At 41.8% G+C, this 204,605-nt stretch overlaps 1 protein-coding gene and 1 long non-coding RNA gene across 2 annotated transcripts; one reads left to right on the forward strand and one right to left on the reverse strand.

The window, feature by feature from the left end:
* Positions 1 to 6,024: 6,024 nt before the first annotated feature.
* LOC126210176 (uncharacterized) lies at positions 6,025 to 16,911 on the reverse strand. The gene is made up of 3 exons (XR_007540619.1): positions 15,415 to 16,911; positions 12,892 to 13,051; positions 6,025 to 7,199 (listed from the first exon to the last, which is right to left on the reverse strand). It is a non-coding gene; the product is annotated as an uncharacterized LOC126210176 (long non-coding RNA).
* Positions 16,912 to 20,565: 3,654 nt separating this feature from the next.
* On the forward strand, positions 20,566 to 167,274 carry LOC126209874 (zinc finger protein 628-like). Its single transcript, XM_049938998.1, has 10 exons — positions 20,566 to 20,698; positions 30,766 to 30,853; positions 44,012 to 44,279; positions 60,827 to 61,009; positions 82,495 to 82,866; positions 96,695 to 96,827; positions 110,578 to 110,858; positions 127,689 to 127,877; positions 150,988 to 151,319; positions 166,980 to 167,274. The coding sequence occupies exons 1-9, from the start codon at positions 20,669 to 20,671 to the stop codon at positions 151,283 to 151,285; spliced, it is 1,842 nt and encodes a 613-aa protein (XP_049794955.1). The 5' UTR covers positions 20,566 to 20,668; the 3' UTR covers positions 151,286 to 151,319; positions 166,980 to 167,274.
* The last annotated feature ends 37,331 nt before the right edge of the window (positions 167,275 to 204,605 follow it).

The following is a 204,605-nucleotide window of genomic DNA, read 5'->3' on the forward strand; positions in this document are numbered from 1 at the left end:
TAAGTACTGACGGAAACTGCTTAATAAAGTAGGATCAGTTTATTCTATCTCGTGACATTTTTTTTTTTTAAAAGTCAAAAAACACTTATTACGTACTGAAGGGAGCTACAACATTAAGAACAATCGCTTCTCGGCTTTTGACAAGATATTGCTTAATAAAGTAGGATCAGTTTATTCTATCTTGTGAGATTTTTTTTTTTTAAAAGTCAAAAAACACTTATGCTTTTGACAAGATCAATGTTTATCTCTCCCGCATTCCTTTGTTTCTCAACATTCTCCTCAGCTCTTTCATCTCTGTAATACATGCTCTCTGGCGACTTGTGACGTCATTGTTCAAAGCCGACGGGTTGTATCACTGTATCCCCTGCTGCACTAGTCCCGCGTTGGGTCAACAGAAAGGTCCGATCTTACTCGTCGGCTTTGACCCGTGACGTAAGCGTGTTGTGGTGTGTGACGTCATTACGGCGCGGAAAACCTAATACATGGTTTGATGTACTCTTGTTTAAAGAACATGTATACGTAATATGAAGCAATTTGATGAACATATTGATCTGTAGCGTAGCCCACTTGAGGTTAGGTTGGGAGTTTTTTTTTTTGGAATGCGGCCGCGGCAGCGGCCGCCTATGATTCGAAAATATTGATTTGACACTAATGAAGCCTGTGGGGGGATGGGGGGGCACTGCAGACTCCCCCCACCGCATAACATGTTTAGTTTCTCCCCACCCAAAAACCCCCAATTTCCCACGCTTGTCCCGTTACAGTCATTAGGCTTTTTGTGAAACTTGTGTATTTCAGTGTTTACAATACGTATTCGATGTTTTTATATCCGCCATATTGGAATTGTTGTTTATAGTCGTTTCCGCGGTATTTGTGACGTCATGGGTCAAAGCCGACGGGTAAGATCGGACGCTTCTGTATTTCCCCCGCGTTCTATAAGGCGTGGTACCTGGTTCGAGAAGTCTAGATTGGGCATGCGTGAGATTGTGCTTATTACATATTATTTTTGTTATAGATGCCCACAGAGTTCTGTATTTCCGTGTAGCGTACACATCACATGGACTTTCACACAACGACAACACCGGCAACGAGTAAGGTAAGTCGTTTCCTTAGTAACTACAAGTACTTTCGTAACGCTCTTATTTTGTTGTTACTGTAGTGACCACTGTAAACACACCCATAACGCCCGCCACTAGAGTGGCATGATCGATTTACAATCGCAAATTCGTTATCTGTCGTTTGGAACGCGCGACTTCGATAGGCAATCATTCTTGGAAATTACCGAATTGTAAATCACGTCACGAAACTGTCGGCGTTCATTTCCAAATGGTAATCACTGCAGTTTTTCTTGCACGTAAATACAAGTTCATACTCAGAAATAGAACCGGATGAAGAGTAAGCATGCAGAATATAGGGCCTATATCCGAGAACCTATCCCTTTGAGAACTATAAAACAGCCAGTACCATCACTCATTTTCCAGCAGATCATCTTGGAATGATTCTAATTGACCCATGATTCATCAAGGTAAATACGTTGTTGAACTGCCTCCTTCTGTTGTATCGTCAATCTTTATATGGGATATAGGCCTAGTTCTTGCTGCATCTAGGTCACTTCTTTGAACTAAAAACTCTATTCTTACCATATCTAGAACCAACGTCTTTTAAAATTCTTTACCTTGACGAAGCCTGCATAACTGTAACACGTTTTTGTTACGTCGGGCATTCATCATTGACATGGAGCACATTAAAACATCGTTGTTAAAACTATCCATTTGTGTTAAGGTTCCTTGCGATTCGATGCTTTCCTGGCGACACGATACCATCTGTTTCTACGGTTCTTACAGCTCTGGCATTTTCCTTTACAATTCTTTTGCCGGCACCACATGCTTCTGGAGTCCGTTCTTGTATTTTCCAATGTCGACAGTAGCAGACCTGCTTTGAAATTTACGTTTGAAAAAGTTATAAATGCGGTAAATAATCCGTCTGGCCTGCTTGTGAAGCACTTTACGTTTATTGCTGTTACCAGACTTTTTTTTTTAATCGCACTTAAACATTTACAAGATACACATTCACAGCTATACTGCCGCAAGAAAAAAAGTAAACAAAAAAATTGATAGTTGAATGAATAATTCTGTTGTCGCGAAGTGCAGCATGGAGGGGCGAGACTTTCACTCTCGAGCTGCAACTCTCTGCTAGCCGCTCGGAAAGAAAATGATAATAATTGACGGCTAGTGGATTCGCAGAGCGGCTGAAAACTGGGCCGCCTTCTTACATGACTGTCGTGCTCAGATTTATAACTTTTTTGTACTGGAAAATGACAAAATTCATGATAATTTGTAAAAATTGGTGATTTCGCTAAAATCGCCAATTTTTCGCGTTATCGTTGTCGCGAAATTTTCATGTCCCTACGTATCAGAAGGTGGTGTCAGGCGGACTATGAATTCATATTCGTGAGCTAGTTAGATAGTGTCCTCTGTGTTATCATTTCATGGCAGTACATGATATATGGATGCATTTGCACACATGAATGTGTTCACCACGAATATTTTCTTGTGGGGGTTTTCATATATTCTGCATATGTGATGGTTACAGGTGGTATCCTGTATTTGGTTCCCTGACACGTCTTGGACATTCATTTTATGTATATGAAATAAGTATGCCCCCTCCCCCTATGGTTTACACCTCAGAATTTTATACTTTGGCACTACGCATAGATGTATTTATATTGTCATTTTGACAGCTTACCATACTGATAGATTTGTTGAGCATGTCTTTCAGCAAGGGCTTCTTTCTCACAGATGCGTAGATGTTGTTCATCTTGAACATTATTGTGAGTTCTATGCATTGTGTATGGTACGATATAGGTGATTCTCTACATTTGGTCTCTTGACATGCTTTTGGACATTCAGTTTATACACGACATAAGTACACCTATTTTCATCTTGGCATTTTATACCTTTGATGTGATGCTGTCCTCGTGCAAGGACTACTTGCGTACAGATGCATGTTTCTTCGCGTTATTTATTTCTGAAGTTGTGGTTTCTTTCATATATTTATCATTTTCTACAGTTATTTTTGTCGTTTAATAGGTTACGTCAGGATTGTGCAAATAATGTATCATCCAATGGACAATAAAAATCATGGAATATTTAAGTTATTAATAATAGTCTAGTATATTTGTGCAATGTATAGAGTGGAAATTCATTATGGTATACTTTAGGTATGTGACAATAGATCAATCTATTGGTTTTACCAAATGATTACTATAAATTCGTGTGTAGAGTCTTATCCTTTATTCTTATTCTGTTTATAATCTGTCTTTGTATTGCTTGGTTATGATGCTATCATTACTGTTTATGCCTACAGGCCTGAAGATAGTGCACTGAAACTGCTAGCCATACAATGACATCATAACGATGGCTGTTGGTGTTTCATTTTCTTACAGAAGTGAATGGCTGAAGTCCGACAGACCTCCAATCACAAGGCTGGACATACAAATACTTCAGGAATATGACTGGCTTCAGAGTGGGGAGACATTAAACAAGGTCCAGCAAGGTTCAGTGTTTGACCCACTCCTTTTTTGGTACACATATGTGATTTACCTGGGACACTTGAAACACTGTGATATATTGGAAAAAAAGGGTCAAACACATCCATAGTAGAAAAATCCAGGAGAATAATGGAAGAGTCATGCAAGTGATTCACAGCCAACACCAATTTTGCTAAACCTCCTCATATTGTGCAGTTCCAAACAAATACAACTGACTTACAGGTACCAGATGTAAAGATCAGGTTGCTCTTCACCCACCCCCATCCTCTGAGAGCTATTAGTTGCCTTTCCATGGACTCTTTCTGGTATGACATTTAAAAATAAATTTAAATCTAGTGATCATCAAAATGGATTATATTTTCTCTAAAAAAGGGTACTACATAGATATTCCTCTAACAGCTCATATAACTGGTCTCAAATTACAGTAGGTGCCCCAATTATTAGGGACAGTATTAATATTTATATAATTTATAGCTTAAAAACTTGTTTGAACAAACAAAATGGTTTTCAAAGAGTTGTTTTATTTTGATATTGCTAGTAGTATAATTGTTATTGCTTTTCACAAGCGACAATGTGCATCGTTTGTCAATTATGTGATGTTTCTTCTCACTCAGTTATTGAACATTAAAAAGTGTGGTTTGCTATATTGTCATTTTTAACATTGCCTATTTGCTTTTCAGTAGTTTTCATATTCAGAGTAATCAAAAAGTCATTAATTCTTCTTATTAAAATACTTTTGCTGAGTTTTACCAACATTTTTTAAATACTTGTTAACAGTTCGACATGATAACCTCAAATTTGCTTCTTTTTAGAATGGTTACGCTTTGGACACTTCTCCAAGAAAATGTAGAGAAATGTTCATTTTATACTAATGACTGGGTAAAAACAAGGGGGAAAAAAACGGCATATTGCTTCACCAAAGCAGCCCTTCTAAAATTGTTGCTTTTTAAATAAATAATTTTTTAAAAAACAGTGATCCTTTTTTCTTACATTTCCATTGCTTTGAATTATTGGGTTACTATAGGAACCGGGGAAAGCAATCAACACAATTATAATTATAATGCGTACAGTTAGAAGCTAGCAACAAACACGACATAGGAATCGGTAGAGCATTGCAGAAACAATAACGTGCCTGTTGGCATGTGGCATGGCCTATTTAGACAGTAGGCTACATGTGTATGTGCAGTATCCAAGACTTCGCCCCCTCCCCCCCGCAGATTCATAATGTAGTTTATCACTGTCATTCTCTAACATGCACCCCAACACCACTAAAAGTTGGAGGACTCCACACTGTGCCTCGAGAAGAGATTGTTGATCTGTGCGGCATTCACATTGAACACAAAGCACTCATACAAGTATGTAGTACGAAAAGAGGATCCTGCACAGCAGACCTGGCAGTCCGCCACTCCATATATTATAAGAATGTAGGAACTTAATAGTTCCATGGCATAGACCACAACCTGGCCATTCCCCCAACCACTTATAATCGGAACGCAATTACAACCTTACTGTGTAGTACATAGATAAAGACTGATTTTTATTCTGTTACAGTAATCCCACCAAGATGTCGGGTCAGAGCAGGAAAAGTGGAGAGCACTGCTTCAGATGGGCCCCGCCCCCCCCCCCCCCCCAGTATTGTGACTGTGAATTGCACAATAAATCGTAAATTCAAAATCATTATGAACCACAAATACCATTAGGGAATGTATGTATCTGCATGTAAATGCAATAACCCATAGATCCCTAAAGAAGTTCCTGCAAGATGTTCAATTATCAACTTTATATGAGAGTGGTATGGAAAATAACTGCCGTTCTATAGTGTATGCTTGATGGAGCGCTGCCACTGTCACATTTGCATTTCGTAAGTGTTCTTTCTCACATTCACTCAACTCCTGAGCACTACAACGAACAATTCCATATGTGAGCAGTAATAATGTTTTTTTTTGGCACAAAACATTTCAGCAGCAGACATGTTTTGCATGACAATGCTTGTACTCACAGCACATGAAAACCCCAGAGATTTTGAAACAATTTTAATAGTATGTTTTCATTATCCTCCATACAGCCCAGTGATTTCCATCTCTTTATTCACATGAGGAAGTGGCTTGTCGCAGTACTTTGATGATGATGCTGAACTTCAAAATGCTGCATCCAAATGGCAGAATTTTATGGAGAAGGAATTTGTAACTTAGTGAAATGCTATGACACATGCTTGAACTTAAATTGTGACTATGTTGAAAAATAGCAAAAAACTGTAGTTTTTAGATGTACTGGTATATAATCATTTTTTCTATGCACATTTTTTATTTACAGCTAAATGGTAGTTCCTTCCTGAACCACCCTTACACGGTATTTATTAATAAAGGAAATCAATTTCCCAAATGGATCAGTGATCAATGTGGGTATTTTCTGAGTAAAGCCATCTGCATTGCTTAATATATTACTTTATTTATAATAATGTTTTGGCTACTGCCAAGAATGAGAGATGTTACTGATACATTATCAGACTACAAAGCATGAAAAATTAAAATGTTTAAAAATTTTAAATGTTCATGTAACAAAACCTAGAACTTGTAAAACAATGTTCAGTGTCAAGAGTTTCAATAAAATCTATATATAAGCAGGTCACCAACTGTCGACTTGGTTGAAAAGATTAACAGATACAAGTGCTAGCTGAGACGTGGTGCTAGTGTGAGGCACGTAGCTTCCCCTCAGGTCAAAATTATAAAAGGCACAGTCTTACAAACATTCAGAGTTAGATTATAGAACACAGTTTCAGTGGTTTCAGTTGCACATTTATAAAATTAGCATTTCAGATGGCAGCATTAAGTTTATGTGCATTAAGTTCCAGTGCATGTGAAAGGGGAGACATACAAAAAAACATAAAATTTTGTTTATCTATGAAAATAAGCAGGAGTCACACTTCTTTAATTTTGTTATATATAATTTATCTGTTACAAAGGTCATTCTTATATTCTGCATGTTAAGTACAATACAATGTAAGAAAAATGTCAACATTTCCAAACAAGTTTTTTTCAAACCATTCACTTACAGTAAACGTATAAAAAAGCTGACAAAGAAATCTGTTAAGATGGATAAATTTTATGGACAAAACTGTTTTAAAAATCAAACTAAATCAAATACTGTTAATAAACTTGTCAAAAATACTAAGAACATTCATCATTTATGCAAAAAAAAAGCTGAACATTCAGTTTTTTAATCACACAAGCATGATAGATACGACATTCCTAAAAAATCAACAGATGGCACACTCAACTTTTCCTGTACTACATCAAGTTACATGTGTGTACATATGTAAAAAACTGTACTCTTAAACATGTTACTATGTTACATGTGTTGTACTGTTGTGTTGTACTGTTAACACTTTTTTCAGAATTTTGAGGTTTACAGTTAAAAGTTCAAATCAGTTTTTACTGCATTCTGAAAATTTTTATTCCTGACACTTTCTACGTTTTCCATTTCCAGTACACAATTATGCATGTCCAGTACATAAAAACTATGCCTCATGAACTAAAATTTGGCCAGACAGTGTATTCAAATGTAGACTCATAAAACAGTCGAGTGCCACCAGCCACTGGTAAGAACAGTAGTCAGTAGAGCCTCGCACCTGAACCTGCGTTCTTGTGCTGGTCTGAAACACACATCACCATGCATGCGGCACTCGAAATGTTAAATTACTATATTTTGGAAGGCACCTCCATATTGCAGAAACTTGCTCCCAGAGGCAAATTGGGTGGCCTGCCCTGCGTGAGGTGAGATGCAGCTCACTCGACAGCATGGGAGTACATCAATGTCGACACACGTCACACTGGCACTTGTCAAAAAAATTGAAAAACCAATTGGTATTAAATTAACTAACTCTATTCATTTAAAACTGTTTGTAGATCTCTTGTTTTCCCAAACAGAAATATATTTTGACCTTAGCTGCACTGTTACAGTAGGGTGTGTGTCACAAGACAATATTGAGTGGAAGTATGCAGTATGTTAACAGTTCTGTCTGCAGGCCGACATAGTGAAGGAGATTTCTGACCACAAAGCAGTCAGAATTGAGCTTTTAGATTAACGTAACTGTATAAGTAGTATCCTGTAAGTGAGATATTGTAGTCATAGGATACTATGTTTTGTGAAGCACACATTTTTATATTTCTGAATGTTTAAAACTACTTGCCAATCTTTGCACTATTTTGAAATCTTATCAACAGTTGACTGGATATTTGTGCAGCCTGTTCCATCGTCAGTACTTCACGACATCATCAGTAAGAAGTGTGAGGTTGCTATTATTAATTTCTTCCAGGTCATCAACATAAATCACGAATAACAAGGGTCCCATCATGGGCCTTAAGTTACTTCTACACCTGTCACTGAATCTAGACAACATGCTGTGACCTCCCTGCCAAGAAATCCTCAGATATTCACAGATCTCACTTGATACATTGCTACTTCCTTTAATAAGAATACGAACAGTTCAAAATCTGCTGCTCTTCATTTAAGAATAGAAGTGTGGATTGTGTACCTGAAGGTCATAAAATTGTTTCACACAGACTGGGATAAGAAATTAGATTAGATTGCATTAGATTCAGTTTTCATTCCATAGACCCAGAAATGAGATGACTCTTGTGGGTGTGGAACATATCAGAAAGTATAACATAATACACATAACAAAATATTTGAATATAGTACTCACTTCCCAGATCATTTGTCTGGAGATTGTCAAAACATGTGAAGACATTACAGTAAACTGAAACTGCTAATATTTACAGAATTAATACACTGTCAGAATGAAACAAAATTATGCACTTTTAATAAATATGCCATACACAAGGTACGTGATCTTAACTATTGTGAGAGAGTGCTGTCAAAACGGAAATCTAACTGGCTTTTTACTTAAGGTGGTCTAACAGTCCCTGTTAAGGTATTCATGTATAGAATAGGAGTTGCCTATCAAGAAGTCTTTCAAACTCTGTTTAAACTGTGCTTTATCTGAAACCACGTTTTTAATGGCTGCTGTCAATTTACTGAAAATGTGTGCTCCTGAATATTGGATCCCTTTTGGACCAAGGTAAGTGATTTTAAGTCTTTATGTAGATTGTTTTTATTCCTGCTATTGATACTAGGTATTGAGCTATTGGTTGGAAATAGATACATATTATTTGGAAAAAAAAGATATTAAGGAAAGAATAAGCTGAGAAGTAGTGGTTAGAATACCCAGTTCCTTGAACAGGTTTCTACATGATGTTTTTGAATTTACTCCACAAATGAGTCTTAGGACGCACTTTTGCATTCTAAAAACTTTTGCTTGGTTTGAGGATGCCATATGACATAATGAAAGTAAGCCAAGTATGGAATTTTTTTTATATCTGTATCTCCTACATCTGACACAATTTGCATTGCAAATACAAACTTGTGTAGGTGCTTCAGCAATTCTGTGTATTACCTTCCCAACTGAATTTATTATCGGGCTGTAATCCCACAAATTTAGCTCTGTCAATCTCTTCTATCTGCATGTCTTCATTTGTTTTATACATGCTGGAAGGAAATATCTTACAGGTTCTGAAATGCTTATGGTGGGTCTTTTCGAAGTTTAATGACAGTGAATGAACTTTAAACCATTTATTAATGTCAGTGAAAATTTTATTAGCAGCAATTTCTAAATCTGTATTTGACTTGCTATTTACTGCAACGTTTGAAAACAAAACAAACTTAGTATCTGGCAATGTAACAGAGCAGAGGTCATTAACGTACATAAGAAAAAGCAATGGACCAAGATGGATCTTTGAGGAAAACCACATGTAATTAATCCCCAGTCAGATGAAGACTGACTGCTTATTTCACATACATTTCGCAACAGCACCCTTTGTTTCCTGTTAGTTAGCTAAGATTCGAATCATTTTATAGTACTGATAGTGACACCACAATATTCTAATTTACTTAAGAGAATGCTGTGATCCACAGGTCACAGAAAATGCCAGTAGCCTCTAATTTGTAGTCTAATGGATTGAGTACACTCCCACTGTACATGTAAATAGCCTTCTCTATACTGGAGTCGTGTGGTTGTCTTGTAACAAACAGTATCACAACTTGTTTCGAATTCTTAGTAAGTCATCATCAGGTAACCTTCTTCTTATTCTTCTTTTGTTAAACAAGTAAAGGTATAGTAAAATGTTAGGAAAATAAATTACAATCAATAACACAATACATAAATAATATTTACAATCATTTTCATTTAGAGCAGTTGCCAGTCTTTGCAGCTAATGCTGAAATTATGATAGTATAGCATTTCATCAAATATAGCTTCATTTTCTGCAAAACAGTCTGACATTGCAACTAATATAACTGGGTAACTCATTACCACATGTAATGAACAGTAAGGGCATATTACACTCCATTGCGACACATAATTAGCTCTACATATCATTTTCCATGCAAGATAGCTTGCTGTATTTTGCCTGCCAAGAAGTATCAGTCCAGTCACACATGCAGTAATCTACCCTATATGAACAATAGTCTTCAGTAGTTGTCAGTGCAATAGTAAACCAAAAAAAAATTCTTAAATTAATTAATGATTGTTGTTTGGTGGTCAACTAGGTAAATTGGAAAATCCAAGATTTGAGTCCTCAGTTGGTTTTAGAATTTTTTTATCACTTAATACATCTTTTACCACTTACAAGAAATGCCACAGTGCACTGTGGTTTGGAGTCCACATTACACTGTAGGTCCCCAATAACTGGCTGTGCAAGTCGGTTCTGAGGGTAGGGGAAAGGGCGCAGCACTTCCAACATTACCACGCCCAGTAGAGCACAGTGATGTTTGAGCCGTCCTTCACACACGGACAGTTAACCCTGTGGTACCTTCTCTCCACAGTTCTTAGCATACTGTGCTCCGTAACTGCAAGCTCGATTTTGCAAGGCTGATCTTTCCACTGTAAACAGTGCTGCTCTTGTCCTATATGGGAAGTATAACTGTAGTGTTAACATGTATAAAGAAAAATTAAAACTGAACTCTAGAGTACAACTGTCCCACACATCTGCCATTACATTCAGTGCCTGAGGCAACATGAGACGTGCGTAGTGCACCATTCTTTTAGCCATTTCTATACCTTTTGAAATCAGAGCTGCTAAATTTAATAGCTTTTCAGCTGTTCTCAAGAGGCAAAATTGAAGTCTTCTAGTTAAGTAAAAATCGTGGTAGTAAAGGGGATCTAACTGATGAGTGCTACACTATTTTAGATGTGCTTGCTGTTCGACCAAAGCAATAGAGATGTACAGGGAATAAAAGGCAAGTACCTAAATTTCAGATGGTTATAATAGTTGTTTCCAAAAATCAGTTTCGAATATCCAGACTTGTACTGTATGAGGCATATATAGGCAGGCTATTTTTGAGGATTTCTCTGTAATATGCTGAGTCTTCTATGACGTAATTTCACTGCTACTGCTATGATGTCATTTATTTTTCATATTGGGCCACAAAGCAATTTGTTTTTGTTGTTTCCCCTCTAAATGAATTCATTCAAACTGTGAATGAAGTCACCAACAGACTGACTTAACTATAGTTTTCAGTGATTAATTAGATATAAGTAAAACAATGTTTCACGATGTGGAACACAGTTTAATTCAGATTCATGGTCATTCCTCAGATGAAAACCACTTGCTCACATACAGTATTTCCCGAGTCAAAATCGTAGATAAAGGACACTGATCATCTCTATATCTACACAGATGCTTCACAAGAGACACCGTATGGTGCATGGCAGAAGGTACCCATAGCGCTACTAGCCCATTCCTTTCCTGTTCCACTCACCAACAAAGTGAGGGAAAAACGACTGTCTATATGCCCTAATTTCTCGTATCTTATCTTCCTGGTCCAAATGCACAATTTATGTTGGAGGCAGTAGAATCATTCTGCAGTCAGCTTCAAATGCTGGTTCTCTAAATTTTCTCAGTAGTGTTCCTTGAAACAAACACCCCCTTCCCTCCAAGGATTCCCATTTGGGTTCCCGAGGCATCTCCGTACCACTTGCATGTTGTTCAAAACTACCGGTAACAATAGCTTGCCTCTGAGTTGCTTCAGTGTCTTACTTTAATCTGACCTGGTATGGGTCCCAAACACTCAAGCAGTACTCAAGAATAGGTCGCACTAACACCCTATATGTGGTCTCCTTTATGGATGAACCACACTTTCCTAAAATTTTCCCAATAAACCGAAATCAGTCATCCACCTTCCCTATCACAATCCTCACATGCTTGTTCCATTTGATACTGCTTTGCAATGTTATGCCTAGGTACTTAAATGACAGGACTGTGTCAAGCAGCACACTACTAATGCTGTATCCAAAGATTCTGGGTTTGTTTTTCCTACTCATTCACATTAACTTACACTTTTCTACATTTAGAGCTAGCTGCCATTCATCATGCCAACTAGAAATTTTCTCTACGCCATCTTGTATCCTTCTACAGCCACTTAACTTTGGCACCATGGCATCATCAGCAAACAGCCACAGACTGCTGCCCACTCTGTCCTCCAAATCATTTATGTGTATAGAGAACAATAGTGGTCCTATCCCACTTCCTTGGGCACTTCTGATGATACCAGTATGTTGTCGAGGACAACATACTGGGTTCTATAACTTAAGAAGTCTTTGAGCCACTGACATATCTCTGAACCTATTCCATATGCTTGCACATTTGTTAACAGCCTGCACTGGGCAAATGCTTTCCGGAAATCTAGAAATATGGATCTGCCTGTTGCCATTCATCCATAGTTTGCAGTATATCATGTGAGAAAAGGGCAGTACTGTTCTGAAGAATGAAGCAATACACTTTCCCTTAAAGGAACATACACAGACATGTAACTAGTGTCTTACTTCTGAAATAACTGAAGTGGTGCTTTGCACATTTTTTTATTAAATTGTGATTGTAATGACAGGAAAACAAATACAAGAAATGGATAATGATAATTCACACAGATCAATAAAATAAAATTTTAAAAATTGGTCAGTAATTTACAAGCATAAAATCAGTTCAATACAAGAATAATTCAGAGCAAGCTGCAATAATTATGAATCAGAATGCCAAATCAGTACTAACATAGACTTGGAAAAAGTGCAAAAGGAGATGGTACCAATTTGTGCATTATCTAGGAGCGAAAACAATGCAGAGAAATTGCAAGTTGTGCATATTTATTACTGCTCAAAAAATTTCTGGTGGTGGTAATAGTTTTATTCATTGGCAGATTACTTTTACAAGGATACTGGACATGTTTTGGTACTATATTTTAAGAATGATAAAAATAATGAAGTTCATGTATACAGGTATTTACATACTTACAGGTCTAGTCTGCCAATAATGGAACGGGTAGTTGGCTGTACCCTTGTAATAGACACCATCCTGATATTTGCCTGAAGTAATTTAGGAAAACCACAGAAAAGCTAAATCAAGTTGGCTGGATGAAGATCTGTGCCTTCACCTTCCTCAATATAAGGCCAGTCTGTATAAAACAGTACTATCTTACTTTGTTTATCCTAAGAGTACAATACTATTTTGCAAAGAAGATATTAAATAACTGTAAAAAATAGTGCCATCCTGATCATTCATTTCTCACTTCCACTTGCTGCACATGCTACACGCACATTGTTTCATAATGTAACACTATACACATTATCAGCTAAGAAAAGGACCATAGAGACAATGTTTGCTTTCCATTTTGTGTGCCCCTATTCTGAAAAACTGAGTCAGCTGTTGTGTGAGATGATGAGCTCAGAAAGAAGATAAGATGTTAATATCATACATTGCATAGCTTTTGGAATAAGATTTTCCAGAAAAGAATAAAAGAAGTGAAAAAAGACCAGAGTGTGAAAGTGTTATGTAAAATAATAGCTGTTTTATCATCAATGTTATTATTATTATTTGTTTGAGTTATATTTTTTTTGCCAAATCTTTACCCTGTGTTATCTAAGTAATCCTTCACTGTGTACAATGTATTGCTTAATAGGTATTTTTAAACTGCTTTTTTAAATAAGCTTGTTTTCGTAATTTTATTGGGTACTTTACTGTACAGTTTTATTCCTTGGTAGAAAATGCTCCTCTGACTTTTATGGTTATACTTTCTTCGTAAATGTAAGCTCAGTGTAGCTCTTGTTCCATCATTATGAATTTTTCTGACCAATTAAATCTGTATGCAAGATCAGGACTCAAACCTGGGACCTTTGCCTTTCACGAGCAAGTACTCTAGCGACTGAGCTACCCAAGCGTAAATCACGACCTGTCCTTCCAGATTTACTTCCACCAATATGTCATCTTCTACCTTCCAACTCTCACAGAAGTTTGTGGAGTAATTATCATTATTATTTTTGATACGTACAGTTGACTGGTAAATGTACTCACATGATGCAGTTAAAATCCCCTGTGTTTTTAACAATTATTTACGAGGCCCTTTTCTGTTGTTTGAAAACTGTGTTCATATTTTGCATGTTTGTTCCCCAGGAAAGAATGACATAGCTAACAACAGTATGCAACTGAAACACACTTGCCGTTACGCGCTGATGACAAAATTTGATTTCTTAGTGACTATAACATTACTATCATCAGTAAACAGGAGTTTTTCCCCATGATGAACACTATTGGTAAAGTCACTGATGTATATCAGGAAGATTATTGGCCCTAATATGATACACTAGAAGCTGCTGTAGTGAAAAATTGCTTGTTTGAATCTGTCTCAGGTTCTTTGGCCAATGTTTGATGATTTTTCTGATGTTTTGCCAACATGAGTGGCTGGCATTGTCGAAACTTCACCCTGCGCTGCTGGTGGTGGACTGGAGACGAGCTCATGGCTGCAGATTATATGTACCTGAAGCGCCACTGTCCAAGGGCTTTCCCATGGTTGTTACCTCTGCAGTTCTCCCCTTGCTACCTGCAACAGTTGTTCGCTGCAGAACAGGAGTCCAGGATCCATTCAGCTTGAGGATTTCTTCTTTCTTGTTGAAGCTATTTTCATGTTTGTGTATTTCTATAGCTTCCCTGGATAAGCGTGTGTGAGAGCACTTCTCTATAGCAAGAAGTTCCGTGTAGGTGAATTTTTATATGTGTTTGGTCTCAGGAACATACTGTATACCATGTAAATGTGAAGAAATCTATGATGGAATGACTGGATGATCAATCAGCAGCAGAATCACTGAACATAAGTAACACTACAGGTTGGGGTAGGTGGAAAAATTGGCTGTGGAGGAGCCAGTCTACGTGAGATCGACCACACAGTAAAATTCACTGACATGGAAGTTCTTGCTGTAGAGAAGAACTATCACACCTGCTTGTTCAGGGAAGCTATAGAAATAAACAAACATGACAACAGCTTCAACAAAAAAGTGTCAAGATGAATGGATCCTGTATGTGTTCTGCAGCAAGGGGAGAACTATACATGAAATGCCCACAGAACAGTCCTCGGATGTTGGTGTGCCCGGTACATATAATATGCGGCTGCGAGCTCGTCTCCAGTCAACCGCTAGCAATGGAGGGTGAAGCTTTGACAATGCCAACCACTCTTGCTGGCGAAAAATCATTAAACAAATGTCTCCTGAAGAACCCGAGACAGAATCCAACTGGCAATTTGTAAACAAGTGGCCATGAAAGCCTTAACAATTTTGAACTCCTATATTAATGTGGTTTGGTTCTGGTAAGTGTCTTTCTAAAAGTTTCGATTTATACGATGTTTGTGTTATACATACTCTTTGTGATAGGTATGATCAGAATCAGTCATTAGCTTTGCCTCTTGTTCCTAGCACTTCTAGCTTATTTAGAAGTATCTTACAGTGAAGACTATAAAAAAATCTAAAAACATGCCGGTGACACACTCACCTTTGTCAACAGCATCAAGTTCCACTTTTCTGAGTTCTACTACAGCTGATTCTGCACTTTTACCACTTTAGGAACCAAACTGTGATTCATTATTCACCTATTCAAGCAGTTCACTAATCACATCATTTATGAAAAGGAGAGAGTGCTACTCACCGTTAACGATGACACACTTCGAGTTGCAGACAAGCATAAGAAAAAGACTGTTACAAATTAAGCTTTTGGCCAGAGCCATCTTCAGAAAAGGAAAGCAAATTCACACACATTCACATAAGTGGGCACACTTCATGCATCCACGACCGCTATTTCTCAGACTAAAGCTGCTCTGGCTATAGTGGGTGGAGATAGAAGTCATGCATGCATGACGTGTTTGCTTATGTGAATGTGTGTGTGTTTTCATTTCTTCTCTGAAGTAAGCTCTGGCTGAGAGATTAGTGTGTAACAGTCTTTTTGTTGTGCCTGTCTGCAACTCAACATGTCAGCTTTAAGGTGAGTAGCAGTCTACATTTTCATAACTGGCGATATTCCAACCTGGGCTATCCATTTTTAATTCACTAATCTGTCAGTCATAATTGATTCTATTAGTTTTGAGAATGATCACAGCAGGGAAATGGGCTGGTAGTTTTATATGTCTTCTGCAGTACGTTTCTTTAGTAGAGCTACAACTCTTGACTGTTTTAAATACTCTGGAAATTTCCCTGATGTGAATGATTCATTTATTGCGTGTGTTAGGGGAGCTTCTATACTCTGTATGCATTGTTCCAGCTCACACATTGCTGCTTCAACTATACTTTCTATCATCTATACTTTTTAAGTTTAATGTTTTCTACGGTTCTACTGATTTAATCCTTGGTAGTTATATCATTGTACATAGTGAAAATTTAATTACATGTGCTATATTTGTTTTGGAGAATTTCTGTTGTAATTTCTCTCAAATGCCTGGAAAATGCTTGTTCACATTGCCAGCTGGCACTGATCATTTATACTTTATCCCCCTCCCTTATCAGTAGGCTTTTATTCCTTTGTTTCTCTCTCCCTGTTTCCTTTTTAATCGCACCCCTGCCTGCTTTGCCTTTATTCTCTGCACTATGTTATTTTGTCATCAAATTACTTTTTTCCAGCACTTAGCGTTTTTCTATATACCTTTTCGTACCTGTGATGGAAATTTAAGAATTGTGGCTCGTTATGGCTCTTTTTAATGGAACTGGGAAACTTGAAGGTATCGGAGGTCTTCCTAATATTTGCTGTTATCCTTTTTTTTTGTGTGTGGAACATAGATACCGATGAGCATGTTTTTGGAAATGTGTTTTCAAAGTTCAATTTAAATCATGTTGAGAATTTCCCATCTACATTGATTTCTCTATATACTTCATCCCAACTTTGGTTAGCTAGTTCTCTTGAAACACCTTTTACTTTGATGTCTGATACATGTCTTTGGTAGGCCCTAAGCCTACAGTTCAGGGATTTTTTCCATACCAAATTTTACAGTTATTATTTGGGAGAGATGTTCTCCAAGAACTAATCTTTTGCAGCTACATTACACTTATCTTTGTCCATATCTATGGTGATATCATCAATTAATGATGCAGTCATTGTACTAACACTTGTTGCACTATTGACAAACAGGAACATACTAAAAGAAATGAAGGATATTGATGAGGGTGCTAAGAGTTTAATTTATATTTGTATGTATGACTCCACACAAAATTACGTTGAGTTCTGTAGTTCAGAGTTTACTTGGAACTTAAGTTATTGAAAAGTGTGTCCACACCAGTAACGGTTGACTGAGATACACACAAAATGCTAAATTTCCTGATGATGTCATGCTCTGTTAATTCAGTAGCTAATATTTCAAATTGTTTGTCTTTACTTGCTGTACTATCATGTCTTGATTTGAACTGTTCCTTTTCTGATATAAATGCATGATCCTCCACCCTTTGAAGTAATGCTACAGTAAAAGTCTGTTCTTTCATACAATGAGGATACTAAATGTTGGACTTTAGCGTGAAAGTGATTATTGCAGAATTATTAAAATCCTGGAAATAGTCTTTATACAGGGGATCTGTGATCTGGATTTATCCTAAAAAGATCTATTCTCCCACCCATGACAACAGGTATTTGACTTTGCATGTCCCAAGATCCACCACCTAATTTCCATGAACTGGCTCTACCAATCTTCCCTTTCCAGTTCTGTTTAGGTGTAGGCCATGCCTAGTGAAACCCCATTTATCAATAATCCAACTGGTACCAGAAAAACATGTGCGAAGTTGGCTCCCATCATCATCTCTAACCCCACTTTAACTCACCTCACAACTCCTTTTAAGCATGTCCGACCAAGATGCTGGAACAATTTGACAAAGTATACATCAGTGCCATGAGTCAGGGAAGCTATCTTATCCAGTTCACCATTTAAGTCCCTCCTCTCCACCCGCTATCACTGCATGGTCTTCTTTTGAAAAACCTTTATATAAAGACTCAGTCTTCTATACCTTGACTTAACTGTGCATTTGGTTCAAAAATGTTGTGGCCTGGTACACTGCTCCCAAGCTTTCCTGTTACTGAGAGTCTGTAACTTACTCAAGGCTACTGCCCATGACAGCACTTTCTTATTCCTAACAATCTGCATATTTCTAGGCTTCCTGATCTTGGTAGACATATACTGCACATTTCCTGCTCCTAGTCTTACACAAGGTTCTTCCTCACATAGTCCTGGCAGTGATGGATACACATTTTTAGTGTTGTCGATAAATCTATCTAAACACTTTCTCTTTCTCCGTGCCTTTGTATCAACTGCCAGTTGCCAAACACCCTCTTCGCATGTGTCTGCCTTGATCCTGATTAATTTATTACTTGCTTCCTCCAATTGTACCTGAAAGGCCACAGATTTTCCCTTACTGCACCTCAGTCAAAATGTTTCTGCTGAACACTCTGCATTTCCACGGAAGAGCCTCTTCTGTTTTCACAATATTCTCCCCACTACCTCCATCCAATGAAAATATTTAAAACAAAACTGGTAACAAATCTCCATGCTCACTACACTGTAACAGCTCCCACATTTTTAACTCAAAAGATGAACAAGTTTCACTTGAAGGATTTATTATACAAAATTTATCTAGGATGCAAGTTTGGCTGTACGTAAACAAAAAGGAAATAAACAAGTCTTGTGCCCCTACCCCTGTTTTTGAAATATTTTAGAGAGGTAATGGCAGAATTATTAATTGGTTGCTTTGCACTGAGGGAACTCAAGTTGTCAAGATTGTTTAGTTAGGTCTCTAAACGTTTGTGGCTCGGGAAATTTAGGCTTCTATTCCATCTATTCATCTAGTAACTAATAATAAACATGTTCAGAAATACATGTAATTGAGTTTCTATGACGAGTTACATACTACTGACGAGCTACTAGCTGCATTTCCTCCCCCCCCTCCCCCCCCTCTCTTTCTCAAAATACATGTAATTGAGCTTCTATGACGGGTTACATACTACTGACGAGCTACTACCTGCATGTCCTCCCCCCCCCCCCTTCCTCCTCCTCCGCTCTCTCTCTCTTTTTCAATAGAATTTTCGATGTTTACAGCACGCAAAATGTCAGGATGTCAAGTAACAATTTTTCTTACGAAAAATAATCAATGATCAAAGAACAACAATTAATGGCACAACGGCTCATGAAACAGGAACCTGAATATAGCACACTTAATGAAGTACTATACTTTAGCACTATAATGTAACGTAAAAAGGACAAACAAATTTAGAAATTGGAAAGTGTCCCGGGGGTGTTATGAACGCTAGGACTAGCTTTGGTTTAGAGATATACGGCACTATAGATATTATAACCACGCCGCCTCCTACTTGCAGGTGGCCGTGATATGAAGCAAATCAAATTGTAATATGAATAATAGACACAATTATGTTAAAACAAAGGAGGAGAGGAATCAAAAGTATTGTGGATCGACGGGAGCCAACATCTACGTTTAAAACGTTTTTGATAACAATAAAAAAGATTGAAGTTATGTGGGTGACTGAACGATTTCTTGGTGTCTTCTTTAATTGGTATGCAAAATCAGATTTTATAGAACTAGAGGTCTAAGTAAAATCCAAAAAAACTGAAGACTGCATCAGCGATATGAAAATATACCACAACGGGTTTCAGCAACTGTCTCATAGTTTACTTCGCGACACAAATTCAAGTCATTTTAAGCCAAAGAAATAATTAGTAATTCTTTCCAGTCTAGTTTTAAACGATAATTACTCTGCGCGTACTGAGACACTAGAAAGGGGATTAATTATATTCATTAGATTAAGCGACGCATTGCATGGTTAACATCACTGCCTGGAAAACCACAGTTTTTATCCTTCGCCTGAGAGTCGCGCTGTCACCTAAACAATATTAAACTTTCGTACTACGTTCTCACTATGCACAGTAAATAATAAATTACGTCCATCCCACTATCTTCCATACGATGCCATACGCGGAGCATGATGGCTGCTATGATTTATGTGTGCCATTTTGGTAACGCCTCAAAGCCTGTTTCGGCATCTCCGTTGGAAAGTGACATCTTTGATACGATTTCCTTGGACTTGTTTCTCCGCAATTCTAAAATTGCAACGTTTTTTAAAAAGAAATATAAAGCACCGTGATAGTTTTAATGCCTCACTCATACACAAGAAAATAAAGCGAACTGTCCACGTGCATTTATGTTTTCTGAGATGACTGACATGCCAAATGAATGCGCTTTCAGTGAAAGTCGCAACATTCTATTTGGTTTATTTGACAACCCCAAGCGAACAAATAAAACAGAATGGCGTAGAGTTTTTTTGAGCATTGCAAACAAATCGTGGTTGTGTTTCCGAAAAGTATCCTTAATGTTCATCCTAAATGAAATGAAATGATATTTTTATGTCAGATTGTTAGACTGGAATATCAAAATACTGCACCCCTTAATTTATTTAGGGTGGTAAACAGATTTGTGAAGAACTTGCTGTGCGAAATTCAATGTATACGAGATGAGGTTAAATTTGGCATTAAAGATTAATTAAATGTACTGAAAAGCGCGCGCTTTTCAATGAAATCCGGCAGATTACTCGATTTAATTCGGCAAAAGTAGAAATATTAAGATACTGGACTTTTCTTTTTGTTTAAAGAAAAGGAGAGGCAATGGGTGTTGCATTTAAGAGCCGTACGTCTCCTGTTAAGTGTCAGTTACTGAACTCTTATGATGAAGGTGGAACAGAAATCCACGGGTGACCACATGGGTGCACGATGTACAGCGTCTATACGATGCCGGAGACTGTAAGTATAATTGTAGGGTACATAGCACCATAAAGCCACACCTGATAATTTCTTGGTATAAGAGTGTATTTTGCCCACATGTCAGTCCGAAACATATGAAGTTAATCAGTTTTAGTGTTGTGCGTAATTTGTTAACAGTTCTTAAAGCGAGGCTGCATAATAACAAATGTACTAGTTTTTGAGAGCGGGTTAGGCTACAAGATTAGTCGTTTCTGATACAAAATGTGCATAAATCTAGGCTAGTGACGCCTGTTATCTTAAAAGCAGGAAGATGCAGTGTACAGACCGTGAACTGGTGTAAGTTGATTGTATTTGACTTTATTTTCTTTGTCAAAGTGCAGTGCAGTTTTTCGACGGTCCTGCAAAAAAAAAAAAAAAAAAAAAAATTATATATAGGTGCGTAATATTAACAGATTCACAGTTACCATTATATTCATATTGCAGACTCTAAAAGTGGACCAAATATCTTACGTTATCGTGATGTTCCCGACGTGCTGGTTAAACCAGTACCCCCGTCCGTGGAAGTCAGTAGGCCTAAGGACAAAATTACTCAATGCACCGAGTGACGGCGTTTGTGATGATTTTACAAACTGAATGTGAATATGAGAGAGTAACTAACAAAGAATTTTTAAGTAGTAATTGGCATTGCCAGTGTGTACATATGCGCAACTCTTGAATATTTATTTTTCTATATATTCACTTAACTCTTTCCATCTTCAGTATTTAGCAAATGTTGGGTGTTTTCAATTTTTTCAGGATGTACAATAGCAAACACATTACATTTGTAACTGATGGTGTGACTGACCAGACCATCCTAATTTTGCATGGATACTATAAGGCCTACATATGTTGTTGTTGTGGTCTTCAGTCCTGAGACTGGTTTGATGCAGCTCTCCATGCTACTCTATCCTGTGCAAGCTTCTTCATCTCCCAGTACCTACTGCAACCTACATCCTTCTGAATCTGCTTAGTGTATTCATCTCTTGGTCTCCCCCTACGATTTTTACCCTCCACGCTGCCCTCCAATACTAAATTGGTGATCCCTTGATGCCTCAGAACATGTCCTACCAACCGATCCCTTCTTCTGGTCAAGTTGTGCCAAAAACTCCTCTTCTCCCCAATCCTATTCAATACTTTATCATTAGTTATGTGATCTACCCATCTAATCTTCAGCATTCTTCTGTAGCACCACATTTTGAAAGCTTCTATTCTCTTCTTGTCCAAACTATTTACCGTCCATGTTTCACTTCCATACATGGCTACCCTCCATACAAATACTTTCAGAAATGACTTCCTGACACTTAAATCTATACTCAATGTTAACAAATTTCTCTTCTTCAGAAACGCTTTCCTTGCCATTGCCAGTCTACATTTTATATCCTCTCTACTTCGACCATCATCAGTTATTTTGCTCCCCAAATAGCAAAACTCCTTTACTACTTTAAGTGTCTCATTTCCTAATCTAATCCCCTCAACATCACCCGACTTAATTCGATTACATTCCATTATCCTCGTTTTGCTTTTGTTGATGTTTATCTTATATCCTCCCTTCAAGACACCATCCATTCTGTTCAACTGCTCTTCCAAGTTCTTTGCTGTCTCTGACAGAATTACAATGTCATCGGTGAACCTCAAAGTTTTTATTTCTTCTCCATGGATTTTAATACTTACTCCGAATTTTTCTTTTGTTTCCTTTACTGCTTGCTCAATATACAGATTGAATAACATCGGGAAGAGGCTACAACCCTGTCTTACTCCCTTCCCAACCACTGCTTGCCTTTCATGTCCATCGACTCTTATAACTGCCATCTGGTTTCTGTACAAATTGTAAATAGCCTTTCGCTCCCTGTATTTTACCCCTGCACCTTTAGAATTTGAAAGAGAGTATTCCAGTTAACATTGTCAAAAGCTTTCTCTAAGTCTACAAATGCTAGAAACGTAGGTTTGCCTTTCCTTAATCTTTCTTCTAAGATAAGTCGTAAGGTCAGTATTGCCTCACGTGTTCCAGTATTTCTACGTAATCCAAACTGATCTTCCCCGAGGTCGGCTTCTACTAGTTTTTCCATTCATGTGTAAAGAATTTGCGTTAGTATTTTGCAGCCGTGGCTTATTAAACTGATAGTTCGGTAATTTTCACATCTGTCAACACCTGCTTTCTTTGGGATTGGAATAATTATATTCTTCTTGAAGTCTGAGGGTATTTCGCCTGTTTCATACATCTTGCTCACCAGATGGTAGAGTTTTGTCAGGACTGGCTCTCCCAAGGCCGCCAGTAGTTCCAATGGAATGTTGTCTACTCCGGGGGCCTTGTTTCGATTCAGGTCTTTCAGTGCTCTGTCAAACTCTTCACGCAGTATCGTATCTCCCATTTCATCTTCATCCTCTTCCATTTCCATAATATTGTCCTCAAGTACATCGCCCTTGTATAGACCCTCTATATACTCCTTCCACCTTTCTGCTTTCCCTTCTTTGCTTAGAACTGGGTTTCCATCTGAGCTCTTGATATTCATACAAGTGGTTCTCTTATCTCCAAAGGTCTCTTTAATTTTCCTGTAGGCAGTATCTATCTTACCCCTAGTAAGATAAGCCTCTTCATCCTTACATTTGTCCTCTAAAGGCCTAAATAATTCCAGGATAATTCTATAAGCGATGCTGTTAAATGCCATACCCGCATAAAATTCTGAGCAGATGCTTCACTCCATATTACTTTATATCTAGTCACCATAAATGAGAAATAAAACTTATATTCACTGTTAAATACCTCAAAGACAGCACCGTTTTACAGTTTGGAGAAAAAAAAAAAAAAAAAAGAAGCTGACAATAGCATTTCCGTGATTAATAGCATTTCCGTGATGTAGCTAACTTAATACCTATGTAAGCACCTTGATACACTGGTCGACTATTATCTCCATGATAAGAATAGACATCTGAATGCACTAAACATTCACTCTTCACATGCAGATACAGAGTTCAGTCCTAGAATCTGAATAACAACTGACTTTGTAGAAGGAGTGGTTAACATTTTTTCCTTAAAGCAATGTGGATTTCCAGTGGCATGCTATACGTCTAATTGTAGCTTGTTGAAGATGTTCACATTAGCATATGCACAGAACTAACAACAGTGAGCTAGTTCAATGCCTGCATTAACATTATTAACATTGTAATTATTATTTACAATAAACATGAACAATAAAGTACTGCTTTTTATTTATTTATTTACATTTTTTGTATGTGGCCATGAAGCTGATGAATTTTACGTACATCATACATTGGCTAAGTAATAAATAAGTATAAATAATACTTATAGTAGTGATACACATATTCATTCTATTATTCTTAATATATTACATGTTGTAATGGAAGTCTTGTAGCTTAGACTTCTCTAGCCTATATGCATACTCTTATTTACAAAGAAAGCTTTTAACTCGCCATGGAACAACTTTGTTTTACTAGTTTCCAAAGTATTAGGTAGCTTGTTGGACCATATTTGCCTATTCATATTTTTAATTTCATCTGCTGCCTGATATAGTTATCCTTGCTTCTTGAATCATAATTGTGTGTATCACTGCAATTGCTTACTTTGTTTAGACTAAGCATAGACGTGTAACAAGTTTACACAAAAATAAGGAAGATATAGTTAAATATTTATGTTGGACAAATGATTCATAGCTTGACTCTCTGGCCTAGATCTAATTTCTCTTTTCTGTAATACCAGTGTCCCATTCAATTGTACGTCTGCCCCACAGCCTAATAGCATAGTTAAGAAATTGATAAACTGTTCTGTAGTATACCATTTTTTAAGAATTGGCATGTGCCAGATACAAGCCACTTCAGATTTTTTCACTTGTGTACAGAATATGTGGTTTACCCAAAGAAAAGTTTTGTCAAGAGGACACCAAGAAATTTAATTTTTCTGTGTTTACTGTCATAACGCCACATGTATTGTTTACTTCAGCCTGATGAGAGCTGGTTGCCTTAAATGTTAGTAGCTGTGACTTATGGGTGGCATTTAGGACTTGATGTAGATAATATTTAGGTACTTCCATCACACATATGGTTGCAACTGACTGTAATACCTCTGTCTTTCCCACAACATGAGGGAGGTATCATCAGCATAACTTACTAGATGAGAGTTGTAGTGTTATGGCATTGACATAAACCTAGAAGAAGAAGGAATCAAGAATTGATTCCTGCAACACCCCCAAATTATTGTGCCTGTCCCTGAACTACAGTATCTCGAGAAGATGGAACTCTGTGTTCTTGTAATGCTAAGAAGTTGTGACAGTATATATGTAGTTCTGTGTTCATTTCTTATCACATATGCCATTGGCCTCCAGTTCTCTCTAACCAGAATTGTGAATAACCAGTCTTATAGTAAAATCAAACAATGGAAAAATTTAGGATGTTCATGGCGACCAGGAAGGAGGTTGTATGTTTGGAATCAGTTGGGTGTTGGGAAAGATAGTGTTCAGTAGCGACAAGGCCATGAGCATTAAGGATGTTAGTGTAAAAGGAGAGTGACAAGCAGGGTGATGTGTGGTAAAGTAACAGGAACTATGGAGAGTCAATGGCTGCCTCTTACCGTGCCCTGAAATGAGAATACCCTACCCACTATCTGTCCCTTTCCTCACACCAAACCTATGCAGTATCCTCGCCTGTCCCCACTCCATCCCTGCTCCCAGCCCTTGCCTCATAGCTCATTTCCTGTAATAAACCTAGATACAAGATCTGTCTCGTACATCCTCCCACCACCAACTACTCCAGTCTTGTCACAAGCATCACCAGTCCCATCAAAGACAGAGCTATCTGTAAAAGCAGTGACATGATCTAAGAAGTAAGCTGGAGCAACTGTGCTACTTTCCATATGGGCATGGCAACCAACAAGCTGCCTGTTTTCCCCCCTGGTGGCTCACCACACTTTGGCGGATTCGTACTTGGCTACCAGAGGGCTCCAGCCTTTGTAGCATTTTTTTCCCTTCCGTGCTGCATGTCTATCCTTTTGCTATTCTTTTTGCCTCTTTTGGGGAACATGTATGGGATGTTATTGGCAATGTTCTGCTTTGTCTGTCGCTGACGTAAGAACAGTCTCACCTTTGTTTTTCACTCCCTTTTCCTTTGTTTGTTTCCCTTCTCCTCTCATTCCTCCACTTCGGTGTTTGAGGTTCCTCTTTTTCTTCTTCCTCCCCGTGTGCTCCTGAAGGCCGGCCCACGCATCTGATGCATAACAGGTGACTGGGTAACGCGTAATTCCCAGCCCTGGGTCGACAGGTAGGGTTCGCACGTACCCCCTGGTACAGGCCAGGCCGAGAGAGGTGTGATTTCCTGATCTGCAACCTTCCCAAATTATCAAGTGGTCCCTCTGTCAGGTGCTTGGGAGGTGTGAACAATCACCTAAGGCGGGTGCATCCCTTTGTGAAGGGGGCCCCCAGTTGGAAGGAGCATGCCATTGGAGATGCTGGCAATCGTGGGGGATTTTCTCACAATGAGTCAAACATCTTCCGAATCAATGTCTACAAAACGTAAACATAATGAGGCTAATGATTCAAAGACTCTCCCCGCTGCACCATGGTTCCTTGTGGTCTTATGTACTGAAGCCAGTCGGTCCTTCGCCATGGTAAATCTGTTTATTATTCAGAAAGGTGTTGATGCAATTGCTGGCCCTGTGAAATCCTGTTCTCATTTACGGAATGTGCTTTGTTTTGGAGACTACTTCTGATTCTCAAGCACAACAACTGCTTGTTGCCTCGCTTCTCCGCGGCTACCCTGTTCATGTCGAGGCCCATAGAACTTTGAATTATTCCCGTGTAATTTACACCAGGCTGCTCGGCAGTCTAACCGATCCCGAAATCCAATCTGACCTCTCTCATCAGGGTGTTGTTGCTGTCCTTTGTGTTATGGAAAGGGTAGATTCCTCCTTAGTGCCCGCCTGCACTCATTTTCTCACCTTTGATAGAGTGGTGCTTACATCCAAGATCAAAGCAGGCTATGAAATCATCACAGTCTAGCTTTACATTCCGAACCTGATGTGCTGCTACCATTGTCATCGTTTCAACCACACTAGAATGTCTTGTTGACACCCAGACAAATGTGTAACCTGTGGTAGGGATGCGCACGAGGGTGACTGTCCGCCTCCTTCTCCCCACTGAATCAACTGCAATGGCGGCCATGCTGCCTCCTCTCGGGATTGTCCCATGTGTCTTGATGAGTGGGCTGTCCAACAGATCTGGGTAAAGGAAAAAGTGTCTTACCAAGTTGCTCGCCAATTACTGGCTAGTCGCAAATCCTGTGTTCTCCCATCTGGCACCTATAGTTCTTTTCTTGCTACCGCTTGCTCCATGAAGGACATGGCCACGCAAACATGCGACCTCAAATTCATCTCTGAGGTTGTGAAATCGCCCAGTGGCAAGGCAGCATCACCATACCCCCATCCAGCTGTGCTACAAGCCATCAAACTCTCGCCTCGAGGGGTGAAGCCATCAGCTACACAACCGATAGGCCGGAATGGACAGAAGGAGTATTCCCATGGAGACTTCCTACGCCCCTCCAGCCACCAACACCTGAGTCTTCCTCTAACTGGAAAGGCTCGAAGAAGTCCACCAAAGGCAAACGGTCTTCCCCTTTGCCAACTCGAAGATCCTCTTTGACAGTGTCGCCATGTAATACCTTAGCCCGGCCGGGCTCTGTGTCGCTGGTGTGCACCACCAACCGTTTTTCAGCGACTGTGGGTGCTTCGTTTATGCGTCTTCGTGCCTGTCCCTGTTATGCCATCTGACCAGTATCCACCATCGTGGCATCCGTTTGGCCACGGGTGCCTTTTACACTAGCCAGGTGAGAGTCTGTATGCTAAATCTGCTCAACTACCAATGTCCCACCGCCATGACTTTATCCTCAGCAGGTATGCATGCCGTTTGTCTGCCTTGTGTGGCCAACCGTCCTATGTCTTCTTCTTTGATGATTCCTTTGATCCCCAGTATGGGGCACGTCCCTCTTTTCTGTTACCTCCTGGAGTCTGCTTTCGGCACTTGCTACGGCGGCTTAACTTCACACTACCTGCGCCTTTCCCGGTGGATGTGAACCCTTCACCACCTTGGCTTTGTGAAGCGGCCTATGTTAAACTTGGCCTTCATTCGCTTCCTAAGGACACCATTCCAGGCTCGCTCTATCGCCTTCAGTTTCATGACCTTCCCGTGGAACTTCACGGTCGTACCTTTGTGTACACTGATGGCTCTCAGCCTGACCGTGGGTTGGGTATGCCTTCGTCATTGGTGCCCGTGTCCTTCCATATTGGCTTCCGGCACACTGCCGAGTATTTACAGCCGAGCTCTTCGCAACTGATTTCTTTCAACAAATTTGAATCAACTTTACTATTTCTCTGTTGGGTTCATTTCTATAGTAAGGGTCACAAGAGATGGGTGCTTCCCACGCTGTGGGAGATGCTGACTGCTATAAGATGCACAAACTAGTTCTGGAAACATTTTTTCACTCCGACATCAGTACCTCGAGAACACAGTCGTAGAATAATTCGTCTGCTGCTTGAGATAACAGCCACAGTCTGCACATTTTTTGTTTGAAGGGAAGAAAAGGAACTCTTTAGGTGATAAATCAGGTGAATACATGCACTGAGGCAGTATTTCCACATTTTCCTCCATCAGAGTTGGCCTATGGGCAACAGGCTGTGCAGTAGTCATCAGTCACAAACATTGTGATATGACTTCACTTTTAGTGGTGCTCTGGGTCTCACCTTGCTGTGCTGTGAGGAAGAAACCTGAAAATGTGTTGAGCACTCTGGCACCTCATGTCTGACATTTGTTTACAGTATCAATTGAAAGGAGCTGTTAGCACTCATTTTAAATAGATCACACAGATAATAAAGCGATTTGTAAGAAACATACTTAATGTAAGTATTAATTTTTATATGTCGACAATGAAAAATCCAGGATGGAATGTAGCAATATTATGAAAAAGATAGTTGCTACTCATGATATAGCCGAAGTGCTGAGTGACAGATAGGCACTAGAAAAAGACTGTCAGAAATTGAGCTTTTGGCCAACAAGGCCTTTGTCAAAACACACACACACACACACACACACACACACACACACACACACACACACACACACACACACACACAAAACTACAGTCTCTGGCTGCTGAGGCCACTCTCAGCATCTCCGCTATGTGGCAAGTAGCAACCATCCTTTTCATGTTGTTGTTGTTGTTGTTGTTGTTGTTGTTGTTGTGGTCTTCAGTCCTGAGGCTGGTTTGGTGCAGCTCTCCATGCTACCCTATCCTGCGCAAGTTGCTTCATCTCCCAGTACTTACTGCAACCTACATCCGTCTGAATCTGCTTAGCGTATTCATCTCTTGGTCTTCCTCTACGATTTTTACCCTCCACGCTGCCCTCCAATGCTAAATTTGTGATCCCTTGATGCCTCAGAACATGTCCTACTAACCGGTCCCTTCTTTTTGTCAAGTTGTGCCACAAACTCCTCTTCTCCCCAATTCTATTCAATACTTCATCATTAGTTATGTGATCTACCCATCTAATCTTCAGCATTCTTCTGTAGCACCACATTTCGAAAGCTTCTATTCTCTTCTTGTCCAAACTATTTATCGTCCATGTTTCACTTCCATACATGGCTACACCCCATACAAATACTTTCAGAAACGACTCCTGGCACTTAAATCTATACTCGATGTTAACAAATTTCTCTTCTTCAAAAACGCTTTCCTTGCCATTGCCAGTCTACATTTTATATCTTCTCTACTTCGAACATCATCAGTTATTTTGCTCCCCAAATAGCAAAACTCCTTTACTACTTTTAAGTGTGTCATTTCCTAATCTAATCTAATTCCCTCACCATCACCCGACTTAATTCGACTACATTCCATTATCCTCGTTTTGCTTTTGTTGATGTTCATCTTATATCCTCCTTTCAAGACACTGTCCATTCCGTTCAACTGCTCTTCCAAGTCCTTTGCTGTTTCTGATAGAATTACAATGTCATCGGTGAACCTCAAAGTTTTTATTTCTTCTCCATGGATTTTAATACCTACTCTGAATTTTTCTTTTGTTTCCTTTACTGCTTGCTCAATATACAGATTGAATAACATCGGGGAGAGGCTACAACCCTGTCTCACTCCCTTCCCAACCACCGTTTCCCTTTCATACCCCTCGACTCTTATAACTGCCATCTGGTTTCTGTACAAATTGTAAATAGCCTTTAGCTCCCTGTATTTTACCCCTGCCACCTTCAGAATTTGAGAGTATTCCAGTCAAGCTTTCTCTAAGTCTACAAATGCTAGAAACATAGGTTTGCCTTTCCTTAATCTAGCTTCTAAGATAAGCTGTAAGGTCAGTGTTGCCTCACATGTCCCAAAATTTCTACGGAATCCAAACTGATCTTCCCCAAGGTCGGCTTCTACTAGTTTTTCCATTCGTCTGTAAAGAATTCATGTTAGTATTTTGCAGCTGTGACTTATTAAACTGATAGTTCGATAATTTTCACATCTGTCAACACCTGCTTTCTTGGGGATTGGAATTATTATATTCTTCTTGAAGTCTGAGGGAATTTCGCCTGTCTCATACATCCTGCTCACTAGATGGTAGAGTTTTGTGAGGCTTGGCTCTCCCAAGGCTGTCAGTAGTTCTAATGGAATGTTGTCTATTCCCGGGGCCTTGTTTTGACTTAGGTCTTTCAGTGCTACTGTTGATAGCGACGTCCTCCTGAGTAGTCCCCGCCCGGAGATCCAAATTGGGGACTATTTTACCTCTGGAATATTTTACCCAAGAGGACGCCATCATCATTTAACCATACAGTAAAGCTGCTTTCATAAAACTGTTAATTTTGTATGTATATGATAACACACTTTATTTCAGTCTTGTTGGTATGGTAACAAAGCAAATTGTCACGGCATTAGACTCTAAAGTCCTCACAACTTGCTGCCAACCTGTTTAATATATTGTCACTTCTTCCATGTACAGAATAGTGAGTGCACCATGTGTTGCGTTCAATAGACTGGTGAAGAGAAGGAAACAAAGTGTGACTTGTGCTTTCATTTTACAGACTGATGAAGAGATCCTCAAGAATGGGCACGGTGAAGACTTCAACACCGAAGATGAGGAAGAGGACGATAATGAGCACAATAGTAATGGTGAGACAAATCTTTGATTTATTTGAAAGCTGTATACAACAGCTGAGCAACTGAAATTAATTCTGAAATTACATATAGTAATCCATATCTCTGTACAAGGTAGGTTCAGTCTGTCAGCTGTGATGCTCTCACACTGCAGTCACCATTTTGACGTTACAGTACAGCTGATGAATGGTTGCTGTCTTGTTTGAACGGGCATTGCTCTGTGTACATCAGTCTGAGCATTACTACCTTTACCTCATTAAGGAGTCCTTCAAATAATTTTCAACTGTAAACTAACTTTATAAATTACAATACTTTCTGATATAACTTTCTCATACCATCTTCAAATGAAATGCTCGTGTATTTCTACCATGTCAGTAGACACCATCTTAAATTAATACGTGTGTCACAAATGAGATATAATGCACCAGTTTTTTGTTAAATGGAGAGCTGACAACTTGCAGAAAGCAGTGCGTAGAGTAACGGCTGTTCTTTGATGAGAAAGAATCTGTTGCTTTATTTGTAAGTGTTTGTTTGAAATTAAGTCTGGCAAGCCACAACTTCACTTTGACTGTTTGGTAGAATCTTTCAGTAAAAAAATCTATATCTCTTCACAGTGTTATGTATCAGATGGAAAATTCACTTGTGAAAAGCTACAAAACCACGGAGAGATGTTGCTTGCTTTCAGGTAACCAGATTCCAATACTGCTGATAAGCAATTAAAAAACGGTAACCATAGCTTTTAGAATTGATAGTTCCTCTTGCACAGAGTATAAAGGCACAGGCTGCAGGAAGTCACAAAGGAGTGATAGCTCTCTCCAACCCCAGGATGAGAGCGATCCACTTGGTTGTGAGGATGAAGGGAGGGGAGATGAAGACAAAGGCAAAGGCGGAGGAGGGAGGGAGAGACAGGGGAGAGAGAGAGAGAGAGAGAGAGAGAGAGAGAGAGAGACCTCGAAAGTATAGAATACACAGAATCGTGTTAGAATCAGTATTAAAATATTAACTTTGCTTGTGCTTTTTCTTTCTGTCTTAGTATGGCCTTTCTAATTTCAGTTCTAATTTTTCACTGTTTCTTTCATTTTGACAGTTGACAAATATTGTGACACAGAGCAAGACTATAAAATGGTATTAATTTGTTTTGGGTTGCTACCAGTCTTAGAGCGGCACATGATGTAAATTTACACTAACGCTGTTGTTGTGCTGTGCCGAGTTTTGTTTTGTGTGTCATTAATACTTCGTGTTGTGGCCACTTTGGTGTACGGACAAGGTGCTAAACTCAGTGCCGCCTGCTGACACAGTCAGGAGTGGAGGAAAGCTGTTGATCCCAGTCAAGTACCTTTAGTTTGTGTCATTTCAGCTAGCCCAATCACCACGTTCATATTAGGATTTGGAAAGTTCTTCATGTGGATAACATTGGAAGTTCACTGAGGCTTTTTGCGGATGATGCTGTAGTATATCGAGAGGTTGTAACAATGGAAAATTATACTGAAATGCGGGAGGATCTGCAACAAATTGACACATGGTGCAGGGAATGGCAATTGAATCTCAATGTAGACAAGTGTATTGTCCTGCGAATACATAGAAAGGAAGATCCTTGATCATTTAGCTACAAAATAGCAGGTCAGCAACTGGAAGCAGTTAATTCCATATTATCTGGGAGTAGGCATTAGGAGTGATTTAAAATGGAATGATCATATAAAGTTGATCGTTGGTAAAGCAGATGCCAGACTGAGATTCATTGGAAGAAACCTAAGGAAATGCAATCCGGAAACAAAGGAAGTAGTTTATAGTACACTTGTTCGCCCACTGCTTGAATACTGCTCACCAGTGTGGGATCCGTACCAGATAGGGTTGATAGAAGAGATAGAGAAAATCCTATGGAGAGAAGCGCGCTTTGTTACAGGATCATTTAGTAATCGTGGAAGCGTTGTGGAGATGATAGATAAACTCCAGTGGCCCCCCCCAGGGGGTCCACAACTCTTTTGTGGATATGTGCGTAGCGAGCACGGGACCCCGAGCTAATGTGGCCCTCCTTCCTTTCCGGGCTGCATACCTTCCTTTTCCGCATCCTTCCCTCTCCCCCATCTTCGCCCCTCCTCCCCTCACCTCTGGCTCTTTTCTTCCCTTTCTCCCCCTCTGGGAGTATGGTTTGTGCCTACGTCCGGAGACGGACGCTCGTAAATGTACCGCATTCTTCGCCTTCTCTGCTTGTATGTCTTCATCCTTCCTTTGTCCTTCTCTTTTCCTTACCTCTTCTCTTTACCCTTTTCTCTGCTGCGGCGTTTGAGACCTCTCCTCTTTCCTTTCTCTTTCTTTGTTTTTCCCTTTCTCTTTCTTCCTCCCTGTGCGTGTCTGAAGGCCGACCCACGCATTTTTGTGCGTAGCCGGTGACGGGGTAACGCGTAATTCCCCGCCCCGGGTAGACAGGTAGGACACGTACGTACCCCCTGGTAACGGCCAGGCCCAGGGAGGGGTGATTACCCGAGCTGATACCTTCCAAAAGTGCCGATTGGTCCCTCCGTCCGTTTGTCAGGAGGTGTGACCTGAGGTGTGAACAATCACCTAAGGCGGGAGTGCCCTCAGAGAGGGCCCCCACAAGGGAGGAGTGCGCCATCGGAGACGCCGGTAATCATGGAGGATTCTTCTGCAATGGTTTCCTCACCTTCCACTATGTCTGCTCACAAGCGTAAGTTCACTGAGTCTCAGCCACAGACAGTTCTTCCATCATTGCCACAGTTCCTTGTTGTTTCTCGGTCTGACGAAGGTCACGACTTTTCCACGGTCAACCCATTCATTATTCAGAAAGGTGTCGACGCAATTGCAGGTCCTGTAAAGTCTTGTTCCAGATTACGGAATGGCACCTTGTTGTTAGAAACAGTCAGTGCCCTCCAGGCACAAAAATTGCTGCGTACTTCACTGCTCCACACCTTCCCTGTCCGGGTTGAAGTGCACCGCACTTTAAATTCCTCGCGTGGAGTCCTTTATACACGCTCCCTCGATGGATTGTCTGACGAAGAAATTCAGCACTACCTGTCTGACCAGGGCGTAACGGCTGTTCATAGAGTTATGAAAAGGGTTGACACGAACATCATTCCAACCCGCACTGTCTTCTTGACATTTGACAAAGTTAAACTCCCATCGAAAATCAAAGCAGGCTATGAGATAATTTCCGTTCGCCCTTACGTCCCAAACCCTACGCGTTGCTATCGGTGTCAGCGGTTCAATCGCACCAGCCAGTCCTGTTCCAATCCGGCCAAATGTGTTACGTGTGGCAAGGATGCCCATGAGGGTGCTTGTCCACCTCCATCCCCTCGCTGCATCAACTGTATGGGTGACCACGCTGCTACCTCTCGTGATTGCCCCGTTTTTAAGGACGAAAAGCTCATCCAGGAAATCAGAGTGAAGGAAAAGGTGTCGACCTTTGCTGCTCGAAAATTATTCGCCAGTCGACAGCCCACCGTGCCTCAGACAGGAAAATACAGCACTGTCCTTGCTTCTCCTCGGCCAACAAAGGAGGCGGCCACGCAGACTTGCGACCTCACCTTTAGTGCCACGGTCGTCAGATCGGCCAGCGCAAAGATCGCCCGTTCAACCTCACCACTTTCGCCTGCCCACTCTATGGCTCACCCTTCGTCGGGTTCTGCTAAATCTCGAGCCCAAAAGTCAGACACCAAGACTTCGAAAAAAGAGCATACTCGTGAAGATTTTTTACGTACCCCAACTTCACAACCATCGGTTCCTCCTTCTTCTAAACATCATATTTCCAAGAAGGCTACAAAGAAACCCAGTTCATCTCCTTCTTCGCCAAGGCATGTCCCATCTACAGCACCACCTGGTGGAAATCGCCCTCGGCCGTCTTCTGTGTCGCCAAGGCGCGCTGCTGGCGGCCGATCAACCGGCCGATCGCTAGTGGCAGGAGCTGCTCCTGAACAACCTATGGATCAGGATCTTCTGCCTTCGGCTGAATGCCATTCCATGCTGTCGGTCGCAAGCTCTGAGCAGTCGTTGAGTTGACAGCAACTTTGGTAACATTCCTCCATTTTCTGTTCACCCTATGTCCATTATCCACTGGAATATCCGCGGCATTCGAGCCAATTGGGATGAATTGTCGATCCTCTTACGATCCTACTCGCCGGTCATCTTCTGTCTTCAGGAAACAAAGCTGCGTCCCCATGACCGCTTTGTTCTCCCTCATTTTCAGTCCGTCCGATATGATCTCCCCTCTGTTGAAGGCACTCCAGCCCATGGAGGACTCATGATTCTTCTCCATGATACTCTCCCTTATCACCCAATCCACTTAAACACTTCCTTCCAAGCTGTCGCCGTCCGTCTTTCCCTTTCTGGATACATGTTCTCTCTTTGTACTGTATACATTCCATCGTCCACACCAATGGCACGAGCTGATCTCCTTCATCTTCTTGGTCAGCTTCCACCCCCCTATTTGCTGGTTGGGGACTTCAATGCCCACCACCCACTTTGGGGATCTCCACATCCTTGTCCACGTGGCTCACTATTGCTAGACATCTTCCACCAAGCGGATCTAGTTTGCCTCAACACTGGGGTCCCCACATTTTTGTCTGCCTCCACGACAAATTTATCTCATTTAGACCTTGCGGTCGGTACTGTTCCGCTAGCTCGGCGCTTCGAATGGTTCGCCCTTGATGATACACACTCGAGTGTCCTTAGACTGCAGCCTCAACTGCCATATATGCGCCTGCGATGCTGGAAGTTTGCCCAAGCCGATTGGACACTTTTTTCGTCTCTAGCGACATTCGATGACCGTCACTTTCCCAGCGTCGACGATGAGGTCACACATATTACTGACGTTATTCTTACAGATGTGGAATGTTCAATACCACGCACCTCCGAATTGCCCCGGCGCCCCCCAGTTCCTTGGTGGAACAAGGCATGCCGTGACGCAATACGTGGGCGGCGACGTGCTCTTCGCATTTTCCGCCACCATCCTACTTTGGCCAACTGTATCCGCTATGAGCAGTTCCGTGCGCGATGCCGTCATGTCATCCGCGATGGCAAGAAGGCAAGCTGGAAATTCTTTATTAGCTCATTTAACACCTTCACTCCCTCCCGGAAGTTTGGAGTCGGCTTCAACGGTTCTCAGGCGCGCCTAGTTTCTCCCCGGTCTCTGGGCTCACTGTCGCGCATGATACATTAGTGGACCCCGTCGCAATTTCTAACTCATTGGGTCAGCACTTTGCTGAGATTTCGAGCTCTTCAAATTACCCGCCAGCGTTTCTTCCGAAGAAACGTGCAGCGGAAGTGCGACATCTTGCTTTCTCCTCTCAAAATCGCGAAAGCTACAATACTGTTTTCTCCATGCGGGAACTCCAACATGCACTCTCTTCTTCTCGCTCCTCCGCCCCAGGACCGGATGGTATCCACGTCCAAATGTTGCTGCATTTATCAACCCATAGTCTGCGTTACCTCCTTCGCCTTTATAATCGAATTTGGACCGACAGTACTTTTCCCAGACGATGGCGGGAAGCTATCGTCGTTCCTGTTCCGAAACCTGGAAAGGACAAACATCTCCCCTCTAGCTATCGCCCCATTTCTCTCACGAGTAGTGTCTGTAAGGTTTTGGAGCGTATGGTGAATTACCGTTTAGCTTGGTGGCTGGAATCCCGCAGTCTTTCAACACCTACCCAATGCGGATTTCGAAAGCATCGTTCTGCAGTTGACCATCTTGTTGCTCTCTCCACTTATATCATGAACAATTTTCTCCGGAAACTCCAAACGGTAGCAATATTTTTTGATCTGGAGAGAGCATACGATACCTGTTGGAGGACAGGCATCCTCCGCACACTGTTCTCTTGGGGCTTTCAATGTCGGCTGCCCCTTTTTCTTTGCGAATTTATGGCAGAGCGCACATTTAGGGTGCGGGTGAACACTACTCTCTCCCGTACCTTCTCCCAAGAAAACGGGGTACCCCAGGGCTCCGTGCTGAGTGTTGTACTGTTTGCCATTGCTATAAATCCAATTATGGATTGTCTCCTTCCTGATGTCTCCGGCTCCCTCTTTGTGGACGATTTTGCGATCTACTACAGCTCTCAACAGACCAGCCTTCTTGAACGACGTCTTCAAGGATGTCTCGATCGCCTCCACTCTTGGAGCATCGAAACCGGCTTCCGTTTTTCTCCCAGTAAGACCGTTTGTGTTAATTTTTGGCGATGTAAGGAGTTTTTTCCACCCTCCTTACATCTAGGACCTGTCAACCTTCCGTTTTCAGATGTCACTAAATTCTTGGGTCTTATGTTTGACAGAAAACTGTGCTGGTCCTCCCACATTTCCTATCTTTCAGCTCGCTGTCTGCGATCCCTCAACACCCTCCGTGTCCTGAATGGTACCTCCTTGGGAGCGGACCGAGTGGTCCTTCTCCACCTCTATCGTGCCTTAGTGCGCTCGAAATTGGACTATGGAAGCATAGTCTACTCCTCTGCTCGGCCGTCTATTCTTCGGCGTCTCGACTCTATCCACCACCGTGGATTACGTTTAGTGTCTGGAGCTTTTTACACCAGCCCTGTGGAAAGCCTTTATGCTGAGACTGCTGAACCTCCGCTGTCCAATCGGCGAGCAGTCCTTCTGAGTCGTTATGCTAGCCATCTGTCTTCCATGCCTGCTAATCCAGCCCATGACATTTTTTTCGACGCCTCCTTTGATGTAGGGTATGCAGGCCGCCCCTCCTCCCTACTACCACCGGGAGTCCGCTTCCGTCAACTGCTCCATTCTCTTTCCTTCCGCTTTCCTAAAACCTTCTTGACAACTTGGGGTACAGCACCGCCTTGGCTCCGTCCCCGGATCTGCCTGCTCCGTGACCTTTGTCGATTTCCCAAGGATGGTACCCCTTCACTTGTTTATCGTCGGGCATTTGCTGCTCTATGTGCACAAATGACGGAAGCCACATTTATTTACACCGATGGCTCGAAAACATCGTTAGGTGTAGGGAGTGCCTATATTGTTGGCGACACCCCAAATCACTTTCGGCTTCCCGACCAGTGTTCGGTTTATACTGCGGAGCTTTACGCTGTTCTCCAGGCTGTCCACTACATCCGCCGCCATCAGCGGATACGGTACGTTATCTGCTCAGATTCTCTCAGCTCTCTCCTCAATCTCCAAGCTCTTTACCCTGTGCACCCTCTGGTGCACCGGATTCAGGACTGTCTGCGCTTGCTTCACCTGGGGGGCGTCTCGGTGGCGTTCCTCTGGCTCCCGGGACACATTGGTATCTGTGGAAATGAGGCGGCCGATATAGCAGCCAAGGCTGCAGTCTCTCTTCTTCGGCCAGCTATTCAATCGATTCCCTTCGCCGATCTACGGAGCGTTTTATGTCGTCGTGTTGGTTTTTTATGGCACGCACATTGGTCGACACTTCCCCATAATAAATTGCGGGATGTGAAAGCTCTTCCTTGTGCTTGGATCTCTTCCTCCTGAATGTGTCGTCGGGAGGAGGTAATTTTAACTAGACTCTGGATAGGGCACTGTCTTTTTAGCCATCGACATCTTTTAAGCGGCGATCCTCCCCCACTCTGTCCCCACTGCTCTCAGCTGTGGACGGTAAGACACCTTTTAATTGAGTGCCCCTATTTTACTCCGTTACGCGCCCGTCTACAGCTGTCGCCTGCTATATCGTCCATTTTAGCAGATGACACGCGCTCGGCCGATTGCGTTCTCGAGTTTATTAGTGCCAGTGAAATGACGTCAGTCATTTGAAGCTTTTTTTGGGGACAACCAACCCCTTTCTGTGGTGGATTTTTAAGCCTTCCTTCTGCTTTTAGTTTCTCCAATTTTATGACTTTCGTTCCCATTGCTGCTGGTTTCCATTTTCGGTTTTTTACTATTTCCTAAGTCACGGACCGGGCGCTAATGAGCATAGCAGTTTTGCGCCCTAAAACCAAAACAAAAAAAAAAAAAAACTCTAGTGGAAGACTCTGCAAGAGAGACGCTCAGTAGCGTGGTACGGACTTTTATTGAAGTTTCGAGAACATACCTTTACCCAAGGAGTCAAGCAGTATATTGCTTCCTCCTACGTATATCTCGCGAAGAGCCCATGAGGATAAAATCAGAGAGATTAGAGCCCACACACAGGCATACCGACAATCTTTCTTCCCACAAACAATACGAGACTGGAATAGAAGGGAGAATCGATAGAGGTACTCAAGGTACCCTCCGCCACACACCGTCAGGTGGCTTGCGGAGTATGGATGCAGATGTAGATGTAGATGTGTACATATGTCTAAAAAATGCATTTGTACCTCCATTTGGAGATTTGATGAGCTGACTAACATAATATTCCTTTCACAGAAAACTTCTGCACCAAGTTCAGTTTATTATGAACTTATGCCTGCCTTTGGAAATCTAATTGAATCTTTAACAAATATGCTAGCAGCTCATTGTTTTTATATACTTTTGCCTATAATGTTTCCACTAACAAAACTACTTGGGAAAAATTCAGTTTGATCAGCTGTTAACCAGTTTTCTCTTTTCAAAACTGCAAAAAGTAACAAGAGTAGCTTCTTCCTGATGCAGTGACTGTTTGCTTGCAACAGACTAACTTATTTTTACTATGATTCCTTTTCTGTGTGTTGTCAGTCCTGTTCTTAAACTTGACTTTGTCTGAGGGCACCCTCTAAATGTTGAGTTTTTATACAAGGGATTGCTTTGTCATGGTTGTCACAACTACTGGGATGAGTAGTACTGGTCAAACAGGTAATGTTTTGTGTTGTTTTGCTCACTTGTTTGTGCAGAACATCTTGGAGCCCTTAGTTAACAATTCAAGAATGAATTTCCAGAGCCTTCATCTGAATGTGAATGGCTCTGCAATCCATTAGATACAATCATAGCAGACCACTTGTCAACAGGGGGAGAGGAGGATCTAATAGAACTCTCAAGTGATAACATTTTGAAATGAATTTAAATTGAAATCTCTTGAAAAGTTTTGGGAACAGGTACAGAATGAATACACCAGTTTAGAAAGAGGGGTAGTGGATGTGTTTTTACGCTTTGCATCAACTTGTTTGAATCAGTGTTTTCCGCAATGGCGTTAATCGAGATGAGACATCAGTCTCGACTGCAGCTGAAAGGAGATGAGGGTTTCCGTTTCAAAGATCCAACTGAGACCGGATCTGCTTTCTTTACAGACTCAAGAACACACATCACAGTAAATGTGAAAATATCAGAAAATTTCCAAATTTTTTACCATGTGCATGTTTACTCTTGTTAATTTTCTCTTTGGATGATCAGTTTGAATATAACAGTTTCTAAATGGGCATTTAAATGTTGATTATTGTTCTACGATCCAGAAAAAAAAGTAATGAAATATACATATTTGCTCAGTTCCAAGAACTTCACATGCAGCCATAGATAATCATAAACTAGTTCTAATTGTTAGTTATCATTACCTTTGGATACTATAAATGTACGATAATTTTAAAGAATGTCTAACTCTGATATGTTTGATGGGCACACTCTAAATACTATTGTTGTTGTATCCAATTGTTGCAGTAATTGGACAGAAGTAAGCAGATATGGTGGGCTGTTTTTATGCAAAGTGTTGAAGAAGGAAAGAAAAATAGGGGGGTTTGGGAGGTAGGGGAATAATATATGTTTCAGAAGTGTGTGTGACAGAAAAAGTTTGAGCACCTGGTCTAGGCCGTGGGCCTGTTCTGTCTTCTAAGCGTCCAACTTACTTTTTCTTTGCCTCCTTGCGGATCTTGTGTTCCTGTAGGTCTGAAATACGAGCCTTGTTTTGGTAGTCTCAAATCTGCTTTCCTTTGTTACTCTTAGTCGTTACTTCTCAGTCTATTTAAAATCGTGCAGTCCTTCACTCCTTGTAGAAATATCATTTCTCCCACTTGAATTCCACTTTCTTGCTTAGTAGTTGTTGTCCAAGTTTCACTTGGCAATGTGCAGGTAGCGATTACCTCGTAAAACGTTATAATTGTGTCTTTCCTAACTTCATTTCTCAGTGTTCTGTTGATTGTTCTGCATATTAGTTTTTTCATTTTCAAGACACAAGACTGTGTCTCGAGGAGACTATAAACTAGTCTCTAAATACATTGCCAGGTTGGACAAGAAAATATTTTCAGTTTGTAACTGTAAATTTTTCTCACAGATGCATCATGAATTTCTATGTTTGTGGCAATCTTTCTTGGGAAAAATATCTGCACGCCTGTCCTTCACATTTTAATGTGCTATACTGGTTATTTAATTTATTCTGGTGTAACTGTTTATTCTTAAATAAAGACATGTAATCTGGACTTCTTACTCGCTGCCTAACTTTCCAACTTTGAATATATTTTTGTTCTGCATCTTACTGTGATTACTCGAAAATCTGAAGTAGTTTAGGATTCCTCGAATGTTTTGTAAAATATACTTATTTATATCAAAAAATTAATTCAGTTGAGAAAACTGCAAAATTGGCAACACTTACAGGTTCAGAGCTCTGTTGAACACTATCGTATTGACGGTGGTGCCAAACGTGCTATTTTCCTTCAACACACGCTGTTCCGATGGTGCCCCACGGGGTGAGGATACTCGTGGCTGCCCCTCCTCACAGCTGTAGGCAGGTGCAGGTAGCACAGGCTACGTCTTCATACGTACTCCACGAGCCACCGTACGGTGCAGGGTAGAAGATATCTGTCACCAGTACTAGTTCATGTACTACTAGCAAATGGAGTGGGTATGGGTCATAATTTCTCTTATGCTATTTTTGCTGTCATTCGTGAAATGTATGTTGACAGCAGTAGAATAATTATGCAATCAGCTGCAAGTACCTGTTCCATAGATTTGTTCAATAATGTTTCAAAAAAGTAATGGCATCTTCCCTCAACAAGTTGCCATTCATCATGCCGAATAAAAAGTCTGTCTAAATATCTTTCTATCATCACTAGACAACACACTTTCCCGTACATGACAGCATCGTCAGCAAACTGTCACAGGTTACAAGTTGGTTTGTTCATTACACAAATGGAGAACGAGTAGTCCTATTACACTTCCTCGCGGCAATCCTGTCGATACCCTCATCTCCGACAGATATTCGTCGTCCTGGACAGTGTGCTTACTGGGTGCTATTACTTCAGAACTCTCTCGAGCCACTCGCATATCTGAGAATCTATTCCACACAATCGGATCTTCTCTGACAGTAGGCACCGGTTCACCGTGTTAGCACTGTCGTATTGACAGTGGTGCAGAATGGGCTCTGACACTTTAATGTGGGTGGTCCGAAGCTGCTCCACGGGGCAGGGTGGGACTGTCCGTCAGAGGGATCTATTGGATGAATCCCGCTCATGCTTGAGCTTGTCAGGTACCTGTGTGCTCGGACGGTGGATTACGGTCATGTTTACTCCCCTCGCGTCAGCTGTTCGAAAGTCCGCCTGGCTGCTTCCGACGGGGTACGTGAGGTAGAATAGCCTACTGGGCGCGGCATCGTATGTGGGCAAAGAATGAGCTGAATACTATCCTGTCTAGAGAGTGAAACTAGTAACAAAGCAAATATTACACAATGTGTGGTGATTTATCTTTCCAGAATTGTATGTTCTTAATTACACACAGTGCAGAGAGTTTCACTCTCTGCATGCCGCACAGCCTGATTTATATTTCTTCTTTTACAAGAGCACTCAAACGAGAGGTGACAGCTGATATGAGCCATCACGAATTGCGAGATGAGTGAGCAGTAATATAAAGATTGACAAGAAACAGGGGGACAAAATGTACTGACCCACAGACATGCAGCAACAATGGGCTGCACTAGATTGGGCGGCGGTGTCCCCGGAACGAATTTTCACTCTGCAGCAAATTTTGCACCAATCCGAAACTTCCTGGCAGATTAAAACTGCATGCCAGACCGAGATTTGATCTTGCGACTGCACTTCTCGTGGACAAACGCTCTGCAGAATCAGAGTCCTATAATGGATCACAGTTTTAATCTCCCAGGAAGTTTCAAACTGCTGCACACTCCGCTGCTATCACGGTACGTATGGTACATACCACTCCAGAAGCACCACACGTATCCCTATGTATTCTTACCGATGAATGATAGTCATGAATGGAAAAATTATAAAATAGGTTATTACATGGTACAGGAGAGGACAACTGTAGTGTGTATTTACTGTTTTATTTGCACGTGGAGAGCTGTACCGAGGTACGGTGTATGTTCTCGAAACAGGACAGTAATTCAGTAAGCTTGCAACAGGAAGTATACAAATGTTTGAACTCGGGGCTTCTCTGACCTGTATCTTTATTGATTGGTCACTTCAAAATAATTGTTCTGTGTGTGAAGTAAGTAGTGGTTTAGAGTTGGACATTCTGATTGGAGATTTGATGTTATCTGGAGGTAGTTATACACAATTGGCAGACAACATAAGGAATATATTTACGTTGAAAATCTCTGTATGATTATTCAAGAAAAATAGAAATTTTTGTATTACAATTCTTTCTGACAGGAAGAGAGCATTGAGGACATGAAGTCTAGTACTGCCAGATCTGGGATAAAAGTGAAGTAAATTAAGAAGAAAGTAAAGTGAATATGAATCTCCAACAAATCGCGTAAGTCCGACTCGACTGATACCCTATACAGTGGAGTGAAAATTCATTCTGTAAACAATCCACTAGGCTTGTACGAGTCCTAGTCCTGCAAATATGTAGGAGAACTTGGGTGAAGCATAGACAGTAGGAGGTGAGATTTCGCCATTGTGTCGGGTAACCTCATCAGAAAGGGAAGGGTTCTTGGTAATAGTATTGAAAAACCTTTGATCTGACATGATTTACCGGTTTCGACTGTGGACCATCTTGACAGTGGAAAAAGATCTGTTGTGACAACTTCACACTTTATATGTGCTATTTAACAGGGGAAAGTACTCACAGTTGACTTTAAAATGTAAGAAAATTGTTTAAGCCTGTATTAAGGCGTTATCACTTTTCTTACATTTTCAAGTCAGCAGTGGTGTATACTTTCGTAGTTACATAGCATATGTACTATGTGAAGTCGTCACAATAGATATTTTTCCACTGTGAAGGTGGTCCATCATGAAAACAGTGTGTATCATGCATTACTTCAAAAACATTTTTTTAAACTTTATTTGGCTATAGATATGATGTGTGTCCTTTTATCTGTGTGTCTGCCGTCTGTACTCCAGTCATTTTGGTACGATCTAATTTCAGGTATCGCAGCAGAAGCGAATGGCTGGTGTGCTCGCCAAGGTAATGTAGATGGTAACAGGGTTATACTTGTGGGTCGGATCGACCCCATGGAGCATGTGGAACCCGTGTATGGAACGGATGAGGACATCGAAGGAGACGATGACGATGAAGACAATGACGACGGTGGTGGCAGCCCGGCTGTAGACCGTGACGGTTGTGGCAGCGACTGCTCCCACGGTCGGTCTGAGGAGATCGCGGCTGAAAATGATGGCAGTGTCCTCGATGCATGGTCAGTTTTGTGTAAACTATGTTTCATTTTCCAACAAAATTAAGTATTAGCTTCAGCTACACCTCCCTCGATACTCAGTTGTAAGAATGTCTTCAAGATTCAGACTGATATTGCTATTCAGTTTGTAAGGGAAGACCACTGCAGAGTACTACCAGAATGTTGTGCAACATTTTATAAAGATGACTCTCAAAAAGCTGTGATGGCCTTCAGAGTGTCAGTTTTGATACTGGGGTGTTTTCTTATGTATAGCTAAATATTGTTGGTATTGCTAAAAATTGTTAGTAATTATATTTCTACATCAGTTTTGATCATATGGTCCAAAAGATTTTTTATGACTGGGAGTAAGGCGGATTGAGCAAACATTAACGCATGTACACTGTTTTGCAGATCTAATATCCAGAGGAATACAAGCAGTTTTGCAATGAAAAGTAGATTTTAGTGTTGCTTTCAGAGACTGTCTTTCACAAAAAATTGTCACCATGTATAATTTTGTGTTAACAGAAGTTTTCTCTGTGTGCTTTGTCTCCTTAGCCACTTTTGTCTCTAGTAAACACGTTACACTCAGCTGGCAGAACCAATGTCTTATCATCATTCTATCTTTAACAGTGGATGTAGCAATTATCTTCCTTTACCTCAGAAAAACACCAAACTACAAAATGTGGACAAAGGTTCCTGGACATACCATTAAGCATGTTTTGTGTGAGGTTTGGTTTTGTGTCAGAGAATGTAAAGGGTACAGTGTGGAAACTTCCTTATTTGAAATGAGTGCCACACAGTGGTCATCACTCTTTGTTACATTATTTTAATTGCAATTGTGCAACACTTGAGATAGGAGCGCATGTTCACTCTGGCAACTTACGTTTTTTGAAAGCTGTTTGGTCATCGCAACCTGGCACGCATTTGGAGAACAGTTTGCTATTGCACCTGGAGGTCATATTCCTGATTGAAAATTTATTGTAATGTGTGTGTGTTATTCAAAATTGGCATTATTGGCCCACGACAACGATAGGGCAGTTACAATCACTTCGGAACGTTATGTCATGACGACTGAGGAGTTTTTTTATTCCCAAACTTGAGGAAATGGTTGCTGTTGATGTCTGGTTTCGACAAGACAGTGCCACGACATGAATGTTGATGACCCTCTTATGCAAACATTTCCCCGACGATCTCATCCCTTTCAGGGGTATCTGCAGTGGCTAGCGTGCTCGTCAAACTGAGCCCCCTGCGACTTTTTCTTAGGAGTATATCTTAAGTCCTTGCTGTATACCAGTTGTCCATGGACAATCTGTGGAACAATATTTGTGCTGCTGTTGTTAACATAAACATAGAGACATGCTGGGGAAAGTGGACTGAAACTTTTCAGATTTCGACTCTCTGAATGCAACCACCTTCAAGATATCATTTACAAAACTAAATGAATTGAAACTTTAAATGTGCTTCTAAGTAAAGAAAAATTATTAAATAAGTTGCTATATGGTACAATATACACACATGAATTGTTTCATGTGCATATTGATGGGACAACAAGTACTTACCTTCAGGAGGCGAAATTTCACTACTGGTAATAGATGGATTAAAAGTGAAAAAGCTTTTTGATAAAGTGGGAATTCTTACTCGTCTCTCTGTAATTTTGTTCACAGCTTTCAAATTTCTTTTCGTTTTCCTTTAGTGTTTGCTCAGTGTATAGCTTAACCCTTTCAGACCCTCTGGCTGCAATTGTGTACATTAATATTTAGTGTGTTTAGATGCAACAGAAATGTTTTTCATCAATGGAAACCTCATGTACACATCTGCGAATGTTCAATCTTTTCGTAATGCACAAGATCTCCCACCTATTGGGCATCACTGGAAAAATATCAACAAGTGAATGTAGGAGTGCACAGCAGCTTGTAACAGCCAGAATTGACGGATCTTGTTGGTTAGTTATACTCCACTGTATAATTGAATACTATTATTATTATTCCGCATGGTGATTATTGAATTAACGGTTTATTTGTTACAGCCATGAATATTTCAAAATTATTTATTGTGGTCCATAAAAAGAAGCCAAATTTTCAAAGTATGTATTGAAAGTGGAGATATATTTGTATAAATCATGCATCCAAAATCATTAAAAAGCCACCTATGAGCATTAAAGCATAAAGAAAAGTTTTCCTTTCTCCAGAAAAAATTCTCGTCTGAAAGAACTTAACAGCACAAGGTATAAGCTGCAGCTCTGTTTTACTCCCTTCTAGACCACTGCATCGTCTCATGTCATTTGGCTCTTATAACTGCAGTCTGGCTACTGTACAAGTTATAGGTAGTCGTTTGCTCCCTGTCCTTTATCCATGATATCTAGAGAATTTAAAAAAGTGCATTCCTGTGAATATTGCCAAAAGTTTTCTCTAAGTCTACAAATGCTATACGTGTGGATTTGCCGTTCTCCAACATGTCTTCTGAGATAGTTCATAGGTTAATATTGCCTCCTGCCTTCATATGCTTCCCAGGAACCTAAACTGATCATCTCCGATGTCGGCTTCCATCGGCTGTGCCATTCTTCTTTAGACAACTGGCATTAGTAATTCGTAACCGCGACTTATTAAGAAGGAAGTAAGTTCTAGTTTTCCACCTAGCCGGACAGCTGTGTACATTAAATCACCGCTTCTGGGATAGAGAGATGAACTGCCTCCAGATTGAATCTGCCTGGTGGATTAATGACTAGGGTCGATGTGCAAACAGCCTGAATGTGATATGTTTGGACGATTTACCACATACCACTGCGTAAATACTGGGCTGGCATACATGTCTCGCATCAGTTATACTATACATACACTTATAGAAAACTTTCATCCACTTTCACTTGAATATCACTACTGAGGTACATGTATTCTGTTCTGGAGTGTAACGGGATGATGACAAGAAGAGAATCCAACTGCCCCTTAAACTGACCTCACCAAATTCATTAACAACCATGCTGACCTTGTGCTGATGTGGGACAAAGGTACAAGAAAAAACTGAAGTAAGGCAAACAGAATGCAAACTCAGATTAGGGAATGACAGTCTTGACATTTGGCTCAAAAAATTTAAGGAAACCTCAGAAACTGAAGTCTGAGGACCGGGCAGAGATTTGAAGGACCGCCCTCCTTTATATGAGTCCTATGTCACACCACCACACTGAGCGAAGCTAGGTGGTGCAGTGGTTAGCACACTGGACCCGCATTCAGGAGGTCGACGGTTCAATCCGGTGTCCAACCATCCTGATTTAGGTTTTCGATGATTTCCCTTAATTGCTTCAGGCAAATGCTGGGATGATACCTTTGAAAGGTCATGGCCGACTTCCTTCCCTCATCCAATGAGACCGATGACCTCGCTGTTTGGTCTCTTCCCCAAACAACCCAACCCAACCCAACCCTCACAGCACCACCTAAGCCACCTCGCTCGGCACTTGACTCATTAAACTTGCGGGTCAGTTGTACTCTCATCTCAGTGCACCTGCTTTCTTTGGTTTTTGGATTAAGATTTGTTTTTGAAGTATGAGGGTATTTTGACTGCCTCAGATATCCTGCATGTCAATATATCATGTGTAGGTGATACCCCACAGCTCTTAGGTATTTGAAGAAAGTGATATTCTTACTCTGCCAACAACTGTTGTCAAACTAATCGTTCTTTGCCATGTTCCAGTGTTGTGGTCATCTCTAGGCATCACAAAATTATTTACGACAGCCTGCGTGGCTTCACTTTTATTGTGTTGTCAGATAAAGTAAATTGACTGCCATCAGCAATAAAATAATTTTACTATTGTCTGTATAATATATTTTATTATTGTAGGCAGTGACATTGGATAGCATTTATTTTATTCAACACAACAGTAAAAATGTTACCGTACAGGCTGCCATAAATAGCTTTACGATATGTGAAGGTGACCAGAAGACCAAAACCGAAGGTGGGCAGAGTTTTATTTTGACAGTAACTGCTGCAGTTCGAAAATACCTTTCCTCTACATATTGTAGTGTAACATTTTACTTTGCCATCAGGCCCAGCTGCAGTGCAGTAAAATTAAATGGGCAACTGGAGTGGGATACCCTTTATTGCATTATCTTCTTTGGTTCTGAGTGGTTGCTAGTGACCTAGTCTCTTCACCCATCATCACAAAGTCTCTTCACCTATCATCACAGGTTTTCCTTAGGTTCTCATAGGATAAAGCTGATGGCAGGAGAAAACTATTCCTCATTAAAAATTTTGTTTTCATTATATAGTCTCTCTCTCTCTCTCTCTCTCTGTCTCTCTCTCTGTCTCTCTCTTTTTTTTTTAAATAAAGAGACAGAAACATCCAATGATTTTTTTAACTTTGCTGCTCCGAAGATGTGCTGTAGATCATCTGTTGCAAATGACGTTTACTACTGAATTTTGTCTTATACAAATTGTATTAACAATTATTGGCTTTGCCTGTATCTTTGTAAGAAGAATATGTAAGAATGTATAACTCAGAATATTAACTTCCCACCTTTGGTTGAAATTGCTTAACCCTGCTGTTCTGTTCGGGTCTATATGACCCGAAACGAATATGAACGTTATTTTACATTATGTAAATACCAATATATATTTATGAAACTTTGTGACTTTGTCTGAAAATGGATGAGCAGCATGTGTTTTAAAAGGTTTTAAAAAAGTTTAAGAAGTTTGGGCTTCAACTGTAATAGTTGCATATGTAATGTTCGGGTCATAATGACCCGACACAAATATGTTTAGTGTAACTCGTATTTATTTCTAAAATCTGGAAATGGCGAAAATTATTTTTGTTGTGTTGTGTGGGAATAGTGACTGCATCATTCCAACTTACTCTCAACAATCACCTAAAGCTCCATGCGTTCACAACAATGGGCTTGTTTGTTGCTTTCCCCAGGAAATAATAATTGGCAGTTCTCAATAATTGGAATGCTTTGTTTCTGCCCAGTTTGACTTGTGACACCATGGCGATGAGACCATTGAATGATCGTGAGTTGGAAGAAATAGTAAATGCCTCACCAGATGAAGGATCACTTTCTGAGTTTGAAGATCACATCAGCAATGCATCTGAAAGCGAGTGTTCCGATGACAGTTACGACAGTCCACAGCCCATACAAAATAGTGTAGAGACTTTTCTTTCTAAAAATGGGAATATAGAATGGCAGTTGCATCCACCAGCACAACATGGTCGCCTACCAGCTTCGAACATCATCAAGAGTACCCCAGGAGTTACCAGGTATGCAGTCAGCAGAATATCTGATGTAAAATGTTCATTTGAAGCAGTATTTCACACAGCGCTTCAAAATGAAATAATAGAGATGACAAATATTGAAGGGCAGCGAGTTTATGGTGAACAGTGGACAGATATTGATGGTTCTGTTTTCCATGCATACTTAGGACTCTTACTCCTAGCGGGTGTATATCGATCTCATGGGGAGTCTACAAAAAGTTTGTGGGATAAAGATACTGGGCGAAACATATTTCGAGCAACCATGTCTCATGAAACATTCTGTAAGATATCACGTGTCCTGCGATTTGACAAGAAATCTACTAGAGAGGAAAGACGACGTACTGACAAACTTGCCGCAATTCGTAGTATTTGGGAGAAGTGGGTAGAGGTCCTTCCTAAACTGTATAATCCAGGAGAAAATGTTACTGTTGACGAGCAGTTAGTAGCATTTAGAGGTCGCTGTCCATTCAAGCAGTATATCCCAAGTAAACCGGCAAAATATGGGATCAAAATATGGACCATGTGTGACAGCAAAACTTCATACGTACTGAAAGCCCAAATTTATACAGGAAAGGTGAGTGGAGCGGCACCAGAAAGAAATCAGGGAATGAGGGTGGTATCTGATCTCACTTCTGAGTTACGTGGTCAGAATATCACGTGTGACAACTTTTTTACGTCGTACAATTTGGGGCAGCTGCTTCTGAAAAGGAAATTGACTATGTTGGGAACTATACGGAAAAATAAGCCGGAGCTTCCACACAAAATGACCAACAAGGAGGTACACAGCTCTTCATTTTACTTCACAAATGACACTACTGTGGTTAATTATATTCCTAAGAGACACAAGAATGTTGTACTTATGAGCACTCTCCACCATGATGCGGAAATCAGTGACAGGGCTGATAAGAAGCCAAAAATGATTTTGGACTATAATTCAACCAAAGGTGCTGTAGACACGCTTGATCAGTTATTAGGTACATATACATGCAAACGAAAAAGTAATAGGTGGCCAATGATAGTTTTCTACAATATTCTTGATGTTTCTGCTTATAATGCATACGTTTTGTGGATTTCGGTTGACCCTAATTGGAATGCAAGCAAATTGACTAGAAGGAGAATATTCTTGGAGGAACTTGGAAAGTCACTGATAAAAGAACATATTGCATCAAGAACGCATTTCCCAAGAACAGAAGATTCTTTGAGAATGGTCACAAGCATCCAAAACCCGAATGATGTGGGTGGTGTGTCAGAATCGGTAACAACAAGAAAATCTACAAAACGTGCACGCTGTAAGTTCTGTCCATCAAGTAATGACAATAAAACAAACATGGTGTGTGGAAAATGTAGTAAACATATTTGCAAGAAACATGTAACCTACTTGTGTCCACAGTGCAAGCAGTAAGAAAAGAACTGTAGTATTTTATAAGATGATTGTATTGAAAATTCTGTTGTTTCAAATTTATGTGAATACTTGTGCCTAAACTACAATCAGTAAGAAGAGAGGATTCTAAAGTTGTAGTGCTTTCTATGTTGGAATGTAATAAAAAAACTGTAGTGTGTTCTGTACTGTAGTGTGCTCTAAGATGAATATCTGTAATGACAACTGTCTGTTGTTAGAAAATGTCAATACTTACGTCTAAACTGTCAACAATAAGAATAGAAGTATGGAAAAACTGTAGTGCTTTCTAAGTTGAATGCCTGTAATGGAAACTGTCTGTTGTTTCAAATTTATGTGCATATTTAAATGAAAAATATCCCTCAATAAAGTTGTATGCATTGTTATTATTATTATTATTACCATTATTATTATTATTATTATTATTATTATTATTACTAACAAGGTACTGGAATAGAACAACAATGTCGATAGCTAAAACTGTACCAAAATTTATGTTTCTAAAGCATTTTGATATGTCGGGTCATATTGACCCGAACAGTATATATGTCAAGTAAAAGTGAACAGAACAGCAGGGTTAAATCGCTGCAATATTATTTCACTGGACATATAAGTCTGGTTAAAATCAATTCTCCGGAGTAGTTTAATTTAATTCATTCACCCTACTTTAGTAAAGGCACTACTTAAAACATTGCTCAGCTCATCAGGAACAGGGTACTCGGAAAAAGTTTGGCACACTACAGAATCAGGTGGAAAGGTTTTGTCGTGATTGGGCCACCTGAGATCTCAGTAATGCTGCTAGTCACAGTATCGTATCTCCCATCTCTTAGTCAACTTCGTCTTCCCTTTCCATCTTCAACTTTTTCTTTTTTTGTGTAGCCTTTCTACATATCCCTTCCACCTATCAGCCTGCCTTAGCTAGAATACGGATTATGAACGAACAGCATCTTGTGACAGCTTTACAATCTTCAAATACCTTAGAGGGCTCACAACTCTTTTGTGAGTACTTGCTTGGCTGCCATGGGTCCCCAATCTTCCTTTTTTGTGCTGAAAGGCTATAGTCCACTACTTCTTTGTCCCTCAGCCTTTCCATCAGGTGGTATTTCTGGTGCAGTCCCCACTTGGACCTGGTACGTGATTTAGGACCCTAGCTTTCCATTTCCCGTGCTCTCTACACCTTTACGTTAATAAATACATGGTCCTCATTGTTGGATTTGATCTGCCACCGCTTATCCAAATTTTACAGAGGTGTGGATCATGCAGGGAAGGTCGCACAGTGTGGTGTATGTTCTTCCTTTGTGCCTTACCACCTTAGCACCATTCCTTTCCAGTAAGGTAGTACTCCCAAAACCCAGCACAGTTGCCATCCTGTTGAGGGGGAGGGTTGTGTCAAGTTCCTGCATGGTGGTAGCCCCCTGACTATGCAGAGACAGCGCTGTTGATGCCCAAGCTGAAAACTCCCCATATATTCCGAGTAGTGTGTGCCCATCGTGACTGGTGCCCGAGCTGAAAACTCCCCACGTATTCCGAGCAGTGTGTGCCCATCGTGACTTGCATGTGGACCCAAGCAACGGATTACTGGCCAGGTAGCCCTTGCTGAGGCTGGGTGGCACCTGTGGGAAGAGCCCCCATTTGGCCTGGGTGGCACTGTGTCGGATGACTTGCATATAAAGCGGATGAAGCCTTTTCCTGCTGGTTGTTATACAACCCCTGTAGGGTCTTCAGAGGGAAAGAACTTGTTCAATGCAGAGAGATACAACCCCAAATTGTTTCCTGCGCTGGCTGTGCTAGGGGATAAACATAGGGCTAAGTGACAAGCAGAGTAACATTCCCCCAAATATCTGGTTTGTACATCTGAACTAGTGTGTCCATTTTCCTAGATGCGAGATCCACCTCCCATAATGGAGACACAGAACTGGCGTCACACTTGCAGTTTACCTACAGTGAGTCTCCGCTCTGAATTCCCGACTTCTTCCACTATCGCCTTGTGTCAGGGAGCAGTCGCGTACGCCCCCATAGTGCATACCCCGACCTCTTGACGCGTCTCAGTTTATCCTCTGGACTGAAAGATTCAGTCGACCCACCTGTTCCTGGCTGTCCCTGATGTATTTCCAAATTCGGAAGTGGTATACACTTACGGCTCAACGGTCAGCGGATGGAATGGGTTTGCATAGATACAAGCAGAGTGTAGTGAACTAAGCTTCCTGCTGAATGGATGCATGTCTTCACTGTTGAGTTGGTATCCATCATTCTTACACTAGCAAGATGCTTTTAATTTGCAGTGTTTCTGTGAACAGCCTTCAGGCAATAGACCAGTGCTACTCTCATCATCCATTAGTCACAACTGTCCAGGATCTTCTTTCTGACCTTTATCAAGCTGGACGGCCAGTTGTCTCTGTTTGGACACTTGGACATGTTGGGATCTCAAAGAAAGAAAATGCTGACCACCTGGAAAGTTGGCTACCAGGATGCCAATTTTGGAAATAGGGGCCCCAGAACTGAACCTTCAGCCAACCGTGTGCCATCAATTGTTGGGGGTCTGTAACTCAGAATGGTCTGCCCTGGGCTCCCCAAACAAACTGAGAGCAATACAGGAGACCATGACAGTGTGGCAGTCTTCCCTTTGCAGTTCTCCCAGGGAATCCACCGTCCTTTGTCAGCTACATGTTGGTCACACTTGGCTTAGCCTTGGCCACATTGTCTGATGTGAGGACCCACCTTACTGCCAGTGTGGTGCTTGCCTGACTGTGGCTCACATCGTACAAGAGTACCCAAAGTTGGCTACTTTGGAGTAATATTTAACCTTCCTGACACGCAACAATTGGTGCTAGTAGACAATGCCAAAGTGGCTGACCTGGATTTACGTTTCATCCGCATAGGTGGTTTCTACTCCTCTCTGTGAGGTGGACCACTATGGTCTCATTGACTCTCTGAGGATTTGGAGGGACACCTTGCCTGCTCTGATCCAGGAAATCCATGGCAGTCTTTGCTCAGCAGTCTGGCCTGTCTCCTACACTCTCGTCTTTTTTATTCTCCTATGTTTCCCACTTTTAATTTTATCATCTTGTCTGTGCTGGCTCTTTGTCTTGGAGTAACAGATGGTGAGGTAGTGCTGGTGGGATGCATTCTGGGCAGAGTGCCCCACTCACCTTACTTCCTGTCACTACCCTCGTGACTTCTCCTTGATTTTATCTCTGTCTTATTGTATCTTGGATGCAGTTTCGCTTCCCAAGATGTGCCTTTTGTATACTTCCTCTGGTAATTGTTCCTGTTTCGATACATATAGGATGAAGGGACTGATGATTTTGCAGTTTGATCCCTTTTAACTTCAACAACCAATCAACCAACCAACCATCTTCGAATAACTTATGGGAGTGGAGCCGGAAAATATCCTTAATGATTGCCCGTATTTTGACAGATGAGCACCCTGTCAGTTTTGAGGCACAAATGAAATGAGAGGTCACTGTGCACGATAACTTAAACCGTGGGTGGGTGGGGTTACACTAACTGAGGACCACATGATGACGTATGCAGAAAAAGATGATGTACACTGGTCATGAAGTACTCACCAGAATTTCTACATCATTATATTTTGTCGAATGACCGGACCAAGGCAGTGTTCTGCAGTTGCAGATTTTCTTGGTTGTTGTACGCTTGTGTGATGCTCAAGCTAGTCCTCCACGATCCTATGGTAGACACATACGCGAAGTCTTTTTTCAGACACTGACTAAGATTGGGGCCTTTCTGACATCTCTGAAGGATAACCTCCACGCGCGTGAGGCATGTGCGTACCATATCCTGCGTCTAAGTGTCACACACAGCTCCAACAGCGGAACAAATCTGTGATTGCAAAACACGTGATGTGCACTTCTGTTTTAGTGAGACAGTGCTGTTAAGGAAGCTGTTGAGATTAAACTAGCAAGTGACTTTGAAAATGTAGGGGAGGCTTTCTATTAAATTGTATGTGGAATCTTTCTCTTCCCCTGGCCAAACAATGCAGGCTCAAAGTTACCACTACTTGCTCAACTGTTGTTACTTAATCTGTCTATTTACCTTTGAAAAAATGATTTATGTATGTACATACCGACATGTGCACATACACACATTCCACGTGTCATCCTAAGCCAGGACCCTAATCTTCATTCCTTTCTTCTTTATTCAGACTACACTTTTGTGCTTTGAGGACGAATAAGCGAATAATTACAGGCAACACAGCAACTTCTATTTTGAGAAATTAGAATCTGAATATTGTTTCGAGCAAATGTGTAGTCTTTTGCCGAATAATGCTCTTGTGAGTCAGCTGGTGATAATTTTTCCAGTGGCTGATGTTGTTTATTCAGCAGCTTGTGCTTGTGTAGCATTTAGGTTCATTAACTTTCAAATATCAGCTTTATATATACATTTTCGTATTTTAAATGCAGTTTTATTTGGTTTTAACCGTTTGAGCTGGTGTGTTTCCAGCGAGTGGTACCATGCTTGGAAAAATTGCTGAGGAGTATTTGGGATATACAGGGTCATTCTAAACGATGGACCCATTTTTTAAAACTTCGTATTTATGCAAGCACAAATCCAAAATGAAGAAGCTTCATACCAATGAAAAGAGGAAGTTTCAAAGTTTTTTTCATAATGTTTGATATCAATTTAATAAATGTAATAATTCATAGTAATTTGTAATGAATTATTTCAACAGTTATTTAATAATAAGAAACGTGATAAATGTTATAAATGTCCAATATGGCCACTGTTGGCTGCATGGCAAACATCAATGCAGTAGCCAAACTCGTCCCACACATGCCGAGTGCACGGCAGCAGTGATCCGATTCCGCATATTGTTCACAGTGATTGGTAGAGGTGGGACGTAAACAGCTTCCCTCACATATCCCCATAAGTAATAGCCGCAGGGTGTGAGATCAGGACATCTCGGTGGCCAGAAGTGCCGAGCCAGGTCCTCAAGTCCCCTGCGACTGATCCAGCACTGAGGAAGGGAGTCTTTCAAAACGCCTCATACATCATGATGCCAATGGGGTGGAGCTCCATCCTGTTGGAAAATGGAGTCCTGGGAATCTTCCATTACTTGAGAGAACAGTCATTGTTCCAACATGTCCAGCTACGTGATTCCCATTACAGTTCTTTCCACAAAGAAAAATGATCCGTAAACCTTTTATACGGGAAATGGCACAGAACACATTGATCTTCGGTGACTCTCTTCCATGTTGCAATGTGGGTTTTCCAATCCCCATATGTGAACATTGTGTCATTATTTTCCCACTAAGGTGGAATGGTGCTTCATCGCTAAAAATTACATGCTGTAGAAATGTGTCATCCTCCATCTTTGCTAGCACATAACCACAAAATGTGAGATGCTTCTCTTTGTCATTGGGATTGAGAGCCCGCACAAGTTGTAATTGGTAGGGCGTGTACAGCAAACACTATCTCAGAATTTTCCATAAAGGTGGCTGGGGGTGTTCCAAGTTCTCGACTGGCTCTATTGGTAAACATTCTTGAATACATCGGACATCATCCTCTGACACACATAGTCAGCCTATGCTTTTTCCTTTGCACACACTCCCAGTCTGTTTAAATTGCTTAACCCAGTGGCTAATGCTTTTGTGAGCTAGTGATTGAATACTGAATTCGGTACAAAATGACCGCTGCACTGCAATTTGCAACTCACTTTATGCGAACTCAAGAACGCAGAAAAATGTTCCACAGTCTCCGTCTCGCTCACAACTGATAGTGAAACGGAATGACAGACCTATTGCAATTCAAACTCTACCGGCCACTTCTGAAACCGTCACTGCCCAACCGCTGCCACCCACCTAAAACTTTGAAACGTCCTGTTTTCATTTGTATAAAGCTTCTTCATTTTGGATTTGTACTTGAATATATACGAATTTTCGAAAGTGGGTCCATCATTTAGAATAACTCTGTATATCTTTGACCATTCATTGGCTATAGAAGCCTACATCATAACTGTTGCCCACTGCCATTAGTTGCTTGCTAAGCTGAAGAACAAAGAATGTATATAATTAATTTCTTTTCAGATGAAAAGATATACTCTGATGGTACATCAGAACTGTCCTTTAATGCAAACTTATATAATTTCTAAATTCAGCAGAATATGTAAATTAATTGATACTGTGAAATACCAGTGCAAAGTTTCTGTCTCAGAGAATCGTGGGGAATTTTCTGACTTGTTAATGTCAGTACTGTGTAGAACAGTCATGTGTACTTCGGAATTCTTTATTAAGTTGGGAGGCGGCAGTCTGAAATGCCTGCGAGCCTTGTCTCCTTCTGTGGTGGGTGGACTTTGTGGTGCCTTAACCGAGCGAGCGTGTGTGCCACTGTCTGTATCCTCCTATGTCTATACCTACACTGGCATGTCTGCTCCTCGAGTCACCGTACGTGCAGTGTATCGTGTATTCCCCCCTTCCCATTTCACTTGTGAATTGTGCTCCAGGGTGACAATCTGTGCTCATCTGAGTTTCTTTGAATTTATCCTTGTGGTCAGTACATGAAATACAAGTTGGAGGATATAGTAAGTTTCTCAGTTTCTGTCAGAATGTGGGCTCTCACCAGTTTGGGCGTAATGTTCTCAACAGTGCTTCTCTCAGTGTACCTCCCATCGGAGTTTGTCGAGCATTCGGGTGACATGCGTGTGCCGGTACCTGTCGTGTCGACGGAAGCACCACTTTGTAGTGTCACACGGCGAGGAGCTCTGTGACTGTGACACTGTGCCATTTACCTTACAGCCACCTCCTGTTGATAACAGTGCAGTTGTATCAGTTGATGAGCAGTACGGATTCTGAGGTGAATCACACTCTTGCTCGAAATCGTGAAAACATTCTCTTGGTACTAAAATCAAAATTGACCATCTGAACTCGTTTTTGCGAGAGGGTGCAGCTGTCACAAAAGGGTATGTCCTGCTGTAGGAAGTACTGTCCCTGTCAAATTGCGTACAGACTTTGCAGCTGACTTGGCTCACATTTTAACCGTAATATACCATAGAACCACTGAGCAAAACATCTATGCACAGTGATAGAAAGAAAGCACATGTCACACCTGTCTACAGCGAGGGTAGCAGAAGTGATTAACAAGTCAACTATCTTATCTCATTGAAGTTAATCTGTTCTAGAATTGTAGAACATATTCTGAGCCCAAACAAAATGAGTTATATGTAACGAAATGACATTCTCTGTGCTGACTGCCGTGAACTACGAAAACGTCGATTGTGCAAAACCCAATCGGTGATTTTGTTACGTGACTTCCTTAAAGCCACAGATCGAGGCCGTCAGGTGGGTCAAGTATTTCTCGATTTCCAGAAAGCATTTGATTCAATACTACACTAATGATTATTAACAAAAATACGATTGTGTGGGATACTGAAAAAAAAATAGGGCCAGACTGAAGATATTTTGGGTCGGAGGATGCAGCACGTTATCTTGGATGTAGAGTTACTGACAGAAGGGGAAGTGCCCCTGGGACGAGTGCCGTGTTCCATTGCTCTTCGTTTTGCGTGTTGATGATGTGACACACAGTATTAAGAGTGACACCTGACTTTTTGCAAGCGGCCGGGGTGGCCGAGTGGTTCTAGGCACTACAGTCTGGAACTGCGCAACCGCTACGGTCGCAGGTTCGAATCCTGCCTCGGGCATGGATGTGTGTGATGTCCTTAGGTTAGTTAGGTTTAAGTAGTTCTAAGTTCTAGGGGATTGATGACATCAGAAGTTAAATCCCATAGTGCTCAGAGCCATTTGAACCATTTGACTTTTTGCAGATGATGCGTTATCAGTAATGAAGTGCTGTCTGAACAAAGCTGCACAAATATTTAGTTAGCTCTTAGATAAGATTTCTTAATGGTGCAAGGATTACCAGCTTGCTTTAAATCAACAGGAAATGTAAGTTTTGTCAGCACCAAGAAGTGAAGTTGTCACTAGTTCTGTACTTTCTTAGCTAAAGACAAAGTATAATTCTTATGAATGTCAATGACCTTTCAAGAAAGAGGAGAGGGAATTGTTCAAGAGAAGATGTTTAAAAATTTATCATTTCCAACTGAAGTATGTGAAAGTGTTTTACTACACTCAGCCAGAAAATGCACTTTGTGGGGAAAAGTGCAATGCAGTAAATGGTTGAGCATTATTACAGTCTAATGTTGCAGTGATTAGAAAGGACCAGAAAACTTCCAAATCAGCAAGGACACAATCTTATGATTGAAATGGTGAATATTTAGTCACCAGACATTGTATAGAAAGGCCATTGCCTCTGAAAATGAGTGTTTAGCCTGCTATGCAGGCTGTAGGACCGCAGCTAAGCATTTCCATTTTGCTAACTCAACACTATGTGATCAAAAGTATCCGGACACCCACAAAAAAATATGTTTTTCATATTAGGTGCATTGTGCTGCCACCAACTGCCAGGTACTCCGTATCAGCGACCTCAGTAGTCATTAGACACCGTGAGAGAGCAGAGTGGGACACTTCGAACGTGGTCAGGTGATTGGATGTCACTTGACAGTTGAAGATGGTCATTATGTGTAATAGACAGACATCTATCCAGACCACCACACAGGAATTCCAAACTGCATCAGGATCCACTGCAACTCCTATGACAGTTAGGTGGGAGGTGAGAAAAATTGTATTTCATGGTCGAGCGGCTGCTTATAAGCCACACATCACACCGGTCAGTGCCAGACACCTCACTTGGTGTAAAGAGCGTAAACATTGGTCAATTCAACACAGGGAAAATGTTGTGTGGTGTGACGAATCACGGTACACAATCTGGCGATCCAATGGTAGGGTGTGGGTATGAGTGCCCAGTGAACGTCATCTGCAACAGTAAAATTCAAAGGCAGTGGTGTTATGGTGTGGTCGTGTTTTTCATGGAGGGGGCTTGCACCCCTTGTTGTTTTGCATGGAACTGTCACAGCATATGATTACATTGATGTTTTAAGCACCTTCTTGCTTCCCACTGTTGAAGAGCAATTCGGGGATGGCGATTGCATCTTTCAACATGATCGAGCAGCTGTTAACAATGCACAGCCTTTGGCAGAGTGGTTACAGGACAATAACATCCCTGTAATGGACTGGCCTGTACAGAGTCCTGACCTGAATACTATAGATCATTTTTGGGATGTTTTGGAACGCCGCCTCCGTGCCAGGCCTCACCGACTGACATAGATACCTCTCCTCAGTCCAGCACTCCGTGAAGAATGGGCTGCCATTTCCCAAGAAACCTTCCAGCAACTGATTGAACGTATGCCTGCGAGAGTGAAAGTTGTCATCAAGGCTAATGGTGGGCCAACACCATATTGAATTCCAGCGTTACCTATGGAGGGCGCTAGAAACTTGTAAGTCATTTTCAGCCAGGTATCCAGATATTTTTGATCACATAGTGTAACAACAACTATCGATCTCTTTCCATCTTGTAAAGAAGTAAAAACTGTTTCCCGTCATTTAATTAAAAGAAAATTAATAGCTTCTTGGTCAGTCCAGTACTTCCTGTTTTCCTAAAATCCATACAGTATCACATTGTCCATATTAACTGACATTTTTAAAAACCTTGTAGCACCCTGACAACCCAGTAATGACTCTATGCGGTAAATTGTTTGTACAGAGCTGGAAACCGATTAAGGAAGCTGAAATGTGGGAGCTAGAACTGCATTTCATCATTATTAAAGTGTTTGACGACTGACTGAAAATGATGTGCATGTAATATGAGGAACTTTAGCTCCTATTCGTCTGGTGATCCTGTAATTTGAGGAACTTTAGCCCCGATGTAGCAGGTGATCCTGTAATTTGAGGAACTTCAGGCACAATGTAGATGGTGAGACTGCATTACGAGGAGGTTTGGCAGCAATTTAGCTGATGAGCCTGTAATACAAGAAACATTGGCCCCAATTGGTGTGCTCATTGCGAGAATTCGGCTCGCTGTGTTCAGGGCGGGCGGCGGCGACGTGGCTGGGGGCGTGGCAGTGGAGGACCCTCTGCCCCCACTCCTGCCGCCTCCCCTGCCGCTGCCGCTGCTCTACCCGGTGCAGTCGCCGCCTGTGCTCCCCGATGAGGCAGCTCTGTTCTCGAGGCAGGCTACTGCCTTCTGTGGCAGCAGCTTCCTACAGGAGAGGTACTGTCGTGTGTGCACGGTTTGCTGTTTTGTAATTACTGTTCAGTGTATGAGGCATGGATGCAGTTAAATGGCAGTGAATAGCTCTCCTTTTTAGCTGTCCTGTGTTCTTTTGCTGCACTAGCTGTTTTCTAGGTGAGTTTTTCAAGTATTTTGCATGAAACCATTTTGTAGGGTGTCTGAGAAGTCCATGTCTGGCTAGGTCAAAAAGTTTCTTATGCACAGGTTGTACATAAAGTCTGGGAACACTTTCAGTTATTTATTGCATAACAACCAAACATTGTACAGATGTCATACATATGTCATTTTCAAGAGAAACGTTTTTTTTTTTTTTTTTTTTTTTTTTTTTTTTTTTTTTTTTTTTTTTTTTTTTTTTCATGTATAGTGCCACAGCGTAGTTTGGTAATTTGCCAATTGTCAGCGCTAGTTGCAAACCTGGCGAGTTCGGGTGCGGAGCGAGCTTTCTGTGTGTTGGAGTTCGACAAAAACAAGTGTGCTACAGCTGTTCAACGGATGTTTAGGACCAAGTATGGTAAGAAGCCACCAACAAGGAAGGCCATTTACCACTGGCACAACAAATTCGTTATGACTGGTTGCTTGCACCCTGCAAAGAGAAGAGGAAGTCCCAGTGTAAATGAAGTGAATGTGGAGCACGTACAAGAGACATACATAAGGAGTCCAAAGAAATCGGTGCGTCGTGCATCCTTTGAACTCAAAATGGCTCCAATGACAGTGTGGAAAGTCCTGCGACAGAAGCTGTCTATGAAACCGTTCAAGTGGGAGCTAGTGCAGAAGCTCAATGATGATTTGTTCGCAGTTGCAACAATTGAATGAGGATGGGGATGGCATTGCTGGTCACTTAATTTTTAGCGACGAAGGCACTTTTCACATTAATGGGAAAGTGAACAGACATAATTGTCAAATCTGGAGTACAAAGCATCCACACGAATGCATTGAATTTGAGCGTGATTCCCCAAAGGTAAATGTTTTTTGTGCCTTGTCACATTGAAAACTGTACGGGCCATTCTTCTTTGCCGAGGGCACTGTCACTGTGTAATCCTACTTGGACATGTTGCAGCAATGGCTGATGCCTCAAATGCAATTGGACTCTCCATTCATCTTTCAGCAGGATGGGGCTCCACCCCATTTTCATCGTGAAATTCGTGGGTACCTGAACACGGAGCTGCCGCATCGATGGATTGGCCGTGCTACAGAAGGGGACAGGTGTTTCGTGAAATGGCCTCCCCGATCACCAGATCTCACTCTGTGTTACTTTTTTCTGTGGGGACACATTAAAGATCTGGTGTATGTTCTGCCTCTACCATGTGATGCAGCAGAGCTCTGGGAGAGAATACGGGACGTGACTGCCACAGTCGATGATGCCTTGCTGGGACAGGTATGGCAAGAATTCGATTACTGTATTGTCGTCTGCCGGGTTACTCGTGGTTCGCATATTGAATGTTTGTAAAAAAAAACTTTCTGAGTTTCTCTATATGTATGACATCTGTACAATGCTTAGTTTTTGTGCAATAAATAATCGAAAGTATTCCCGGACTTTACATACACCCTGTATGTAGGTACTTACATGCATACAGGGTGTTTAACAATTCATGTTACACGCTTCTAGTGGTTGTTGATGTGACTTAGTAGATCAAGATTTACATAGGAATCCATAACCAGACACTTCATCCAATGGCACTACATAGTTTCAAAGTTAAATGTGCTCGTGCCTGTTACTGTATGTATATGCAGATTGATTCCATTATGGTGTTACAAACTTTCAAGGATGATGGGGGAAATATAAGTGTATCAATTTGCTCCTTTAACAGAAACAAATGAGTTGAAAGTGAAAATTATTTTGATACCTCTGGCCGTGAAATACATGTACCAGTACTTTCATATCGGCACACACTCTGCTGCAAAGTGAAAATCTCATTCTATGTACCAGTACTATTGTTGCTAAGATTGTAGGGTAGGCAACTTCCAGAGGGGGTGTATTGACCAAAACAAGTGAAAAATAGCCAGTAAATATGGGCTCTAAAATGCATACCTTAAGAGCTTTGAACACCTGCTCAATAGAGAAGATGCATTTCACACTAGTGAAGATGAACAAGTGCTCATAGCTCCTTAGGTACTCATTTTAGAGCCCATGTTTACTAGACATTTGTTCTGTTTTCATCCATACTAAAACTTCTGAAAGTTGCATACCATACATTCTTAGCAGCAACAGTACCGGTACATGTTTTCCATTGTCAGAGGTGTCAGAATGATTTTTCCTTGTAATTGTTGACTCAATTGTTTTCGAACCAGGGACCCTGATCTCAAATTAATACATTTATCACTCTCCATCATCCTTGAAAGTTAGTAACATCATCACGCAATCACCTTGTATTTACGTTCATTTGCAGGTGCCAGCATCTATAAATTTGATGCTCTGTTAAGTTGTCCCCCCCATGAACCATGGACCTTGCCGTTGGTGGGGAGGCTTGCGTGCCTCAGCGATACAGATAGCCGTACCGTAGGTACAACCACAACGGAGGGGTATCTGTTGAGAGGCCAGACAAACGCGTGGTTCCTGAAGAGGGGCAGCAGCCTTTTCAGTAGTTGCAGGGGCAACAGTCTGGATGATGGACTGATCTGGCCTTGTAACACTAACCAAAATGGCCTTGCTGTGCTGGTACTGCGAACGGCTGAAAGCAAGGGGAAACCACAGCCGTAATTTTTCCCGAGGGCATGCAGCTTACTGTATGATTAAATGATGATGGCGTCCTCTTGGGTAAAATATTCCGGAGGTAAAATAGTCCCCCATTCGGATCTCCGTGCGGGGACTACTCAAGAGGATGTCGTTATCAGGAGAAAGAAAACTGGCGTTCTACGGATCGGAGCGTGGAATGTCAGGTCCCTTAATCGGGCAGGTAGGTTAGAAAATTTGAAAAGGGGAATGGATAGGTTAAAGTTAGATATAGTGGGAATTAGTGAAGTTCGGTGGCAGGAGGAACAAGACTTTTGGTCAGGTGACTACAGGGTTATAAACACAAAGTCAAATAGGGGTAATGCAGGAGTAAGTTTAATAATGAATAGGAAAATAGGAACGCGGCTAAGCTACTACAAACAGTTTAGTGAACGCATTATTGTGGCCAAGATAGATACGAAGCCCACACCTACTACAGTAGTACAAGTTTATATGCCAACTAGCTCTGCAGATGACAAAGAAATTGAAGAAATGTATGGTGAAATAACAGAAATTATTCAGATAGTGAAGGGAGACGAAAATTGAATAGTCATGGGTGACCGGTATTCGAGTGTAGGAAAAGGGAGAGAAGGAAACGTAGTAGGAGAATATCGATTGGGGCTAAGAAATGAAAGAGGAAGCCGCCTGGTAGAAATTTGCACAGAGCACAACTTAATCATAGCTAACACTTGGTTTAAGAATCATGATAGAAGGTTGTATACATGGAAGAACCCTGGAGATACTAAAAGGTATCAGATAGATTATATAATGGTAAGACAGAGATTTAGGAACCAGGTTTTAAATTGTAAGACATTTCCAGGGGCAGATGTGGACTCTGACCACAATCTATTGGTTATGACATGTAGATTAAAACTGAAGAAACTGCAAAAAGGTGGGAATTTAAGGAGATGGGACCTGGATAAACTGAAAGAACCAGAGGTTGTACAGAGTTTCAGGGAGAGCATAAGGGAACAATTGACAGGAATGGGGGAAAGAAATACAGTAGAAGAAGAATGGGTAGCTTTGAGGGATGAAGTAGTGAAGGCAGCAGAGGATCAAGTAGGTAAAAAGACGAGGGCTAGTAAAAATCCTTGGGTAACAGAAGAAATATTGAATTTAATTGATGAAAGGAGATAATATAAAAATGCAGTAAATGAAGCAGGCAAAAAGGAATACAAACGTCTCAAAAATGAGATCGACAGGAAGTGCAAAATGGCTAAGCAGGGATGGCTAGAGGACAAATGTAAGGATGTAGAAGCTTATCTCACTAGGGGTAAGATAGATACGGCCTACAGGAAAATTAAAGAGACCTTTGGAGATAAGAGAACCACTTGTATGAACATCAAGAGCTCAGATGGAAACCCAGTTCTAAGCAAAGAAGGGAAAGCAGAAAGGTGGAAGGAGTATATAGAGGGTCTATACAAGGGCGATGTACTTGAGGACAATATTATGGAAATGGAAGAGGATGTAGATGAAGATGAAATGGGAGATACGATACTGCGTGAAGAGTTTGACAGAGCACTGAAAGACCTGAGTCGAAACAAGGCCCCGGGAGTAGACAACATTCCATTAGAACTACTGACAGCCTTGGGAGAGCCAGTCCTGACAAAACTCTACCATCTGGTGAGCAAGATGTATGAAACAGGCGAAATACCCTCAGACTTCAAGAAGAATATAATAATTCCAATCCCAAAGAAAGCAGGTGTTGACAGATGTGAGAATTACCGAACAATCAGTTTAATAAGCCACAGCTGCAAAATACTAACACGAATTATTTATAGACGAATGGAAAAACTAGTAGAAGCCGACCTCGGGGAAGATCAGTTTGGATTCCGTAGAAATACTGGAACACGTGAGGCAATACTGACCTTACGACTGATCTTAGAAGAAAGATTAAGGAAAGGCAAAGCTACGTTTCTAGCATTTGTAGACTTAGAGAAAGCTTTTGACAATGTTGACTGGAATACTCTCTTTCAAATTCTAAAGGTGGCAGGGGTAAAATACAGGGAGCGAAAGGCTATTTACAATTTGTACAGAAACCAGATGGCAGTTATGAGTCGAGGGACATGAAAGGGAAGCAGTGGTTGGGAAGGGAGTAAGATAGGGTTGTAGCCTCTCCCCGATGTTATTCAATCTGTATATTGAGCAAGCAGTAAAGGAAACAAAAGAAAAATTCGGAGTAGGTATTAAAATCCATGGAGAAGAAATAAAAACTTTGAGGTTCACCGATGACATTGTAATTCTGTCAGAGACAGCAAACGACTTGGAAGAGCAGTTGAACGGAATGGATGGTGTCTTGAAGGGAGGATATAAGATGAACATCAACAAAAGCAAAACGAGGATAATGGAATGTAGTCGAATTAAGTCGGGTGATGTTGATGGTATTAGATTAGGAAATGAGACACTTAAAGTAGTAAAGGAGTTTTGCTATTTGGGGAGCAAAATAGCTGATGATGGTCGAAGTAGAGAGGATATAAAATGTAGACTGGCAATGGCAAGGAAAGCGTTTCTGAAGAAGAGAAATTTGTTAACATCGAGTATAGATTTAACTGTCAGGAAGTCATTTCTGAAAGTATTTGTATGGAGTGTAGCCATGTATGGAAGTGAAACATGGACGGTGAATAGTTTGGACAGGAAGAGAATAGAAGCTTTCGAAATGTGGTGCTACAGAAGAATGCTGAAGATTAGATAGGTAGATCACATAACTAATGAGGAGGTACTGAATAGGATTGGGGAGAAGAGGAGTTTGTGGCACAACTTGACCAGAAGAAGGGATCGGTTGGTAGGACATGTTCTGAGGCATCAAGTGATCACCAATTTAGTATTGGAGGGCAGCGTGGAGGGTAAAAATCGTAGGGGGAGACCAAGAGATGAATACACTAAGCAGATTCAGAAGGATGTAGGTTGCAGTAGGTACTGGGAGATGAAGAAGCTTGCACAGGATAGAGTAGCATGGAGAGCTGCATCAAACCAGTCTCAGGACTGAAGACAACAACAACAACAACAACAACAACGTTAAGTTGTCGAATGGCGTTTCAAGACATGGGTTCCTATGTAAAAGTTGATCTACTAACATGAATTGTGAAACATCATATAGAAAGTACGTAGCATATGCTGAGACCTATGCTTCTCAATATCCTCCTTACCTTGCAGAGCATCTCAGGAGTTATACTTCATAAGGCTTCCTGTGCACTTTAAATTATTAGTCTTGTACTGATGTTGAGCCATGTGGGACTAAATTGTTCCCTGTAATGAGTTGTCTGGTGCGTTAAAACCCAGGCTTAGCAGTGGCCATTTTGATGGGCCTGGAGATGTTGCTGAACCACACCCAATTCAATTTCCTAGATTTTGTTCATTCGTGAAGTCATTCACTCGGGTAGCAAAATGTATCGGAGCTCCATCCTGCTGTTACTGCAAGTGATCTACGATTCCCTTATCTTTGACCTGTGGTGATAATGTGGTCCAGATAAAATTTCCATTTGTCTACCCTTAAAAAAAATCATCTTAATAGATATTGTCGTGACATCCTGGCCCATATTGTAACACGAGCCAGGTTCCCGCAATTCTTGCACACAATGGAGATTTTCTGTAGACCAGAAAACCACAGTCCTTTTGTGTTAACTGAGATGTTGCACAAATTCATCAGGAAATAACCCTCTCAAGTGAGATGGGGTATTTGAAAATTGACAGAGTAATGGCATTTTCTCATGTCCTGTAATCAGCCTGTCTTTGACACTGCCTGAAACAAAAGTGCTTTTCTCCAAGTCAAGCAGTGTTGTTGTACAATGTGGGGTTTTGCCAAAGAAAGGATACTAATAAAATGACTGTTTATTTCTCTAGTTTTACAAAGTCAGCAGGGTATGGGGACTTCTTGGACACCCTGTACAGTTCATCAGAATTTTGAGAGCAGATATAGACTTGTGCCAGACACATCACTGTTGGAAGATTCGACGGTTGATGTTGCCACTGGTTGCTATTTTCGCTGAATATTGAGGCACTCGTGCTGCGGTCTCTTCTTTCCGACCCTGTGATCTTCTCCTTCCTAATGATGCAGACAGCTAGTGATGGTTATAACATCTGTATGACTGCTCTGCGACTCTCACTGAAGTGTTTATCAGAGAGTGTGTAGAACCACTTTCAGACTATTTCTATGCTATTCCACTCTCAAAAAGTATGTGGGGAAAATGAATATCTAAATTAGTCTGTACAAGCTCTGATCTCAGTTATTTTATTGCATCAGTCATTGCTCCCTATGCAGTTTGGAGCCGAGAAAATATTTTGGTGATGCAAATTTAGTGAAAAGATCTCTCCGCAGCGAGAAAGCTTCTATTTTACCACCATATCGACTCTCTTACTGTATTCGTGCCACTCTCTTCCATATTTTGTGACAGTACAAAATGAGGTGCTCTTCTCTGAACTTTGATGATGTGCTCTGCCATTCTTATGTGCTAAGGATAATACTTCACAAGGCGTCAAACATATGTTTCTGTGGTACTCAGTCATACAGGAAATTAGAGTCTCTTCAGTTTTGTCTCTGGGGTGTCTGAACTTTTCGCAAATGGCATTTGTGTGTCTGGTCGACCTCCCTCAACTTTCCATCACACACACACACACACACACACACACACACACACACAGGAGATAACAGTTCTCGGACGCCTACCCAGTTTTCACAAATTGTCTGTCGTATTATTGTCAGCTGCCGTGTCTCTCCCTTTTGATCTTCCCCACTGTTGTCCTACTGTCACTGAAGACCACACCACATCTTCATGCAAGCTGCACTGTCAGCTCACTCAGTGATGGGTGGTTGTACAACCATTTGTGTACCAGTCCTATGACAGCAGAGAAGAATTACATTGAAATGTTAAACTGGCGATATTGCGACACACTGTATCGGCGGTAGCAATATTGGGACTGATGTCAGATAAAGCATATCATTTTCAAGATGTGTTGCCGGCATCTTTACCTGGAAAAGGGAGGAGGGGGGTATACATCATCAGACTCCATTCTGTTGCTTGTAATGAGGGGAGGAGATAAGTTCCCTTTAGTAGGGACTGCATGTACATTATCCAACTCTGGGCTGTTGCACATAATGAGGGAGGAGATAAGTTCACTTTTGTAGGGAGGGACTCGTGCATTTGCTGTTCCTTCCAATGCTGGTTAATTATTACAGACTACTAGTTGCAAATCTGCAGGTGTGCTCGACCTTACACCACAGAAAAGATTGCCAATCTTGTTTTCAGTTTGTTTTGTTTTACTTTTCTACCTTCACTACAAATGCTACTCACTTGAATATAGATTGTGGTTTTCTGCTTGTGTGAGCCAGTCATTTAAAAATGCATGAAACCAAAATTTGAAGCATGTATTACTAAGTAATTGGAAAATTGACCCCTTTTAAAATAAGATAGAGAGCCAAAAAAATTATGTGTCAGACTTCTGTCATCCTGGGCAACTGCTGCAAGCCATCATGGTGTGGATCGGACAAGATTCCAGATGTAAGGCACATGAGTGTGAAGCCCCTCTAAAGCGTCCTACACATGCATCAACCGACCATACACAAGTCCCAAACGACGTCACTCAGCGAATGTAGTGCCGCCCCGTTCGTTATTGCTGTTTCTGAATTGTTAGTAGGAAGTGCAATGTGATTAGGTTCGACAAGATGCCGCTGAACGAAAATCTGAGAATTTTGGTGGCTGTTTTGAAGGTTAAAATGCCAAGAAAAGCCAATAGAAAGCTTTGGACAAAGAAGTGTCTTACGGAAAGGAAGAAATTCAACCACTTTCTTTTACTGGAGGAGCTGGTAGATGATGATTTTCCAAGTTGTCTTGGAATGGATGGAGCATGCTTTTCTGAACTGCTGTATATAATGAAATGAAGTCGTAATATGTCTCAGACACTGATGACAGTGTTGTGTGCTATTCATTGTAATCAGATTGCCCTACAATGTTTCTGCTGTAGAAAAGTGCATACCTCCTTCAATTCTCTGCTGTATTCCATTTGCATATTATCTAATTTATGCCTCAAAATCAGAGATGTGTCGTCTGTATTGAACTGTTTAAAGATTTGCAACAAGGAAGTCAATGCTGCATTCTTGCTTTTCTGTTACTGTATGTCTCACAGTTAATATCCCAAAGACATTTGCTGCCTGTGTAATTTCCCAATAATTCTATCATCCTAAGGTGAACAACTTCAAAATATGTGTTGTTTGACATTCCACTATTGTGCGAGTATATTTCCCGTGCACAGACAGCTGACAAACACCACTCAGGCAGATTATTTGATAGCACTATACACGGCAAAATTTGTAGGCTGAAATGGTGGAAGGGATAGGGTGAAGTGGTGGGGTTGTAAGCTACCGGGTGGTCAAACCCAACCAACTGCTAGATATGAAAAATTAGTTGGTCGCTTGGCCAACAGCGCTATACACATTCAGTTTGTTGGTCTGTTGGTTGGTTTGTCAGACTGCATAGGTTACATCTTCGATGTTCAGTGTGCTGTGGGATGTCGATATTCTTTCAGATTGATGACTTTTGGGGTTGGTCGAGATGTGACTTTCTCATACGTTCACAGTATTGTGCTGTTTTGCAATTTTACATTGGTGTATTAGAATATTGACTAATATGGACGCAGTCATTTTTGAAGTTCTGGGGCATTTCGTATCTAAAACTTAGCTAGATTTTGACCAAGAACTGTTTTTGGAGGACACAATTGTCATTGACAAACTGCCTATTTGCTTCTGTCTCGGGTCCTTCGGCCGATGTTCATCTAATGATTTTTCGGACGTTTCGCCAGCACGAGTGGTTGGCATTGTCAAAGCTTCACCCTCCATTGCCGGTGGTGAACTGGAGCCGAGCTCGCGGGCGCAGACTATATGTACCTGGCGCGCCAACGTCCGAGGGCTTCTCCGCGGTCATTTCTGGTGCGGTTCTCCTCTTGCTACCTGCGACGGTCGTTCGCTGCAGTACGGGAAGCCAGGATCCGTTTACCTTAAGGCTTTCCTCATTCTTGTTCAAACTGTTCGCGTGTTTTTGTATTTCAACAGCTTCTCTGAACAAGCGCGTGTGATAGTGCTTCTCTACAGCCAGAACTTCCGTCACGGCGAATTTTATTACATGGTCGGTCTCATTCAGTGCGTGCTCTGCCACGGCCAATTTCTCCACCTGCCCCAACCTGCAATGTCGCTTATGCTCTTTGTTCCCGGTGTTAATGGATCGTCCAATCATTCTGACATAAACTTTTCCACATGTGCATGGTATACGGTATATCCCCGACATTGCAAGTGGGTCTCTTTTCTCCTTCGCCGATCTAAGACACTCTTTGATCTTCCTTGTCGGTTTGAAAATCGTCTTTACGCCATGTTTGCGCAATATACGGCCGATTCTGTCCGTCACTCTGGGAATGTGTGGCAGAAAGGCCGTATCCGACATTTCTTTTTCTGGTTCCTTACTCCGCCGAGTGTTTGGCTCTGTTACACTTCTAATATAATTTGTGGAGTACCCATCGCTCCTCAGGACAGTTTCCAGATGTTGCATTTCTCATTTGAGGTGTTGCGGCTCACATATTCCTCCTGCTCTCCTTATGAGCGTACTAATCATGCCTCTTTTCTGGCTCGGGTGGTGGTTTGACAGTTTGTGCAGGTATCGGTCCGTGTGTGTCGGTTTTCGATACACGCTGTGTCCCAGGTTTTCGCCGTCCCTTGTGACCAGCACATCTAGAAATGGCAGTTTCTTGTCCTTTTCTACTTCCATGGTAAATGTTATGTTGGCATGGAGGCTGTTCAAGTGTCTTAGGAAGTCACCGAGCCGTTCTTCACCATGGCTCCACACCACGAAAGTATCATCGACATACCTGTACCACACATTAGGTTTGCAAGTCGCCGAGTCCAGTGCCTGTGCTTCGAATTGTTCCATGAAGAAGTTTATCCATCACTGGACTGAGAGGACTACCCATGGCGACGCCTTCCAGCAGTTCGTAGAAATTGCCATTACGCGTGAAATAGCTCGTGGTGAAACATGCATGGAAGAGCTTTCTGATTTCTTGCGGGAAAATGGAACCGATGTGCTCCAGAGCATCACTGAGTGGCACTTTCGTAAATAGCGAAACAACATCAAAGCTGACCAGGATGTCGTTTGGTGCAAGTTTCAGTTTCTTCAGCTTCTCAATGAAATGTCCTGAGCCCTTAATGTATGTGTCGGTCTTCCCCACGTGTGGCTGGAGCAGAGAGGCCAAGTGTTTTGCCAGTTTATATGTCGGTGATCCAGGAGCGCTAACAATCGGTCTCAGTGGAACGCTGTTCTTATGGATCTTGGGTAACCCATACAGGCTAGGTGGTAGGGCTTCTGTGTTGCGCATGTTTCTCTGTATGTCCACCGGCAGAGAAGACGCCTTGATTAATCGATTCGTATTCTGTGTGATACGCTGTGTCGGATCTGCGCTTAGTTTTCGGTATGTCGTCGGATCTAATAGGTCTCGGATCTTTTGCTCATAATCTTCGGTCTTCATTACGATGGTCGCATTCCCCTTATCGGCAAGCAGTACCAATATACTCTTGTCGGCGTGGAGATTCTTAATGGCTTGTACCTCTTCTTTCTTCAGGTTGCAAGCTGGTGGTTTTGCTCGGCGCAGTATCCTGGATGTTTCAGTGCGTATTTCCTCTGCCCTTTCACAAGGAAGGGTTGGAATGGCTGCTTCGGTGTTGGCAATGATGTCCTCCATAGGTATAGTTCTCGGGATGATAGCGAAATTCCCTCCTTTTTGAAGAACAGACACTTCCTCTTCGGTCAATTGTCGTTCAGTGAGGTTGACCACTGTGTGTGACCTCTCTCGCCTTTCTGTCACGGTGTCGAGATGAATGTGCTACACCGAAATTCTTGAGATGTAAGTGCCTATTCACCACCGCCCAAGCACACCGTATCTACGACAGAATGGAACGAGCTTTTCTTCGTGAGCGAATACATACAACACGGAGAGACTTGGCAAGAACGGATCATGAACTTCTGGACATTTTCTATCAACTAAGTAGCAGAATGCATCGAGACGACTGGGACAAGATCGACAGCATCACTCACAGGAGCATGCAGAACGAACTCGAGTGCTACACCGAGCGACAGAAGAAAAAGTTTGAAAGATGTCGGAAGCAGACCGACAAGGCGATTCCCGACATGTCACACACAGTGGTCAACCTCACTGAACGACAATTGACCGAAGAGGAAGTGTCTGTTCTTCAAAAAGGAGGGAATTTCGCTATCATACCGAGAACTATACCTATGGAGAACATCATTGCCAACACTGAAGCAGCCATTCCAACCCTTCCTTGTGAAAGGGCAGAGGAAATACGCACTGAAACATCCAGGATACTGCGCCGAGCAAAACCACCAGCTTGCAACCTGAAGAAAGAAGAGGTACAAGCCATTAAGAATCTCCACGCCGACAAAGAGTATATTGGTACTGCCTGCTGATAAGGGGAATGCGACCGTCGTAATGAAGACCGAAGATTATGAGCAAAAGATCCGAGACCTATTAGATCCGACGATGTACCGAAAACTAAGCGCAGATCCGACGCAGCGTATCACACGGAATACGAATTGATTAATCAAGGCGTCTTCTCTGCTGGTGGACATATAGAGAAACCTGCGCAACACAGAAGCCCTACCACCTAGCCTGTATGGGTTACCCAAGATCCATAAGAACAGCGTTCCACTGAGACCGATTGTTAGCGCTCCTGGATCACCGACATATAAACTGGCAAAACACTTGGCATCTCTGCTCCAGCCACATGTGGGGAAGACCGACACATACATTAAGGACTCGGGACATTTCATTGAGAAGCTGAAGAAACTGAAACTTGCACCAAACGACATCCTGGTCAGCTTTGATGTTGTTTCGTTATTTACGAAAGTTCCACTCAGTGACACTCTGGAGCACATCGGTTCCATTTTCCCGCAAGAAATCAGAAAGCTCTTCCATGCATGTTTCACCACGAGCTATTTCACGCGTAATGGCAATTTCTACGAACTGCTGGAAGGCGTCGCCATGGGTAGTCCTCTCAGTCCAGTGATGGATAAACTTCTTCATGGAACAATTCGAAGCACAGGCACTGGACTCGGCGACTTGCAAACCTAATGTGTGGTACAGGTATGTCGATGATACTTTCGTGGTGTGGAGCCATGGTGAAGAACGGCTCGGTGACTTCCTAAGACACTTGAACAGCCTCCATGCCAACATAACATTTACCATGGAAGTAGAAAAGGACAAGAAACTGCCATTTCTAGATGTGCTGGTCACAAGGGACGGCGAAAACCTGGGACACAGCGTGTATCGAAAACCGACACACACGGACCGATACCTGCACAAACTGTCAAACCACCACCTGAGCCAGAAAAGAGGCATGATTAGTACGCTCATAAGGAGAGCAGGAGGAATATGTGAGCCGCAACACCTCAAATGAGAAATGCAACATCTGGAAACTGTCCTGAGGAGCGATGGGTACTCCACAAATTATATTAGAAGTGTAACAGAGCCAAACACTCGGCGAAGTAAGGAACCAGAAAAAGAAATGTCAGGTACGGCCTTTCTGCCACACATTCCCAGAGTGACGGACAGAATCGGCCGTATATTGCGCAAACATGGTGTAAAGACGATTTTCAAACCGACAAGGAAGATCAAAGAGTGTCTTAGATCGGCGAAGGAGAAAAGAGACCCACTTGCAATGTCGGGAATATACCGTATACCATGCACATGCGGAAAAGTTTATGTCGGAATGACTGGACGATCCATTAACACCAGGATCAAAGAGCATAAGCGACATTGCAGGTTGGGGCAGGTGGAGAAATTGGCCGTGGCAGAGCACGCACTGAATGAGACCGACCACGTAATAAAATTCGCTGTGACGGAAGTTCTGGCTGTAGAGAAGCACTGTCACACGCGCTTGTTCAGAGAAGCTGTAGGAATACAAAAACACGCGAACAGTTTGAACAAGAAAGAGGAAAGCCTTAAGGTAAACCGATCCTGGCTTCCCGTACTGCAGCGAACGACTGTTGCAGGTAGCATGAGGAGATCTGCACCGGAAATGACCGCGGAGAAGCCCTCGGACGATGGCGCGCCAGGTACGTATAGTCTGCGCCCGCGAGCTTGGCTCCAGTTCACCACCGGCAATGGAGAGTGAAGCTTTGACAATGCCAGCCACTTGTGCTGGTGAAACGTCAGAAAAATCATTAGATGAACGTCGGCCGAAGGACCCGAGACAGAAGCCAATAGGCAGTTTGTCAACAAGTGGCCACAAAAGCCTTAACAATTTTGTACAATTGTCATTGCCTGAAGGTGATGGGCAGAATTTACTATGTAACTTAAGTTTTTCGAGGTGACTCTTTAGGGTACCCTTCTTATTGCAGTTTCAGTGTGATAACTCAGTTTAGCACTTGAGATCCACAATAACTCTTACTGTTCTGCCAATGCCACAGTTTTCGTTAAAATGATGGTACTTTCAGTAGTTGAGCGAAGTGTCGGCCAGGAGGGAGAGGAGAGGAAGTGGGAGGGTGGGGAGGGGTAAGTGTGCCAAACGTAGGGGGAGACAGTAAGTTAGTTCAGCAGTAAGTAAGTTGAACTGAATGTAAATAACAGTAGTGACACAGAGGCAAAGACATCCACATGGGATAAACTATTGTCAAGAGCATCATGAAACCTGTCTTCGGACTCCCCTCTGCTGGAACTCCCATTTCCCCACAGTTAGAACATCCACAGAAAATGATGTACAACCTGCTCAGACTCTCACTATTCGTCACCTGCACCCCCTTCTGAAGACTGGACAGACTTTGGGAAGAATGGGAAGCTTTGCACCATTTGCGTGCTGAAGAAATACTCTCTCTCATGCTGCGTGACACCGTGCGCTTTTAGTCTTAAGGCAACCCACTTGTCGGTACCTTTTAACCCCCAATCTCTGCGCAGTGAAGAGATTTGTAGCTACACCTGTAGCCACGATGTCTTATGATTGTCTTTTGGCTCTACTTCAATATATCATCCAGGCTGTTGAAGCTGCTATGAAAGCATGCAGTGGTAGACTAGTGAAATTCATCTCTCACTAGACAGTCTTCTGTACACATGAAGACAATGCTCTGTTCCAGCAACTTGCTGTTACACTTGGCACTGTTCTGAGTGACCCCTTTGGGTGAGCTTCTGTTTCCACATTCTGTGACATCTCATTTGACGTCGTTCCACATTGTATGCTGGAGTGTTATCTGCAGACACTGTCGGGGTCAGCTCTGACATGCCAGGTAATCAGTCTTGTGCATGGTGAGCTTATTATTTATTGACTTGCATCGTGAAGTGCACGGTTGAATTCACGTCGAGTCTGCATTGACAGTAGTGTAGTAGTTTTCGTCTTGTGTTTACATTCCCTTTGTAGTTTTGTTGATGTCACATTGTGAATGTGTGTAATAAAATAGCAGATAAGATTTTTGATATAGCTTAAGCTATAGGAGGAGCTTTTGCATGCAATTTGCCCATTGTTTTCTGCATGTAAAAAGACTGTGACTAAATTGGTGAATGTGTTGTCCTGTCACTTTTTGTTTCTAATTCATGGCTGTAAAATTGTAATGGCGTTTCTATATCCCCAAAAGAACTGCTTTACTTAATTAGCAATGAATAGTTATGGTATGTCAAATCATTTCTAAATTGTTAGAAAGGGAAGTTTGAATATGCTAATTGGAATCAATTGTTTTTCTTTGGAGTTCTGCAATTTGTTGAAATACATTGATGGGCCAAAACATTGTGATCAACTGCTTAACAGCTTACCGGTCTGCCTTTGGGATGCAACATTCAACAAGTCAATATCTGTGCTTGTGTCGTGCAGTACCCGTAAGTTACAGGCCAGTGCTTTGTGGGAGTGGAACCAGCACCTGAAAATGCCCGATGTGTGGCAAATTTGGTAGTAGAGTCATTGATACAGGTTCAGTATCACCCTCCTCTGACTACCATTACACAATTCCGACCTTGCGACACAGACAGTTATTCTGTAGGAAGCTGCTGCCACCTTTAGGGAAGATATTGAGCTCAAAGGGATGTGTGTGTAGCCTGCAGATGCCATGGTTCAGTCAGTTACTATGTAACATCCTGTGGAAGCCCTGGTGGATGTCCCTACAGAATACTACTGGCCACACTGATTTGCACCTGTGCCACTGTGTACGTTTCGAGGAGCAGTTTGCATGGATGATAGCATATCCAGACACAACCATTGACCTGGTGTAATGAGAAACCCGTTTCGTCTGACTGGGCAACAAGTTTCAATTGATTCGTGGCCCAATCTTGACGATCCCATACCAACTTCAATCCTAGGGAATTATGTCGTAGAGTTGGCTTGGGAATGCGTAGGGAGTCGCCTGCTGCAGGACTCCACATTCGACGGTGTGCGCTGAAACACTCGTGGCTGCACCGGCACCGTACTCTGTCATCAGATCTGCCACAAATCACAGCCTATCCTGCTTTCTTGAGCAGATTAGCCTCCAGCTTTCACATTCTATGACAAGGGATGGATGTCAGACACTCTGTCTGTTATGGTTTCACAATCCTTCAACCAGTTTCCATAGATGCTCGCGGAAGTAATACGACAACAGATGACTGGTTTCACAATTTCTGAGATGCTCGTTCCCATGTTGTGGGCCATAACAATCTGCCCGCTGCCAAAGTCTCTCGTAGCACTGTATTTCCCCACTTGTGGCCTGTGTCATTGCTAGAACTGTTCGTATCTGGACTGCTTACGTACTACTCTTACCATGTTGTGTGTCCGCAGCACCACCAGGCGGCATTCTATCTTTTGGTGGGCAGCAGTCGTAATGTTTTGGTTGGCCAGTGTTGCACTAACACATTGGTATGAGCGCCTTATGTCTGGAGATGCTCTTTTGACTTACAAGGAGAGGTCCCCAGCAGTGGGATCAACTTTTTGAAATCCTCTATACAATAATGTAGGCCAAGATCCCAAGTATCTTGTCCTGGTGGGACTTCATTTCCGAGTAATCAAAGGGAAAAAAAATTCAGAATGTTTTGTGATGCTCCTCGGCTTTAAAAAAAGGAACATTTAACAGACAGGTTGCACAACATAACAATGCAAGAGGTTGCGTGTTCGAATCTTGTCACATGCTCCAAAATTTTTTATTTTTAGATTTTTATTGGAACACCTTTTGTTATTATTTTTATTCCACTAATTGAGTTAAATGTAATTTTTTTATCTATTCCTTTATCACATCACTTTAACCAACATATTAAGTTCCAAATTGCTCTCATTTTTTTCTACGTATCGTTCATTTTCCACAGAATCCTTGTGCGTATGAATTTAATTATTTTCATTTATCAATCATAATATTTAAACTTTTGAAATTGCCGATGTATCAGTTAAAAAAAACCAAAGACGAAATTATCTACACTACTGGCCATTAAAATTGCTACACCAAGAAGAAATGCAAATGAGAAACGAGTATTCATTGAACGAATATATTATACTACAACTGACATGTGATTACGTTTTCACGCAATTTGGGTGCATAGATCCTGAGAAATCAGTACCCAGAACAACCACCTCTGGCCGTAATAACGGCCTCGATATGCGTGGGCATTGAGTCAAACAGAGCTTGGATGGCATGTACAGGTACAGCTGCCCATGCAGCTTCAACATAATACCACAGTTCATCAAGCGTAGTGAATGGGTATTGTGACGAGCCAGTTGCTCGGCCACCATTGACCAGACGTTTTCAATTGGTGAGAGATCTGGAGAACGTGCTGGCCAGGGCAGCAGTCGAACATTTTCTGTATCCAGAAAGGCCGGTACAGGACCTGCAACATGCGGTCATGCACTATCCTGCTGAAATGTAGGGTTTCGCAGGGATTGAATGAAGGGTAGAGCCACGGGTCGTAACACATCAGAAATTTAACGTTCACTGTTCAAAGTGCCGTCAATGCGAACAAGAGGTGACCGAGACGTGTAACCAATGGCACCCCATACCATCACGCTGGGTGATACGCCAGTACGGCGATGACAAATACACTCTTGCAATGTGCGTTCACTGCGATGTCTTCAAACACGGATGCGACCACCATGATGCTGTAAACAGAACCTGGATTCATCCAAAATATGACGTTTTGTCATTCGTGCACCCAGGTTCATCGTTGGGTACACCATCGCTGACGCTCCTGTCTGTGATGCAGCGTCAATGGTAACAGCAGCTGTGGTCTCCGAGCTGATAGTCCATGCTGCTGCAAATGTCATCGAACTGTTCGTGCAGATGGTTGCTGTCTTACAAACGTCCTCATCTGTTGACTCAGGGATCGAGACGTGGCTGCACGATCTGTTACAGCCATGTGGATAAGATGCCTGTCATCTCAATTGTTAGTGATACGAGGCCGTTGGGATCCAACACGGCATTCCGCATTAAACTCCTGAACCCACCGATTCCATAATCTGCTAACAGTCATTGGATCTCGACCAATGTGAGCAGCAATGTCGCAATACGATAAACTGCAATCACGATAGGCTACAGTCCGACCTTTATCAAAGTCGGAAAAGCATTTTTCCTCCTTACATGAGGCATTACAACAACGTTTCACCAGGCAACGCCTGTCAACTGCTGTTTGTGTATGAGAAATCGGTTGGAAACTTTCCTCATGTCAGCACATTGTAGGTGTCGCCACTGGTGCCAACCTTGTGTGAATGCTCTGAAAAGCTAATCATTTGCATATCACAGCATCTTCTTCCTGTCGGTTAACTTTCGCGTCCGTAGCACATCATCTTTGTGGTGTAGCAATTTTAATGGCCATTAGTGTATTTGTACTGACTGTGCATAACTGTGAAAAATGTATTTTTCATTACAACAAGTACATTTTTTATGCTTAACATCATACCAAATTAAAACATTAATTCTCATTCCACAGTGGACAAAGTAATGCAGATGAAGACTTAAACAAAAAAGGAAGTTATAAATAAAATGAAATTCAAGCAAAATTAATAACGGAAATAATGAGTACAATGTCAAAGACAAAAATATAGAATGATAAAATCGAAGAAATTAAATCGAAGTTAATACATAAAGGTAATTAAAATTGCATGCACAGAGACGTCAAGAGGAAAAAAAGGATGATAGGAAGAAAAAATGAGAGCAGTTTGAAAAAAGTTGATATGATGATTGAAATGATGTGACAAAGGAATATAAATTTGAAAAATCACATTTGACCCAATTAATTGATTAAAAACAACACCCAGTCATTTTGATGAAGTTTAAAAAATAAAAAAGTTCAAATAATTTGGTGATATTTGAACCCACAAACCTTTGTATTTGTGGACTATACCTTAACCATTACTCTGTGCAGCCAGTCTGCTTAACATTTCTTTTTCAAAGCTGTAGAGCATCATGCAAAATTTTAAAAATTATCATCAGTTACTCAAAGACGAGGGTCCATCAGTGAATGGTTGCATTACCATATAGATCATATATATGTAGAATCAAAATTCTCACTGGAAATAGTGTGAGAGCGCGTACATAAACAAAGTGTTTGGTATGGAGTTGCTGTTGAGATATTTTTTATAGACCAGATAAACACAGAGAAGAAGTCAAAGGTTTCCACGTAATTTTCTTTAGAGTTGTAATAACCTAATGTCAACTGTCAGAGTCCTTCCTACTTCTCCAGAGGCTATGCATGACCTGATGTTCTGGTATTATGCCAGATATCTAATCAGACCTCCTGAATTCAGTTCTAGAAACGTATAATTTATCTGTACTCTTCTTTAAACTTGTTTTTATCTTGCATCAAATTTGAAATTCGAATCGCTACGAAAAACTCTTTCAAGTTCCTTCTTTTAATAACTTATCTGATATACTGAGCCATTACGGAGGAAATAACAAGCAAATGTCGCTATCCTGATAGAGGACAGAATAATAATACTGTCTGCAGTATGTAATAAGCGAGTACATTTATTGTAATAAATCATTCTCCATCCAATTTCTCAGAGGCCTCAGTATGTCGACTGTGCTGGCTACCCACCATGTGTGAGCAGCCACCTGTAGTTCTGTCTTCTGGAAGCAGCTCAGACAACAGTAATGAAATCTTGACGTCATAGACAAATAAAGTGAACTGCGTAATATTAACTGCAAGCCATTTAAAGTGATTCTTCTCCGTTATTTTATGAGTTTAATCCCAAATTAGGCTCCTGACATTCCATTCCCTCGAAAATTCTTTGGTTTGATGAGCACAGAAGTCAAACTGCTGAGTAACAAAGCATGTAATATAATAAGAGAAGTGTTTCCTACTGCAGAACCCATCTGTGTAAGAAGGGCACGAGGCTCAACATATGATCGACACTTTGCTTCTGCGTCTGCACCCACAGTACGTAGATCAATGTGAAGTGCATTGCATAGGGTACATCATACGGAGCGTGAGAAAGAATGAGAGCTAAAATGCCTCAGGGGTTTGCTGTAATTAGTCTTTGAGGTGCTCGTGTGAGCAGTATGCACGATGCTATACTATACTTGTATTCCCAACTTTTCACTCGATACTGATTCTCGAAACTTTGCAACGAGGCTTTTGTGGGACAGTTGGCATCTTATCTTTCAGTGTCCCATTTTTCAGCATTTTGTGATGATCTCCTCCTCCCACTCATACTCACTGTGACCATTTGTATTACCCTTCTTTGTATACATTCAGTATTTGCCAGTTAGTCGTAACTGAATACGGTACGGGTCACACTTTGTCAGTATTAGGGGACATCAGTATCCTACAAATTGACTGAAATCTGTCACCTGCTTTCCCTATGACTCAGCTTCTGTGTTCTATCCATTTCATACCTCTACATATATTTACACTTTAGTTGGGACGCACTGAGAGTGAGCATTTTGGCAAGTGCACAATTTTCAACTCCAAACATTTAAAACTATCTACCAGTTTTTGCAACACTTTGAAATGTTACCTAGATTTGACTGGATATTTGTCCATATTTTTCAGATGGTACTTAATTATACACTGTCTGACAAAAAAAAAGTGAAGCACCCAGAAGGGAAGGAGGAAAGGAAATGTAACTTCACAGATTGAGAGTGTATGTGATGTTATTTCAGTGATTACAAAATTCAGCCAAAGTACCAATCTTGGAACTTTGTACCAAACATTCGTTGTCTGTCAGAACAAAACACTGCTAAAAGGCGATACGTCATTGAATAAGAACGGCCAGATTCCAGTCCAATACTGTGGATACAACTGTTTCTCGTATCTATACGTGATTGCATACAGACCGAAGAAGCAGACCCATCCACCATATTGGTATGGAATGTGACTGTTTTTATTCAATGATGTACCGCTTTGTAGAATTGTTGTGTTCTGACGAGCTATGAATATCAGATACAAAGTTCTGAGCTTTAATGTTTTTGTTATATGTGCACCCAAGGGTGTGTCTTTTAGTGCCATGAAACTGGTAGTGATCTACAAATAAAGGACTAAATATAGCTGAAGGGGTTTATTAATACTCAAGACAATTTAAAACTCTTCTGGATGCTATTTGGGATTTAAATGCAATGATCTGGGTGAGGATTTGGATCTGTCAGAATCCTGAAAGTGGGCCTGTCGTTTTCAAATGTAGCACACATAACTGCATTAGTTCGTCCTAAAGCTGATGACTGTAACTCTTAATTCAAAGCAATTGCCTTGTGTTTTTGTGGCGAGTCCCTGTTCATATTCGTGTAGCTACATCGGAAGACTGCCTTCTAACCAGTGCGGGTGCTCGCAGGTTCAGTGCTCTGATCGGGCCGGAGACCTCACGGCATCCCGGAGACCTGCGACCTCCGTCTGTCGCGCTCGGTCCCTGGGGCGGGCTCGCCGTCCCTCTCTCTGCGGGTGCCGCGCCCCCTCCCCGCCCGTCCCGGACTGCACCTCCCGTACCGGTAGCAGTGCCACCCCACCGGTTCTCGACACCTCCCGTGCCGGACTCCGCCCCCGGCACCTTCAGTCTAGAGAACCTCCTGCGTGGCGGTGGCGGCGGAGCCGATGACCGGCCGTACTGCTGCCCCGTCTGCCAGCAGCGCTTCGCCCGCTACAGCCACTACGCCCGTCACCTGTACTTCGCTCACGAGAATGAGGGGAAGCACGTGCGGCCGCCCAGGTGAGTCTGTTGTGTACTGAAAGTGATGCAGATACACTAAGTGAAAGTCCGTGCCGGATTACAAATAGCTTATGGAGTAGTGAAGTTAATGACTTGTGAAATTGTTCAGGTGTCTAATTGCTGACAAGCATGTAAAGGAAGCTTAAAAATGTTGCTCTTTTCAGATGAATCCACCTTTCTGAGGCGAGGGAGTGAAGTGTATTGAATGCCAATTTGGTTACTTTCAATGTATGCCGGTGCAATAGCTCCTCACTTATGCCGTATACAACTGCTCGCTCAATGGAAGAGCTGTATCCAAAGACTGGAAAGTTGCAAAAGTCACACCAGTATTACAGAAAGGCAATAGGAGTAATCCACTAAATTGATGTTGATATTATGCAGCGTGGTTTTGGAACGTAAATACTGTTTAAAAATTATGAATTACCTCGAAGTGAATGGTCTCTTGGCACACAGTCAACAAGAATTTAGCAAGCATTGTTCTTGTGAAGCATAACGAGCTCTTTACTGACATGAAGTGTTGAGTGCTATCTACGTGGGATTTCAAATTGATTCCGTATTTCTAGATTTTGAGAAGTCTTTTGACGCCATACCTCACAAGCTAGTTGCAATCAAATTGTGTGTTTATGGAATATTGGCTCAGTTATATGACTGGATTGATAATTTCCTGTTAGAGAGGTCACAGGTCGTAGTAATTAATAGTATGTCATCTGTAAAACAGGAGTGATTCCGGGCGTTCCCCAAGGTAGTGTTATAGGCTCTCTGCTGTTCTGTATCTATATAAACGATTTAGGAAACAACCTGAGCGACATAATATACCTCTATTATGAAACTTCCTGGCAGATTAAAACTGTGTGCCCGACCGAGACTCGAACTCGGGACCTTTGCCTTTCGCGGGCAAGTGCTCTATCCTTTCTTTCAGGAGTGCTAGTTCTGCAAGGTTCGCAGGAGAGCTTCTGTAAAGTTTGGAAGGTAGGAGATGAGGTACTGGCAGAAGTAAAGCTGTGAGTACCGGGCGTGAGTCGTGCTTCGGTAGCTCAGTTGGTAGAGCACTTGCCCGCGAAAGGCAAAGGTCCCGAGTTCGAGTCTCGGTCGGGCACACAGTTTTAATCTGCCAGGAAGTTTCATATCAGTGCACACTCCGCTGCAGAGTGAAAATCTCATTCTGGATACCTCTATTATCTTGCAGCCTTTGAAAATGGACAAATTAACATGAAAAATAGTTCTGCAACCTGAGTTTTCACCCTTTAACACCGACTAATCGAGATACCCAAGTAGTGGTATGATCCCCAATTACAACATGGTTTTTGAACAGAGTTTCAAAAAATTAGAATCGCTAGGAGAATACTGTTCTACCCCCTCCCCCCTCCATATAATTCAATCTTTGTTTACCTCCTACTTTTATTGCAGGAAATAATACGAATAAAAAACTGAAAATCCATTATTTCAGAAACTGCTTATTTTGAGCAGTTTTTATAGGTTAGACTGGTGTGGAAATCAGTATAACCGAAAACTGGTTGTTTTCAGCAATAACTGCCATCCCTAGTCGGAAGAAGAGGCCGGTTGGATTGTGGGATTGAAGGATGTGCTGTGAAGACAACTCCTCTGTACATAGTTCAGAGAAGGCATTGGTGTGTGCAAGTATCTGGGCTGCACAAACTGAAGTGGCCACCGAAATTGAACTCATTGCATTCGGAAGAGTCTATCGCCACGGCAGGTCAACTCTGCTCTCTGCCACAGTTTGCAGTGGCAGTTTATTTGGTTGGATGGCCAGTCTGTGATCATGCCCACATAAAAGACTGTGTAGAAATCACAGTGGAATCCGTGTATGATAATCTTCTCTGTGTGCCTTTCGACATACTCGGAACCTTGACTGTTTGCGTGTTGCCGCTTTTACTCCCAAAACTATTTATGAAAGTAGAGCAAATATATTTCTGTTTGCTTAACGGCCTTTGTCACAGCTTTTACTTTATTTGACTTCATTGTCATCGGGAACAGATTGCGTGCACTTACTGGGTCTTCTTCACATGAAAGCCTCTCTCCTTGCTGATTATCTGATCCTGTTAGAGTACATCGTTTACCGTCTCCCTGATCATTTCAGTTTTTATTCTGCCTATCCCTGCCTCGAAGTGAATGGTCTCTTGGCACACAGTCAACAAGGATTTAGCAAGCATTGTTCTTGTGAAGCATAACGAGCTCTTTACTGACATGAAGTGTCGAGTGCTATCGACGTGGATTTACCAGATATAGACTGAGACACTCAAATGTTTAGGACGGGTGGTAGGGACAGAGCATCGAGTGACATTATACTGAGTGCACTATCCGAAAATTACCTCGAGCAATTAAACAGAGAACCGACTCGTGGAGATAACATCTTGGACCTACTGATAACAAACAGACCTGCCGCCGTTGGATAAGCAGCTGCAGCGGCAAGTCGTATACTCTTAGCTCACTTATTTGTTACATAGTTTAATTCTAAATTTATTTGCGTGTTTTTGGTATTTGCGTTGTTTAATTCATAAATTTCGGGCGTATTGTAGTATTTGAGAGTTGTAGCATCGCGTTTTAGTACCTGAATAGTGTAAAATTGCGTAGTCTCCTACCGCCGCCGAGCAGTGTGTCAGCAGTGTGCAAGTAGCAGCATTACTGCATTTACTAGGCAATCTTGTATTTTAATAACCGTTTAAATTTTGTGTCGAATTGTTTGTGCTCTCTGTAGATTAGTTCAGACGTTCTTTGCACGACAGTTTTTAGCATGGATAGGGACTGCAACTGCTGTGTTCGGATGCAGGCTGAGTTGGCATCCCTTCGCTCCCAGCTTCAGGCAGTGTTGGCTTCGGTCACACAGCTTGAGGCTGTTGCCAATGGGCATCACTGTGGGGGTCCGGATGGGGGTTTGTCGGGGACGACCAGCTCGTCCCACGCATCCCCCGATCGGACTACGACTGTGGCTGCCCGGGATACTGCCCACATTGAGGCTGATCCCTCACTTGTGGTAGAGTGGGAGGTCGTCTCGAGGTGTGGCAGGGGGCAAAAGACATTCTGGAGGGCTGAACGGAAGGCCTCTCCAGTTTGTCTGACGAACCGGTTTCAGGCTCTGTCTCAGGCTGACACTGATCTTCAGCCGGACATGGCTGCTTGTCCTGTTCCAGAGGTTGCCCCTCAGTCTGCAAGATCCGGGCGGTCGCAGAGGGTGGGCTTACTGGTAGTTGGGAGCTCCAACGTCAGGCGCGTAATGGGGCCCCTTAGGGATATGGCAGCAAGAGAGGGGAAGAAAACCAATGTGCATACCGTGTGCATACCGGAGGGAGTCTTTCCAGATGTGGAAAGGGTCCTTCCGGATGCCATGAAGGGTACAGGGTGCACCCATCTGCAGGTGGTCGCTCATGTTGGCACCATTGATGTGTGTCACTATGGATCGGAGGAAATCCTCTCTGGCTTCCGGCGGCTATCTGATTTGGTGAAGACTGCCAGTCTCGCTAGCGGGATGAAAGCAGAGCTCACCATCTGCAGCATTGTCGACAAGACTGACTGCGGACCTTTGGTACAGAGCCGAGTGGAGGGTCTGAATCAGAGGCTGAGACGGTTCTGCGACCGTGTGGGCTGCAGATTCCTCGACTTGCGCCATAGGGTGGTGGGGTTTCGGGTTCCGCTGGATAGGTCAGGAGTCCACTACACGCAGCAAGCGGCTACACGGGTAGCAGGGGTTGTGTGGCGTGGACTGGGAGGTTTTTTAGGTTAGATGGCCTCGGGCAAGTACAGACAGGGCAGCAACCTCAAAGGGTGCGGGGCAAAGTCAGGACATGTGGGGGCCACGCAGCAATCGGTATTGTAATTGTAAACTGTCGAAGCTGCATTGGTAAAGTACCGGAACTTCAAGTGCTGATAGAAAGCACCGAAGCTGAAATCGTTATCGGTACAGAAAGCTGGCTGAAGCCAGAGATAAATTCTGCTGAAATTTTTGCAAAGGCACAGACGGTGTTTAGAAAGGATAGATTGCATGCAACTGGTGGTGGCGTGTTTGTCGCTGTTAGTGGTAGTTTATCCTGTAGTGAAGTAGAAGTGGATAGTTCCTGTGAATTATTATGGTTGGAGGTTACACTCAACAACCGGGCTAGGTTAATAGTTGGCTCCTTTTACCGACCTCCCGACTCAGCAGCATTAGTGGCAGAACTACTGAGAGAAAATTTGGAATACATTTCACATAAATTTTCTCAGCATGTTATAGTCCTAGGTGGAGATTTCAATTTACCAGATACAGACTGGGACACTCAAATGTTTAGGACAGGTGATAGGGACAGAGCATCGAGTGACATTATACTGAGTGCACTATCCGAAAATTACCTCGAGCAATTAAACAGAGAACCGACTCGTGGAGATAACATCTTGGACCTACTGATAACAAACAGGCCCGAACTTTTCGACTCTGTATGTGCAGAACAGGGAATCAGTGATCACAAGGCCATTGCAGCATCTCTGAATATGGAAGTTAATAGGAATATAAAAAAAGGGAGGAAGGTTTGTTTAGCAAGAGTAATAGAAGGCAGATTTCAGACTACCTAACAGATCAAAACGAAAATTTCTGTTCCGACACTGACAATGTTGAGTGTTTATGGAAAAAGTTCAAGGCAGTTGTAAAATGCGTTTTAGACAGGTATGTGCCGAGTAAAACTGTGAGGGACAGGAAAAACCCACCGTGGATCAACAACAAAGTTAGGAAACTACTGCGAAAGCAAAGAGAGCTTCACTCCAAGTGTAAATGCAGCCAAAACCTCTCAGACAAACAGAAGCTAAACGATGTCAAAGTTAGCGTAAGGAGGGCTATGCGTGAAGCGTTCAGTGAATTCGAAAGTAAAATTCTATGTACTGACTTGACAGAAAATCCTAGGAAGTTCTGGTCTTACGTTAAATCAGTAAGTGGCTCGAAACAGCATATCCAGACACTCCGGGATGATGATGGCATTGAAACAGAGGATGACACGCGTAAAGCTGAAATACTAAACACCTTTTTCCAAAGCTGTTTCACAGAGGAAGACCGCACTGCAGTTCCTTCTCTAAATCTTCGCACAAACGAGAAAATGGCTGACATTGAAATAAGTGTCCAAGGAATAGAAAAGCAACTGGAATCACTCAACAGAGGAAAGTCCACTGGAGCTGACGGGATACCAATTCGATTCTACACAGAGTACGCGAAAGACCTTGCCCCCCCTTCTAACAGCCGTTTACCGCAAGTCTCTAGAGGAACGGAAGGTTCCAAATAATTGGAAAAGAGCACAGGTAGTCCCAGTCTTGAAGAAGGGTCGTCGAGCAGATGCGCAAAACTATAGACCTATATCTCTGACGTCGATCTGTTGTAGAATTTTAGAACATGTTGTTTGCTCGCGTATCATGTCGTTTTTGGAAACCCAGAATCTACTCTGCAGGAATCAACATAGATTCCGGAAACAGCGATCGTGTGAGACCCAACTCGCTTTATTTGTTCATGAGACCCAGAAAATATTAAATACAGGCTCCCAGGTAGATGCTATTTTCCTTGACTTCCGGAAGGCGTTCGATACAGTTCCGCACTGTCGCCTGATAAACAAAGTAAGAGCCTACGGAATATCAGAGCAGCTGTGTGGCTGGATTGAAGAGTTTTTAGCAAACAGAACACAGCATGTTGTTATCAATGGGGAGACGTCTACAGACGTTAAAGTAACCTCTGACGTGCCACAGGGGAGTGTTATGGGACCATTGCTTTTCACAATATATATAAATGACCTAGTAGATAGTGTCGGAAGTTCCATTCGGCTTTTCACGGATGATGCTGTAGTATACAGAGAAGTTGCAGCATTAGAAAATTGTAGCGAAATGCAGGAAGATCTGCAGTGGATAGGCACTTGGTGCAGGGAATGGCAACTGACCCTTAACATAGACAAATGTAATGTATTGCGAATACATAGAAAGAAGGATCCTTTATTGTATGATTATATGATAGCAGAACAAACACTGGTAGCAGTTACTTCTGTAAAATATCTGGGAGTATGCGTGCGGAACGATTTGAAGTGGAATGATCATATAAAATTAATTGTTGGTAAGGCGGGTGCCAGGTTGAGATTCATTGGGAGAGTCCTTAGAAAATGTAGTCCATCAACAAAGGAGGTGGCTTACAAAACACTCGTTCGACCTATACTTGAGTATTGCTCATCAGTGTGGGATCCGTACCAGATCGGGTTGACGGAGGAGATAGAGAAGATCCAAAGAAGAGTGGCGCGTTTTGTCACAGGGTTATTTGGTAAGCGTGATAGCATTATGGAGATGTTTAGCAAACTCAAGTGGCAGACTCTGCAAGAGAGGCGCTCTGCATCGCGGTGTAGCTTGCTCGCCACGTTTCGAGAGGATGCGTTTCTGGATGAGGTATCGAATATATTGCTTCCCCCTACTTATACCTCCCGAGGAGATCACGAATGTAAAATTAGAGAGATTCTAGCGCGTACGGAGGCTTTCAGACAGTCGTTCTTCCCGCGAACCATACGCGACTGGAACAGAAAAGGGAGGTAATGACCGTGGCACGTAAAGTGCCCTCCGCCACACTCCGTTGGGTGGCTTGCAGAGTATAAATGTAGATGTAGATGTAGATGTTCTGTGACTCTGCTACTGTGAAATTTCCCCTTGTTCACTTTTATGTGTATTAAATACCTTTTCTCCATTGTCCATGTTTCAGAGGGGTAGGTTAGGATAGGCACACAGCGAAGTCGATATATAGTTGCCTCAGTCCCTTCTGGGACACCTTTATCCTACACCGAACTCCTGACGCTTCTCTCAGTATTGCTGCTGCTCACCACCCTGTCTCGTTGACTTCCTTGTCATTTCATTCATGTGTTTCCACTATGTTTATGAAATACTGGAATCTGTCTACTTTTTTCTAACTGTTCCACTGCCAGCATGAGTCCTGAGTGAGCCTACCCCCTCCTCCAGATCAAGATTGTGAACTCACTGCTCCTCACATTACATCTCATACCGTATTAGCCAACCACATCAGCCCATATATCTAATTGCCACATCTTGCTTATTCCAGCAGATTGTTATAACATATGCAAATGCCATTAACTCAGAATTATTGTCTCCGACTCTTCGTGCTGGCTTTTGCATTATGCCATCTGTGACAATAGCTGAAAAGGATATTTCCTTGAATTAAATCCATTTATTTGACTAACCCTCTGGAACTCAAAGCCTCCAAGAGTGCACTGTTTACAGTGCATACAGTTGGAGTTTTCTATACTGCAGCAATAACTCAATTGCATTAAACTTGTCAATATAACACTACTAGTTCTGTTGATGGTGTTAGGTGCTGTCAGTGCAAAAGCAAAATTCCTATCATTTAATATAGGTTGGCAACAGTATGGGAATCTGAAACACTTGCTATTTTACTGCATGCATAGCAGTTACATTAATAAAAAATGCTAGTGTTTGTTTCTGTTTTCAGTATACCAAATACACACTTTCGTACCAATTTCTCATGGTGGTGCTTGTAGGAATATTGTTTTGTTCCAGAATTTGGTGCAGAGATATATATTTGATCGTAGCGATAATGCTTTGAACAGCTCTCCAATTGTTTATTATGTTCCAATTCCCGTAGTGCCCTCCAGAGCTGCTGTGTAATATACACGTACCACCACTTAGTACAGCAAATCCATGAATGCTTCCACTCACTCGCTGATGATGGAGCCAACGTGTTGCTTGTGTGGATCCCTGGTCATGTCAAAGTGTCAGGTAATGAAGCTGCCAATGCTGCAGTCTGACTACCAAGTCCTTACAGCTGTTTTGTCCCTTCAGATGACCTCTATGTAGGAACACTGGTCTTCTCTATATGGGAACAAACTCCAGGAAATTAAACACCTCCCAATGGCTTGGACATCCTCTCATCCATCTTATCATGAGGAGATACTTTTAGCTCAGCTGCATATTGGGCAATGTTGTTTCAGTCACCATAATCTGTTAAGTGGAGACCCCGCACCATTGACAGTGCACCATTTTCTGACCCAATGCCGATTTTATAACCATTTACATTTTAATGTATGTTTACTATCTGAATTATCAGACATTTTTTAGCAGATACAGCATGGGCAATATATCGTGTTTTACTTTTTATTCATTGTAGTAATACAGCGAAGGAAATATAATTTTCAGCTTTTTGAGCATCCTCCTCAAAGGGAAGTGGGGTGCTGATGACTGCGCAATTGAGTGCCCCACAAACCAAACATCATGATCATCAAAGGGAAGTGATCATTTTTAGGTATCCCTCTACTACAGTTGATTAAGCTTTGACCTCAACTTCATCTGGTAATTGACCATTTAAAGTTATGACATGGGCACTTCTACATCTATGTGATTACTCTGCTATTCACAATAAAGTGCCTGGCAGAGTGTTCAATGAACTACCTTCAAGCTGTCTCTCTTCCCTTCCACTCTCGAACGGCACGCGGGAAAAACGAGCACTTAAATTTTTATGTGCGAGCCATGATTTCTCTTATTTTATCGTGATGATCATTTCTCGCTATATAGTTGGGTGCCAACAGAATTTTTTCGCAATCGGAGGAGAAAACTGGTGATTGAAATTTCATGAGAAGATCCCGTCGCAATGAAAAATGCCTTTGTTTTAATGATTGCCACTCCAATTCATGTATCATGTCTGTGACATTATCTCCCCTATTTCGCGATAATACGAAATGAGTTGCCGTTGTTTGTACTTTTTCGATGTCATCCGTCAGTCCCACCTGATGCGGATCCCACACCGCACAGCAATACTCCAGAATAGGGCAGACAAGTGTGGTGTAAGCAGTTTCTTTAGTACACCTGTTGCACCTTCTAAGTGTTCTGCCAATGAATTGCAGTCTTTGGTTTGCTCTACCCACAATATTATCTATGTGATCGTTCCAATTTAGGTTATTTGTAATTGTAATCCGTAAGTATTTAGCTGAATTTACAGCCTTCAGATTTGTGTGACTTATCGCGTAATCGAAATTTAGCTGATTTCTTTTAGTACTCGTGTGAATAACTTCACACTTCCCTTTATTCAGGGTCAATTGCCACTTTTCGCACCATACAGATATCTTATCTAAATCATTTTGCAAGTCATTTTGATCATCTGATGACTTTACAAGATGGTTAATGAGAGCATCGTCTGCAAACAGTGTAAGATGGCTACTCAGATTGTCTCCTATGTCATTAATATAGATCAGGAACAAAAGAGGGCCTATAACACTTCCTAGGGGAATGCCGGATATTACTTCTGTTTTACTCGATGACTTTCTGTCTATTACTATGAACTGTGACCTTTCTGACAGGAAATCACGAATCCAGTCTCACAACTGAGCCAATACTCCGTAGGCACGCAGTTTGGTTAGAAGACGCTTGTGAGGAACAGTGTCAAAAGCCTTCTGGAAATCTAAAATATGGAATCAGTTTGACATCCTCTGTCGATAGCACTTATTACTTCATGGGTATAAAGAGGTAGTTGTGTTTCACAAGAACGACATTTTCTGAATCCGTGCTGACTATGTGTGAATAAATCGTTTTCTTCGAGGTACTTCATAATGTTCGAATACAGTATATGTTCCAAAACCCTACTGCAAATCGATGTTAGTGATATAGGCCTGTAATTCAGCAGATTACTCCTACCTTTTTGGATATTGGTGTGACTTGAGCAATTTTCCAGTCTTTAGGTACGGATCTTTCTGTGAGCAAGTGGTTGTATACAATTGCTAAATATGGAGCTATTATGTCAGCATACTCTGAGAGGAACCTGACTAGTGTACAATCTGGACCGGATGCCTTGCCTTTATTAAGTGATAAATTGCTTTGTTATACCGAGGATATCTACTTCTATGTTTCTCGTCTTGGCAGTTGTTCTTGATTGGAATTCAGGAATATTTACTTTGTCTTCTTTTGTGGAGGAGTTTCAGAAAACCATATTTAATAACTCTGCTTTAGTGGCACTGTCATTAGTGACTTCACCGTTGTTATCGCGCAGTGAAGGTATTGATTGCGTCTTGCCACTGGTGTGCTTTATGTATGACCAGAATCTCTTTGGGTTTTCTGCCAGATTTCAAGACAGAATTTCGTTGTGGAAATTATTAAAAGCATCTCGCATTGAAGTACACGCCATATTTCGAATTTCTGTAAAACTTTGCCAATCTTGGGGATTTTGCGTTCTTTTAAATTTGGCATGCTTTTTCATTGCTGATTTGACCTGTTTTGTGTATCATGGGGGATCAGTACCGTCACTTATTAATTTATGTGGTATGTATCTCTCAATTGCTGTCAATACTATCTCTTTGAAAACATTCCACAACTTTTCTACACTTACATGATCAAATCGGAATGAGCGAAGACTGTCTCTTAAAAAAGGCGTTAAGAGAATTTTTATCAGCTTTTTTAAATAGATATACTTTGCATTTCTTTTTGATGGTTGTAGGGGTTACGGTATTCAGCCTAGTACCAACTGCCTTGTGGTCGCTAATCCCTGTATTCATCACAATACTCACTATTTGTCCAGGATTATTTGTTGTTAAAAGGTCAAGTATGCGTTGGCAACCATTTACGCTTTGAGTAGGCTCATGAACTAATTGTTCAAAAAAATTTTCTGAGAAAGCATTCAGTACGATTTCAGATGATGTCTTATGCCTGCCGCCGGCTTTAAACGTATAATTTTTCCAGCATATCGAGATTAGATTGCAGTCACCACCGACTATAAATGTATGAGCGGGGTACTTATTTGAAATGAGACTCAAGTTTTCTTTGAACTGTTCAGCAACTTTATCTTCTGAGTCGGGGGGGTCGGTAAAATGATCCAATTAATAGTTTATTCCAATTGTCAGGTATAACCTCTACCCATACTATTTCACACGAACTATCTACTTCAATTTCGCTACAAGGCAAACTACCTCTGACAGCAATAAATACTCCACAACGAACTGTATTTAATCTATCCTTTCTGAACACTGTTAGATCGTTTGAAAAAATTTTGGCTGAACTTATCTCTGGTTTTAGCCAGCTCTCTGTACGTACAACTATTTGAGCTTCAGTGCTTTCTATTAGGGCTTGGAGCTCTGGTTCTTTCATCATATTATGTGTGAGAATATAGTACCTAAAAAGAACAGAGTGCAAGCCAATTTTGCATTGCACTACACTGCTTTGAAACAAAATAGGCTTGAATTTTCTGTCTCAGTGATGTAACTTGTTGATTACTGTACATATCGCACTAGGAATTTTACACAACACCAACTTGTCAAAAATGGGAGTATCTTCTTGCTGGTCCAGGTAGTCCAGTAACCCTTAGCCCACCGAAGTGCTGATGCATGACTGATTACTGTTTCTGGAATAGGAAGAATATTGTCATCTTCATCACTGTCAGTCACCTCCTCGGATTTCCCCTGTAGTCAGTGAACATTAGCACCGTCACACCGTCACTCAACATCTCATGAACCAGCTGTGTGTGGTCCAAGTCAAACCATTCAGAAATATTTTCTTTGTCAATGGTTTCACTCGCTGAAGTACTTCTCAAACATCAGCTAACGTTGCTGATGAGCATACTTCTTCATCATCAGTCATTGATTTCATCAGTTTTAGGATTAATCGTTTTCCATGACTCGACTATGTTTGATTGTTTTATCTTATGCCACGCCTTTTGTCACTGCATAAATTACATCTAGCACAGTCAGAATGCTTGAAGACTGTCGTCCTCATCAATCAGTTTTTGTTGCAGATTTCCTCTATAAATTTTCTTCATTGCAGCAATGACATCCTAATCTGTTGGCAGAGTTAAGGCTGTCACATTAGGGGCTAAATATTTTACAAATAGCATCCCGTCATCAGATTTCTGAAGTAGTTCATTCAGATGTGATGGTGCATCATCCACTAACAATACAGGCCTTGCAGATAGACCCTTCAATGTCACATGATCTCTCACTTGTGGCACAAAGCAATTATGGAACCATGTTTGAAATATTGTGCAGTCCATCGCAGCCCTTTTCTGGTGGAAAATAATGGACAGGTAAATTGTACATTTATTTTCCTTTGAAACAGTGGGGCTTTTTTGCTTTACCTATTACACCAAGCTTAACTTAGTATGCTCCCATACCATAAGAAAAACATCACAGTTATCCTTTCCTTTATAAAGTCTTTGATGGCAGGCACTTCCAAAACAGCCTAGTGTTGTCCGCATTGTATATAAGTTCCAGCTCTACATTTTCTCATGCAGTCAACTCCTGGAAATTTTTACAAAATTCAGAAGCAGCTTTATTTTCTGCCCTTTCGTACTTGGACAGCGGTTTCCCACATAACATATGCCTTTTAAATCTTGTTAGCCATCTGGGAGATGCATTAAAATCTCCTCCAGTCCCCAATTGAAGAAAAATTGAGCCCGCTAGGCACGTATTGGGCCAGATACTTTTGTGCCCTCTACTCTTTTTTGCTGAAACCATTCAATGTGGCTTTATCCTGTTCTGCATATGTAGACATTTTCGCAGCCTTCAGCTTTCACAAACCTTTAGATGAATCAGAACTACTAGCAAATTGAGTTATTTTGTCTTTGTTTTTCTGAGTATCACAGACAATAGTTTCACCCACATTGTAACTCAGTGCCAAATTCTGCCTGTCGGTACTGCCTTCTTTGAGTTGTGTATTATTTTCAGTTTGTGCTGTATCCTCAGCACAACATGTTTTTGCTTTTCAGACATTGTTCAGCACTGTCGGAAACCAAATGACTACAGTATCCACCACAACAATACAGTCCAGCACATGAGGTGTTCGAGCAGCACATTATTTACTACGCCCGCATTGTAACATGACATTATTGTTCGCCAGCAACCACTTCTGGGTAAAAAGAAAAACTTTCAGCAGCTAAAAAAAGAAAACTTTAGTGTGCGTACTTGTACTGGAGTGAAATGTGGTTGGTATTGCAGTTCACAGAATAACAGAATAGAAATATATGAAATGTAGTGCTAGAAAGGAAGGCTAAAGTTGAGATGTGTAGTAAGGATAACTAATGAGGTGGTCATGAATCAAACTGGGAAGAAAAAAAATTGCAGAAAAACTTGACTAAAAGAAGTTGACAGGACACATCCTGAGGCCCCGAGGAATAGTCAATTTGACAGTGGGGAAGGGGGTAGTGTGGAGGATAAAAACTGCATAAGACAACAAAGGCATGAGTACCACCGACTGGTACAGAGGGGTGTGGGTTGAAGTAGTTAAGCAGATGTGAAGGAGCTTGCTCTGTGTGGATTAGTTTGGAGAGCTGCGTCAAACCAGTCTTTGGCTTGATGATGATGATGATGATGATGATGATGATGATGATGATGATAACAGCAGCAACATTCTTCACTCAGATGTAGTGTGGCACAGAAATGAATGATGTCGCACTGACCCATAAAAAAGTTGTTTGTCCACTTACCCAGTGATGCAAAGAGTTTAATAGGCAGTGAAATTAACTTCAAGCAAAAACTGAAATCGTATCTGGGGGACAACTCTTTCCAGTCCTTAGAAGAATTTCTATGTGTGGAACTCCGTCACTATCTCTAGAACCCCTGTCTGCAATAAATCTGGCTTAATGAAATATCTGACTTCAGCATTACTGTGTAGCGATAACAAATTGACTTCAAAACCCTGACCTACTGCCATTCAGATTGGACTCCCTGTATGCACAGTAGGCTAAGTGTGATATGGTATTTGTTACTGATGTTTTGGAAGTAGTCAGACATTGTGGAGACTTGCTACATAATCTTTCTCAGTTGTATCGTATCAAGTAACTGTTCTGTCGGTCTTTGTATAATGTGTTTGCATTGCATTACAGTTCAGGGATTCATCCCGAGGTATCACTAGTGACGAGAGATGCCCCACTGCCAGTAAACAGCGAGGTGCCGGGGGGCCCTCAGGAAGGTCCGACGAATGCGACGTTCGTTTACGGAGACACGCTAATCTTCAGGGTAAGTAGGAGTGCCTTGATAAAACAGAATTGTTATTTCTTTCTGTCTCTCTTTTATCTAAGTTTATTTTTTGTTAATTTTTAAACTTGGCACATATTATTTTTAAACTTGGCACATGTTATTTTTAAACTCAGGCTATTAATGAGGTAAGTGCTCCACCTCGAGTGGCTAAAATGAAATACAATTGATTTTAAAATATGAACGTTTGTTTGTAATACCACCCACCTAGAATATTTACCTGTTAAACTCTGTGTATGAGAGATGTTTTAAGGTTAACAAATATGTAGGCTGTAGCAGCACAATCCACTCTAGAAACAGTACAGGGTCATTCAGAAAGGAAGGAAATAGCACAAGATAGAACCAAACCTCAGTGCTCCTGGAAAGAAGAGAGCTAAAAGTTTTGAACAGTGTACGTAGGAATTTAATTCAGATCTGCAGTGGTGCTGTAGCTCATTTTTAGAAAAGTGGTATACCACAGGGATGATCATTTTATCTGTTACAATTAGCAAAATAAGACTTCATTATTAATGTGCAATGTGAATTTAGACAACAATTCCAGAAAGAGTCACCTCATAGTAAGTTAGTTTTTGAGTCCATCCAAAATATGTAGACAGTTGCATCTGCAGGTGGAGAAGGATGGCTCTCCATGCACTTTGGATGAAAATGTCGAGTGTATCTGTGAGACTTACAAAAGGAGCCCTAGGAAATCCATGACACAAGTGAGCAACGAGCTTAATATCTTTCAATTGACTGTATGGTGAGTTACGAAAAACTCTCTCCATCAGAAGTCGCACAAGCAGCAATTATTACAAGCATTGCATTCTCGGGACCGCACCAAAAGGTACAAATTTTTACTGCAGTTATAGATTACAGTTTTCTGAATAATTAATTTTTTCAGACAAATGCACTTCTCATCTTTCTGGTTTAGTTAACTGCGGTAATGGTAGATTTTGGGGAAGTACTGTAGTAGTCACTCTACACGGAAGAGACTCACTGAAGATTAATGCCTTGTGTGACATTTCTGTAAACAGAGGTTATGGATCTGTCTTTTTTTTTTTTTTCCTTAAGAACACTTGTCACAGGAATATTGTATCACGATAAGCTAGGAATCTGGCTGTCTGCAACTTCAAAGTGATTGGTATAAATTCCTCTTCATGCAAGGTGGCACCTCCACCTCACTTCTCCAGTCACATCCTACGTTTCCTCAATAACATCATTCCAGGACATGGAATTGGAAGAGGAGGAACAGAAGATTACTTTCGACATTAGTGGCCTTCCGGGCCACCGGATGTTGGCTGCTTTAGGTTTGATCTGTGGGAGTACATAGGAGACAATGTTTTTGCCCATCTTTGCGTGCTATTCTTAAAGGTCTGCCACTGTCAGAGCACTGATTTCAATAACTGGAGACCAGCTAATTTGTTTGTATGGCAAAAAAAAAAAAAAAAAAAAAAGAGCTATGGTACCAGTTTGCAACATATGATGCTCACATTGAGTGCAAATGATTTAGACCTTGAAATGTGACTCTTTCTCTGCCCAGATGCATTAGAATTGTGCCCCTGTCTTTTATAGTTTGTAAATTTTTGATATTCTCGTGTATGAGTAGGAGGACCATATCTTCAGAAGCTCAATTTTCAGCTTTTATAACATATGTTCTCACCGTAATCAGATGCATGTTGTGTCAAAATGACTTATCTTTATATGTTCTCCTGATGAAATTAAGGAGCTGCATATCTCAAAGTTGTGAGTTTGTTCTTGAGACAGATAGACATATTGGCTGATATATTTTTGTATTTTGAACTGTGTCTTGGTTTTGGTATCTGCAAAATGTATCAGCACTTAGGTTCTTTTGACTCAGATACATTTTAACCCAGCAGAGACAACTATCCACTCATTTTCCATATTATTATTTTGCTGCACTGTGCACTATTTACCTGTGCACTGAAAAAGAAGTATGTGTTATCTAGCTGTTAATAAGAAGGTGTGCAATGTCAAGTGGAAATATTGCATCACATCTCAATGTTGAATCATTCATGTGCCCATCAGCTCTCTTAACAGTTTATGTAGGAGGTTTCAAGCTATTGCGTTTCCCCTGATAGCAACAGTAAGTCAAGAAACACTAGACAAAAAGTGATGACAGTCCTTTGTCAACGCAACAATATTGCTTTCATTGTCATTTCTCAGTTTCTTGAAGGAATCATTGTGAAGAGGTTAATGTTAGTGTGCAGTATCTCTTAGATGATGAAATAAGAACACAGACAAGTGGAGAAGGAATATAAGAAAAATGATTAGGCAGTTTGAAAAGGCATACACATCAACTGCTAAGAAAGAAGTGCATTGAAGTACACCACTTGGTCCAAATGCCTGAGAAAGTGTAGTGAGATTGAAGCGAGGAAGATGTTCCATGGATTCTGGTTGATGAAAGATATAGAGAAGCAGCAATAGTATTTATTTCTACTTATTAAGGTGCTACCTTAGGCCAGATCATATTCTGTAGGTGCACAGTCTCACATAAATGTGACAAAGAAGTACTTTCTCCTGAAAGATGATTGTGAAGGCCAGGTGTGTCTAGGGGTTTCCCTTAGCACTGTTAATGTACCAGAAACATTTGTGTGATACTTACTGAGAAAAGAGACAGCAGCAACATAATTTTGACTGCTGACAGGAGGATTTCTCTGTGTCCAGGTATAAGGAGATCTGGCAAGGCAGGGGAGAGAATAAGGAACCGTATAGAATTGTTTCTTAACATCCCATCACATTATTGCCAACGGTGTTCTGTGAGACATTTCTTACTAGGAGGCCTGAATATACACACAATTCATGAACTACATAAGAAACTTTGTAAAGAGGAACTGGTTACTGTGGAAAAATATGGGCTCTACAGAGATGTATTCAATACAGAGTTTAACGTAAGTTTTCTTGTACCTAGAAAACATGTGTGCAAACACTGCTGTCCCTCTCAAAATCTCGCCATAGAAAATCGAGAAGCAGAGAAAGGCTAGCTCTCAGAACACCAAAAAGGTAAGAGGCAGCTAGAAATCTAAAATATGAAATGAAAGAGCGGATCTGAGCAGGATAATGCCATTTACTGGAATTTGACCTGAAGATGTAAGGCACTGTCCAAATACAGCAGCTAAGATCATTTTCTACAGAATAAGACTAGCTCTATAGAGTTCACACTATGCAGTCCTGATATCAGGAAAGCTATAGAAATTACATGTTGTATGAAGGAGTGGTTATAAGCACTGATAAATTGAAGTTACATTACATATATTTGAAGAACTCCAGAGGATTGCGGACGGCTATCCAGCTGTTTTGTTCTCCAACACTTCAGGAGGATAAAATCGAAATGTCGATATGTGCAGTGTGTTTCTTCATGATGTACAAACCCTGAACATTCTTGTGATGCAGCAGTGCTTCTGTGAGCCCACCACTCTTGGGTAACACTCAACTCATAAACTTCATGGACCATGACATCAGTTTTGACATCACACAGTATTTACAATCAATACAGGAGGTGCCTTATTCATTTTGGCATGTTTAGATCTTTTTTATTGTCACTTGCAGTATGCTACTTCAAGGTAACAGCACATTGAAAATGAACCACAAAAAACATTATCTTATCGTTAAATGTCAGTTAATAATGGGAAAAAGATATAAGCCTTCCAGACATACTATGATAACCAAGACACGAGACCAAAGTCTTCATGTAACGGATAGTGCCGTTGTTTATGGACTCATAGGATGTAGACTTGCTAGCTGATACGTGCAAATTTTTTTTCTTCATCTTAGCATTGTCAATACATTCTCGGACATTCCTTATGAATGCAATGCAAGTACATTCTGCAATATCTGATGTTATTCAATGTTTCTGTCTGATTAGGGAATGAAGGATGAAATATATATTTGGCTGTGACAGCTTTAGTTGGGGGAACTGAAACGAGCAGCAATGAAATTCATATTCTTTCTTCTCACAAATATTTGGCTCTTTGTTACTGAATCTGCGGTGATTTCTGAGTGTGTGGTTAGGGAGGAACATAAGAGGACAGCTTAAATTGCTGCAAGGTAAACGATGAGCAATAACATTCATATTCTTTCTTGCTACAAATATTTTGTACGTAACACCCATCTCACAAGACTTCCAGCAAACCAAACCCCGATGAAAGTCGATAGCAGTTCCTGTGGTTGTCAGTATTGCATGCGACACCAAAACAATGTCACATTTGCAGGAAGTCTTGTGAAATGAGGCCACCACTCTCTAATGAAATTTGATTCAGTCCATGCTAGTATAACAGGGCTGCGAAAAATGTTAACACCTATATGAAGTCACTGAGATGGACCAGAAGGACTTCTGGGTTTTGGTGCTCTGCAGAAGGAGTGGTTGAAAAAATAGGAAAATTGACGTTGAAGGAAATTAAGTATAATGGCTTAAAGTGGCACAGCTTCAGTGTCACCAGTGTGATGTTAACCACATCTTTTTCAACCGTTTCCAGGATCAACAATTCAGGAATTTGCCACTTTCTAGAAAATTCTGATACTATCTTCCAGTTGGAACAGAAATACCATGGAGCACTAAAACTTCAGAATGAGAAAACAAAAGAGAGCCTATCTCCAAAAGAGTAAAATGTTTATTTAGTTGATTTGCTCACAACTGTGACGCCGTATTTCCTTAGCACTAAATCAAACAGTAAACAACTGTGAACGAGTAAGGACTATTTTTGAAGATGTGTTTTCATCTGATAACTTTTGAAGTGTATTCTTTAGTGTAGAAATTTTTCAGTAAAGTTTGCATTACACCACCGAAACACAAAATTCACAGGTTAAAACACCTTCTTTCATCCATCCTGTAAAATTGCTAAAATTGAGATACATTCCTTCACTCGAGACCCTCCTATCCACAAAGTACTAAAATATGTGGGCTAGAAGTTTGCATATCTTGCTTCGGTCATTTAGTGAGCTCACAGACAGAGCATCAGATGGTTGAGTGGATAGTAGAGTGCAAATCCTTGGAACACGCAACATCAGATCAGTAGTGAAGAAGTGCTACCAACTCAAGGGGAAAAGAGCTTTGTGCAAATTTTGACCGAAATGAGGGACTCGGCCAATAGATCTCACAGCATGAGACATGTGAAGAGGTGGTTTAAAATTGAACCCAACAAACTACAAGTTTACTGACATACCCAGATTGGTGCCTCGTAAATCACGACAGTCTTTTAAAGTCCAATTGTCACTTGTTGGGTTCTTTAAGTGAACTTTACACAACATCAACCAAACAGGTTATTATTTTCTTCTCATCTCCTTTCACTGCCCTAATCCATAGTGATCAGCTTCTGTGTTATTACATTATACACTTGTGATGAGTCAGCGAGTTTGAAAAGTAACCTCCGTTTGACTGTAAATAAATAAAATAATAAAAAAACTTGCATATAAAAAATTATTTTACACATCTTGAAACAGCAGCTTCCTGCTGGTTTTCAACATAGTCACCATTTAAATTCCAGCATTTGTCATAGTGTTTCATTAATTTATTCTTTGTGTGAGTGAAGAGACAAAAATTGTGTGACGCTGAGTCTGGGCTGCATGGGGGATGATCGTTCAGATTGCATCAGAGCTGTAAGGTAATGTTTGGACCTTATACATTGCACAATTAATGATGCCTGTCTACTGTTGAAATGTTTCAGTATAACGAAAAGGAAAGTTGCTACTTTCCATAGAGTGGAGATGCTGAGTTGTAGATAGGCACAACAAAAAAAGACTGTCACAAATAAAGCTTTTGGCCATTAAGGCCATTGCCAACAATACACACACACACACACACACACACACACACACACACACACACACACACACACACACACGACTGCAGTCTCAGGCAACTGAAACCACACTGCGAGCAGCAGTGCCAGTGCATGATGGGAGTGGTGACTGGGTGGGGGCAAGAAGGGGGCTGGGGTGGGGAGGAGTAGGGATAGTATGGTGGGGCTGGCAGACAGTGAAGTGCTGCAGGTTAGACGGATTGCAGGGGAGAGGTGGTGGGGAGGGCGAGGTGGGGGGGGGGGGGGGAAGTAGCGGAAAAGGAAAGAAGTAAAAACAACTGTGATGGTGGAAGGACAGCTGTGTGGTGCTGGAATGGGAACAGAAACAGAGAAGGGGCTGGATGGGTGAGGACAGTGATTAACAAAGGTTGATGCCAGGAGGGTTACAGGAATGTAGGATGCATTGCAGGGAGAGTTCCTACCTGTGCAATTCAGAAAAGCTGGTGTTGGTGGGAAGGATCCATATGGCACAGGCTTTGAACCAGTCATTGAAATGAAGGATATCATGTTTGGCAGCGTGTTCAGCAACAGGGTGGTCCATGTGTTTCTTGGCCACAGTTTTCAGTGGCCATGCATGCGGACAGACAACTTGTTGGTTGTAATGCCTACATTGAATGCAGCACATTGGTTGCAGCTTAGCCTGTAAATCATTTGACTGGTTTCACAGGTAACCCTGCCTTTGATGGCATAGGTGATGCTTGTGACTAGGCTGGAGTAGGTGGTGGTGGGAGGATGTATGGGACAGGTCTTTCATCTATGTCTATTACGGGGGTATGAGCCTTGAGGTAAGGGGTTGGGAGCAGTGGTGTAAGGATAGACGGGTATATTGTGTAGGTTCAATGGATGGCAGAATACTACTGTGGGAGGGGTTGGACGGATAGTGGGCAGGACATGTCTCATTTCAGGACACAGTGAAAGATAGTCGAAACCCTGGCAGTGAATGTAATTCAGTTGCTCCAGCCCTGGGTGGTTCTGAGTTAAGAGGGGAATGCTCCTCTGTGACTGGACAGTGGGACTTCAGGAGGTGGTGGAAGACTGGAAAGATAAGGCACGGAAGATTTGTTTTTGTACTGGGCTGGGAGGAAAATTACGGTCTGTGAAGGCCTCAGTGAGACCTTTGGTATATTTCAAGAGGGTCCGCTCATCACTGCAGATGTGACGACCATGGGTGTCTAAGTTGTACAGAAGGGACTTCTTGGTGTGGAACTTCTTGGTATGGGAAAGGTAGAGGTAGCTGTCAAAGTGGAGGTATTGCTTGTGTTAGTAGGTTTGATATGGATTAAAGTACTGATGTAGCCATCTTCGAGGTGGACATCAACATCTAGGAAAGTGGCTTGTTCGGTTGAGTAGGACCAGGTGAAGCAAATGGGGGAAAAGTTGTTGAGGTTCTGGAGGAATGTGGATACAGTGTCCTTACCCTCCACCCAGATCGCAAAGGTGTCATCAGTGAATCTCAACCAGTTGAGGGGTTTAGGATTGTGGGTTTTTATTAAGGATTCCTGTAGATGGTGCAATGTGGGTGCCCATATCTGTACCCTGGATTTGTTTGTAGGTAATGCCTTCAAAGGAGAAGTAATTGTGGGTGAGGATATAGTTGCTCATGGCAACTAGGAAGGAGATTGTTGGTTTAGAATCTGTCGGGCTTTGGGAAAGATAGTGTTCAATAACGGTAAGGCCCTGGGCATTAGGAATTTACACTAACATTCCTAATACTCATGGCCTTACTGCCGTTGAACACTACAATTCCCAATTTCCGACAGATTCCAAACCATTAATCTCCTTCCTAGTTGCCATGACCAACTACATTCTCACTCACAATTACTTCTCCTTTGAAGACATTACCTACAAATCCAGAGGATGGCTATGGGCGCCCGCATGGCTCCATCCTACGCCAATCTATTCATAAACCATCTAGAGGAATCCTTCCTAAAAGCCCAGAATCCTAAACCCCTCACCTGGTTGAGATTCACTGATGACATCTTTGCATCCTGGGTCGATGGTGAGGGCACCCTACCCACATTCCTCCAGAACCTCAACAACTTCTCCCCCATTTGCTTCAACTGATCCTACTCAACCCAACACCTAGATGGTGACCTCTACCTTGAAGATGGCTACATCAGGACCTCCATCCATATCCATATCCATATCAAACCTACTAACCACCAGCAATACCTCCACTTAGACAGCTGCCAGCTGTTCCATACCTAGAAGTCCTTTCCATACAGCCTAGCCACCTGTGGTTGCTTCTGCAGTGATGAGTGGTCCCTCTTGAAATATACCGAAGGTTTCACTGAAGCGTTCGTAGATCGTAATTTTCCTCCCAGCCCAGTACAAAAACAAATCTTCCGTGCCTTATCTTTCCAGTCTCCCACCACCTCCCGAAGTCCCACTGTCTGGCCACAGAGGAGCATTCCCCTCTTAACTCAGTACCACCCAGGGCTGGAGCAACTGAATTACATTCTCTGCCAGGGTTTCGACTATCTTTCATTGTGCCCTGAAATGAGAAATATCCTGCCCACTTTCCTTCCAATCCCTCCCACAGTGGTATTCCGCCATCCACTGAACCTACACAATATACTCGTCCATCCTTACAGCCCTGCTCCCAACCCCTTACCTCGTGGCTCATACCCCGGTAATAGACATAGATGAAAGACCTGTCCCATACATCGTCCCACCACCACCTACTCCATCCTGGTCACGAGCATCACCTATGCCGTCTAAGGCAGGGTTACATGTGAAACCAGTCATGTGGTTTACAGGCTAAGCTGCAACCACTGTGCTGCATTCTATGTGGGCATGACAACCAACAAGCTGTCTGTCCGTATGAATGGCCCCTGTAAACTGTGGCCAAGAAACACATGGACCACCCTGTTGCTGAGCATGCTGACAAGCGTGGCATTCTTCATTTCAATGACTGGTTCAAAGCCTGTGCCATATGGATCCTTCCCACCAACACCAGCTTTTCAGAATCGCACAGGTGGCAACTCTACATCCGACATTCCTGTAACCCTCCTGGCCTCAACCTTCGTTTGTCACTGTCCTCACCCCTCCAGCTCCTTCTCTGTTCCCATTCCAGCACTACACAGCCGCCATTCTACCATCACACGCAGTCATTTTACTTCTCTCATTTTCCGCTACCCCTCCCCACCTCTCCCCTGCCACCCATGTAACCTGCAGCAATACACTGTCTGCCAACCTCACCATACTATCCCTCCCCTACCTGCCCCAGCCTCTGCTTTATCCCCACCCAGTCACCACTTCCATCATGCACTGGTGCTGCTGCTTGCAATCTGGTTTCAGTTGCCTGACACTGCAGTTGTGTGTGTCTGTGTTTTCTGTACTGCAAACTGGTTGTGGTTTTGTGCACAACACCTGTTTAAAGCTGAACATATTTGTGTCATAAGCTGCTCAAATATGCAGCTATAACATTTTCAATAGTAAAATAAAATCAGAGTTTAGATCTGAAAACTGTAAACATTAAGATACAGTAACAAGTATTTCATGTTAAGTCAGTTTTGTGGAGAATTCTCCGAAAACTTTGAAATAAAACCTGGAGGCAGGTAGGGGGATGGACGGTCACCTTTGCTTTTCAGCTGAGCTCTGGAGAAGGTGATTAGAGAGTGGAGAAAACGTCTCTCAGGAAAGGCATCAAATGAGGAAGCCACAAAGATGAAATCTGTGCGTACTGCCTGGTGTTTGTACGCGACATTACTGCAATCATAGACATGCTGGAAAATGACAAACTCCGTGTAGAAAACATAATTGTGCAAACAGGAAAAATCAATTTACAAATGTCTTTATCAAAGACAGAATGTCCAAAGGAAGAATGTCGTCCTTCAGACATTTGGATTCAGTGGGTGATGACAGAGGAAGCAGAGATCAGAAAATATGAAATAAATGTAGGTTAAGAGGAGGAAGAATGCATGCAACAAGAATTGAAAAACAGATTTAACGTACTCTGTAAAAGAGCTTTTTGAATAAAAAATAAAATAAAAGACTGGAAAAGTAGAGAATATACACATTCATCAGAGAATGAAATTATTTTGTTTAATTGTGGACTGCATAGTCTTCAAATGTCCTAAGTGATAGGTTCCGTTTTATGCAACGGAAGTTTGGATATGCCCTTTCATCTGAGAGATTTAGAAAAGTCTGCCAAATTTTTTTAGAAACTTGAATCTTCTAATTGTGGTATTTCATCAACTAAAAAGTTATTCTAGTAAAATCACTCATTTTGGGAAGCAGAAAAATCATGGCTACAAGTTGGTGTCACCGGAGTTTTCAAAGGATTACATTCCATGATTCAAACATTCTGGAAAACAACAAATTTGAGCAAAGATAACATTTTAATTACAGAGTTTCCAGGTGTTATTTAGAAAGATGTTATTTAGAAGGAATAGAATGAAGGCTTTCAGGTAAGATACATCAATCTTAAAGCTGACAGCTGTTAGCAAGGTTGAATTTCCAGGTACACTTGGTTTTCATATTCTGTAAATTTTAAATGGCTCTGAGCACTATGGGACTCAACAGCTGTGGTCATAAGTCCCCTAGAACTTAGAACTACTTAAACCTAACTAACCTAAGGACAGCACACAACACCCAGTCATCACGAGGCAGAGAAAATCCCTGACCCCACCGGGAATCGAACCCGGGAACCCGGGCGTGGGAAGCGAGAACGCTACCGCACGACCACGAGATGCGGGCAAATTTTAAATGTAAGGGGCAGTCAAATGAAAAGGAACAGATGTAAAAAAATACGTAAACTGTTTATTTCAGAAGAAATTGCCATAATGGTTAATACATTTATCTCACTGTGAGACAAGAAAAATGGAAAAATGTTTGCAGTTGTCTGCAGAACCACGATTGCACCCAGATGCATGCTTCATCATCTGAAGCAAATTGCCAGTCACAAAAATTCTCCTTCAGCACTCCACACATATGGAAATCACATGGGGAGACATTGGGACTGTATGGAGGATGTGTAAGGGCTTCACAGTGAAACTTCTTCAGCTTAGTCGAAACAACCTTGGCAACGTGTGGGTCTGCCCACTCTGAGGGCATTGACATCTTGTCTCACTGTAGGATAAATGGGTTGACAGTTATTGTGATTACTCAAATAATAAACAGTTATATTTTTCCATCTGTCTCATCTTCATTTGACTGTGTCTTATACTTCATCATTTAAATATTTCTGCATGAAGTCTTTATATCATTAATTTCAGTATTGTGTACATTATATACTGAATAATAAGGTTCATAAAAGAGCAGCTAAGATAAAAATCTGAATGTGTGTAATATTTGTATTATATATGGAATAGAGAGAAAGGGGGGGGGGGGGGATGCTCAGTGAGAGATCTAGATTTTTTGATGGTTTGACTATATTTAATCATTTTACCACACCTATGGTTATATAGTGTTGACAGGCCTTTACCTTATTGTTCTTTGTTCCTCAGTAACTCTTCAGAAATATTCTTCTACTTGTTTAATGAACCCCTGAATAAGGCTTTCGGGTGTCAACTTTATATCCATTTGGTATCCAGTGTGTGATATATTTTGGAAGACTTCCTTCTCACATCTTTTTTGCTTGCCACAACCATTGTAATTGTTTCTCTCCAATAAAATCGATAATTAAGTTAGCTACTTTTTCTACAGATTACCTGAATATCTAGTTTCAGGAATTTAAAAGAACATGTTCTCTATATGGTAAGTGGCTGTGTTGGTTGTAGACACGCTTGACATACAGTAATGTACTGTAAAGAAGACTTGGTATTCACAAAAGCATGTAAATATTGTTTTTGAAAAATACTACTTTAATCGAGTAAATAGCAGATAATTCGGTCGGAAACTGAAGAGCAAGCAGCACATGTGATGGGGGAAGTGGCTTCTCCCAGAAGATTGCCCTACCTGTCAAAGGATAACTGACAATCAATTTCTCCTCTAGCAGCACAATGTAGCATGTTGGATTCTTTCGGTGTGCATGTCTTGTGTCAGTATATTGCTTACTATTAGGTTGGTGCATAAGTTCGTAGTGTTTTTCTGTAAGTTTAATAAATACAACGGATACATATAACAGAGACTTTAGCCATCAATAATGTGTTCTCCTTTACTATTTATAACAGTCTGCCAAAGCTGGGGTAACTTTTCAATTCCATGACCGTAGAAATCACCTGGTTTTGAGGCAAAGAACTCATTGAGCCACGTTTGGAGTGCATTTTCATCCGGATAGGAAGTTACCTGAATGTTGTTCGACAAAGAGCAGAAAGATAAAAATATGAGGGCACAATTTCAGGTGAATAAGGTGGGTACGGAATGAATTCCCATCCCTACTCCTGTATAGTCTTCTAGAGAATTGTGGAGATGGTTCGATGAACCCTCTGCCGGGCACTTAAATGTGATTTGCAGAGTATCCGTGCAGATGTAGATGTCAGCCCAGCAGAATGTGGGAGGACATTATTGTGGAGTGGTAGCATCACTTTATGTAGTCTTCCTGGTTGTTGTTCTTGGACTGTGTCTCCAAGATGTCTCAGTTGTTGATAATAAATGTCAGCATTGATGGTGACATCGCGGGGAAGCAACTCATAGTGCATCTCACTGTTACTATTCCACCAGATGCATAACATTATCTTTGTGCGTGGAGTTGCTGCTTTGTATGGTCTCAACCATTCCTTTCTTTTCCTTATGTTAGCATAAAGACACTATTTCTCACCACTGGTAATGATAACGGATAGGAATGGTCAGTGTTGCTCAGTAGCGAATTACTGATGAGCAAGCAGAGGTGCATGTATGGCTACGAGCTGATCTTTGCAATTTTGACTTAGAGCATGCAGTATCCGTACACCTGATTTTTTGAACTTCCCCTCTGCATGCAAATATTGCATGATGGTGGAATGATCACAGTTCATCATATTCAGCAGTTATTGAGTACACTGACATGGATCATTGTGGATTAATATGTTTAAACAATCTGCATCAAACCCCGAAGGTCTTCCTGAACATTGAGAATTGCTAATGTCCGACCGATCCTCCTTAAAATGTGAAAACCATTTGTTGCTGTGCTCTGTCCAGTGGTGTTATTCTGATATACTGAAAAAAATTTCTGACTGCCTCCACTGCTGTCATTCCTGCATTGAACTCAAACAGAGAACAAATCAGAGATGTTATGATTTCTCCACTTGGCACTCCATTTTCTAGCGTCCACAGCTCCACTCACTATCTCCAAATGACGAAATGACAGTACATAAACTCAAATAGCAACAGTGAACTACAAATAAAAAGTGACAATTGATAAATAAACCCATAGCAACTAACATACCAACACGCAAAACAACAACGATACAAACTTATGCACCAACCTAATAATTTCTGTGGTCCGTATGTTGTTAATTCATTCAGTGGAAATCAAACCTTCCCAGGCATATCTGAGCACTGCATCACCACAAGTTTAAAAGATACCCTGCAGGAGGGCCGGTACGACATTGGGGAACATCCTTCAGTGCTACTTATGGCATAGTTGGATAGAAAAAGGGGGGGGGGGGGCTTGCCTGCTCACACTTCAGTCAGTTTACAGACAGACTGTAAACAGCTGCTGTATAGTATAACTGAGAACACAGCAGCTGTTTCAAAGTACCGGGTTTCTTTCTAATTTACTCAAGTAAATTTTAATTCTTGTAATGGCGAATAGCGCTATGCAGTATAATGGTAGTTCATTGATAATGCTGTATGCAGATTAACTTTCTACAATAGCCTTGTCCTTTTTTTAAATCTATGCCTTAAATTGTTCTGTGTCGGTTTCTCATTCTCGATTAAATTTACAAAAAACTGTGGACAAATCAACGAACATTGACTCTGTCTCTCCAGTGACTATGTGATAGTCGTCTACATTTCTGTTACAGCTCTGTGCTGCTACTGTGATAAACTAAGTAATTTTATTAATGTTTCAGGGAGCTCCGAAGATACCAAATGCACCGTCTCCTCGGGTTCTCTCCCCGGCCTCGGGCATGCCGCTCCCGCCCCATTCCCGTCCGGGCGGACTGGGCAATGGCTCCGGTGCCCGGACCTACGACTGCCCGGTGTGTGAGAAGACGTTCCCAGACCGTGAGTCGCGGGCCCGCCACGCGCAGGAGCACGAGCAGTTCCACTGTGACGTCTGCGGCCGCGGGTTCCGCGATGAGGTTGAGCGCGACCACCATGCCAGCATGTATGCCGGCAAGCCTGCACACAAGTAAGGATGGCCGAGTGGCCGTTCTCTCTGTCATATCTGGATATGTTTTATCAGACCTTGCTATTTGTTCAATAAAGTGGCGGGGCTCTAGAAAGAACCGGTGACCGTGTTTTGCTAAGATACATTATAATTCTCAGTACAGTCTCATTTTAGCCCTATGCAGCATATATACTTCTAATTTCTTTAAAGTTTCGGAGAATGCCACATAGAAATTTTTCATAATCATCACCTCAGAGACACAGGCAATGCCTTGCCGATGCAGTCGTCACTGACTCTCACCATCCTTTCCGTTGGTGACTGGGTTTGCTGCCAGTAAATCCACTGAAAGCACTTTGTAATACAGATGCTTTGATCCTATCTCTTGAATTTTTTTTGTAATGTTGAAATAGGTGACGAATTAATTGGTTTTCCTTCTTTGTATCGTGTTAATTGATGTCCTTTTCTCTTCCAATATTTATTCATTGGATTTACTGTCATTCCAGGACATTATTGTTGCTGTTCTCCTTATTCCTATTGCTTCTGAATTTTTCTTTTCTCATTTTCCCACAGAACACTCTTCATGGTGCAATGTCATGGGTACAGTCTGCACAACTTCCCTGTTAAAAATGAATAATGTTCGTGTACTGGAAAAGCTGTAGCGAAACCAGTACCATTACACAAATCCAACGGGTGCAAAAAATATTTTCCAGTATCAGGTTGACTGTGTGGTTAATTGAAAGGTAGTTTGTGAATGAACATCTTAGATGTATTGGCAAGCCCGTGATAATCTTGAGTTCTAGTTTCAGTACACAATAATCAAGTCACTCATAATAGCCAGCTTATGGTAATTAACTGAACCCTTTACCAAAAGCATTACCAAATGGATTATCTGTGACAGAATGCTCAATCAAACATTACACAATGTGAGCTCTAAGAATGTTCAGTTCGCAGTCACAGCTCGTACGACGTGCCACATGGATTTTGGTTATTCACAATTTACACACTGAAATTGGAATTTTACGTGTTCGTTTTCTCACACATTTGTATCCACTTTGTAGCACTTCACAGTCAAGTTTTAATCATTATTCTGCAAAATTATCATATCTGTTCAGAGCTCCTTATATATGCATCCAAATGTGATGATGGCTGATCTTCAAACTGCTTATTTAGATTTCACAAACCAATTCTTTAGCCCACAAAATATATGCAAATGTACTGTCATCTGATTGGCTGAAACATACTGTAGGCAATCTAATATTAGTATTAACCCATGCAAGCCTGCATCTTTTACATTTGACCAATCTCAGGTTAATAGCTTTCATGAATAGTTTACTAAGTGAACAAATTTAGACACTTCACAGTATCAAAATAAATAACAGAAATAACAGAATTATGATAATATATTTCTTGTTTTCCCAATCTCATAAACTGTCTAGTTGTTCATTGTGAATTAACATGAAAGTATAATTCACTTTCTCTGTACTATCACAGTACTCACACTTAACATATGGTTAGTTAATAGACATAACAGTACTCATGTAATATCTTACTTTCCATTCACACCATCATTTGTGTTAATAAACAAAGTAGCAATAATTGGTGATGGTCATAATAATAACAACAATAACTACAGTTTTGTTTCTAAAGTATGTTTTAACTACTTGACAATTTGTTAGTCTGTAAGAAGATAACATCTTTCGGCCACAGTTATAACTATTTGCAACTAGCTACTGGATCATAGTGCATGTGTCATGCGATAACGTGACTTATTGTCTGAAGCTGACTCCCCGCTACAGTTTCTTATTTAACATAATGATATGAAGTGCTACATCTCAGTGGCTGCTGCTGTTTGTCAGTCTGAAGACTGGTTTAATGCAACTCTCAGAGGTAGAGTCTACAGTTTTTGCCCCTCACAGTGCCATTACCGAATTGATGATTCTTTGATGCATGTGCTGTATAACCCAATCCCATCTTTTAGTCAAGTTAAATCATAAATTTTGCTTTCCCCAGCTAGGTTCAGCACCTCCTCAGCAGTTACTTCATCTACCCGACCTTCAGCATTGTTGTGTAGGAGAATGTTTCAAAAACGTTTCTTCTATCCTTGTTTAAACTGTTCCATCATCCACATTTTACTCCTGTATGAGGCTATACCTTCAGACAAGACTACCTGGACTTAAATTTAAAGTTGCTGTTAACAAATTCCTGTTTTTCAGAAATTCTTTTCTTGCTAATGTCAGTCTCTCTAATTTTGCTGTCTTCAGTTATTTTACTGCTCAAAAAGCAAAACTCATATATTACTTTCAGTGTATCATTTCCTGAGCGAATTCCCTCAAAATTACATGCTTTAAACCAGTGAGATTCCATGCCCCGTGTTTTACTTTTTTTGTATTGAATATAACTATTTCTCTTTTCCTTCGTATTCCCCCAAAGCTTTTGTTTTCTCAGAATGGCTGCTTTTCCTCTCATCTGACCATTTGACATCAGTTGCTTTTTCTGCTTGTTTTAGCTTCCTGAAAACCTTTGGAGCTCTTGGTTTCTTGTCTGAATTTGTCTCCTGTTCAGCCTGCATTTTTTCTAAGTCCTTTTTAGTCTTGCCACACCACTCATTTTGTATGTGTGTTTTCTGGTTTTTGAATAATGTGTGGAGCTTCTTTCTGCCTAGATGACCATAGAGTGTCACAAGTCTTGTCCTTTAGAACAGAATGACTAAACCAGGTGTTTCAAAATGAATATTGAGGTTTTCACACTTTTTATCATTCATTACATTCAACTTACGGTTATAAATAATACATCAAATGAAAGAGCAACTCATACATTTTTTTAGTATGTCTGTGTGCATACACTGTTTCCTGTGTTTTTCATTAGAAAGTGACAATAGCAAAGATGGTGACTAGTAAACAGAAAGCTTTGTGTTTTACAGTTTGCAAGAACTAAATCTGTTGTTACAGTGCAATGTGTGTTTCGTATTAGGTTCCATTGCAATCCTCCCATTGTTGATAACATCTATAGGTGGTATCACCAGTTTGAAGACTCAGACTATTTTTGCAAAGGGAAGAATATGGGATGACCAGGAACGACTGAAGAATGTGTTGAACGAATGAGAGAGTCTTTCACACGTAGCCCCAAGAAATCAGTTTGAAAGACTGGTTGTGAATTAGCATTTCCAATGACATATATGCGGAGACTTTTAAGGAGACACTTACAACTATGTCCTTATTGTTTGCAGTTGTTACAGTCTGTAAAGCCTACAGAATATGGTGTATGTGCCAACAATGCAAACGAAATGTTGCTGCATGATGAGGATTTCTGGATCATACCGTCTTCAGTGATGTATCTACATTTCACATAAGTGAAAATGTGAGCACAACATAATGTGTGCATCTGGGGGTCAGCAAAACCCCACAAGACGGTACAGTTTCAGCAAGAATCCCTTAAGTTGAATGTTTCTTGTGCCATAGTCCAGCAGAAAGTTTGAGCCTTTCTTTTTTGGTGAAGCAACGGTAATGGATGTTTCTTATCTGGATGTGCTAGAACTAGGGCACTTTCATCAATTGGAAGAAGCTGAACCACAGAACTTTATTTGGCAGTTAGATGGTGTGTGCCACTTCACTCCCGTAACTCAGTATACAACTGATTAAACGGCATTGTGCTCGACCACTGAATTGACTGCAAGGGGCTAGATGACAGAGATCATCTTGCATGGATTCCATGTTCACGTGATCTGAGTCCACGCAATTTTTCCCTTTGTAGTGTTCACAAAAGCTCACGTGTACATGCCTTTGCTACCAGCTGGTCTATCTGACTTTAGAAATACAACTGAAACCCTTGTAATATTTACTCCAGGCACACTGATCAAGTTTTGGGAAGAACTCGCCTACGACTCAATGTGTGTTGCGTGGTGAATGGCACTTGCATTGAGCAATTGTAAGAAAAACTATTTGAGTTGCTCTTTCATTTGATGTATTATTTATAATTGTAAGTTGAGTGTAATAAATGCAACACAGCCTTAAAACCCTGCTATTCATTTTGAGACACTTGGTATTTCCTTATTTTGTCCCAAACCCAATTGTTTTCTTTGTGCTTGATTGGACTTAATGTATTTCACAGGATTCTTTTTTCTATTTATTCCAAATCTTCTGATGCCCTTTTGCATCCATATAGAAGTAGTATTCCTGACCCATAGAGGACTTTTGGTTTTACTACTGTATTATAATGCCTTAATTGTGTGTCTTTAGAAAAACTTTTTTTTTTGTACGTCTTTAGAAAAACTTTTTTTTTTGTACAGATTTCTCACTTTCATGTATGCTTTTTCAACTTTGTCACTCCTGATTTTAATTGCTGCCTTTTTAACTGTTTACACTTATATTTTCACCTAGATATTTAAAGTTGTCCATTTTCTTGATGTTATCACACTTTTTTTTTAAATTCTTAGTGTGTTGCTTTAATTCATTACACATTCTATCTTTTCAAATGGGATTTGTAGACACTTGCCTTCTCAGATATTTCCTTCAGAAATTCCAGTCTTTTCTTTGCATTCTTAGAGGTTCCGTCAATTATCACCAGATTGTCTCCAAAGACGAAACGATTTATTGTTTCTTCTGCTCTACTCACCTTTATGTAGTTACTAGCTTTTCGTTTTTCTTCCTCTAGTTTTCATTCTCTTAAAACTTCTTCGAGCACACAGTTGAATAATAATGTTGGCAAAATGTTTCCTTGTCTGACTGCTGATACAGTTTGGAAGGCTAGAAATTGGTCAAAGATATTTAACTTTAGATACTGTGTTTGTAAGTGTTCGTTAAATTATTACCAGAGTTTTCCTACCTATTGCAAATTCCTTCAGGGTTTTGATGAGGGAGTCTTGTCTGTTGAATCATAAGCCTTTTTAAAACCAACAGACATTAGCATTATATTTTTATTTGATGTTTTCATACACCTACTTATCTATTTAGGGTTTAGAATCTGCTGTAGATAGGATCTGTTACTCACAAATCCATCTTGATACTTGCCAATTTGTTTGTCTGATTGAGCATTTAATGTGTCCAAAAGAGCTTTTTATAAGAATTTGTATTCTGAGGCTAGTAATGAAACTCCTCTGTAGTTGTTTTAGTGTCCCAGACCTTATGTAGTTTTTTCTTCTATAATTGTAACACCTAGATCTCACTAGCTTTTAGAATTTGTGCTATGAGGCCATCTTCACCTGGTGCTTTATTGTGTTTTAATTGTTTATTGTAAATCGTAATCACATGAACTGTTGTTGGTTGTGAATTTTAATTTGGAAAATTATCTTGGAATTCCAGATGTTTGGTCAGTTTTTCGCAGTTCAGTTGTGTTTTAGCACTTAGTTTCCTTTATTGTAAAGTGTGAATTTTCCACTTTCTTTCCTGAAGTGTAGTGATCATGTAATGTATCCAGACATATAATTCTTGAATGATTTGTAATAATCTCCTGTACTATTTTTTTAAGGTATTCTTATATACTTGGTCCTTTTGCATGCCTTATGTTGTCTTAATAATTTTATGTGCTTGTTTCTTCTCAGACTGTAGGTTTTCCTATTACTGCTTGTTTTCATGCTATACCAGCTGTTCCATGGTTTCTTTTTTGTGTAAATACTTCTTCACATTTATTATTCCACCATCAGTGCTTTCTTTGCTCATTCCGTAGAGATGTTTAAAATGCAATACGTTTAATTGTTTCTGTAAAGTTGTTGGCATCAGTATTTACTTAATTCAACATCTTTTGAGAATTGTGTTCCTTTTCCTTTTAAAGTTTCATTATTAATTCTCTTAGTCATACTGGCTTGTTTCGTGATTTTATGTTTTGTAATAAATCTCCTGTGGATCTCAGTTGGGTAGTGATCTGAATAAACTTCCATTCCCCTCTTGACTCTAGTGCTCATGGTTTCTTGAAAATTGTATATTGAGGGGACAACATGATCAATTTGAAACTCTCAAATGGCTTGCATATATCTAATAGTGAGTTCTCTTACTGGATGGATAGTTTTCAATAACTCTTCATAATGATGTCTCCTTATCCAGTTCGGCATTCAAGTCCACTCTCGTGGTTGCTATGTAGTTTTTGTGAACTTTGGACAGCCTGTTCTCCAGATGTTCAAGGAAATTTTTTATTTTGTCTCTGTTTTTTTGTTGTCTTGATTTGTTGGTGCACAGCCCTCGAATATTGAGTAATATTTATTCTCTGATTTAACTGTTAAAACAGAGTGTCTTTTACGGAAACTTGTGAACCTTGTTTCTTGGATGGCTGTTAGGAGGATGTTGCTGTCCAAGAAATTTTACATTTGTTTATATCTATTTCTTTTTGAGACCTCAGCATCCGTTCAACTGCTCTCAAAGTCCTTTGTTGTCTCTGACAGAATTACAATGTGATCAGCAAACCTAGAAGTTTTTTATTTCTTCTCCTTGAACTTAAAATTTCCTTCTAAATTACTCCTTTTTTTCCTTTACTGATTATTCAATGTACAGATTGAATATCGGGAATATGCAACAACCGTGTCCTACTCTCTACACAACAGGTGCTACCCTTCCATGTTCTTTGACTTTTTATAAGTGCAGTCTGGTTTCTGCACGAAGTGTAGATAACCTTTTGCTTCCTGTACTTTATCCTTACTTCCTCTAATATTTCAAATAGTGTACTCCAATCAACACTGTAAAAAGGTTTTGTTAATGCTATGAACATAGATTTGCCTTTCTTTAACCTGTCTCCTAAGATAATTGGATGCCTCACGTGTTCCTACATTTCTCCAGAACCCAAACTGTTTTTCTGCTAGGTCAGTGTTTTCCATTAGTCTGTAAGAGAATCGTGTCAGTATTTTGTATCCGTGGCTTATTAAAACTCGTGGTTCTCTAGTATTCACACCTATCATCCCTTGCCATCTTTGGAATTAGAATTATTATATTTTTCTTGAGGCTTGATGCTATTTTGCCTGTCTCGTATATCTTGAACACCAGGTGAAATAGGTATCACAGCTGACTCTGCCAGGGATCTCAGTAAGCCTGAGGAAATGTCATCTACTCTGACAGTGTTTTTTCCACTTAGGTATTTCAATGCTGTGTCACATTCTTCACATAGTATCATGTATCACGTATTATCTTCATCTTCTTCCTCTTCTTTCCTGTAATGTTGTCCTCAAGTTTGTTTCCCATGTATAGACCGTCTATATATTCTTTTCATATTTCCACCTTTTAGCTTTCCTTTCATTGCTTAGTTCTAGCTTGTTCTCATAGCTCTTGATGTTCACACTTTTTCTCCAAAGGTATCTTTAACATTCCTAGGTGCCATCTATCTTTCCCCAACTCATGCGTGCTTTCAGAACCTTGCATTTATTCTTAATGATTCCTGCTGTGCCATTTTACACTTTCTGTTTCTTTATTAAGATGGCTGTTTCTTATTAAATTACTTTTATTTCTGAAGTTTTGTGTGACCTTGCATCTCTTATTTTGATATACATTTTGTTACGTTGTCATCTGTCGTCGTAGGCTGGATATCGGTGTATCTTTGTACATGTATACACATTGTCAGGTCGGTAAATGATTGGAGTTAGTGCTCTCTGTGACCAGAGTGCATTAGTGTGGTTTGTTTTTTGCGTTATTACCAGGCCAGATAGGTTTAAAGAGGTGTGATCAGCATCGGATGTTGAGTGATCACTGTCAAGGACACACAGATGTTGCGTACTTCTCTGTGATAGCAGTACTGCCACCTGACAGAGTTGGAAAGTGGGCTCAGTGTGGGTGACTATTTGGCTACCTGGTCAAATCTTGCACCACCCAGATTTGTGGGGCATTTGGATGTGACAGCAGCCCGATGTCAGACTGCACGGGAGTGTGAGGGCGAGCGTACTTACGAAGGTTCCGATCGACCGTGCCTGACCGCCACGAGGGAGGTAGTTGCATTGTGCACTGAGCACATTGTAACTGCTTTATATCTGCTTCTGCCATCTGAGAACGAGGAATAGACTTCCTGCAACATTCTGTCTCGGACCACACCATTGGTCAGAGACTAGCAGCAGCCGGACTACGGAATTACCGCCCCGTGCTCAGGCTGCGATTAACACCACAGCACAGACTGCTGTGTTTGGAATTGTGCCGTGCCTGAGAAGCATAGACTGCTGATGAATGGTGTCGCATTGTGGTCGATGATGAATCACAGTGTGCAGTTAGTTGTCAACTGCCACCTGTGCTACACTCGCAGAGCAGCAAGTTACATATTTCGCTTTTTCTGTGTGATTTTGTAGTTCAGTTCTTAAACTTTGTGCACGTTTTTGTATTTGAGAGGTGTAATCTCGCATTTTAGTCCCCCGAGGCGGCTCACGGCTCTTTTGTGAGTTAGTGCGTGGTGCACACGGCGCCCTGAGCTAATGTGGCCAATTCTTCACTCCCCGCCTGCACTCCCTTCCCTGTCCCCCTCCCTCACTTTCCTCATTCCTTCCCTGGTTCCCCTCAGTGTCATGATGGCCCATCTATCCTTCTGGTTTCTGATATTCCTTCCAGTTTTTGTTTCTCTTGCTTTTTCATTTCCGTCTTTTCTTTTCAATATTTTTGTCCCTCTTTGGGGTTTGACCTCCCCTTCTAAATTTTTTGTCCACAGTTTCAGCAAACTGGGGAAGTACATTTCGCTTAGCATCTTCGGTGTGTGGCTTCACCGACTCCTCCAGATTTCCCTTGATGCCTAGTCATTTAATGGTAGATAGCCAGCAGGGTAGCCATACCCTGTAGCGGGATCACTATGTACCCTTTCGCATGAGGCCCCCAACAACACAGGAATAACATTTCTGATGCCTCCCTGTGTGTGTCTATCAGTGGTTGCTCTGACAAGCAACATCGGAACTTCTGGCAACGGCCTCCGTGCCACACAGCCTTTGCTGTGGCTGGGTGGTGGCCATGAGGAGAGCCCCTGGTCAGAGTGGGTGGTATCAGTGTGGGAGCTTTGCATACAAAACACATTAAGCTTGAAGCTGGCCATTGCTCTATAGCCATCTGTTTAGTTAGCAGTGGATCTTCTAATGCTTCTTATAACCCTGTATCCTTCCCTTCTATGGCTACACCCTGAGAAGAGGACCAGGCTGATTGGCCTGTGGTGAAACACTTTCATCGCTACCTGGTATGCACCAGCACTGCAAGAGTCACTTTCACTACCAAAGAACCATTATTTTTAGTGGAAACTTTTGAAGACAAGTTCGGTGAAGTGGACTTTCTGAGTAAGATGCGATCAGGGTCACTGTCAGTGAAAACTATTTCTGCCGCCCAGTCTGTGGCCTTTTGTGCCTGTGACCATCTTGGCGACATCCCGGTGCCCGTTGCTCTTCACCAACCTTTGAATATGGTTCAGGGAGTCTCTTTCATATGGACGTCATCCTTCAAACTGGTGAATTCTCGGCCAATCTGGAACAGCAGGGCATTCGTTTTATTTGGCGTCTTTGGAAAGGCCGTAAGGACAGTTGCGTTGATACTGGTGCCTTTATCATGGCATTTGAGGTGGATACCATCCCAGAGAAGGGCAAGGTTAGATGTTAACAGTGTGGCATAGAGCAGTACATCCTGCCACCTGGGAGGTGTTTTCAGTATTTGCATTGTGGGCACGTGTCTTTCCACTGTACAGCAGACCCTGTATGTGGTGAATGTGGACACCCACTCCATGAGGGGACAATCTGTTTTCTGCCACCTGTGTGTTTTAATTGTCATTACTGTCATTCTCCATGCCCGCTGGATCGTCTGGTTTATAAGATGATCTGCCATAGGTCTTTTGATCACTTCCTGTCCCCTTCTCCCTTCATTACACTTGTCGCCACATGAAGACCACCACAATAGTGACCACTTCCCACATCCCGATGGCCAGGTTACCCTGCTAGGTGTTTCATCCCACTGAATGGCATCTATTTACCTCTCAGGTTGCGTTTACACCCTTTTTGCCATCCGTGACGTGTTTCATACAATTATTCACGCTGCCAGCATTGCCGTCCTCCACACGATAGGCCCCTTTCGGTGCTGGCCAGTCTTGTGGTGGAGCACGGCCATTGCAATCACCATCTGTGATTGCCATTGGGCCTTGCAGTGCCTTCAATGGCACCCGCCCTCCACCGCTCTTATTACCTTTAAACATCTTCGCATCAAAACCTATTACTTAATCAGAGAGAGCAAGCAGGTTTGTTGGAAACTTTGTCTCCTCCTTAGGTTCGTCTGTCCCTTTGTCACAGGTGTTGGCTGTGCTTTGCACCCTCCAAGGTTGTCAGCAGCATTCTTCCATGCCAAGCCTTGACCTCCTGGGTGACTTTTGTATAGACCCATCAGTTCTCATGGAACAACTTGCTATCAGTTTTGTGATGGCGTCGGTGTCAGCCTCCTATCCTCCATTGGAAACAGTGGACCAGAGCTGCCCATTTACGTTTTACTCCTTGTTAGGTAGAATCCTATGGTGAACCTTATACTGAATGGGAACTTCTAGCTCTCTCCTCTCCTCTTCTCACGATTCAGCCCCTAGCCCTGATTCCCATCCATAACTAATTGCTTCAACACCTCATTTCTCCGCAATGACAGTATCTCCTCCCAGTGTTTAAGCATGTTTGACTCAAAGGTATTTTCCGCTCTCAATGGAGAGACAGTACTCCGTTTCCTGTCCTTAAGCCTGGTACGGATCCACCATTCCTCGATAGTTACTGCCCAATCAGACTTACCAATGTGACCTGCAAGTTATTTGAATGGATGGTGACTTGTCAGCTCGGGTTGGGTCCTCGAAACTTGGGACCTTTTGTCTCCTTGCCGGTGCAGCTTTCAGGAGGTACAGTCTACAATTGATCATCTGTTTCAATTGGAAACTGCAGGTTGGCAGGCCTTTTCTCAGTGCCACCGTCTTGTCACAGTTTTCTTTGCTCTTCATAAGGCCTACAATACGGCTGGACACCATCACATCCTACTTTCACTCCAAGAGTGGGGTCTTTGGTGGCTCCTCTCAGTTTTTATTTGCAGTTCCTGTCCCACCAGTCATTCCAAGTTTGGTTTGGCAATGTTCTGAGCACTCTGCAGACCCAGTAGAATAGTGTTCAACAGGGCTCCTTATTAATTGTCCTTTTTTTCTCACTGCTATTAAGGGACTCATGGCCTCTGTCAGACTGTTAGTCGCAACTGATCTGTATGTGGATGATATCTGTATCTGGACCATTTCACACTCGGTGGGCTACTCAAGAGGACGTCGTTATCAGGAGAAAGAAAACTGGCATTCTACGGATCGGAGCATGGAATGTCAGATCCCTTAATCGGGCAGGTAGGTTAGAAAATTTAAAAAGGGAGATGGATAGGTTAAAGTTAGATATAGTGGGAATTAGTGAAGTTCGGTGGCAAGAGGAACAAGACTTCTGGTCAGTTGAATACAGGGCTATAAATACAAAATCAAATAGGGGTAATGCAGGAGTAGGTTTAATAATGAATAAAAAAAAATAGGAGTGCGGGTAAGCTACTACAAACAGCATAGTGAACGTATTATAGTGGCGAAGATAGACACGAAGCCAGTGCCTACTACAGTAGTACAAGTTTATATGCAACTAGCTCCGCAGATGACGAAAAGATTGATGAAATGTATGATGAGATAAAAGAAATTATTCAGGTAGTGAAGGGAGATGAAAATTTAATAGTCATGGGTGACTGGAATTTGAGAGTAGGAAAAGGGAGAGAAGGAAACATAGCAGGTGAATATGGATTGGGGCTAAGAAATGAAAGAGGAAGCCCTCTGGTAGAATTTTGCACAGAGCATAACTTAATCATAGCTAACACTTGGTTCAAGAATCATAAAAGAAGGTTGTATACATGGAAGAATCCTGGAGACACTAAAAGGTATCAGATAGATTATATAATGGTAAGACAGAGATTTAGGAACCAGGTTTTAAATTGTGAGACATTTCCAGGGGCAGATGTGGACTCTGACCACAATCTATTGGTTATGAACTGTAGATTAAAACTGAAGAAATTGCAAAAAGGTGGGAATTTAAGGAGATGGGACCTCGATAAACTGACTAAACCAGAGGTTGTACAGAGTTTCAGGGACAGCATAAGGGAACAATTGACAGGAATGGGGGAAAGAAATACAGTAGAAGATGAATGGGTAGCTGTGAGGGATGAAGTAGTGAAGGCAGCAGAGGATCAAGTAGGTAAAAAGACGAGGGCTAGTAGAAATCCTTGGGTAACAGAAGAAATATTGAATTTAATTGATGAAAGGAGAAAATATAAAAATGCAGTAAATGAAGCAGGCAAAAAAGAATACAAACGTCTCAAAAATGAGATCGACAGGAAGTGCAAAATGGCTAAGCAGGGATGGCTAGAGGACAAATGTAAGGATGTAGAGGCTTATCTCAATAGAGGTAAGATAGATAAAGCCTACAGGAAAATTAAAGAGACCTTTGGAGAAAAGAGAGCCACTTGTATGAATATTAAGAGCTCAGATGGAAACCCATTTCTAAGCAAAGAGGGGAAAGCAGAAAGGTGGAAGGAGTATATAGAGGGTCTATACAAGGGCGATGTACTTGAGGACAATATTATGGAAATGGAAGAGGATGTAGATGAAGATGAAATGGGAGATACGATACTGCGTGAAGAGTTTGACAGAGCACTGAAAGACCTGATTCGAAACAAGGCCCCGGGAGTAGACAACATTCCATTAGAACTACTGACAGCCTTGGGAGAGCCAGTCCTGACAAAACTCTACCATCTGGTGAGCAAGATGTACGAGACAGGCGAAATACTCTCAGACTTCAAGAAGAATATAATAATTCCAATCCCAAAGAAAGCAGGTGTTGACAGATGTGAAAATTACCGAACTATCAGTTTAATAAGCCACAGCTGCAAAATACTAACGCGAATTATTTACAGACGAATGGAAAAACTGGTAGAAGCTGACCTCGGGGAAGATCAGTTTGGATTCTGCAGAAATGTTGGAACACGTGAGACAATACTGACCTTATGACTTATCTTAGAAGAAAGATTAAGGAAAGGCAAAGCTACGTTTCTAGCATTTGTAGACTTAGAGAAAGCTTTTGACAATGTTGACTGGAACACTCTCTTTCAAATTCAGAAGGTAACAGGGGTAAAATACAGGGAGCGAAAGGCTATTTACAATTTGTACAGAAACCAGAAGGCAGTTATACGAGTCGAGAGGCATGAAAGGGAAGCAGTGGTTGGGAAGGGAGTGAGACAGGGTTGTAGCCTCTCCCCGATGTTATTCAATCTGTATATTGAGCAAGCAGTAAACGAAACAAAAGAAAAATTCGGAGTAGGAATTAAAATCCATGGAGAAGAAATGAAAACTTTGAGGTTCGCCCATGACATTGTAATTCTGTCAGAGACAGCAAAGGACCTGGGTGAGCAGTTGAACGGAATGGACAGTGTCTTGAAAGGAGGACATAAGACGAACATCAACAAAAGCAAAACGAGGATAATGGAATGTAGTCGAATTAAGTCGGGTGATGCTGAGGGAATTAGATTAGGAAATGAGACACTTAAAGTAGTAAAGGAGTTTTGCTATTTGGGGAGCAAAATAACTGATGATGGTCGAAGTAGGGAGGATAAAAATGTAGACTGGCAATGGCAAGGAAAGCGTTTCTGAAGAAGAGAAATTTGTTAACATCGAGTAAAGATGTGTCAGGAAGTCGTTTCTGAAAGTATTTGTATGGAGTGTAGCCATGTATGGAAGTGAAACATGGGCGATAAATAGTCTGGACAAGAAGAGAATAGAAGCTTTCGAAATGTGGTGCTACAGAAGAATGCTGAAGCTTAGATGGGTAGATCACATACCTTATGAGGAGGTATTGAATAGAAGTGGGGAGAAGAGAAGTTTGTGGCACAACTTGACTAGAAGAAGGGATCGGTTGGTAGGACATGTCCTGAGGCATCAAGGGATCACAAATTTAGCATTGGAGGGCAGCGTGGAGGGTAAAAATGTAGAGGGAGACCAAGAGATGAATACACTATGCAGATTCAGAAGGATGTAGGTTGCAGTAGGTACTGGGAGATGAAGGAGCTTGCACAGGATAGATTAGCATGGAGAGCTGCATCAAACCAGTCTCAGGACTGAAGACCACAACAACAACAACAACAACAACATATGGAGTAAAAGAGGCAGTGAGTATTTACAGTGTGTAAATAATGAGCTAGAAGATTGTGAACTCCATGAAGCAATATTGTGTTGGGAGTGCTGGATTCAATGTTGATAATAAATATTTTAACAACTATTGCACCCCAATAACTTCTGCATAGAGGATTCTCACCAGTGTAGATAAAAATACAATGAGTGTAATTTTGCATTATTTCCTGTATATTCATTAGGTAATAAGGTGAAGCTACCATTTCTATGAAATTCATTTTAGGTAATATATTTAAAACCTCTGTAAAATGGTGCACATTTTTGTAAAATGAGGGGTTACTTTCACCTGGGCCAAAATGACCTCATAGTGAAAATGAAGTGGTATTAGAATCTCATGGTGATTCTGAAAGGTTCTCTGATGGGAAAGATGATTTTCAGCCCCACAAAATGGTAAAAGATAAATTAGCAGTTGGGCAATATTCTACAGTTTTATATATATATATAAAAAAAAAAAAAAAAAAAAACTTCCCCCCCCCCCCCCCCCCTGGGAAAGACTTGATGGGAATTATCAGTCCAACATCATTAACAAAATGTGGCTATTTTCAAGTGCTAGACCTTCAGTAATTTGTGTATTAGGCTCATATCCCTGCTGTACAGTAACCTTCCCAGCTGCACACATAGCTCAATTCGAGGTGACTCAAGGATGATGAAGAGGGCAGAGCTTGCATTACTAGGTAGGACAACACTAGCTCCTTGACTTCCCACAGCCTTTTGGTGTTTCAGCCTCATACAATCAGTCTAAGAAAATTTGCAAGGCCATATGGGTAAAGCCAATTGGACGCTTGTTTATTTTGATGTACCATCAAATGTTAGTGTCAAAGGGTACCTATAAAAACTTCTGGCACTGAAATGGCCAGAATAAGAGTAATGTTGATTGTGCTAACAAAGGGAATGGAGTTCCCTCCATTTGTGATCTTTCGCAGAAAAATGATACAAAAGGAAAACTACCTGTAGGATTGATAATTGGGTGCTGAGTTTGGTGGAGGACAAATGATCTGATGCTCGATAGGGTGAAGATTTGATCTCTCATGTTTTATCGGTGTGGTTGATTAATAGTGTGCGTCTGACTGTTCTGCCAAGTTGTTGTTTCCATTTTATGCATAAAACGAAAAAAACTTGGCAGGACACCTGGAATGGCTGGAGATTGTGTGGAACCGAATACCAGGCTCTTTACTTAAAAGAAGGAAAATGTTGGTGATGAATTCTATCAGGAGACACCTCACCCATTAAGTTAAATGTCTAATATGAAAGAGCAACACATCAGGTGAGGTGTAGGAAATAGGGAGAGTTACGAAAAAATTGCCCAGAATGCTGGGTTAGGTGGTCTTAATTGTACAAGATGGGAAGGAAATACTCATTGTTGTTGCCTGCACTGGATGAGACTTGAAAACCTGAGAACTAGAAGGGGGGAAGGTATTAGTATTATCCATTCCATAGGCTTGTGTGCTTGTCTCAACAAACAAGAGTGAGCAACGTTCGTGACAGTGGCCATATCAAATTACTCGCATACTGACTGAGATGTACTACTGATATGTAATTGGTAACATGTACACAATTGACACACAAGCTCCACAAACGAAGCAGTGATAAAAGAAAGCTATGTAATAGAATTCCTGTAATGATGTGAGAGGTGTAGGTAATGAACTGTATGCTGTTAAACTATCACATTATTCTGCAACAGATGACAAACTTTTAGCATTAGCTTGGGAATGAAAAAATCTTTAATGGTATATAAGTAATGGAACAGGTAAAGATAACAAATCAGTGAATAGCTGAGTCATTATGTATGAAGACAGTAACTGTTCTCGAAAGAACAGATACTGTGAATGACCGTGCAGCTTTTCCCTGGAATAAATGATGACTAACTGAAACCTTCAGCTGCCGACAGGTGTTCTTGACATACCTCAATGTGGACAGCTGAAAATGTGTGCCCCGACCGGGACTCGAACCTGGGATCTCCTGCTTACATGGCAGACGCTCTATCCATCTGAGCCACCGAGGACACAGATGAATAGCGTGACTGCAGGGACTTATCCCTTGCACGCTTCCCGTGAGACTCACATTCCCAACTGTCCACAATTCTACATATGTAATGTACCTTATAGACATTACATATGTAGAATTGTGGACAGTTGGGAATGTGAGTCTCACGGGAAGCGTGCAAGGGATAAGTCCCTGCAGTCACGCTATTCATCTGTGTCCTCGGTGGCTCAGATGGATAGAGCGTCTGCCATGTAAGCAGGAGATCCCAGGTTCGAGTCCCGGTCGCGGCACACATTTTCAGCTGTCCACATCGAGGTATGTCAACACCACCTGTCGGCAGCTGAGGGCTTCAGTTAGTCATCATTTAGTTGAGTCATTGACAGTCTTTGAAATGAGACTGAGAGTGTTGCGAGTTTTGGAACAAATTCTTTTACAGAGCTAATAGAGTACACTAGACTACAATTGAGCTGCAGTGCACAGGGTAGGCAGTTGGACGGTGACGGTGTATCTGTGCAGGTGTAATTGTATTCTGTCAGCTCCAAAGGAGGAGCTAGTGATGACTGTGTGGCTATTGACAACTCAGCTATTCAATGAGTTAAACGTTTAGCAGTTGGGTATAAACTAGTGTGCATAGATTTTATCACAGTGTGACATAGTGCCATTTACTGAAAATGTATTATTTGTGACACCTTTCCTTGTATTAACAGTGCCCTTTCTGTTCCTGAACAGGTGTGATGCTTGCGGGAAGTGCTTCCACCTCACCCACAGCTTCGCCCGCCACATGCGCACCCACACAGGCGAGCAGCCGTTTGCATGTGACGTGTGTGGGAAGCGCTTCAATGACAGCGGCAACATGGCCAAGCACATGCGCACGCACACTGGGGACCTGCCCTATCCGTGCCCGCAGTGCCCGAGGCGGTAAGCAGCTGTAATCTAGGTTGCTGCAGTCAACTTTGAGCTGTTGATCATTATTTTATAATAGTCTCGTACCATTCAATAACTTTCAATAGGACACCATTTTTGTGACTTGCGTGTCCCTAAGCTATCCCAGTTATCTGACTAGGGAAAGGGGATCTACGGTTTAATGTAGAATCAGAACTGAGTGTCATTTCTTGCAAATGTGCAAGTCCTTCAGGGGTGAAGGCTAGGTTAAAGACAGACTGAAAAATCCATGGTGTGAGCAGGATTCGATCCTGTGACCTATTGGTTTCCAGGCATGCACTTTACCACTAGACCGTCAGGCCCAGTTTGGTCTATTCTTTCTTGCGGTTTATAGATCTACACTTACTGCACTTCCTCCATAAGGCTCATTATTGATATAGTCCAGTCATTTTTACACCTTTTTGTTTATTAATTCATTTAGTGAATACATTTCCAATTCAGCTCCGACGCCTTCATTCTGGACATGATACTTCATAAAATTTAATTTTTTTTAATGCCATCTGTTGCTCACAGTACCACAAATTATGTGGGATGTATTTAATTTGTTCTGTTCCTCATTTTCAACCTGGTAGCTTGCATTGCTGCATGAAAAGTTAAAACACAAAACTTGTTTTAGAACATAACCATTTAACACTGTTTTGGAACACACATGTCCCGTTCATTTAAAAACCATAATACTAACCTGGCTACGAAGTCTTTCGCGACGTATTTCTTGAATAAAAATCTCTCGGTGTACATGCCGCGTCAATTCTGGATGAAACTCCAAGCTTTCGACCACTACCTCCATGGTCGTCGTCAGGGCTAAAACTGACTGTCGTGAACTAGCGAGGTTCCCACTTTTATATGCCAAGGACGGCTTCTGATTGGCTGGAATACGTCATAGCAACAGCGATATGGCGCGTAGTGAAGTGGTGCCCTCTACTTCCATAGATGTAGTTTCTATGCTGCGTTGCTTGCAGCGCCATCCCTTGAATCAGGAGGTAAAGTGCGGGAAGTTTTTCTCTGCGATTTTTCTTTATCCAGTGCACTCTTCCAAGTGTTGCTAAGTGCATAGCCGTTGTCTCTGTTAAAGTTATTATCGCTGAGTCTAATTTCGACTGCTTCCCGGATCACAGAGTCCCAGTAATTCGATGCGTGGGCTATTACTCTGGTTTCTTCAAATAAAATCTTATGCTTGTTAAGCAGGCTATGTTCAGCCACCGCTGATTTTTCCAAATACCTGTATTTTAGGTGGCGCTGGTGCTCGATGCAGCGGTCGGCAACGGTTCTTACAGACTGGCCCACGTAATTCTTGCCGCATTCGCAAGGAATAGTATAAATTCCCGGCACTCTTAAGCCGAGACTATCTTTGACTGATCTCAACATTTCCTTAATTTTCCTAGGTGGTCGGAAAACTGGTTTTATTCCTTGCCTCTTCAGGACTCTGGCTATCTTGCTCGTTGTAGCACCGCAAAAAGGAAGCCGCGCTATGTGTTGGTCCTCTTCTTGTATATGGCTAACATGGTGTCTAACTTTCTTGGACAATACTGATTTAATTTCACCGGTAGAATAACCATTCCTCTTGAAAACAGTCGTCAAATGGTTAATCTCGGGAACGAGGTGGTCCTTGTCGGAAATAGTGCTGGCTCTGTGTACTAAAGTATTCAGCATAGCTCTCTTCTGAGACGGATGATGGAAGCTATGGCTATGCAGATATAAGTCTGTATGGGTTGGCTTCCTGTACACAGAATGGCCCAGTCGTCCATCCGGCTTTCGCTCTACCAACACATCTAAAAAAGGTAACTTCCCTTCCTTCTCTACCTCCAATGTAAATTTTATGTTTGGATGTACACCATTTAAATGTTCGACGAACTGCTGCAGTGTGTCGCTGCCGTGTGGCCAGATTAAAAAAGTATCGTCGACGTATCTGTAGAAGCATGACGGGCGGAGGTGAGCACTGTTCAACGCTCGTTCTTCAAAGTCCTCCATGAAAAAATTCGCTATAGCTGGTGACAGCGGCGAACCCATAGCTGTTCCATCCGTCATTTCATAATAATTTCCACTGTATAAAAAGTAAGTGGTCGTCAAGGTATGCCAGAACAACTTCAAAATTTCTGAAGAAAATTGAGCAGCCAACAGTTGTAATGTGTCATCCACAGGTACTTTGGTGAACAGAGAAACCACGTCGAGGCTGACCATGATATCACTTGGGCCTATCTTCATCTGTTTTATCATATCAACAAACATTTTTGAATTCTTAATATGATGTGGGCAGTGACCAACTATAGGCGCCAACAATTTAGTTAAGTGTTTTGCAAGCCTGTACGTAGGAGAGCCAATAGCGCTAACAATCGGTCTCAACGGGACGTTCTCCTTATGAACCTTTGGCAAACCGTACAGTCTTGGTGGCCTAGGTGCTCTCGGCCGTAAGTTCTTCACCAGTTCGTCGGAGAGGCCCGAGTTTTTTTAGTAGCTCCCTTGTCTTCCTGCTGAGCGCCGATGTGGGATCCCGTCTGAGAATCCGGTATGTGCTATCCTCCAGTAATAATCCAACTTTCTTGTGGTAATCTGTAGCATTGAGGATTACCGTGGCGTTCCCCTTGTCAGCAGGTAGAACAACTAGATCTCCATCTTTCTGCAACAGTTTCAGTCCTTGTCTCTCCTCTCTGCTGATGTTTGACTTAGGCGGCTTAGATGTCGCTAAAATCCGGCTAGTAGCAAGCCTTACGTCATCCGCTGCTTCTTGAGGAAGATGACGAACTGCTTGTTCCACTCCACTAATAATCTCAACCACCGGTAACTTACGTGGAGCTGGGGCAAAGTTCAATCCTTTACTGAGAGCCGAGATGGTAGCTTCATCAAGTTGCTTGTCAGAGAAGTTGATAACAGTGCGGTGAATGCCGTTGGACCCAGTAGTTCCTTGATCACGGTTAAGCCGCTCAAATTTATCGGCCTGTTTCACCGTAGTCCTGCTTAAAACAGGCCGATAAATTTGAGCGGCTTAACCGTGATCAAGGAACTACTGGGTCCAACGGCATTCACCGCACTGTTATCAACTTCTCTGATAGGCAACTTGATGAAGCTACCATCTCGGCTCTCAGTAAAGGATTGAACTTTGCCCCAGCTCCACGTAAGTTACCGGTGGTTGAGATTATTAGTGGAGTGGAACAAGCAGTTCGTCATCTTCCTCAAGAAGCAGCGGATGACGTAAGGCTTGCTACTAGCCGGATTTTAGGGACATCTAAGCCGCCTAAGTCAAACATCAGCAGAGAGGAGAGACAAGGACTGAAACTGTTGCAGAAAGATGAAGATCTAGTTGTTCTACCTGCTGACAAGGGGAACGCCACGGTAATCCTCAATGCTACAGATTACCACAAGAAAGTTGGATTATTACTGGAGGATAGCACATACCGGATTCTCAGACGGGATCCCACATCGGCGCTCAGCAGGAAGACAAGGGAGCTACTAAAAAACTCTGGCCTCTCCGACGAACTGGTGAAGAACTTACGGCCGAGAGCACCTAGGCCACCAAGACTGTACGGTTTGCCAAAGGTTCATAAGGAGAACGTCCCGTTGAGACCGATTGTTAGCGCTATTGGCTCTCCTACGTACAGGCTTGCAAAACACTTAACTAAATTGTTGGCGCCTATAGTTGGTCACTGCCCACATCATATTAAGAATTCAAAAATGTTTGTTGATATGATAAAACAGATGAAGATAGGCCCAAGTGATATCATGGTCAGCCTCGACGTGGTTTCTCTGTTCACCAAAGTACCTGTGGATGACACATTACAACTGTTGGCTGCTCATTTTTCCTCAGAAATTTTGAAGTTGTTCCGGCATACCTTGACGACCACTTACTTTTTATACAGTGGAAATTATTATGAAATGACGGATGGAACAGCTATGGGTTCGCCGCTGTCACCAGCTATAGCGAATTTTTTCATGGAGGACTTTGAAGAACGAGCGTTGAACAGTGCTCACCTCCGCCCGTCATGCTTCTACAGATACGTCGACGATACTTTTTTAATCTGGCCACACGGCAGCGACACGCTGCAGCAGTTCGTCGAACATTTAAATGGTGTACATCCAAACATAAAATTTACATTGGAGGTAGAGAAGGAAGGGAAGTTACCTTTTTTAGATGTGTTGGTAGAGCGAAAGCCGGATGGACGACTGGGCCATTCTGTGTACAGGAAGCCAACCCATACAGACTTATATCTGCATAGCCATAGCTTCCATCATCCGTCTCAGAAGAGAGCTATGCTGAATACTTTAGTACACAGAGCCAGCACTATTTCCGACAAGGACCACCTCGTTCCCGAGATTAACCATTTGACGACTGTTTTCAAGAGGAATGGTTATTCTACCGGTGAAATTAAATCAGTATTGTCCAAGAAAGTTAGACACCATGTTAGCCATATACAAGAAGAGGACCAACACATAGCGCGGCTTCCTTTTTGCGGTGCTACAACGAGCAAGATAGCCAGAGTCCTGAAGAGGCAAGGAATAAAACCAGTTTTCCGACCACCTAGGAAAATTAAGGAAATGTTGAGATCAGTCAAAGATAGTCTCGGCTTAAGAGTGCCGGGAATTTATACTATTCCTTGCGAATGCGGCAAGAATTACGTGGGCCAGTCTGTAAGAACCGTTGCCGACCGCTGCATCGAGCACCAGCGCCACCTAAAATACAGGTATTTGGAAAAATCAGCGGTGGCTGAACATAGCCTGCTTAACAAGCATAAGATTTTATTTGAAGAAACCAGAGTAATAGCCCACGCATCGAATTACTGGGACTCTGTGATCCGGGAAGCAGTCGAAATTAGACTCAGCGATAATAACTTTAACAGAGACAACGGCTATGCACTTAGCAACACTTGGAAGAGTGCACTGGATAAAGAAAAATCGCAGAGAAAAACTTCCCGCACTTTACCTCCTGATTCAAGGGATGGCGCTGCAAGCAACGCAGCATAGAAACTACATCTATGGAAGTAGAGGGCACCACTTCACTACGCGCCATATCGCTGTTGCTATGACGTATTCCAGCCAATCAGAAGCCGTCCTTGGCATATAAAAGTGGGAACCTCGCTAGTTCACGACAGTCAGTTTTAGCCCTGACGACGACCATGGAGGTAGTGGTCGAAAGCTTGGAGTTTCATCCAGAATTGACGCGGCATGTACACCGAGAGATTTTTATTCATAATACTAACCTTTTTGTGAGAAATTTTAAAATTTTAATTCTTTCATTTCTGCTGTAAACAAATGTTTCTCGCTCTCTTGTAAAATTATTTGGTCTTCAGAAAATGTCGTAGTGTTTCTCCACTCATCTGGTCCAATTTTACTGTCTCAGTTGACATTGATTTTCCATTTTATAACAAAGTTTCAGTATAGACATTTAAAAAAGTGTAAATAAACTACGTCTTTTTCTCATGAATCTATTATTTACTTTCATTCTTCTCTCTGCTTGTGTTTAGTATGATTTTTGTTTTTCTGTATAGGGTTTTAATAACTTGTATTAGGCGCTTGGGTCTACTATCATCTTTCTAAAGTACATCTTAAAATCTGTCGATTGACCCTGTCAGAAACTTTCTCATAGTCTGTAAAGGCAAAATGTGTTCCATATTAAACTCAGTAAGTTTTTCCTGTTTGTGTTACTACAATAACATTATCACTAGAAGACTCTCTCTTCCTTATCCCTTCTGCTTGTTGAACAGTGAGTAGGCTATATTTTTAAGACAATTGTTGAATAAAAGTCTAGAATTGCACATCAAATACCTGTACATGGAAGAGATACACGACAAACTGAAGAAGGTAGACAAGCTTTGGCATAGTGAGTCCCTTCTGACCTCCCTGGTCTTTCTGCTGAGATGATGAGAGGACTGTATTGTACCATCTTTTACAAAGATCATTCATCACATCAGAACTCCATCCACTAACTAGCTAAACAGAAGAGTCAGCTTGGCCCAAGGAATGGAGAGGGTCTGCTACATTTAATGAGAACTTGAGATAACTCTTCATTTTCAGTCGCAGTTGGTGTTGACACACTCCCCTAACTCGTGGAAGTGGATAGGTGTTTTTAGGTGGTCTCGAGCCAGCAGAACACGACAGTCGGCTGCTTGCAGATGAAGCACTAAATATGGATCCCTTGCAGCTGAACCATCACGGGAAGAACCTCGTGGATCTGTAAACGATTGTACAGAAAAACTAAATGCCAGTGTACGAGGAAAGGGCCAAATTTCGCACTGACACGGACAACCCTTCAGACAGTGGAATTTAACAGCATGGTGAAACAGGTTGCTCTTGAACTTCTGCAAACTGCTGTGGAGGAAATGAGATGTGAACCATTGTGTACACATACTGGGGTGCTTCCATCAAAGATGAACATCTCTGTGGAAGAGAGGAAAGTGCTTAAGTGCATCTAAGGAGGTGGACGCTCATCATTCCAGGAGACACAGAAATTTCTATAGTCCTACAACGACATCAAGTACAGAAGCAAAAAATATGTGTGACCTATGAGGGGTGATGCCCACAGCAGAATAGAATACATTCCAAGCAATTGACAGAAGAGGAAGACAGGTGAGCTTCTGAAGCACACAGTCTAAGGTAAGAGAGTGAAGCGATTTTGTCCACAAGCAGCTGCACCACGTAGACTTTACGGACTACCTAAGTCCACGAGGATGAATGCAAATCCGCCCAATTGTTGGTAACATCAGTGCACCGATGCTTGAATTAGCTAAACATCTGACTGCTTCTCAGCTCCTTTGTGGGCAGATACCAGCACCATGTTTGATTTGTTACATTTCGTCTGGCAGGTGATGAACTGTCTATTGGGCTGAGAAGACCCCACAGTGAGCTTCAACATTCTGTCAATTTTTAAGAGAGTGCCTCTAAGAGACTCCCTAGGCCTCATAGCAGAAAAGTGTGGGCCAGCACTAATGAGACTGTCTTAATTTGTGTTTACATCAACCTACTTTATATTCGACAGGAATTATTGCTGATCCAACAAATATAGGGAGTGGCGATGGGCTGCCTGCCATCGCCAATAGTGGCCAATATGTTTGGGGAGGCATTTGAAGAAGCAGCCCCGAAGTCGGCAGTTTTCAAGCTCTCTCACTTTTTTTGACGCGTAGCCGATGCGTTCATAATCTGACCGCTCAGATGATATTGTCTGCGAGATGTCTTGCAATACCTGAATTCACTGCACCAGAATATCAGATTCCCTCCAAGGGGACATCGCTTATCGAAGGTGCCTTTGGTGCAGGGCAGGATGGTTCGCTTTGCTCTGATTGAGTTGAGGGCCGTGGCGGCAGTAGTGTAGCTACCGGCAGGACACCCGAATTGGAGTTGTCTCAACAGAAGAGCCAGAGAAAGTATGTAGAGAGGTCCCAAAAGGCGTAGGGAAGCCAGCCTTTTCGGGGAGTACTCTTAAAAAATATCTGTGTCCTCTAGAGTGGAGGTTGGGTGTGGGGCCATTAACCCTCACCCTGTAAAAATTTCACATTATGGAACTATAATGAGAGTCTCTGATAATGAGTGGACATACAGAACACAACTTTGGCAAAGAAAAAGGACAAAACATTTGACAATAGTAATTTGGAATACATGAACAATGTAGAAACCTGAAAAAATGAAAGAAATAGCTGAAGAGATCATAAAGTTTAAGGACAGTGTTGTGGCACTACAAGAAGTAGGAGCGCAAGGGCAAGGGCAAGGGCAGATCGATATGCCTCAGTAATCGCTGCTATACAATGGGCCAGAAAGAAGAACAAGCTTTATAACAAGAAAAGAGACTAAGAGAAGTCTTTTGGAAATTGACCCTTTAAATGAGTGACTCAGCAGACTGAGAATAAAGGAGAACTCCAGGAATATAACAATACTAACAGCATACACATCAGCAGAGGAAGGAATAAAAGAACAGTTTCAGGAAGACTTTGAAAGTGCAACTCGTTGCTAGTCTTGGGAGACTTCAGTGCACAGGTTGGGCGAAATGAATGTGGAATAGTATCAGGGAAATACATATTACATGACGAAAGTAATGAGAATGGAGATACGTTAGGTCAGTTTGCTGCTAGGAATAATTCACTCATCAAGAGTACATGTTATCCACATGAAAGAATACATCTTGGAACATGGAAATTAAATTTAAGTTGAGTAGTTAACCAAATTGACCATATATTAGTAAAAACACAATATACAACATCAGTCATAGATGTACAGATCTGCATGTCTAATAGTCATAGGATATGTAAGAAAAAGGAAAGGGAATGGCTGACAGCAAAATTTCAAGAGATAGAAGAAATAAAGGAACAGAATGAAACAAAAAAATTCTGTTGTGCAACAGGGAAGACGAGAGAAAATTTTCAATCGACACTGTGTGCATTTTGTGCTGGCTGAAAATAGAAATGGTAAGGGAATAGAAATGGTAAGATGATCAGAGACAAACAAAAAATATTGCAGAGATGTGCAGAATATTTTGAAGATATGCTCAATACCAATTTAGACCAGAAATCCTCAAGAACAGGAGTTGAATATAGAGGCAAAAGAAGATGAAAGGAAAGAAGCAAAAAGATCAACAATGCAGGAAGTTCAGTCCATGATAAAATGAAAAATAACTGTGCACCTGGTGGAGGTGGGATAGAGTCAGTTCTTACAAAATTTGGTGGTCATCCTATAACAGGGGCGGGCAGGAATCCTGTACGTGTGCAGTGCACTTGCACGCGTGCAGTTAACAGGTGTTCCGCGTGCACACAGGGGCAAGCTGGCCACCCGCTTCTCTCCCCTCCCCACCATAACGTCTCTCCGCTCCTTCCTCTGTAATACGTTTTGTTTCCTAGCTTGTTTTATTGAATGAAAGAATAAGGTAAGTAGGAGTTCTTGAAAGAAATCATAGTTTGAAAGAGTACCTATTACCTACGATAAGTTTTATTCAATTATCACAGGTGGAGTTTACAATACGTTTAATGTCTGGAACAAATTTTCTACATACAGACAAACGAAAACAGTTGCGTAAATTTTCATCACTGATGTTTGCTCTTAACTGAGACATATTAATTTTCATAACAGAAAAAAATCTCTCCCAAATGTATGTCGAGCCATACATTGACATTATCTTCGCGGTTTCACGATGGAGACGAGGAAACTCTTGCTGTGGAAAGTCGTGATAAAAGTCTATTACACGTCTTGCCAAAAGGAACTTGTCTCTCAGATGAGAATTACACTGTAGCTCTACTAATTCCATTTGCAAATTGGGATGAATATCATCAACAGAAACAGCAAATGGTCTCGAGAACCATTCAAAAGCTTGGGATAAATATGATATATCCCCAAATCACTTGAGAAATTCCTCTTTTATTGCACTAAGTATGGAAACATATTCTTTGCAGTTCTGTTCTCGCACAGTAGACAGAGCAGGAAATGCACTGCGTTCCCTGACGAGAGCTGTCGTTCCCACAGCTCAAGTTTGCTAATGAAAGCTTGCACCTTTTCAGCCATTTCACAAATTAGTTGATTTTCTCCTTGCAAAGTTGTGTTCAATGCATGGGGGTCATACCTTCCTTTGTCCTTTAAAAACTGATTTATTGGTATTCTCAGCTCAGAAAATCTTTTGAGTACATTATCGCGGCTAAGCCAGCGGACTTCACTGTGGTGTGGTATGTCACCGTACTCTTCCCCAATTTCAGATAAATATGTGTGAAACTGTCTATGTGTAAGCCCGTGGAATCTCAAATAATTAACTACCCAAATAACCATTTGTATGACGTCCCCCAGTTTTGCTGCTTTTGCACAGAGTGCTTCTTGGTGCAGAATGCAGTGGATGCTGTACAATGATTCATCTGTACGCTGTAGCTTTTTCCTTAGTAATCCAAGAAATTCCATTTGTTCCCCTTTCATTGCAGGTGTTCCGTCTGTTGTCACTGACACCAAACGTTCCCAGTTTAAGCCAGCTGAATCGACAGCTTCTTCAGTGGCTTTTAGGATGTCTGTGCCAGTGGTCGTGCTTTTTAAAGATATCATATCGAAAAAATCCTCTATTATGTGCAGAGCAGTGTCCACGCAGCGGACATAAATCACTAATTGCGTGGTGTCTGAAATATCTGTGGACTCGTAAAGTGCGATGGAAAATGCAGTTAATTCCTGCACTGCACTCCTTAATTGACGGTAAAAGTCACCAGCCGTTGCACTTATACGATGACTTACAGTCCATTGAGAAAGAGTGATAGCTCGAAATTGATTTGCATTTAGTGGGCAAAGTAAATCAGCAGCGTCATTGATGCATTCCTTTATAAACTCACCTTCAGCAAATGGTTTTCCAGCTTTCGCTATATTAAATACAATCTTATAACTTGCACGTACCTCTGAGCTATCATTGTTGTCATCCTGAAAAATTGAAAACAGTGCTGCATAAAATGCTAAATCAGTTAGATGAGAGACATGAGGAAAGAAAGTTGCAGATCTCTCGTGACAACAGCAACTTACGTCAGATTCATCTAGTATCGTCAGATCGTTCTTCTTAAGCTCAGTCAGTTTCCCCATCCGCTCAGAATCTGACAATAAATTGTTCTCGCCCTGGTGAAATTTATTATAATGGCGTTCAATACTAAACTTCCGCTGACCAGCGAGAATACTGCCACATATTAAACATTTCGAATTTTCACATTTATGCACAAAGAAAAAATGATTCTCCCATTCCTTTTTAAAAGGTAGCAAATTTCCACTTCTCCGTTTCCTTGCTTAACGCTACAATTTCCGGTTCTTGAAATACAACGTTCACTACGTAGTGATCGCTTCGCATCAACGTCCGCAGCTTAGCCTGGTACTACACTGCCGCAACCTGCCGGCTGTCGCCATTACCCCAGTCGACGATTGCACACGAGCAGCACACGTGCAGCGCTGTGCGCTCATGAGCCGCGTGCAACGTTTGCCCACCCCTGTCCTATAATATGCGAAATACATGTACTAAGAAATAACATATTGGAAAATGAAATCATGCCTGAGGACTGGCAAACTGTAATAATATGTCCTATATATAAGAAAGGAGGAAAGTGAGCTTGTGAAAATCATAGGGGCATAACTTTATTGAATATGGAGTAAAAGATATTTTCTAGTGTGCTGAAAGAAAGGATGAAGAAGTATCGTCAGAGAATGCCAACGTGGTTTCTGGCCAAATAGAGGCACTTCTGACCAGTTGTTTATTATTAGCCAAATAATGCAGACATTTTATGATTATGATGTAGATTTTCACTTCCTGTTTCTTGATTTTAAGCAGTCGTTCGATAGTATTAACAGGCCAACATTGTATAACATTTTAAAATAATTGGGCATCTGTGACAAGCTAAGAAAAAGTTAATAATGAAGGACACAAAGGCAAAAGTAATAGTGAACAACAGAATGACCAAGAGCTTTAAATTTACAGGTGGAGTGGAACAGGGTGGCAGGTCTCTCTGCAGTCCTGTTCAGCTCAGCACTGCCTAGTCTGATACAAAAAATAGACAAGAGAGGATGAATAATTATGAAATCCAATCAGATATGTGCATATGCAGATGATATTGCAACTGTGGCAAGAGATGTACAGTGATCGGCCAGGACATTACGACTACTTACCTAACAGCTGGTATGTCCACTTTTGGCACAGATAACCGCAGTGAAGCATCATGGCATGCAAGAGCAAGGCCTTGGGGGAGTTGGCACCACATCTGCAGATGCAGGTCACCTAATTCCCATAAATTTCGCGAAGAGGGGCTGATGAGCTCTGATGCCACATTCAATCACATCCCAGATGTGTCCGATCTGGTTCAAATCCAGTGAAGTGGGGGACCAGCACATCAATGGGAACTCACTGCTGGATTCCTCAAACCACTCCATTAACTCCCGGTCTTGTGTCATGGTGCATTATCCTCTTGAAAAATGCCACTGCTGTCAGGAAACACGATCGTCATGAAGGGGTGAGTGTGTTCTGTTATCAGGAGCAACAATCCTTGGCCGCCACGGTGTACGAGCTCCACTTGGCCCGTGGATGCACACGGGAATGTTCCTCGGAGGATAATGGTGCCACCAGCAGTTTGTCTCCATCTCACATTACAGCTGTCAAGGAGTTGTTTCCCTGGAAGATGACAGATTTGTGCTCTCCTGTCGGCACGAAGAAGAGATTCGTCAGACCGTACAACTCTCTGCCGCTGCACCGACATCCGGTGCCAGTGGTCGCATGCCCATTTCAGTTGTAATTGCTGAAGTTATGCTGTTAACATTGGCACATGCACAGATTGTCGGCTGTGGAGGCCCGTTGTTGCACTGTGCACTGTGTATTCAGACACACTTGTACACTGCCCAGAATTAAAGTCTGATGTTAGTTCCGCCACAGTTTGTCGCTTGTCCTGTTTCACCAGTCTGCCCAGCATTTGATACCCGATGTTTGTAATGATGGGTGGCTGCCCAACTCCAACACACACGGACACGGTTTCACCTCGGTTTCGCCACATGTCGAAGATTCTCACTCCTCAAACATCCAACAAGTCGTGCGTTTTCTGAAATTCTCATGCCGAGCCTCCGGGCCATCACAATTTGCCCTCAGTCAAAATCAGATAGACCGAGCGCCTTCTCCATTTTAGACACAGATAGCACGCTCACTGAAACTACAAATGCAATGTGTGTGTCTGACTAGCCATCATTCCTCACCAGATGCTGCTGCTATCACATGGATGGGTTTATATTGATAGGAGGTTGGTGGTCATAATGTTCTGGCTGATCATTGTAAACACCTTTAAAGATATCTACAAAATAATGGAAGCAGAAGTGGGAAAATTGGATGTACAGTAAACAAAAACAAGACCAAATACAAGGTAATGTACAATTCTAAGGTAGTGTCATTTTAAGAAGTGATAACAGTGTGAGAAAGGATAAAAGATGGAAACATAGCCTATATTGGATACTTACAGGTATTCAAGAATTCTCTAATTACAAGGTCAACCTAGTTTACATTATTTCCTTGTGCAACCAGTTTTTACATACAGGTCACAAATGTGGGTGATGATAGAAGCAGATATGAACAGCCTAAGAGCATTTGAAAGGAAAATACTGCTAAAAAATTTGAGCCTGTGAGAGGGGCCAAAAGTTGGAGAGTAAGGTGCAACAGTGAAATGCAAGAGCTTATACAAAGGAAAGATATAGTGAAATTTGTTAAATCTCAAAGAACACACTGGTTAGGACATATGGAAAGGATGAGCAATGACAGTAAGCACAAATAAATAATGAAAGGTAGATTCTATTCCACCAGAAGGAAGGGCCGACCAAGATGGAGATCCAAGGACGGAAGAGGAAAGCAGAGAATAAACAGCAGATTCATGATGGAGATAGAATAAAACAATCAGTTGCTCCACAAGCAAAGACCAGTTGGTGTGCTAGGAGATAATGTCTGCCATAAACAGACACATAAAGATTTGTACTTGCATATCTCCAGCCCCTTCACGATGAGGAGATCCCCCCAGGGGGCTCGCCGCTCTTTGGTGGGTTTGTTTGTGGCTACCACGGGGCTCCAGCCTTTGCAGCATTTCTGCCCTTCGTGCCGCCTTTCTCTCCTCTTGCTATTCTTTTTCCCCTCCCTTGGGGAACATGTCCGGGGTGTACTGGGAATGTTCTGCATTGTCTGTTGATGGCGTAAGAACAGTCTCACCATTATTTTTCGCTTCCCTTTCCTTTCTCTGTTTCCCGTCTCCTCTCGTTCCTCCACTTCGGTATATGAGGTTCCTCTTTTTCTTCTTCCTCCTTGTGTGCTCCTGAAGGCTGGCCCATGCATCTGACAGGTAACAGGTGACTGGGTAATGCACAATTCCCAGCCCAGCTTGACAGGTAGGGTTCACACACACCCCCGGTCTAGGCCAGGCCCAGGGAGGGGTGATTGTCTGAGCTGCAACCTTTCCAAATTGCTGAATGATCCTTCTGTCAGGTGTTCGGGAAGTGTGACCTGAAGTGTGAACAATCACCTAAGGCTGGTGCGTCCACTTGTGAAGGGGGCCCTCAGTTGGAAGGAACGTGCCATCGCGGACACTGGCAATCATGGGGGAGTTTTTTGCAGTGAGTCAAACATCTTCACAATCATTGTCTATGAAACGTAAATGTAATGAGGCCAACGATTCAAAGACCCTTCCCACTGCACCACGGTTCCTCATGGTCTCATGTACTGAAGGCGGTCAGTCCTTCGCCACGGTAAATCCGTTTATTATTCAGAAAGGTGTTGACGCAATTGCCAGCCCTGTGAAGGCCTCCTCTTGTTTACGTAATGGCACTTTGCTTTTGGAGACTACTTCTGATTCTCAAGCTCAACAATTGCTTGCCGCCTCACTTCTGCACAGCTACCCTGTTCATGTCAAGGCCCATATAACTTTGAATTCTTCCCGTGATGTTATTTACACTGCTGATCGACGGTCTAATCGAGACCGAAATCCAATCTTACCTCTCTGATCAGAGTGTCATAGCTGTACACTGGGTAATGAAAAATGTAGATTCCTCCTTAGTGCCCACCCGCACTCTTTTTCTCACCTTTGATAGAGTGGTGCTTCGTCCAAGATCAGAGCTGGCTATGAAATTATCAAAGTCTGGCCATACATTCCGAACCTGATGCGCTGCTACCAGTGTCATTGTTTCAACCGCACTAGAATGTCTTGTCGACACCCAGCCAAATGTGTAACCTGTGGTAGGGATGTGCACAAGGGTGATTGTCCGCCTCCTCTTCCCTGCTGTATCAACTCCAGTGGCAACCATGCTGCCTCCTCTCGAGATTGTCCCATGTATCTTGATGAACGCGCTGTCCAAGAGATCCGGGTAAAGGAAAAAGTGCCTTACCCTGTTGCTCGTGAATTATTGGTTAGTCGCAAACCTTGCGTTCTCCCGTCTGGCACCTATAGTTCTGTTCTTGCTACCCCTCGCTTCATGAAGGACATGGCCGTGCAGACATGCAACCTCCAATTCAGCTCTGAGGTTGTGAAATCGCCCAGTGTCAAGGTAGCATCACAATACTCCCATCCAGTTGTGCAACAAGCCATTGAACTCCCACCTCAAGGGGCAAATCCACCAGCTACACAACCGGTAGTCAGGAAAGGACAGGAGGAGTACTCTGGTGAAGACTTCCTATGCCCCTCCAGCCAACAATGCCCGAGTCTTCCTCTAACCGGAAAGGCTCAAAGAAGTCCACCAAAAACAAACGGTCTTCTCCTTCGCCAACTTGAAGAGCCTCTTTGATGGTGTTGCCACGTGATACCTTAGCCTGGCCAGCCTCCGTGTAGCTGGTGCGCAACACGAACTGTTTTTCAGCATTGGACTCCACAGACCAGCAGCACCAGCAAGCCGATGCTTCTGTGGACTCCATGGAGCAGGATCCTTCTGCTTCTGTGCCCTGTAGTAGCGACTCTTCATGGCTGTCATTCGGCAGCTGCCGACGTGACACCCGTACATCTCTTCCTCATCGTGACTCTCCTCCAATGGAACGTATGTGGCCTTTGGTCCCGCAAAGAGGATTTACGGCTGCTTTTAGCATCGCAGCGTCCTCTTGTACTCTGCCTTCAGGAAACAAAGTTGCGCCCTTACTGCCCCTTTCAGCTTTCACATTTCTTACCAATTCGTTTTGACCTTTCCTCTGAGGTCTCATGGGGGTGTCATACTGCTCATACGGGATGACATTCATAGTCAACCCATCTCCCTGAGTACCCATCAAGCTGTTGCAGTTCGCCTTTTCCTTTTCCACCTGACTTTTTCTCGCTGTGCCATTTATGTCCCTCCTCCGTCATTCGATGTCACCAGGGCAGGCTTCCTTCAGATTATTGGTCAGCTACCTCCCCCATTTCTGCTACTCGGTGACTTTAATGCGCATCATCCCCTTTACTCCATATACCGAGCGAGGTGGCGCAATGGTTAGCACACTGGACTCGCATTCGGGAGGACGACGGTTCAATCCTGTCTCCGGCCATCCTGATTTAGGTTTTCTGTGATTTCCCTAAATTGCTTCAGGCAAATGCCAGGATGGTTCCTTTGAAAGGGAACGGCCGATTTCATGCCCTCACCTGAGCTTGTGCTCCGTCTCTTAATGACCTCGTTGTCGACGGGACGTTAAACACTAATCTCCTCCTCCTCCTTTTTTCCCTACTCCATAGAGACTGATGACCTCACTGTCTGGTCTCCTCCCCCAAAGAACTCCCCACCCCATCATCCCCTATGGGGTTCTCCCAGGACCTGTTAGAGAGGCGCCCTCTTGGCTGACCTTCTTAACCAACTTAACCTCTTCTGCCTTAACGATGGAGCACTCACTTTCCTTTCCGACTTCTCGCACACATATTACCATTTGGACCTATCCTGCTTGTCTGTCCAGCTTGTCTGTCGTCTTGAGTGGTCCGTTCTTTCTGACACTTACTCTAGCAACCATTTCCCCTGTGCTACCCATTTGCTGACTCCTACCCCATCCATGTGCACGCCCAATGGCAGCTTACTAAGGCTGACTGGCAGCTTTACTCCTCCCTGGTGCAAGATTTCCCCAGTTGTGATGACCAGGTCGAATATCTCACAAAAGTTATCCTTACTGCTGCGGAACATTCCATTCCTCACACTTCCTCTTTACCAGGCCGTGTCCCAATTCCTTGCTGGACTGAGGCATGCCACGACACAATTCGCGTTGGAGACGTGCTTTCCTCGTTTTTAACCATCATCCTACGATGGAAAACTGCATTCATTATAAAGAGATACTTGCGAAGTGTTGTCATGTTCTTCAGGATAGCAAAAAAGCTATCTAGATTTCATTCACTAGTTCTTTTAACAGTTCCAGCCCTTCCTCTGTTATGTGGGCCAACTTCCGATGGCTCTCTGGAACCGAGATCCATTCGCCAATTTCCGTCCTGACAATAGCAGACGATGTTATTGTGGACCCTATTGCTATCTCCAACACCTTGGGCCACCATTTTGCGTCCTCCATTGGAAACAAGCAGAGGAGGCTCTGGTGATACTGTTCTCTTCTCAGAATTGTGAGTGCTACAATGCCACTTTTACTGTGAGGGAGCTAGATCATGCTCTCGGTTCATCCTGCTCCTCTGCCCCAGGGCCAGACGCTGTCAACATTCAGATGTTGCAGCAACTTTCTGTTGCGGACAAGCACTTTCTGTTTAATGCATACAACCACATCTGGGCAGAGGGCACATTTCCTGGACTTTGGCGTGAAGCCACCGTCATACCCATACCTAAGCCTGGTAAGGACACAAACCTACCTTCTAGCTATCACCGCATGTCTCTCACCAGCTGTGTTTGCGAGGTGATGGAACACATGATTCGTACCCAGCTTGTATGGTGGCTCGAGTTGCGCAATTTACTAATGAATACACAGTGTGGATTTAGAGCACCGTGTTCTGCAGTTGACCATCTCGTTACTCTATCCACCCATGTCATGAATGGTTTTCTGTAGAAATCCCAGACTGTGGCCATGTTTTTCAATTTGGAGAAGGCCTACAACACCTGCTGGAGAACTGGTATTCTCCATACTCTTTACATGTTGGGCTTCCGTGGCTGCATGCCCAGTTTCCTTCAGGAATTTTTAAAAGACCAAGTTTTCAAGGTGGTTATGGGTTGTGTCTTGTCAAATACTTTTATGCAAGAAAACGGTGCGTTTCAGGGTTCCGTCCTGTGCGTCGTCCTCTTTGCTACGCCATTAACCCTATAATGGCCTGTCTCCCACTGGGCATCTCTAGCTCCCTTTTTGTTGACGATTTTGCCATCTATTGCAGTTCTCCATGGACCTGTCTTACGGAGTGGCGTCTTCAGTGATGTCTTGATCATCTTTACTCCTGGAGCATCAACAGTGGCTTTCGTTTTTCCACAGACAAAACTGTCTGTATGAATTTTTGGCAGCGTAGATGGTTTCTCCCACCATCTTTACATCTTTGGCCTGCTGCCCTTCTGTTCATTGAAACTACAAAATTGCTGGGGCTCATGCTCGATAGGAAACTCTCTTGGTCCTCCCATGTGTCTGAAATGGCAGCCCGCTGTATGCCATTCGTCATTGTCCTACATGTCCTCAATGGTGCTTCCTGGGATGGTGATCGAACCACTCTCCTCCGTTTGTACTGGACGCTTGTTTGAATCTCGAATCGGGGGCTTTGTTTATTCATCTGCACGTCCATCACTCTTATGCCGTCTCAACACTGTCCACCATCGTGGCATCCATTTGGCCACGGGCACCTTTTACACTAGCCTGGTAGAGATTCTTTAAGCTGAAGCTGCTGAACTATCACTGTCCTACCACTGTGACTTTCTCCTCAGCAGGTATGCATGCCGTTTGTCTGCCATGCGTGGCCGCCCATCCTATGTCTCCTCCTTTGATGATTCCCTTGATCCCTTGGGGCACGTCCCTCTTCTCTGTTACCTTCTGGAGTCTGCTTTCGGCACTTGCTACGGCGACTTTACTTCACACTACCTGCGACTTTCCCGGTGGCTGTGAACCCTTCACCGCCTTGGCTTCATGAAGCGACCCATGTTAACCCTGGCCTAAGGACATTACTCTAGCCTCACTCTATCGCCTTCAGTTTCACGACCTTCACATGGAACTTCGTGATCATACCTTTGTGTACATTGTCAGCTCTCGGACTGACCATGGGTTGGGTGTGCCTTCGTCATTGGCACCCGTGTCGTTCGATATTGGCTTCCGGCACGTGGTTCAGTGTTTACAGCTGAGCTCTTCGCCCTGTATCAGGCCACAAGTATGTCCGGCGACACAGACTTTTCAATTGTTTCCTCTGCTGAGACTCACTCAGTCTCACGTCAGTAAATTCCTTCCCTCGAAAATTTGCGCTCTTCATACCTGCTCTGTGTTACCACAGATAACGTGTCACTGATGTCGTTTGTACTAAGATTGCAGTACATTTGCGATGCCTAGTTGCTTCCACTGCCTTAAGTGGAATGCCTAAGTTCTGAATAATGTTCACCAACCTGCAGTCTTTTGTAGTTTTTGTCCCCTGCACACTAAACAGCATGTAGATCGTGAGTCCATTGTCTTGAGGTTGTGATAAACTGTTAGCAAGGAACTGGTATTGTAAAAATAATTTAATTTTGAATTGGTTTGTTTAAACAGCATGCTATTCACTTTTTTGTCAGCAGAATACAAGAAACTGTGCAATTATAGTCCACTTTATGAGTCACAAATAATTTCCATTCTTCACACTTTCACAGAGAATAAGCAAAATAACAAAATGCAGTTTTATGTAATTACTATAAAACTAGTTCTTAACCACATCTCCAAAAATCCATAGGTTGCTAATTAAGTTCTTAGCCAATACTGATGGCGGCAGGCAACATGTCTGTCCTCTGAGACTCCCAATCAAGCTATCACATTTACAAAGCAGAGATTGCTAATTAAGTCTTAACTGATACCGAACATGGCGGGCATGTCTGTCCTCCAAAACTGCTGAACCAACACTGATTGTACAGCCGAACCTTTTCGCCCACCATCCAAGTTAGGTGTGACCCAAAGAACTCCAAAGTGCTTTGTCTGCCTTTTTATTTACGTTATTTATTATTCTGTTGGTAGTTAACACTTTTGAAATAATGGAATGATAGCCAGTTATTGAGAGATGCTTTTGTATGAAAGACAAGTAAATTGCCTGTTTAGTTTTTCTAATATTAATAACACAAGTTTACCATTTTGGCACTTTACTTCCAAATAAAGCAGCCAATTGCAGAGGACGGCCACAATGTAGGCGGTTCTCAGGATACCCATATTGAGCCAACACCCACTATTGCTACCTCACACCACATTACATCATCTTCTGACTGCTGGCTTCTCAACTGCTCTGAGGAGAGCTTTTTGTAGCTGAGTATGATGGCAGTAAAACCAGAAATATTACAGTGTGTAGATCAGACTGTCCAGACAGCACAGAAGAGATGTACAGAGCGTAAACACCACACGGACAATAAACGGTTGCTGTAGCAATATACTGCTCCTCTAATGGACATGTCACGAATTATGACAGCACCAAGTTTTTGGGACAGCCTGACACTTTCTGGGATTGAGCTAAAGAGGCCATACAGATGCAGCTCACAATGAGTTGATAAATAAAAGACAGCAGTTTTCAATTAAGCAAGGCCCAGGCACCAGCCTTGGAGACGGTCTGAGGACAGCAGCAGTGTATGTGAAAATCTCAGTGGGGACTGCGGATGCCAGACTGTGCCCTAGCAACACTCTTCAGTCACTATTGTGCCCAGTCATCACTTGCAGAAGGCCGGCTTGAGTTATCAGCATTGTCGGGGGCGGAGTTATAGGGAAGACTTCCTGACAAGAAGTTGGCTTGTCAAAATATTGCGCCTCCTGTATGGCGCCAACCTGCTGGATACCCAAGAAATACACTCGACCCTCGCTGAGCCAGCTCTCAATAGTTTGGCCTGTCAATACTCCGGCCCACAACAAGTCTCTAGTCACTCGAGCAGAAATGATGCGCACAACGCTGAATCATCGAGCACAACTTCATTGTTCGGTAATAACAGTGTTAAACACTGCACATGTATTCGAGATTATGGCTTTCTTACAATTCAGTATTTAAAATTTAGTTAAGTTGAACGAAGTTCTTCACAGAAAACCATTGCTGCTGAGTATAATGTTGGAGAGGTGTCTGTTCCTGATATCAAAAAGAAAGAAGCTGTCATTCAACAGTATGCGATCCATATGGAGAGTGAGTTGTGAAAACGGAAGGTTATGAGAAAGAGTGAGATTGAAGAACTGGACGCAGCTGTTTTTGTATGCTCCAACAACAACAACAACAACAACAACAACAACACAGTAAGGGAATTCTTTTCAGTGGCAAACAGTTGCATTTAACAAACAACTTGATGGCAGTAACTTGTTGACCGCAAGCGATAGCTGGCTATCAAACTGGAAGAAACAACAAAAAAGCATTTGCCAGCTTACAGTCACTGGGGAAAGGTGCTCAGATAATGGAGAAGATGCAAAAGAGTTTGTAAAGAAGATTCAGAAGATAATAGGGAAAGAAGAGTTAACTGCTGATGCTTTGTACGATGCTGATGAAACTCGTCTCTTCTACAAGATGCTTCCTTCAAAAATGTTAGCTGCCAAGGACAAGAAGGAAGCTTGTGATTGGGAAATTCCAACAGTCCCATTGTTTGCAATGCAGCTACAGAAATACACTACCAGTGCAATATCGAGCTGAGAAGAAAGCACGGATGGACAGAGAAATATTCTCTGAGTGGTTCCACAAATCGTTTGTACCAGGTATGTAAAAAGAGCTGAAGAAGAAAAGGTGTTCACTGGAAGCTATCTTTATAACTGACACTGCTCCCAGTCATCCTTTTGATGTGACTCTAGAGTCCCATCGATCAGACATCATTATTGACTTGTTCTTGTCTCCTTGCTGAACGAATGTGTAAAGGACACTACCGAGGCTATGTTGAAGGTATGGAAATTAGACAACTTACGTGATGTTTTCCAAACAGCAGCAGCATGGGATAAGTTGGAGAGTGCTACTATACTAAAGAGCTGGGGAAAAGTGTGGCCATCCATGGAAGCAGAGTTGGTGCCCCATTCTGGGTGACAGTAAAGAGCCACTCAGTTCTGCATCATCATCAGCTGCTGGCACTTTGTGAGTGAAGATGAGAAATAAACAGTCTTGAAAAAATGTAGCTAATTCTAGCCAGATTTCTGTAAAATAGTCAACTAATTCTGTCTTCAGATTCAAGGCCACATTCAATATTACACCTAGAAAATCCTTCAGTTCTTCCAATGAAACAACCCTCCACAAGTGCCACATTGAGCGTTTTGTAAGTGGAGTGACTTTCTGTATCTTTTCTTTAGCACTCATATTTATAGGATCCACAATTTCACTAGTAAGATTACCAATGTACGAAAAATACAGATTGCTGCTTACCATGAAGTTGACATGTTAAGTTGCAGAGAGGGACAACTAAAAGCACTTACACATTAGCTTTCGGCTACAGCCTTCGTCAGAAAATGATGCCCCCCCCCCCCCACACACACACACACACAGCTCATGCACACCAGTATTCTGGTCAGCTGCCAGAGACGGCAGTCATTTGTGCGTGAGATGTGCTTGCTGTGGCGCGCACGTGTGTGTGTGTGTGTGTGTGTGTGTGTGTGTGTGTGTGTGTGTGTGTGTGTTTCCTTTTCTCAGCACTTTGAGTTGTCAGATCTTCATTCTAAGTGCTGCCATGCAACTACCAAATTCCAACAAATTCAGTGGATGGAAATTGCAATAACGAAAACGTTTCGGATGTCATCTGACATTGGAGCCATAGTGGAAAATTGTAATGTCAGACCTAGTCTAACAGTGGATCAGAAGGGTTAAACAAAAGGCAGCATAATAGTTTGTTACTTATCTCCTGTTTGATGTTGCCTAACTGGATTGTAGTTTCCATTCTGGTACCAAGTTTTTCATAAATTCTGCATTCTGTAAGTGGAATTCATGGTTTTTCATTCCCACGCACTTCAGTTGATAGAAATTTCATCATTTATACCATTTATTTTTCGCAGATATAAGTTGTTAATTTTCTTGATGTGGAGCTTTAGATTACACACATAGTCTCATCAACTCTAGATCTGAACTGTTACAAACTCTCAACGCGAGAGATGGCCAAAGATATTTTTGAAATGCAGGTATAATAAAGCATAAAGATACACACTGAGTAATGTTTAACACTCATTTAGGTTTTAAGTTTGTATATACTTATTACAATCATTTGAATTTACAGAAATAAATTTTATAAAATCAGGTAACCTTTTAGAACATAACAGTTTCATGATGTGATTGAAACAAACATTAAAATTGGTGACAGACACAAGCACGCACACACACGCACACACACACACACACACACACACACACACACAGAAGCATTATTTGCACAAGTATTATGTCAACAAGGAATCTACAATGTTATAACGGCAAACTAGGTTACAGAAATGACTAAAAGACTTTATTGTGACAACTAATAATGAGTTCTGTATCAGACTCCTGAACACATTACACTTTAAAGTCTCTGAAATACAATTTGTTTAGTGCCAAATTTTTAGTGTTTTATTGCTGCAGACAAGTACACACAAATTTTGTCACGACAGCTTCAGTGACCGTGCGAACCGGGCGAAGCACGCGCGCACGCACCACGGCGACGACAGACCTTTCCCCTGCATGGAGTGCGGCCGCACCTTCGCCAACGGCAGCAACCTGGCGCGCCACCTGAAGGCGGCCCACCGTCACCGGCCGCCGATGCCGGCACTGCCGTCTCACTTCATCCCCGGTGCACTCCTGCTGCCACCTCTGCCGCCGCTGTCCCCGCCCCCACACCACCACCTCCTGGCGGAGGGTGTCGACGCGGGGCACCCTGGCACTGGGCGCAACGGAGGCGTCGTCTGTTAGGCTATCCGGCCGAGGGGCGAGCAGTCTCGTGTAGGTATGTTCAGGCTCACTTGTTTCTCCAGTTCATTTGCAGTAGGTACAGAATATTCGTTGTGCACCTAGAGCCAGAAATTATGAGGGTCGTTTAGTGAATGAACAGATAAATAGCTGTACAACAAAAGTGGCTTATTAAATTGATACAATTGTTTGTTGTAACAGCAATAGAAATTCCTGGCTGGAGCAATACATAAAATATGAGAAAGGTAACCACACGTGTGTAGCAGACTGAAACGTTGAGCACAGTAACGTTCATCAGAAAACAGCATTCAGACTAGCTTTCGAGCAGTAGCTATTTTTCCAGAAATTGTACTCACATTCACACAGGCTCCCAAACGTGCACTCGTGTGGTCAAGCAATCTCCAGCAATTTGTAAGCTCTCGTTCCGTCTTATTGAGAGACTCCCTATCCCCTCACTGAAGAATTCCTTGCCTCGAGCTTGAGGCCATTTTTGTATCGCTTTCTTCATTACCGAATCTGATGTCGTACAAAGCTTCTTTTATCGTAATGAACACACACAAGTCTGAAAGGGGCAAGGTGAAGGCTCTGACAGGTATGAGCTCCCAAGCCACTTTGCCACTAGTTTCCAAAATCAGCTACATCGTCGGAGGTCGATGTTTTCTCGAAGAAGTGCCACACCTTTTGTCTGCTATCCTAGACATTTCAATTTCCTATTTACTGTGGGCTTAACTTTGTTTCCAGTTGTACACAATTACTATATGCTGTTGACAGTGTGTTACTCCTCGAAAAATAACACCAAATCGACTCACGGGGCTCTAAAATAGATAGTGCCTGTCTGTGAAGGCCTCGATGAGACTCACCGTACTGGGAAAGCGAGTTCTTGTCACTGCAGACACACCATCCCAGGGTGGCCAATCTGTGTGGTAGGGATTTTTTGGTGTGGAAGGGATGGCAGCTTTCAAAATGTAGGTGCTGTTGGTGGGTTTAATGTGGGCAGAGGTGTGGATGGAGCCACCCAGAGGAAGGAGCCAACATCCTGGAAGGTGGCATACTGTGTTTAGTAGGACCAGCTGAAGTAGATGGGAGAAAAGGTGTTTAGCTTATGAAGGAATGAGGATAAGGTATTTTGGCCCGAAGTCCAGCTCTAGATGATATCATCAATGAACCAGGGGTTTGGGGTTTTGGGAGGCTAGGAAGGTGTCCTCTAGATGCCCCATAAAAAGGTTGGCACAGGAGGGTGCTATAAGGGTGTCCACGGCTGTGCGGTGGATTTGTTTGTATACCTTCCCTTCTCCCAAAGGAGAAGTAGTTGTGTGTTAGGATAAAAGTAGTTAGGTGTATGCGTCTGAAGGTCATTGGGAGAGGTAATGTTCAATAGCGACATCACCAACCGACAGTTTGCGTTGCCTCTGTGCTGTTACCTCTTCACATACCCTCACCCTAATTGTGACTTGCTCACTGTCAACACACCTACAGGTATACTCTGCTCCTCTCCTTTCCCCCCTCCCAATTTACCACCCCCTTTCAGCCCCACAGCCTGCCGACACTGTGCCTGGCGGCCTTGTCCTGCCACCATCTACTCTCTACTCCCTACACGCTCCAGCAGGCAGCAGTGACCTCTCTTCCACCATGCCTACCCTGCTATCCATCCCCCGCCCTCTTCCTTGACCCACTCCAGATTGTTGTATCCGTTTGATGTGACACAGTTGTGTTCTGGCCGGAGATAGAAGTAATGCGCTTTCGTGTGTGAGAATAGCAATCTGTCATTTTAATATTAAAATCTATCTTAGATTATTCTCTTGTTATAAGAAGAAAATCACTTTCTCAGTTCTTAATCACTTTGGTCCTTAAAGGGAATTTTTAATTATTGTAACAAAACAGACTTAGAAATTAAAAGAGCGTTAGCAAACATAGTCTAAAGTTATTCTTAAATGGATTACAAAAACCTTGACCACAACAAAATATTTATTTGTAATGGTAACCAGTTTGTCAGAATATTTGCACCTTCAGACCATTCACACCGTGGCGGTGGTGAATGTAGCAGGTGTTGTGGCTCCATGAACTTCAGCATCTAGACCACTGATTTTGTCCAAGAGATATATTCTCAAAAATTACTTAAGTTGTTTGTTTACTGTTTTGTAAAACATTGCACCAGCCACTCTGTAGCATCTCTGCGAGTGCTTATCTCAAGCGAGGAGTTAGTTGCTGTTTGTATGCAACTCAAAATCACCTGGAATACTGTCAACAATAGCAAGCGACTGTGAATAGTTGTATTGGGAGGGCTACTAAGACTTGTGTACTAAAGATGCCAAATGTACTTAAAGTAATGTCCTCTCCTGTGGATACTGTTTCCTCTACAGGAAGGGCAAGATTATCACTATTTGTCCACATGACTGTGAATGGCATGTCAATGATAGATCTAGGTGCGCTGTATAGCTTGGGTGGAAGAACTTAGGATACTGTACCCATCTTCCTAACCCACAAGTTTGAGGTGCCGTCTTCCGCTGAAACTGAGACAGCGGGCCTAACTGGCTAACTACATATGTCAGGAAATCTGCAGTGTCTTGTGTCGAGGAGACACAAATGAAAAAGGATAGGTGTCTATTAATTGTCAGCAGTTCGAATGTATGGTGATATCGGTACCTTTCAGGGTAATGGCTGCCAGGGATAGAAAGGAACACTGAGTAAACTCTGAGTGTACACTTGGAGGCTCCAGTCAACATTTTCAATAGGCTATTGGGGTAATAGGCTGCAACCAGCTGCAGATCATGGGGTACATTGGAACAAATGATGCCTCTGGGCTTAGAAGTCATGTTGGATCACTCCTTTCTTGTTGATGAATTTCAAAAAAGAGCACTACATGCAGTGTTGTCCTCAGGACTGATTCAGGCATATGAGAGGAAATTTCACAGCAGCAGAGTAGGGGACACAGAGGTAGACAGAATAAAAAGTGGAAACGTCAGAGAGACAATAAAATAATTATGATAGAATCAGAGAGGCTTAAGTGGTATGAAACATAAAGAGACAGATACATGATAGAATATTGAGAAAGAGGCTCAAATTGAGGCTCCAAAGCCATCAGACTGGATGGAGAGTATTTGGAGCAGAGAAGAGTGATGGAACAGGGTGGTCAGAGGACAAGGGGATACAAAGAGGCTTACGTGCAAAGCAGACCTGGTCAGACTGTCCCTCGCTGTGAGGAATTTTTCTGGCTCCTGAGAGTGACAGAATGACATGCAGGAAGCTTCTGCGAAGTTTGGACAGTAGGGAAGAGGTATTGTCAGAAGGGAAGCTGCAGACATGGGTTAAGAATCGTGCTCGGGTAGCTAAGTCAGTAAGGGCATTGCACATGACTGGTGACATCCTGGGTTCCAGTGTTGGCATGCCAGGTTAATTTCAAATGGATGCCGTCAGTCTGTCAGCCGACTATTACTGACAGTGGTGACACGAGACTAGCTCCTATTGTCAGAACAGTGCACGGTTGAATGTTGTTTATGGTACTTTGTCAGCATTAAGTGGCTAATTTATTAGCAAGCAGCTTGCCAAATCTGAACAAGTCCCATTTCAGTGTTCTGTCAGTGCCAATTCGCTGCCACTGCTGACTCACCACGTAGTTTGTGCGACGCTCATGTTCTATGAAGTTTGTGTCGGTAAGTCTCGCTGACATCACGAGCGGCACTTTGGTGAAGTCTTTCACAGAGGCCGCTATGACAAACTCTCTCTGTGATGGTCGCCAGTTATTTTTTCGCAACTGGTCCGAATGTCCCTGCACGAACTGTCATATGAACGGAAGCACAGATCTTTCTCACCCTGGCGAGCTTCTGTTGGTAAAATGTTTTCACTCAGATGGACAGTCACAATGGACTTAAAAAAAATGACTCTTTCCTCTAACCATAGTTACTGCAGCAAACACTGAGTAAGTTTCTTCAAATGGAACTGTAGAGCATTTTTTGGCTCCAGTATAGCAATTTGAAATGCGACTGATTCATTCCTACAATTATTCCACAGGTAAGATAAGAATTTAGGGTGCTATATCTGTTATTCATACAGCAGATCTTATGATGCACAACATCGAAACTATGAATGTGCCTGATATTCCTCTAGGAGGTAAAAGAGTAGGCAAAAAAATCAAAAAACTTCTTCTAAAGTTTCAGAGAGGCCACATTTGGAAAAACAGTTGAATTGTAGAATCATCCGGAGACATAAAAGATACAATTTGTTATCAGTCAATCATAGAGACATGCAAAAACCTAATTCAGTATTCAGTTTATTAACCATTGACCACTTACAGCGGAATAGGTCTGAACGTCAAATATACAATTAACAATGACTTTACTGTAAAGTTTTTACAATTTAATTCCTTTCCTTTTAGGAATATTCTTATTTCAATATGCCATAGGAAATGTGTGACTGAAAGAGGCCAAAATATACCACCTTTAGATACTCATCAGTGACTACATCTGTCAGTCTCCCAATGAGATAACACACCCTTGCTATTTTCTTGCAGATATGGCTAATGTGTACCTCCCAGTTTAATTTTGAATCAATGTGGAATCCTAACAATTTTATTGATTTGCTTTCAACAGCTGTAGTTAAACCCAGAATTAGTTCTTGTGTTTTATCAGGATTACACAGGAGTTCATTAGAAGAAAACCAATCCATTACTAGTTCTAGTTTTTCCTGTGTTACCTGATGCAGTTCTGTTGTGTCATGGTGTGTATTGAGCAATGTTGTATCATCTGCATAACACACAATTGAATTTGCTCCTACATGGTAAGGTAAGTCATTAATTGCAATGATGAACAGAAAAGGACCTAGGACCGAGCCCTGAGGCACTCCAGTCCGAACTTCCTTCAGTGAGGAGGATCTATTTTTAATTGATACAAACTGTCTCCTGTTACTTAAGTATGATTCGATTACATCCAAAGATGGTTTGTGTATGCCATAAAATTCCAGTTTTGCAAGTAGGGTGTTAGATGGTATGCAGTCGAAGGCTTTGCTAAGATCACAAAGTACGACTGATACTAGATCCTTATTTTTGAATGCCGTTAACACCTGGTTAACAACTTCAGTGACAGCAGTAGTGGTACTTTAGCCATGTTGATACGCAAACTGTCTGTTGGAGAGGAGATCATGCTTATCAAAATAGGTATTTAGTTGACTGTTCATTACATATTCAAAAACTTTAGAGAAAATTGGGACAATAGAAACTGGTCGATAGTTTTGGGGCAGATGCTTATCTCCATTTTTAAAGACTGGTATCACTTTAGCAGTTTTGAGTGCATCTGGGAAAACTCCAGATTCTAAACACACATTGAAAATGAAAGAAAGAGGTTGACAGATAAGGTGTATTATTTTTTTCATTGCATAGTTAGAAAACCAATAACAGTCCATACTTTTGGAGTTGGTGAACCTTGCCACAGCTTTTACAATATCCTCTGGGGTGACAACATTCCAGTGGAAAGTATACATCCTATGGGGCACAGCACCAAGATGATCTAGTGCACAAGTGCCATTTTGCTTGATTTTGTTTTTCAGCTCGCTCACTGAGGTTAGGAAGTAATTATTTACTTCTTCTGGGACCAGCATTGCATCTTGTGTATGGGTTTGTGAATTATATTGGTTGATGATATCCCATGCTGCTTTACATTTGTTGGGAGCACTTTCAATGTAATGTTCACATGCTTGTTTTTTGGCCAAGGACAGTTTGTCTTTGTAGATTTTTTTACATTTTAGATAAGCTCTATAGGAAGTATTATCTAGCTCAGGTTCTTGTTTACAAGAATTTTTATATATTCTGTACAGTCTGAGCATCTCCTCCCTAGTGAGAGCTAGCTCATCTGTATACCATTTTAGCTGTTTGTTTGTCTGTTTATGCTTAGGGTTACTTTTGATTAATGGTGAGCAGGAGTACCATAAACCTATGAGTATTTCCAGGAAGTTGTTAAACACCATTTCACCAGCACCCTTCTCAGGTTGTGTGTTGTATACAAATTCCCGGTTAACATCAGATATTCTGTCAATAAATAAATTAATATATTCATCTTTCTGCCCTCTTACCCATGTGGCATTAGACTTGACTCTGACTGATTTAGGCAACTGATCACAGGAGAATGTTAAAATCAATGGTTCATGATCAGCTAGGGCTCCACTGGCAAGTCTGACGTCATACATATCTCTAGAAAAATTTACTATAATATTATCTAAGCACGCCTTATCCCGTGTTGGTGTGTAATTTGTACATTGTAAATTTAGTGATCTTAAGATATTAAAAAACGTTCTAGTAACATGTTCATCACTGTTGGTCATTTCAATGTTGAAATCGCCACAGATAATTAGTTTTATGTTAGATTTTAGTATTTTCCTCATAAGCAGCTCAAATCTTTCGAAAAATGTATTTACATCTCCTCCTGGTGATCTATATAAGCTAACAATTATAGTATTCTCTACGTTTAGTCTTATACAGCTAAATTCTCCATCTAGTTCTGCACAGTAAGAGCTAACATCTATTTTAGTAAACATTATACTATCTTTAACAAATATTAGGACACCTCCATTCTTTCTTTGACTTCTGCACATAATGTCTACAACAGCATACCCTTGAGGAACAATGTTCTGAGATACAAACAACATCAACATTTTCAATACTGCAAAAATGTTCTAATTGTAATACTTTGTTCCTAATGCAGCGAATGTTCGTTTGCATCACAGTAACAGATTTATCTTTATTGTTTATTGTCTGTGAACACTCTCTCATTTGAATGTCGCTTTTAGCACCTAGTTCAAGTACAGGAGGTTTATTACCCGCCGATTGACAGACTTTTATACTAAAAAATGGCGTACATTCCAGGTATTACTCAAACCGCTACTTTCGTAGATTGTTTTATTCTGTGTGAGTCTTTCTTTAATTATTTCATTGACACGTTCGCACACAAACTTTTTCCCTTCATAGTTTAGGTGGTGCCCATGTCTGGTGTGAAGGTTACGCCGCAGTTTACTTACATCGACCACAGCACAATTTGCATATTCAGAGCACAGTTTCTTTATTTTAATATTCGTTCTTCGAATTTCTTTATTAACGCACGAACTATAGATTAGATCGTGCCTATGAGGCACTGTAGCAACAACTATAGTCCTTGATTTATTTTTTTCTAGAAAGTTCTGAAACGCTTTTACGCAGACCTCTGCTTCATTTTTCACAACATCATTTGATCCCGTTATGCATACGACAAAGTCATTTTCTTGCGTGGATTTTGTTTGAATGCAAGGGTCTAAAACGTGTTTAGTTCCCGCTCCAGGTTTAACAACACTGGTCACTGCTAAGTCTCGATTTATTTCTCGAAACATACTTGATAAATTCCTGCCATGGCTGTCTGTTAGAAAAAGCATACTGTTCTTTTTACCTGTTGTTCCCCGTTTATCAACATTTTTCCCAGAGTGATTATTCGTTTTCAGCGCATTGTCTTTTGAATGGTCTGGCTCATTTACACTGTCTTTAACACCGTCACTGGACTGCAGAACACCGTATTTGTTTTTATCCGTAAATGTAACTGCTGTTGCAAAGTTTGTTTTGATTTTTCCAGCTAAATTCCTACTTTTGTGTGTCACTTCTTTCCACTCGGACGATTTGTGCCTTTTGTCAGGTGCCACTTTGCTTGATTTGTTCTTTGACCGTAGTTCCCGATTTTCATTCTTGAGTGTGGTGATTTCCCTTCTTAAAGTGTTGACTAAGAATTGTAGACCTGAAACTCGTTCTCTTAAATTTGTTATTTCGACGTTACAATTCTCGCGAACTCCCTTTTTTAGCACATAACTGTAGCTTTTTCTCGTATTAGAGTTACACACTTCTACACTCGCGGCCATGGTCACTATGGTTCATATGCATGGGTAACACTCAGTTTCAGGTAATACAAAAAGGTAGGTGATATGGAACAATGCTCAAACAGCAGCATCCATTCTTACACAAGGTTGAGTCAACTGAAAGGCTTGAATTGGAGACTTTGAAGGTTCTGCAACAGGCCAGACCGTCATTTCTTAAAAGAATGCAGAAGGTGGGAGAACCTCTAAATGGATCAGGGGTGCGCTGCACATTGGGTATCTGGGTAGCTGAATGTGCAAAGGGAATGCTCAAAGGGTATTAGATTAGGCGACATACTGTCCAAGCCAAAAAACAACAGCTGTACGAGAACATAAAGTATTAACAAATAAATTTTCTCCCCACACCCGAAACAAATTAAAATCCTTGTGATCAACTTACGAAGCATTTGCAACCAAGTTACAGAGTTTGAAACAGTTCTAAAAAGCAGAAGAGAGCATATTATACCAGGAAAGAAAGCTGGCTGAAATCTGAAATTGACAGCAGTGAGATTTTTGGAGTAAATCTAAGTGTGTATCGAAATGAGAGGCTAATATGGTGACGGAAATGCTAATACATGGTACAGTGAAAAGTACCATTTGATTTGAAACGCCACAGTTTGTAGTGTGTGGACATAGAGGTGGTTTTGTGAAATGGGTCAAGCTCTTACTGTCTTTCATAAATTTTGTTCGTGGCACAGGTATTCTGAAAGTTCTGTAATTCGCTATTGGCACCAGAGCTTTTTCAAATCTGGTTGTTGCTTATGACAAACAAAATTAATAACTCACCCTTCTGTGTGTGATACAACTATTCAAAAATATGAAGTAGTAATACTACAAAATATAATTCCCCCCCCCCTCCCCCCCTCCCCCCCCCCCTCCCGAAAGTGAAGTCCTATGAGTAACCAGTTGGCAAGAAATATGCAAACGTATGTCAAAACTAAGCTGAAATGTAAGAGCACAAAGCCAGGAGGTATTGGGGCGGGGAGTATTTAATAAGCTTGCACCTCTTGCAGCTTTCATTGTTAGCAGCATGTTGCAGTGCTTTTCTGTCCACAGTCACGTGCCTTTTTATATTCCCTGTAACTGAGTGTTACCCATGCATTAGGTTTTCGAATGTCACTCTTCGATTGACTGATAACAATAAATTGTATCTGTTACATGTCTAAATGATTCTAGGATTCAGTTGTTTTCCCAAATATGGCCTCTTTGCAACATCTGAAGCAATTTTTTGATTGTTTTGTCGACTCTTTACTTCCTCAATTACAGATATAGCACAATGTTAAATGCTTTTTAAGCCCTGAATTCTTGTCCTATTTGTGGAATAGTTGTTGGACTGAATCAGTTGCATTTAAAATTGTTATACCGGAGCCAAAAAATGCTCTATAATTCTGTTTGAAGAATTTTCTCAATGTGTTATATTGCTGCAGTAACTACAGTTACAGGAGAGTATCATTCATGATTTTTTAAAAGTCTATTGTGAGTGTCCATCTGAGCGAAAACATGTTACTAACAGAAGCTGGTTGAGGCGAGAAAAACGTGCACTCCCTCTCATATATGACAGTTCGTGCAGGGAGACTTGGACCAATTTTGAAAAATTGTCCAGTGACCATGGCAGAGACAGTTTGTCATAGCGGCCTCTATGAAAGATATCACTGACTCCCTGCTCGTGGCATCAGTGAGACATACTGACATGTACCTCATAGAGTATGAGCATCACACAAATCTCTGGCTATACGGCAGATCAGCAGTGGCAGAACTCTGAAACGAGACTCGTTCAGATTTGGCAAGGTGCTTACTTACAAAATGGCCACTTAATACTCACAGAGTACCAAAATAGGTAAACGACATTCAACCGTGCACTGTTCTGGCAATAGGAGCTTGTGTTCGTGTCTGGTGTGTTGGTAATAGTTGGCCAACAGACTAATGTCACCCGTTTGAAAGTAACCTGACAGATTAAAGCTGTGTGGTGGGCCAACACTGGAACACAGGAAGTCACTTATCATGAGCAATGCTCTTATTGACTTAGCTACCTGGGCACAACTCACATCACGCCTCTGCATCTTCACTCCTGACAGTATCTCTCCCCTACAGTCCACCTCTGCATCTTCACTCCTGACAGTATCTCTCCCCTACAGTCCAAACTTCACAGAAGCTCTCCTGTATGCCATTCTAGACTAGCACTCTTGGGAGATAGAAAGATTCGTCACAGCGAGGTACAATCTGCAGGCACTTGCCAGGTCTACTTTGCATGTAAGCCTCTCTGTTTTCCTCTGTCCTCCCACCACCCTGTTCCAACACTCTCCTCTTCTTCAAATACTCTCCTCCCAGTCTTATGGCTTCGGTACCTCAATTTAAGCCTCTTTCTCGATATTCTATCACGTATATGTCTCTTTCGTTTCATACCACTTAAGCTTTTCTGATTCTATCATAATAATCTCTCTGATCTTTCCACTTTTTACTCTCTCTCTCTCTGTGTCTTCTACTTTGCTTCTGTGAGATTTACTGTCATACACCTGAATCTCACTTAGATCCCTTTTCTCCATTTCCCAGGTTCCAGAAACATGCAGCAGGATAGGCACACGGTAGATTAGAAACGTTGTTGCCTCACTCCCCTGTGGAGCACTTTTTTTCTGCACTGGAGTTCTGACACTTTCCTCAGTAGTACTGATGCTGCTCATCCCCCTCTGTTGTTAACTTCCTTACCGTTTTTCCCACTACGTTTCCAAGGTACCAGAACCTTTTTACTTTATCCAGCTGTTCCACCAGGGCAGCCCTGTCCCCCCCTTCCTACCACGATCGTGGTCACTCTTCCCCACATTACATTTTGTACTACACGATCTGATCGCCTTGACCCTCGTATCTAGTTGCCGGTGAGCTCGATCTTCTGTATTCCCCCAGATTGTTAGGTCTTTGGCAGTGCCATTAATTTACCATTGGCATCTCCAACTCTTTCTGCTTGCTCATTCATTGTGTCATCTGTATTGAACACAAGAAACCAAGGTGAAAGTGAACTTCCTCATTTTAAATTCCTTTCCAGGTTTACCCAATTTGCCAACTCATCTCCTTGTAGACTGTACTTCTGTGGTGTTATGATCGAAGATATGAAGTTTGTAAATGAGTCCATGATCAAGTTATGGCACTTTACTTCTGAAAGTCCATATCGATCTCGTAAATTTGACAATTTACAATTACCAGTTTCAGCTACTGCCATCTTCAGATATGTTGCAAATAGAAAAACACTAGTTCAAACAACTAAGTTCAATTAACTGAAGCAAAATCTATAATGAACTTAGTGATACATAAGAAAATTAAAAGATGCATACCAGCCGCACGTACTGTATCTGTGGTGTCACCGCCAGACACCACACTTGCTAGGTGGTAGCTTTTAAATCGGCTGCGGTCCGTTAGTATACGTCGGACTCGCCTGTCGCCACTATCAGCGATTGCAGACTGAGCACCGCCACACGGCAGGTCTAGTCTAGAGAGACTCCCTAGCACTCGCCCCAGTTGTACAGCCGACTTTGCTAGCGACGGTTCACTGACTACAGACACTCTCATTTGCAGAGACGACAGTTTAGCATAGCCTTCAGCTACGTCATTTGCTATGACCTAGCAAGGTGCCATATTCAGTTACTATAATTACTATCTTCAAGAATGTATTCTGAACAGATAATATTGTGAATCGTGTACCATCAAGAGCGACGTTCATCATTAATGGATTAAAGTTAAGTATCAAACTAATTACGTCCGCTTTCTGAATTCTCATTCCTTGTCATGTTCCAGACCTCACGTCAGTATAGTCCTTCCCTCCTCACGCCAGCCTGCATGAGCTAAAACGCGTGCATTTCGGCCTCCACTCGTAACACGGTGTTGGCTCTTCTGCTAACACAAAAGTATCAATGTTAAAAACTATGAATATAGGTGCTGGTGATGGCCTGGATGCATTCAGTATTTATACAGAAAACTGAGGCCAGCAGAGGGCACTACAGCTAGGGTACATAGGTAACCAGTATTGTAAATTTAGTATGTAGTTAAAATGCATGTATATATAGTCATTAATTAAGATTACTTCACATGGCAAAATGGGCATCTGACAATAAAACATGAACTGACATACCAAATGGCAGAGCCATTGGGATTACCCTGTGAATGTGTTATTGACTATTGAAATTTCAGTTGCTAGTCACTGTTTTGTTAATCACTGTGCACTTACAGTGATGTTTAATTGTTTTGTCATGCTGAAAGGCTTCAATTTATAGATCTGATTTTAAACTTTTATTCTGACTTTTACACAGTTGTGTGTTATTTACTTTGCCACGCTAGTAGCTTCCCATTATTATTTACACATTTTATGCTGATTTTAAGTATATATCTAATTCCGTATATTGTACCTCAGTTAAAGTTTTATTGTCAGATGCTCATTTTACCACATAAAGTAATTTTAATTAATGACTATGTACTCTCCATTTTAATTATCAGATTTACAATACTAGTTAGTCATTTACGCTATCTATAGCACTCTCTGCTACCCTCAGTTATTTGTATAAATACTCGATGCATCCAGGCCATCGCCAATACTTACTATGTACCTAAACATATAGTTGTTGATATTGATACCTACATCAGAATATTTTATGGTATGTATGGTTGGTATGCATGACTGTTAATCATGTAAATATTTTTTATTGTATCACTGTGTCCATTAAAGACTTTGCTTCAGCTAATTGAACTTGGTCTGTTAAACCAGTGTTTCCTGTTCGTAACAGATCTGAAGATGGCTGTAGCCAAAACTGGTAATTGTGAATTGTAAAATTTGTGTGATCAAGACAAACCTTTACAAATCAAGTACATCTATTACATCCTGCCAACTGCATACTTTTGCACAGATTTATTGTCCAGGGCTTCCCGTACCTTACCACAGCACACACTGCTGTACATCACAAGATCTGATAAGGCCGTCAGCAAATCTCGCCCATACTTGTAATGTTCCTCTCGTAGCCATCTCACAGCAACAACAGGACTTGTTGTTTATCTTCTGCACCCAATGTTACACTGGAAGAAATGGTACTGCAGAGATATAGTGTACCCTCAGCTGAAGAGATGGGTGGGGGTAGGGGGGGGGGGAGGAGGAGGGGACTGTTACTATGATCAATCCACCACATTGTAGTGGAGAGCATAACATGTTGCTTTGAAACTTGCTGACATTCTGAAGTGGTGTTTCGGACTAGGAGTGAAACACGGGATATTCGTTTCGTGGTTGAAACTATTAGGGTAAGAGGTGTGGGAGAACTTCTGTGAAGTTTGGAAAACAGGAAAAAGGTATTGATGGAATTGTGGGGATGAGGGGTGAGTTCTGGGAGCCATGGTTGGATAGCTTGGGCCCACTAGGTACAGCTTAGACATCAACATCAGAGGTGCACGAGCAGGGGGATCGGCGTCAGCTGTCAGGAGAGGCGGTACCTGAACATGCAAAAAAAAAAAAGTTCTTGGTGGGAGTAACATCCCAGCCATTTGAAATAAGAAGTTGTGTTTAGATGAGGAGACATGTTAACCTTTCAACTGTAATTTAAGTGTAATTGTGGGGATTTGGAATTTGGTACTTGAAAATCACAAAACTGCACCAGTAATTCCAGGATGGAAATCTAATGGAATTAAGGCAAACTTGTCCATCTGTTGCAGACGATTTTGCAGTACTTTCTAAAAATTTGACAGAAGTAGTTACTCAAAAAAATCTTCTGGAAACAGAAAGACTAAGAGAACTGTTCTCACAAGGGTACATCACCAACTCAACCTCATATTTTGAGGAGAAATAGGCACATTTGCAAGATATCAGCCTCAGAAATTTACCTAGCGTGAAAACCTTGGCCATAAGCATCGTATTATGAAGTTGTGATCTTCTGAATGTACGACTCTTAAACAGGTACACACACTCTTCGTTTGTCACTCACTCCATCTCACTGCAGTCACCTAACACCTGAGCACAAAGTACTCTATGGTGGAGTGAGTGAGAGGTTTGTGTTCGTAATTTTGGTGAGCTGACAAGCAGTACTGCGGCAGTGTGTGGAGCACGTCGAGCAGAAGATATTGCAGTTTCCGTGATGACAGTTCTGCCATGTGGATTGAGATATTGTCAACCATGAGACATATTTGGCGTCCGTGTGTTCGAGGGTTTAGTCTGTAGTTTTACTGACGCAGCAGGACTTCTGAGCATCAGTGTTGATTTCTACTGGAATAACGACATCCTTCAAATGCAGTCTCTTCTTTATAAGCAGTTGTGTGCGCCAGTATTTTGGCTTTTTTTTCCTCCAATATGCTCAGTATCAAGGCGGGTAGACTGGTGACCAGTGAGATCACATTGAACATCCAGTAAAATACTGTTTTGACAAAGGTACTGTAATGTGCTGTGCTCGTTGTGTCAAAGTGTGTGATTTCTAACCTGAAGCTGTAATGTTTAAAAGCTCTACATGCAGGAGGTACTTCATTAGTCACTGTCCTCACCCATCCAGCCCTCTTCCCTGCTCCCATTCCAGCACTACACAACCATCATTCCGCCATCACACTCAGTCTTTTTACTTCTCTCCTTTTCCGCTATCCTCCCCCCTCCCCCCCTGACCCCCTCCCACCACTCCACACCTCTCCCCTCTCTCCCCTGCCATCTGTGTAACCTGCAGCACTACACTGTCTGTGACCCCTACCATATTATCCCTTGCCCTCCCCACCCCAGCCTCCTCCTTACTCCCACCCAGTCGCCACTCCCATCATGCACTGGTGCTGCTGCTCGCAGTGTTCAGTTGCCTGAGACTGCAGTTTGCAGTTTGTGTGTGTGTGTGTGTGTGTGTGTGGGTGTGTGTGTGTGTGTGTGTCAGTCTATTTCTATTTTTGACAAAGGCCTTACCAGCCAAAAGCTTCATTTATTTGTGACAGTCTTTTTGTTGTGCCTACCTGTGACTCAGTATCCCCACTATACGGTGAGCGGCAACTTTCCTTTAGAGATAAGAGAGAGTGAGTGAGAGACAGAGAGAGAGAGAGAGAGAGAGAGAGAGAGAGAGAGAGAGAGAGAGAGAGAGTGAGTGAGAGCTCTTGCTTTGCTTTCTGCTGCTGTCTGTCTCACACAGAGGTGGGCAAAACCGAACCAGTGTGACTGGACTACTGGAGCACTTCACCACCCTAATGGAAGCCACTAACTGTAGGGTCAGATGTCAATTCGTTTCCAGTAATGTTGCAGTAGAACACTCGACAGAATTTCACAGTCAAATCTCGACTTACCCTATGAGCGGAAGTGCACCTTGCTCCTTAGAACACTGAATTTTTGTGAAATGATGTAGGCCTATGTTGTTATTGTGTATTACTTTCAGTTTTCCACTAGACAGTGAAGTTGCAAAGGGCTGTTACACCTGTGTCAAATTCTTGTATTAGAGGGGTGTTACCTCGGGTGTCTTCACATCATAAAATAATACTGTCTTACATTAGCAGTTACGTTCTGTGCTACATTTGTAATCAAAATAGGGGAAGACACTCGGCTATTGCCAAACAAATATTATGTCTAAAAAACAGAAGTACTTGCTGTATTTCTGGCACTGGAGTGGATGAACTGTCAAGCTGGCCAAACTGACATTTTTGAGCTCTTGACACAATTTTGGTTACCTTGTGCACTTCTCCTTTTGTAGTATTCTCACTGATTTGTTACAATCCTATATTGACCTAATTTCAGTTTTGCATGTAATCTAGTTTGAACAAATTTATATTATTTATGTTTAGGCAAAATATCTGTGCCAGTTTTAACGCCAGCCAAATTGTGACAATATCCTTTGCTCAAAAGTTCAAATTTTTGCTTTTGCAGTGGTGCTTTTGCCAGAGGAATGTCTGTTTTGGAGGACAAAAATAAACCGCATGTGCTGCTGTCGACTGTGGAATGGAAAGAGTTTTGTTTTCACTGAAGGCGCTGCAGCCAGGAGGTCGTTGAGATGTCTACATCAGTTAACCGAATACGTCGGTACGACAGTATTAGTCTCTCGTTGTTGAGGAGAATTTGTCAGGTATAGGTGATTACTTAATTAACTGGTACCTTCCTCTTAAGTGCCCCAATGGCAGAAAGGTACTGAAACTGAACATTGTCTTCGTGCTTGAAGTGTACTCTGTTGTATATTTTATGTGTTGGCAGTGTAATTGTGAAGAGCTTTGTTTTGTTACAGAACGTTACTGTATAGAGGAAGTGGACTCACTCCATTTGTAGTCGTTCATGTTCTTTGCAAATGTAAGGTTGTTCAGTCCCTCATAATTGTGTACCTAGGTGAATCGTTTGTTCTTCCATGTGTGTCTGCACTGACAGTGATAAAATCTGTATGGAGCTAGAATAGTATTTTTGTCAAATGTAACACAGGATACCTCTAATGCAAAGCTCTATTATGTTGCTGTACTTAGACCTCGTAAAGTACTATTTATTCCATAACAGATCAGTTTGTACGAGGTGGAAGTGACAAACTGAAGTTCACTATAGTGAAGTTTGAATATTTTGTAACAAATCATTTGTTCCCAGAATGAGAATTTCACTCTGCAGCGGAGTGTGCGCTGATATGAAACTTCCTGGCAGATTAAAACTGTGTGCCCGACCGAGACTTGAACTCGGGACCTTTGCCTATCGCGGACAAGTGCTCTACCACCTAAGCTACCGAAGCACGACTCACGCCCGGTACTCACAGCTTTACTTCTGCCAGTATCCAGTTTGCAGGAGAGCTTCTGTAAAGTTTGGAAGGTAGGAGACGAGATACTGGCAGAAGTAAAGCTGTAAGTACCGGGCGTGAGTCGTGCTTCGGTAGCTCAGCTGGTAGAGCACTAGCCCGCGATAGGCAAAGGTCCCGAGTTCGAGTCTCGCTCGGGCACACAGTTTTAATCTGCCAGGAAGTTTCAAATCATTTGTTGCCACACTTGTGTACAGATTTGATTTCTCAACATGAGAAACTTTATTTTTACAACATTGTTTTCTTTACTTGGACTGGGAATTCAAAGAAACAGTGTGTTTTGGTAGTTAGATCTGCATTTCTGATGAGGAACAAACTGAAAAGTGCTCATCCTCCGTGTGAGGTTTGCACAGTGGGAACTGTGTCACATTTCTTAAATTTTTTACTCATAATGAAAATTGGCTTTTGTTTCGAGTGAAATGTATCCTTGTATTGCCGTTTGACAAATGTGGCCACAGTAAATGCTTAAAATTTAATGATTGGTTTTTAAAGTATTAAGTATCTTACATGTGAATTTTTAGTGTAGACCATAATGATAGTTGCACCGTATTTGAAGGCGACATTAAATTAATGTGAAATGAATTGCATGTGTTCTCTGACTCTGAGATAATACCTGAATTGAGCTCAAGCCTGAGGCTTGGCGGGAAGGGGGGGGGGGGTATCAGAATGCATGAAATTTTGAAGAAGCATGTATTATCAGCAACACACAAAATATATGAAAAGGAAATGTAGCTTTGTACCTGACCATAATTTTTCAAAAATGTGTCTCGGTTTGTTTACTACCACAGTGAGGTTTGTACTAAACTGTCTCTTTGTGACAGGTTAAAACTGTGAACTACACGGAAATTGTGGAAATGTCTTCTCAGTAAGTGTGACTGAAACAATTCTGCCCCCTACTCTTTTTTTCCTTCCCTGTTCTGGGATTCATAAGGTGGGATATTTAATCGATACCAATTATGATCCAGTATCACATTTTAAGATTTCACCTTCTCACTGTTCAGATATTGTATTTTTTGAAGGTGTAAACATTTTTGCCTGTTCTTTACTGCTTAATTATGTTACGTGTACAGTAGGTTACAGTATCATAAATTTGGAGAGTTTTAGATATTTTTTACCATATTGCTCACTTTTTGATATAATGTACTGTGACCAAAACCGAAAATTTTTCTGTAATCTTGTTTTGCATGTTTGTTATTGATCATCTCAAGGCATTACTTATTTATTTCTTCCTGAGTAATGTTTTTGTCCCGTCCCTGCTGTCTACCTTCCTCATTTTCTTTTTTTTAAAAACAGTAATTCTCCTGTGGGACATCTTTACTGGACGCACTGGGCAACAGCAGCATTTTACAAAGCTGTTGTTTCATGTTTGTGCTGTAATTTCTGCTGTTAGACTCCTCTTTTGTCTCATTTCTTGGACAGGTTCTTTCATTCCTTGTACTTTCATTGGAATCTGTTGTTGTTGCTCTGACTGCAGCTTCAGACTGACTGTTCTTCCTTTGGATCTGTGCAAATAAGACTGTCGCAGGATGCAAAAGAAAGTGAAAGACACCACTTTGCTTTTATCTGTATTTCATCAGATGTGCTGCCAGTTATCAGTTCAGCTCTGATACTGTCGCTTCTGATTTTACTCATAAGAATCGTGCTCTCAGTTTAGATAATCTCAGACATTTGTGTTCTTCTCTTTTGTTGCCATCATGTCAGTCTTTTTTCTGTGATAAAAAAAAGGGTAACCCTTGAGATATTGAAATGTTCCAATTTTTAGATCATTCCTCATACATATCATGCACTGAATGTACATATTGTCAGTTAGGGTCTCTTAAACAAAAACAATTTTTTTCTACAAAATTGCATCTGATTCTGGTGCAGAGACTGAAGTACTAGGTACAGTTTGTTGTCCCAGTTGCACCTTAATTTCGTGTATACTGCCGTAGTATGAAGTGTACGTGTTTGCAGTTCATTTGCATTACATACACAGCAGTATTTGAGTAGCTTACTGATGTCAATTTATGTGTACCTAGAACAATAGAATCGGTTCGATTTTTGCAGCTTGGTTACTGTGTTTTTGTTAGCGTATCATTTAGTCAGTAAATGTAGGAAAATCTTCAGCTCCCTGTCCTTGGCCAGACTGCTCAATAGATACTATTCATTAAACATAAAAACAGACTGGAATGTTAGTGGTTTAAAGTCTGACGATGTTGTACGAGAGAGCACAGATAGGAGGTTGCACATTTTTAACTGATGATGCCGTTAAACATACTAGATATTACGGTAGCATTTATCAGTGTGTAATCTGTCACGTGTATGTTTTCAAGGAATGCAGGTGTTGTCAAATAAAATTTAATTTTGTTTCAGTTTTAAAATGGAAAGGAGGTGGATATAAATATATCGAAGCTTATTGGAACTAACCAGAATTCTGTAGTGTCACTGTGGATCTGTACAAATATGTTGACTGCTTTTTATTTATTGAGAAATATTGTACTGTGGATGTTAAAATATTTGTAATGTATGTACGTGTGCTTATGCATAGTGTAATTACAAGAAGGCTGGAAATCTGGCCAGTACTTGCCTCCAAGAGATGAAATTCTGAGCTTGTTGGATCACAATTTTAAAAGTATAAAAAAACAAATGTAGCTTTTGAAATTATTAGTTATTTTCTTGAGGAGAAAGCTACAGATTATTTTTTCTACTTTTAAATGTATCTTTCAGCATACTTAAATTTTCACCTCCTGGCAAGACATCCTGCCTTCTTGTAATATTAAACTTTTCTCGTGTGAGTGTTACTGGTATAGTATATATTTTGAATAATGGTGTACATGAATAACTTTGTTGCAGTGCCTAGGTTACAAACAAGAGCTATCATTATATGTAGTTTTAAGTAGAGGAGTGATTGGTACACCTCACTATGAGATGCGGAATTCTGTTGTTCTAGAGATACAGTGCGCATTTGCTGTCCTCCTGTAAGAGCAAATGAATGGAACCTCAGACATTTTTGAGTTTCAGCCTGAAAATAGTATTTTATAAGAGAGCAGAATTTATAGCAGATAGCAGTGTTGTTTTGCGACTAGGTTTTGATCATAGTGGAATTCAGCCCGAAGCAATCATGGAAATTGTGACACTTTATGAGCATTTTTTAATGTAAAAATTGGATACGATGATGGGTGCAATGTCTCTTACTGCTGATCTACAGGGTGATGGCTAATAGTCTCTCCCTCTCCCTCTCCCTCTCCCTCTCCCTCTCCCTCTCCCTCTCCCTCTCCCTCTCCCTCTCCCTCTCCCTCTCCCTCTCCCTCTCCCTCTCCCTCTCCCTCTCCCTCTCCCTCTCCCTCTCCCTCTCCCCCCATGTCCCTCCCTCCCTCACCAACTGTGATGATTTTCAACCCGATAGCTTTATATATATTTTGTGTTACTTTATGCAGAGAAAAGCAGTGTCATTGTAAAAATGGCCAACAAAAATTGATGATGTATGACTTAATCACAAGTGAGATTGTTGTCTTTACTTGGAAATGGTGTAAATGTATTCTAATAGGCAGAAAATGTTTTATTACATGACAGTCTTCACCTGCAGAGGCCTCTTTTGATTTGTTTACTGTCTGCTGAGCCATTGTGAGGCTCCTGTTGACGGGCACAAATTTCACGCTCTATATGGCACCGTGTCAAAGGCCGATGACTTGCCGATCCTCCGTGCGTAGCGAGCTCTCTGCCGAGCTGGATGTGTTCTGAATGAGGAAGTAGCAGTTTGTCCGGCTGGCCCTTCACCGACTCCTCACTGCTTGAGCAGACTAGGACATAACGGAGGCGGGTGTGTGCCATACGTAAACAGGCTTTGAAGAAGAATGCTACCTGTTGCATCGGTGGTCTCTACTCTGTCAGCTGGCATTTGTTCCAGGGCTGGTGGAGTACTGGGCAGACTTGTCAGCCTGGCAGCTGTCGGGTAAGGTGGAGTGGTTTTCTGCTGTTGCCAAAGGGAGGTGCCACTCCAGAAGAGACCAGTTCAGCCCTCCCACCCCACTGCACTGCTGTAGGGCGTGACAGGGTCACGCCAGCCCAACTTTGTCACCTCGTTGGTGAGGTTCTCTTCAAATTCCTTTTAGCCCAATCGCTCCCTTACCATCTCCTCCGTCCAGCATGCCTGGACCACCTGGTGTCTCGAGAAGACAGCAGCATTCTCCACCGACCTCTGTGCGATCCCCGAATGTCAGGTGCTTGCCTGGATTTTCTGTGAGGCCGTGGTCAGATGCTTTACACAGTACTGTGGGTCCGACAGGGTACTGCAGCTCTCTTTACTTCTGGACTCGGTGACAGTGGAGTGATCTGTTACCTTTTATTCTTTTTACTGTGACCTCTGACCACGTGCCCGCCCATCTCTCAAACTGCACTGGTGTGCACACTATTGGGTGGCATATTGACCAGTTTGCCTTCTCCAAGAACCACCTCCTGCCCGCCGTAACTGAAGAGGGACTGCAGGAACTTTTAGCCAGAGGGACTTCCAACCACAGAGACCTCATCCTCCAGGTTAATGCTGGCAGATTGTTCTCCATGGCCCCGATCACTTCAGGGCAGGACAAGAAAGTGAAGGTTGACTATGAGGTGACTTTTTGAGCCAGTAGTACCACTGTTCTGGTACTGGTGGTGGGGACACGTTTGGGTGGCTAGCCTCACAGTCATCTACTGTCATAGGTAGTTCATACCGACTGTGAAATGAGGCCGAAGAGAGGCACTCTACTACAACAATTTTATGCATCCGTTAGCCAGGTAGTGTTGTGGGATACTGAAAATCATTAAAGAGTCAAAACTGGTGTAGCCATTAAACAAAATTTGTGTGTGCATTCACTGGTAACCTTTGCAGGCTCCCTTCAGTTAGTGCTAATGTACATTACAAGAACACAAGCTATGTTGTGACATGTCAGATATTCACAGTTGTATACTTTATATTTATGGTTTCACATTCAGATCCTGGAGCAGATAAAGATGTAGAAAAATCTTCCATTTGCTGTATGAAAATGGATGCAGCCATGAGGGTCACACAAATGCTTGGTTATTTCTCTTGGCTAAGGAGAGTGAAGGTCTATAGTAAATGAGACCATTCATGAATGAAATTTTCTGCTTGCCTTTCTCAGTTTTGAGGCTTCTTTGCTTTTTCACAGCCACCTCTGCAATACGTGTTTGTAATTTTGGAATCTGTCCTATATGTCTGTGCCTCTCTGACTTTTAACGTCTCAGCCTCTCGGTGGCATTTTGCAGTCTGTCAGTGTTTTGCATCCCATTGTGCCTGCCGTGTCTCCTTTGATGTGAGTCATCCACAGTTTAAAGCCCTGAATGATCCGTTTCTTTGACTTTCTCTCTCTTCTGAGATGAAGGTGTAAGTTGTTCTGCAAAATATCACTTGTCATTTTCATTTGTCTTTACTTCCCTCCACACCCAGTTAGCGTTGTATTTTCCATTTTTACGTGCTTTTAGTTTTATTTTAGACATCCTTTTCCCCGTAGGCTATAGAGATTACTATGCAGATTTCTGGCAGTGTCTGTTGTTGTTACTATGGGAATAGTGTGTTTGGAAGACAGGGAGGAACGTTACCAGAAACTGACATTAAGTGAGGATATGAGTCCTAAACTGACGGCTATATTTCATTTATAATGAAGTAATACTGTAAGAATTAAAGCAGCTTTCTTGAGCTTAAAATTGAAAACATAAAACTTAATGTAGAATTTTTCTTTTCAGTTCCAGTAATTAGCTTTGGGCATACCACAAAGTTCAGACTTTTGTTGTGGTATATCTCTGTTGATATTTATTTCATAAATAATGTTTGATTTCATATTGAAATGTATTTTTGAGTGAGAGTCCAGTATTTTTCTACAGCTCATTGGTATATAGGTATACATTATTACAGCTATATGAAGACTAAGAAACTATTATTAAGTATGCGTTTGTAATAACACAATTTTTTGTTGTGACTATAAAAATTTAGGAAGTATATCTTTTTTTTCTGCATTGTAGATAATTATGTAGATTAACTCAGGGAAATAGCCATAACTGAATGGGAGCTGAAACGTGTAGAATGAAATCTTCCACCTCTTGTGACATCCCCAACACTGTACCCTAAAAATCTTTCTCTATTTTGTGCCACTGTACTTATTGTATTCTATTCTATTTGTAGTAACAGTGTTGGCAAAATGTTTTTACATCTGTTTTTGGACTAGATGTTTTGTAATGTATGTGACATGGTATCTTGTGTGGTCTTGGGTGTCCTTCACTTGACTAAATAGAAGCTTCGTAACCATCGCAGTAGTCTACTGAAGTTGAAGCAGATTTGATTTTTTTTATTTTATCAGTTTTATTTAAGATGTATTGAGATTTTAGGAAACGAGTGACTGAATAAACAATTTAAGAATGTAATATTATTTTCAGTATGGTTGACATGAATAATATGTTATGAGTTTAAGTAAAGTCATCAGTTTTAATGAGAAAGGAAAAACAGGTTTTTTGAACAAGAGAAGTTTACGTTGTTTTAGACCTCGTTTGAGTCCCTATTTAGGTATTTCAACATTGCTTCACAGAAAAGCAACAAGACACTTCAATAATAGTTTGAGATTTAGAACTTTGGAACTTAAATATTCATTTGTTGCTTTGTAAATGCATAGATCTGAAGAAATCCACAATCACCATTTTTATCTGTTGTCTGTATTTCTCTTATAAAGTACCTGAATTGGTGGTTGTTTTGAGTGAGAGCAGAATATGGAAAAAGAAAGGAGCATTTTATTTGTGGATGCCATTTAAAAGCAGTTGTAGACCTCATTAACGTATTTCTGATGTACGATTGAAAAACAAACGTTACGGTTTGTGTCGTTGTGAATATGTAGTGCTCCTCGTGAGGAAATGGAAAAGTCGTGGTTGTGTCTTAAAATGTTGAGGTAGTTTATCATAGATTAACATAAAATAAAAAAGTGTCCTCTCACATGGATCGAAGCTTAAGGTTTTCCAGATAGCCTGATAACTATGCCGATTCCTCAGCAAAAGTGCAAACCAAAATTGTGAACTTGAAAGTGAATTTATTGAAAGCTGCTCATGCAGGTGCAAGTTTTGATAGTATACCTCACATCCCAGTTCCAGCTGTTCTCAAGCCTGCAACACAAAACTGGAGGCTCAAATCTGAAGGCTGTGGTGTTAGAAGCTCTAGAGGCAACATTTTGATAAAGTCCTCACAACTTTCTTTAATGATTTTGTGTAGTTATTTCAAACATTTGCCTTTGAAGCGTTGTGCTCTTGTGTTCTTTTTATTGCTTGCTGTATCCATTGAAATATAAAAAATAATGCAGCAGTGTTCTGAACTGATGTTAACCAATAAGCTGTTGGTTTAGTTTCATTTTTTGTTTGTTGCCAGCTTTGCCTGGGTGACATTAATGTATTATTTTCATTTCACATTAGAGATGTTTACAGTTCTTTTCGTAAGCAACTGTTGCAGTTGCTTCACCAGCTATATTGTTTCCTTCTGGAAAGTTTGAAAGCAGTCATTCAGTCTTATTTGCACAGTTGACGACATTCGAGACTTTAGGACTAGAAGAAGTACTTTTAACTTGGACAATATTATGAAAAGGATAGATTACTACTCACCATATAGAAGAGATGTTGAGTTACAGACATACAGAACAGTAAAGACTTCTAAATGTGTGAGATTTCAGCCAAAGGCCTTCTTTTAAAATAAACAACATGCAAGCACAACTCACACGTACATGACCACTGCTTCTGCCCATTGAGGCTGCTGTCAGTGGCCAGAGACAGTGGTAGTGTGTGGTAGTGTGTGCAAGTTGTGCTTGCGTGAATGTGTGCATGTTGTCTCCTTTAGAAGAAGGTCTTTTTGCTGAAAGCTCATATTTTTAGCAGTCTTTTTTTATTGTGACTGTCTGCAATTTAAATATCTCTGCTATATAGTGAGTGTAACAGTCTATTCTTTTATGATATTATCATTATTCCATCCTGGATTTTCCATTGTTAACTTTTAACTCAGGGGTGTTTTAAAACTGTTTTGACAGAGGCCAAAAAACATGATGAATTAATCTGAATGTAGAAGTACTGCAGATCTTTCAAGTTTTGCAGAGATTGCAAATTACTGTGTACAATTAATTTGTTGAGCAGGTAATTATCAAACAGTTGTTGTAGAGAAAGTACATCTCACATATACTTGAGTGTAACAAAGTTACCTGTTCAAGAACTGTGTTTATATTTCATCAATGTCCAAGAAAATATGCAATTGGATTCACCAGTATATTTCCCTTTTGACAGAATTTATCATCACTGTTTATTAGATAAAATGTACTTATGAACCCAACACAATACTGCTGATCAAAATATATAATTTCTTAAAAGAAATCATTGTCAGTGTTTATATAGTAGTTTGTGTGTGGAGTATTATTTTAGAAAATGTAAAACTGTGTCTAGTATCTACATGTGTTGACTTATAATTGGTCAATCTGAATAATTGTATGAAGTACCTGTCACATCTGTAGATTAAGTTGAAGTGAGAATTGTGGCATTAAATTGTCTACTGAATATCATTTATGACAACAATAGTAATATAGCGCAACATATCGGCATTGGAAATTTGTATCACAGAATGGTGTTCGCCTGTTAGCTTTTGTTTCAGATACTGCATATATCAGTTTTGCTTAGTGGAATAATGCTATTTCATTCAGTGGCCAAATTTTTGTAACACTATTGTAGTATTCCTGGTGGAAGAAGTCAGACATTTAACTCTCTAATCACTCCAAACCAGATATATATTTTCAGACACCTTCGAGATTCATGTTTAGAGAGGAAAAATACTGCTTATCAGTTTAAAAAAATCCTTATTTTTTTGAGTTTTCACAGCACTAATAATTGATGCATAGTATTCCAAATTAAAACTTAAAAAGCAATAAACTGTTGTAATTGCTTCAGAAAAGAACACCACCTAGTGTTTGATGTGCTCACGACTATTACCAGTACTACGTATACGATGTATCCTGCTTATCCTTAGAAGACTTTACATGTAGTCAGAATAGTGAAGTGAGTAACAGTATATGTGTCCAGATATTTTAGTTCCTATTTGAGCATTTGAGATTTATGCTCGCAAGTTGAAGTATTTGTGTGCCAAAGTAGATGTATATGTATATTTTTTTTATGTCTCTCTTTGTGCCATTAACAGAGAATCTGTCCCTTCTTCTAGCATTGTGTTAACTGATACATTAAAGCTGATACTGTTTTTTGCGTTTGATATTAAGTATAATTTACTGTGGCTAACTTACTTAAAATCTTATTGTTCATTCATGTATTGGTGGGGGTCATATTCAAGGCTACTATCTGATGCCGGAATGGGATTTAATGCTCTGTCCTGCAGTCGACTGCTTCCAGTATCAGTTAAGGCACTGTTTCCATTCTGCACCCATTTCGATCTCACAGCAGCTAGACCCCATCTTTGGGTAGTGCTGGATGACTGTTGCAGAAATTACCTGCTATTTGAATTCTGATATTTTTTTTTTATGATCCTGTGCCGAAAGCACCTGCCTGTGTAATGCCAGAGATATTGAAGAAACATGTGTTCTCGGATAATGAGGTCGTGCCTCAGGATAGCATAGCTGCTAACAGATCTGGTGTTTCTTTTGGTTCAATATTTGCCCATAGAGACACTGTCAGAACTCGCACACTGTTTTATATGTGCAGACAGCTCAGAGTCCCGTGTTACCTTTTTCAAGCCTGGGAAGCATTAAGATTGTTTCAGTATCACTACTCTTTGAGACCCAGTTCCTCTTCCCATCAATGAGACACAGCACTGCAGAACCGTGGGTTTCTTTCTTGCTGTACACACTTGCTAATCCCATGTGACCTCTTCGTCCTACCGCTATTTTATGCGGACACATTATGTGGCCCACTCAGTTCCCGGGGAAAATCTACTGTATCTGATATGACTCTAAATCTGTGTGCTCGTGTGATCGGAAGAGCATACTTCTGTGCTTTGCTGGAGGTGGCTTGCAGGTAAAGGTTGACTCCCAGGCCAGACACTTTGTCAGACAGAGAGAGGTGTGTGTGTGTGTGTGTGTGTGTGTGTGTGTGTGTGTGTGTGTGTGTGTGTGTGTGTGTGTGTGTGTGTGTGTGGAGGGGCATCAGCATCAGCAGCGGTGCCCTCCCCACCCCTCCACACATGTTCTCCTGTTTGCAGGGCTTTTTGTGTACTCAATGTGTGGGCTAACGTATTCCTGTGATAGGGGTTGCAAAGCACCACAGATAACGTGAGTGCATTTTCCTGAACTACTGTACAGTTTCCTAACACTACGATTTCAACCAATTTACTTTCTGCTCAGACTGTCGATTCCGGAATGGCGGACCAAGCTGAGGTAGATATTCCTAAGACGCAGGTGTCAGAACAGTACTTTTTACCGAATCAGATCAATGAACTTCCCAATTCTTGGACAGTCAATCAGAATGCCAATAGTGTGTCAGAGGAAAAAAAAGTTTCAAATAAATGTACTTCTGCGTTCGAACATTTGGCCTCAATGTCCAGTAGGGAACATATTTTTTTGATTATGTGAGAAAGTAGATATTTTCCTTTTTTGTTTTTCTGCCTATGCCTTGGTGTACTTTGAACTCTCATTCCAATTTTCCTTTTCAACAGACGAGTAGGTAAATGTAGAATTTAATTATAACAAGGTGTAATTTAAATTTGTACAAAAGTTAGAGGGTTTACAGAACATATTATATGTTAGTTTTGCACGATGAGCTACAGCCATGTGCCATACCAGAACAGTGATCTGGGTGTCCACGTATTGTCGGTAGTACGTTGCCATCTAAGGCCCCTGGGATGACTCGGTGTCTGAGTCTTGCTTCCAAATTCTGCCTGGCCCATCTCACACTGCATCTGCATCTGCGCAGCCAAAAAGGCTAAGTGGCAGCTTATAATTCACGACTTCACACTGGCTGCCGTCCGGCTTTCAGTTTCAACTTTTCACATATGTTAACTACTCGAAAACTGATGTGTGTTTATCACTGCAATTATCTCTTTGTAGAAGTATATGCTCCCACCTCTTTGTCAGTTATGTGCCTTCAGCTGACCAGTACTGCAAGTCTGTCTGGTTCCTGGTCTCCCCCACCCCTCTTTCCATGATGTATTACCTGCAATACTAGGGGTGTGGAGGTGTGACTATGAAGTGGCAATGATTAAACACACTTGTATAATTTTCCTACTCATAGATGACTGAACAATAAGACTCAATGCCAGATGAATTATAGACTTTACTTGTATTGTTTTTTAATATTGTAGCTTCTAAAATTCTTAACTGTAGTACATATATATATATTTTTAAGGAAATTTAGTAGATTTGTGTAATGGCTTCTGTGCTAGTGAGGCACAATATGGGCTGCAGTATGAAGAGCTGGGGCCTTATGTATATCTTGTGAAAGCAGCAGGCAGCCACATCAAGAAGGTTCTGTAGGTATCGAGTTCCTTCATGTACTCATCAAGTCGTTCCCTTCAATTCCTGTTATTTGAAAACAGATCATTTTCATATTTTGAATGTCCACAAATAAACCACGATATGTTTAAAGTAACTTTTTGTTTAGCTGCATGGTCTAGTTTTCCTTCCTTAAAACACTTAATGTTGATTCCACTTTTGTCCTGTGGAGTATACTTACTCCTGACACCATGATCCGTTTTCTTGTTCATTTTAATATGTAGAATGTGTGTAATGTACTTTGTTGCTAGGACTGCATGTTATACAAGTGATTAGTCAAAACTAATGAGAGACTGATTTACATTTAAATCCTTTTGAAGGAACTTGAATACATGAAAAAAAGTGTGTGGTTTTACTTTCAACAAATTTGAGAAAACATTTTAGTGTAAGTAAGTCATGACAATATTTCATATGTTAAAACTTGATGTGTAATTGCCATTCTTATGTTGAAGACAATCCCTGGTATTGATACTTCATGACGTGTACTGAACATTGAGACATGGTGCTTGTCTGTATCATCACCATGTAGAGATTATTTTTGTTTTGTGCTATTGCAAATAAATAAATGGTCATATTTTAACAAGACTTTGATTCTATTGTGTGTGTGTGTGTGTGTGTGTGTGTGAGAGAGAGAGAGAGAGAGAGAGAGAGAGAGAGAGAGAGAGTGTGTTATATTCCCTTGCTCAGTGTTATATTTCTATCACTATTTTTTTAAGCAGTAGTTATTCTTTTTTTCTGTTATTGCAGCAGTGGAAATAAGAAGTAGTTCCACAAGGGTCTTAATTGCTTGAGTGTCACTCCAATAAAATTGTAAAATGTTTGTAATCTGGTAGCACAGCATAGTTTTTGAAAATGTGTATTTGGACGAGTTGTCCCTTCAAAGAATGCTCCACTACTCAGTACACTTCACACAGTGGTAAAGTTAGAGGGATTAGGACAGGTGAATGAAGTGAGGAAATATCACTGGTCTTCATGTGTCAGCTTTTGGAGTATGATTATACATGCAAATATGCATTAGTCTGCTAGGGATGATATTGTGTCCATGTGGGAGCTACACATTGTGAGACTAATTAAACCCACTGTACTGACAAGTTTCATTGTTTAATTCAAAAATATACACTGTATTTGAGCAATTATTGTATATGCAGTCTTCAACGAAAAATGATGAGTAGTGCAACACCTATGTATTTCCAAATTTGTGGGAGGAGTGTCTGCTTCAGCATCGAGCCATAACCTCTAGCTTCTTGTCATCTGCCCCTATTGTATACAGAACTAGGACATTTCTGCTGTAGGACAGGCAGTACAGATATTAGCGCACTTCCTGGCCGCAGCTTCCCAAAAACTTTGAGTTCTCGCAGGTTTCCGGAAACTGCGGTGTCTTTTTGCTCTATGGACCGGGCTAGTAGCCAGCCGGTTTGGAAGAGATTTGTTCTCGAGCAGCTGCCACAGTGCAGGAAGTGTGCTATTGTATTGCCAGTTGCCTTTATCCTGGACTGTGCACAGAAATAACTGCAAGAGTTTAGACTTGTCATAATGTCGTAATTCAATTTATTCGAGTGTTGACACTGTCAGACAGTGGCGGGCCTCCGCACTGCCGAAGGCACGCCGCCGGGTGGCCGGGCTGCAGCGAAGGGCCGCTTCCCCGCAGGACCTGAACCTGAAATGAGAGTTACGTACATCATTAGCACAGGCCATCTGACGAGAGCAGAGCATTTGCATTTGATGCTAGCAGTTCTACAGCATTGACAGCAACCGTACTGTAATTGCTGTACACTGCAGTGGGATGTTATTCTGAACCACACAGTACTTTTCACCAGGTAATGATGTTAGATTAGATCAAATAACAGTGAGAGGATCAGAGGAAGTATCTCAATTTTAGCGATTTTACAGGAGGTATGATAGGTGTTTTAACATGTGAATTTTCATTTCAGTGACATTATACAAATTTATTGAGGAATCTCTACACCACTAAAGAATACACTCCAAAAGCTGTCGGATGATAATATTTCTTTAAAAATATTTCTTTAAAAATAGTCTTCACTGTTTAATACAGCACTGAGATATGTCTTTACAATTCTAAGTGAATTAACGTAAACAGACGTTTTACACTTTGGAGATATGCAATCAGCTGAGAAAATATAGTATAAAAAGTTAATTTCTACAGATTAAATCTAGTTACAATTATAGCGTATTAGTGGATTTTTGTACCAATGTGATCACTGAACATTCGCTTGCACACTAACTTCATCACAACCGTGCTACCATGGTCTGAATCTCCGGCTCTCTCTCCTTCAAGACTTTTGTAAAATGTGTGATACTGTTCCTCGGTAATGCCCCGTTGTGGCAAAGATCTGAGAGGTCTTTTATTATCTCTTCCTAAAATTTTAGTTATCACAGTATTTCTGTTCTGACTGGATGATGATATTAGGTTTTCTGGAAACTGGCAAATTTCTAAATTGTTGATCACAGAAATGTTTGAAAAGGTGTGATTAACATCAAATTGGCAATATTTAAGTTTTCATCTTAAGCTATTGTACTTGATTTCCTTCACAGTTAATTTTTGTATTTTTCAACCACTCGTTCTGCATAGCACCAAAATCAAGAAGTCCTTCTGGTCCATTTCTTCGACTTTATACAGTTTTTCTTTTGAACAAGAATATACCACATTTTGTTAAAATTTTTTGCAGCCATCTCTATACTGGCACAGACTGAATCAGACTTTATTAAAGAGTGGCAGGTAACACTCATTTCACAAAAGTAAACATGATGCAATTTTGATGTCACACACAATACGGACAGCTGCAGGAACTGCTATCAACTTTTGTTAGCATTTGGTTTGCAGGAAGTTTTGCGAGATGAGTGTTACCTGCAAAAGATTTGTCCCAAGAAAGAATGTGAATGTTATCGCTCATCATTTAACTTGCAGCAATTTAAACTGTCCTCTTAGGCTCCTCCCTAACCGCACATTTGGAAATCACCACATATTTTGAAGTAAAGAGCCAAATATTTATTGCCTTATATACAAAAATAAATAGCCAAATATTTATTTCACCCTTCATTCACTAATCAGACAAATGTTAAATAACACAGAATACTGCAGGACGTATTTGTATAACATTCATAAGAAAGATCCACACTGTGTTAATGGTGCTAAAATGAAGAGAAAAAGAAATTAGCATGTAGCAGCATGCAATTCTACATCCTTTGACTCCATAAACCATGACGCTATCCATTAAACTAAGACTTAGTCGTGATTTTTATCTCATGTATTGGTTATCACAGTACTTCTTGAAGGGTTATATTGTTGATGCATTATTAACTGACATTTACTGATAAGGGTGATGTTTTTGTGATACATTCTCAATGTGCCGTTATCTTGAAATGGCATACTGCAAGTCATAATACAAAAGATCGAAATATGCCAAAATGAATATGGCACCTCCTGCATCGATTGTCAATATTGCGTGTGGACTTCAAAATGACATCACGTTGCAGGAAGGTTTGTGAGGTGAGTGCTACGCAAGGGTGGCAAAGCTCGAAGAAGCACTGCTTATCGTAGGGATTTTCAGAGTTTGTACAGCCTGAAGAAATGTGGTGCTCATATTGACATTTTGATTTTGTCCTCTTCAAGGGCCAGAGAACAAAACAACTGGAAGGCCATCTGCAATCTTGTGGAGTTCTTGAAACACACAAAATGCTACATCAATTGATCCGTGTTTCTAACTACACCTTCATGTCACAAGTAATTTCCATCTTACCTGCTATGCAAACTGTATAGTGTAATATTGTACAGAGCTAGTCTTATCCTGTAGAAAATGACCTTTGATGCTGTGTGTAGACAGTACCTTACACCTTCTAAGCCAAATTGCAGTAAATGGCATTCATTGCTCGGATCTGCTCCTTCATTTAATTTTTTAGATTTCTAGTTTCCTCTTTTTAGTGTTCTGAGAGCTGGTCTTTCTCTGCTGCTTCATTTATTTTGGAGAGATTTTGAAAGCGACAGTAGAGATTACATACATCTTTTCTAGGTACTGGATAGCCTAGGTTAAACTCTGTATTGATTATGTCTCTGTGCGGACAATATTTTCCTCAGTAACCTGTTCCTGTTTGCGAAGTTTCTTATATAATTTGTGAATTATGTATATATTCAGGTAAGAACTGTCTTACAGTGCTCTGTCAGAAAAAATGTGATGGAACAGCAGAAAATGATTTTATACAGTGCCTTTTTCTCTCCCTTGCCTTGTCGTATGTGCCCATACCTGGACTACGAGAACTTTTGTCAGCAGTCAATATTATGTTGCTTCTGTCTCTTTTCTTCTGTATGTATCACACAAATGTTTCTGGTATGTTAACCTTCAAAACGATCTTTTAGGAGATAGTCCTTCTTTGTTACGTTTATGTGAGACTGTGCACTTGCAGAATGTGACCTTGCTTTAGGAAACTACCTTAATAAGTGGAGCTAAATACTGTCTCGGCTTCTCTATATCTTTCACCATCCAGAATCCACAGAACATCCTTCTCACTTCAATCTTGCTGATGATTTGGAGCAATTTTATATATAATAGAGACGGCACAGTAACATTAACCTCTTCACAATGAATCCTACAAAAAGCTAAACAAAATGTGACACAATAATGAAAGCAATATGATCATGTTGACAAAAGACTGTCATTTCTTTCTGTCTAGTGTTTCTTGACTAGCTGATACTAGCAGGGGACATGAAATAGCTTGGAACCTCGTACATAAACTGTTATGAGAACTGACGGACAGTCGGGTTGACAACATATACTTCTTGTTTAGTACACAGGAAAATAGTGAACAAGTGGAGGAAAATAATAATATGCGAAACAAGCAGATAGTTGTCTCTGCTGGGCTAAAACTTATTTGAGTCAGAAGAATATAAGTGCCAATACGTTTTGCTGGTCCCAAAACTGATATGCACTTCTTCGAAACAGAAAAAAAGTTTCACCAATATGCCTGTCTCTAAAACAAACTTACAACTTGAAGATATGCAGCTCCTTATTGTGTGTGTCAGAGAGATTCATTGAGTTGACACAACATGCAGCTGACTACTATGATAAACAGAAAATTGTGTTTCTGGAAATATGTTCCTCTGACTTGCACATGATGAGATATACCTTTGTCCCACAGATACACAGTGAAGATGTAAGACATTTCATAAAGTGAGACTAGACAGTACAATATATTTACAGTGTCCATTCTGCAGACCTTAAGTGAAATGGTCCTCTTTGATGAGGAGTGTGTAAAAAGAAAATATACACACATTTTCATTTAATAAGTAATAACAAGATTATCACAAAATACGTAAATGTACAATACGCTAGGAGCGTACTGCAATTCTTGGTCGTAGCCATGTGTCAACGAACAGAAAATCTGTTGGCAGTTTAACATTGCTCTTCCAATAAAATGATATTGCAATAAGTATTTGACCAGACACTGAAAGACCTAAGTCAAAACAAGGCCGTGAGGGTAGATGACATTCAGTGAGAACTTATGATATCCTTGGAAGAGCCAGCCATAACAAAACTATTCCATCTGTTTTGCCAGGTGTATGAGAGAGGAAACGTTCATTTGGACTTAAACAAGAATGTATAATTCCAATTCAAAGAAAGCAGATGTGAATATTTCTGAACTATTAATTTAACAAGGTGTGGTTGCAAAATGCTGCGCAGGATTAGCCGAGCGGTTTAAGGTGCTGCAGTCATGGACTGTGCTGCTGGTCCCAGCGGAGGTTCGAGTCCTCCCTCGGGCGTGGGTGTACATGTTTGTCCTTAGGATAATGTAGGTTAAGTAGTGTGTAAGCTTAGGGACTGATGACCTTAGCAGTTAAGTCCCGTAAGATTTCACACACATTTGAACTTTTTTTTTTTTTTTTTTTTGTTGCAAAATATTAACATGGATTATTTAAATAGGAATGGAAAAACTGCTAGAAGCAGACCTTAACAAAGAGCTGTTTGGATTCCAGTGCAGCATAGGAACACACAATGCAGTACTTATCGTATGACATGTCTTAGAAGGTAGGTTAAGGGAAGGCAAACCTGTGTTTATAGCTTTGTAGGGTGCTGGAATACACTCCTTGAAATTCTGAAGGTAGCATGAGTAACATACAGGGAGCCTAAGGCTATTTACAAGTTGAACAGAAACCAGAGTCCACGAAAAGGAAGCATTGGTTGGCAAGGGAGTGAGACAAGGTTGTTTTTAGCCTATACCTGATGCTATTCAATCTGTACATTGAGCAAGTAGTGAAAGAAACCAAAGAAAAATTTACAAATGAAATTAAAGTTCAGTGAGAAGAATAAAAACATTGAGGTTTGCCAATGACATTGTAATTCTGTAAGAGACGGTAAAGGATTTGGAAGAGCAGTTGAATGGAATGGACAGTGTCTTGAAAGGAGAATATAAGATGAACATCAACAAAAGCAAAACGAGGTTAATGGGATGTAGTTGAATGAAATCAGGTTATGGTAAGGGGGCCAGCTGGAGTGGCCGAGCGGTTCTAGGCGCTACAGTCTGGAACCGTGCGACCGCTACAGTCACAGGTTCAAGTCCTGCCTCGGGCATGGACGTGTGTGATGTCCTTAGGTTAGTTAGGTTTAAGTAGTTCTAAGTTCTAGGGAACTGATGACCTCAGAAGTTAAGTCCCATAGTGCTCAGAGCCATTTGAGCCATTATGTTAAGGGAATCAGATTTAGGAAATGAAACACAAAGTAGTAGATGAGTTTTGCTATTAGGGCAGCAAAATAACTGATGACGACCGAAGTAGAGAAGATGTAGAATGTACCTTGCAATGGCAAGAAAAGCATTTTTGAAGGAAACAAATTTGTTAATATCGAGTATAGATTTAAGTGTCAGGAAGTCTCTTCTGAAAGTGTTTGTATGGAGTGTAGTCATGTATGGAAGTGAAACACTGATGATAAGCAGTTTAGGTAAGAAGAGAACAGAAGCATTTGAAATATGGTGCTACAGAAGAATGCTGAAGATAGATGGGTAGATAATGTAACTAATGAGGTGGTACTGAATATAATTGAGGAGAAAAGAAATTTGTGGTGTGAACTGACACCCCCTCAGCAATGACCAAGTGGGACAGCCCAAATCAGTGCAGAACCCAAGGGAAACACAGTCCAGCACAAAATTACATATTGTCACAGTTAGGAGGCAGGAGAAATTATTTCACATATCCCTTTGAGACTACCTCCGCTTAGGCATTGAGTTACTCCTTCATATTGTGAGAAGCATTAGTATTCCTAAAGTGAATTGTCTTCACATCACTACAGCCTGGAAAGGTTAGCAGTGATAGTACCAACCCATTATTCAGAGAGAACTTCCAAGGGTGTTGGAAGATGTCTGATGTGCGATGGATGGCAGCTCCACCTCCCTGGTTGTTTCTGCTCGTGTCGAGTTAACAATGTCTAAACAAGTAAAGTGCATTTAACTGGTGTTGGTTGTGACAATGTACACGACTTGGACAATGGTAGATAATGAGCAAAGCTTATGTCTTGAAATATGCCATCAGTCCAACGTAAGTTGGTAAGTGGGACATTGTGGCATTTATAGCTGTTTACTGCCTCAGTACAATAAATATATTGTCACTGATAGCCTTTTGGTCGTGATGGTGGGTTTAAATCATTTTGTGTCTTGGAGAATACTGCTTTACTTATTGACAATAGCACCGAAGGTATCCTGTTGTTGTGGTATTAAGTTCTGCATGGCAGAGAGACTTAATCGTGGTTAAAAAATGGTTCAAATGGCTCTGAGCTCTATGGGACTTAACATCTGAGGTCATCAGTCCCCTAGAACTTAGAACTACTTAAACTTAACTAACCTAATGACATCACTCACATCCATGCCCGAGGCAGGATTCGAACCTGCGTCCGTAGCTGTCCAGACTGAAGCGTCTAGAACCGCTCGGCCACAGCGGCCAGCACTTAATCTTGCCTCACAGTTTAGCATTGCTGCGGAAGCTTACAGTCGTAAATTCATAAATGAGTAGCTGTTTGGTTTGTGGCAGCAGTGACCATGTGAAAGAGGTAGTACTGATGTCAAATGACATCAGCCAATACGACGTAAGCACCTCCCCAACCATGACTACCTGTTGCAGACCTGCCTAGCGTACATGTTTAAAACGGCTGTAGCTTGGAAACAATATGTTTCCTATTCAAAATATTATGTTCTCACTCCCCTCTAAAAGTCCCAGAAGTCTGTAACGGGAATTTCCGAACGCCCTGTACGTTTAAGAAACAGTAGCTTTACCAGTGCCGACCACTGAGGCATTAGTGATCATATCGCCTTTTCAACTGAATATAGGGGAATACACATTCATGTTATAAAGCACAGCTTTATATATGAGAGCTTCACTTAATTGCTCATGATAGTAACTCATTCTTATAACACAGCACAGGATGTACAAGTTTAGACATAATACACGAAGGACGGGAGGGGAAGCAGCTCTTGAGAAGGGAGTGAGACAGGGCAGAAGTCTATACTGGATGTTACTTAGTCTGTACATGGAATAAGCAGTAATGTAAACAAAGGGGAAATTTACAACGTTTAAGGAGAAGAAATAAGAGCTTTGAAGTTTGCTGATGACATTTTATTTCTGTCAGAGACACTAAATGACTTGGAACAGCAGTCGAACGTAATCGATAGTGTCTTGAAACGAGTTGTAAGATGAACGTCAACCAAAGTAAAACAGAGGTAATGGTATCTCCTTGATGCAGTTGTTGTTTTGTTGTTGTTGTGGTCTTCAGTCCAAAGCCTGATCAGATGCAGCTCTCCACACTAATCCTGTGCAAGCCTCTTCATCTCTCCAAAACTACATCCACTCGAACCTTGTTCTGTGGTCAAGGTTTGCTCTCCCTCTACAATTTCTACCCCTACACTTCGCTCCATTAGCAGACTGACCTTTCCTTGATACGTCAGTATGTGTCCTATCAACTGATCCCTTCTTTTAATTAGGTTGAGCTTGTAAATTTCTTTTTTGTCCTATTTAGAGTTGAAGGACTGTAGTCCAATTAAATAAGGCGGTGCTGAGAGAAAATACACTAAGGTTACAAAAGTCGTGGGATAGCGATATTCACGTATACAGATGGCAGTAGTATCGCGTGTATTGGCGGAGCTGTCATTTGTACTCAGGTGATTCAAGCGAAAAGGTTCCTGATGTGATATGGCCGCACAATGGTAACTAAGAGACTTTGAACGTGGGATGATGGTTGTAGCTAGACGCTTGGGACATTCCATTCCGGAAATTAGGAAATTCACTATATCTAGGTGCACAGTGTCAAGGATGTGCCGAGAACACCAAATATCAGGCCTTACCTCGTACCACGGTTTATGCAGTGGCCGGCGGCCTTCACTTGACGACCGAGAGCAGCAGCGTTTGCGCAGAGTCGTCAGTGCTAACAGACAAGCAACACTGCGTGTAATAGCCGCAGAAATTGATGTCGGACGTACAACGAACGTATCCGTTAGAACAGTGCAGCGAAATCTGGCCAGTGCGACCGGCGCGAGTGCCTTCGCTAACAGCACGACATCGCCTGCAGCGCCCTTATGGGCTCGTGACCATATCGGTTGGACCCTAGACTACTGGAAAACCGTGGGCTGGTCAGATGAGACACGAATTTAGTTGGTAACAGTTGATGGTTGACGGTTGAGTTCGAATATGGCGCAGACCCCACGAAGCCATGGACTCAGGTTGTCAACAAGGCACTAGGCAAGCTGGTGGTGGCTGCGGCGTGGGCTGTATTTACATGGATCACTGACTGAAATCCTTGGGTAACTGAAGAAATATTGAATTTAATTGATGAAAGGAGAAAATATAAAAATGCAGTAAATGAAGCAGGCAAAAAGGAATATAAACGTCTCAAAAATGAGATCGACAGAAAGTGCAAAATGGCTAAGCAGGGATGGCTAGAGGACAAATGTAAGGATGTAGAAGCTTATCTCACTAGGGGTAAGATAGATACGGCCTACAGGAAAATTAAAGAGAGCTTTGGAGATAAGAGAACCACTTGTATGAACATCAAGAGCTCAGATGGAAACCCAGTTCTAAGCAAAGAAGGGAAAGCAGAAAGGTGGAAGGAGTATATAGAGGGTCTATACAAGGGCGATGTACTTGAGGACAATATTATGGAAATGGAAGAGGATGTAGATGAAGATGAAATGGGAGATACGATACTGCGTGAAGAGTTTGACAGAGCACTGAAAGACCTGATTCGAAACAAGGCCCCGGGAGTAGACAACATTCCATTAGAACTACTGACAGCCTTGGGAGAGCCAGTCCTGACAAAACTCTACCATCTGGTGAGTAAGATGTACGAGACAGGCAAAATACTCTCAGACTTAAAGAAGAATATAATAATTCCAATCCCAAAGAAAGCAGGTGTTGACAGATGTGAAAATTACCGAACTATCAGTTTAATAAGCCACAGCTGCAAAATACTAACACGAATTCTTTATAGACGAATGGAAAAACTAGTAGAAGCCGACCTCGGGGAAGATCAGTTTGGATTCCGTAGAAATACTGGAACACCTTACGACTTATCTTAGAAGAAAGATTAAGGAAAGGCAAACCTACGTTTCTAGCATTTGTAGACTTAGAGAAAGCTTTTGACAATGTTGACTGGAATACTCTCTTTCAAATTCTAAAGGTGGCAGGGGTAAAATACAGGGAGCAAAAGGCTATTTACAATTTGTACAGAAACCAGATGGCAGTTATAAGAGTCGAGGGACATGAAAGGGGAGCAGTGGTTGGGAAGGGAGTGAGACAGGGTTGTAGTCTCTCCCCGATGTTAATCAATCTGTATATTGAGCAAGCAGTAAAGGAAACAAAAGAAAAATTCGGAGTAGGTATTAAAATCCATGGAGAAGAAATAAAAACTTTGAGGTTTGCCGATGACATTGTAATTCTGTCAGAGACAGCAAAGGACTTGGAAGAGCAGTTGAACGGAATGGATGGTGTCTTGAAGGGAGGATATAAGATGAACATCAACAAAAGCAAAACGAGGATAATGGAATGTAGTCGAATTAAGTCGGGTGATGTTGAGGGTATTAGATTAGGAAATGAGACACTTAAAGTAGTAAAGGAGTTTTGCTATTTGGGGAGCAAAATAACTGATGATGGTCGAAGTAGAGAGGATATAAAATATAGACTGGCAATGGCAAGGAAAGCGTTTCTGAAGAAGAGAAATTTGTTAACATCGAGTATAGATTTAAGTGTCAGGAAGTCATTTCTGAAAGTATTTGTATGGAGTGTAGCCATGTATGGAAGTGAAACATGGACGGTAAATAGTTTGGACAAGAAGAGAATAGAAGCTTTCGAAATGTGGTGCTACAGAAGAATGCTGAAGATTAGATGGGTAGATCACATAACTAATGAGGAGGTACTGAATAGGATTGGGGAGAAGAGGAGTTTGTGGCACAACTTGACCAGAAGAAGGGATCGGTTGGTAGGACATGTTCTGAGGCATCAAGGGATCACCAATTTAGTATTGGAGGGCAGCGTGGAGGGTATAAAATCGTAGGGGGAGACCAAGAGATGAATACACTAAGCAGATTCAGAAGAATGTAGGTTGCAGTAGGTACTGGGAGATGAAGAAGCTTGCACAGGATAGAGTAGCATGGAGAGCTGCATCAAACCAGTCTCAGGACTGAAGACCACAACAACAACAACAACTGACTGGCAATGGTTATATTCGGCTACTTGGAAACTATTGTCAGCCATTCGTGGACTTAATGTTCTCAAACAATGATGGAATTTTTACAGCTGTCAATGCGGCTTGTCACTGTGCCACAATTCGTTGAGATTAGTTTGAAGAACATTCTGGATAGTTTGAGCGAATGATCTGGCCACACAGGTCGCCCGAGACGAATCCCATCGAACACTTATGGGACATAATCGAGAGGTCAGTTTGTGCATAGAATCCTGCACCGGCAACATTTTCACAATTATGGACGGCTATAGAGGCAGAATGGCTCAGTATTCCTGCAGGGGACGGCCAACGACTTGTTGAGTCAATGCCACGTCGAAATGCTGCTCTATGCCGGGAGAAAGGAGGTTGCACACGATATTAGCAGGCAGCCCATGGTTTTTGTCGCCTCAGTGTTGACTTGTAAGTGTGACACTGAAAGTAGGACACGTCTTTTGCTATGTGAGCAGCAAAATGACTGATGATCGCCAAAACAGAGGGGATGTAAAATGCAGACTAGCAATATCGAGAAAGGAGAATTTTGTTAACATATATTACTAAATTAAGGTTCTGTGCTGCGTTTCTTCTGTCTGCATGTGTGACTAACAGGTGAACTGATAGGAGAAGGTTTGGTGAAAGTCACTATCGAACCTGGCAATGCTTCAGAGTTCCTAATTATGTATGGGAAGTGGCTATACGTCTGAAATTCCTTCTCTCCCCTATGACTGTCCATCTCTTTGTCTCCTTCTCTTTGTTCATCTCCTCCTCCGCCTTCCTCTCCCTCCCTCTCTCTCTCTCTCTCTCTCTCTCTCTCTCTCTCTCTCTCTCTCTCTCTCTCTCTCTCTCTCCCCCCCCCCCCCCCTTGTCCTCTCCCTCACCCATGACCACTTTGTCAATCTCCTCCTCTGCCTCTCTCCCTCTCTCCCCCCCCTTGTCCTCTCCCTCTCCCATGACCTCTCTGTCAATCTCCTCCTCTCCCTCTCTCTCTGTCAATCTCCTCCTCTCCCTCTCCCTCCCTCCCTCTTTCTCTCCCTCCCCCTCCCTCCCTCTCTCTCTCCCTCCCCCCTCTCTCTCTCTCCCTCCTTCCCTCTCTCTCTCTCAATCTCCTCCTCTCTCCCCCTCTCTCTCCCCCCCCTCTCTCAATCTCCTTCTCCCTTCCTCTCTCTCTCTCTCTCTCTCTCTCTCTCTCTCTCTCTCTCTCTCTCTTTCTTTCTCTCTCTTTCTTTCTCTCTCTCCCTCCCCCTCCCCTTGTCCTCTCTCCCACGGTCCACCTCTTTGTCCATCTCCTCCTTTCTCTTCTTTATATCTATTTCGTCTTCGTCGTCCCCCCTCCCTCCATCTCCTCTACCCCCCTTTCTTTCATCTAGAGCCTTGTTTACCAATATTGTTACTGCGAGCAAAATGTTGATTCGCAATTGCAATGGTTCAAATGGGTCTGAGCACTATGGGACTTAACATCGGAGGTCATCAGTCCCCTAGAACTTAGAACTACTTAAACCTAACTAACCTAAGGACATCACACACATCCATGCTCGATCAGGATTCGAACCTGTGACCGTAGCAGTCGTGTGGTTCCGGACTGAAGCGCCTAGAACCGCTCAGCCACCGCGGCCGGCGATTGGCAATTGAATTCGCTTAAAATGAGTGAGTAAATCTGTTGCGATTATTGGTATATGGGGTCTGAGAAGACCTCGTCACCTGCTGGATCTGTGAGCATGTTAACTTCACTGAAGTATTTCGCATAGTTCTAACATGTGAACGAGTGGAATCACAAAATTTAGGACAATTCGGATTATCTAGTTGTATTCTTGTCATGTGCAGATAAACCACACATGATGATGATGATGATGATGATGATGAGGTCCCATACTCCTTGACAGAGCGTAGGAGACGATGCAGGAGACCCGCACCGCCGTACTAGGCAAGGTCCTAGTGGACCTAGGACACTAGTGGAGTTAGTTTGCCATTGCCTTCCTCCGACCGTAATGGGGATGAATGATGGTGATGAGGACGACACAACAACACCCAGGCATCTCGAGGCAGGTGAAAATCCCTGACCCCGGGAAGCGAGAACGCTACCGCGAGACCACGAGCAAGCCACACATACACTGCTTTTTTATGTTAAAACCGAATGCAGGGAAAACAACAAACGGCACATTGTTGTGTGTTCAATTTATATTTAAAATTATATATAAGGCGAAACAATATACAATGGAAAATAATTTGCTAGTAATTTAAATGCCCTGTTATCATACTTGAAAATGAGTGCGACAAAGAAAACTAAACAGCAGATTTTCACACCACAGAACAGCAGTTTATTTCTCCCATTGGTTTTGTCGGAAAACCTGCATATTGCTCTTTTTTTTTAAAAAATCAAAAAAAGTAATGCCTCTGTCCGTCTGAATGTTTATTCGTGTATCGCGTAAATATTTGATATGAATCGATCTAGAGATTTCCAAGATATTTGACAACAGCGTTAAACAATATCTAATCTTTGCTATTGTTGTGGTCTTCTGTCCGAATACGGATTTGATGCAGCTATTCATGCTACCCTATCTTGCCAAAGCCTCTTCAACTCCGAATCTGCAATCTACATCGTTCTTCGTCTCCCTATACGATTTTCACCCCATACACCTCCCTCCAATAATAAATTGGTGATCTTCTGATGTCCCATAACGTGTCTTACCAACCGCTCCCTTCTTCCAGAAGGAAGTCTTTTCTCCCATAAAAAGACCTCCTAACACTTAAATTACTATTCGATGTCAACAAATTTCTTCTTTACAGAAACGCCATTCTTGCCATTGCCAGTCTACATTTCACATCCCCTCTACTTCGACCATCGTCAGTTACTTTGCTACCCAGATAACAAAGCCGGCCGGTGTAGCCGAGCGGTTCTAGGCGCTTCAGTTTGGAACTGCGCGACCGCTACGGTCGCAGGTTCGAATCCTGCCTCGGGCATGGATGTGTGTGATGTCCTTAGGTTAGTTAGGTTTAATTAGTTCTAAGTTCTAGGCGACTGATGACCACAGAAGTTAAGTCGCATAGTGCTCAGAGCCATTTGAACCAGATAACAAAACTCATTTACTATTTTAAGTGTCTCATTTCCTAATCTAGTACCATCAATATCACCTGATTTAATTCAACTACATTCTACTATCCTTATTTTACTTTTCTTGAGGTTCGTCCTGTACCCTCCTTTCAAGACGCTGTCCATTCCGTTCAACTGCTCTTCCAAGTGCTTAGCTATCTCTGACGGAATCGCAGTGTCATCGGCAAACCTCAAGGTTTTTATTTCTTCCCCCTGAACTTCAGTTCCTACTCCAAATTTTTCTTTGGTTCCCATTACTGCTTGCTCAAGGTACAGACTGAATAAGACTGGAGATAGGCTACAAACCTGTCTCACCTCCTTCTCAGACACTTATTCTCTTTCATATCCCTTGACTCATAACCGCCGTCTGGTTTCTTTACAAGTTGTAAATAGCCTTCCTCTCCCTGTATTTTCCCCCTCATACCTTCAGAACTTCAAAGAGAGTATTCCAGTCAACATTGTCAAAAGTTTTCTGTTAGTCTACAAATGCTATAAACGTATGTTTGCCTTCCCTTAACCTATCTTCTAAGATAAATCGTAGGGTCAATGTTGCCTCTCATATTCCAACATTTCTCCGGAATATACAGGGTGTCCGAAAAGTCTTTCCCTGATTACATAAATTGATATCTCAGGCTAGAAGTAAGATACAAATATGAAACTTGTGTCGAATTGTTTACAACTATCAAAGTTTTTTTTCTGTTTGATGTTCGCAGTACGTAAGTAGTGGATGAGAGGCAGTGCCCAAGAAGCCATGTTAAACAATCAGGAGAAGGCACAGTGTGTCCTGCGGTACCATGACACACGATCACCAACCACAGTGCAGAGACACTTCCAGACAACATTTGGAAGGAATCCACCTGATGTCAAGAGCATTAAAGCCTGGTATGAGAGGTTCAGGAACACAGGATCGGTTGCTGACCTTCCGAGGTCTGGTCGACCAAGAACCTCAGCAGACAGGGTGGAAGCTGTAAGGCAGTCTTTTCTGCGAAGTCCGAAAAAATCGGTGCGCAGGGCCTCACGTGAATTACAGATGCCAAAAAGCTCTCTCCATGACATTTTACACAAACGTTTATTGTTTCGTGCATACAAAGTGTTGTGACTTGGCAAGACAGCTAAGCCACTAGGAGAGGAAGCCGAAAGGCACGCGTTTAAGCTCACGCCGGCTGGCGTGAGGTCTGGAACAGTTAAAGTAATAGAGACTAGCAAAAAAGGTACGTAGCTTCTGGAATACTTAACTTTAATCCATAATTGGTGAATATCGGTCTGACGGTACATGCATCACAAGATAAATAGCAAATGATAATGGCGCCTTGCTAGGTCGTAGCAAATGACGTAGCTGAAGGCTATGCTAACTATCGTCTCGGCAAATGAGAGCGTAATTTGTCAGTGAACCATCGCTAGCAAAGTCGGCTGTACAACTGGGGCGAGTGCTAGGAAGTGTCTCTAGACCTGCCGTGTGGCGGCGCTCGGTCTGAATCACTGATAGTGGCGACACGCGGGTCCGACGTATACTACCACACAGCGGCCGATTTAAAGGCTACCACCTAGCAAGTGTAGTGTCTGGCGGTGACACCACACAAAGTGCAAATCGTTTAGGCCTTGTTGCCCAATGACAGTACACGTCGATATGACTTTGCGGTCGAAATGCCATCACGTATTGAGGACGATGATGGTTATCTCAGACGAATTGCCTTTTCCGACGAAGCGACCTTTTTTGTCAGTGGATTAGTGAATCGCCATAATGTGCGCATTTTGGGTTCACAACCCGCTGGCGAGGTCATGGAGTGCACCAGAGGCAGTCCAAAGGTGAATGTTTGGTGCGCGCTATTGCACGATCGAATTATCGGGCCATTCTTCTTCGTTGAGGCTACCATCACATCTGCAGTGTATCTGGACATGTTGCAACTGTATGCTGTTCCTCAGCTGCTTCAGTATCGCCCCGATGTCTTGTTTCAGCAAGACGGTGCACCGCCTCATTGGGGTTTGGACGTCAGTGCCTATCTCGATATGACCGTTCCTGGGCAATGGATTGGTCGTGATGGGCCAACGGTTTGGCCTCCACGCTCTCCTGACATAATCCCATTAGACTTCTTTTTATTGGGTTATGTCAAGGACGAGGTCTACCGAACACGTGTACCAGATCTCGAAACCCTGCGGCAACGGTTAACCACAGTCGTTGAATCGATCCCTCCAGTTATGTTGGCTAACGTGTGGACGGAAACTGAATATCGCCTAGATGTGCTACGTGCTACCATGGGTGCTCATGTGGAAGTTTACTGATGTGTGAAAAAAACTTTGATAGTTTGTAAACAATTAGACACCAGTTTCATATTTGTATCTTACTTCTAGCCTGAGTTATTAATTTATGTAATCAGGGAAAGACTTTTCGGACACCCTGTAGGTGTAAACAGATCTTCCCCGAAGTCGGCGTCTACATGTATTCAATTCTTCTGTAAAAAATTCCTGTTAGTGTTTTGCAACTATGTGTTATTAAATTCCATTACCGAAATCGGTAATATTCACAGCTGTCAGCACCTGCTTCTTCTTGAAGTCTGACGGTATTTCGTTTGTCTCCTACATATTGCACAGTAGGTGGAATAGTTTTCTCATGGCTGGTTCTTCCAAGGCTATCAGTAACTCTGATGAAACGCCATGTGTTCCTGGGGTGCTGTTTCCGCTTAGGTCTTTCGGTGCTCTGTTAAATTCTTCTCGCAGTATTACATCACCCATCTCATCTCCATCTGCGTCCTCATTCAGTTCTATGATACTGCCTTCAGGTTCATCTCCATTGTATAGACCGTCTGTACACTCCTTACATGTTTCATGTACATCTACATGTACATTTATACTCTACAAGCCACACAACGGTGTGTGGCGGAGGGCACTTTACGTGTCACTGTCATTAACTCCCTTTCCTGTTCCAGTCGCGTATGGATCGCGGGAAGAACGACTGCCGGAAAGCCTCCGTGCGCGCTCGAATCTCTCTAATTTTACATTCGTGATCTCCTCGGGAGGTATAAGTCGGGGGAAGCAATATGTTCGATACCGCATCCAGAAACGCACCCTCTCGAAACCTGGACAGCAAGCTACACCGCGATGCAGAGCGCCTCTCTTGCAGAGTCTGGTACTTGAGTTTGCTAAACATCTCCGTAACGCTATCACGCTTACCAAATAACCCTGTGACGAAATGTGCCGCTCTTCTTTGGATCTTCTCTATCTCCTCCGTCAACCCGACCTGGTATGGATCCCACACTGATGAGCAATACTCAAGTATAGGTCGAACGAGTGTTTTGTAAGCCACCTCCTTTGTTGATGGACTACATTTTCTAAGGACTCTCCCAATGAATCTCAACCTGGCACCCGCCTTACCAACAATTAATTTTATATGATTATTTCCCTTCTTTGCTTAGGACTGGTTTTTCATCTGAGCTCTTGATATTCATATAGCTGCTTCTCTTTTCTCCAAATGTGTCTCTAATTTTCTTGTAGGCGATATCTATCTTTCTGCTAGTGATATATGTCTATCTTTACCCTAGTGATATATTCTAAATTGTTACGTTTGTGCTCTAGCCATTCCTGCTTAGCCATTTTGCACTTCCTGTCAGTCTCCTTTTTTAGACGTTTGTGTTCCCTTTCACCTGCTTCATTTACTGCATTTGTATGTTTTCTCCTTTCATCAATTACATTAAATATTTCCTGTGTTATCCAAGGATTTCTGCTACGCCCCTGTTTCATCCTCTGTTGCCTTCACAATTTCTGTCTCAAAGATAGACATTAGGCTACTGCTGTGTTCCTTTCTCCTGTTCTTGTCAATCGTAGCCTAATGCACCCTCCGAAACTCTCCACAACCGTTTCTTTTTCAACTTATCCAGGTCTCATCTCCTTAATTTCCTACTGTTTTGCAATTTCTTCAGTTTTAATCTACAGTTCGTAACCAATAAATTGTGGTCAGAGTCAACATCTGCCCCTTGAAGCATCTGCCTTGCTGTTATAAAATCAATGTGAAACATTCCGGTGTCTCCAGGTCTCTTCCGCGTGTACAACATTATTTCACGGTTCTTAAAGCAAGTGACAGCGACGATTAAATTATGCTCTGTGCAAAATTCTATCAGGCGGCTGCGTCTTTCATTAGTCTCGTCCAGTCCAAATTCACCTAAAATATTTCCTTCTCTTCCTTTCCCTACTATCGACTTCCAGCCGCCGACCACGATTAAATTTTCATCTCCCTTAATTATCTCAATAATTTATCTCACCATACATTTCTTCAATCTCTTCGTCATCTGCAGAGCTAGTTGGCATATAAATTTGTACTACTGTGGTGGGTGTTGGCTTCGTGTCTTTCTTGCCTTTTATAATCCGTTCGCTATTCTGTTCATAGTGACATATCCACTTTCGTACATTTTTTATTCATTATTAAACCTACTCCTGCATTACCCCTATTTGATTTTGTATTTATAACCCTGTATTCACCCGACCAGAAGTCCTGTTCCTCTCGCCACCGAACTTCACTAATTCCCACTATATCCTGCCCCGTTAAGTGATTTAACATTCCATGCTCCAATCCACAGAACGCCAGTTTTGTTTCTCTCGATGACTACATATCCTCGAGCAGCCCCTGCCTGGAGATGCGATTGGGGAACTACTTTACCTTTGGAATGTTTAACCTGAGATAATGCTATCGTCATTTAACCGTACAGCAGAACTGTTGGCCTGGGGAACAATTACGGCCGTAGTCTGCCTTCGCTTTCAGCCATTTGAGCACCAGCACGGCGAGGCCGTTGCGGTAGACGTTAGGAGGCCAGAACATTCAATCATCCAGACTGTTGCCCCCGCAGATACTGAAAAGGCTGCTGCCCCACTTGAGTAGCGACACATTTGTCTGATCACTCAACAGATAGAACTCCATGCGGCCGCACCTACGGTATGGCTATCTCTATAGCTGAGGCACCCAAGCCACCCCGCCGAGGGCAAGTTTCGGGATTAATGGAGCTGAGCCTTGTGTTTATCTACACTCATGCTCATAAATGATGGATAATACTGATACATGGTGAAACAACGCTCTGGTGGGCGGTTAGCGGGTTTAAATCACCTTGGGGTATGACCATGCGGTGCATTTGACCTGCGGTCGTCGCACGGTGGCGCTGGTAGCAGTCCACATACGCAGAGGTGTGTTGGTGCATGTCAGAGTACGGTGCAGCGAGTAAGTGTGCAGACGTTTTCAGACGTGCTAATAGTGACTATGTGTTGAAAATGGCTCAAAGAACTCATATTGATGACGTTATGAGGGGTAGAATACTAGGGCGACTGGAGGCTGGTCATACACAGCAGGTCGCAGCACAGGCCCTCCGTGTGCCACAAAGTGTGATCTCAAGATTACGGCAGCGATTCCAGAAGACAGGAAACGTGTCCAGGCGCTACAGTACGGGACGTCCACAGCGTACACTATAAGAAGACCGATATCTCATCATCAGTGCCCGTAGACGGCCTCGGAGTACTGCAGATAGTCTTGCTCAGGACCTTACTGCAGCCACTGGAACAGTTGTCTCCAGACACACAGTCTACAGACGACTGAACAGACATGGTTTATTCGCCCAGAGACCTGCGAGGTGCATTCCACTGACCCCTGGTCACAGGAGAGCCCGTAAAGCCTGGTGTCAACAACACAGTACATGATCATTGCAACAGTGGTCCCAGGTTATGTTCACGGGCGAGTCCAGGTATAGTCTGAACAGTGATTCTCGCTGAGTTTTCATCTGGTGTGCACCAGGAACCAGATACCAACTCCTTCATTTCCTTGAAAGGGACCTGTATGGAGATTGTTGTTTGATGGTGGGTGGGTTATGATTGGTGCACGTCCATCCCTGCATGTCTTTGACAGAGGAACTGTAACAGGTCAGGTGTATCGGGACGTCGTTTTGCGCCAGTATGTCCGCCTTTTCAGGGATGCAGAGGGTCCCACTTTCCTCCTGATGGATGATAACGCACGGCCCCACCGAGCTGCCATCGTGGAGGAGTACCTTGAAACAGAAGATATCAGGAGAATGGAGTGGCCTGCCTGTTCTCCAGACCTAAACCTCATCGAGCACATCTGGTATGCTCTCGGTCGACCTATCGCTGCACGTCTTCAGACCCCTATGACACTTCAGGAGCTCCGGCCGGCACTGGTGCAAGAATGGGAGGCTATACCCCAGCAGCTGCTCGACCACCTGATCCAGAGTATGCCAACCCGTTGTGCGGCCTGTGTACGTGTGCATGGTAATATAAATAATATAATAATGTCGTGTGACGAGGGCCTCCCGTCGGGTAGACCGCTCGCCTGGTGCAAGTCTTTCGATTTGACGCCACTTCGGCAACTTGCGCGTCGATGGGGATGAAATGATGATGATTAGGACAACACAACACCCAGTCGCTGAGCGGAGAAAATCTCCGACCCAGCCAGGAATCGAACCCGGGCCCTTAGGATTGACAGACTGTCGCGCTGACCACTCAGCTACTGTGGACGGACTGCATGGTAATCATATCCCATATTGATGTCGGGGTACAAGTGCAGGAAACAGTGGCGTTTTGTAGCACATGTGTTTCGGGACGGTTTTCTCAACTTATCACCAATACCGAGGACTTACAGATCTGTGTCGTGTCTGTTCCCCATGTGCCTATGCTATTAGCGCCAGTTTTGTGTAGTGCCGCGTTGTGTGGCACCACATTCTGCAATTATCCTTATTAGCATGAGTGTAGTAGTCTATAGGGTGTTTCACAGTTCATGTTACACGCTTCTACAGGTTGTAGAGGGGAATTAGTAGATCTAGTTTTAGATAGGAACTTATGTCTGGGAACGTCACCCAATGAAGCTACAGACCGTCATAGTTACAAGCACTGGCATCTGTAAATGTATGTGTATACAGGGTGATTCCGTGATGATGTTACAAATTTTCTAGGACAATGGGAAGGATAAATATATCAATTTGAGGTAAGGGTCCCTGCACTGGAAAGAAACTAGTCGAAAGTTAGAAGCGAAAACCGTTCTGATAGCTCTGACATTGGAATACATGTATTGATGCTGTTGTAGTTAAGAATGTGAGGTGGACAACTTTCAACAGTGGTGGTATGGGCCAAACCAAGAAAACTGCAGTAAACATGGGCTCTAAAATGCATACCTCAAGAGCTATAAGTACTTGTTCAATACGGGAGATGTGTTTCACAGTAGCAAAGACGAACAGGTACCCATAGTTTTTCAGAGTCCATGTTTGCTAGTCATTTTTTTCTTGTTTTGGTTCATACCACCCCTTCTGAAAGTTGCCTACCCTACAATCTTAGCAACAACATTACCCGTTCATGTATTCCAGTCTCAGAGGTAACAGAACGGTTTTCTCTTATAACTTTCGATTCGTTCGTTTCCGGTAAAGGGACCCTTACCTGAAACTGAGACACTTATCGTTATCCATCATCCTAGAAAGTTTGTAAGATTGTCATGGAATCATCCTGTATATAACTTCGACGTTATGTAGCGCTGTTGGATGAGGTTGACGGATATTGGTTCCTACGCAAAACCTAATCTACTAAGTCCCTTTTACAACCTTTAGAATTATGTAACATAAGTTGTGAAACACCCTGTACATATGACACAAATTGTCTAAAAGAAAGGATCGGTTGATATGCCACATACTGAGGCATGAAGGGGTTACCTTGGTAATAGGGGAAGGTGAACAGTAAAGGGAGAGCACGGATGGAGACAGTAAGCAACTTTAAATGGGTGTCGGTTGCAGCAGTTGTGTACATATAAAGGGCCTTGCTCGGTTTACACCAGCGTGGAGACCTGTACCAAACGAATCTCAGGACTGAGACAGCAACAACAATTTGTTTAACAAAACTCCCTGGCCGATTGAAACTGAATGCCAGACCGAAGCTCGAACTCAGGATCTTCGCCTTTCGTGGGCAAGTACTCTGGTAGCTGAGCTACCCAAGCCCATTTCACGACCCGCGCACACTACTTTACTTCCGCCAGTACCTTGGTTCCTATCTTACATACTCCACAGAAGCTCTCCTGTGAAGTTTGCAAGACTGGCACTCCTGGAAGAAAGGACATTGCGGAGACAACGCTTAGCCACAGTCCAGAATGAACTTTTCACTTTGCAGCAGAGTGCAAATTGATACGAAACTTCCTGGTAGGTTAATACTGTGAGCCCGACCGAGATGGGAATGCAGGACCTTTGCCTTTTGTGATGATGATGATGAAGATGATGATGATTGGTTTGAGGGGCGCTCAACTGCACAGTCATCAGCGCTCGCACAAAGTCCCAATTTTTACCAAGTCCCAATTTTCACACAGTCCCAATTCCGACACAGTCCCAATTCCGACACAGTCCCAATTCCGACACAGTCCCAATTCCGACACAGTCCCAATTCCGACACAGTCCCAATTCCGACACAGTCCCAATTCCGACACAGTCCCAATTCCGACACAGTCCCAATTCCGACACAGTCCCAATTCCGACACAGTCCCAATTCCGACACAGTCCCAATTCCGACACAGTCCCAATTCCGACACAGTCCCAATTCCGACACAGTCCCAATTCCGACACAGTCCCAATTCCGACACAGTCCCAATTCCGACACAGTCCCAATTCCGACACAGTCCCAATTCTGACACAGTCCCAATTCTGACAGTTTTCACACAGTCCCAGTTTTCACACAGTCCCAATTCTCACACAGTCCCAATTCTCACACAGTCCCAATTCTGACACAGTCCCAGTTCTGACACAGTCCCAGTTCTGACACAGTCCCAGTTCTGACACAGTCCCAGTTCTGACACAGTCCCAGTTCTGACACAGTCCCAATTCTGACACAGTCCCAATTCTGACACAGTCCCAATTCTGACACAGTCCCAATTCTGACACAGTCCCAATTCTGACACAGTCCCAGTTTTCACACAATCCCAGTTTTTACCAAGTCCCAATTTTCACACAGTCCCAATTTTCACACAGTCCCAATTTTCACACAGTCCCAATTTTCACACAGTCCCAATTTTCACACAGTCCCAATTTTCACACAGTCCCAATTTTCACACAGTCCCAATTTTCACACAGTCCCAATTTTCACACAGTCCTAATTTTCACACAGTCCCAATTTTCACACAGTCCCAATTTTCACACAGTCCCAATTTTCACACAGTCCCAATTTTCACACAGTCCCAATTTTCACACAGTCCCAATTTTCACACAGTCCCAATTTTCACACAGTCCCAATTTTCACACAGTCCCAATTCTGACGCAGTCCAAATTCTGACACAGTCCCAATTCTGACACAGTCCCGATTCTGACACAGTCCCGATTCTGACACAGTCCCGATTCTGACACAGTCCCAGTTTTCACACAGTCCCAGTTTTCACACAGTCCCAGTTTTCACACAGTCCCAATTTTCACACAGTCTCAATTTTCACACAGTCCCAATTTTCACACAGTCCCAATTTTCACACAGTCCCAATTTTCACACAGTCCCAATTTTCACACAGTCCCAATTTTCACACAGTCCCAATTTTCACACAGTCCAATTTTTTATCCAATCCAATCAGCCACCAATGGTGATGATGATGATGATGATGATGATGATGATGATGATGATAATACGAACACCCAGTCCCCGGGCAGAGAAAATCCAGAACCCGGCCAGGAAGCGGAACGTGGACCACGTGATCCAGAGGCAGCAATGCTCGCCACCAGACCACGAGCTGCGGACGTTTTGCCTTTTGTGGACAAGTGCTCTACTGACTGAGCCTCCAGGAGTGCTATACTTGCAAGCTCTGCAGGAGTGCTTCTGGAAAGTTTAAAATGTAGGGCACAAGGTACTAGCGGAAGTGAAGCAGTGAGGACGAGTTGTGCATCGTAGTTGGGTAGCTCAGTCGCTAGAGCATTTGCCTGCGAATGGCGAAGGTCCCGAATTAGAGTCTCGGTCCGGTACACAGTTTTAATCTGCTGGGAAATATCGTATCAGTGGACAGTCCGCTGCAGAGTGAAATTTTCATTCTGGAAACCTGTCTACTGTCTCACAAACTGTTAAACAAGTTTCCAGAATGAAATTTTCACTCTGCAGCGGACTGTGCATCGATACGAAACTTCCTGGCAGATTAAAACTGTTTGCCGTACCGAGACTCGAATTCGGGACCTTTGCCTTTCGGAGATAAATGATCTAGTGACTGAGCTACCCGAGTACGATGCATAACTCGTCCTCACTGCTTTACTTCCGCCAGTACCTTGTGTCCTACATTTTAAAATTTCGTATCAGTGCACACTCCGCTGCAGAGTGAAAATTTCATTCTGGAAACTTGTTTAACAGTTTGTGACAGCGGATAGGTTTCCAGAATGAAATTTTCACTCTGCAGCACTGATACGATATTTCCTGGCAGATTAAAACTGTGTGCTGTGTCGAGACTCGAAGTCGGGACCTTTGTTTTTCACAGGCAAA

Source organism: Schistocerca nitens, chromosome 10 (assembly GCF_023898315.1).
Source record: "Schistocerca nitens isolate TAMUIC-IGC-003100 chromosome 10, iqSchNite1.1, whole genome shotgun sequence".
NCBI lineage: Eukaryota > Metazoa > Arthropoda > Insecta > Orthoptera > Acrididae > Schistocerca > Schistocerca nitens.

What these genes read in the sequence shown, in the direction of transcription:
- LOC126209874 (XM_049938998.1), top strand. Translation starts at nt 20,669, where the DNA reads ATGTACAGCGTCTATACGATGCCGGAGACT. An exon ending in TAATGAGCACAATAGTAATG is followed by an intron (nt 30,854 to 44,011) that starts GTGAGACAAATC and finishes ATCTAATTTCAG; the next exon opens with GTATCGCAGCAGAAGCGAAT. An exon ending in TGCCCGCAGTGCCCGAGGCG is followed by an intron (nt 127,878 to 150,987) that starts GTAAGCAGCTGT and finishes TTGTCACGACAG; the next exon opens with CTTCAGTGACCGTGCGAACC.